General features: G+C 39.6%; 1 protein-coding gene, 2 long non-coding RNA genes and 1 other non-coding gene across 8 annotated transcripts; 2 read left to right on the forward strand and 2 right to left on the reverse strand.

Annotated features, from left to right (window-relative positions):
- Positions 1-4,384: 4,384 nt before the first annotated feature.
- On the reverse strand, positions 4,385-5,986 carry LOC123335234. Its single transcript, XR_006553637.2, has 3 exons — positions 5,456-5,986; positions 5,235-5,368; positions 4,385-4,989 (listed from the first exon to the last, which is right to left on the reverse strand). It is a non-coding gene; the product is annotated as an uncharacterized LOC123335234 (long non-coding RNA).
- Positions 5,987-7,637: 1,651 nt separating this feature from the next.
- Positions 7,638-200,410, forward strand: JAKMIP2 (janus kinase and microtubule interacting protein 2). 5 transcript variants are annotated; one of them, XM_006069400.4, is made up of 22 exons: positions 7,639-7,944; positions 131,590-131,865; positions 144,222-144,719; positions 148,159-148,368; positions 150,191-150,289; positions 152,052-152,198; positions 153,106-153,246; positions 155,333-155,389; positions 156,658-156,777; positions 158,014-158,142; positions 161,495-161,578; positions 162,255-162,317; positions 164,824-164,922; positions 166,127-166,225; positions 168,344-168,397; positions 169,471-169,536; positions 172,764-172,832; positions 175,973-176,050; positions 178,482-178,685; positions 189,180-189,245; positions 192,611-192,681; positions 199,877-200,410. In XM_006069400.4, the coding sequence occupies exons 2-21, from the start codon at positions 131,737-131,739 to the stop codon at positions 192,659-192,661; spliced, it is 2,463 nt and encodes an 820-aa protein (XP_006069462.1). In that variant the 5' UTR covers positions 7,639-7,944; positions 131,590-131,736; the 3' UTR covers positions 192,662-192,681; positions 199,877-200,410. The 5 variants fall into 5 exon arrangements, with proteins under 5 accessions (XP_006069465.1, XP_006069462.1, XP_044803446.1 ...); XM_044947510.2 differs by lacking the exon at positions 7,639-7,944 and adding an exon at positions 112,317-113,136; XM_006069403.4 differs by lacking the exon at positions 162,255-162,317 and having other exon boundaries at positions 7,638-7,944.
- On the reverse strand, positions 135,329-135,400 carry TRNAA-AGC. The gene has a single exon. It is a non-coding gene; the product is annotated as a tRNA-Ala (tRNA).
- Positions 200,411-210,786: 10,376 nt separating the features above from the next.
- On the forward strand, positions 210,787-244,513 carry LOC123335047. The gene is made up of 6 exons (XR_006553321.2): positions 210,787-211,842; positions 214,722-214,866; positions 216,019-216,185; positions 232,806-232,913; positions 235,605-235,689; positions 244,257-244,513. It is a non-coding gene; the product is annotated as an uncharacterized LOC123335047 (long non-coding RNA).
- The last annotated feature ends 17,154 nt before the right edge of the window (positions 244,514-261,667 follow it).

A 261,667-nucleotide genomic window follows, 5' to 3' on the forward strand; every position in this document is an offset into this window, starting at 1 on the left:
CAGGCAGATTCTTTACTGTCTGAGCCACCAGGAAAGCCCATGAATACTGGAGTGCGTAGCCTATTTCTTCTCCAGGGGATCTTCCAGACCCAGAAACTGAACCAAGGTTTCCTACATTACAGGTAGATTCTTTACCAGCTGAGCTACCAGGGAAACCCATATCCACTACCACCACCCTAATCTAACTGCTCTCATGTTCAGCCTAGATGACCACAGCATCATAACTACATCCTAACTACACTGTTGCCCAGAAAAATGTCACTTCCCACAGTGCTTCAAACCAAATTTAAAGTCTTCAATGATTCTTCCTTGCATTTAAGAAAAACTCCAATTGCCTGACAGGGGGTTACATGATGCTGCATACTTTGGTTCCTGTCTGCCTTTCCAACTTCCCCTCATGGCACATTCCTTCAAGGTCACCATATCCATCTATGCATATGTGTGAATGCTCAGTCATATCTGACTCTTTGCAACCCCATGGACTGCAGACCACCAGGCTCCTCTGTCCATGGGATTTCCTCAGCAAGAATACTATAGTAGGTTGTCATTTCCTTCTCCAAGGGATCTTCCCGGCCCAGGGATTGAACCTGTGTCTTCTGGGTCACCTGCATTGGCAGACAGATTCTTTACCACTGAGCCACCTGGGAAGCCCATCCAACTATGGTGACCATCAAACATATTTCTCCTCTGTGCTTTTCCTCTCCAAAGAGCTCATCTTTCCATTGGAAACTCTCTTTTCTTAGCTTTTACTGGGCTGGTATAATCCATACTTCATTTCCAAGTTTAAATGTCATCCCATAGTGAGTTATTCCCACTCTCTACTTCTCCATCCTTATCTTCCCCCAAGTTGTTCATTGCTTCATAGCACTTGTGAAATTTCGCTGTTTGTTTAGTGGTTGGTTTCCTTATTCTTTGGCTGCACCACCTATCAGACTCTTAAGTTCTACCAGGACAGGAACTAAGACTGTTTTGTTCACAGTGGGGTACAGGTGCTTATTGTACTACTTGGCTAAAGTCCTCTCAGCGCAGTAAGTAATGACATTTTGAGTTCCTAAGCACTGTAGAAATTCTGACAATTATGGTGCCTCCCATAGTAAAAATTAGAGAAAAATTAAAATAAAACTGTACATATACTGAAATGAAACTTGTAAATTTTTTTTAAATTTTTATTGGGATACTATGCTAGGTACTCACATAGAACAAAAACTGAGTAACACGCTGTGTTCTTTCACACCTCAGGACCAGCATGCACTTCCTTTTGTCTGAAGCCACCTGCCTCCACCATACTCCACAATTCCTCCAGGAACATCTTTTCAAGGCTCTCAAACACATTTATGTTTGGTTATGTTCTCCCTTTATATGCCATCAGAGTTTCTTGTAGTTCTCTTGTTTTAGCCCTCAATATCATTTATTTTTTAAAAAATTTGTAGTCTTTTTTTCTTTTTGGAGCAGAGAAAGGCTTATTACAAGGCCATGCAAGGAGAGAGGTGGCTTAAGCCCTGAAAAGCCTTGATCTCCCTGAAGGGTTTTGGCAAAGCATTTTTAATATGTTGGTTGGGGGCAGGGGTTTCAGGGTACTTGATCAGCTTATGCACATTCTTTGAATGACACTACACTTCATGACAAATAGATGGGGAAACAATGGAAACAGTGACAGACTTTATTTTCTTGGGTTCCAAAATCACTGCAAATGGTGACTGCAGCCATGACATTAAAAGATGCTTGCTTCTTAGAAGAAAAGCTATGACCAACCTATACAGCATATTAAAAAGCAGAGACATTACTTTGCCAACAAAGGTCCATCTAGTCAAAGCTATGGTTTTTCCATATAGTCATGTATGGATGTGAGAGTTGGACCATAAAGAAAGCTGAGCGCTGAAAAATTGATGCTTTTGAACTGTGGTGCTGGAGAAGACTCTTGAGAGCCCCTTGGAGAGTAAGGAGATCCAACCAGTCAATCCTAAAGGAAATCAATCCTGAATATTCATTGGAAGGACTGATGCTGAAGCTGAAACTCCAATAACTTTGGCCACCTGATGGGAAGAACTGACTTATTGGAAAAGACCCAGATGCTAGGAAAGATTGAAGGAGGGAGGAAAAGGGGACGACAGAGGGTGAGATGGTTGGATAGCATCAATGACTTGATGGACACGAGTTTGGGTAAGCTCCAGGTATTGGTGATGGACAGGGAAGCCTGGCGTGCTGCAGTCCATGGGGTCGCAAAGAGTCAGACATGACTGAGAGACTGAATTGAACTGAACTGAACCCTGAGGCAGCAGAGTGGCGTCACAGGGGGTTAACATTATCAGTCCTTAGTCTCCAAGAGTCCTGGGGCTACGTGCTCATGGTCATCAATTAGTTCTTTCATTTGTGTGTGGTTGTGGGGAGGATTCACATCTGCTAAACAACTCCTATGGCCATACTCCTATGGCCAACCACCTTATGGGTGAGTCTACACTGCAGGTGGGTGGCCATAGGAAATTTGCATCCAATACTGTTGTTATTGTCATTGTTCAGTCGTTTGGTCCTGTCCAACTCTTCATGACCCCATGGACTGCAGCATGCCAGGTATCCCTGTCCTTCACCATCTCATGGAATTGGCTCACACTCATGTCCATTGAGTCAGTGATGCCATCCAACCATCTCATCCTCTGTTGTCCCCTTCTCCTCCTTCTTTTAATCTTTCCCAGCATCAGTCTTCAGAGCGGAGCTAAAGCAGAGAATATAAAGTTCTTTGAAAAGCGTGCATAGCTGTGTCCTTGGTACCTAGTACATCATTAATGTATCAATAAATGAATGAATGAGCAGTATTTCTGACCTCAAAATGCTTACAATCAAATAGAAAAGACTAAGAAATATTTATGGTTCAACAGTATTACCTCCCTGTGCACGCTTGCTCAGTTGTGTCGGACTCTGTGACCCTTTGGACTATAGCCTACCAGGCTTCTCTGTCCATGGGATTTTTTCAGTTAAGAAGACTGGAGTGGGTTGCCCTGCCCTCCTTCTGGGGATCTTCCTGACCCAGGGATCAAACTCCTGTCTCCAGTGTTTCCTGCATTGCAGATGGATTCTTTACCCAACATCATTAGCATATTAATAAAGATGTGACAAGGGACTGCAGGAATCTCATTTCTAATGCTAATCTCATGCTAATCCTGGTATCAGTGAAGAGTCCCTGAAGGAGGTGATGGATAAATCTTGAAGGCTGAAGAATTAGGGCAGAGAAGGGACTTACAGAGGATATAGGGTGAGCAAAGGCAGAGTGTAGAGTCATCCACAAGGTGATTGGCCATAGGAGTGAGGAGTTCATGGAGAGTGCTTCTGATATACTTGCTTGCTGGTGGTATTGATAAAGGACATGCAGTGAGATCAGAATGATACCTTAATGACCTCAAGAAGATCCTGGATGCTTCCATTTAATGTTCTCTGTAAACACACAATATGCTAAGAATCTCCTACAGAATAGACAAGGAATAAACAGCAGTCACATCTATGATCCCTAGCTTGTTGCCCCTTCTGCCGGGGCAGGGGGAGGGGGTGGAATCAGGACATTGGCCTATCTCTGAGATAAACATCTCCAGAATGCCTCATAGTCTGCTGGCAGTTGATCTGCAGTCATAACGGCAAGTTCTTAGAATAGCCTGGAGTGATCTGAGTGTTCTGTAAACACCTAGAAAAATGTGCTGTGTATAACCATAGTTATTAAAAATTATATTAATAATAATATTAGATAACATTACTTATTTATTACATGCCAAATACATGTTGGCTCTTGGCACACATGAACTTTGATTTTCAAATGAAACTGAGGCACAGGGAAATTAAGCAAATTGCCCAAGGTCACTCAGAAAAGAATATAGTGAAGTGTGGACTCGGTCCAGGTAGTCTGTCTCCTGAGCTCAAACTTTGCAACTTCCTCCCATAATGATGTGGTTTCTCTTGAAAATTTAATGCTGCTTTTGGAGCCAAGACCCACACACACCATCTACTTTTTCAGACATTCACACCATCTTTTTTCCAGACATAGAATTCAGAGTCAAACTTAGAGAGGTCTAAGGAGAGGTAGACAGTCTGGTCACCTTTAGTACTTCTGGAAAAGATGCTCTTAGAACAAAACAAGTGTTTCCCAAAGACCGCCAGCAATATGCTAGATGACTCTGAATTTGCGTGGACCAACATTTCCATTTTAATAGATATATACTTTAAAAATATGCATTAGATACACATTATGCTGATATGCAGGTATACTAAAAGGATAATTACTGTAATTACTTTTTAATTTTTAGAAATATCAAAAATATTTAACTGGACAAATAATGTTATAATAACTTATTTATCCATAATTCAATGCAGAATTTTGATAGTTCATTTATTTACTTGCTTGTTCATTCAACAAATATTTATTGAGCATATAATATGGGTCAGGTGCTGTTCACAAATAAACTAACAAATATCACTGCAATTTCATAGCTAGCATTCTAGTGGGAGAAACAGATGAAAATTTTAAAACCCAAACAAATAACATAGTATATTAAAAGATGATAGATACCATGGGAAAATAGAACACAGTAACAGAGGAAATGCCAATAGAGAGAAGGAATGAAATTTAAAATTTTTTTGTTTTAACTAAAAATTCTTACAAATGAAGCTGAAATCTCTGTTTTAAAAAAATATTGTTTTACATTACATGCCTTTCTCTGGGAACATTCTCTTTACTATGCCTAATTTTATTAATGTTCTGCTGAAGCCAGAGACAAATTTTCTTTTAAAGTAAATAAATAACAAATAATTAAAGTTAACAAAAATAAATATCACATAATTAAACATCTAAAGAAAACTATTATTAAATAATGGTAGCAGTACAGCATGGATATGGCAAAAAAAAAGGGAAGAATACTATTTGAGTGGGCTTTCCTGGTGGCTCAGTGGAAAAGAATCCATTTGCCAGTGCAGTACATGTGTGTTCCATCTCTGGTTTGGGAAGATCCCCTGGAAAATGAAATGGCAACTCACTCCAGTATTCTGGCCTGGGAAAAGTATTCTGGCCTGGGAAATCCATGGACAGAGGAGCCTGGCAGGCTACAGTCCAAGGGGTCTCAAAAGAGTTGGACACAGCTAAACAAAAACTGCTTGAGTCGTTAAATTATGGACTTATTTAAATAGGGAACACCAAATGCGTTTCCCCTCCAATTGACTATATGTTGATAGGAAGAGAGAAAACTAGAGTTACTCACCACACCCAAGTCAGCTCTTGATACTCAAGATGAAATGCTTCCTCACAAGGCCTATGGGGAAGATTTCATCACCTAAACACATCTGAGCTTCTACAGTCTGCAGCTGTTTTCTCTGCTTACTTACATGACCATTTCTGTGGAGACAGCAGATAAAATACAGAGAAGAATAAAAAAGCTAGACTATAACAACCCATTATTTTATGCTATACAACTATACGTACGTGATGCTGATGTCCAAGTGTGTGTAGACTGTGCGATTGTCGAGGCTCTGATGGGAGCAGGATGCCAGCGTTCCCTCGAGGGGAAGGCAATGCCAAGTGTTGAGGATGAGTTGCAAGCCTTTCCTCAACCACCTAATTACCGTCAAGTCAGCTTTGTTAGAATAAGGCCCTGATATTAAGTGTGAACCCAAGCAGGAAAAAGTCCTCTCCTATTTTAACATTAAGTACTTAAGAATGAGCAACAAATCATCATAGCTAACATTTATTGAACATTTACTATGTGCTAGATATGTGCTAATGTTCCACATGCATCACCCTATTGGATTCCCATGATGAGGTTCTATGATGATTTCCATCTCACAGGTGAAGAAACATAGGTTCAGGGAAGTTAATTAACATGTTCCAAATTATATCAAAAGTCAGTCAAGCCCAGATTGTCTGACTGAAATCTGTGCTAATCCTATGTGAATCTGTAAATAACCCTACAGGTTAAGAACAAAGGGTATCTCCAGGGTTTCCCTGGTAGCTCAGTGGTAAAGAACCGTTTGCCAGTGCAGGAGACATGGGTTCGATCCCTGATCCGGGAAGATGCCACATGCCATGGAGCAATTAAGCCTGTGTACCACAACTATTGAATCTGTGCTCTAGAGCCTGGGAGCTGCAACCACTGAACGAAACCTGTGTACTCTAGAGCCCGTGCTCCACAACAAGAGAAGGCACAGCAGTGAGAAGCCTGTGCTTCCCAACTAGAGAGTAGCCCCCACTCACCACAACTAGAGAAAAGCCTACGCAGCAACGTAGATCCAGCACGGCCAAAAAATAAAACCAATTTTTAAATTTTAAAAAAGAGTATCTCTATTCCATGGAGGAGTGGCAGAAAATGTAATGGTTGAGAGAGCGAATGCTAGTGATAGAAGTGTCAGAGTTTTAATTCTGGCTCTGCTGTGCATTAGCCATGTGGATTTGGGAAATTTATTTAACTCTTTTAAGACTTACAACATCCTAACTTGTCACGTTTTAGAGAACTTTTAATGTCTCAGAGCCTTACTGTTTTTGCCACCGTCGTCACCATAACCATCATCATCAACATCACAGCTATCACACATTGTTTTCTCGCCTTAATTTTTTCCCATTCTGAGATTGCCGTGCTATTCCTTTAATCTCTTGGATCAAGGAGTGGCTACAATGTTCTACCACCACTACTAATAATAGTAATAAGAGTAAACATTTATTGTACGCTTACTACATGCCCAGTGCTTTTAGTGCATTATCTCATTCGATCTTTACAACTACTGCCTGAGATAAATACTAGTGTCATTTATAATTTATAGTTAGAATTCATCTAGAACACAGCACTGCTGCTTTCAAGTCCTTTCTACCAACCGACCACCCAGACCACCAGCTGGCGTGGGACCTCCAAAAGGGCATACTTGAAATAGCATGGAATTTCCTGCAGGAAATTGCACACTTCAGGAGTCTGACACTAAAAGGGTTTGGAACTATCCACTGACTGACAGCAGTGGTTGCTCAAGGAATTTCTGTTTCCTCTGTTCTAACTTCCTTTGCCACAGGGGCATGCCAAACACCTCCAGTTCCTCTTAAGAGAGGGAGCTGGAAAAATAGTAAGACCAGTGACTCACTAGAGAAGACCAAGCAGAGAGCAGTGACAAGGAATCAGACTCTTAAACATTGCAAATTCCAGTCACTCGTTTTCCTTGTTAACAACCTTGAGTACCTTTGAGTAAAAGATGCTATAAAAGACAAACGTATTTGGAGTGATAATAATCTCCTATTACATAATATAACTTTCTCCATATTTGCTATTATTTATTCAATGGCAAATTTAATAACATTTATTAGAAAACCATAGAAAATGAAAAAAACAGTTAACCTGTCTTGTATGATTCAGTCTACATTTCGATTAAATTTAAATTATTCTCTTCCCATGGCTATACACCCTTGCCCCATTTTTAAAAACCTGAAGTCCAGGGTAGGAGAGACCAAAAGCATCCCAGAGGGCAGCAGCACGAATTCACTCCCCTCCAGCCCCCGCAACTCCTTTCGCCCATCTCCCCTCCCCCTTAGCCTGGTCGCTTGCCATTGGTGGTTGCCATGACAACCGGCAGCTGCCAGGGCAGGCAGCCTCTACCGCAGCAGGGGTGGGGTTTCGGAGGAGGGGGCAGGAGAGGAGGAGCCAGAGGAGGTGTCTGCTGCAAGTTCCTGGCTGCTTCTGAGCTCACCCCATCCTCCGAGAGGGAGGAGGCCAAGTGGTGATGCTGCTGCTTCTGCCGCTTCGACTGCTGATACTCCAGTGAGGGCTGGAAGGGTGGTTCCTATTAGCACCGTCGCCAACCAGAGAGGGAGGGGAAGAAATCCCGGCAGCCGCTGCTGATGTTGGGTTCGGAGGCTGCATCCGACTCGGTCACAAGGAAAATGGATTCAGTTTGCATCTCTCCTTCCTTTCAACAGCTTCTCCGGATCTCAGCATGGTAAGTAGCAGGGAGCAAGGTTCGCTTCTTGATTTAGATGGCTATTAAATAACCTGTGTATACATTTGTGGCCTTCATTGAACAATGACTCCCTCAGAGATGGGGAGGAAGATGTGGAGACAGTGATGGGGCTGGGAGAGAGGAAGGTTGCCAGGGAGAGAGAAGTAAGGAGGCATCTGCTTGTGTTTAAAAAAAATGTATATATGGTATTCTGATTTTATCTTGAACTGGCTCAGAATGCAGACTGAGCCACTTGGTTCCTTTCCTTCCAAGCTTAGCAACAGAATCAGGGGGTGGAAAAAGAGCTCCCAAGAAATAGATGTTATTGAAAGGAATCATTTCATTTGCAGCTCTCGCATATAGGGTCGGGCCTTCCTTCAAAAACACATTTGGTGCCTCCTAAGCCTGCAGGCCCAATTATAAGGTGATTTTGTTTATTTCCTTCATTGCTAAGAAAAGGTAGCCCCAGAATTTAGCCTTTTATTTCATATTCTGGTGTGCTCTTGCTGAGAAACAATTTGCCAGATAGAATTTCATTTTTAATGTACAGATTTGATTGTGATCACACAAATGGATACCCTGTGGATATGCATATCATCTATACACATGTTACTTAGCATTTATGAAACATATTTATATGCAGAGTGTGCTTTGCAATGATTTTTATGGGTTTTAAATGCCCTTGCATGCTTGGAGATAATTGCATATTTTTGAGACTATGCTTCTGGTTTGTATTATTATTCATTGACTTCATTTGGATTAATGCAAGATTTATTCTTGTTATTGTCCCTTAGTTTCATTGTGACCACTTAGGACAATCTGTATTATAGGCTGCCTTTTTCCTTTATTTTTAATTGGGGTTTGTGGGGGGTGATTTGAGAGCCCCGAATTTACACTGATGGGAAAGGGAGGTGGCTTGTGGTATTATTTTGTGTCCAGCATCTTGCCAAGTGAATGTTGAAAGACATCAGTTTTCTTGAAATTCTATCCCAACCCTTTCATGTTTATGTGTTGTGTCCCAGGAAGCACAGATGAGCTGGAAGGTGAAATGCATTCATTTTATTTACTAGTGCTGCTATTTGCTGTTCATTCCTTCAGTATCCAGGCACCATTTTACAGTTCCCTCAAGTGTTGTATTATGGATCTACTTCTTTGGGTGGTCAAGTAAGAAAGTGGGATGGTTTTGAACATCTAGGTGTTCCCAAGTAACCTAGCCATTTCCAAATTAGCCTGCTTGTACAACGAAATGAAACAAGCAAATGAGCAAAGCTCAGCTTGAGAGTGTGTGGCAAAATGGGGGGCTATTGTAGTTTACAAATGCTTAGTGGGATCTGCTTGATATTTTACTGTATCACAGCTTTAAGGCAGCTCAGGATACTAAAGATGCCTGAGATGAGTAAAGTACAAAGCTCCATTACCACCCAGGATAATGGATTTTGTTGAATTAAAGCCAGAAAAATCCTTGCAGGTAAAACTGCATTAGTAACATTACATTTAGCATGTGGCCTATTTTTTATCCACCTCCCTCTTCTCTAACAATATCATTGTCAGTGCAAACCTTTTTTACAATGTCAAAAAACACTTGTTTTAACCCTGCATTTTATTTTACACACTGCTCGACTTCATTTACAATTTTTACATGCATTTGAATCAGGTTTATAGTTTAATTTCTCTGAGAATAAATGTCCTGTTTGGTTTATATAGTGGAAGGCTCTTCAGCAACTTAATGGGAAGAATAGATTTAATATGCTCATGGCATGTGATATATAGATTCACACCTCCATCAAGTCATGCTACCGTGGGCCTTATCACAACTACATAAAGTAGAGCAGGGAAAGAGGTGCTGGACTTGTATGTCATAACAAAAATTGTATAACACGCTGCATCCTGAATCTTTAGTGATAACTTTTGACTTGTAAGAAAATTTCAGCAAGCTTTAAAAAAAATTAAGACATGTTGTAGTTGACCCTGTTTCATGCAATGAAAACAGTTATCTTGGGCATTGTTTTATTTCCTTTGTTTTGAATTTTCATTGGGATGTGGTTTTATAGGTGAAGTTGGCACAGTCTGAGCAGAAGCAGATCACTGTAAGTCATGGACACGGAGCTCTCAGCAGTGTTTGAGCTGTGTGATCAGACCTCATGGGAACACATGTGTAGATTTGATCCTACAACCTTGGATGATTATATGACCTTTGCTGAGGGCCACAGAAAAGTGAACTATTTTTAGTTTAGTGGGGTCTAGATACAAAATAATTCAAGAATCAATTTGATGTCAGAAAATACAAAATATATGGAACATATATACATGTTATTATTTAAATGTGCTGTTTATTTAGCAAGCAAAGTTAATTACCTTTTTTTCAAATACTGTCTTGAAAATGCCATTCTTGTAATGTTAAATATCTTGACTGGCATTTAAACTTTCATAAAGCTTGCTTTATTTGGGATAAACACATATTATCTAATTTCTCACTTTGGGATAGGATATTCCTTGTTTCTTCAAGTGACCTCGGAACATATTTCAGTTTTACATGCATGCTTCAAGTTCCATCGGGGTACTTAGAAAATATCTGGAGAGTCAAAACTGTTTTCTACATTTCTCATGCATTCATAGAAAAGTTATTACAATGTTTTTCATAGTGTTGGTACCTAAAATAAAACAAAATTTATCTTGGAAGTTTTAACATGAATCACTCAGTTGGTTGTTACTGGAATAAGTAAACTAGATGTATACTTGGGTGTACTCTGAGAGGTCAGTTATAATTCCCTGTGTTTGCACATCCCAACTAATATCTTACCACATGAAAATGTTTTTTCAAACATGATGAATTAATCAATTGAAAAACAACTGTTTGTAGAGCTCTTATATGACTAGCACAATTTTCATATTCTAGCAATATAGAATTTCCTTAGTGGGTATATAAGCTGTGCTGCTGCTAAGTCGCTTCAGTCGTGTCCGACTCTGTGCGACCCCATAGACGGCAGCCCACCAGGCTCTGCCGTCCCTGGGATTCTCCAGGCAAGAACACTGGAGTGGGTTGCCATTTCCTTCTCCAATGCATGAAAGTGAAAAGTGAAAGTGAAGTCTCTCAGTTGTGTCCGACTCCCAGCGACCCCATGGACTGCAGCCTACCAGGCTCCCCTGTCCATGGGATTTTCCAGGCAAGAGGACTGGAGTGGGGTGCCATTGCCTTCTCCCATATAAGCTGTACACACATGAAATTAGTTAATGATGAAAACAATAGAGTTATAATTAACACCATCATTACACCTGTTCTTAATATACTCTTTTATAATTCTTAAAGACATTTTACATTCTTTATCTGTCATCTTATATCCCCCCAAATTCTATCATGTGAGTAAAGGTAGTGTATTAATAATTATTTTACATAAGAGGAAAGAGGCTTGGAAAATTAGGCTTGTTCAATTTTGGGTTTGGTAAACAGTCTAATTGGGCCCAAATTTTATTTGAATATTTTGGGGGCCATGATATGTTCTTTGGTCACATTGAATTTCCAGATAGACTAAGTGTATTCTTTAGACCTCAGCAAAAAAAAAAAAAAAAGGGTCGACACAGAAATTATTTTGGAGAAAACCTGGGATTCACAATATTTCATAAAACATAGAAACATTTGTCTGGGAAAAAATTAGAACTTTGTTGGACTGATGTGGACTTATTTTATGGCTGAGTATTGTTTTTATTTTTAATGACATGCAGTTGAGGGGAGTAACAAGTTCATGCTATGCTGTGTGTGTGCTTAGTCGCTCAGTCATGTCTGACTCTTTGTGACCCCATGGACTGTGGCCCACCAGGTTCCTCTGTCTACAGGATTTTTCAGGCAAGGATACTGGAGTGTGTTGCCATCTTCCTCCTCCAGGGGATCTTCCTGACCCAGTGATTGAACCTATGTCTCCTGTGTCTCTTGCAGTGCAAGTGGAATGCGATGGCTTTCCCCACTGAGCCATCAAGGAAGTCTTTTTCTGTGCTTAGGACCAAATTAATTTCCTATAGAAACTAATCTGAAGAAACTTAGCCGCACCTCCTACCTATATGTCCACGTATCTATGTTAAGCATCTCTCAACCTCCATGTTCTTAAAAATTAAAATGATATTAAATCATAAATAAGTGTACATAAGTTTAACAACCTTATGATGTTTTCTGGACATTCATGTTTATGCTTTTCTGAGCTATCAAAAATTAAATACTTTTCTCCAGAATATTCTAATTATTTGCTATCTCCCTTTCTTTGCTACCATTGTAGGGGCATACTTTGTCTGACTGTTTAGTAATTCAGTGCTGGCCAAATAACAAAATATGCCATCTGAACTGTCATTCTACAATTGCGAAACATCCTTTATAATTAATTAGCTTGCAGTACAAGTGAGATCTATCATATTAAAGGCATTCTGCTTTAAATCAGTATTCACCAATACAGTTAAATGTCCTTTTAAAGACTTTTTTCCTTACATTTTAAACATAATATCCTCATTGTTAGAATAAAAAAAGATAAGGCAGAAATATGTAAGAAAATCACCCATAATCTACCATCAAAAAGTAATTACTGTTAGTACTTTGAAATACTTCCTTCTAGATTTTTTTTCTATATGCCATTTCAGGTGACATATAGATTTTTTTCTATAAACACACTCAGGTATATAATTTCATAAATGGGGCCATACTCTGAGCACTGTTTTATAATTTTTTTTTATTTTAAGTGGCCATCTTTCCATGTTAATGAAATATACCTCTAGTAAATTTTTAATCTCTGTGTGCATTTATCTTGATGACTCAAGTTATTTTCCTCCACTTTGGGGTCTTCATTCTTTGCTTTTAATACAGGCAGCTCCTACTTCATTTACAGCAGCTGTGCTTCAAGCATTGTTTTTCACGAAATATGAGATCTGTTATTCTGACTTGCCATTGCATCTCACAATGGATATTAAATTGACCTTGGTCTTCTTTTGTCTGCTGCTAAAGAATAAGTTTTGGGCCCAAGTCAGAGAAATCCCGGTTTAAATTGCTAAGAATTTCACCAGGTGCATGCATTAGCAATAACTACAGAAACAAATATCTCTTCCAGATTTGTGTTACTTTTCCTCAGTATGGTAGGCGCACCCTATAGTCCTAACCTCTGTGACCAACTTAAATCCTTCATAAAAATCATTTAAACAGCATACATATACAGATATGATACAGATACATATACATATACAGATATATAGCTATCACATGACTTAGACTAAACTCAGATATATTTTTGGCACCTGTATTTTTCTTAAACCTATATATAGTTTTTAAATGAAAGCCCAGTCTTCTGGCTCTTCTCCTTTTAAAATATGAATGGTGGTTGGATTATTCTTATACTTTAAGTTTGAGCTTTAAATGTAACTTTTGGGGACTTCCCTGGTGGTCCAATGGTTACGACTTAGCTTTCAAATTCAGGGTGAGGGTTCAGTCTCTGGTCAGGGAGCTAAGATCTCACATGCCTCACAGCCAAAAAACCAACATAAAACAAAAGCAGTATTGAAACAAATTTGATAAAGACTTAAAAAAATGGTCCACATTAAAACTTTTTCTTAAAAAAAGATTAAAAAAATGTAATTCCTTGGAGAGGTTTCCTTTAGTATATCTTAAATCTCTGCTATTACTCTTGTACCCTCTCTGTTTCCTTTATAGCATTTATCAAAGTTGTAAAGGTAGAGCTACAGTGAAACCTAAGTATGAGGGAAAAGTCTTTGTTCCCTTTCTTTGTTTGGCATCGAAATTAAGATCATTGACTTCAGTGCTTTAATTCTGGAGTCAACTGCAATTAAAACAGAGATGGAACACCAAATGTGACTAGGTTTATTTGACAGTGTCTGTTTAGAAAACTATTCACTTGTATTATTTTCAAGAAGGAAATTTTGCTGAGATCATTATGACTCTGAAAAAGCCTTGTGAGCTTGTGCTTCAGGAAAGAGGGTGATATTGTCATCATGCCTTCTGATCCAAACTGGAAATGTTCCCTTGGAAAATGCTACCCAGCATAACCACAGTGAAAATGTAAACCAAGCAAGTGTTTCTCACCCACATCCCTTATCTGGCTCTTCCTTGTGCAGCATTTCATGGAGAGAGATACCTTCTAAAAATAAACATTTCATGGAGAGGTACTTTCCATGAAAGTACTGACCCATATATTTAAGGCCTGTAAACTATTCACAGGTCAGATATACCTAACTTTAGCATATTTTCCAAAACAAAAACTGTTTTTTTTTTTTTAATGCAATAATACTAATGAAAACAGCTAGATGGAATATTTTAAACGAGTCCCACTCTGTAAAATCTAGAGTATTGTGTCATTCTACCAATAAAAGAATAGCAAGACAATAATTTTATATAAAAGACAATTGTTGTTCAGTCACTCAGTCTGTTGTTAAGTCGCTCAGTCGTGTTCAACTCTTTGCGACCCTATGGACTGCAGCATACCAGCTTTCCCTGTCCTTCATCATCTCCTGGAGCTTGCTCAAACTCATGTCCATTGAGCTGGTAATTTTATATAAAACAGTACCGATCTGGAGAGTTTATATTAAAAACCAACACTCTGAATTCACATGAGAATCCACATGATGGTAATTCTGCTAGAGGAGAAGGAGAGAGGAACTTAGGTGTTTTGAAGATGTTATAGATCCCAGACTTGTTTTCTTATGAATTTCTTAGATAATTCAGTTTGTAAAAATGGGAACTCTGGAATTACTGGAGTTTCTTCTCCATCATCTGCTCCCTCGGGTTACCTAGACCTGGAGGAAGAAATTCCTCCTATTCCACTGGTTAGTCTTTGTCTTCTACATCTCTTAAGTAGGAATTTGAGTGGTTGTTAACTAACAACAAAGTGAGGACAAAATCTTAATTTCAGAGAGCATATGATTTTTTTGTTGTATTAATGAAGACATTTGAATTATGACTAAGTTTTATTTTAAAAACGCTTCGTTTAATAAAAGTATCTATAAAGTTTAGAATTTACAGTATTTTGAGCCAGATGCCAGAGACATAATTAGCAGTCATTAAAAATAAACCATAGCTTAAAAAAAAATGAAGTAAAAAGGACTCCTTATTTGAACTGTGGTGTTGGAGAAGACTCTTGAGAGTCCCTTGAACTGCAAGGAGATCCAGCCAGTCCATTCTGAAGGAGATCAGCCCTGGGATTTCTTTGGAAGGAATGATGCTGAAGCTGAAACTCCAGTACTTTGGCCACCTCATGTGAAGAGTTGACTCATTGGAAAAGACTCTGATGCTGGGAGGGATTGGGGGCAGGAGGAGAAGGGGACGACAGAGGATGAGATGGCTGGATGGCATCACTGACTCGATGGACGTGAGTCTGAGTGAACTCCGGGAGTTGGTGATGGACAGGGAGGCCTGGTGTGCTGTGATTCATGGGGTTGCAAAGAGTCGGATACGACTGAGTGACTGAACTGAACTGAACTGACCCCTAGTTAATTTTGCATGGAAGGAGCATTTGAGCCAAGGCAATGGCACCCCACTCCAGTACTCTTGCCTGGAAAATCCCATGGATGGAGGAGCCTAGTAGGCTGCAGTCCATGGGGTGGCTAAGAGTCAGACACAACTGAGCGACTTCACTTTCACTTTTCACTTTCATGCATCGAAGAAGGAAATGGCAACCCACTCCAGTGTTCTTGCCTGGAGAATCCCACGGACGGGGGAGCCTGGTGGGCTGCTGTCTATGGGGTCGCATGGAGTCAGACATGACTGAAGTGACTTAGCAGCAGCAGCTCTCTTCTTAGCTAGACTGTCCACATTTGAGGCTCCTCAGGGTGCAGTGCCACACTCTGAAACAAGAGAGGAAAATAGCCTGCTACAAGGGAAATTGATTCTTCCACCACTGTGCAACCTTCAGGTTTTTTTACTCTATGGATTGAAAAGAGCCCAATCTCAAAAAGCATGCTTAAACATGCCTGATTCACATGAATGCTCTTATCTGGAAGGGTGTAGCTACACACATTGTCCAATCTTCTTTTTTTTAAATTTTATTTATTTTTGGTGTGCAGGGTCTTTGCCAGGGGGACATTTTTTCCTAGTTATGAAGAATAGGGGCTACTCTCTAGTTGCAGTGAGCAGGTTTCTCACTGTGGTGGCTTCTCTTGTGGAAGACAGGATCTAGGGATCGTTGCTTAAGTAGTTGTGGCATGTGGGCTCAGTAGCACAGGCTCAACAGTTGTGGTGCACTGGCTTAGCTGTTCCATCGCGCATGGGATCTTACCTGACCAGGGATGGAACTTGTGTCTCCTACATTGACAGGCAGGTTCTTTACCACTGAGCCACCAGAGAAGCCAGTGTCCAATCTTTTTTAAGTATGGTGTATGATTTTATATTTTAACATTTTTCACTCTGTTTACATTTTTTGAAATCAAACCTAAATGACTTAGCCAAGACCACCTGATGGTAGTAAAGAGACAAGATGAATAGTTCTAGCTCAGTTCAGTTCAGTCACTCAGTCATGTCTGACTTTTTGTGACCCCATGGACTGCAGCACACCAGGCTTACCTGTTCATCACCAACTCCTGGAGCTTGCTCAAACTCATGTCCGTGGAGGTGGTGATACCATCCAACCATCTCATTCTCTGTCATCCCTTTCTCCTCCTGCCTTCTATCATTCCCAGCATCAGGGTATTTTCCAATTAGTTGGCTCTTCTCATCAGGTAGCCAAAGTATTGGAGTTTCAGCTTCAGCATCAGTCCTTCCAGTGAATATTCAGGATTGATTTCCTTTAGAACTGACTGGTTTGATCTTCTTGCAGTCCAAGGGCCTCTCAAGAGTCTTCTCCAACATCACAGTTCAAAAGCATCAGTTCTTCAGCACTTAGCTTTCTTTGTGGTTCAACTCTCACATCCATACTAGACTACTGGAAAAACCAAAACTTTGACTATACAGACCTTTGTCAGCAAAGTAATGTCTCTACTTTTTAATATGCTGTCTAGGTTGGTCATAGCTTTTCTTCCAAGGAGCAAGCATCTTTTAATTTCATGGCTGCAGTCACCATCTGCAGTGATTTTGGAGCCCCCCCAAAATAAAGTCTGTCATTGTTTCCATTGTTTCCCCATCTATTTGCCATGAAATGATGGGACCAGATACATTAATCTTCGTTTTATGAATGTTGAGTTTTAACCTGACTTTTTCACTCTCGTCTTTCACTTTCATCAAGAGGCTCTTTACTTCTTTGCATTCTGCCATAAAGGTGGTGTCATCTTCATATCTGAGGTTATTGATATTTCTCCCAGCAATCTTGATTCCAGCTTGTGCTTCATCCAGCCTGGCATTTCGCATAATGCATTCTGCATATAAGTTAAAGAAGCAAGGTGACAATATACAGCCTTGACACACTCCTTTCCCAATTTGGAACCAGTCTGTTGTTACATGTCCAATTCTAACTGTTGCTTTTTGACCCTCATATACATGTCTCAGTAGGCAGGTAGGGTGGCCTGCTAGTCACTAGCCATTTGCTTACTGTACTTCCACGGACATTTGTATGGTTTGAAATCATTAACTGTCCAAATTTATTTTATATCATCCACTTGCTTTGAAACTTTGATCTTTGACTGTATAGTCAACTGTAATGTAAGTGGCATTGATCCTTTCTTGGTTCACATAGTGCCATCACTACCCACATTCTTGATGTCCTCAAATGTTGTTTTCCTAACAAGAGGATCTTTATGACAGAGAATAGCTGATGAAATAGTAGAAAAGCATTTTGTTTAGGAGATAGTCATTTTGCAAAAGAGCACTTTCCCTTTGGTCAATCTGAATTTTTTTTCAGACTTGATGTTGACTCAGTTCTGTTCTTTAGAGGAATTGAGGACATCCGTCATTATCGAGTTTCCTTTATAATTCAAGTAAACCAGTTTATTCCAACAACAAATGCAGTAGTCTTGACCTCCTTAAAACAAAAATATCTAAAATGGTCAGGATATAACAAGTATAAAAAGAAAACTTACTTTTACAACTTACTTTTCAAAATTATCCAGAAAAGAACTAAATTCTTTGAGTACCTATTATGTATTTATTATGGACTTCCCTGGTAGCTCAGATGGTAAAGAATCCGCCTGCAATGCAGGAGCCCTGGTTAAATTCCTGAGATTGGAAGATCCCCTGGAGAAGGGATAGGCTACCCACTCCAGTATTCTTGGGCTTTCCTGGTGGCTCAGATGGCAACGAATCTATCTGCAATGCGGGAGACCTGGGCTTGATACCTGGGTTGGGAAGATCCCCTGGAGGAGGGCATGGCAACCCACTCCAGTATTCTGACCTGGAGAATCCCCATGGACAGAGGAGCCTGGCGAGTTATAGCTCCTTTGTACAGGAGATGATGAGGACATTCTATGTTCTTTTTGTTTCAGTTCAGTTCAGTCGCTCAGTCGTGTCTGACTCTTTGGGACCCCATGAACCGCAGCACACCAGGCCTCCCTGTCCATCACCAACTCCTGGAGTTCACCCAAACACATGTCCATAGAGTCGGTGATGCCATCCAACCATCTCATTCTCTGTCGTCCCCTTCTCCTCCTGCCCTCAGTCTTTCCCAGCATCAGGGTCTTTTCCAGTGAGTCAGCTCTTCGCATCAGGTGGCCAAAGTATTGCAATTTCAGCTTCAACATCAGTCCTTCCAATGAACACCCAGGACTGATCTCCTTTAGGATGGACTGGTTGGATCTCCTTGCAGTCCAAGGGACTCTCAAGAGTCTTCTCCAACACCACAATTCAAAAGCATCAATTCTTCTGTGCTCAGCTTTCTTTATAGTCCAACTCTCACATCCATACATGACCACAGGAAAAACCATAGCCTTGACTAGACAGACCTTTGTTGGCAAAGTAATGACTCTGCTTTTTAATATGCTGTCTAGGTTGGTCATAGCTTTCCTTCCAAGGAGTAAGTGTCTTTTTATTTCATGGCTGCAGTCACCATCTGCAGTGATTTTGGAGCCCAGAAAAATAAAGTCTGACACTGTTTCCACTGTTTCCCCATCTATTTCCCATGAAGTGATGGGACCAGATGCCACCATGATCTTAGTTTTCTGAATGTTGGGTTTTAAGCCAACTTTTTCACTCTCCTCTTTCACTTTCATCAAGAAGCTCTTTAGTTCTTCTTCACTTTCTGTAATAAGGGTGGTGTCATCTGCATATCTGAGGTTATTGATATTTCTCCCAGCAATCTTGATTCCAGCTTGTGCTTCCTCCAGCCCAGCATTTCTCATGATGTACTCTGCATAGAAGTTAAATAAGCAGGGTGACAATATACACCCTTGACGTACTCCTTTTCCTGTTTGAAACCAGTCTGTTGTTCCATGTCCAGTTCTAACTGTTGCTTCCTGACCTGCATACAGGTTTCTCAAGAGGCAGGTCAGGTGGTCTGGTATTCCCATCTCTTTCAGAATTTTCCACAGTTTATTGTGATCCACACAGTCAAAGGGTTTGGCATAGTCAGTAAAGCAGAAATAAATGTTTTTCTGGAACTCTGTTCCTTTTTCCATGATCCAGGGGATGTTGGCAATTTGATCTCTGATTCCTCTGCCTTTTCTACAACCAGCTTGAACATCTGGAAGTTCACAGTTCACATGTTGCTGAAGCCAGGCTTGGAGAATTTTAAGCATCACTTTACTAGCATGTGAGATGAGTGCAATTGTGCAGTAGTTTGAGCATTCTTTGTCATTGCCTTTCTTTTGGATTGGAATGAAAACTGACCTTTTCCAGTCCTATGGCCACTGCTGAGTTTTCCAAATTTGCTGGTATATTAAGTGCAACACTTTCATAGCATCATCTTTTAGGATTTGAAATAGCTCAACTGGAATTCCATCACCTCCACTAGCTTTGTTCATAGTGATGCTTCCTAAGGCCCACTTGACTTCACATTCCAGGATGTCTGGTTCTATGTGAGAGATCATGGTGAGAGATAATCTAGCTCACCTAGATAATCACCATCATGATTGTATGGGTCATGAAGCTCTTTTTTGTACAGTTCTTCTGTGTATTCTTGCCACTTCTTCTTAATATCTTCTGCTTCTGTTAGGTCCATACCATTTCTGTCCTTTATTGTTCCCATCTTTACATGAAATGTTCCCTTGGTATCTCTATTTTCTTGAAGAGATCTCTAGTCTTTCCCAATTTATTGTTTTCCTCTATTTCTTTGCACTGATCACTGAGGAAGGCTTTCTTATCTCTCCTTGCTATTCTTTGGAACTCTGCATTCAGATGCTTATATCTTTCCTTTTCTCCTTTGCTTTTCACTTCTCTTCTTTTCACAGCTATTTGTAAAGCCTCCTCAGACAGCCATTTTGCTTTTTTGCATATCTTTTTCTTGGGGATCGTCTTGATTCCTGTCTCCTGTACAATGTCACAAACTTCCATCCATAGTTCATCAGGCACTCTATCAGATCGAGTCCCTTAAGTCTATTTCTCACTTCCACTGTATACTTATAAGATATTTGATTTGGTTCATACCTGAATGGTCTAGTGGTTTTCTCCACTTTCTTCAATTTCAGCCTGAATTTGGTAATAAGGAGTTCATGATCCGAGCCACAGTCAGCTCCTTGTCTTGTTTTTGCTGACTGTATAGAGCTTCTCCATCTTTGGCTGCAAAGAATATAATCAATCTGATTTCGGTGTTGACCATCTGGTGATGTCCATGTGTAGAGTCTTCTCTTGTGTTGTTGGAAGAGGGTGTTTACTATGACCAGTGCGTTTTCTTGGCAGAACTCTATTATCCTTTGCCCTGCTTCATTTTGTACTCCAAGGCCAAATTTGCCTCTTACTCCAGATGTTTTTTGACTACTTTTGCATTCCAGTCCACAGTAATGAAAAGGACATCTTTTTTGGGTGTTAGTTCTAGAAGGTCTTGTAGGTCTTCATAGAACTGTTCAACTTCAGCTTCTTCAGTGTTAGTGGTCAGGGCATAGACTTGGATTACCGTGATATTGAATGGTTTGCCTTGGAAACGAACAGAGATCATTCTGTTGTTTTTGAGATTGCATCCACATACTGCATTTGGACTCTTTTGTTGACTGTGATGGCTACTCCATTTCTTCTGAGGGATTCCTGCCCACAGTAGTAGATATAATGGTCATCTGAGTTAAAGGCACCCATTCCAGTCCATCTTAGTTCACTGATTCCTAGAATGTCGATGTTCACTCTTGTCATCTCCTGTTTGACCACTTCCAATTTGTCTTGATCTGTCTTGTAAAATTTGCAATATTACTATGCAATATTGCATAGTAACCTAGAATGTTAGGTCCATGAATCAAGCACAATTACACTCATCTCACACGCTAGTAAAGTAATGCTCAAAATTCTCCAAGCCAGGCTTCAGCAATATGTGAACCGTGAGCTTCCTGATGTTCAAGCTGGTTTTAGAAAAGGCAGAGGAACCAAAGATCAAATTGCCAACATCCGCTGGATCATGGAAAAAGAAAGAGAGTTCCAGAAAAACATCTATTTCTGCTTTATTGACTATGCCAAAGCCTTTGACTGTGTGGATCACAATAAACTGTGGAAAATTCTGAAAGAGATGGGAATACCAGACCACCTGACCTGCCTCTTAAGAAACCTGTATGCAGGTCAGGAAGCAACAGTTAGAACTGGACATGGAACAACAGACTGGTTCCAAATAGGAAAAGGAGTACGTCAAGGCTGTATGTTGTCACCCTGTTTATTTAACTTATATGCAGAATACATCATGAGAAACGCTGGACTGGAAGAAACACAAGCTGGAATCAAGATTGCTGGGAGAAATATCAATAACCTCAGATATGCAGATGACACCACCCTTATGGCAGAAAGTGAAGAGGAACTAAAAAGCCTCTTGATGAAAGTGAAAGTAGAGGGTGAAAAAGTTGGCTTAAAGCTCAACATTCAGAAAACGAAGATCATGGCATCCGGTCCCAACACTTCATGGGAAATAGATGGGGAAACAGTGGAAACAGCGTCAGACTTTATTTTTCTGGGCTCCAAAATCACTGCAGATGTTGACTGCAGCCATGAAATTAAAAGACGCTTACTCCTTGGAAGGAAAGTTATGACCAACCTAGATAGCATACTCAAAAGCAGAGACATTACTTTGCCAACAAAGGTTCGTCTAGTCAAGGCTATGGTTTTTCCTGTGGTCATGTATGGATGTGAGAGTTGGACTGTGAAGAAGGCTGAGCACCGAAGAATTGATGCTTTTGAACTGTGGTGTTGGAGAAGACTCTTGAGAGTCCCTTGGACTACAAGGAGATCCAACCAGTCCATTCTGAAGGAGATCAGCCCTGGGATTTCTTTGGAAGGAATGATGCTGAAGCTGAAACTCCAGTACTTTGGCCACCTCATGCGAAGAGTTGACTCATTGGAAAAGACTCTGATGCTGGGAGGGATTGGGGGCAGGAGGAGAAGGGGACGACAGAGGATGAGATGGCTGGATGGCATCGCTGACTCGATGGACGTGAGTCTGAGTGAGCTCCAGGAGTTGGTGATGGACAGGGAGGCCTGGCGTGCTGTGATTCATGGGGCCGCAAAGAGTTGGACACGACTGAGCGACTGATCTGATCTGATCTGATGTAATATTGCTCTTTCATTCCACTACATGTAGTTGTTTCCCAGTTAAGTTTTGTTTTTGTTCTTTAGAGAAACATTCAGTTTTCATTAATATGGAAGCTGAAATGAGTTTAACCCAGTAGGTGAGCATTTGATAAAAATGAACTATCTATATGAAATCTAATGCTGTTGATCTGGTTTGGGGGCAGTCACAGTGACATTTCAACCAGACAATTTGTAGCTTCAAGTGTTTCCTCCCTGCTCCATCAATTATTTGTTTTATCACTTACATAATTAGTAAGCAAAGGCATTTTTCACAATAACTAATATGTATTTAATACTTTATTTTACAAGTTACAAAGGACTTTTCATACTTTAAATTTTCACAAGCATGTAAGATAGTAAGAGAAGATAGTGCATATTATGTTACATTGTATTATATTATGTTACATTATTTTATGTTATATCATTTGTAATCATTCTCAGGATAAAGTTCAGATTGTCTGATTTCAGATGTGTCCAGCCTAACCTCACCACTGAGTGAAGCTATGAGATGCAAATCCAGATTTCCTTACTTCAGAATTCTTTTGTTCTATGAGATGTGGCCCCACACAACCAAAGGATATATCAGTAATGTGAATCAGAGCCCAAGAACTATGACATGATCTGACCTGCACTCTAAGTCCTAACTCAGGTGCTAAGGAAATTTAGGCCACTTGGTTATCCTCACTGAGTCCTTCCTTTCATATATAATCAGTGGGTGTGTATCTGTATATGGAAAGAACTTTGGGCAGGGGTTTTAGAGGGATGGGGGATGAAAAGTTTCCACATGTGTATCATTATCATCATCACCAATGCCACAAAAGCCTAATTTAAGGTCCCCAAAATAGAAAGCATTCATAGACTTCCAATTGTTATCCCTGGTCCCTGTCCAAAAGTAAAACTTCTGTTTTTTATAAGGAAAAGGGGCCAAATTTAATAGAATATTCGCACATGTAACACTTGGGTGGAATTCATAAATAGCACTGCTGTTTTCAGCAGAAGTCTTTGTTTTTGTGAAGTAACCACAGTGGCTTCTAGCTAATTGGCCTGAATTGTTAACACACATGTTGATGAGGATGGTTTTGAATCCTCATAGTATTCAATCCTATCTTTCTTCTCTGAAGATAAGTGTTTCATTTGCTAAGCCAAATATAGTGTTTAGCTTAATAAATAGAGGTTATGAGGCACATTAATTTACTTTATGAACAAAATTCAGGTTAAAAAAAAACCACTAAGAAATTTCTTTCCAAACACAGTTGACTTTAATGTTAGTTGTTGTTGCATTGCTGGTTTGTGTTTGTTTTACTGCGCTTCCTAGATGCCAAGCATTGCCCAAAAGTTGTTGCATGCATACAACAACACGCTTTGGAGAAGGTAATAGAATCCCTATTTTATTCATCCCTCAACTAAGGTTTATTGAGGTAAAGTAATTTAATACTTAAGATTAACTAATAACAGATGGAGCTAGATTCTGAACTCAAGTCTTCCTGACTCCAATGTCATATTACCTAATGAGCTAAACCTCTTCCTTCTTGCAGTGGAAACTTGATTGTGCTTCTGAAAACTAAATAAAGAAAGGCCAAATATATTTTAATGTTATTATTATTGTTAAATATTAATCGAGACCCAATTCTTGCAAAGTAAGGATAGTAACACTCTGTTAAAATTGACACTCGAGAACAAAGTCCACATAACCATAGTTTCTTCAGTGAGGAATGAAAACAAAGGGTTGAATGAACTCCAGTCCTAAAACCATTTGGAGTTTTTGTTTTAATAACTCTTAGGAGATAATTTGTGAGTTACGTGTATTTGACAACATAATCTGGGATTCTCTCTTTAAAACAAATACCTAAATAGGTATTAAATATATTTTAATAAAAGAATATTCTCTAGTTTTCCTTTCTACTTTTTTGAAGCAATAAAAACCCCAGAAAACCTTGTATGCTGTGTTTTTCACAATTCTGTAAACTGTGAAATTTTGTTTTTCTCTAAAGGATTCAGAGAGTAGTTTTACAAGAATTTCATTTCTGGAAAAAATCCTCAATTGTAAAAAGGACTGAGCGGTACAAATCCCAGAATTTAATACTATGAAGAGCATATTTCTGTGCTCTTATAGTTTCCATGGTTCTAAATTCATGCAACTTAAAACTTCTTTTGTTTCAGTTTTTAGCTTGTACTGAATAGCTAGAGTTTTGACAAAAGTAAGTTTGGATGAAAAAAGGTTGAAACCTTGATTTGCCTGTCCCTGTATATAGGTGAGATATATTTGATAAATTATTTGTGGCCTATGCCAACCGTTGAATGTAATGAAACTCTCTAAGCAGTATGTTGTAGGAAAAGGTTCAGTGACAGGAAAACATGTAAGATACCTCTTTTAAATTAGAAGAATAAAAGAGTTCAAAAATCAAAAGATGGAATTTAATATCAGTTTTGTGAAAAGAGAAAAAATTACATAAACATATATATATTTTGTAAGTTCAAATCAAAATAGTAACAGGAATTAGATCTGGGTAGTAACTTTGGGGCTTCCCAGGAGGCACTAGTGGTAAAGAATCTGCCTGTGAATGCAAGAGACATAAAGAGGTGTGGGTTAGATCCCTGGGTTGGGAAGATCCCCTGGAGGTGGGCATGGCAACCCACTCCAGTATTCTTGCCTAGGAAATCTTCTGTGGACAGAGGAGCTTGGCAGGGTACAGCGCATAGGGTTGCAAAAAGTCTGACTACCCAGCTGAATCAACTTAGCACACTAGTAACTGCAGATGGTGATTGCAGCCATGAAATTAAAAGACACTCGCTCCTTGGAAGAAAAGTTATAACCAACTTAGACAGCATATTAAAAAGCAGAGACATTACTTTGTGAACAAAGGTCCGTCTAGTCAAAGCTATGGTCTTTCCAGTAGTCATGTATGGATGTGAGAGTTGGACTATAAAGAAAGCTGAGCGCCGAAGAATTGATGCTTTTGAACTGTGATGTTGAAGACTCTTGAGAGTCCCTTAGAGTGCAAGGAGATCCAACCAGTCAATCCTAAAGGAAATCAGTCCTGAATATTCATTGGAAGGACTGATGGTGAAGCTGAAACACCAATACTTTGGCCACCTGATGTGAAGAACTGACTCATTTGAAAAGACCCTGATGCTGGGAAAGATTGAGGGCAGGAGGAGAAGGGGACAACAGAGAATGAGATGGTTGGATGGCATTACCAACTCGATGGGTATGAGTTTTAGTAAGCTCTGGCAGTTAGTGATGGACAGGGAGGCCTGGTGTGCTGCAGTCCATGTGGTTGCAAAGAGTCAGACACAACTGAGCGACTGAACTGAACTTTATGAGAAATTTCTTTGTTGGTTTTTTTTTTTTATGATTTCCAAACTTACTAAAATAAAATTTACTTATTTATCTAGTAAAATGTGGTGAATATTTTTAAAAGAAAAATTTGGTCATCCAAACTTCTGAATCATCCACAAATCCAAATAATTAACTGTCCAGAGTGCCTTTGCAGGGCTTCTGAAAGATAGAAGTTCTGCTGTCTCTAGATCAGAGGCTCCAAATTGGCTTTTATGGACAACCACAATGTCTCTGGTGAGCCAGAGACATAAAGGAAAGGCTGGGAGGATGGGGTCGTCCTGGCTTTCTAAGCACACACTCATACACACACAAACACAGATACCCACTGAATGTCATCCTAAAGTTTTGAGAAAAAGATCCTTTCACAAAATTGTTTGAGAACCCAATGATCTAATTAATATTATGTGTGCCCAAATATCTAATTTCTTTAAAAATTAATTTTTTTAAATTTTCACTTGGATATTCATCATCTTACTTTCATCAGCCTCTAGTGGTTTTAGTTCACAGTGTTTATTTGAATTAGACAAAACTCCAAGCTTAACACCATGTGATTCATTTTCACTGAAGAGCTCAAATAAGGTTTATATGATGAGAGAGCATGCTGCTGCTGCTGCTAAGTCACTTCAGTCATGTCCGACTCTATGCGACCCCATAGATGGCAGCCCACCAGGCTCCCCCGTCCCTGGGATTCTCCAGGCAAGAACACTGGAGTGGGTTGCCGTTTCCTTCTCCAATGCATGAAAGTGGAAAGTGAAGTCGCTCAGTCGTGTCTGACTCTTTGAGTTGTGAAGGGGAGCAGTACTGAATGAGCACCTGTTGTGTGCCCTGTGAGGTTCTGAACACTTTGCAAATATAACACCTCAGCTGTGGGTACTATTGTACCCCTTTCCTACTCCTGTAGTTGAGGAAACTAAGACAGAAAAATGTTCAACCAGCTAACAAATGATTTTCTGAATGGTTCCTAAGTATTTGTCTTTATACTAGGTATATGGGATAAAGATCGGGTTCTTATTCTCAAAAGGCTTATAAAGTACTTAAGGAGATAGATCTATAACAAGAGTTATCAGTAAAATAAGAGTTAACAGTTGTAATGGGATGGCTTTCCTCTTCAGCCACCAGAGGACATAGCCTCCAAAAAAAAGAAAGGAATACCTTAACCTTTGTCATCAAGATACAGAGTCTTATTTTAGCTAAACTGTATTTGATCTTTACTAAAGAAATAAAAACGGAATGTGAAAGACTTTTTAGTGACTATTTCCTGTTGCTTTGTGTTACACATAGTAATACTTACCTTTGATCATATATTTTAACACTACCTGACCAAACCCATCTAATTGATACCTTAAGCTAACTTAAGATCTTATTTCTTATGTGAGTTACTAACCAGAGTTAAAGTTTTCTTTTCATGAAATCATCTGGTCAATCTGTGTAAATAGCAAGTAGGGATGTATTAGAACATTTTGAATGAAAACAGAACTTTAATATACTCTTCAAACCAAATGCAAATGAGTATTCTTTGAATTTGCAGCCATAATTTTAATACAAAGGAAAATTATGTTTAAAAATAAATCTGACACCTATGATGTATTCTTCTAATGTATATGTGTGGAGGAGTGAAGAGTGGGGAACATACAAAGATGAGTAAGACTCAATCCCAAAGGTATGCAGTAAGCATTTAGGCACTAAAATTATGCTGATACACTCAGAGCCTTTATCAGAACATAAGAACATTTGAAACTGGGTATCAAACATGTGAAAATCTATACAAGGAAACTGAGAAACATCCGTCAAGGAACATAAATGAAGGAAATGAGTAAATTCATGATGATTAAAGATTGAACTTATTCATCTGAAAGTGGAGGAGAGGCATTGTAACCTGCCTTTTCAAAAGGAATGTCATAGTGACATGGAATATCACTATATATATGGTGACCCCTTTACATGGAATATCTATTATATAGTGACTCCTTTCCAAAGAATAATGCAGACTATGAATTTTTAAAATAAAGCAAAATAAAATCACATAAACAATCACTTTGCAGCATGAATAATTTGCTGTGTTTTGAATTTTAATATACTAACTTTATCCCTTGTGATGTATTAGAAAACAGTGTAAGACTGAGGTAAGAAAGACTGTTAAATCCTGAAGAGAAAATTATGAATGGCTTCCTACAGTTTTTTTCCCCTTTGAAACTTTCCTGGCGTGTGAATATAATGAGGCCACATACATGCACAGTAAGTATTGGAAAACATGTTAGATACATTGATTTCAGCTACAGTCAAGGAACTCTTTCCTGATTATTCTTTCTGTATTTAATACAGAAAAACATCACTGAGAAAGTGAGGGAAAACATAAATCCAGAGGGGAAAGGTAACTGAGTATTTAATGAGAGTATTGATCTTGATCCACCTGCCTTTGGTGTTTTTCCTTCTTTGAGCTGTGATTATCAGTACTCCAACCTCTATATTAAATAATCTGTGAACTCTCTCTCTCTCTCTATGTAGTCAAATGCCACTGAAGCAGAGACCTATAAGAGCCTAGCAAATCTCTTAAACTTTATTTCTTTTTAAGTATAAGGAAAGTCTTGTGCTAGTTTATCTATAAAAACGACCCTTCCAGTTGTAATATGTTTATGACCCTCTGAGTGTCCATCACATTAGCCATCCATCCTGTGTCATAATAAATGCTTCCCAAGGTAATAAAACAATATTGGCTTTTTGTTGTTTTTCTATTTCATTGTGTATGTGTGTGTATGTGATGTTGCCGTTCATTTTAGCAAAAAGGTCATTAAATACAAGTCATACAAATAAAAAGGCATACAGCATAGTATATGCAGGGCTAATTAGATAGTCCAATGAATAAAAGTATTGACTTTACTTTTTCTTGGCTTCAGCCCAGAGTCTGTATCCTCCATAAGTGCTGATGTTCAAGCACAAGGTGAATAATTGACTGACAGAGGTATTATTAAGAGGTTTCCTAGGTTTTATAAGGGGCTGTATTAGATTATATTCAAGGATTCTTCCCACTCAACATTTTGAACCTATCGAAGTAGACCCTCAGGGCAGGAGCATTCTCTTTCCTACAGAATATTTACTCTTGTGCCTTCAGGAAGTCACTTTCTAGAGTTCCCCTTGGGGAAGCCAGCTTGCCATATGTGTGATGTTTTAATCAAAGTATGAATGTAGCTGGGACTTCCCAGATGGCGCTAGTGGTAAAGAACATGCCTGCCAATGCAGGAGACATAAGAGACATGGGTTTGATCCCTGGGGCGAGAAGATCCCCTGGAAGAGGACATGGCAGCCCACTCCAGTATTTTCACCTGGAGTATCCCATGGACAGAGAAGCCTGGCGGACTGCAGTCCATAGGGTAGAGAAGAGTCAGACACAACGGAAGCAACTGTCACACATGCACACATGAACATAGCTCTGCTTGATCGAAAAACATTAAATGAATGGATGCAGGATTGTCCTTTTCATTCCCTCCCATTTCTCAGGACAGATTTTACTGTTGTATATCAGGTCAGTAGAATTCCTCACAAAATCAGAGAATTGTTTCACTTGAAAAGTACTCTCTTCTTACATTCTTTGTCTTAATACAAAGTTCACATATCCCAGCTATAATTTTTTTTTTTTTTTTTTTTAGGGTAGGGCTGTGTGCCACAGTGTGAAAACACAAAACTGGGATTCAGAAATCCTGGGTTTAATCTTTGTTCAGCTGTATGACATGAGCAGGCATCCTGTCCATTCTTGATTTTTGTTTTTTCAACTGTGAAAAGAGAAAAAAATATTGCCTCTTATTTTCTTGTTGCTCCTCTTGAAAGGAAAATAACTAAGTGTTCAGAAGGGTCTTTGCCTTCAGATGTGTAGGCATATTTGCAAACTGATGAAGGAATTCTCTTTTGAAATCCAGAGTCCTTTTATTTGCCTGTGGTAGTGATTACAGTTATTTATGGACCTGGCTTTTTTCTCCCTGTAGCCTCCAAGGAGACAAAGGAAGACAAGGGAAGTGAAGTAAGAAGGGGAGAAAAAGAGGGAGAAATAAAATCTAAGAAAAGGAATAGAATTGCAGATGGCTCCAAAATGCATATTAACATAATATTTAAATTTATAATATACAGCTATAAAAAGTAAAGCTGCATAAAATTGCCTTGACTGGTTGGAATATAAAGAAAATATGGGGAAAGAACATTGCAGAAGGCCTGTGCTATAAACATTTTCAACAACATTACAGATAAAAAATTTTAATGATGTGGAAAGATATTTAGAATGTATTTAGTGAAAATCTAGATTTAAAAACACTATGTTGAAAATATGTTCACATATGCATAGGAAAAGAGACATGAAGGAAATCTAAAAATGCAAAAAGTGTTTAGGTGGTAGAAGTGTAAATGAATTTTATTTTTTATTTTTGAATTTTTGTTGTTAAGGTTTCCTGGGTTTTTTCCAATGAACACGTATTGCTTGCCTAATAAGACAAGAAGCAAACAAAAATAACTTTTTTGTTTTTGTTTTGTGTTCTTTGATTTTATTTGTTTTGCTTTTCCTAGTTCCTCCAGTGACAGACTCAGGACCTTTCTCTTTTATTGAGATATGGTTGATTTATAATGTTGTGTTAGTTTCAGGTATACAGCCAAGTGATTCAGTTACGTATGTATGTGTGTGTGTGTGTGTGTGTGTGTGTGTGTGTGTGTGTGCATGCTCAGTCGCTCAGGGCCTAGCTGTAGTAATGTGTGTGTGCGTGTCAAGTCACTTCACTCGTCTCCGACTCTTTGAGACCCCGTGGACTGTAACCCGCCAGGCTCCTCTGTCCACGGGATTCTCCAGGCAAGAATACTGGAGTGGGTTGCCATTTCTTCTTCCAGGGATCTTCCCCCTCAGGGATCGAATCTGTATCTCTTACATCTCCTGCATTGGCAAGTGGGTTCTTTGCCACTAGTGCCACCTGGGAAGCCTCTTTTATATAGTAGTTTCTATCTGTTAATACGATACTCCTAGTTTATCCCTGCCCCCTGCCTTCCCCTTTTGGTAACCATAAGTTTGTTTTCTGTGTTTTTCGGTATGTTTTTGTTTTGTGTATAAATTCATTTGTATTTTTTTTGATTCCACATATAAGTGATATAATTATTTACCTTTCTCTGTCTTACTTACTTCACTGAGAGTAATATTCTCTAGGTCCAGCCATGATGCTGCCAATGGCAATGTTTCTTTTATGGCTAATATTCCATTGTGTGTGTGTGTGTGTATATATATATGTATATATGTATATATGTGTGTGTATATATATATATATATGCAATATTTTCTTAAGTCAGTCATCTATCAGTGGGCACTTGGGTTGCTTCCATGTCTTGGGTATTGTAAATAGTGCTGCTGTAAACAATCAGATGTATGTATCTTTTTGAATTAGAGTTCATCTTTTCCAGATATAAACCCAGGAATGGGATTGTTGTATCATATAATAGTTCTATTTTTAGATTTTTAAGGAACCTCCATACAGTTCTCCATAGTGGCTGTACCAGTTAACATTCCTACCAATGATACAGGATGCTTCCCTTTTTCCCACACCTTCTCCAGCATTTATTGTTTGTAGATTTTTTGATGATGGCCATTCTAACCGGCGTGAGGTAATAACTCATTGTAGTTTTGATTTTCATTTCCCAAATAATTTGTGATGTTGAGCATCTTTTCATGTGCCTGTCAGTCATCTGTGTCTTCTTTGGAAAAATGTCTATTAAATCTTCTGCATTGGGTTGTTTGTTTTCTGATATTGTGCTGTATGAGTTGCACCCCTTGAGTTGCATCATTTCCAAATATTTATCCCATTACATAGGCTGCTTTTTCATTTTATTTATGATTTCCTTTGCTGTGCAAAAGCTTTTAATTTTAGTTAGGTCTCGTTTGTTTATTTTTGTTCTTATTTCTTTTGCCTTGGTGGACTGTTTTAAGAAAATTTGGCCACCTGATGTGAAGAGCTGACTCATTTGAAAAGACCCTGATGCTGGGAAAGATTGAGGGTAGGAGGAGAAGGGAACGACAGAGGATGAGATGGTTGGATGGCATCACCAACTCAATGGACATGGGTTTGGGTAGACTCTGGGAGTTGGTGATGGATAGGGAGGCCTGGCATGCTGTGGTTCATGGGGTCTCAAACAGTCAGACACGACTGAGTGAGTGAACTGAACTGATGTCAGAGAATGTTTTGCCTGTGTTCTCTTCTAGGAGTTTTAGGGTGTCATGTCTTATATTTAGGTCTTTAAGCCATTTTGAGTTTATTTTTGTATATGATGTGAGAGAGTGTTCTAACTTCATTGATTTACATATAACTAGCTAGATGAAGAAACTGTCTTTTCTTCATTATATATTTATAGATTAATTGACCATAGATGTGTGGATTTATTTCTGGGCTCTCTATTCTGTTCCATTGATCTATATGTCTCTTTTAATGCCAGTCTCACACTGTTTCAATTATTGTAGCTTTATAGTACAATCTGAAGTCTGTAAGGGTTATGCCTGTTGTGCCTCCAGCTATGTCTTCCAGAAAGGACTTTTTAAGTTGCCTCTACCTGAACATTTTAGAAAGTTTCTGATGGGTATTATGGAAGGAAAAACAGATCTCATATTCTTTACCACTAAAATAAATTATTTCATTGTTTTCTTTCTTTAAAAAAATGAATTAAAATAATTATCAGTCATAAGTATAGGTAGGAAATGAAAGCCGTAGAATTTAGACAAGCCAAATGAAGACCAGCAATGCTCTCCTGCCAGTTGTTAGCTGTTGCAATACTGAAGGGAAAGTCGTAAGATCAGGTTAAGCAAACCAGAGTGATTATAATACCATCACCTAATAGTTGTGCAAATTAATAATGGGGGTCATTTCTTTTTTGGAAAATAGGACCAATTGGTTTTTATTCATGGATCTTTTTCTTAATTTGCAAAACGAATTATAACAAACCAGTATTATTAACTATTAGTATTTATTCAGTAGATACTCATTGTATAATCCTTCTTAGTCATTCTAGCTATATTTTAATGTATCTATTATGAGAATGAATTGCTTTTTACATAAACTGTAGGTCAAGTGAAGGATTTTATTTGTCACTTTTGCTTAAAAGTGAAAGTGTTAGTCTCTTGGTTGTGTCTGACTCTTTGCGGCCTCGTGGACTGTAGCCTGCCAGGCTCCTTTGTTCATGGAATTCTCCAGGCAAGAATACTGGAGGGGTTAGCCATTCCATTCTCCAGGGGATCTTCCCAACCCAGGGATCGAACCCAGGTCTCCCACATTGCAAGCAGATTTTTTACTCTCTGAGCCACCAGAGAAGCCCACTTTTGCTTAATTTTATTCTGTGCCCCTACCATTTTATTGTGTCTGCTCGAGCATCCCTTACCCCATCCACCCGCTTTCAACATCTTCTTTCCTCAGTTAGCTTCTCTGTTACTTATCCCAGATACCTAGTATGTAAGACCCAGCAATTTGACGAATCTTTCACTGGCAGAGTAGTCTGGTGCTCTCAGTTCTCCCTTTGTCTGAATTTCTATCAGACTTGTGATTACTACCACACTGTTTAGTGCATAACTGTTCTCTTTGTTTAAATGTTCTCATTTTGTCTCCATATCTATATTGAAAAGCTCTTGAAGAATTTATAGTCCTCCTCCATTTTCTGGAAGTGGAAGGAAGCCTCTGTTTTATGAGTGCATTCTCTATGCTGTGTACTATGCTGAGTATTTTGCTTGTCATCTCACTTAAGGCTGTTAACTCTTCTGTTAACTTGGTATTAATATCCTCATAAGTCCTGGAAGGAGACTAAACTCCTAGAGGTTGCATACTTACCTGAGACCACACAGCTGGTTAGTGTCCCAGCTGTCTTAATCTGGGTCTCTAAAGGTTTTCCATTCCACTTTATTGTCTTACTAGTGGATAATATGTCGCTTTCGCATGATAGCTCATTGATCATGTTATCTAATTTTCTACTTTTCCATATTCTTGCTGTGTGTTTAACTTAATAGAGGTAAAATGTCATGGTAGAAACACTAAATAATATCAACTCTTGGTGATTTGCTTTTAAATGCGCTCCCCCTATTCATGCCAAGTCTTTCTTCCTCTCTTGATGTCTTCCCCATTATGTTGTTTCCACTCACCAAAACTACATTAAAAACTTCAAGGTGCCTGATTCATTGAACTGCTCCTCTAGTCCACAAACAATATTAGAGACATGAATACATGGATTGGCTCTGTTCCCTGCAGGAAGGAAGCCACCTTCTCTCTATTTCAGTTTGAGATCCCTCTCCCCCTGTAAATTATTCTCCCAATACTAGAGTCAGCACACTTGAGACAAAAGGCAATGAAGAGGAAGTAGTGATTCTGAACTTAATTCCCTGCAGTGTCTGTAGGATATTCAAAAGCCTGCAGTAACCTGACCTCTGCAGGAGACAGCAGAAGGGAATATTTACAGAGACAGTGCTGAGTAGGAAAAGGCTCCTTTCAAGTGTGTTAACTTACAGCAAGCTAGGAAAGACAGGCTCAGAGCCTTCCCCAAAGTAACCAGTATGCGCCTGCAGTCTTTTTGTCCCACCATTTTTCTGTTTGTCAGAGAGGCCTAGGTTTTATCTTCTCAATGCAACGTGTAGAACTAAAAAGAGTAATTTAAAATAGAGCCAACAGAGATGCTATAGGAAACTCTTTGAATGCATCAACCCAGGCTCTTCTGACTCTTTGTCTTTCTCATGACGTTCTCTCCAGATTTCAGATGGGACTGAAACTGTTGTGATCTGGGGCCACACATCCCATATCATAGACAGTCAAGAGAATATTACACATGTATATTGTTCTTTAAAATGGCTGTGCTTTCATTCTCATTGTCTACTGCCAGAAGTTCAAAAGAAAAGAAGTTGTTTCCAGAAAACAGCTTGGCAGTTCATACCAAAAGCCTTAAAATGACAGACTGTTTGACCTAGCAATTATGCTATTAGGATTATATCCTAGGGGAAGAATGATTGAATAAAAATCACTGTATCATTTGTCATCAATATGATTTGTACTACTAAAAAATTGGAAACAACCTGCGATGGTCTGCATTGTTTCCCCCACAAATTCATATGTTGAAACCCTAATCCCCATTGTGACTATATTTGGAGATAGGGCCTTTAAGGAGGTAATTGAGGTTAAATGAGGTCATAAGAGTGTGTCCCCTAATTCGGTATGACTGGTGTCCTTAGAAGAAGAAGAAAAAGGTTATTCCAGGAATGTGCTGGGTCTTACATACTTGTCTGTAAAGCCTATTTTTTCCAATTAACATAGAAGAGAAAAGGCCTTCTAAGGACAAAATGAGAAGGCAGTTATCTGTAAGCCATGAGGAAAGGTCTCACTGGAAACCAACTTTGCTAGCACCTTGATCTTGGACTGCCAGCCATCAGAACTATGAGAAAATAAAGTTGTGTTGTTTAAGTCACTCAGCCTCTGGTGTTTTGTTATGACACCCCTATCAAAATAATACATAACCTAATCATCCAGTAATAGAAGAAGACTACACATATTAGAGTACAATCCCAACAATAGAATATGACACAATCATAAAAATAATAAATACCTGCGTATTAGGTGGTGCAGTGGTAAAGAATTTGCCTGTCAAGCAGGAGACACAAGAGACATGGGTTTGATCTCTAGGTTGGGAAGATCCCCTGAAGAAGGGAATGACAACCCATTCCAGTATTCTTGCCTGGAAAGTCACATGGACAGAGGAACCTGGTGGGCTATATATAGTCCATGGAGTCACAAAGAGTCAGACACAACTGAGCAACTGAGTATACAGGCATATTGATAAAGACTGTTCTCCCAGTATGGTTTTAGTTAGAAAAAGAGGTAACAGGAAAAAAACCAAAAGACAAAAACATAGTATGATACCATTTATATAAAAATGTATTTATCTGTATATGTGTGTGTCTAGAATTACATGCAACAAACCCTCATATCCTTTCCAGATATGGTTTTCTTCCTCCTTCCCTCTCACCCTCTTTTCCCTCCCTTTTTTCCTCTTTTGCTTGTCTGTAAAGCCTATTTTTTCCAATTAACATGAATAATTTTTAACAATACATATTCCTATATACATTTCTATATATGTAACTTAGATATATGTTTTTTATCCCTGTCCATACCAAGTGTTAAAAATGGCTTTTATATGGAATAAATTGTGTCCAAGTTGTACAGTTCTTGAGCTCAGCAACTGTCTTATAAATCAAGGCATATAATATCATTAAATAATTATCTTCATCATTCAATCTGTTCCATTATCTTGATTAAAAAATTTCCTTTCTATACCGCTTATCATATTTACTCAGCATTTTTGAGTGTTAAGACATGTAAACTTTCTACCTTTTCTGTTTCTAAAACCTATATAGTGTTAAGTGCTGAGAAAGAAAGATCCAGGTACAGCCACTTAAACAATATAATCCTGAGAAAGTTATCTAACTTTCAAAGTCTCACCTTTCTTCTCTGTTCAGTATATAATAATATACTTCTCTTAAAATTTGTTAAGATGAAGTGAGATAGCATTCAAAACACAGCAGAGAGGTTCAGGGCAAGGATTCTGGTATCAGAGTGCTGGAGTTTGAATCTCAGCTCCCCGACTTTTTAGCTCTATGATTCTGGACAAGAATCTCTTTGTACTGCAGACTCCTCCTATGGGAAAAATGATGCTACCTATGTAATAAATATTGAGTATTAGTTGTGTTGATATTTATAAAGTTCTTAAAACAGTATGACACATAGTAAAACTACATGGGCATTTATTAACTCTATGAAGAATTAATATAGGGTTATATATAGTATTTACCATCAAAAGCACTGCATTGTCAAAAATAATAGTCCAGGTGTTTTTAATGTATCAAAATAACTGTATATTTGTCAACTCTTTTCTTGCTGTGTAACTTTGTGAGAACACCTTGAGTAAGGAGCCTTTTTGAGGATTTGTTACTTTTAAAAATTTCTGTTTATTATGAAAACAGATATTAAAGGATATAAGAAGAGGAAAATCCGCTTAGTATCCTCATTTAACTCTTCAAACACTCCTATTTCCTTCTAACCTGGCTAATATGTATATGAGGTTGTAGTTATAATTAGAGTGTTTATTTTTGCCCATGGGTCTCATGCATTTCTCAGTGGAAGAGACTCCCTAAACCTGTCAAGGTAAACGAGGAGCGTGTTAGTTCTGGATCTTATCCCCTCTCACCTGGACACCTGGATATTTTCTCCTGCAGTCATACTCTTTCCTGAATCATCCACTTTTCCCTCTCAGTTCTATTTCTTGCATCTTCAGTTCAGTTGCTCAGTTGTGTCTGACTCTTTGCGACCCCATGAACTCAGAAAACCAAGATCATGGCATCTGGTCCCATCACTTCATGGGAAATAGGTGGGGAAATAGTGGAAACAGTGTCAGACTTTATTTTTTTGGGCTCCAAAATCACTGCAGATGGTGATTGCAGCCATGAAATTAAATGATGCTTACTCCTTGGAAGGAGAGTTATGACCAACCTAGATAGCATATTCAAAAGCAGAGACATTACTTTGCCAGCAAAGGTCCATCTAATCAAGGCTATGGTGTTTCCAGTAGTCATGTATGGATGTGAGAGTTGGACTGTGAAGAAAGCTGAGCGCCGAAGAATTGATGCTTTTGAACTGTGGTGTTGGAGAAGATTCTTGAGAGTCCCTTGGACTGTAAGGAGATCCAACCAGTACATTCTAAAGGAGATCAGTCCTGGGTGTTCTTTGGAAGGAATGATGCTAAAACTGAAACTCCGGTACTTTGGCCACCTGATGTGAAGAGTTGACTCATTGGAAAAGACTCTGATGCTGGGAGGGATTGGGGGCAGGAGGAGAAGGGGACGACAGAGGATGAGATGGCTGGATGGCATCACTGACTTGATGGACGTGAGTCTGAGTGAACTCCGGGAGTTGGTGATGGACAGGGAGGCCTGGCGTGCTGCGATTCATGGGGTCGCAAAGAGTCGGACACAACTGAGTGACTGAACTGAACTGAACTGAAGAGAGAGTAAGGGCTTCCCAGGTAGCTCAGCTGGTAAAGAATCCACCTGCAATTCAGGAGACCCTGGTTCAATCCATAGGGAAGTTCCCCATGGAGAAGGAATAGGCTACCCACTCCAGTATTTTTGGGCTTCCCCGGTGGCTCAGACAGTAAAGAATTGGCCTGCAATGTGGGATACCTGGGTTTGATCCCTGGGTTGAGAAGATCCCCTGAAGGAGGGCATGACAACCCACTCCAGAATTCTTGCCTAGAGAATCCCCATATACAGAGGAATCTGTATATGGGGCTACAGTCCATGGGGTTGAAATGAGTTGGACACGACTGAGCAACTAAACACACACACACACACAGAGTAAAAAAATGTCTCCCTAATGCCCCATCACAGTCTCTGATCTGTTAACAAAGTAAAACCTCAGGCAGAGACTTCATTTGTGAGGAGTTCTCTGCTAGAGAGAAGATGGTGGATAATTTGTATCCTTTGTCCCAATGGCGACCTCCATCCCTTGTTCTTGGATTCTTCATTTTTGGTAGTAGTGTTATGTGTGAATGGAATGGGTCATACCTGGTGTAATCACTAAGCAGAGCATACAAGCTGACCTTGACCGAGCTCTGCACCAGGCCTTTCCTTCATGCTTCTGCACTGTAATACATAAATTGGCTTGCTTCATGACCAGTAGTTTTAATGCACAGGGATTCTTTTGTTTCCTTTAATCAGATAGCATAAATTATGTGAAAGGCAAGAAGCTAAATATTTATTGAGTGCTTACTGGAAATGTGACAGCATCTAACAGTTTCTTAAACACAAAAAGCACCTGGAATTGTTCATTTTTCTTGACTTCCTTCTTTTATCTCCTACCCCCTGGACTTCTGGTGTTTTGTTTGCTGTTGCTCACCTTGTGTTAACAGATGGCAAACTCTAGAAACAGCAGCTACCAGCTGGGAAGGGTAAAGCACTAACTGTTTAGCTAGACAAGGCCAGTCGGAGGACAAATGTGTGCAACCCTGAACTTGTTTGGTGACTTTAGATGACAGAGGGTGCCTGTCTGCCCTCCTTTTCTCTCAGCCTCTCTTCTCCCCTTACCTGTCCCCAGTCTCCATTGAATGGGGAAGAGTTCCCACAAACAGCTGTCTTAAAGAGATTTATTAGGTCTTATTTGTAAAGCTTTTTCAATTCCTCAAACAAAAAGAAATGTAATACAGCACATCACAGAAGAAAAGGGTTTTTTTTTTTGCTTAGTGTTTTATAACCATGAGAACTTTTCATGAACAAAGCCTTTCTGAATAGCTGGGAAGGTGGAGTATGTAGTAATTCTAAGGCTAAATAGTTAGACTGTTCTAACCTCTGCACGTACCAGGGTAAGGAGAGAGGGCAAGAGACTCCCTGTTGGATTCTGTTGACCTTCTCTCCTATAGAGACAAAATGAATGCAAATTGTCTTTGATAGAATGCTTTGTTCTAATGCTTTCGCCCCTACCTAGAAATATAAGGTGCTTTGAAAAGTAATTCTTTCAAAGCATTGTACTTTCTTTTAGTCCATTACAATTGGAACATTAGTAATCACAGTAACTCTTCCTTCTTAAAAAACATTTAAATATTTATGTTGGACCTTTCTTTTTGCACTGATCTGTTTATGATACTTTTATATGAGTTACATGAATGTAAGTAAGTTGTGTTCCTTTTTATTAAGACCCTATAGGATATACACACCTATGTAGATTAAAGTAAAGTATCTCAATTATCTTTATGGATCCCCAACTGTAATATGTCCAGTTCTCTGATAGCCTGGTACTAGTGAATACTCTGACCCACTAACCATTAAATACTTATATCTGTAAAAAAGAAAGAGAAGTTACTGAACCTTGGTTAATTTTAAACAACTAACTAAAATTGCAGAGGGACTGGAAAGATTTGTGCTTAGTGTCAGGTTAAACCTTGTTGTTAACATTCTTGTGTAACTGTTACTGGTGTTGCTGTTGTGTCTCGGGTCTTCATTTCCTCTCATTTCCACACTTTGCCTGGGTGTAGATGATACCCCCCTTTTTTGTGGTTCCTAAATCTATGTTTTCAAGACAAATTTCCATATTCCCAGTTATTTCTTAGCGTTATCAATTTGAACATCCCTAGACCTTTCTGTTATGCTCTACCTTTCACATCAACACCTACTCAATTATTCAAGCAGAATCCCTAGCATCACCAGTGATACCTCTCCTCATCCCTTCCATAAATTCATTCTGAAATCATGTTGATGTTTCCCTCCACAACATCATTTTACATCCTTATCTTTTCTGTCCTTACCACCAGTCCCTGAGCTTGGACCATCATTGTCTTTTGTCTGCATTATTTCAATAATCTGTTAGCAGGTTTTCTAGCGTTTGATTTCTCCAGAGGTGCTTCAAAGCCCCTGAATTTATCTAATGAGCTCATTCTTGGTCATGAATTTTACAATCATCCAAAGAATCCTTGATGTCTATGAAGTAAAGCTTCAACTCTGCAGGCTTAAAATATGGATCCTGTTTACAAGTCTTACATCAGAATATTCACAGTTGATCCCTACCTGTACCGTCTATTGCAGCACACATCAATGCAAGTTACCTTTATTCATAAGAGACTAATCTCTAATCCTCAAACCAAAGTAGTATATATCTACATCCTTCTTATCCTACCTGGTGATACAGTGTTTAATAGCCCAAGCTTTGGAATAAAATACATATTTTGCTAATGACCAGCTATAAAACCCTGGATAAATTACTTAACCTTTGTGGGCCTCTATTTCTTAATCTGGAAGATGGTCATTTTTAGATATGTTAGTTCACTGGATTGTTATGAAGAATGGAGTATAAGTGCTAAATACAGTATCTTACTCATAGTACGTTTCTTATTCATAGATAATTGCTTGTGTTACTCAGAATGCACCTCATCTTACACCTGAATTCTGAAGCTCCAGCCATCCTTAAAGTTAGAGCTAAGTTGTAACCTTTCCTGTAGAGCATTCCTTGACCTAAACTTCTCCCAGCCCTGCCCACATGAAATCACTATTAATCATCCTTTTATCTAAGTTCCCAGAGCCTTTTGTAATCCTTCTATTACAGCATGGATCTCAATCTATTATTATTTATTGATCTGTTTCCCCCACTGGAACTGGAGTGCAGGACAATGGCTTATTCATTTTGTATCCTGGGACCTAGCACAGATCCTGGGATATAATAGAACTCAGTAATTTTTTACCAAATTCAATTTATTAAATACTTTCAGCATCGTACTTCCCTCCTTATTACACTTTTTAGTGGTAGTTGTTGCTTAAAATGGAAAAGATAAGCCAGTGATAGCATTTCTAATCTTTTTTATGAAACTAATTTAAGTTGAAACCACCAATATAATATCCAGTCTCTAAAAAACAGATTTAATAACAAGAAATGAATATTTTTTTAAAAAGGAAGAATTTGAAATCTTTAAATATCTTACAATCCTAAAACTGTAGGAATTGTTGGCACAGTAAGGTCAGCATGTTGCATCATCACATTAGAAGGACTACACGAATTCATTAGCCACTCAGACAGTATGATGGGGGGGTTTCACTCTAGGCATCAGGCAGATGTTCAGACCTCAGAGAATGGTTACAGTGTTCTAGACACAAAAGGCAAGTGCCTAGTGAAACCCTTAGCCATTGTAAGAAGCATCTTTAACAAAAAGTACGTTTGACTGAACACACAGGGACAGTGTGTTATACCAGATTCACCAGTAACATTTACTAAGGATTAGCTTTTCTCCCCACTAGAAAGGCAGTTAGTACACAGAGAAAAGTATGAGAGGTGCCTGCCAGAATTGGAATCTCTACTGATTGCTCTAGGACAATGTCTTTTTTTTTAATTGAGAGTTTTCACATTTATTTAAAAATGGATTTTTAGCTTCGATTGAAAAATCAGACCTGGTAATATTGCTTTTTCATAGCAAGAGCTTCAGTAGCAGCCAAGAAGAAACTGCCCACTTAAGGAAGGCAGTTATCTTACAGTACTTTTGACTGCTACATCCCATTAGTTGATACCTGCCTCCTCTTTACCCATTTCTATCTGACTCAGGTCTGTAGGGCAGGCAGTTGTGCTTTTGATCCCTTGCTCTAAACCTCAGTCTCCAAATCTGTACAATTGGTATAGCAGCAACTAGCTTGCAGGATTTTTCTAAGGACTAAATAATGTAATTTATGTACAATGCCTCACTGAGTTCCTAATGTCATAATAAGTTCACTGTGAATGGTTACTATTTCTTCAGGTCCCTTTCAAACCTTTATTTATGGAGCTTTTTCTCCATATCAGTGCTGAGCTGGCCGTGGAGATATAATGGGGTGCAGTGCAGGCATGGCCCCGCTGCCTTCAGCATGTTTATGGTTTAGTGTCCAGGGGAGTGTCAAGTACCATTCTACTGGCCACATGGGTTTTGTTGTGTTATGCACCAAAGAGGGTAAAGAAGTCATTGGGTTGCTTTGGGAATCACTGCACTGTGACCAAAAAAAAAAAAAAAAAAAAAAAAGAGAGGCTTTAGAAAAAGGCATTTCAAATTGAACATTTCTAACAGCTCTTCTTTCTTACTGTTTCCACAAAGCTGCTCCTCTTTAAGAATTCCCTGTCTCAGTACAGAACTTTGTTATCTACTCGGTTGCTCAAGGCAAAATGCTAGAAATAGTTTGATTCCTCTTTACCTCTCCTCTCCCCCACCATATTGAAAAACTTCAAGATATTGTGCCAGCTCTTCTTGCAAAGCATGCCCTAGTTCACCTGCTGGCATCTGTACTGCTGTCAAGCACTCTAGTCCAAGTCACCCTCACCTTTCCATTGGATGACTGCAGAGACTCATAACTAACCCCGCCCCCGCCACCCCCACCCACCACTTCCCTTCCAGCAAACTCTTGCTACAAAGGGCCAGTTAGTCAGTATTTTAGGTCTTGTGGGCCATATAGTCTGTCACAAGTGCTCAGTTCTGCCCTTGTAGCACAAAAGGAGCCATAGACAATAAGAAGCTTCCCAGGTGGCTCAGAGGTAAAGAATCCACCTGCCAATGCAGGAGACACAGGAGACATGAGTTCGATCACAGGGTCAGGAAGATCCCCTGGAGGAGGACATGGCAACCCATTCCAGTATTCCTTTGAGAATAATCCAGTGGACAGAGGAGCCTGGCGGGCTACAATCCATGGGGTTGCCAAGTTGGACATGACTAAAGTGACTGAGCACACACCTATGCAGAGACAATAATTACATGACTGGGCTTGACTGTGCCCCAATCAAACTTTATTTACAAAACAGGGTGTAGGCTGGTTTGGCCTGTAGATCACTGCTTGTAGTTAGATTCACTTAGCTTAAATCCCTAACAGTTGGTCAAAGCTCGAAGAATCCCCAGCTCTCCTAATCATGTTCCACGTGGCCCTCTTGGCTTTAGTCTCCCTCTTTGGCCCAGTCATGCCATCCTTAATTCTGATTTTCAGACACCCTAAGCTGGTTCCTGCCACAGGGCCTTTACACTAATTGCCCTGATATCTGTCCCCCGCATGTTAGTGTGGTCTGACCATAGTTCAGACTCTATCCAAATTATAATGTAAAGTTATCCATTACTCTCTTTTATGATCTTTTCTGTACTTACTATGATCAGAAAATATTTTCTTTATTAATATGGTTAATTGCATATAGTGGTCTATACTTAACTACTCTTTTGAAGCGGAAGGCAGACACTCAGGCTGTTGCTTCTCTGCTCTAACCACAGAGCCTCAAAAGTGTTAGCTGCTCAGTCGTGTCCGACTCTTTGCAACCCCATGGACTGTAGCCCATCAGGCCCCTCTGTCCATGGAATTCCCCAGGCAACAGAGCAGATCTCAAAAAATACTTTTGGAAGAAAAGTAAGAAAATGACCAGCCTTAATCAGTTTAAACAACAGTACCACTAAGCCTACAGAGCCTTATCAATCAGTGCTGGCCAAGGTTTTATTCTGCCCTCTTGACCAACAATCCATCAAGCATGGCTGGCCAAAAAAAAAGGAATTTTAGCATCCCTTTCAACCAGAAAGAATTTAAATTTCAGAAGGACAACGAGTTAAGTCCATGTAACAAAGAACCCATATCATTGCTTAGTTTATGCTGTTCCTGCGGTGTGGCTGATCTTTGTCTTCCCATGGGCCTTTGCCCATGCTTGATGTTGGCAGGGAGGTACTTAGAGTAGACATCCCTAATAAAAAGATACTTTATAAAACAAGTGTTATGTGGGAGGATGTTAATATTTTTTTCTTTTTGTCTGAAGTATGAAAACCAGGAGATCCAAACTCCATTTCCCAATGGACTCCTTGACTTTACATTTTTGGACTCCAAAGTCCTTTATCCAATAAGCCATCCTGATTCTTTGTTGGAAAAATATAATTGGATTGTTATGGAAAGGCAGGAAATAATTTAATACAAATATTAGTCAGTGTATTAGTCAGTTCCAGCTGTCCTATTGGAATACCACCGACTAAGAGGCTTAATAGAATGGGAGAGACTAGAGATCTCTTCAAGAAAATCAGAGATACCAAGGGAACATTTCATGCAAAGATGGGCTCAATAAAGGACAGAAATGGTATGGTCCTAACAGAAGCAGAAGCTATTAATAAGAGGTGGCAAGAATACACAGAAGAATAATACAAAAACGATCTTCATGATGGAGATAACCCCAATGGTGTGATGACCCACCTAGAGCAAGACATCCTGAAAGAAAATATGAAGTCAAGTGGGCCTTAGGAAGCATCACTACGAACAAAGCTAGTGGAGGTGATGGAATTCCAGCTGAGCTATTTCAAATCCAAAAAAGATGATACTGTGAACTGCTGCACTCAATATGCCAGCAAATTTGGAAAACTCAGCTGTGGCCACAGGACTGAAAAAGGTCAGTTTTCATTCCAGTCCCAAAGAAAGGCAATGCCAAAGAATGTTTAAACTACCACATAATTGCAGTCATCTCACATGCTAGCAAAGTAATTGCTCAAAATTCTCCAAGCCAGGCTTCAACAGTACGTGAACCATGAACTTCCAGATATTCAAGCTGGATTTAGAAAAGGCAGAGGAACCAGACATCAAATTGCCAACATCCAATGGATCATCAAAAAAGCAAGAGAGTTCCAGAAAAAACATCTACGTCTGCTGTATTGACTGTGCCAAAGCCTTTGATCATGTGAATCACACAAACTGTGGAAAATTTTTCAAGAGATGGGAATTCCAGACCACCTGACCTGCCTCTTGAGAAATCTGTATGCAGGCCAAAAAGCAACAGTTAGAACTGGACGTGGAACAAAGACTGGTTCCAAATCAGGAAAGGAGTATTGTCAAGGCTGCATATTGTCACCCTTTTTACTTTACTTATATGCAGAGTACATCATGCGAAATGCCGGGCTGGATGAAGCACAAGCTGGAATCAAGATTGCCAGGAGAAATATCAATAACCTCAGATATGCAGTGAAGAGGAACTAAAGAGCCTCTTGATAAAAGTGAAAGAGGAAAGTGAAGAAGTTGGCTTAAAGCTCAACATTCAGAAAACAAATATCAAAGCATCTGGTCCCATCACTTCATGGGAAATAGGTGGGGAAACAGTGGAAACAGTGAAAGACTTTACATTTTGAACTCCAAAATCACTGCAGATAGTGACTGCAGTCATGAAATTAAAAGATGCTTGCTCCTTGAAAGAAAAGCTATGACCAACCTAAACAGCATATTAAAAAGCAGAGACATTCCTTTGTCGACAAACGTCCATCTAGTCAAAGCTATGTTTTTTTCAGTAGTCATGTATGGATGTGAGAGTTGGATTATAAAGAAAGCTGAGCGCCAAAGAATTGTTGCTTTTGAACTGTGGTGTGGTGTGGACTCTAGAGAGTCCCTTGGACTGCAAGGAGATCTAGCCATTCAATCCTAGAGGAAATCAGTCCTGAATATTCATTGGAAGGACTGATGCTGAAGCTGAAGCTCCAATACTTTGGCTACCTGACTCATTAGAAAAGACCCTGATGCTGGGAAAGATTGAAGGCAGGAGGAGAAGGGGGTGACAGAGGATGAGACAGTTGGATGGTGTCACTGACTCGATGGACATGAGTTTGAGTAAGCTCCAGGAGTTGCTGAATGGACAGGTAATCCTGGCGTGCTGCAGTCCATGGGATTGCAAAGAGTCGGGCATGGCTGAGTGACTGAATTGAACTGAACTGAAGAGGCTTAAATAACAGAAAAATCACTTTCTCATGGTTCTGGAGGCTGGTAGTCCAAAATCAAGGTGCTGGCAGAGTTGAGAACTTTCTTTCTGGCCTGTAAAAGCGTACCTTCTCACTTTGGTCTCCCATCGTCTTTCCTCTGTGTGTGTGCATCTGATGTGTCCTCTCCAGATAAGGCCATGAGTCCTATCAGACTAAGGCTCCATTTTTACAATCTAACTTACAATTAGCTGCTCAGTTGGTAAAGAATCCGCCTGCAATGCAGGAGACCCCGATTCAATTGCTGGGTGGGGAAAATCCGCTGGAGAAGGGATAGGCTACCCACTCCAGTATTCTTGGGCTTCCCTTGTGGCTCAGCTGGTAAAGAATCAGCCTGCAATGCAGGAGACCTGGGTTCGATCCCTAGATAGTTAAGATCCCCTGAAGAAGGGAAAGACTGCCCACTCCAGTATTCTGGCCTGGAGAATTCCATGGACTGTATAGTCCATGGGGTCACAAAGAGTCACACTCGACGAGTGGCTTTCACAACTCCTTACAAGCTCTATCTCCAATATAGTCACGCTGGGCTTAGAGCTTCAACATATGAATTGAAGAGCACATAATTCAGTCTGTAACAGTCAGGAACCTTCAAGTGCTGCAATTTCATGGATGTAGATTTCTTTTTTGATTAATTGTGAAATATATATATAAAACAGTATTTGGTGGAAATCTGAGTAATATATTCCTTGGGACATTTATGTGCTCACTCTATTTTATCAACTGTAATATTTTACACCCAGTCTTAATTTTGCAACTCTTAATATATTAGGCATCCGAGTTTCCTAATAAATGAGTTCTACATGTGAAATTCACTCTCTCAGTGAGACAGGAGAACAAAGGAAAACTTCTCTGTAGGGCGTTTATCACACGTAACAGCACAAAGGCACCAGTGGGGATTGTGTCCCTTGGGTTAAGAATGGAGCTGTTTACCACAAAATGGTCCCCTTTCCTGCTAGTTCTCACATTCTTGGCCCTTTCAGGGCAGTTCTCCCTAGAGAGTTATTTATTTTTTGTTCATTCATCTTTGCTCAAATTTATTTCACAATAGTTGGGGTCTTTCTGCAGGAAGATTGTAGATCTGGACAAAAGCAGTTGCTTGAATGATCAAGGAACTATTCTTTAATTTTTTTGACTTTTAAAAATATGGTAAGTTTTTATTTACGAAGCAAACTTTGCCGAGTGCTTACCATGTCTGAGTCACAATGCTAAGCAGCTTTATGAATATTTATATTGAATCCTATAAAAAAAAACTCTAAGAGGCAGTATTATTCTTGTCTTTTATTTGTATCTGAAGAAACTGAGATTTAGAATGGATAAATAAAATTAACAAAAATGTCAGTAAGCTTGGGTCTTGATTCCAGATCAGTCCAATTTCCAGGATGAGCCTCTTAACTAATGTGAAAGTTATTTCTTATTCATTAGCCATTCTTAGAAGAACTGGACTCGAGCCCTTTGTCGTTATAACTCAGTGTCAGTGTATATGCAAAACGTTTTCTGTGCAACATTTGATTGTTCATGATCCAGCTTCCAATATGAAATTCAATTCAGTCCAAGATTTATTAGGCATCTACTACTTGGAAGACACTGGTAGGTAAGCAATATGAATGGGACAGAGTTCTGCTTTTCCAGTGATTGACAGGTTGGCAATGGTGTCTGACAGAAGCACAGCTAACAAAGTGCCCAGTGACATAGAACTAGCTTTTGTTAAGAGAGCTGGAGGAACAGAAGAATAAGAGAATAAATTTAGCTAAAAGTAAGGCAAGATACCACCATTTCAGATATGAATCTGGGTTTGAGTCTTAGTTCTGTCACTTATAAGTGGTGTGACTGAGTAAGTTTCTCTAAAGTAGTTTCCTCCTGTATAAAATGAGATAACGGTGGTCCTCAGTTATTACATCTGCTGTGCGGATTAATAAGATAATGCATGGTTGGTGTTCAGTACCATGCCTGGCACAGAATAAGTATTCAACAAATATTAGCATATATGGTTGTTGTTGTTATTATTTACCCTCAGGAAAATCACTAAATTGGAAACAAAGACCACTAGTCTACCCTTATTACAGAAAATGAAATTATAGCTTTTAGTTCAGTTCAGTTCAGTTGCTCAGTCGTGTCCGACTCTTTGCGACCCCCATGAATCGCAGCACGCCAGGCCTCCCTGTCCATCACCAACTCCCGGAGTTCACTCAGACTCACGTCCATCAAGTCAGTGATGCCATCCAGCCATCTCATCCTCTGTCGTCCCCTTCTCCTCCTGCCCCCAATCCTTCCCAGCATCAGAGTCTTTTCCAATGAGTCAACTCTTCGCATCAGGTGGCCAAAGTACTGGAGTTTCAGCTTTAGCATCAGTCCTTCCAAAGAAATCCCAGGGCTGGTCTCCTTCAGAATGGACTGGTTGGATCTCCTTGCAGTCCTAGGGACTCTCAAGAGTCTTCTCCAACACCACAGTTCAAAAGCATCAATTCTTCGGTGCTCAGCCTTCTTCACAGTCCAGCTCTCACATCCATACATGACTAGACGGACCTTTGTTGGCAAAGTAATGTCTCTGCTTTTCAATATGCTATCTAGGTTAGAGTTGATAGATTTATGTGTTTGTTCTAGATCTGGCACATATTTGCCCCATAACTTTGGACGTGTTTTCAACTTTTCTAAGTCTCAGTTTCATCTCTTAAATGGGAATAATGAGGACATAAACCTTGTAGCATATAGGGAAGTATAATAGTAGCAGCAGCTGATACATTTATTGTAATTACAATGTGCCAGGAATTGTTCTAAGGGTTTTATATATATTATTTCACATAATCCCCACAATAACTCTGTTAGGTCTTAGCTGTATTATAACTGTGCCCATTTTACATATGATGGTACTGAACACACAGAAGGTAAATATGCTGCTGCTGCGAAGTCGCTTTAGTCGTGTCCGACTCTGTGTGACCCTATAGACAGCAGCCCACCAGGCTCCTCTGTCTCTGGGATTCTCCAGGCAAGAATACTGGAGTGGGTTCCCATTTCCTTCTCCAATGCATGCATACATGCTAAGTCACTTCAGTCATGTCAAACTCTGTGTGACCCCATGGACTGCAGCCCACCAAGGCTCCTCTGTCCATAGGATTCTCCAGACAAGAATACTGGAGTGGGTTGCCATGCCCTCCTCCAGGGGATCTGCCCAACTCAGGGATCAAACCCAGGTCTCCCACATTGCAGGCAGATTCTTTACTTTCTGAGCCACCAGGGGAGCCTGTGAATACTGGAGTGGGTAGCCTATCCCTTCTCCAGAGGATCTTCCTGACCCAGGAATCAAGCTGGGGTCTCTTGCATTGCAGGCAGATTCTTTACCAGCTGAGCTACCAGGGAATCCCTATACTTGTTCCTATTGTTGTTATTCAGTTGCTCAGTCATGTCTGACTCTTTGCAACCCCATGGAATGCAGTACACCAGGCTTCCCTGTTCTTCACCATCTCCCAGAGCTTGTTCAAATTTATGTCCATCAAGTTGGTGATGCCATTCAGCCATCTCATCCTCTGTCGTCCCCTTCTCCTCCTGTCTTCAGTCTTTTCCAGCATCAGAGTCTTTTCTAATGAGTCAGCTCTTTGCATCAGGTGGCCAAAGTATTGGAGTTTCAGCTTCAGCATCAGTCCCCCCATGAATATTCAGGATTGACTTCCTTTAGGATTGACTGGCTTGATCTCCTTGCAGTCCAAGGGACTCTCAAGAGTTTTCTCTGGCGCCACAGTTCAAAAGCATCAATCTTTTGGTATTCAGCCATCTTTGTGGTCCACATTTCATATCCATACATGACTACTGAAAAAACCATAGCTTTGACTAGATGGACCTTTTTTGACAAAGTAATGTCTCTGCTTTTTAATATGTTGTCTAGGTTGGTTATAGCTTTTCTTCCAAGGAGCAAGCATCTTTTAATTTCATGGCTGCAGTCACCATCTGCAGTGATTTTGGAGCCTAAAAAAAATAAAGTCTTTCACTGTTTCCATGTTTCCCTATCTATTTGCCATGAAGTGATGGATGCCATGATCTTTGTTTTTTGAATGTTGGGTTTTAAGCCAGCTTTTTCACTCTCCTCTTTCATTTTCATCAAGAGGCTCTTTAGTTCTTCTTCACTTTCTGCCTGCCATAAGGGTGGTGTCATCTGCATATCTGAGATCATTGATATTTCTCCTGGAAATCATGTTCTAAGATCTTGCTAAAACAAACCAGTGGACTACCAGGTTACCAATTATTAAGTTAAATATGTGAATAGCAGTAGTGCTTAAAATGTATGTGACTGAGAATTTCTGAATAAGCATCATTTTTAGTAAACCCCAAAGTATATATTTTTAACTAATGGATGGACAAATCAAGATGTATGTATAAAAATAGAGAAAAATATAGAGTTATATAATTGACTGGTTTTCTGGCAGGTATTTAATGCTGCAGTAATGGAATTAGGTAATTCTTGAGTACTTTACATGTTTTGGACTTCATGATAATACTTTGCATATATATATTAAAATTATATACAGTATAAATTTATAAATGATATGTTTATTTAATACATTTATCATATATGTTTCCTATATTTATTTGACTTATACATATTTAAATATTTATTAATAGTTTATAAGGTATAAGCACACCTAAACTCTTAGGAGAGCAATGGGCTCCAGAAAATTGTTCTGACAGATTAGAGGTCTATCTTGTGTTAATTCTACTACTATTTATTTTATCCATGGATACAACTTAGGTCTTCAGGCTTTTTCTAGGGAGAATTAGATGAAGAAATACCTCTATGAAGGACTTGTGAATGGCAGGCTATTAAGCAGTGCTTGGAGCTTGGTGAAACCCTGCATGACTTGGACACTCCAGAGAATCCTGAGAAGGTTATCTCTTCCCTATGGCCGAGTGTGATGCATGCAAAAGTCCATGTCTTTCTAACCCTGTATTTACTTTGGATTTTCTCAGCTTGGACTCTATATTCTCTGAATTTAAAAATTTTATTCTATCTCCCCAGCATTCATCTTTCTATAACCCTCATCTGTCTTTGACACAATAATCAGAAACAATGACTATAAATGCTTGTCTATATTATTATAAGCACATAACATTTTTTATTACACTATAATTTTATGGATGATGAATCTGTGGCTTAGAAAGTCTCCAAACAAGCAAAAGAAGAAAAATAAATTCACAAAAGTTCAGGTACTAAAGTTTATGACTTGTATCTTGCATTCATAATAACATCACCCCAAGGCTGTTTGTGTTTTTATTTTGGTTTTAAACACAGACCACAGAGTTGGTTCTTTAAGCTCTTTGGAAAACAAAAAATATAGGTCAGAGGAGAGTTTATTGTTTGCAGGCTCAGTAGCAGATGACGAATATAATTATTAACAATAAAAAGGCCACAAAAATCAGACCTAAGAGACAAAACCTTGGTCTGGAGTGATGAGGCAAAAGTGTGTATTCTTGTCCTCCTGGGTGGATGCTAAGAGAATAACATGGCCACAGCAAAGACAGTCACTAATCATTGCAGTGATAATGCAAAGACTACAAGCCAAGACTTTGTTAATCTTGGGAGTCTCTGTTAAATAAAGCAAGGGGTGGTTGATCAAGCAGAATCTAACAAAATCCAAAACTTTGGGATTCTAAGAAAGTAGGTCTTGGATTGTCCAAATCACTGCAAAACAGTTTTAGTCTTCATTTTCCGGCAGTAGTAAATATATCACTGATGAGCAGCCCTCAGGTCACTGGCCAGTTTGTTAGTGTGCATCTATGTTTAACCCTCCAGGTTTGTCTGCCTGTGCTTTCCCATAGGCTAGGTTGTTCAAGAGCACTCAGTGGGTCTATAGTAGGGGCTAAGGGTAGAGCTCATTTCCAAAGGAGCCTCACATTTAAACTTTGATTCTGTGTCCTCTTGAGAATCTGTGTGCACAGAGCTACATTGACAGGTTTCAAAAGTGGCCCATCATAAAATCTAAAATTTTTGTCCAATTGCAAGACCTTACAGCCTTTAGTGAGCTATAATTTATTTTATATAATAAATGCTGTGATTATTTTTGTGAGGAACACAGTTATAATACTTTGTATATTTTGCTTTAAAACAGTATTGATAGGTTTAATATATGCAACAACTTTTGAAGAATTGTTTTGGACGTTTTTTTTTTTTTTTTTTTTAATACAGCTGGCCTTTGAGAGTCTTTGGTAATTTATTTGTAATCATAGAATGTTTCTCTAGTACACTTTTTTAAAGAATTTTGAAAGTGAAAGTATTAGTTGCCCAGACGTGTCTGGCTCTTTGTGACCCCGTGAACTATAGCCTATCAGGCTCCTCTGTCCCTGGAGTTCTCCAGGCACGATACTGGAATGGGTAGTCATTCCCTTCTCCAGGGGTCTTCCTGACCCAGGGGTTGAACCCAGGTCTCTTGCATTGCAGGAAGATTCTTTACTATCTGAGCCACCTTAGGTTCTTAATAATGTCATAGAAAAGGTCAAGTTGGAACCTGATGGCTCCTATTGTAGACATAATGTCATCACAAAATATGACTTGACAAGCAAGAGAAGACTTGTTTTCCTTTTCTAAGAGTAATTGGGAAAAATTTCATTAACCATTCTAGGTCCTTGATATCTCCAGCCATCTTTTGGAGACGAGCCAACTGCCTGTATTGGCTTATTTATTTGTCTTTTTTTTTTCTTCTAAAAACAAAAGAGGCAACTTGAAGAGAGAAAGAAAGGAAGAAAGGTGAAAGCAAGGAAGGAAAGAAAGGAAGGAAGAAAGAAAACAGGAAGGAAGGAAGCAAGGGAAAAGGGCTAGGCAGTAGAGGGAAGGGATATTGAAGTCAGTCTTTGATTAATCTTTGAAAAAGAAGAGTATACACGTTTGTTCTCTTTTGTGAAGCCGAGTCTTTTGGGGAAAAACATCACTATGAGGTTAAAGACTTCAAGGGCCTTCTGCTAACTCTGGAGAATTCGCAAGGAAATTGGAGCCAACTTAGAGGTTGGCTAGACCAAAAACAGGAGAAGGAAAGCACATCCTATAAACAGCCTCTCTACATTCAGTACGATAATAGGTGCTATAGAACATTCTCAGATAAACACTGAGAGTAGCTTTGGACTGTCCAACGAGGTAGTTCATCCAAGAATTATTTTCTCAGATCATGGAACGACATTAAGGATAATCTACTAATTCTGGTTTGTTTTGCCCAGCTTCATCTCATAAGTGAATAGAAGAGACTTTTAAATTATCTGGGATGTAAGTTTCCTTTGAGATAAAGTCTAATGCCTACATTTTATTGTGAGGAATACACAGATTCCAGTTAGAAAGCTTTCCTCCTCCACATACATACCCACTCAAGTAGTAATATTTGATAAGTGATTTTTGTACTTTGATTAACCAACCTTCTACATGAAAGCTATTTTAAAATTAAGTGGATAATATAAGTACATCATGCGAAATGCTGGACTGGATGAAGCACAGGCTAGAATCAAAATTGCCAGGAGAAATATCAATAACCTCAGATATGCAGAAGACACTACCCTTATGACAGAAAGCAGAGAGGAACTAAAGAGCTTCTTGGTGGATATGAAAGAGAGTGAAAAAGCTGACTTAAAAGTCAACACACAAAAAATGAAGATCATGGCATCCAGTCCCATCACTTCATGGCATATAGATGGGGAAACAATGGAGACAGTGACAGACTATTTTCTTGGGCTCCAAAACCACTGCAGATGGTGACTGCAACAATGAAATTAAAAGACACTCAATGAAAGAAAAACTATGACAAACCTAGACAGCATATTAAACAGTAGAGACATTACTTTGTCAACAAAGGTCCATCTAGTCAAAGCTGTGGTTTTTCCTATAGTCATGTATGGATGTGAGAGCTGAACCATAAAGAAAGCGGAGTACCAAAGAATTGTTGCTTTTGAACTGTGGTGTTGGAGAAGACTCTTGAGAGTCCCTTGGACTGCAAGGAGATTAAACCAGGCATTCCTAAATGAAATCAGTTCTGAGTATTCATTGGGGGGACTGATGCTGAAGATGAATCTCCAATATTTTGGTCACCTGATATGAAGAACTGACTCGTTAGAAAAAACCCTGATGCTGGGCAAGATTGAAGGCAGAAGGAGAAGGGGACAACAGAGGATGAGATGGTTGGATGGCATCACCGACTCAATGGACATGAGTTTGAGCAAGCTCTCACAGTTGGTGATGGACAGGGAATATTGGTATACTGCAGTCCATGGGGTTGCAAAGAGTCAAACACAACCGAGCAACTGAACTGAGCTATATTATCTATGTGCGTGAGAGTAATGATAAACACTGATCAGCTCAAATCAGATAACCTTGGCTCCAAGCATGTCCTGCCTCCTATAAGCTGTGTGATGCAGAGCAGTCATGTAACCTCTCTGAGCATGCTTCCTTTCATTGCAGGAAGGCTTAATGAGTACTTTCCTTTTAGTGTGGGTATAAAGATTTACAAAATGATCATCCAGTCAGTTAACACAGCAACACATTTATTTGTCACAGCACTCAATAAAGTGGATTATGATTTTGGTTATTAATTGAAAGTTTTCTCACAAAGGGAAAGCCAAACACTGAGGACCAGGATAATGTGTGGAACTCTAAGAGGGTCAAAACTAGTTCTGTTTAAGGTTTTCAATGCTGTAAGTCAACAAGCTTTGTAATACACCAACTCTGTGCCAAGTATTGTGCTAAACATTTTTCTAAGCCATTAATATCCGTTGTTGTTGTTGTTCAGTTGCTAAGTCTTGGTGACCCTGTGGACTGCAGCACACCAGCCTCCCCTGTGCTTCACTGTCTCCTGGAGTTTGCTCAGGTTCATGTTCATAGAGTTGATGATGCTATCTAACCATCTCATCCTCTGCCACCCCCTTCTCCTTCTGCCTTCAGTCTTTCTCAGCATCAGAATCTTATCCAAGGAGTCAGCTACTTGCATCAGGTTGGCCAAAGTATTGGAGCTTCAGCTTCAGCGTCAGTCCTTCCAGTGAATATTCAGTGTTGGTTTCCTTTAGGATTGACTGGTTGGATCTCCTTGCAGTCTAAGGGACTCTGAAGAGTCTTCTCCAGCACCACAGTTCAAAAGTATCAATTCTTCTGCGCTCAGTTTTCTTTATGGTCCAACTCTGACATCTATACATGACTACTGGAAAAACCATAGCTTTGACTCAAGGGACCTTTGTCTACAAAGTAATGTCTCTGCTTTTTAATATGCTCTCTAGGTTGGTCATAGCTTTTCTTCCAAGGAGCAAGATTCTTTTAATTTCATGGCTGCAGTCACCATCTGCAGTGATTTTGGAGTCCAAGAAAATAAAGTCTGTCACTGTTTCCAATGTTTGCCCATCTACTTGCCATGAAATAATGGGATCGAATGCCATGATCTTAGTTTTCTGAATGTTGAGTTTTAAGCCAACTTTCATTCTCCTCTTTCACTTTCATCAAGAGGCTCTTTAGTTCTTTGCTTTCTGCCATAAGGGTGGTGTCTTCTGCATATCTGAGGTTGTTGATATTTCTGGCAATCTTGATTCCAGCTTGTGCTTCATCCAGCCCAGCATTTCACATGATGTACTATGAATATAAGTTAAGTAAGCAGGGTGACAATATACAGCCTTGATGTACTCCTTTCCCGATTTGGAACCAGTCTGTTGTTCCATGTCCAGTTCTAACTGTTTCTTCTTGACCTGCATATAGTTTTCTCAAGAGACAGGTTTGGTATTCCCATCTCTAAAAATTTTCCAAAGTTTGTTGTGATTCATACAGTCTAAGGCTTTAGCATAGTCAAAAGCAGAAGTAGATGTTTTTCTGAAATTCCCTTGCTTTCTCTATGATCCAACAAATGTCAGCTGATCTTTGGTCTTTTTGCCTTTTCGAAACCCACCTTGTACATTTGGAAGCACTTGGTTCAAGTAGTGCTGAAGCCTACCTTGAAGAATTTTGAGCATTACCTTGCTAGTATGTGAAATGAGTGCAATTATATGGTAGTTTGAACATTCTTTGGCATTGCCCTTCTTTGGGATTGGAATGAAAACTGACATTTTTCCAGTCCTGTGGCCACTGCTGAGTTTTCCAAATTTGCTGACATACTGAGTTCAACACTTTAACAATATCATCTTTTAGGATTTGAAATAGCTCAGTTGGAATTCTGTCACTTCCACTAGCTTTGTTTGTAGTAATGCTTCCTAAGGCCCACTTGACTTCACACTCCAGGATATCTGACTCTAGGTGAGTGACCACACTATCATGGTTACTCAGGCTGTATTTTAATAATTAATTTGCTCCTAACACAAAAATAGGGTAGGGATGATTATCAACTCAATAAATTAAAAAGGAAATGCATGGGGTATGGATGGGTAACAGAGTTAAGTACAGGCCATTATTTCTTGATGACCAGCTAACTGAGCAAATGCAGGGTTGTGCATAGCTGTGTTCCTCACCCGCTGAAAAAGCATTTCCTGAGTGCCACCAATGCACTTTCTTGATAATGCTACGTGAGCAAACCCCATCTCTCCCTCACTTACCCTGCTTTATTTTGTCTTCTTAGTGCTTATCATCACCTGCCATACTGCATACTTGTTTTTGTTTGGTTATTGTCTGTCTTCTATTTTAAGACTGTAAGTTCCATAAAAGTCAAACTTCAGTGGTTGTTTCCCCTACCCCTGGCACATAGTAAGTTCTCAATCAGTATTTCTTGAATAAATGAAGGAACAAATGAATGAAAACAAACTTGCTGCTCGACACAGAGTAGCTCAAGAATGAGCCGACTTATGAAGACAGCAAGATCTCAAAGGGCATAATCGCAGGAGGCTGGGGTTCACAGGGGGCTTCTTATTATGTTTGCCAAAAAGTTTGTTCAGGAGAAAAACCTAAATGAAATTTTTGTCGAACTCAATACATACTGCTGAGCTAGTAGTTCAGCACTTACTAGCTGTGCTTTTGAGACAGCTTAGGATGTTTCTAATTACCTTAAGGAACATGTTGCAATCCTACCAGAGTCTTGCAAAAAATCCACTAAAATATACAATAGTGTAAAAATATGCATGATACACTTGGCTTGTGGGGAACCAAGAAAGACAGTTACAGATAAGGCAATATTAAAGTCACAGGCTACAGTTTGACATTTCAGTTTGATAGTGGAAGAGCTGTAGTCTTTTAATATTCTGTGCCTGTGTATGTGTGCATTCAAATGAAACCTTAATCTGGGCCTTATAATTTGATCATCATTCATGGAATTGTCACCTTGATTGTTATGGTTAGGTGACCTGGAACCACAGCAGAAGTTCATCTTGAGTGTTGTTTCTTTTCAACAGTTTTGCTGATGCCTGTACTCATGTTTCATTCAGGCTCAGGTGTTGATTGTACTGACCATTGATTCTACACCAGTAACGTTAATTCAATACTTAATTACAGCTCACAGGCTTTCCCTGAAGGTAGGAAGAAAACACTTTCATGTGCATTGCTGAAATTATTTTCCTACAGTTAAAATCTAGAGTGAGTACTGCCCACCTCTATCAGTTTTCCATATAAGTATTTTCTTTCATGAAGTAACATGTATTATCAAACTCTACAGACGATTGTCAAGTAAAACAAAGATTTCTTAATCTTCTGGTGAAAGAAGTGAGCAAAAGTCCTTGCTTCTAGAAAAAAGGTATATGTATATTTATAACTTTTACTTTCTTATGTATTAAATTATATGTGTTCATTTTAGAAAATTTATAAAACTAAATAATAAAATTCAGAGGACTAGACACATAATAAGTGCCACTCACAGTTATATTTCCTAAGAAATAGCATTTTGGCAGTCACATGCTGAAGCTGGAAAATGTGTATATACATATATATATATATATATATATATATATATATATATTTAATTTTGGCTGCACTGGGTCTTCATTGCTTTCTCCAGCTGTGAGTGTGGCTACACTTCCTTGCAGTGCGCGGGCTACTCACTCAATCAATTTACGATTTTATTCCAGTGCTTCTCTGGAGACAGTGTTCCTCTTCACCAGCCTTATATGTGACATTTGGTCTTCAGGATGGATTGCAGTCATGCTAACAAGCACTTTCTTTTCCACCTGTCATTTATCGAGCACATCCTGAGTTTCATTCACTGAGCTAAGCTCTGGTTGTGGAGACAAAGCCTACTATCACAGCTTTGACTCGAGCCTGTTCATTATGCCATGTGATTCCTGGAAGATGAGAGAAGACTCTGCAAGACAAGATTTCAAGATTATTGTTACCACCCCATACTGCTTCTGAATTGTCCAAAAGTTTTTGGAAATGCAGTGTGTTGAGCATTGGTGGGGAAAGAGTTGGCATTGAAGGGAGGGGTCATTGGAACAAACCCTGGGTTCTTGCCTGGGAAAGGCTTTCAGTCAACTGAGAGTGGCTTATCCTTTAGGAACAAGACTATGACCAGACCTATTTGTCCCAGCTGCCACGATTAGCTCTGTAACCCCCAGCAAGGTGCAGTCTGGCTTCAGAGTGCTCTGACTATATGTTTACATATGTCATGGTGATCAGTCTTTAATTTCCTCTCTATATCTGAGTGATTAATATGTGTCTTCCATTCTGATTCTATAATTAGGCATTGGATCTTAGCGATAACTTACATTTTATTTGCCCTTATGTGATCTTGTGTAGGAGTATGTGTAAGAACACCTTCTGCATGGCGGCCTTTGGCCAAAGCCAGTATAGCCAGTTAAGAGTGTGACTAAAGAGAAAGCACCATGTGATTGCATGGATAAGCGTCTAGTGTTCAGGAAATAAGGTTTTCCAGTTGTTTAAAAGAGAGAGAGAGCTATTTATACCCTTGATCAGTTGTACTTTGAACAAGCGTGGCTCATGGAACACATTCAAAACACTATATTCTTATTTTCCATTGCGCCCTTTAAAACTTACATTCTAGGCTCTGTCTTTCTGTGACTGTGAGTGGAAAATGGGCAGGGCTGTGATTTTTCTGCTCACTGTTATGTAACAGAAAGTCCTGTGATCTCTTTAAATCACACAGTCTTATTTTAGAAATTAGACTGTCTAGTCCCAGAGGGTGATCACAACTCTGAACTTGATATGATGGTAGATTTTCTCTGACCAATATTGGAAGCAAGCGTCTTGCAGTGTGTGTGTGTGTATGCGTGTGTGTGTGTGTGTGTGTGTGTGTGAGATGTGTGTTGGGGTATCTGTGTGGTGGGCTGGGTGTGTGTGTATGTGGTGGGGTGTGTGTGGTGGGATTTAGGTGTATGTGGTGGGGTGAATGTGTGTGTGTGTGGTGGGGGTGTGTGTGCCTGTGTGTGTGGTGGTGTTGGCGGTATGTGCGGAGGGGGGTGTCCTTGTCTTTTTTTCGCTCTCCAGGGTGTTTGGAACATTGAGGAAAGGAAGGGCAAGGGAGCATGTGGAAGCTTCTTAAGTTAGTACTGTTTCAAGATGTTTCTCTTTCACTGTGGACTTTCTTTTTTCTTTTTCCTCCACAAGAGAAGAGTTCAAAGCTGATTCTTGTAGACATTTTAAAGTGTTCTTCAGAGGCTATTCTGTGGTCCCTGGAGCTGTTACTGTCATGAACCAGGCAGTGTTGCCCCCCTGGCTGGCTACCCGTTCATTGCACTGCCAGTTCTCTGGAGGGACACTCCAAATGGACTCTCATGGATAAAATCCCATTGCCCCTTCCAGGTGGCACTCTTGGGCATAATGAAACCCTCCAAGGCCAGCTTCTTCTCTAATGTGGCTTAAATTTGAGGGTAAACTTATATATTCTTTTATCTACTATTAGAAGGAATACAGTTGCAGGAGGAACTCTTTTTTTCTGTTCCAGTAAAGCAACTTACCAGCCTCTCTGCTGCCTTCCAGATTTCCTTGGTGGGCATCAAACTTGACTCCATTGCCTTTGAGAGTCCGGGAGAGCCATATCAGGCCTTCTAGTGGGCACATGAAAGCCCCTCACTAGGTTTCAGTGGTGAGGATGGGTACTCACGTCCCTTCCCCTTCGGGAAGGTTAAGGAGCAGATGTGACATACCATCCTCTGAAGCCTCTTTTCCAAAATCAGTAAGCAAAGCCCTCCACTTTCCTACCCGCCAACATTTTATATCCTACATTTTGTTTTAAGATACTTGGGTGAAGACCCAAGGACCATGGAACTGGTTCTCAGGACATGACACTGAAAGTGTGCTGTATTTTGAACTGTAGCTTTCTTTGGCTCGCAACACCTATTATATCTTCAGCCTTTGTCAACATGTTAACGTTAATGTTCTTCTCCTCATGGTCATCTCGTGATGTTATTAAATCCCAGTAACAGTCATGTGAGATGGCTGGTATTCTTTTTCTTTTTTTCCATTTTAAAGATTAAAACTTATTAATAGAAAAGTACCTGGCTCAAGGTCACACACCTGGTAAGTGGCAGAACCAGTAATTGATCCGAAGTTTTTCTCACTACAAAGCCAAGCTGTTAATCATCAACTTCATGTTGATTAACACAGTTATTATAAATCTAATGGCTCTGTAAAGGAAGTGCTAAAATAGTGTTTTCAGTGCTAAATAATCACCTGACCTATACATTGATTTTCCATACAATGAATTTTCTTATAAAACACTCAGCCTAAAATTCTCATCTTCAAGGCATTGCTATTTAAGCCCATGATATTAACATTTTAAAAATTGAGTATGTGTGTGTATATATGTATATATATTCCATCACTTGTGTTAACTGAGACATTTAAGTCACTCAGCTTAATCAAGGAGAATCTTGACTGCCTTTAATGAGAATGTTATTTTCCAGTGGAAGAATGAGCATATTTCATGAGTGGAATCTTAAAACCAAGCAGCAGCTGTTGGAATCAATTCCTGTATAATCTTTAGAAAGCTAAAATTGGAGATCTATCACAGCTTAAATATATTCTTGGTCAGAATGTTTTCCCTAAAGATGACTTACTTTACTTTTGTAAAAGTAGGAGAATTGTGGAAAGAGCTTGTTCAGAGTGACATTTCCCACCTCCGATGGCTTCACTTCTAAATTTGTATCATTACCATCTCCGTTAAGGGAAATTAAAATCTCAGTGCTGTTTATTATTAATAGTAAGTACTTTCTTCTTTATTTCTCCCTATCTCCAGAAAAGAATACTTGAATGTCTTGATCTAAAAATGAAAAGATAAAATGTTACAACCTTCTTTATTTATAGTCCTGATTTATAACACCAGAAGAGCAAACAGCACAAGGAAAAGACTTGGTGATAATCATATGCCTTCTGCTCTATTATTAATTTTATTAGGAGATGTTTTGACATTAAAGTGGGAAGTATTTTCATTTTGCAAAATCAGACAATACTTAAATCTAAGAAATTAAAGTTAAACACAGCATTCCAAATGTCTGTTATTATAATATGTATTTCTGGAAATATTCTGGCTTCTCCCCTAAATCTGTGTTCTTTAGCAGAGATTACTGGGCCTGCCTTCAGGTAATTGGCAAATCTTACCTAAAAGGGCAAATGCTCATCCCAGTAGTAAGAAAGGCAAATTAACACTTATAAGGTCTTAGAAATCATGTATCTTGTCAATGGGGGAAAAAATGCACAACCTGAAAGTTGAAATTATGTTTTATTTAGTACAGCAGACAAAAGTGCGGATTTAAGGCCAGGGCACAGCATCTCAGATAACTCTGAGGAGCTGCTCCAAAGAGACAAGGGAGGAGCCAGGATATACAGGAGTTTTTATAACAAAGGCAAAGTGGTCAAAACATCAAAATATTATTGTTTACTGAAGAAAGCCAGACACCTCAGTTAAGGCATTTAGCGCTTTTCTGTCTATCGGAAGACCCAGGAGTCTGGGCTCACTGAAGTCACTTCTTTGATATGCACCTCAGCTGTCTGGGGCCAGTATACTGTGCTTCTCATCCAGAGTCTCCTCAGGGGGCTTCATTGAGGGGTGACTGCAGAGGCTGATGACAAGGGCAGGCAGCCTTTTTCTATCCTGCGTTCCCTCAGGGCTCACTGTTGGGGCAGCCATAATGTGATGGTTTGATGGCTGCAACATCCTTTTTTTACTGATATGGCATGATAGGATGTGCTATTTCATTCACAATCTCATGTGATAATAGTAACTATGGACACCTCAAATCTCCCTCGGGCTCAGTGTCTCTTCTAGTCAACTTCTTTCTTCCCTTGGAACTCAGCTGAGGAATAGTAATTCTCAGCAGATGTATATGAAGACTTGACCTTGAATTTTTTAAATTGTTGACAGTTACCAGAATCTCTTCAAAATTTTAACACCGAAACAATAGAGGGCTTACATGGATCTCTGTAAAAGATCCATATAAAGACTCAATATCAAAAACCTTTAAAATCTAGGGTTTTGATGAAATGAACTTTAAGATACGCCTTAATAGCCCAATGCTCTTTAAATCAAATGGATTAATCTTCCTAGAATGTTCTTGGTGATAACTGAAACAAAATTTTAATTTTAATTAATCAGGAAATTAAATGAACTAGAAGATCGCATCTGTTAAAAATGGTAGATGAGAAGCAGTTTAATATGTTTCTTTCTTAAATCAAGATAAGGAATAGGAGATGGAAAAAAGCGTTAGTTTATAGGAACTGCCTCATTTAATCTGCCCTGAGGCTCAGAGAGAATGACTTGCCCAGAGCAGTAATACGCTGGACTGCAAACTGAGACCAGAACCATCAGACTCTTTACTTCTTAACCAGCGCTCATTCTAGTTCACTGTTGTGACTTTATTTCACACAAGTGGTACCCGAGTTGCCAACAACAGTGTTTCCTGAAAAGTATGATAGCTAGAAACATTTAGTACCATGCTTAACAAATGGAATTTTGAGATAGCCAGTTATTATCTAATGCTTATCATGAACAAATATAAGAATTCAGTTTGTGAAAATACTCGGGAGATGATTCCTGTAATAATAACAAGCAACACTTGAAGTGGGCTTTACTGTTTGAAAATTACTCTCATATTCTGTAATCATATGGTATGATTTGAGTTTCTTATTATCCATTTTTTTCAGACAATGGAACTAAGACACTCTTGGTAATTTGACCGTGGTGACATTGTTGGCAGAGCTAGCCTTCAAACTGAGGTCTGGCAGGTGAAAAACACATCGAAATAGATACACCTGAATAGCAAGGATCACCTGAGAGCTGACACCAGCATATGCAGATCCATGAGAGTCCATTTTCAGAGAACTTTTCAGTGACCCTCTGCACTGAACCTTGAAAAACTTGTAGGAAGTCTGCCTGGGAGAAGGCTGTTTTCTGCTTCTTGTAATAGAGCATTGCCTTCTTGTGCAGACATCTGCAAGGGCCCTCAGGGTACCCCCCAACACCTCCTCCTCTTACACAGAGGATAAATCAGACTCTGTTCACGCTCATTAGAAACAGAAAGCAGTTTATTAGCAGTTTGTTATGATCTGCATGTAGTTTGTAAATCTTACCCCCAAATCAATTTCTGTTGTTCTTCTTGGAAAGCAATCTGTTTTGTCAATAACCTTACTTACAAAGATGCTGAAACAGCAACAGCAAATGGAAGGATAGAAAGCATATCAAGAATAAATAGGAAAACAAAAGGGCATGGAGATCAAAATGGAAAATACCAACACAAAAGGATAGTAATTAGAAAAGGCAAGAATAAGGTTGTACGGTAACAGCATAAACACAGAGACAGACTTTCTCCTTTGTTTCTTCCTCCCCTTGTCAGACGGAGTCCAGCATGGACTGCAACAGGAATTTTAGTTTTTCTATACAGAGATGCTCTTACAGTCACAGTGAGTGATATTATCGTGAGTAAGGTTTTTTCTTTTTAATTCACACTTATTCAATAACCATTACCTGGTAACAACTACCTGTCAAATACTGTGCTCCTCAGTGGGGATGAAATGATTGATAGCATCTCTCCCCTTAAGAACCTCAGAGTTTAATGGATTAAAAAAAATTCTCGCCTCAACCATGGTTTAATTATGAGTAATCTCTTATCAATTTTAAATTCTGTAATCATCATAAAGATTTTAATTTTAGATATTTCCTTGAAGGTGCTGGGAAGACAGAAGAATTCAAATATAATATTGTAAGATCAAATGACAGGATTGTGTTAGGTGTGTCAGAAGTTCATATTATAAAAGCAATATCCTAGCGTGAGATAAAGAGCAAATTCAAAGCTCAGGCAGATCTGAGTTTAAATCCCCAGCTCATGAAAAAGAACCAGCTGTGTGACACTGGCAAGCTACTTAACCTATCTAAGCCTTAGTTTCCTTACTCAATAGGACTAGACTGGTGAACACAGTGGGGGAAGGAGAGGGGGCAAATTGAGGGAGCAGCACTGAAACATGTATTACCATATGTAAAATAGATAGCTAGTGGAAAGTTGTTGTATAACACTGGGAGCTCAACTCTGTACTCTGTGACAACCTAGAGTGGTGGGATGGAGGCGGTAGGAGAGAGGTGCAAGAGAGAGGGGATATAGGTGTACTTACGGCTGATTCACGTTGATGTACAGCAGAAACCAAGACAACATTGTAAAGCAATTATCCTTCAATTAAAAAAAAAACACACAAGACTGATAGTGTTTACCTCTTCAGCTTTTTGTGAGGATCACTGACACGATGCAAGTAAGATCATTGGCACCTAGTATATGTTCAATACACAGTTGCAGCAGCAGTAACAGCAGTATCACTCATTATTTTTGAAAGATAACATTAAACCCTATGTTTTCTCCTATATCCACCATGGAGGCAGATAGGGAGAAGCAGCCATATTTAAATTCTAACACACTCTACTCTTTATAAGAAATGGAGCCATCTCTTTTTTTTCTGTGATGATAATAGCAGCTTAGAATAGAACTCTGGAAGCCCCACAAACACGTGGTAAAAGAAAAGGATGTTAAGAAATACACCAGCAAGATAGGGAAGGACATAAAAATGGCAATGATTCCAAATGAAGCCACTAATCTTTTTTATAGGTCTGTTGGGTGTTATGGGAACTACATGGAGTCACATGACCTATTCTCTTAGCTGCATTTAATCAAGCTTTATACAGAGTCAATTAAATGTGCTGAAAATAACATACTAAATATGGACTAGAAAGCTAAGGTGATTGGAATTTGGAGATGCAAATCAAGAGTCTATGTTAATCACCTTTCTTAGAACAGCTCAGGGACAAGGAAGGAGGTTGTCCATGCAGAATATCATCTAACTTGCAGCTGCGCAGCAGCATTCAGTTTTTAAAACTCACATATTCCAACATGTTCCAAGATTTTCTGTAGTGATGCTTTGTCTGCACGACACACTGATCCTAATTGAAATGCTGAGTAGTTTGTTTCTCCGAGGTTCAAATTCTTGATACATCTTCTGAATATCAAATACCCAGAATGATGCTGCAACACTGGCAGATGTGCAGACAAATGTGTCATGTCAGGTTTCAGCCATGATACCAAGAACGGCTCATTTCAAAACCATCCCAGATGGCTCGAAACAAAGTAGTTTTAAAATTTAGGTGACCTATTTTTCAAAACTATTGTTGTGATGATCTTGAAGCAAAATAATCTAGATAAAAGGATGAGGGAAGCACTGCTGTGTTCTCTGAGGCTTTAACTAGTTAGTTAGTTAACTAGTTAGTTAATTCTAACTCAGAGGCTCTTTTTCCTGGGTAAGCATGAGCATAAATTTAAGAGATGATGCAAAACCTCTAACATACAGCATGCTATTCAAGGATCTGCTGTTTTCACAACTCCTGTGAAAACCTCACCCAGAATCCTTCTAAATAAGCCCCCAGTAATGTCAGGCCTCAGAAGTGTGTCAGGCCTTCAGAAGGGGAAAGCGTGTATAATTCCTTGTCCAGACCTGGATGCTTTTAGAGTGCTGTTAATAGTTATACCAGAGAGCAGCTATGAAGCAGGTCTGTCTCAGGCAAACTGGAATATTATCATTGCTTCACTCAGAAGTTAAAATTATCTCACATACCCAAAGGACTTCTTTTATCTTTAATAATTTCTTTCCCCCTAAAAATTTCAAGCAATACCCTTTGCTGCCAAACTAGATCTTTGTGGCTTTATTGACATCTCTCCCCCAGACCATCAGAATGAAACTGATACAGTTCTTGTTTCTGCATCACATTGCCCTGTGCATCTGGTCTGAAACCTTTACCTTCCTTCCCTGTTCATTCACATTGTTCCAGTCTAACAAACGCGCCTCTGTTCTTCCCAGCGTCTCTCTCTGCTTGCATTTTCTATTAACTTAAAATGGCCTGAAATCACTCAGGCTTGGCCCACAGTTAGGAAAACAAACACAAGCGTATTGGTAGGAAATCACCCAAGCTACCACTCTGCAGAGACCATTTATTGAGTGTTTTCTATGTGCCAGGCTCACTGCCAAACACAATGCCATATGTTATACATACATTACTTGTATTAATTTTTGCAACCATATTTTCAGGCAGCTGTTATTATGTTATTATGGCTATTTAATTAATTTATTTTAATATATATTTATGTGTTTGTATGAGGTCTTAGTTGTGGCATGCAGGATGTTTCCTTGTGGCATGTGAGAACTAGTTCCCTGACCAGGGATCAAACCTGGGCCCCCTGCATTGGGAGAACAGAGTCTTAGCCAGTGGTCTACCAGGGAAGCCCTAAAATGGCTATTTTATAGACAAGAAAGTGAGGCTTAGGGAAGGTAAACAACTTTGACAGTCTTGTAGATGATAAAATGGCCAAACCCATTTCAAACCACATATGTGCATGTGTGTTCAGTCAGTAAATCATGTCCAACTCTTTTGTGACCCCATGGACTGTAGCCTACCAAGTTCCTCTGTTCATGGGATTCTCCAGGCAACAATACTGGAGTGGATTGCCGTTTCCTCCTTCAGAAGATCTTCTCTACCCCGGGACCAAACCCGTGTCTCCATTGTCAGGTGGAGTCTTTACCACTAAGCCACCTGGGAAGCCCCCAGCCATGTACAGCTGACCCAAATTCCCCTTCCCTAACCCTTGAAATTGCTGCTTCCTCACTAAGGAGCAATTCTTGTGTTTCTGTCTCTGCTGGGAAGGTTTTTCAGGGAATAAACATTCCACAGAACAAAGCTTTTTATTTAACAGCATCCAGCCCTGCCTTAGCCTTTTGAAATTATAACACTTTAGAGGGGTAAACCTTGCTGATTTGGGTGGGGGGTTATTGATGATACTTGAGCATATCCTTTTGGTTTCCAAAGTGCTGTCTCAAAACATTCTCTCACTTTATCTTCCTGAAAGTGAGGAGGTAAGCTAGGCAGGATGCAATTAAGACATTATAGATGAGCAAGCAAATGTAGACCTGCTAAATACCTTGTCAAGGTCATGCATCTGTGAGTAAAACTTTTGTTGACCAACTCTTAATTCAGGGATACCCTTTGTTATCACATAGGAGTGCAATTATCTATCTAGACAGTGATTTAAAAAGAAAAACTGCTGATCCAGCTCTTTTACAAATCAGTTTAAAATGCTTCAGCTTGTGAAAACATCATGAAGATAGAGTGGGCACCAGAAAATCTTCCTTCTTTATCACTATTTCATGTAGCAGAGCTGAGTTTGAGTTTGAGCTGGGCTTCTTATTACTTGGTTAACTCAAGGGATTTAGGAAATCACCCTGAATCTAATTTCTTCTCATTAAATTCAAATGATGAACCTAATAAGAGTTCTTCAGATGGATTTAAAGCAATGATGCCTATACAGCATATACGCAATGCCAGGCACACAGTAAGGACACAGTACATTAGATGATTTTCTTTTTATTGTTGTTATTGTCACTGAAAAGCAAGAAGGACATTAAAAATACTTGTCTGTAACACCTTGTCTCATTATCTTAAGCAGCAGGTGTGGTAACAAATAAGAGGAAGACAACAAAAATAACATTGCTAGAAAATACATATCTGACATGTTTACAGGGGGCCTTCATTTATGAGCATATGGTACATTAGATGGTAAAAGGAAACTGCCTTACACTGTAAGTATTCTAGAATTTGTAAAAAATGCAAATTAAGGTCAAGTGTCTTGTATTCTCAGGACTTAGCTCAATGCTTGACAAATAGTGTTTTTTAAAAATGTAGAATTATGAATAAAGGGATAGTTTGTTTAATTAACTTCTCATTTGTTTTTTAACCCTATTATCTTCCAACAAGCCTGCTACAAAATCAGGTTTTAATTATCGTAAAATGGATTGTTCTTTATAATAAATAACATCTTCTATTATTATATGTCAGATCAAATTTGATTGAAGCCCCTTTGGAAAAATGAAAATACCTTCCCACAGGTAGTGGGAAATTATATGATCATTTTAACACAGCATCTCCCAGATATGTTATGCATCTTCTTTGGGGTTTAGACCATTCATCACATGTTTTAAAGAGTTAATGTGAGACAGCCATAGCTCGTGGATAAGATAGAATGAGTACTTTTTAAGCCATGTGCTCTTCTTTTCTGTAATGTCTAATGATGGTTTATACAGACTGCATAATGAATGAGACACAGGCAGAGCTGTAATTGCTAAAAATAACTACAGCAAAGGGTGTAGAAGAGTAATAGAGAATCATCTTGTGAATATTAAGGAGTATCAACTTTTTACTATATTTGGATTAATAATTACCTATTTTATGAAAATTCTCTATGATTGAATACCGAACATTGAGAGAAAACAAATTTTATTTTGAAAGCAGTGGCCAAACTTCATCCTATGACACTGCCCAAAATTAATATTAATAATCCAAAGGGGTAGTTTGTAAGAGACCATACCACCTAGAATATATAAAGTCATTGTGTTAAATTCTTCCCCTATTTGGTTGAATAATTTTTTTAAAAAAATCACACCCATGTTTCCTACTTTTGGAAGAGCTATTTTACATGGTCTCTATATTCCAGTTAGCATATGTGAGAGTCTGCTAATTTGTTCACTTTAATTGTATTTTATTCCCTAAAATGAGATCTTCTGTCACAAATTAAGTACAGATATGGAACTGTTTTATTTCTTCAAGATTTATGTAAGCTAGAAAGTGGGTATTAAAATCACAGTATTATATGCTGGCTTATAGAATGTTTAGTTAGGATACTCAGTGTCATATAATTCAGTGTATAAAATACACATATTTCTGTATGTGATTATGTAATATGTATATTTTTCTCTATGTATAATATTAAAGTGGCAGTAACATAATGCTGGAGAGGGTTTGGAGAAAAGGGAACCCTTCTACATTGGTGGGAATGTAAATTGGTGCAGCCACTGTGGAAAACAATATGGACATTCTTTAAAAAACTAAAAATAGAGTTGCCATATGATCGAGCAGTCCATTTCTGGGCATGTATCTGGATAAAACTAATTCAAAAAGATACATGTACCCTAGTGTTCATAGCAGCAATACTTAATAATAGCCAAGATGTGGAAGCAACCTAAATGTCCATCAATAGATGAATGGATAAAGAAGTTGTGGTATATACATATATAATGGGATACTACTCAACCATGAAGAACAATGAAATAATGCCATTTGCAGTCACATGGATGGTCCTAGAGATTCCTATACTAAGTGAAATAAGTCAAAACAGAGAAAGGTACTACATGATATCACTTATATGGAGAATCTAAAATATAATACAAATGAACTGATTTACAAAACAGAAACAGACTGATAGACATAGAAAACAAACTTAGGGATACCAAGGGGGAAGGGAGGTCAGGGAGGGACAAATTAGGAGTTTGGGATTAGCAGATACAAACATCTGTATATAAAAATAAACAGGGTCCACTTTATAGCACAGGGAACTATAGTCAGTACTTTGTAATAAACCATAATGGAAAAGAATATATATGTGTATTAAATACATCTGAGACACTTTGCTATACAACAGAAACTAACACAACATTATAAATCAACTACTTCAGTCAAAAAAAAACAACAAAAAAAAACAAAACAAAAAACAAAATGGAAGTAACAAGGCATAAAACCTGAGTAGCTTAGAAAAGTCAACCCTATTGAATTATAAAATTTGTAGAGTGTAAATTCCCACTATTTTCTGTAGATTCAATACTATGCTAGTGATGCATGATTAAATTTTTAAAAATTCAAAGTTAGTCACATAATATTCATATTTTTCCTCTCCCAGAAATGCTTTGCTGATGCTGTGTAACTAAGTATACTAGCCCTGTAAAAGTAATGCATTCTCTCCTACAATAACAACATGAAATGAGATTGCAGGGGAAAGAAAAGAAGAGTACAAATGGAAATGAACCATAGTTTCTACTTTTAATTTTTCAAAGTAGATAATTCTTTGAGAAAATTAGCTATTGTGGCATTAAAGAACCATAAGTTACAGCTAGATTTGTTTTATCAGACAAAATGACAAACTTGGTATCTTCAGCATCAGATGATTTTGTTTCTTATTTATTTCACTTCTAATCTGGCCTAAATGTTGTCACCATTCTCCTATTACTAAGATGTTACCCTTTCATTAGCTATATTTTGCTGGGGCTGGTAACATACTTAAAAACCTCAGGTCAAATTCTCTTTATTCTATGAGATAAAAAAGAAATAAGAAATTTCCTTCTATGATATTCTGGAGCTTACTGGTGTAAATCCTCAAGGATTTAGAAATTTGGGAAATCATAAAAAGGAATGTTCCAGGAGCAGCCTCTCCTTACTCAAAGAACCTGCCATATGCAAAGCACATAATCAAAAACAAAGAAAAAAATAAATGAGGGAGAGGTAGGAGGTAAAGGAAGAGGGAAGAGAAGAAAGAGAAAGAAAAAGGTGAGAGAGACAACTAAAGAGAACAAGGAGGCAACCCCGAAATATGTGACAGCAAGTTATAACAGCATCCTTGAAAGATTGCACAGATATATTCAGTTCAGTGTGATAACGTCAACAAACAGCAAAATACTAAGATTAGTCATTTGCAGCAAAGTTGGATAGAGAGTAAAAGTAGTAGTTAGCAATAAAATGTTAAGCAATGGAGGACCCTTTAGAAGTCATTTAGTTCATTGGCTTTAAACTATTGCACCTTTACATGATGTTGATTGGGTGGCGCTAGTGATAGGAGAAGGCAGTGGCACCCCACTCCAGTACTCTTGCCTGGAAAAATCCCATGGACAGAGGAGCCTGGTAGGCTGCAGTCCACGGGGTCGCAAAGAGTCAGACACGACTGAGCGACTTCACTTTCACTTTTCACTTTCATGCATTGGAGAAGGAAATGGCAACCCACTCCAGTGTTCTTGCCTGGAGAATCCCAGGGACGGGGGAGCCTGGTGGGCTGCCATCTATGGGGTCGCACAGAGTCAGACACGACTGAAGCGACTTAGCAGTGATAAAGAACTCCCTGCCAATGCAGGAGACGTAAGAGACCTGGATTCTATCCCTGGGTCCGCAAGATCCCCTGGAGGAGGGCATGGTAACCCACTGCAGTATTCTTGCTTGGAGAATCCCATGGACAGAGGAGCCTGGCGGGCTACAGTTCATAGGGTCACAATGAGTCAGACACCACAGAAGTGACTTAGCACAGCACATTCTTCAATTTTAAAAAAGAAAGATCTAAAAAAAGGTAGCTTTGAGAGACTTGGCAATCTATGATCATTCTAAATCTGATTTTGTTGATTTGCATATTCAAATAAATGCAGATACTTTCAACGTTTTTTTTAAAAATGATGCACTCATATATTTTGGTATTGTAAACTATTTATGAATACCTAGGATAAATAGGACCCATTGAAAGTATGGTAAAACATGATGTTACATAATGACAAATACCTATCATTTGTCATAATGCCTCTAGGGGAGGTATTAATCATTTGACAAATACCTCTAGGGGAAATCCTTCCTAGAGGTATGAGCCATGGGGAAAAATAAGCAAAGTGACATCCATTTCCTCCCACACTTTAGTATGGAAGAAATAGGATTTTAAAATTGTATCACTATTATTTTTGCCTTGAAGGGGCTATCTTTTACTTGGAGAGGAATATTTTAAAAAGGGAAAAAAAGACTCCCAGTGTGATTTGGTATTTTCCATTTCTCTTTATACTTTAGTCAAATTTTGCTTTGTGCTTTTTTGAGGCTATGTAGATACATACACACAAATGTAGGGTTGTTAAATCTTCCTGGTGAATTTGAATTTTATCATTAAAAATGTACCCTACTCATCTCTAGTAAAATGTATTTTTCTAGTGTGAATATAGCCACCACAACTTTTTCTATTTTGTTTTTATCTTACATAAAATAAATTCACATAAATATACAATTTTTAAAGACTATTTTACTTTCTTATAGATAGGAATCTTTAAATTCACATATGATTTTGGATTTTTTTGTTTGTTTGTTTTTCCCAGTGTGCTAATTTTATATTTTAATTGACATATTTTATTCATCCAAATTTAATGTTTACTGATATTTGGATTTATATCTCTTCCTTCATTAAATCTTTTGTGTTTGCCCCAGGAATTCTATATTATTTTTTTCCTTCTCTATTTTTAACTTCTTTTGTATTGATAGGAAGTTTTGTGATGATTGAATTTCTTATTATTAATTTAGAAGTTACAGATTGTTTATTCTGTTCTTTTAGTTCTAATCCTAGTAATTATAACATATTTGTGACTTACCAAAGTCTAATTTTAATCTGTATATCTTATCCTCCTTCTCATCCTTAAAACTGTACTTACTGTTCTTGAATTATAGAATTATATGCTTTTTTGTGAATTATAATTATATAGATTTATCATAAACATATTCATATTTTAAAGTAATCAGTGTTCATTTAGAATTTGCTTAGGCTTTTATCACTTTTTCTGTTCCTTATTCCTTCTTGTGTCATTTTCATTTTGCCTGTAGAATACTCTTTGAAATTTTCTTTGGTGGTGGTAGTGGTATAGTTGCTAAGTGGTGTCCAACTTTTTTTTGCCACTTTATTTTTTTATTTGAAGGATACTTGCTTTACAGAATTTTGTGGTTTTCTCTCATACATCAACAAGAATTAGCTGTAGGTACACCCATATCCACTCCCTCTCGAACCTCCCTCCCATCTCCTTCCCCATCCCACCCTTCTAGATGATCACAGAGTCCCTGTTTGAGTTCCCTGACTCATACAACAAATTCCCGTTGGCTATCTATTTTATATATGGTATTATAAATTTCTATGTTACTTTCTCCATCCATCTCACCCTCTCCCTTCTCCTCTTTCCCTGTGTCCTTAGATCTGCTCTCTATGCCTGTTTCTCCATTGCTGCCCTGAAAATAAATTCATCATTACCATTTTTCTAGATTCCTCACATATGCATCAGTAGATATTTTGGCATCTGGTCCCATCACTTCACAGCAAATAGATGGGGAAACAGTGACAGACTTTATATTTTTGGGCTCCAGAATCACTGCAGATGGTGACTGCAGCCATGAAATTAAAAGACGCTTGCTCCTTGGAAGAAAAGTTATGACCAACCTAGACAGCATATTAAAAAGCAGAGACATTACCTTGCCTACAAAGGTCCATGTAGTCAAAGCTATGGTTTTTCCAGTAATCATGTATGGATGTACGAGTTGGACTATAAAGAAAGCTGAGCACCAAAGAATTGATGCTTTTGAACTGTGGTTTTGGAGAAGACTCTTGAGAGTCCCTTGGACTGCAAGGAGATCCAACCAATCCATCCTAAAGTCCTGAATATTCATTGAAAGGACTGACGCTGAAGCTGAAACTCCAATACTTTGGCCACCTGATGCGAAGAGCTGACTCATTTGAAAAGACCCTGATGTTGGGAAAAATTGAAGGCAGGAGGAGAAAGGGATGACAGAGGATGAGATGGCTGGATGGCATCACTGACTCAATGGACATGAGTTTGAGTAAACTCCTGGAGTTGGGGTGATAGACAGGGAGGCCTGGTATGCTGTAGTTCATGGGATCACAAAGAGTCGGACATGACTGAGCGACTGAACTGAACTGATATGATATTTATATTTCTCTTTCTGACTTGCTTCACTCTGTATAATAGGCTTTAGGTTCATTCATGTCCAACTCTTTGCGACCCCATGGCCTGCAGCCCTCCAGGCTTCTCCGTCCATGGGATTTCCCAGGCAAGAATACTGGAGTGGGTTGCCATTTCTTTTTCCAGGAGATCTTCTGGACCTGGGCATCGAACCCATGTCTCCTACATTGCAGGCAGATTCTTTACCATTGAGCCTCCATGGAAGTCTTGAAATTTTCTTTAGTATGCACCAAAAATGTCTTTATTTTACCTTTATTCTTAAAGGATATTTTCAGTGGATACAGTGTTCTCATTTGGCACTTTGCTTCACCTTATTGAAAATATCATTCTATTGTCTTCTGCTTTCCATGCTACTGTTGAGAAGTTAGCTGTCTGGACCACTGTTCTTCCATTTCTCTTTTTCTCCAACAGCTTTTAAGATTTCCTCTTTATCTTTGATTTTTGTTGGTAATTATTGAGTCTGTGGATTGGAATGTTTTAACAGTTCTGGAAAAAACTTAGCCATCATCTCTTTTAATGTTACCTCTGTCCCATTCTGTCTTTTGGATCTTTCCATGACTCTGTTGAATGTGCCAGACTTTTGCTCAAAATCCTGTGTCTTCTTTTATCTCTTGAGTCATTTTCCATCTTTCGATCTCTCAGTGCTTTTGACCTACCTTTCATTTACTCATTCTTTCTTCTGTTGTACCTAAAATGTTAATGGGCTTATCCACTGGTTTCTTAATTTTGATTGTTTTTTTCAGTTTTAATGCTTTCTAGTTTATTCTTCCCCAGATCTCCTATATCACTTTTTATAATTTCAGGTTGCCTTTCAAAAATTTTTAAATCGATTTTTATCTCCTTGAATTAAGTATGCATAGTTGTTTTACAGTGCCTTTCTAATAATACCACCATATTTGAAGTCTTCATGTGTTTCTGTTGTCTCTTACATATGCTATTTTGTCTCCTAATATGTTTGGTTACCTATGATCGTATGTTGAGCATGGTATTTCAATAATTGTTAATAGAAATTATTTGAGCTTTTGAAGTCAGTTTCCCTTTGCCTTTCCCAAATTCCTGAGGATAATGGCAATTTGGGTTTACCGAAATCTGTATTTGGGGTTTGAGATTTTCTAGATCATCCAGATGACTCACAGCCAGCCTGGAGTCTTTGTGAGTATTCAATTGCTTGTATTTCATCTTTTCTTTTAGTGTGCAGCACTCTGAGGTCTCAACCCAAAGCACAGACAGTTTACCTGGACTCCACATTTTTCCCTCTAGACTTGTTAGTATATCAAAAACTCAGTTCAGCCTCTTAACCATTCTCTCCTGAATCAGCAAATATAGTCAGACCAAAAGCCCCAGGGTACTGTATGTTCTTTTCTCTGAGTGCTATTTCTCCCCAGATTTCAGACCACTAATTCTTTTAACTCTTACTTGTTTTTTAATGCTTTTTAAAAATTGGGATTTTTCCCCAGCCTTTTAAATTGTGTTTATTGGTTGAGAGTTGGTCAGAATTATCCAGTCTGTCATTAATTAAGCAGAATCTTTAATGTACTTATAAATTTACCATTTTTCCTACGATTAATTTCCTCAGACACTTCCCATTCTCCCTCTTAAGTCAAAGCTTAAGCAGTAACTCCTTTGAGAAAACAAAGGATTGAAATAGTCTTTGTTATGCTGAGTTCATAAATCCAAGTAATTCTAGTTAGGCAGGACTCCTTTAAGGAATGTGGCTAACAATTTAGGTATGTGTACAAGGAGGGGAGAATAGTGAGAGGAAAGGAAACTGTCAAAACTGGCAATCAAAATACAAAAGGAGTTCCCTGCTCCTTTAAAGTGTTTTAAGTGAACTGATGCATGTAATGCCCCCAGAATAATATATGGTACTCAGTGAACATTCAGTAAAATTTAGCTTATATTGTTTTCCCTAACATTATTGCTGTTTGTTAATGAAAACCTGATATTAAGGAAGGCTCACATTTGCAAAAAGACAGAGTCAACTGTCAAAAAATTAAATGAATGTTAAGCAGTTTTTATTAGTATAATAAAGACATACTAATTCTACAATCTACAGTCCTTGAAGTGAAAACAAATCTGAAATACATAGCCAGGGATATAAAATGCAATAAATTAAATTTATACAGTGGATTATTAATCTTTAGGATGTGGTTTATCTTTGGAGATTGCCAGTTTTGACAGTTTCCGTTACTCTAACTCTTCTCCCCTTCTTGTTCACATATCTAAATTGTTATCCACATTCCTGGAAGGAGCCCTGCCTAACTAGAATTACTTGGACTTATGAACTCATCATAGTAAAGACTATTTATTTCAACCCTTCACTTTCTCAAAGGAGTTACTGCTTAAGCTTTGACTTAAGAAGGAGAATGAAAAATGTCTGTGTTTGAAGCTGAAATGTGTGCCCTTCCATTTTTGCTCTTAAACATTCATAGGCATGGCCACTATTGCCATCAGAGGGGAAGCAGTGGGTGCTAGGTGCTGTGTGGTCATGATGTCTAAATTAAGATGGATGAGGGAGCAACTGAGTGAAACATCCAATTCCTAGCTTTAGAAAGTCCCATCACCCCCTCCACTAACTGATATTGGCAGAGCAATTTTATAATGTGAGAAAGCCACACAAGAGAGGACGAAAAAGCCCTGTGTAAGCATTATTAGTAGAAAGACACTCCAAAGTTTTCCTCCCTGGCTTGTGTGTTCCTACTGTTTCAGTAGATTTCATAGGATTTTACAAAGGACTCTATGCAAAATATGATCATTTTCACAACAAAATTAAAAAAAAAAGAAACAGGAATTTATAAAATGATGGATACAAAGGCATTTTCTAGTCAAATCTTGTCATTTAACAACATGTACAAAATGAGACCTAGGGAGCATAATTTTCTTTATTACAAATAAAATTGGCTAAATACCTTTGTCAGGATGCGGCAAACCAGGTGGGACTCTTGATCTGATGAGTAGGTGGAAAACATGGCTTCTGTAGCTGAGTGTGGATTATGGCCAAGAAGGAAAGCCCAGAATAGGAGGAGCAGTTTCAAACATAGGTCTCAAGGTAGGTGTGATGTTAGAGACCTAAAACAAAGCCAAAGGTCAGAACTCAGAAAATTGGATCAGAAAACTGAGTTGCAAGTGCAACATGGCATACATTTTAGAGATCTGAATTATAGATAAAACAAGGTTCTTTGTAGGTTCTAACATGGCATAAATAAAGAATGTTCAACTGGTCTACCATGTAGTAAGAATTTACTGTGTATTACACACTATGATTTATCTCCATCGTTCCAATTAATCTTCTAAAATATTCATGACATCAGTGATAGCACTATTCCATTTTTATCCATGAGGATACTGAGACTTACTAAAAACTAATGTTGTTGTTCAGTTGCTAAGTCATGTCTGACTCTGTGACCCCACTGACTTTAGCACACCAGGCTTCCCTGTCCTTCACTATCTCCAGGAGTTTGCTCAAATTCCTGTCTATTGAGTCAGTGATGCCATCCAACCACCTCCTCCTTTGTAGCCCCCTTCTCCTCCTGCCCTCAATCTTTCCAAGCATTAGAGTCTTTTCTGATAAGTTGGCTCTTCACATCAGGTGGCCCAAATACTGCAGTTTCAGCTTCATCATCAGTTCTTCCAATGAATATTTGAGGTTAATTTCCTTTAGATTGACTGGTTGACCGCCATAAGTATCTCTCTCTTTAAGCTGTCTGCCTTCTCACCAACATGCTGCCCTGGTCCATGTTCTTTAAACATTTGTTTACTCTGCCTGATTGAAAAGTCTGGGAAGGAAAGAAACCTATCCTTTTTTATTTACTACTGAGTCTCTACGTCTAAGCTCAGTACTCAAAGCAAAATAAATACTTGTTGAGTGAACTAATAAGTGAGTAAATGATAGAACATATACCATTTTATCATCACTCTAGGAACTACATCAGACTAGGAACTACCTCATTATGATTCTAGGAAACTGCAGCTCTGGGTTTGATGTATGCTTCTCCTTATAATAGGCACAGACATCTGTTTCTTAGCAGTAATAGTCATATTCTCTTTTGCCATGAAGCCCGTGTTCTCAAAGTCTCTCTGTAAATAAAAGTAAAAAAATGATATTTTTAAAGGTAGATCCATATATGTCTCTACTGTCACAGCATGCCATTTAATATGTTGTCTTTTCAACATTAGGGACTAATTTTCAGAAAGACTTAAGAACATGATTAAGGGTTTTTAAGAAAGAGTATAAAGATTTCTATTCCTCTCTGTTCAGATACATTAATTTGTTACTTAGACATTTACTACTTGGAATGTATCCCTCTAACTGATTCAGAAATCTGCATCAAGATGTAAGATAATAATATTACCTTACATTTGCATAATGTAATTAAGCTTTCAGAGCTGCTTTCCATCACATCTATCATTTTATTTTATGTTTCTCTTTAGCAGAGCCTTGGTGCATTTTGAATTATTGTACCATAATAATATATAGCTGAATACCATTAAAACATTGGTATTGAGGGATGAAACAACAGCGTTAGTTTGTACAGCACTTTATAAACTGCTATCACTTATGTTATCTTAATGGACCTCACAACAACCCTAAGAATGAGATAACGTTGGCATCATAATCTTTATTTTACTAGGAAATGGAGCCTCAGAAGTCAATTGACTTGTTTCTGAACGTCACCCAACTAGTAAATGACAAAACCCAGAGTAGATTCTAGGATTTTTTACTTTTAAATGAAATAAACTATTCACAAAATAACACAAATTGTATTTTCTACTTTCCCTTGACACTTCACTGTATGTATAACGCATACCTATTAGTTTTAGATATTTTCTTTCAATTTTCTTTTGTTGATAGCTAATATATTTAATTGCCGACAAAGGTCTGTCTAGTCAAAGCTATGGTTTTTCCAGTAGTCATGTATGGATGTGAGAGTTGGACTATAAAGAAAGTTGAATGCCAAAGAATTGATTCTTTTGAACTGTGGTGTTGGAGAAGACTCTTGAGAGTCCCTTGGACTGCAAGGAGATCAAACCAGTCAATCCTAAATGAAATCAGTCCTGAATATTCATTGAAAGGACTGATGCTGAAGCTAAAACTCCAATACTTTGGCCACCTGATTGTGAAGAACTGACTCATTTGAAAAGACCCTGATGCTGGGAAAGATTGAAGGCAGAAGGAGAAGGAGATGACAGAGGATGAGATGGTTGGATAGCATCACCGACTCGATGGACATGAGTTTGAGCAAGTTCTGGGAGTTGCTGATGGACAGGGAGGCCTGGTGTGCTGCACTCAATGGGGTTGCAAAGAGTCAGACATGACTGAGTGACTGAACTGATTTGAAATGAATATATCTAATGGAACAAATGATAGTGTGTCACAGCAGAATCTATATATCTCCATAGTGTTTTGGAACACTATTTTTAAAGTAAAGATAAATATTTATTTATATTTTTGAAAACTATAAATATGCCAAACAAAAAATCTCTAAGATCCCTTGGAGGCTAACTAAGCCAATTCTGTAACTTAAGGGTGAATAAACTGGATTCCAAGGAAATTAAATGACTTGCTCAAGATTAAGGAGGTAATTAATAAAAGAGCTCAGAATGGCGCTCGTGTTTCCTGACTCATCTATTCATTTAGTACTTCTTCTGATTTTATTAAGCCTCTGTTATATGCAGTTCACTCTGTTAGCTCCTGGAGTATTCAAAGATTCATAGAATTTAGATTATTTGCAGTCCAGTGGAGAGCTGAGGCAGGCATGTTGATCAAGTGCAAAGCAGAGTATGATTTGTTCTTAAGAAAAAAATGCAAACAGGAGAATAAGAAATGAAAGACTAGAATAATATTTTCACCTCATATTTACTTTTATTGATTTCAGAGTAAGTCATTAATATGTGACTTGCTCATTTAAGATAGACTACAAAAAATATTTAATTGCATTTTTAAAATATCTTATAATGCATACTATATACATCAGTATAGAGAACATATTTATGTAGAGACACTTATATAGATCCATGTGCATATGTATAGAAATATTTATATATGTGTAATTGGGCTTCTCTGGTGGCTCATATGGTAAAGAATCTGCCTGCAATGCAGGAGACCTGGGTTCATTCCCTGGGTTGGGAAGACCCCCTGGGGGAGGAGGGCATGGCAACCCTCTCTAGTATTCTTTCCTCGAGAATCCCTGTGAAATCCCTGTGAACAGAGGAGCCTGGCGGGCTACAGTCCATGGAGTCACAAAGAGTCGGACACGACTGAGCGACTAAGCACAGCACAGCACAATTGCAGGCGTGTTAGTATATATAATCAAAGCTGGGTACATAAACATTTGAGGGGTTGTTTACATGTACATTTTCTTCTGTGTACAATTTAAATTTTCCTGTCTTATAGAGATAGAACTGACATGTAACATTGTATAAGTTTAAGGTGAACAATGTGATTTGATATGTGCATGTATTGCAAAATAATTATCACATTAACTTTAGTCAGATTCCATCACCTCACAGAGTTACAAGTTTTTTCCTTGTGATGAGAACTTTTACGATCTATCCTCTTGGCAGCATCCAAATATGCATTACAGTCTTGTTAACTATAGTCAACATGCTGTATATTGTATTTTATATCTGAAAGTCTGTTCCTTTTGGCCACCATCACCTGTTCTGTCCACCCTCCATCCTCCACGCCCCTCACCACACGCCCCTCTTTGTGATCTCTGTTTCTGTGAGTTTGGGTTTTGTAGAGTTCCCAAAAGTAAGGTCATAACAGTATTTGTCTTTCTTTTGTCTCTTGTGTTTTCAGAGACAAATGTATTTTCATACACAAATATATGCATGCAAGTACATATAACAGTTTCATTATGTACGTCCTTAACATTCTCAGTGAAAAGCTAAAATCATCTCAACGCTCCTAAGATAATTAAATTTTCATAACACAGTCTTAAAATGTCATTTAAACATTGAACAACTCCATGAATCTAAACTATTTATATCATTCAGTTGGTAGATCTTATTTGCTGCCACAGTTAAGCTCCTCAATTTTTTCAAAATACCTCTTTTTAGATTCAAATATTATTCTTGGACCTTTCTGCACCCATCACCAATACCAACCATTGGCAGTATTTGGAGGCTGATTTTCATAAGGAAGCAAAATGGGCTATTTTTGGAGTGCTGATGGGCTTCATCGCTTTAGAAGAAGCACTGCGTTGCTAAAGAACGCAGTTGGGATCTTAGGCAGTTGCCTGGGTCACCAATCACCAGTCACCTCGGCTACACTCTGCTTTCAAGATACTCACAGTTCAAATCCAGGAATCCACAACACTGCGGATGGCCTCTGGTGTGGACCTTTGAGGTCACTGCAAATGTTTAATCAGATGTTTCATCGAATGTCCTTTGATTAAGATACAGTTCACTGTATTATGTGACATTGATCTTTTTATGAAAAAAATGTCAGTTGTAAGAAGTATCTTAGTTTCAGCAACATAGTAATGTAAGGGTAGGGGGAGTTCATATTAGAATGGAAGGAACAGGAGTTAAAAGTTTGAATGAAAATAAGTTTTAAGAGCAATTTATTCTGCAGATTGGTTACTAAACTGATGATAATTAATCTGTGTGTTGGTAATCATAATTCTGGCTTGTCCCACCTCGCATGTAACTAGCTCTCAGTTAAGTCAGAGTTTTGGAATGAACTGCATATCTGAACCACCTGAGAACTCACTGAAGGTAAGACTCCCCGATCTCACCAGAGAGCTCCTACTTCAGAATTTATAGTGGTGGAACCTAGCTTCTGAATGTTCAGCCACCCCCCAGAAGACACTAATTCTTTTCAAGTTTTGAGAATCAGTGTCTAAAACCAAGTGTTGAGAGAAATGTGACTCTTTCTTTGGTCCACATTCCTTATTTTATTTTATTTATTTATTTTTGTTTCTTTGTTTTATTGTTTTCAAATTGACAGCATCCTTCCATTGTCACTTGAACCCTCGTTTGTTGCTGGGCTCCACTTGCTATTATAGATACACATTTCACCATGTGTACTTAAATGTGTAAAATATTTTCATATTTTTGACTCAATTTTTGACACTCCCAAAAATGTCTCCTAAAGGAAATATTTCTTGATATGTGTATAATGATATATGGGCTTCCCAGGTGGCGCTAGGTAAAGAACATGCCTGCCAGTGCGGGAGATATAAGAGATGCAGGTTGGATCTCTGTGTCAGGGAGATCTCCTGGAGGAGGTCATGGTAACCCACTCCAGTATTCTTGCTTGGAAAATCCCATGGACAGAGGAGCCTGTTGGGCTACAGTCCATAGGATCACAAAGAGTTCAACACAACTGATGAGACTTAGCACACATTCATAAAATATATATTTAAATCTCCTTCTCTCTGACTTAGTGTCTTAGGAAACCTTACTCAGAAATCATCCATAAAAAGCTTAAGCTTTTTTCTGACTTTCCTCAGACCAGTCAATGTAGCCTACATCAGAACAGTCGAAGTTCTGTTCTGTGGAAGCATTTGGTGCAGATAACAGCTCCTTGCCAGCAACATCTTGATCCAATTCCATTCTTCTAAAGAAGACTCTTACTATTTCTGACCTGATTTTCATATCAAACATTGACTCACCACAGATTCAGTATCACAAACCCACTGTTACATATCACATCAACAGGCTGAGTTGAACATTTAAAGGAGAGTGCATGATGGAGCATGTAAATGTCTATCTATTTTGGAGTGGAATATGTCACCAGGGAATATGCACCATTGCTAGCCAAACCCTAGTAGCTACATATTGCATTTCTGTGAGCAACAGCATCATAAAATTGAGTGAGAGAATTTCATGGAGCAAAGGAGGGACCCTGTCACTCTGCCTTAATCTAGCATTAGTCCAGTCATTCCCAAAGTGTATGGTTAGATGAGACATGCATTGAATTTTTTTTTAAGCAATGTATTTACTGTTGTTATTGCTGTTTAGTTGCTAAGTTGTGTTCCATTCTTTTGTGACCCCATGGACTGTAGGCCGCCAGGCATCTCTGTCCATGGGATTTTCCCTGAAAAAGTACGGGAGTGGGTTGCCATTTCCTTTTCCAAGGGATCTTCCTGACTCAGAGATCAAACACATATCTCCTGCGTTGGTAGGTGGATTCTTTACTACTGAGCCACCTGAGAAAGCCTGTAGTTATTGTTCAGTTCAGCTCAGTTCAGTTGCTCAGTCATGTTGAACTCTTTGCAACCCCATGGACTGCAGCATACCAGGCCTCCATGTCCATCAGCAACTCCCAGAGTTTACCCAAACTCATGTCCATTGAATTGGTGATACCATCCAACCATCTCATCCTCTGTCATCCCCTTCTCCTCCTGCCCTCAATCTTTCCCAGCATCAGGGTCTTTTCAAATGAGTCAGCTCTTCGCATCAGGTGGCCAAAGTATTGGAGTTGCAGCTTCAACATCAGTCCTTCCAATGAACACTCAGGATTGATCTCCTTTAGGATGGACTGATTGGATCTCCTTGCAGTCCAAGGGACTCTCAAGAGTCTTCTCCAACACCACAGTTCAAAAGCATCAATTCTTCGGCGCTCAGTTTTCTTCACAGTCCAACTCTCACATCCATACATGACTACTGGAAAAACCATAGCCTTGACTAGATGGAACATTGTTAACAAAGTAATGTCTTTGCTCTTTAATATGCTGTTTAGGTTGGTCATAACTTTTCTTATAAGGAGTAAGTGTCTTTTATCTCATGGCTGCAGTCACCATCTGCAGTGATTTTGGAGCCCAGAAAAATAAAGTCAGCCACTGTTTCCACTGTTTCTTCATCTATTTGCCATGAAGTGATGGGACCAGATGCCATGATCTTAGTTTTCTGAATGTTGAGCTTTAAGCCAACTTTTTCACTCTCCTCTATCACTTTCATCAATAGGCTCTTTAGTTCTTCTTCACTTTCTGCCATAAGGGTGGTGTCATCTGCATATCTGAGATTATTGATATTTCTCCTGGCAATCTTGATTCCAGCTTGTGCTTCATCCAGTGCAGCGTTTCTTATGATGTACTCTGCATACAAGTTAAATAAGCCCAGTGACAATATACAGCCTTGATGTACTCCTTTTCCTATTTGGAACCAGTCTGTTGTTCCATGTCCAGTTCTAACTATTGCTTCCTGACCTGCATACAGGTTTCTCAAGAGGCAGGTCAGGTGGTCTGGTATTCCCATCTCTTTCAGAATTTTCCACAGTTTATTGTGATCCACACAGTCAAAGGCTTTGGCATAGTCAGTAAAGCAGAAATAGATGTTTTTCTGGAACTCTCTTGCTTTTTTGATGATCCAGGGGATGTTGGCAATTTGATGTCTGGTTCCTCTGCCTTTTCTAAAACCAGCTTGAACATCTAGAAGTTAAGGGTTCACGTATTGCTGAAGCCTGGCTTGGAGAATTTTGAGCATTACTTTACCAGCATGTGAGATGAGTGCAATTACGCGGTAGTTTGAGCATTCTTTGGCATTGCCTTTCTTTGGGATTGGAATGAAAACTGACCTTTTCCAGTCCTGTGGCCACTTGCTGAGTTTTCCAAATTTGCTGGCATATTGAGTGCAGCACTTTCACAGAATCATCTTTCAGGATTTGGAATAGCTCAACTGGAATTCCATCACCTCCAGTAGCTTTGTTCGTAGTGATGCTTTCTAAGGCCCACTTGACTTCACATTCCAGGATGTCTGGCTCTAGATGAGTGATCACACCATCGTGATTATCTGGGTCATGAAGATCTTTTTGTATAGCTCTTCTGTGTATTCTTGCCACCTCTTCGTTTTCCTCTATTTCTTTGCATTGATTGCTGAGGAAGGCTTTCTTATCTCTCCTTGCTATTCTTTGGAACTCTGCATTCAAATGGGTATATCTTTCCTTTTCTCCTTTGCTTTTCGCTTCTCTTCTTTTCACAGCTATTTGTAAAACCTCCTCAGACAGCCATTTTGCCCTTTTGCATTTCTTTTTCTTGGGGATGGCCTTGATCCCTGTCTCCTGTACAATATCATGAACCTCCATCCATAGTTCATCAGGCAGTCTGTCTATCAGATCTAGTCCCTTAAATCTATTTCTTACTTCCACTGTATAATCATAAGGGATTTGATTTAGATCATACCTGAATGGTCTAGTGGTTTTCCCCACTTTCTTCAGTTTCAGTCTGAATTTGGCAATAAGGAGTTCATGATCTGAGCCACAGTCAGCTCCCGGTCTTGGTTTCGCTGACTGTATATTGTAGCATACACTAAAAAATATTACCGGCATACTACAACTTTGGTTTTACTTGGATTGAGGCTAAAATTGTTAGAATTTAAGCGAAAAAATGAATTTATTTAAAGAAAAAATAATGAAATAATATCATAGTATGTGTGTAGATATAGTGAAGATCATGAGAGAAGAAAATACCTGACATTGGGGAAGTACTGCATTTTTCAATATTAATTGCTTATCTATCAAGGTCAGCCAGCATCATTTAGAGAATGTGTCCCTTTCTGTCGTAAGACTCCACAGCTGGACTGCACTTCCCTGGGACTTAGCACTGTGCATGGGACAGAGGATTAATATAAATTAAATCAGAATGCTTTGTATAAGGTCTTCCTAGGTGGCGCTAGTGGTAAAGAACCCGCCTGCCAACGCAGGAGACATAAGAGATGCTGGTTCAATCTCTGGATCAGGAAGATCCCCCAGAGAAGAGCATGGCTACCCACTCCCTCCAGTATTCTTGCCTGGAGAATCTCATGGACGGAGGAGCCAGGCAGGCCACAGTTCATAGGATCACAAAGAGCTGGACATGACTGAAGCAACTTAGCACTCACACAAGCACGCATGCTTTGTATAAACTGTTTCACTTCTTGTATGAAAAACATACACAGGCCCTCAAAGAAGGCCTAGGGGTACAACATATAGGTGAACACGTACATGTAAGCATTCACAGCAGAACAGATGAAGCACTAATTTCAACCCCTCACTAACTGTCATTCTCTGAGTAAATTATTTAAGTAATTGGAGGCTGAGTTTTCTCATATGATAAATGAAGAAAACATTTAGGTAGATTACAGTTGTGTTTTTTTTTTTAGATTACAGTTTTTTGGATAAAAGGCAGGATCTATATAAGTTTCCAGTCATACTGCATGGCACATGGTAGGTACTCAATATTATAATTGTTATTATGTTTTTAAAGAGATTTTATTAAAAGTTTTATAAATTTTTATCATTTATCAGGTGACTAGAATGTGTTAGGAAAAAGTTTGCAGGATAGAAAATATTAACACAGAGACAACACTGGTAGGGGAACAACTGTAAGAAGAGGGGTAAGGTAGGGGGTGACATCATGAATGGATACCTCAGTCAGAGTCCTCAGATTCCATCCTTGACAATGCTGACCAAAGAGTTTATTGCTCATTTCTTCGTTGAAATGTATTAATGCTTGCTGGCCTTAGAATGATTCCTGATACTCAGATTTTAAGGAAAAATTTAAAAGCTAGCATCAATTTTGATCTTTTCTTAAATCAGCCAGCTAAGGTCATTCACTTCTGCAAGTCTTTGCTTATTAACATATTTTAAGATTTTTCTTCCAGAGTTACCTTTTATTTGTAAAAGTTGCATGATATTTCACTGTAGATTTTTTCTCATAGATTCTGGTATTTAGGTTGTTTCTAGCGTTTTGCTTCTACAAACAAAGCTATAATGATTACCTTCATACAAACATAATTTCACATATGTAAGTACATGTATAGCATTAATTCCTAGAAATAGAATGTCTAAATCAAATGGTGTGTATATTTTCAGTTATTAATTATGTTGCCCTATTGCTCTTCAGAAGGTGCTGGTTTACACCCCTAATACAAACTAGGAGTATTTCCCCACAGCTGTGCCCAAACGGTACATTTAAAAAATGTTATCTTCTAACAGGTAAAAAAGTGGAATTGTCTTTTTAAATTGCAAGTCCTTAATCTTGCGTAAGGTTGAGCTTCTGCTCTCTTCCAATGTATTATATCTATCTAACCTAATGACCAACCTCCCAACCACACACTATCCGGAGGTTAGAGTCACATCATTTCTGCTCTGGAATTGACCATAGGTTTCACTTAGTCCAGCTCCCTCATTCTGCATACCTGAGAGTTGAGGCCCAAAGTGAATAGGAATCTGCCAAGTGTCACACAGTACCTCAAACATGTTCTTACTTACCAAGCGACTACTCATTGTCTCTGAGTCCAATCCTCTCTGAATTCCCTTCTAGATCCAACAATCCATGGTGCAGAAAAGATGTCACATATAGCGAACTCATATAAAACTCGGAGGTTTAAACACAACTTGAGTAAGACAACCTGAATATTCATTGGAAGGACTAATGTTGAAGCTGAAGCTCCAATACTTTGGCCACCTGATGCGAAGAACTGACTCATTTGAAAAGACCCTGATGCTGGGAAAGATTGAGGGCAGGAGGAGAAGGGGATGACAGAGGATGAGATGGTTGGATGGCATCACCAACTCAATGGACATGAGTTTGAGTAAACTCTGGGAATTGGTGATGGGCAGGGAGGTCTGGCTTGCTGCAGTCCATGGGGTCGCAAAGAGTTGGACATGACTGAGCGACTGAACTGAACTGAACTGAGCAAGATATGTTTTTCTATACATTCACAATGGACTTAGATAGACATTCCAAAGAATCAAGAAATCAGAGGACAATTATCTTTCAGAGCAAAGCATATTTTCTCTTGCAGCACCAATGAGCGGATTTTAAAGAGATTTCACTCTTGCATCTTGGGCATAGCAGATGATGAGATAAAATTATCCCAGCTGAATTTTGTGTATGCAGATGTTTGGTGTTTGCCTGTACCTTGCTTTTCACACTCTGTTATGTTGTTAGTGCTATTTTCTCTCTCTGGTTCTGTCCAATAAATGCTGTGTCTTTTGGAGAAGTGAACAAACACAGTTCCGGCGGGCCTCTGACTGCCTGCACACACTATACAGTGAGATGATGATGTTTCTTCAGGGAAGCTTCCTAAGTCCACTCCAGAACCTTTCTCCAAAGTCAGGGTCATCAGCAATATCAAGCACAAATGATTATTGATAGCCAAAGATGTTTAGAAGTTAAGGAAGCTAAACTTCTACCAGGTTTCTTTATTGAGAAATGACCTTGTTAGTTATGGAGAATCCAGTTGATTTTCCATGGAGAAGCTAACAGATTATTAACCGATAATTTAGTCCCCAGGGAAGAGTGACTCCTTCCTCCCTGCTTGCCTTTCCTCTTACTTTGTTCCACCGCTGATGTTGGAGACTCTTCCTCTTGTCCTCTCTAGCACCAAAAGCTTGAGTAGGGGGGAGGCAAGGAGAGAGGGGGAAAGTACAACCCCATCTCTTCTTATCTGTTTATGGATTTTGGGTCCTCAGTGCTGTCCTCGGGGTTTCTCTAGTTGCAGTGATGGGGGGCACCATCCTTCGTTGCAGTGCTGGGGCTTCTCATTGTGGTGGCTTCTCTTGTGGAGCATGGACTCTATAATGAGGGCTTCAGTAGCGGTGGCACATGGGCCCAGTTGACCCCTGGCATGTGGGATCCTCCCAGACAGGGATCAAATCAGTGTTTCTCATTGCTGTGGCTTCTTCTGTGGAGCACAGGCTCTAAGGCACCCAGGCTTAGTTGTCCCACAGTATGTGGGATCTTCCATGACCAGGGATCAAACCATGTCCCCAGCATTGGCAGGTGGATTCTTAACCACTGGACCACCAGGGAAGCCCCCATCTCTTCTTAAAAGAAGACAATATGGGAGACATGGATTTTAGTGGTAGATATACCATGAACTGACTACAGAACTTAGAGCAAGGCAAAACATTTTCCTGGGTATCTTCTTTATCTCTGAGGTTCTATACTAGTTTGAGATTCTAAGATTGGCTTTTTTCATGCCTTGTAAAGCTCCTATTTTATTGCAAATAAGTTCCATCCATTTCAGATTTCGCCAAGTGCGTTTGTCAGGAGTTATGCTTTGACAAGCGCCAGAAACACAGCTCAGACTGATGTAAGCAGTAAAGGTGATTCATTATGTCGTGCAAATGGAGAGTCTGGAGAGAGTTCTACACAGGCATGTTGTCGGTGCTGTTTTCTCTGTGTTCTGTCTTACTGATTCCCAGTATTCTTCCTCTTAGGTTCTACTGCACTCTGTTAACTCTTGTGTTGGCAAGGTAGCCACTACCTGACCCAGACCAATATTCCATCAATTCAAGCAAAATAATTCCATCAAAAGTCCTGGAACTGAGTTTTTGTGTTTATCCTAGAATCAGTTGCGGTAGTCAGTTCTGGATCATGTACCAATATTTTGCCAGGCAAGTAGAACAGTAGAAGGGAAAAGCAATTGACTCTACTGAAATCACATTAACTGAGGGTGAAAGAGGGATGTTTCCTTCAAGGAGATTCCTGTTATCAGAAGACTGTAGAGATGATGAACAAGCAAAATGAGTGGGAGTAGGTTTTAGAATCACTAAAGTCTAACTTTTGCTAACAAGAGGATTCTCTCACTTTTCCAGTAGACTGCTTTTCATCTTACTTGCACTAATCATGAGGCTAACAATAAGGAACTGGTATTCTCTTGATCTTTAAAATACTCTGCCTTTATTACTCAACAAGAAAACAGTGTCTGATGGCAAAGTGAATTAACTTGTTCCTCTGTCTTTGGATCCAAGCTTTCTTCTTCAATATAATCCCAGGATATACTCTCCTTACACCCAGGATCATATTCCTTCTCTGTTTTGGCTCTATTCTTAGAATTGTTTTCATTCATGATGTTGGTCCTTAACATATTTTGTCCCTATGGTTCTTGTAAAACTGCAGACTTACTATAGCCTACAAGGTTCTACATATTTTCACTCCCAGCACCAACTTCTTTCTCTATTTCTTTAGCTACAGTGGGTCCTTCATAATGCCCTAACCAGCTGAATATGTGTAAATGTGCAAGAAGCCTCCATAATTCTGCCTTCCTGCTGGAATGAAGTAGTTCATGACAGGTTCATACTCCCACTGAAAATAACTGGGAAAGCTGGATATGTTACAGAAGTCACATTTTAAAGGCTCTAGAGAGCTGCATAAACAAGGAAGACTAGAGGAACTAAAATTCCACAGAGGTGATCTGAAGATCTGCAGCTGCTTTTTTCCCTTAGAAAGTTGCTAATTCTTGTTTTTGGCTATAGGCTAAGAATCTCGGTTTGGTCCTGATTAGAGCTTTTAGTAGTGACTGTGTGGATCACAATAAACTGTGGGGAATTCTGAAAGAGATGGGAATACCAGAACACCTGATCTGCCTCTTGAGAAATTTGTATGCAGGTCAGGAAGCAACAGTTAGAACTGGACATGGAACAACAGACTGGTTCCAAATAGGAAAAGGAGTTCGTCAAGGCTGTATATTGTCACCGTTTATTTAACTTATATGCAGAGTACATCATGAGAAATGCTGGACTGGAAGAAACACAAGCTGGAATCAAGATTGCCGGGAGAAATATCAATAACCTCAGATATGCAGATGACACCACTCTTATGGCAGAAAGTGAAGAAGAACTAAAAAGCCTCTTGATGAAAGTGAAAGAGGAGAGTGAAAAAGTTGGCTTAAAGCTCAACATTCAGAAAACGAAGATCATGGCATCCGGTCCCACCACTTCATGGGAAACAGATGGGGAAACAGTGGAAACAGTGTCAGACTTTATTTTTTCTGGGCTCCAAAATCACTGCAGATGGTGACTGCAGCCATGAAATTAAAAGACGCTTATTCCTTGGAAGGAAAGTTATGACCAACCGAGGTAGCATATTCAAAAGCAGAGACATTACTTTGCCAACAAAGGTCCGTCTAGTCAAGGCTATCGTTTTTCCTGTGTTCAGGTATGGATGTGAGAGTTGGACCGTGAAGAAGGCTGAGCGCCGAAGAATTGATGCTTTTGAACTGTGGTGTTGGTGAAGAGTCTTGAGAGTCCCATGGACTGCAAGGAGATCCAACCAGTCCATTCTGAAGGAGATCAGCCCTGGGATTTCTTTGGAAGGAATGATGCTAAAGCTGAAACTCCAGTACTTTGGCCACCTCATGCAAAGGGTTGACTCTGATGCTGGGAGGGATTGGGGGCAGGAGGAGAAGGGGACGACAGAGGATGAGATGGCTGGATGGCATCACTGACTCGATGGACGTGAGTCTGAGTGCACTCCGGGAGTTGGTGATGGACAGGGAGGCCTGGCGTGCTGCGATTCATGGGGTTGCAAAGAGTCGGACACGACTGAGCGACTGATCTGATCTGATCTGATCTGAATGAGGAAACACAAGCACACAGCTGAATTCCCTTCACTAGACTCTTGCTAAATTCTCAAACTACCATTGTTTCTTCAAATATTACTTCTCCCCAGATTTGTCTATTTTTTCCTCCTGGAGATATCATGTCTCAAACGGTAAAGCATCTGACTACAATGTGGGGGACCCAGATTCAATCTCTGGGTTGGGAAGATCTCCTGGAGAAGGAAATGGCAACCCACTCTAGTATTCTTGCCTAGAAAATCCCATGGATGGAGAAACCTGGTAGGTTGCAGTCTATGGTGTCGCAAAGAGTCGGAAATGACTGAGCGACTTCACTTTGCTTTGGAGATATCATGTAATATATATTAGACTTCCTTACTATAGTTTCCATTTATCTTAACCTCACTTTTTGTTCATACTACTGAAAACTTTCTTCAGTTCTACCTTTCAATTTGCTAAATGTTTCTTCATTTGTATTTAACCTGATATTCACCACCAACTTGGTTTTCAGCTATATTCTTTTCTATGGAAAGGTTTGAGTTATTTTTATTTATAAAAGTTCAATTTTGGAACTTCCCTGGTGGTCCAGTGGTTAGGAACCAACCTGCCACTGCAGAGGACATGGGTTTGATCGCTGATCTGGTAAGTTTCCACATGCTACTGGGCAGCGAAGCCCCTGTGCCATAGCTACTGAGCCCACACTCTAGAGCTGCTAGCCACAACTACGGAGCCTATGTGCTACAAGTATTGAAGCCTGTGCACCCTGGAGTCCAACAATGGGAAGCTTGTGAACTGCAACTAGAGAGTATCTCCCACTTACTGCAACTAGAGAAACCCTGTGCACAGCAACAAAGACCCAGCACAGCCAATAAAATATTTTTTTAAAATCATTTTTTTAAGTTAAATTTTGGTTATTTTATAAATCTTATTTATATGGTTATTTTCATTATTTTATAAAAATTTTGTGTTTTTATAACTAGCACTTAGTATTCTTAATCCCTTACCTTATTTTTAAGTATTTTTAACATACATAATTTATGTAATATGCCTGAGAATTTCATCACTTGAATTTTTGTTCTTCTGATTTTGTTGTCTGTGCCTTCTCAGTAAACTTGGAACTTTATTTGGGGTAATTCTTTGAAGTTTATGTTAAAGGTATGTTTCTCCAAAGTGGTTTTGAGTTTGCTTCTCTCTGCTCACTTCTGGTTTTTCACTCAACATGTTTTTATCTAACACAGGTAGTTAAACAGAGATAGTATACATTCAGGCCACACATCCCTATGGAGGATGACATCTGATTCCATCTCAGGTAATTGTTAAGTTTGAAACAGGTGTGTTTGCCTTTGTGTTCTTCTGATAGAGCAGGTTGATTTTTAGTTTTCTTTGGAAATTTTACACAGGCACCTTCATAAAGAGTAAGACCTTACTCGTGGCAAACACTAGGGTTTATTTCTGGTCCCCAATGCCCAACAGTCACCACATTTTGGCAGATGTTCCTAGGATAAAGCCATCTGTGGTATTTATTTACATTTCTGGCATCGCATTTTTATTCTGTTGTTGGCTGCTGCTATGGTTGATCTGTAAATTTTAGGTAATTTTTATGTGGGTAAAACTTCCAAGAAAACTAGCTCACTTGTATGGATGGAAAAGAAATTCTCCTGAATTTCTGTCTATTACCCAAGCCCCTCAGCCCTATTCCCGCCTCATTGTCTTTCTACCTACTCTCTTTAATCATAGGTTTATTCTTAAAAGACTCTTTCTCTAATTGTCTTTTTACCAATGTAGACATCTTTCTAGAATGTGTCTGTCAATTACCTTTCCTTACCCTGGAAATCTCACTACATCTATTGTTCTCCATATCCAGTGTAACTAGATCCTGATTGTGTCTTATTTAACAATTATAATAATTTTCTTAGCAAACCCATTTGTCTTACTAATATACAACTCTGCTCATATCATGCACCTAATCAAACCGTTAGCAAATCCTACTAAATAAGGCCTTTGGCTTAAATTACCTTTCCAGCTCTATTCTCTTTTAATTTCTTTTACCAATACCCAAACTTGATGTGCCTTAGTGTTTTTCCTACCATATGTCTTAGTTGGGTACGTATGTATTATCCGCTGTATTAGATGGGCATCACACCACCATGAGCAAAGACAAGAGGGGCAGGCTAGTTATAGCAAAAGATGAGATGAGTAGCAAATAGGTCTTTTACAGCCACATGTTAGATTACACAGATGGTTATAAATGAGGTTTGGGCCAGTTTGCAAAGAGCTTTTAATGCTGAAATGTAGTCATTATTTTGTGGACCACAATGCACCAATGAAAGACCACACTGCATACATTTTTGTATCACCACTTTGCACAGCGCTGTGCAGATGTCACTGGATGTCACACACCAGTGACATCCCCTGAAGCTATGCAGCATGTCAATCTCAATAAACCTCATTTCATGTAGAAACAAGTCTTAAGTATGGCTGGCATTCATTAGCTGCTTACTAAGTTTTGTCCAACTTCCACAGGGATTTGTCTTAACATTGTTTTTGTGATTACCTAACCTTTATTGAGACAAGAATAGTTAAGACAGGTAACAGTCTGTATATTGGGAAGATCGCCATACAATAGTGTTTCACTTTTGTCTCTCCTTTAAAATGGAAGCAAATTAACATAATATTATATTCAGATTTTAGATACTGGATCCATTGTGGCTTTAAACTGTACAGTATAATTATGTATTATTCAGCATAACTTTTCCAGAAAAATACTTTTGCTTTTATATAATTTATGTCTCAAAGTCTAGTAAGTCCTCAATTCCTATAAATCAGTGTGCATTATATGAGTATAAATGAAGAAAAAAATCCCCTGAGCTTTCTCTCTCTTTCTTTCCCCTCCCTCTCCCTCTACCCCTACAAAAATAGACCTTCCACTTCTATAACATAGGGGAAAAGAGAAACAAGCCCTGCTTTGCAGGTCAGAAGCTAGGGAGGAGCATACATACCTGGACCCAGGCCACAGGCTAGGGCTGCTGCAGTTGGTAGGTGCTGTTTCCATTAGATAATGCCATAGGAGGGGTTCCAGTGCCTCTAGTACTCTAGTCTGGAGAGGAAATACAGGAACTGCTGTAGCCAAACTGCAGACTATAAGAAACCATCGTAAATTTCACCTACCTTGAATCTAAGGGAAAAAGCCTGCATCCTTGAGAGTCTTCTTCCTTGTGGAGTCTTATCAAGTGGGCATCCTGCTGCTCGCTGCTTACAAAATCAATTATTAATACATACTCAAAATGTCAATAGAAAGGAAAGGCACTTTAATCAGAATGTCGGCAATCTGGAGAGATGGTGGATTCAGCGTACCCTAAAAACGCTGAAGATTCTGCTCAGCCACGAAACTTTTAAAGGGAAACAGGGAAATAGTCTCAGTTAACCATTGAGATAGGGTGTCACAGTCATCAGCACCCCTCCATTGCCTGCAGGCTTGTCGACATCTTGTGATATTCCCCTAGATGTTCTCTTGCTCACACAGGTTGCTCACACAATTTGTTCCGGAGATCACTGAAAGGGAAGCTAAGAAAGACATCTGGTCATCTGTTAATTACTTATTCTTCATACCTACTTCTTTGATCTATGGAAAGATCTGACAAGTCAGGCAGATATTGTGTGATTAAAAGATTTGAAAAGTGTGCTTGGCTGGAGATGAGTAGAGCATGGGAGTGCCTGGTTAAAAGTTAGTTACAATATAGCTTTGCTAAAGTGACAAGCAAAGGAGCTTGTTGCTTAAGGTAGTTTCCTGCAAAGTGCTGTGTAGAAATCCCCACTTGTCAGAACATCAATCCATTTCCATGGAATTAGGGGCAAGGTCTATCATCTGTAATTTCTTTATGCTGACATAGGGCTCTTTATTTTTGGCTGCGCTGGATCTTCAATGCTGTATGCGGGCTTTCTGTAGTTGCAATGAGTGGCAGCTACTTTCAAGTTGAGGTGTTCAGGCCACTAATTGTGATAGCTGCTCTTGTTGCCGGAGAAGGCAATGGCAGCCACTCCAGCACTCTTGCCTGGAAAATCCCATGGACAGAGGAGCCTGGTGGGCTGCAGTCCATGGGGTCGCTAAGAGTCGGACACAACTGAGCGACTTCATTCACTTTTCATTTTCATGCATTGGAGAAGGAAATGGCAACCCACTCCAGTGTTCTTGCCTGGAGAATCCCAGGGACGGGGGAGCCTGGTGGGCTGCTGTCTATGGGGTCGCACAGAGTCAGACAGACTGAAGCAACTTAGCAGCAGCAGCAGCAGCTCTTGTTGAGGAGCATGAGTTCTAGGGCCTGCAGACTTCAGTAGTTGCAGCATGCAGGCTTAGTTGCCCTGTGGCATGTGGAGTCTTCCTGGACTGCGGATCGAACTTGTTATCTACATTGACAGGTGGATTCTTAACCACTGGATCACCAGGGAAGTTCAGAGTGGAAGGTGCTGACATGGGTCTGTGACATCTCTTTACTGACCTTTAGTTGCCCACTTACATTATGGGCGGAGCAAGCTGCAATTATTTTGATACCCACAAAGATATAGATTATTGTGAGCAGTGATCTTAATCCTACTCTCTTGAGGCCAGTTCTTAGAATTGTACTAAGGCAATGGCACCCCACTCCAGTACTTTTGCCTGGAAAATCCCATGGGCAGAGGAGCCTGGTAGGCTATAGTCCGTGGGGCCGCTAAGAGTCAGACACGACTGAGCGACTTCACTTTCATGCATTGGAGAAGGAAATGGCAACCCACTCCAGTGTTCTTGCCTGGAGAATCCCGGGGACAGGGGAGCCTGGTGGGCTGCCGTCTATGGGGTCGCACAGAGTCGGACACAACTGCCGCGACTTAGCAGCAGCAGCAGCAGCAGCAGCCATAGAATCAGTACTGCATAAGATGGAGCAGCTTATGTCATGGCAGCATCTGGTCATCACACACTTAGCTTTTTGTCTGGTAGTAATTATAGTATTTGTAAAACAACTCAAGAGTGTGCACCAGACGCTGAGTGTCTGTCTCTCTTGTCCTAATCATTAACTGCTTGGTGGGGGCCCTGCAGTGTTCTGCTCATTCCATAAATATTGAGAAAACTTGGCAATTGGTGCCATTTTGCTTTTCTTTATTATTCTCTAAAGCAATTGTATAGGCTTTTCTTTGTTTGAAAGTGAAAGTGAAGTTGCTCAGTCATGTCCGACTCTTTGCAACCCCGTGGACTATAGCCCACCAGGCTCCTCCGTCCATGGGATTCTCCAGGCAAGAATACTGGAGTGGGTTGCCATTTCCTTCTGCACGGGATCTTCCCAACCCAAGGATCGAACCCAGGTCTCCCACATTGCAGGCAGACGCTTTAACCTCTGAGCCACCAGGGAAGCTTTCTTTGTTTAAGCTTGTGTTAGCATTTGATTTAATTGCATTAGTAGCTGTCTATAAACTGGCAAATTTAGTATAAAAATTATTATATGTGAGTCCAGAGTGCTGATGTGGAGAAAAGAGAACCCTCGTACACTGTTGATGGGAATGCAAATTGGTACAGCCACAATGGAGAACAGTATGGAAGTTCATCAGAAAAACTAAATGTAAAGTTACCATATGATCCTGCAATCTTACTCCTGGGCATATACCCAGACAAAACTATAATTTGAAAAAAATACATGCACCTCAGTGTTCATAGCAGCATTATTTTTTTAATTTATTTATTTTTAATTGAAGGATAATTGCTTTGCAGTATTGTATTGGTTTCTACCAAACATCAACATGAATCAGCCATAGGTTTGTCCATGTCCCCTCCCACTTGATCATCCCTCCCACCTCCCTCCTTTTTCCCACCCCTCTAGGTTGTCACTGAGCCCCGGTTTGAGTTCCCTGAGTCATACAGCAAATTCCCATTGGCTAACTATTTTACATGTCGTAATGTATGTTTCCATGTTACTCTCTCCATACATCCCACCCTCTCCTTCTTCCCTGCCAAGGCATGTCCATAATAAGTCTCTTCTCTATGTCTGAGTCTCCATTGCTGCTCTGCAAATAGGTTCATCAGTACTATCTTTCTAGATTCCACATACATGTGTTCAATTCAGTTCAGTTTAGTCAGGCCTGTCCAACTCTTTGTGACCCCATGGACCTCAGCATGCCAGGCCTCCCTGTCCATCACCAACTCCAAGAGTTTACCCAAACTCATGTCTATTGAGTTGGTGATGCCATCCAGCCATCTCATCCTCTGTTGTCTCCTTCTGCTCCTGCCCTCAATCTTTCCCAGCATCAGGGTCTTTTCCAATGAGTCAGCTCTTTGCATCAGGTGGCCAAAGTATTGGAGTTTCAGCTTCAACGTCAGTCCTTCCAATGAACACTCAGGACTGATCTCCTTTAGGATGGACTGGTTGGATCTCCTTGCAGTCCAAGGGACTCTCAAGAGTCTTCTCCAACACCACAGTTCAAAAGCATCAATTCTTCGGTGCTCAGCTTACTCTATAGTCTAACTTTCACATCCATACATGACTACTGGAAAAACCAAGCCTTGACAAGACGGACCTTTGTTGACAAAGTAATGTCTCTGCTTTTTAATATGCTGTCTAGGTTGGTCATAACATAGCATATTTTAATTTCATGGCTGCAGTCACCATCTGCAGTGATTTTGCATCCCCAAAAAACAAAGTCAGCCACTATTTCCACATCTATTTGCCATGAAGTGATGGGACCAGATGCCACCTTCTTAGTTTTCTGAATGTTGAGCTTTAAGCCAACTTTTTCAGTCTCCTCTTTCACTTTCATCAAGAGGCTCTTTAGTTCTTCTTCACTTTCTGCCATAAGGGTGGTGTAATCTGCATATCTGAGATTATTGATATTTCTCCTGGCAATCTTGATTCCAGTTTGTGCTTCATCTAGCGCAGCATATCTCATAATGTACTCTGCATGTAAGTTTACATAAGCAGGGTGACAATATACAGCCTTGGAAGTACTCCTTTTCCTATTTGAAACCAGTCTGTTGTTCCATGTCCAGTTCTAACTGTTGCTTCCTGACCTGCATACAGGTTTCTCAAGAGGCAGGTCAGGTGGTCTGGTATTCCCATCTCTTTCAGAATTTTCCACAGTTTATTGTGATCCACGCAGTCAAAGGCTTTGGCATAGTCAATAAAGCAGAAATAGATGTTTTTCTGGAACTCTCTTGCTTTTTCGATGATCCAGCAGATGTTGGCAATTTGATGTCTGGTTCCTCTGCCTTTTCTAAAACCAGCTTGAACATCTGGAAGTTCACGGTTCACGTATTGCTGAAGCCTGGCTTGGAGAATTTTGAGTTAGTATACAAATATTTTATTCAAGTTAGCCTCTGTTGTAGAACCTTAAAAAACACAACATTTATCATAATTCAATAAGCTCTGAATATATACTTTTTCTCCTCTGACTTATTTCACTCTGTATAATAGGCTCTAGGTTCATTTACCTCATTAGCGCTGACTCAAATGCATTCCTTTTTATGGCTGAGTAATATTCCATTGTCTCCTGCATTGTATATATGTACCTCAGCTTCTTTATCCATTCATCTGTCAATGGACATTTAGGTTGCTTTCATGTCCTAGCTATTGTAAATAGAGCTCATGACAGCATTTTTTACAATAGTCAAGATGTGAAAATAATCTATTAACAGATTAATGAATAAAGATGTGATATATATATGTATATACTGATATATATGTAGCACATATATATATTATATATATATTATACATATATATACATACATATATATATACAGACATGCACACATAATGGAATACTGCTTAACCATAAAAAATTAAATAATGCCATTTGCAGTAACATGAGTGGACCTAGAGATTACCATACTAAGTGAAGTAAACCATATACAGACAAATATCATATGATATTACTTACATGTGGAATCTAAAATATAATAGAAATGAATTTATTTATAAAACAGAAACATACTTACAGATAAAGACTAGTGGTTACCAGTGGAGAGAGGGAAGGGGGGCAGCAAGATAGGGTAGGGGATTAAGACATATAAACTACTATGTATAAAATAAATAATATATTGTACAGTACAGGGAAATATAGTCATTATTTTGCAATAACTTGGAGTCTAATCTATAAAAATACTGAATCACTATGTTGTACACCTGAAACTAATATTATTTTGTAGTGCAACTATAATTTTAAAAAAGAGTTCTGAGTGTTAATACTGAACATCAGCTTGGTATGATTCTAAACTTGATCGTGAATACTCGTCTTTAGTCTGACTTTGAGAATGAGGGGAGAAAATCCTTCTGGTCCTGTATCTAAGAATGGTCACCTACTGAAACAAATTGGCTTGCTTGCATATACTTCTGTTTTATTCTGTTAGGTCTTCAAGTTAGCCTCTGTGGTAGAACCTTAAACAAACACAAGCTTTGTCATAATTGAATAAGCTCTGAGTCACATATTTATGTATTATTCTGGTCAGAAGGCCAAAAGGACATAAAACTTGACTTCTATGCCTGTCAAAAGAGTTTAGTTCTCTATATTTTATTTTCTTTCATGTATCAGTTTTTTCCATCTTTACTGTATTTTTTCAAAGTTGAACTCTGACTCTCAGCAACAAAGAAGGATGAATCTGAACAATTTCTAAGAGATAAGAAAGGCTTGAGAAAGATGCAGTCTCAAAAGGAGGTGTAACATGAAGGCACATTCAGGGAGGCAGGAGAGACTAAATTACACGTCAGACTGCAAAAGCTGCAGACGGAAGTCGTCAGCCACAAAGAGGGAGGGGGGAGGATGGCAAACAGTGGCTTTGACAAGCGTGGCCTATCCGTTTTCCAGGCAGTGGTGGGATCTGTAGGAATCTTGTTGAGGTGGCTCCTTTTCCTGTGTGGTCTCTCCTTCCCTCAGGAACTTCTGGCCTGAGGTAATGACTACCTGTGATGTAGGCAGCCCACCAAGGAGTCGTTTCTATTTCAGTTGCCCATAATCTGAATGTGATCCCCAAATTAACCACAAAGTCAAGATAGGAAGCACCGTAAAAGAAAGCAAGCTGCTGGCATCCCTCTCAAATGAACTTAATCTTCTCTAGCCAAAATAGAACTTTAAAGGAATTTTTTAAAGCTCAGTATTTTTCCAGTATAGTTTTAGCAACTGCCAGCAGACAACTCAACATTAAATCTGAGATCAAATGAGAGTGATCCTAATTTGACACCAGGAGAAAAGCTAAGTTCTAATGTGGCTATTCTGATTATCAGTTTAAATATATTAATTAATTGGCCATAAAAGTCTTTAATAAACTAGTTATTGAAAATGTTGTTAGAAGTCAGTATTTCTTTGAGAAGGAATGAACACCACAGATATGCTTGGTGGACTTGATTTTCTACTGAAATCTGATTTGTGTGAAATTAATTATAATTCTGAGTCTTTAAACCATTTAAATCATTCTGCTAACCTGAGTTTTTAACAATCCTTTGAAATTTTGATTTGACAGGCTAAGACTAAAGTGCAAAAATTTGAACTTAAAAATTACCATCAAAATAAATTTAAATTAATGTCTTTAAAAGAATGTAAATAGGGCATATTAATTTTAGTTCCATTTCTTTGACATTTTATGTCCCCAACCCCCTCACCAAAATAAAAAGATTAATTAAGCTTTCAGCGCTTCTTATTACAAAGAAATGTGTTTGCAAAATCTCTATGCCATCCCTAACCCCATGCATCATTCACCAGTCTATTTTATTCATTGCTTTTTAATTCTGGAAGATGAACAAGGAAAATGATTTGTAATTTGTAGCTATGACATAAATAGATGAGATTATTTCAGTGACTGCTTTCCATGGTCTCATCAACTGTCAGATGTCTAATAGTAATAATAATGCTAAAATTTATTGAGTTTTACTATGTGCCAATTACTATTTTATGTTTTTGCATATATTAGCTTATTTCATCTATGCAACAGCCCTTTGAGACAGAAATTAAAAGCTGGGAAGTGGAGGAGTTATGTAATGTGTCCTAGGTCACCCACTAAGTGGTTAGAGCTGGTTATCAAGCTTGGAATCTAACTGCAGAGTTCTTGCCCTGAACCATTATGCAGCATCATTTTCCCGTACTATTTAAGAATATGAGTATGTGATGATGTTTATAAATAGCTAACACTAAGGATAGGAAAAAAATATATATGACTTCTATTTTCATTAAACAAAAATCATCTACCATTTTGAATTGTATACAAAGTTGATGGTACAAATAATTGTTATTGTACTGTTTCATAAGACAGTGAAAGAAAAGCATCCACTCTAACTTAAAAGAAATCATTTGTTTTCATTTTTTCACAGTTTTACTGTATTTATCATCAGCGTTGGTGTTCACAGTTTTTCCTGTTATCATGAACTATTTTGTCAGTCTTATCAGTTCCCACAGACTTTTAAAAAGACAAATGTTGTGAAGCTAACTTGACAAAAGCAAGAAATCAGACCAAGATTGCGAGAGAGAGCAAAATAAGAGAAAGTTAGAGAGAGCTTCATTTTGTTTTCAGATGGATGCTTTTTCCGTAGTCCCAGGCCAAAAAACTGCAAGTGCCATTCTGTCTTCTAGTCGACCCTCAATCCATTCAGTCTTTCATTTAAAAACTATTCATTGTACACTGTGCTGTTTTTATGCTAGTCACTACTGGCTTTTTTTTTTTTTCCCTCACTAGTGATCAAAACCCAACACTATCCATTTTCATAGGGCTTCCATTTTAGTGAGGTATAAATATTGATCAACAAACAAACAAATATATAACCACAGGCTGTGATATGATTCTATTTAGAAGAAAATAGCTGATGCTGTGAAAACCTGCACTGGATAAGCCTGGCCTATTCCAGAAAAGCCAAGACTGCTTCTGTTGTAATTTCCTAAGGCAGCCGTGATGACCACAAACTTGGTGGCAAAGATGACAGACATGTATCCCCCTACAGTTATAGAGGCCAGCAATCGGAAATCAAGTTATTAGTAGAGCTGGTTCTTTCTGGAGGCTCTGTCTCTTCTAGCTTCGGGGGGTTGCTGCCAATACTTGGTCTTCCTTAGCTTGTAGAGGACTCACGCCAGTCTCAGCTTCCATTGTCCAGGCCTTCTCTCCTTTGCGTGCATGTGTGTGTTTGTGGGTAAATTTTTCTTTTCTTGAAAAGGATATTAGTCCTTGAATTGGGCTCACCCTAATCCAGCATGACCTCATTGATTACATCTACAGTGATGCTATTTCATAAGAAAGGTCACAGTCATAGGTACTGGACATTTGGACTTGACCATATCTTTCTTAGGGAGCACAGTTCAACCTACAGCAGCATCCTTGAGTCAGTTACATTTGACTTGATATCATTAGACTCTAAAGAAGAGAGGACCTTAACAGAGGGAATGGAGGTGTAAAGGCCCTGAGGCAGCAAGGGGCATTCTATTTGGGGAAAAAGAATTCTACTTGAGAGAAGGACACAGAAACAGATACATGTACAGGGGGTTTGAGGGTGACCAGAGCCTCCTTCTGGCCTCTTTTCTCTCCCTCCTTTGTCACCATCTTCCAGGCCAGTGCCTCACTTAAGAGGCACAGGTGCACACAGGCTCCCACGTGGAGTCCCCTCCCACAGGTGTGAACAGTACAAGCAGTTCCAGGGCTCCTTCCCCTGCTCCCTCTTGTTCAATCAGTGCTTCTAGTATCCTTGAGCAGAAATAGGGAAAACACTCCCCTCTTCTGGGAGAGGCTGTAGGAGAGAAAGTCTAGGCTTGGGTTGTGATACATGAACACAGAGTTTAGAAGAGAACAACTTAGGTTACATCCCAGCTCTGTAGCACCAACTTCATGCTTTCTAGCCTCAGTGTTGTCATCTGTAAAGTGGGGAGCGTAGTATCTATCTCAGAGTCTCATTGTGAAGTTAAATGAAATAAAGCATGTTCAAGCACTTTGTAAGCTTATACACTTGTTTAAAAAATGAAGAAGAAGAAGAAGAGACAGAGAGAGAAAGAATGCTTGGCGGTGCCAGGAACAAGAACGATTAAAAATCCTTGGCCTTTTAAGCCTAGCACAGTTCATGCAAATATCTTCCCAGTGACAGAATGAGCAGGGCTGGAAAAGGGGGGTTTATTAATAGAATTTCCTAATCTGTATACCTTGGAGGAGGTGAGAAGGTTAATAATAACAGTAACATTTAATCTGTGTACAGTGGAGAAAGTGGAGTTTTTTTTTTTTAATTGAAGGATAATCGCTTTACAGAATTTTGTTGTTTTCTGTCAAACCTCAACATGAATCAACCATAGGTATACATATATCCCCTCCCTTGTGAACCTCCTTTCCATTTCCCTCCCCATCCCACCCCTCTAGGTTGATACAGAGCCTCATTTGAGTTTCCTGAGCCATACAGCAAATTCTCATTGGCTATTTTACATATGGTAATACAAGTTTCCATGTTACTCTTTCCATACATCTCACCCTCTCTCCATGTCCATAAGTCTGTTCTCTGTCTGTTTCTCCATTGCTGCCCTGCCAATAAGTTCTTCAGTACCATTCTTCTCAATTCCATGTATATGTGTTAGAATACGATATTTATCTTTCTCTTTCTGACTCACTTCACTCTGTATTATAGGTCCTAGGTTCGTCCATCTCATCAGAACAGACTCAAGTGCATTCCTTTTTATGCCAGAGTAATGTTCCATTGTGTATATGTACCACAACTTCTTTATCTATTCATCTGTCAATGGACATCTAGGTTGCTTCCATGTTCCAGCTACTGTAAATAATGCTGCAATGAATAATGGGATACATGTGTCTTTTTCAGTTTTGGTTTCCTCAGGGTATATACCTAGGAGGGGGATTGCTGGGTCATGTTGCTGCTGCTAAGTTGTTTCAGTCGTGTCTGACTCTGTGCAACCCTATAGACAGCAGCCCACCAGGCTCTGGTGGTTTTATTCCTAGTGTTTTAAGGAATCTCCATACCATCTTCCATAGTGGCTGTATTGATTTGCATTCCCACCAACAGTGCAAGAATGTTCCCTTTTCCCCACATCCTCTCCAGCATTTATTGTTTGTAGACTTCTTGATGATGGCCATTCTGACCAGTGCGAGGTGATATCTCATTATAGTTTTGACTTGCATTTCGCTAATAATGAGCAATATTGAGCATCTTTTCATGTGTTCGTTAGCCATCTGTATGTCTTCTTTGGAGAAATGTCTCTTTAGATCTTTTTCCCACTTTCTGATCGGGTTGTTTGTTTTCCTGGCATTGAGTTGTATGAGCTGCTTGTATCTTTTGGAAATTAATCCTTTGTCAGTTGTTTCATTTGCTATTATTTTCTCCTATTCTGAGGGTTGGCATTTCACCTTGCTTATAGTTTCCTTTGCTGTGCAAAAGCTTTTAAGTTTAATCAGGTCCCACTTGTTTACTTTTGTTTTTATTTCCATTACTCTAGGAGGTGGGTCATAGAGGATCTTACTTTGATTTAAGTCATCGAGTGTTCTGCCTATGTTTTCCTCTAAGAGTTTTATAGTTTCTGGTCTTATATTTAGGTCTTTAATCCATTTTGAATTTATCTTTGTGTATGGTGTTAGGGAGTGTTCTAATTTCATTCTTTTACATGTATCTGTCCAGTTTTCCAAGTACCATTTATTGAAGAGGCTGTCTTTGCCCCATTGTATATTCTTGCCTCCTTTTTCAAAAATAAAGTACCCATAGGTGCATGGGTTTATTTTTGGGCTTTCTATCTTGTTCTACTGGTCTATATTTCTGTTTTTGTGCCAGTGCCATACTGTCTTGATGACTGTAGCTTTGTAGTATAATCTGAAATCAGGAAGGTTGATTCCTCCAGCTCTTTTCTTCTTTCTCAAGACTACTTTGGCTGTCGGGGTCTTTTGTGTTTCCATATGAATTGTGAAAACTTTTGTTCTAGTACTGTGAAAAATGCCATTGGTGATTTGATAGGGATCACATTGAATCTGCAGATTATGTTTAGTAGTATAGTCATTTTCACAATATTGATTCTTTCTACCCAGGAACACAGAATATCTCTCCATGAGTTTATGTCATCTTTTATTTCTTTCATTACTGTCTTGTAATTTTCTATGTATGGTTCTTTTGTCTCCTTAGGTAGGTTTATTCCTAGATATTTAATTCTTTTTGTTGCAATGGTGAATGGGATTGATTCTTTAATTTCTCTTTCTGATTTTTCATTGTTATTGTATAGAAATGCAAGTGATTTCTGTGTATTGATTTTGTATCCTGCAACTTTGCTAAATTCACTGATTAGTTCTAGTAATTTTCTGATACTATCTTTAGAGTTTCTATGTACAGTATCATGTCATTTGCAGTCAGAGCTTTACTTCTTTTTTTCCATCTGGATTCCTTTTATTTCTTTTTCTTCTCTGAATGCTGTAGGTAGGACTTCCAGAACTATGTTGACTAATAGTGGTGAAAGTGGATACCCTGTCTTGTTTCTGATCTTAAGGGGGATGCTTTCAGTTTTTCATTATTGAGAATAATGTTTGCTGTAGGCTTATCATATATGGCCTTTACTATGTTGAGGTAGGTTCCTTCTATGCCCGTTTTTTTGAAGAGTTTTAATCATAAATGGCTGCTGAATTTTGTCAAAGGCTTTTTCTGCATCTATTGAGATTATCATATGGTTTTTATCTTTCATTTTGTTAATATGGTGTATCACATTGATTGATTGGCATATATTGAAGAATCCTTGCATCCCTGGAATAAACCCAACTTGATCATGGTGTATGAGCTTTTTGATGTGTTGCTGAATTTTGTTTGCTAAAATTTTGTTGAGGATTTTTGCATCCAGGTTCATCAGTGATATTGGCCTGTAGTTTTCTTTTTGTGTGTTGTCTTTGTCTGGTTTTCGTATCAGGGTGATGGTAGCTTTATAGAATGAGTTTGGAAATGTTCCTTCCTCTGCAGTTTTTTTAAAGAGTTTTAGAATGATAGTCATTAGCTTTTTTCTAGATGTTTGATAGAATTCTCCTGTGATGCTATTTGGTCCTGGGCTTTTGTTTTTTGGGAGATTCTTGATCACAGCTTCAATTTCAGTACTTGTAATTGGGTTGTTCATAATTTCTATTTCTTCTTGGTTCAGTCTTGAAAGATTAAACTTTTCTAAGAATCTGTCCATTTCTTCCAGGTTATCCATTTTATTGCCATATAGTAGTTCATAATAGTCTCTTATAATCCTTTGTATTTCTGCATTGTCTGTTGTAACCTCTCCTTTTTCATTTCTAATTTTGTTGATTTGATTCTTCTCTCTTTTTTCCTTGATAAGTCTAGGTAAAGGTTTGTCAATTCTGTTTATCTTCTCGAAGAACCAGCTTTTAGTTTTATTAATTTCTACTATTGTTTCTTTCATCTCTTTTTCATTTATTTCATTATGATTTATTTCCTTCTACTAATTTTGGGGGGTTGTTCTTCTTTTTCCAGTTGTTTTAGTTGTAAAGTTAGGTTGTCTATTCGATGCTTTTCTTGTTTCTTGAGGTAGGATTGTATTGCTGTAAATTTCCCTCTTAGAACTGCTTTTGCTGCATCCCATAGGTTTCAAGTTGTCATGTTTTCATTGTCATTTGTTTCTAGAAAAGTTTTGATTTCCCTTTTGATTTCTTTAGTAACCTGTTGGTTATTTATAAATGTGTTGTTTAATCTCCATGTGTTTGTGTTTCTTACAGTTTTTTCTTGTAATTGATATCTGGTCTCATGGTGTTGTGGTTGAAGAAGATGCTTTCAATTGAAGAAGATTTCAATTTTCTTAAATTTACTGAGGTTTGATTTGTGGCACAAGATGTGGTCTATCCTGGAGAATGTTCCATGTGCACTTGAGAAGAATGTACCTTCTTCTGCATTTGGATGCAGTGTCCTGAAGATATCAATGAGATCCATCTCATCTAGTGTATCATTTAAGACTTGTGTTTCCTTATTAATTTTTTGTTTTGATGATCTGTCCATTGGTGTGAGTGGGGTGTTAAAGTGTCCTACTATTATTGTGTTACTGTCAATTTCTCCTTTTATGTCTGTTAGTGTTTATCTTATGTATTGAGGTACTCCTTTATTGGGTGCATAGATATTTACAATTATTATGTCTTCCTCTTGGATTGATCCCTTGGTCATTATATAGTGTCCTTCCTTATCGCTTATGATCTTCTTTATTTAGGATCTATTTTGTCTGATATGAGGATTGCTACTCCAGCTTTCTTTTGCTTCCCGTTTGCATGGAATATATTTTTCCGTTCTCTCACTTTTAGCCTATATGTGTTGAGGTCTGAGGTGGGTTTCTTGTAGACAGTGTATGTATGGTCTTGTTTTTGTATCTATTCAGCCAGTCTGTGTCTTTTGGTTGGAGCATTTAATCCATTTAAATTTAAAGTAATTATTGATATATATGTTACTATTGCCCTTTTCTTAATTATTTGGGGTTGATTTTGTAGCTCTTTTTCCTTCTCTTGTATTTCTTGACTATATAAGTCCCTTTAACATTTGCTGTAAAGCTGGTTTGGTGGTACTCACTTCTCTTAACTTTTGCTTTTCTGAAAAGCTTTTGATTTCTCCATCAATTTTGAATGAGATGCTTGCCAGGTATAATGATTTTGGTTGTAGATTTTCCCCTTACAGTACTTTAAATATATCCTGCCATTCCCTTCTGGCCTGCAGAGTTTCTGCTGAACTATCAGCTCTTATGCGTATGGGGTTTCCCTTGTATGTTACTTGTTGCTTTTCCCTTGCTGCTTTTAATGTTCTTTCTTTGTGTTTAGTCTTTGTTAGTTTGATTAGTATGTGTCTTGGTGTGTTTCTCCTTGGGTATATCCTGTATGCGACTCTTTGTGCCTCTTGGACTTGATTGACTCTTTCCTTTTCCATGTTGGGGAAATTTTCAACTATTATCTCTTCAAAAATTTTTTCATACCCTTTCTTTTTCTCTTCTTCTTTTTCTTCTGCTGCTGCTGCTGCTAAATCGCTTCAGTCGTATCCGACTCTGTGTGACCCCATAGATGGCAGCCCACCAGGCTCCCACGTCCCTGGGATTCTCCAGGCAAGAACAGTGGAGTGGGTGGCCATTTCCTTCCCCAATGCATGAAAGTGAAAAGTGAAAGTGAAGTCGCTCCGTTGTGTCCTTCTCTTAGCCACCCCATGGACTGGGATCCCTATAATTTGAATGTTAGTGCATTTGATATTGTCTCAGAAGTCTCTGAGACTATCCTCAGTTCTTTTCATTCTTTTTACTGTATTCTGCTGTTCAGAATGCCACCATTTTATCTTCCAGCTCACTAATTCATTCTTCTGCTTCAGATATTCTGCTATTGATTCCTTCTAGAGTATTTTTAATTTCAGTAATCGTGTTGTCTCTTTATGTTTATTCTTTAATTCTTCTAGGTCTTTGTTAATTGATTCTTGCATTTTCTCCATTCTGTTTTCAAGGTTTTTTTAATCATCTTTACTATCATTATTCTGAATTCTTTTTCAGGTAGTTTGCCTATTTCCTCTTCATTTATTTGTACTTCTGTGTTTCTAGTTTGTTCCTTCATTTGTGTAGTATTTCTCTGCCTTTTCATTATTTTTTTTCACTTATTGTGTTTGAGGTCTCTTTCTCTCAGGCTTCAAGGTTGAATTCTTTCTTTCTTTTGGTTTCTGCCCTCCTAAGGTTGGTCCAGTGGTTTGTGTAAGCATCATATAGGGTGAGATTTGTGCTGAGTTTTTGTTTGTTTTTCCTCTGATGGGCAAGGCTGAGTGAGGTGGTAATCCTGTCTGCTGATGATTGAGTTTGTATTTTTGTTTAGTTTGTTATTTATATGAGGCATCCTGCACAGGGTGCTACTGGTGGTTGGGTGATATGGGGTCTTCTATTGAAGTGGTTTCCTTTGTGTGAGTTCTCACTATTTGATACTCCCTAGGGTTAGTTCTCTGGTAGTCTAGGGTCTTGGAGTCAGTGCTCCCACTCCAAAGGTTCAAGGCTTGATCTCTAGTCAGGAATAAAGATTCAACAAGTAGTTTGTTATGGCGTTAAGTGAGATTTAAAAAAATATCCAAAAATGAGAAACCAAAGATGAACGCCAAACAAATGGCAGTTACATCAGGCAAATAATAATAAAAATAATAGAATGTACACATATACATATACACCCATAAGCAAAATCAGAACAGTCCAACAAAAATAAAGTACAGTAGATTGACCTGGTGAACAAAGGAAACCAAAAATTATATCTATCAGAACAAAACTAACTAAAGCACAAACTGGAAAACAAAACTAAAGCAAGGTGCCAATTGGGGAATAAAGCAATGAAAATAAAACTAACAAATATGTTAAGGGGAAAGGAAAGAAAGAATAGATATGCAAAGTTAAATAAAGATAGATAAAGACATATACATTAAAGATTAACTGCAAGGGGAAAAGAACAGTAGGAAAAGCAAACAAAAGAATAAACAAGAGTTAATATTAATCATTTTGATAACTGAGTTTATGTACAGTGGTTTATGGGTAACACTAGTTTTTTCCTGTAAAATCTCCCTCAATGCTTACATCTCCTAAACCCCTTTTCATTTTTTTTTAACTTTTTATTTCATATTGGAGTATAGTCTATTAACAATCCTGTGATAAGCTCAGGTGTTCAGCAGAAGGACTCAGCCATACATATACATGTATCCATTCTCCCCCAAACTTCCCTCCCATCCAGGTTGCCACATAACATTGAGCAGAGTTCCCTATGCTGTATAGTAGGACCTTGTTGGTTATCCATTTTAAATATAGCAGAGCATCACATTCTTAAAAGTGTGCAAAGAGAGGTGAATGAAGAGTTCAAAGTAGGGTCCACAGATCATAAGAAATAATCTGCATGGACATCTGTCTGCCCAGAAACATCCCTTACTTATTCTGGGGATTATTGTTTACACTCTTTAAAAGGCTTCCTGAGGGAGCCACCAAGTTCCCCTTTCAAAATAAAACTCATGTATCAGGGGCATGGGAGCATCTGAAAACACAAACTATCTGCTAGCATGTTGGCAGGAGTGGTTTATCATGTTTACGCTTCTTTGGAAGGCTGAGTGGAGTGAAGCACTGGGCCAGAAGATGGTGACAAAGGAGTGTGAGAAAAGAGGCCAGAAGGAGGCGTCAGTCACCCTCAGCCCCCAAGGAAAATCCTAGGAGACAGGAAAGAAGCAGAAGAGATTTTTTTTTCACCCAGGATTGACCTGTCCACTCTGCGGGTCTCAGCTTTCCCAGAGACAGATTAAAGCATGTCACTGTTGGAGCTGTCGTCAGGGTGGGGCTTATCACACAGAGGATGACACAGTGTTTCTTGCAGTGGCCAGGCTGCCACACAGCTCTGGAGAATGGCCTGCAGGCTAACCCACATTTGAGAAGGGAGGGGTTGAGTGATCTTCCCCAGAGGGTTTGGAGTAAATGATAGGAAGCATGTAGGATACCTTTTTGTTTTTGTTTGTTGTTTTTGTGGGGGTTGGCCAGACCATGTGGCTTGTGGGATTTTAGTTCCCCAACCAGGGATTAAGCCCAGGCTCTCAGCAGTGAGAGCACACAGTCCTAAACATTGGATTGCCAAGGAATTCCGTAGGAAGCCCTTTTGATTCCTGAACAAGGTGGAACCCTTCACCCATATCTTTCCAAAATGTATTGTGATTTCATATACATACATGTCCACATAAAGTATATGTGTGTGTTTATTAAAAATTACACTTTGTGTTTCATTCATCTTGCTTTTTTGATTCAATGATACATCTTGAAGTGCAGCTAGTCTAATTGGTCATTGTATCTAGGTATGTGTGTTATAACTATTGCATACGAGCTTATAGACTGGATACGTTGTTGATGTTTAGTCACTGAGTCATGTCTATCTCTTGTGACCTCATAGACTGCAGCATGCCAGTCTCCTCTGTCCTTCACTATCTCCCAGAATTTGCTCAAATTCATATCCATTGAGTTGGTGATGCTGTCTAACCGTCTCATACTCTGCTGCCTTCCTCTCCTTTTGCCTGCAATCTTTCCCAGCATCAGGGTCTTTTCCAATAAGTCAGCTCTTCCCATCAGGTGGCCAAAGTATTGGAGCTTCAATTTAAGCATCAGTCCTTCCAGTGAACATTCAGGGTTGATTTTCTTTAGGATTGACTGGTTTGATCTACTTGCAGTCCAAGGACTCTCAAGAGTCTTTTCCAGCACCACAATTTGAAAGCATTAATTCTTCGGCACTCAGCCTTCTTTATGATCCAATCCTTACATCTGTACCTGACTACTGGAAGAACCATAGCTTTGACTATATGGACCTTTGTCAGCCAGGTGATATCTCTGCTTTTTATTATGCTATCTAGGTTTGTCATAACTTCCTTTCCAAAGAGCAAGCATCTTTTAATTTCATGGCTGCAGTCACTGTCCACAGTGATTTTGGAGCTCAAGAAAATAAAATCTGTCCCTGCTTCCACTTTATAGCTGTGGTGTACTGTCCTCTTAGATTTAAGCTTTCCAAGTGGTGGGGATAGCTGCGGTGCATAACACAGTGCCTTTCTTAGGATGTTTACTCAGTCACTTCAGATTCCTTGCAACCCCATGGACTATAGCTCACCAGGCTCCTCTGTCCATGGCATTTTCCAGGCAAGAATACTGGAGTGAGTTACCATTTCCTTCTCCAGGAGAGCTTCCCAGTCCAGTGGGAGCTTAATAAATTTCACAGACAAATAGTATAGTGCACTCTTTTATACATGAGTCAACCCTGTGTGACTTTGCGTCTCAGCTTAGCAACTGATTGCTTATAATTTTGACCAAACACCAATTTAGAAAGGATTAACAGCAGTTTATATCTGGTCCCTCTTACTAACTCTACAGCTCCCACCCTGACCTAAATCACCACCATCTTTAAGCTGGATTTTTGCAGAGGCTTCCGAGGCAGTCTCCTTACTATCCACTCTTATGCAAATTCTTCTACTCTAACCACTGGAGTCAGTGAGATGCTAAAACTGAAGCCAGATGAGGGCACCTCTCCTGTCAAATCCTACAGTGGGACCTCACTCTGAGTAAAAGCCCAAGTCGATGTAAAACGGCCTAAAAAGTACAGTGTGGTTTGCACACACTGCCCTCCCATTAATGCCTGCCCTCAGCTTGGCTGCTGTCCTAATTTGCTTATTCCCTCCTGCCTGGCTGGCCTCCTGCAGTTCCTGGAACTTGGATGTCTGTACCCACTGCAGAGCTCCTGTACTTGCCCTGCACTCCTGGAACACTTCTGCCCAGGCGTCTGAGTGGCTCACCCCATCCAGTCTTCAGCCAGATAGCACATGCTTGTCTAGGCTTTCTGTTATCTAAAATCTGAACCCACCTGAACACTTCCCATCACCTTCCGTGCTTTTATTGTTTCCCATAAAACTTTGTCATAATCTAGCAGAGTACTTACTTATTATGCTTATTGTGTGCCTCTCCTAACTAATACATTATCTCCATGAGCTGGAGACATATGTCTGTTTTCATTTATTTACTCAGTGCCAAGACCAGTGTTCAGCAGCTATTACGTGTTCAATAGACATTTGCTGAATAAACCAACGTTTAAAAAAAGCTCTTACTTGATGCATACATTGCTAAACACTTCACCTGCATTATTCTGTGGAATTTTCACTACCACCCTCCAAGGAAGGCCTGAATGACAGAATGAAGACATGGGCTCTACAGTCAAACATCTTGGAATAAATCTTCCCCCGTCAGTACTTGCCAGCTCAGAGCCGAATGAAGGTCAGTCATTCATCTTCACTAAGTCACTGATAGTCCATCTGAATGAATACAAGGGAAATATTACTGATTACTTACCATTGGTTGTATTTTGTCAGACTGTCTGAAGCAATCAGATCAACATTATAAGAAGTTTTTCAACCACAGCCCCAGATTCAGGCTTCCAATACCATCTTATTTAATTATCTATCTCATGTGATCATTTAAGACTTAATAGCTATTTTGTGTGCACTGTTTTGCAGGAGTAAAGCACTCCCTTGTCTTACCCTATTTCACACAGGAAGAACGTTAACTGCTAGGTTATAAGCACCCTGAAAAATGGGATTTATCTGTGAAATGCCCTAAGTGACTACTTCAGTCAGGGCTCAGTGCATTGCTACAATAATGATACACAACCTTGTGTTAAATCTTTTAAATGCTCTGGATAAGAAATGTGTTTGCAACCTTATGCTTTGATTTCTATAGAGCAGGACTTGTTTTTGATTCATCTGAGAATTTTAAAGCTAATAATAGTTATAGAACAGGAAAAAAAAAAAGATATTCCCTTTCTGATTCTAAAGGAAAGACAAGTGCTGTGTATTAGTTAAAATGAATGTTGCTGAATCAGGCTGACCTGATTTTAAATTCTGTCAGACACATTATAGGTTCTAGAGAAACAACTGAGTCAATGAATGGCATAGACATACAAACTTTGTACAGTTGCACAAATTTTCAGTTTTTAATTTCTTCTCTTGTGCAATGGGAAAATTATATCAACATCATGAGTGTGTTTTAGAGAAAGACTATATGTGCAGTGGTTCATACTGTGCTTGACCCGTAGAAAAATGTCAATAGAATTATTGTTAAACAGGTTTTCAGTCTATAGCTTAGCATGTGGAACCCTTCTCCCCAAAATTTAGTGTTTTAATGAGGTGTAAGAATAGAAACAAGCTCAGTAAAGATACAAAAATGAGCCCTTTCAAAATTCTCTCTTTCTCCTCCATCCTCCCCCTAACTCCAGTTAAGCAATATTCTTGGCATATCTGTAATTCTTACTAAATCTTCTCATATGACATTTATTCAGCTCTTCCTCATTTCTTCAACCACATGACAAATCCTCTGTCATCTTTCCAGACTCTGCTCAGCCATCCCTTCTGTTAGCAGTGCTGGGCCTCCTCAGGGAATTAGATCTCCTTCTCTGTGCTCTGGTTGTGCGTGGCTTGCTTTCTTCCTACAGCACTCATTACATTTTCAAGCCTGCAGTTCATTATCCACATGGCAGTTTCTCCCAGTGGGGAGAGTTGTAAAGAGGATTCATAAGTCACAGATTTGAGGCTGGGCTAGATGACTTGTACACCCACCTCAGAGCATTAAAAATAAAATGCATGTAAATAGCCTAGCACAGTGGCCAGCCTAGTTAAACGGTCAGCAATAATGAGGAGAAAGATGGTTAGTAGTCTTAGTAGTACTCATCTGTCACAGTATGAGGTGAGTAGGTGGATGAACTATAATAATTATCTGTACAAAATCTATGATGACCTAGAATATTATAGGCCAGCACTCTAAGGATTTAAAATACCACAGATTGCTTACCATACAGAGAGGAATACTGTATCTCAGAACCTTCCTTGTGGGTCTGTGTGCAGAAAAACAATTTGCACATTTGAGTTTGCTTTTCCTAACAAAGTTGTATATTGAAATACTTTGAAATGTTAAGTGAGAAATTGTAGCTCCTTTCTGTGCCATGGGGTAGGTAGTAAGCCAAAGAAAATACTGGGAAAGAGTGTGTTTCTCAGAAGCAAATTGCTTACACGTGAAATTATCTTGCTTAAATTTCTAAGTACTTAGATACTGTTAATATGTTGCAGAGTTTAATATGGGGTAAAAATAACATTGTTATTAAGTCAATGATAAATTACACTTCCTCCCTATAGTAGTTCATATTTTGGAAGAATAACATTAAGACTTTGTGAGTTTAAAGAGTTCTTCACAAGAAGGGGCCCTACATACAGTTTGTTCCCCTTCTATTTGATTACCATTGTCAGGATTTGCGGAGTGGAAAATTGTGCTGTGACTCTCAGTGCCCAATGGCTGGTTCTCTCTTCAGTGGAGAGGAGAGGCGTTTGAGTCTGAAGCATTTCAGATTTAGAAATGAGATCTCTATGCTTGAATTAATTCCAGCTTTTCGTGAAGTGTGTTGAAAGCATGACAATGTATTCCAGCTTCACCCCCAGCTTCAGCTGGTTATTTACCCTTGATTTCTCTTTGCTCCACTTTCCTCACTGAATTCTTATTTTTTTTCCTCAGGAATATTATTTCATTTGGATTATATTAAGTATGCAATATTATATTGTGTAATTTAACATACAACTGATTGTATATTAAAGCAATTAATAATAATAAGAAGAAAAGCCATACTTAAGTTTAAATTAAGACCTCTTACCATGTACCACACAAAGAAAACTATTGCTATTTGAACATCAGTCTCTATGTATGTGTACATCATTACTATTTACTTAAACTATTGCCTTTAGAGCACCTAGCTTTATGTATGCCTATGCAAGTGGCTCAGATAGTAAAGAATCCGCCTGCAATGCAGGAGACCCTGTTCAATCTCTGGGTCAGGAAGATCCCTTGGAGAAGGGAATGGCCACCCACTCCAGTCTTCTTGCCTAGAGAATCCCATGGACAGAGGAGCCTGGCAGGCTACAGTCCATGGGATCGCAAGAAGTCTGATACCACTAAGTGACTAACACTTTCACACAAGTACTATTCACTTAATTTTAAATGCCTTAAATCTTATTTTGTTGAAGTCTATTATTTCTATAAAGTGCTTAGAAATTGTTTTCAATGAAGTTGTGTAGTAAATTTTAAAGATAGATAAACCAATCAGTAATGAAAAGACGGTACTGCTGTTCCTCAAGTGTGATTTCTCTAAAAACAAACTGGAGTGTTTCTGCTGCAGAATCATTACTGGATTTATAGACTCTGGGATATGACTGTCTGTGTTATGTCCTAACTTGCTTTTTTACCACCTATATAATATTATACAATTCATAGTTCTTGTCTGAGACTCTTTTTCCTTTTCTGTAATATTTATAATGTTGTGGATTAAACAAGAAAATGAGTATCATTAAGCATAATGCCTGGGTTACACCAAGGACCTGAAAATATTAGCTCTTGTTACATTTAAGCACAGGGCTTCCCAGGTGGCACTAGTGGTAAAGAGCCCACCTGTCAGTGCAGGAAGCTTTAGAGATGCGGGTTCAATCCTTGAGTCAGGAAGATCCCCTGGAAGAGGGCATGGCAATCCATTCCAGTATTCTTGCCTGGAGGATCCCATGGACAGAGGAGATTGGCGGGCTACTGTCCATGGAACTGCGAAGAGTTGGACACAACTGCCACGACATAGCACAGCACACCCGTGTGTCTGGGTGCACATACGATTCCTTTCATTCCAATGAGTTTGTTGATATTGACATTCTTCCAACATCCCATCATGCACAAGGACTGGGTGTCATCTTCAGCCTTCCCTTCTCTCTCTCACTGCTTCTCAACAATCAGCACTTGTGGGGACTCTTCAAACATCACAGATCAGCTGGAGAGAAGTGTAGTGGTTTCAGTCCATAAGAAACTTCAGTCTCAAATACATCTTGACCATGTCACCTACCTAGCTCTGTGACTTTGAGTGAGAAGCTTGACCTCCTATCACCTCAATTCTCTCATCTATAAATAAGGAATAATAAACACGTATATCTCATAGTCTTGTTTTAAGTCTGAAATGGAAGGATGCATGTAAAACGCTGCATTGTAAACCACTTTAAAAAGTGAAAGTGTTAGTCACTCAGTTGTGTCCAACTCTTTGCGACCCTATGGACTGTAGCCCTCCAGGCTCCTCTGTCCATGGGATTCTCCAGGCAAGAATATTGGAGTGGGTTGCTGTTCTCTTCTCCAGGGGATCTACCTGACCCAGGGATTGAACTTGGGTGATGATGATGATGAAAATGATGATGGGAAAGAATTTTTCCCATTTTTCCTTTCTTTGACTAGGAGAGAAAAAGGCACTTCTATTCTTCCATCCTAATCCAAACTTCTTCTCTTTGTATCTGAACATTGATAATGGATCCATATCTGGACCTCTAACCTCTAGTTTCTTTACTTCATTCTGCCTTACATATAATGACAAGATTAATCTTTTTTTAAAAAAAATTGCATCATGCCTCTTCTCTTAAAAATATTTCTCAGATTCTCAGTGAGTTTTTAACAAAATGTAAAATCAGTATCTAGGCAGTCAAGACATCATAATTTACCATCCCTTTGCATTCCTTTATTCCCCAGGATAAACCTTCCTCACCAGATATTGTAGTCAGCAATTTATTCCTTCGCTTGTCCTACCTTTCTGCCTTTTCTTAATCCCTCCTAGTCATCCTTCATGTTCCAGCCTTATCATAAAGCCTTTTCTTCTGGTGAAGTCATTTATTTAATTAGAAATATTTATTCAGAGTCTATTTTGTGCCTGGCCCCACTGTACTAGGCACTGAGATTCAACAAGGAGCCAGACAGACATAGTCCTTGCCCTCGTGCTACCGTCTCTTTGATTCTCCTGCGCGTGTGTGTGTGTGTTTCCTCCTTTGGCACATGGCATATGCAGCCTTGTTTGACAGATACATGTTGTACTATCTTCAATGTTAACACAAAAAAAAAAAAATTTTTTTTTTTTTCCTGCACCACAGAGCATGTGGGATCTTAGTCCCTTGGCCAGGGTTTGAACTCACGCCACCCCCTGTATTGGAAGTGCAGTCTTAACCACTGGACCACCAGGGAAATCCCTTCAATGTTAACACAATAGCTTGCACATGATTATGGTTCAAGAAGTAGTTGCTGATCTGTGTTTAACAGTGATTTACCTATAGCATATGGCTACACATTGGGGCTCGGAGAAGGCGATGGCACCCCACTCCAGTACTCTTGCCTGGAAAACCCCATGGACAGAGGAGCCTGTTGGGCTGCAGTCCATGGGGTCTCGAAGAGTCGGACACGACTGAGCGACTTCACTTTCACTTTTCACTTTCATGCATTGGAGAAGGAAATGGCAACCCACTCCAGTGTTCTTGCCTGGAGAATCCCAGGGACAGGGGAGCCTGGTGGGCTGCCGTTTATGGGGTTGCACAGAGTTGGACACGACTGAAGTGACTTAGCAGCAGCAGCAGCACACATTGGGGCTAGATTGACTAATTTCCATTAGCCAGCCTCACTGTCTTGCTTCCAAGATCTTATCAATTTTAAAAATATAGTTAAATATTGACCTCAGGAACAGAACTTAAAATAGGAATCTAAATGATTAAAAAATAATAATAATTTCTATATTCTGTAATTTATTATATGATTGATACATGATACCATATTATAACATAGAGAAGATATTGTAATAGAACTGTACTGTATAACGAATCGGAGAAGGCAATGGCATCCCACTCCAGTACTCTTGCCTGGAAAATCCCATGGACCGAGGAGCCTGGAAGGCTGCAGTCCATGGGGTCGCTGAGGGTCGGACACGACTGAGCGACTTCACTTTCACTTTTCATTTTCATGCATTGGAGAAGGAAATGGCAACCCACTCCAGTGTTCTTGCCTGGAGAATCCCAGGGACGGGGGAGCCTGGTGGGCTGCTGTCTATGGGGTCACACAGAGTCGGATACGACTGAAGTGACTTAGCAGCAGCAGCAGTATATCCAATATTTATTATATTCAAACTTTACATGCTTTTACTCAAGTAATATTAGTCTGTATAAATCTTATACAGAAATTGTCCTCTTTTTAAATAGCAGGTTATTCATTTCTTATCCTATATACAGAAATTTCTGCTCATGTTTGACACTTTGCACAGGTGCTTTTATGATAGTTTTTTAAAAATTCGTGGCCTTTGAGAGCAGTCACCAAGGAAACAATAGCATAAGGTATATGTGTTTCACATATGCCTAAAATAGAAAGGCTTGCTCTCAGTTATAAATACACTTTCTCTGAAGCTTACTCCCTCTAGTGATCTGGGTATTTTTCTTTAATTTTACATACCAGTTTTTTGTTTTTTTTTTTAATACTGTACAGATGAAGCAAGTGCCTACTTTAGGCAGAGGTTTCTCTGTCTGACCTTGAAAACTCAGTGATTTCCTGCTGGTTTGATATTTCTCCCCCATGTCCAATGACATTGGTACTCCTCATTCTACAGTAGCTGTAAAATACTTTCAATCCAGAAAGAAAGAACACTGCATTTAAGACTGTATAGCACTGAGTAACTTACTTTGCTGAACTCATCCTTCAAAGTCCTCTAAATCCAGTCATAGTAGTACAATGCAAGATAACTTACTCAGTGCTGAATGAAATTAAACTCGATTTTATTTGAATATGATGAATAGCAGCAAGGATCATGAAATCTCAGAACACGGCTTAAATGAAAACTTACTTAACTTTATTGTTTACTTAACTGTTACACCAAACTTTTACTTTTGCCTGAAATCAAAACAGTCATTCAGGTGCTTTCACAAAGCAAAAGAAATTTTCCATAAGAACTCTTACTATAAATCATCTTTGTTGAAATTGTGAAATATGTTCCTCATTCTCAGGTTTTCCTTGGATCTGGGCCAGTGTTAATGAAACTGAACTTCGTGGTGGCCCTTGTGACAGGTACTGCAAGTGCAAAGATGAATGAGACAGTTTTACCCTCACGTGGGCTCAGTCACCTGAAGAATAACTATGCTATAAATGAATCATGGCCATCGCCTGCTGAATGTTCTTGCACTGTCTGTGTTTACCCCTGTAGTCCGTTTCATTCTCAATTGCCAAAGGACTGTTTGTTGCTCAATCGTTCAGTCGTATCTGACTCTTCGCAACCCCCTGGACTGCAAGCAGGCCAGACTTCCGTGTCCTTCACTGTCTCTCAGAGTTTTCTCAAACTCATGTCCACTGAGTTGATGATGCCATCCAACCATCTCATCCTCTGTCGCTAAAACCAAAATGTGATAAGTCATTCCCTTGTATGAAACTCTGGTGACTACACATTACTGTGGGGATGAAGTCCAAACCCTTTAACATAATCTATACTGTTTTCTACCAACTGTTCCCTGTCTATCTCTCTAAGTTCATCTTTGAAGTTTTCCCGTATTTTTCACCAAGATCTTGTCTATGTTTTTCTCCAGAGCATCATTTATATTCTTTTTTACCCCTGGACCTTCCTATTCAGTACTCCCTCTACCTAGAACATGGTTTTTTTTTGTACTCTCTTAGCTAGCTGATTCTTTCACATCTTACAGATCTTTGTTACAGATCACTTTTCCTAAGTCTTTCTTGATTCCCATCTCTTATTATGTGTGCAGTTATCAGACTGCATGAAATTGCTGATTCCTCCTCTGGGAAGAACAGGGACCCTGTCTCTGCATCCTCCCTCCAGATGTTTCATAAATACTTGTGAATTGATGAATCATTAAATTAAGGGAAGAGTGATGAATGCTATAAGAAGTGTCTTTAAAGTGCAAATAGAAACCCAAGAGAGGGAGTAATTTATTCCACCCAGGGAATGGTGCAGAGGTGTGAGGGAAAGTGATATGTGATGATCCTGGATCTGACCCCTAAAAGATGGGTAGGATGGAATTCACCAGAGAGTTGAGGAGGAGAAAGGAAGCCAAACAAGGAACTGTATTAGCGGAGTTTGCAGAGTAGTTTAGTTCTGGAAGGATCCTCCTACCTGCTTTGCCTTAATTTTAGGCGTCACTTCTACCAAGCCTTCCTGACAACCCCTCTGAAAGAGGTTAGGCATCTATTGTATGTGTGCTGAGAATGATTTTACTGCGTTTCAGGGGGTATATTTCTAATATGAAGATTTAAACCTGAGATATAAAAAACAAATGCATCAGGAACAATGGGTTTTTGGTTGTATTCAGTTCCGTCCAGTCACTTAGTTGTGTCCGACTCTTTGCTGCCCCATGAACTGCAGCACTGCAGGCCTCCCTGTCCATCACCAGCTGCCGGAGTCCACCCAAAACATGTCCATTGAGTCGGTGATGCCATCCAACCATCTCATCCTCTGTTGTCCCCTTCTCCTCCTGCCCTCAATCTTTCCCAGCATCAGGGTCTTTTCAAATGAGTCAGCTCTTTGCATCAGGTGGCCAAAGTATTGGTTGTATTACATTCTTTCATATGAAAAATGTATGTGTTAACTAAATAATTTGTAGTAATAAAATAATTGCTATTATTATATGTGATAAAGAGGGTAATTGGTGGAAGAACAGGAGAGAGAAAAAATAACACAAAGAACCATACAAGCCTGACACCTTGCAGTCCTAAAGATGCTTAACTGATACTATGTTGAATGTTAGCATTTTAGATTCATTTTCTTCTAACAGATGTATAAAGGGTTAAAATCTTTTGACCCAATAGCCACACCACCACATTCCCTTTATATAGGAAACTAGAACTCCAGGTTTGGACTAACTTAAATAGCAGTCCCCCTTCTTTTAAAAAAACTGTTTATTTTATATTGGACATAGCCAATAAACAATGTTGTGATAGTTTTCAGGTGGAGAGCAAAGGGACTCAGCCATTCATATACCTCCTCCCATCCAGGCTGCCACATAACAACATTGAGCAGAGTTACCTGTGCGGTACAGTCGGTCCTTGTTGATTACCCATTTTAACTATAGCAGTTCCCCTCCTTTATATTAAATTTCTGTGTTAGGTTCATGAGTGCACAGTTCACAAATGTATTTTCCTACATAAAGAAGGGCTTGGAGAAGGCAGTGGCACCCCACTCCAGTACTCTTGCCTGGAAAATCCCATGGATGGAGGAACCTGGTAGGCTGCAGTCCATGGGGTCGCTAAGAGTTGGACACGACTGAGTGACTTCACTTTCACTTTTCACTTTCATGCATTGGAGAAGGAAATGGCAACCCACTCCAGTGTTCCTGCCTGGAGAATCCCAAGGACGGGGGAGCCTGGTGGGCTGCAGTCTCTGGGGTCGCACAGAGTCGGACACAACTGAAGCGACTTAACAGCAGCAGCAGCAGCAACATGTCTCTGCAGGTCACTGGGAATAGAATATGTAAGTTTAATTCATCCGTTTTAAACACTAATAACATCTAATTCTAAAACATCATCTTTGGAAAAGAAGTGGGGGAAGGGCTTAGCCAAACCAGCAAGGCTTTGGTGCAGTGGATGTATCAAAGTGTTAATTATGGAGAAGTGTTGCATACACATGAGCTCTAGTTAATTTTATACTGCAGTTGCTTTTCAAATCATAACTCAGAGGCAACAGCGTTATTGGAAACTCTTAAGATTAATAACAACCTTATTCAGTTTATAGCTTAGGGCAGAACCATCTGCAAAGCCGAGACTCCTGGGAATACTGACCTTGCCATTGCAGATCTTATTTTGCCAAAAGCATAAGCAAGAATTGCTTTAGTCTTTACAGGGATCTCTGTGCCTTTCCTGGTCTGTCTCTTTTAGCACAAAGGAATGATAAATTGTTTCTTCTTCCCTTGAAATCTAAGCTGGCTTTTCTTAGATAGTTCAGTCCTGGAAAAAATGGTAACAATGATAATAATTTCTAATCATTTTACACACTTTAGTTCATTTATCCTTGCAAGAGCTCAGTGAGGTAGATATATTTGTTTCCTCATTTTACAGTAACAGAAGTTTAGAGAGTTTAATTTCTCAAGAATAGACATCCAGGAAGTGTGACTCAAAACCAGTTTGTGTGATTTCAGATCCCAAGCTCCTAACCACTACATCCCACAATTCTATTTTGTAAGTGCCCACTGATATGTTCATGCCTTTGCCATCTCTTGAGCCTACTCACGACCAGAGTGGAAGAATCCAGCCCTTTCTTCAAGTATGTATTATAATAGCTAAGAGGCTTTGGAGACTGACAGATGTGTGTTTGACTTGCAGCTTTGCCATTTCATTAGGTGTGTTAATTTTTCTCAAGTTAATTAACTTCTCTGAGCCTCAGTTTTCTTACCTAAAAAACGTAATAAGAATAAATATCTGAAGGGGTTGACTGGGATAAATTCCTGTACCTAAGATGAGTGTACCTTAGCCCAGCGCCTGGCCCAGAGGCAGAACTCAGGAAATTAGGTAGCACATTCAGCATCAGCATCATTCAGGCTCCGCTCACCTCTTCTGTTGTCTTCATGCTTTTGCAGTCTGCTCTAAGCTGCTCCCATAGCATTTGCCAACTGTATCATTCACTGCTTTCTAGAATTTGTTTCCTCTCGACAGATGTTTGCCTCCCCTTACCATCCAGAAGCCACTGGCAGGTGGGAATGAATGATGCTTGCAATTGTTTGCATCTATGAAAAACCAAGAACAGTGCTCCATAAATAGTGGCCATGCTTTCTTGACCACATTTCTGATAAAGAATTATGTGGTATTTTAGGATGTGAGAGAAAATAGAAAATGTAGTTGGACATCATATTGGGATTTCTAGGATATTTTTACTTTCCTGGACAGACTGTGTAACCAGAATTATAACCAAAGAGCAGTAGCACAGATTCAACATATTTAAATATCGATGAACTGATTTAATATCAAGAAATGTTTCCAATTTCTTGATTTTAATCTTGTAATGTGTGTTTTTAAAGTCAATGATGCTCCAAATAGAAATTTTTAAAAATCCATTTTTATTGAAATATAGTTGATTTACAATGTTGTGTTAATTTCTGTTGTACAGCAGAGGGATTCAGTTATACATTATTATTTTCCATTATGGTTTATCACAGGATATTGAATATATTTCTCTGTGCTATAAAGTGGGACCTTGTCATTTATGCATTTTATATACATGCTCAGTTGCTCAGTCATGTCCGACTCTTTGAGACCCCATGGACTGTAGCCCACCAGGCTCCTCTGTCCATGGAATTTTCCAGGCCAGAATACTGGAGTGGGTTGCCATTTCCTCCTCCATCCATTTTATATATAATAGCTTGCATATGCTAATTCAAAACTCTCAATCCATCTCTCCCTACCCCTCCCCTTGGCAATTACAAATCTGTTCTCTATGTCTGTGAGTCTGTTTTTGTCATATTTTAGATCTGATATACAAGTGATATCATAATGGTATTTGCCTTTCTCTTTCTGACTTACTTTACTTGTGATAATCTCTAGGTCCATCCATGTTGCTGTAATGGCATTATTTCATTCTTTTTATGGCTGAGTAGTATTCCATTGTTTATATGTACTACATCTTCCCTATTCAGTTGAATGGACATTTTTAAATCTGGACATCTTGTTATAAAAAATAGATATTGAGGTTCCCTAGTGGAGAGTGCAGTCCATGGGGTCATGAAGAGTCAGACTCGACTGAATGACTTCCACTTTTCACTTTCATGCACTGGAGAAGGAAATGGCAACCCACTCCAGTGTTCTTGCCTGGAGAATCCCACGGACGGGGGAGCCTGGTGGGCTGCCGTCTTTGGGGTTGCACAGAGTCGGACACGACTGAAGCGACTTAGCAGCAGCAGCAGCAGTGGAGAGTGAAAAAGTTGGCTTAAAGCTCAACATTCAGAAAACAAAGATCATGGCATCCGGTCCCACCACTTCATGGGAAATAGATGGGGAAACAGTGGAAACAGTGTCAGACTTTATTTTTTTAGGCTCCAAAATCACTGCAGATGGTGACTGCAGCCATGAAATTAAAAGTCGCTTCCTCCTTGGAAGGAAAGTTATGACCAACCTAGATAGCATAATCAAAAGCAGAGACATTACTTTGCCAACAAAGGTCTGTCTAGTCAAGGCTATGGTTTTTCCTGTGGTCATGTATAGATGTGAGAGTTGGACTGTGAAGAAGGCTGAGCACCAAAGAATTGATGCTTTTGAACTGTGGTGTTGGAGAAGACTCTTGAGAGTCCCTTGGACTGCAAGGAGATCCAACCAGTCCATTCTGAAGGAGATCAGCCCTGGGATTTCTTTGGAAGGAATGATGCTAAAGCTGAAATTCCAGTACTTGGGCCACCTCATGCAAAGAGTTGACTCATTGGAAAAGACTCTGATGCTGGGAGGGATTGGGGGTTAGAGGAGAAGGGGACGACAGAGGATGAGATGGCTGAATGGCATCACCCACTCGATGAACGTGAGTCTGAGTGAACTCTGGGAGTTGGTGATGGACAGGGAGGCCTGGTGTGCTGCGATTCATGGGGTCGCAAAGAGTGGGAAAAGACTGAGCGACTGAACTGAACTGAACTGAACTGAAACTCTAAAAGACATAAAAAGGCTAAAGCTGGGAGCAGATGATCCCAAGATTATTTCAAATGCAGCATCCCACTTTTACTCTCCAGAAGTGGTACCTGAGGAAAAGCCATGGTGAGGGAAGAAAAAGTGTCATCTACTCATGTTAATGTCACTCTCCCCCTCTCTGTGGTTTCTGTCTCAGGGGTTTTGTACCAATGCCTAAATAAGTCTGTAGAGGATCAAGAATAAGAATGGCTTTTTAATATTTGAGGCCTTCCATAAGTGTGGCACTTGAATTATCATTATTTGTAATATCCCCTGTCATTTTAATTCAAATTAAGCATCTTGAGAAAAGCACCTATTGGCTATTTTGTTTCCACCACCTTAGCCAATAGTTGAAATTGAAAACACTCAATAAATGTTACCTCTCCTGCATCATGAGCTGTGTGAGAGCATCTTTTACATTATTTCATGTAATTGTCAAACAATGCAATGCCATAGTTCTGCATATTCCTGCACCTTTCGCCCCCATTTTGGAGATAAGGGGTATTGAGAACCCGAGAACTAGTGATTTATCCAAGATCCACATCTACTAAACACACAGGTGAAATTTAAAATTAAGTCTGACTCCATAGTCCATACTCTTACCCAGGAGTTCTCAAAGATGCTTGTGCATCAGAATCCCCCAGCAACTACTCTATCAGAATTTCCAGAGTGGAGCTCCAATCACTAAAGCTCTCTTACAGATTTTAATAAAACCAGACCAAAAATTTGGGAAGCTTTACTTTCAAACACTACACTGTATTTCCTCCTCAATAAATGTCTATGGAGTGAATGAAAGAATGATAGCCAAAACTCTTCCATTGATAATATATTCCTTTCTTAAGATTTGCTCTCAAGCAGTGATCCATATTTTAAAATGCAACTGCTCATAAGAGCCTATCTCTAAATTTTCTGATATCTTTATCTGAAACTTGGTTGCAGGGAAACTCAGCCTTGGTGGCTGTGGGAGGTACCTGATTAATGACAGGGTAGGACCCGAGGATAAGCTAAAGTTCTCACCTTGTTCATACCTCACAATGATTCCTGGGGCCAGCACTACCATCAGCAGCTGAAAGCTGGAAACCTAGGGCTCATTTAAAATGCCTTCACGTGGTTTGAAGTGAAGAAGCCATCGCGCCCTCCTTCCTGATAGATTGGCCCATCGTTGAAAGATACTTCTGTCCCTCCTCCAGATCTTCTGTTGCATCAGGTGTTATCAATGACAGAGGCTCTGAGGGTGGTCCAGAAACATTCCATGCATCTGCAGTGATGTCTTAAAGCTCTCCCTTATGCTCTGGAGCACACTCCTTTGAGGGGCCGTGTCTCTCTGCATGTGGCATCCTCTCCGGAAGGTTGACCTCAAACTGCTTAAGCAATGGCAGCACAAGTGCCCATCAACTGACAGAGGAATAAATAAAATCTAGTTTTAGTTATGCAATGGAATATTAGTCAGCAATAAGAAGAAATAAAATATTGATACAGGCTCTATTATGGATGACTCTTTTAAAGTAGAAGAAGCCAGTTACTAAAAATAAATCCACATATTTTATGATTCTGCTTACACAAATATCCAGAATAGACAAATCTATAGAGACAAAAAGTAGGTTAATGATTGCCTGGGCTGAGAGAGTTTGGTGGGAATGGGAAATGACTGCTAATAAGTATGGGCTTTCTCTTTGGTATGATGAAAAGTTCTAAAATCAGTTGTAGTATTGGTTGTGCAGCCTTGTGAATATGCTAAAAAACAGATGAATTTTATGATATGTGAATCATATCTCAATAAAACTGTCCAAAAGGGGTAAGGGGGAGCACAAAGCAACAGAAACATTTTAGTGAAATTACATATGAGAATCACAAGATTTCTAGGCACCCATCACAACTGGAAAAGACTTTGGAAAATTGCCCTTCAGTAGAGGAGTCTGTTGGGCTGCCGTCTATGGGGTCGCCCAGAGTCGGACACGACTAACGCGACTTAGCAGCAGCAGCAGCAGCAGAGGGTTATATGGGCTTCCCTGGTAGCTCAAACGGTAAAGCATCTACCTACAATGCAGGAGACCTGGGTTCAATCCCTGGGTCAGGAAGATCCCCTGGAGAAGGAAATGGCAACCCACTCCAGTATTCATGCCTGGAAAAGCCTATGGACCGAGGAGCCTGGTGGGCTACAGTCCATGGGGTTGCAAAGAGTCGAACACGACTGAGCAACTTCACTTCACTTCAGAGGGTTATATAGGGCCATACTTATATGAACAGCTGTTTACATTAAGGTAGGTGTCTATAAGTTGATCCCATCCTCAACTTCCTATGATATTTTTTTCTATCCTGAACATGTCTAATTTTTTAATCCTATTCTTTTATCTGGCTGTTATGGGACCTAAGTTCACAATAATTTCCAGACTAAAAATGTGTTAAGTCAGGCACATATTTTATATTTTGGGGAAAGGATTGTAAATTAAAATGTAAAATATGGCTGTTGCTTCTCACATTTTTGCTGCAAGCAGTGACAGAGAGCTGGTCCTCGTTATTTACAACAGGAGAGAAGAATGTAATGTTTAAAGGTAGGATGTGATTCCATCAACATCTCCAGCATCAGAGTTGCCGCTTCCTTTTTCATCCCCATGGCTGGCCCCATTTAGAACTGCATTATCGGTCGCCTGGACCACTGAAGCAGACTCACTGATTTCCTGCTTCCAGTCTCTCCCTCCTTAGTGACTCATCCTCCATCACACTGCCAGAGTTACCTTTCTAAAATGCAAACATGAGGCAGAGTAGCCCAGGGTAGACACCTTGAGTCTCAGTTTCAAACTGCCTGGATTTGAATCTCAGCCCCACCGGCTATCCACTCAGTCATCCTAGGCAAGTTACTTAATCTTTCTGTGAATAGTTTTATTCCCCACTGCATCTTTAGTGCACATTAGATTTGAGCAGTATTTTAAGTGCTGAATTCAATGATGGGCTTATAGCAATTGGTCAGTGTAACTTATTATTATTATTACACTTACATTCACATACTGCCATGTTTCTCTGTTTCTGCATAATGAAATCATTTTAAATTAAATTTAATCATTGATTGTGCAAGAGCCTGTGCAATCTAATCCTGGAGTTTTTCCTCTTAGTTTTATAACCTTCTCTACATACATCAATTGTGTGACTCCAGAGTTTCTCTCAAGCTTCTGCCTCTGTCATTTGACTATGTTGTTATTGTTTTTTTAGTCACTTAGTCATGTCCAACTCTTTGTGACCCCGTGGGCTGTAGCCTGCCAGGCTCCTCTATCCATGGAGTTTTCCAGGCAAAAATACTGGAGTGAGTTGTGATTTCCCCCTCCAGGAGATCTTCCTGACCCAGGAATTGAACCCACATCTCCTGAGGCTCCTGCGTTGTCAGGTGGATTCTTTACAAGTGAGCCACCTGGGTAGCCCCCATTTGAGTATCTCCAATTGGAAAAGCCCATTCTTTGCTCAGGGAATCTGGAGTGGTGATCATCTGGCTTCCAAAAGTTGGGACATCTACTAGGCTAAGGCATAGTTGAAGAGGGCTAGCTTTAAAGAGAAGAGTCCCAAGCCCATGCAATATACATGCACTCCAACACATACCATGGAGTCGACCACGGTGGAAAGTATTGGAAGACCCATCTCAGTGATGTCTGCAGGTAGCACAATAGTGAGAGGAAATTAAGGATCGTTGAGGTCAGAATTCTTGAGGTTATGTTGAAAAGGTTAACAGAGTATGGTTTCATTCAGGCACAAGGGAGAGACCCCCTCCAACTGATGACGGTAAACAAACTAACCGATAAATCTCAATCACTTTAAGCTTCAAGACAAGATGTGTTTGTGGGACATACCTGTATTTCACTTACCCTTTTAACCTACATAGAGCCATTTTGAGATGGCTCATTCCTTTTAAAGTTGATATATACCTCCACAGCCCTTATAGGCTTCCTTAGCTTTGCTCACCCTTTGGTAGATAGTCCCATTATTAAATTCTCCATTGAACAGGACTGTCTTTTTCTGCTGCAACTCTAACTGATGGAGCCAATCAACTGTGAGCTCCTCCAGGGCTATATGATATATCTCTGAGCCCTCAGCACTGTTTACTGTAGCAGGTAAATTGTAGATGCTAATAAAGGTTTGTTTGCATTGGGGAAAAAAGAGAAAATGAAAAGCCTATTCTTCATTCAAGACAACAATATGGCTAGGAAGCTTTTCCCAAATGGCTTTTCCCTGTGTTGTGACAGCACTATAAAGGTCTGATAGAAGTTGACTCTAAAGTGAGTCATATTTTATAGGTAAAACAAACCAGACTTCCTAGTGGACTGGATAGGGTATATAGAGGATAAAAAAAGAAAGGATGACTTCTAAGCTAAGATCTGGAACAACTGGGCATGTGATTGTGCCATTTATTGATACGGGAAAACTTGGGGAAGATAAGGTTTTTGAGGGACTAGTTAAAAAAAGACATCTGTATTAGGTTTGAGACACCAATAGGATATCCAGGTGGATTTGGTAGAAGGAGTTGAATATATAAGTCTGGGGTTTGGGGAATGGTCAGGGCTATGAATATAACACAGGGGGTCATAAAACCTATAGGTGGGACCAGTAGAGATAACCTGGACAAAGCCTGGGGGACCAGCAACACCTAGAGAACAAACTAGAGGAGATACCTGTTAACTGTATATATGGGAGTTTTCTCACCCAAAACCTGCTTGGAGTTAAGTACTATCTTACTTATCTTTGTGCCTAGTGGTGTTTGTCATACAAATTTTCAATAAATGCTTGTTGAATTCATTTCAATTCTAGAAACAAAGAATTGTAACCACTTAGAAGTCTCTCAGCCATAAACTTTAATGATTTTGCAACATTTGCAAAATAAGCATGAAGGAGCACTCCAACATCTAGCCTAGAGTACAATATGGTGGACAGTTCCATGACTGCTGGCAACAGACTGATCTAACTTTCTAACCTTTCCCTATCCCCTCTCCCTAGAGACAGTCTCTAAAAGACATGGCCCCAGTGGTCATGGGTGGATGGCAGAAAGCCCAGGATCCCAGCACGGTCCTCAAGGCTGAATAGCAGGGGTCTCAACAGAGCAGCAGCTACTGGAACATATGGATCATCAGTAGGAATTCCCCTTAGTTCTGGAGATATAAAACTCTCAATTTTCTGAAAGGTTGCATGGGAAACTCTCTATTATCTTCTTTATCTAGTCATGCTTTTTGCACTGACTTTAACAGTTTAGGATTTATATCTTTCTTACCTCCTTGTTCCTATGACACATTTAAAGATTTGTAAATCAAGAGACATCATTTTTTTTTTTTTTTTTTTTTTTGTCTTCTCACTGCTGTTCTGATTGGGTCTACATCATCCTTCACCTTGGAAGTTTAGTGGCCTCCCTTCCTCATTCTCTCCCCACTATGCCACCAGAACAACCACACCAAAGCACTGCTCTGTTTGGGCACCTACCTGCCAAGAGCTTCAATAGCTAGCTTCCTTGTTACCTACTGGGGGAAAAAAATTCCAAAATTCTAAGGATGGCATCCCAGATCATCACATAGGTGACTTCCTTTCACAAAACTGAATTAAATAGCTGATATGTCCAGTCCCTGAGATGCATTCTGAGAAGCAAGTTGTAAATATGAACAACACATTCCTGCCCTCACAAAGCTTACAGACTCATGGAGGTGACCACACTTAAAAAACAGGGACCTGTATTTACCTGGAGTGGGGTGGGTTGGGGTGGGGGCTTCCAGGAGGAACTGACTTGCCAGCTAAGACCTGATGGAGTCATGAGGGTTGGTCAGACTAAACTGTGTGGCAGCATGTGAGGCTGAGGACCGTGTGAGGAGGCAGGGCAGAGATGGGGGGAAATGAAAAGTCCTTATGGGAAGAGAGAAAGAATCAGAAAATTAAAAGACGCTGTCTATGCCCAGGATATGTGAGTGATGTGGAGGAAGTAAGGCTAGGAGAATGGGCAGGTTTGGGTGTAAAGAGCACTCTGCAATGTGAAAGGTACACTCGTATATGGACTCATAGGTCTTTGAAGGATTTTAAGCAGGGCGCTGACATGACCAGACTAGCCCATTGGGAAGACAGCCCTAAATTCATGTGCCAAGTGGTTGGGAGCCCTTAGGAAGGGGCTCTCGCAGGCAGTTCAGACTGAGTGCCTGACGGGTACGCGGCCCAGGTCTCGGTCGTGGCAGTAACTGCTGTCTCTGCCTCCCCCAGGGCTTCCAGGGCAGTGGCTGAGGAGACCTTCCCGAGGGGCAACACGCAGTAGCTGCTGAGCCATCGCACCCAGGAGAAGCCGCAGGAACATGGCAGCCCCTGCTTGAGAGGAATTCAACACCAACAGACTCCATTCAGAAAGGAATAATGTCCAAGAAAGGGCGAAATAAGGGCGAGAAGCCCGAGGCGCTCATTGTCGCCCTTCAAGCTGCCAACGAAGACCTCAGGACCAAGCTCACAGACATCCAGATAGAGCTGCATCAGGAGAAGTCCAAGGTGAGTGGGGCTTCCTGAGGCCTGCCTGCCGCCCTGCCTCAGTGGGCTCTTGTCTGCTGGTTGCCAGAGGGGGCAACAACCCCTGCGCTTGGGGAGATTCCCTGTGTGTGGCAGAAGGGATTTGAGCACAGGATACACACAAAATGAGAAAACCCTGCTTATGAGCTCTGCCTGCCCAGAAAGCCAGATGTAAAAATTGAGAGCATACTCCCCCACCACCCCACCACCTCTGGACAAATGAATAAGCCTGTGACCTTGATGGGCCCCACCCTTGCCTTCTGTAGTCATTCCCCCTGAGGCATTTAGAGATATCTTTGTAAAGCATGTCCATCCTGTCACTCCACTGCTCAGAACCCTGCAAGGCTGCCCACCTCTCTCAGTCACAGGACTTCCCCCACCACGTCAGGACCTCCCCCCTCCAGCTGTCCATCATCTGACTCATCTCCCACCACTGCTGTCCCCGGATCACTCTGCTCCAGCCTCTTCACTGAACCAGGGGACACACGCCCATCACATTTGGGCCTTTGCACTTCTTCTTCCCCAGCCAGCGGCATGCTCCTTCCACACTTCCTGTAAGTGTCAGCTCTAGTCAAGCATCTGACTACAATCTCCAAAACAGAGCACTTCCTGGGTCCACACACTCCCTGAGGCCTGCCTTTTCCTGGCTCATCTCAGCGCAGTTTTTGTATTTATATATTGACTTGTTTAATGCTTCTCTGCCCGCAGTCAAGTGTAATCTCTGTGACAGCAGTCTCACTTACCTCTCTATCAGTGGAGCTTAAATAAATGTCCAGGACTGAAAAGCTCAACATATATTTGTTGAATGAGTAGATGAATGACTGAAAGGTGATTTCTATCCTTATACCTTACTATTATCCTGTAGAGCTGGAAGGAGGTTTAAATTAGACACGTACATAAAGGAGTGATGAGGAGTATATGAGAAAATTCATGTCAGATGCTCAGAGAGCTGCCTGGCACATAGTAAATTCTGAAAAAAAAATTCATAGTAATATCCCTTCCATATCTGGTATGCTTGAGTCAGTTGCTAATTAGACTTAGGGAAGTTTCTTTGCTTCTGAGTCTCATCCATTAAATGAATATGCTAATGCTTCTCTTATTAGAGCGGTATGGATATCAAACAGAGTCATAGACAGGAAATCATTTTGAAATATGTGACAGGTGTAAGACATTTTTGCAAAGTAGAGACAATCATGTCAGTGTAAAATTGCCTTAAAGAGATAACTCTGTGTGCAGTAAGGAAATGTTCTTAATCAAGTCAGAAACAACATATATCCTTACTCTTTTTTACTGCCTCTTCTTCCTTGACTTTACCATTACATTTTAATTAGTTCTTTTCTCCCAAATGTATTTCTCCTGGTTTGAACAATAATAAAGCTTGGATTGGCCAAAGCTGCTGGCCCCCTGTCTCAGTTAAGCCTTGACCTTGGATAAGCAGGCCCCCGTGTAAAGTTTATGAAGGGTATTTTTCAGTTTCCATAAAGTTAAAAAGAAGGTGGTGTCATAAAACAAAACAAACAAAATCAAAGTCAAAAATGTTTGTGTAAGAGTCAGAAAACCAGAATATTGCCTTTCTGTCTCCCCAGAGACAAATTTCAATTTCTCAGTGTGTCGATCTGTAATTCAGATGACCGAGTCTGTTTCTCCATATCCTTGTCTCTCAAGCATCACTGGAAATTAGAATAACCGGAGGGAACTTATTAAAAATTGAGATCCCTGGGCCCAGAGTCCAAAGATTCTGATAAAGTAGGAGTGATGAGGCTCAGGACTGCAATTCCAGCACACGGTCCAGACAGTCCCCGTGGAGGTGGTTCTTTGACTTCGTGTTGACAAACACTCCACCCCGCAATTCCTTCCAGGTCGACAAACTATGAACATTTCATTGGTTTTAACTTTCCCTGGGGTAACATAGCATTTCAAGGGAGGCAGGCTGCTTTAATTGTAGTAACAGCAGGATGACAAACTACCTTCATGGGAAGAAGGCTCTCCGTCTGGGTACTGGGAGCCATAACCTGCCCCTGGTTTACAGGGAGCAAGCTCATGAGATTTTAAAGAGGCGGAGGCCCTGCAGATCCCAACCCTGCCATTTCCCACATGTGCTAGCCTTTTAAAAGGGGTAACTCTTGACTGTGGACAGAGCTGTTTATCTTGCCTGTTTATCCAGGGCTGGGCACTGGTGTCTAAGCCAGCAGTCAGGTGTCATCTCTCTTTCTGACAAGAGACCAGAAGCCAGGCTCTGAAATGAAAGCGCTGCCCTTGTCGTCCACCCTCTGCCCCTCCCCCAGACTCCTTCTCCGTGGCAGTTAATTATAATCCTAGCACAGGGGCGACAGCAAAGCCTCACCGCCTGTCAGCAGCATTCCCCAAAGAGCAAAGGGAATTTAGAGGGCAAACAAGTCATAAAGCAGTTTTATTAAAATAAATACGATTGTGTTACCAAAGGCCCAGGCTCTGAGAGAGAGAACATGAACAATGCCGACATGTGAATTCACAGTCTCAGTTTGACTGCAAGGCTAGGATAACAATTTAACCTCAGGGGAATAGACTAAAGAGTGGAAACCTTTGGAGTGATGGGATATTACTCGTTTTTCCAGAAAGACAAATCATCCTATTGACATTTGCAGAGAATATTGCAGATAGAGCAGGGTCACACATGCTGGACTTTATTGAATGTTTACCACCTGTCACACATGGTAAGAACTGCGTTTTCTCCTCACATAATCCCTGCTCTTTTCCTTAGCACCTGAGTGACCCTGCACAGGTTATGAAATACCTGTGTCTTCCTTTGTCGCATGGGATAATAGTCGTGTTTACTTCCTAAGTTATGTGTGTGTGTTTTTTGAGCAGATATTATCAGACATGTTGTGTTATAATTCAGTTATCACATTTCACCCTCACTACCATTCTCTGAGGTGGGCACTGTCATTATCCAGATTTTACAAATGCGGAAACCGAGGCTCAGTGAGATAAAGCAGTTCACTCAGAGTCACGTGCTTGTTGGTGACGGGGCTGGGTCTTCAACTCCCCTTCCCTCTCTTCCCACGTCTGTGCTCTTTTTTCAGTTGTTTTCCCCAGTCTTATTGAGATATAATTGATGTACAATATTGTGTTCATTTTACGTGTGCAACATAATGATTTGATATATGTATAAATTGTGAAATGATTATCACAATAAGTTTAGTCAATAGCCATCACCTCCCAGAGTTACAAGGTTTTTGTTCTTGTGATGAAAGTGAAAATGAAGTGAAAGTGACAGTCTCTCAGTCGTGTCCAACTCTTTGCGACCCCGTGGGCTACACAATCCATGGAATTCTCCAGGCCAGAATATTGGAGTGGGTAGCCTTTCCCTTCACCAGGGGATCTTCCCAAGCCAGGGATTGAACCCAGGTCTCCTGCTTTGCGGGCAGATTCTTTACCAACTGAGCCATAAGGGAAGCCCTGAAGATGGAGATACTGGGGATTGAACCCAGGACCTCATGCATGCTAAGCAGGTGCTCTGCCACTGAGCTATACCCCCAGCTGCTGTGATGAGAACTGTTAAGATATACTCTTTTTGCAATCTTCAAATATTGTTAAGAGGACTGTTAACTATAATCATCATGCTATACATTACATCCTCAGAACTTACCGTGTAACTGGAAGTTTGTACCTTTTAACCACCTTAACCATCTTCTAACCATTCTGCCTCTGGTAACCACCAATCCATTCCCTATGTCTATGAGCTCTACTTTTTTTTTTTTTTAATTCCACATGTAAGTGTGATCATACAGTGTTTGTCTTTATCTGGCTTATTTCACTTGGCATAATGTTGCAAATGACAGAATCTCCTTCCTTTCTATGGCTGAATATTTCATTGTGTGTGTATGGGAGGTGGTATATAGCATTCTCTGCATCCATTTATTCATCAGTGGGCATTAGGTTGTTGACATGTTTTGCAGAGCCAGTGCTACACTTAAAACATGTGAATGTCTAGAAAAGACTGAAAACCATAGGCAGAGGAAGACAGTGTCAGAACTTTTCTTTATCCTATTATGCAAATTTCAAATGGAGAAATGAAGTGTGTGTGTGTGTGTGTGTTGGGGAAGGGGGGGATATGGCCCTCTCCTTCTCCCATAGATGCCTGCATTTCCACTGCAGGGAAATGAAACTAAAATATTAGACACGGTCAACTTCTGGTGAGTAGAAATTATCTGAAAGATTTGTAAAGCACTGATGGAAAAAACATGGAGATATGTAGGTCATTTTGACTGGACTCCAATCATAGGGGCCAAAAGGATGTAACTATGGGGCCCGTGGTGGAGAGAAAAGAACACAGGTGGGGTCTCTGTGCTGGATAACCTTTCTGGGCCTGCATTTTTGCATCTATAAAATGAGCAGATTATGGATAACATAAAAGAGCTAAGGTCCTTTCAAAATAGTCGAGATTAGTCAGGAAAGAAATCTGCTCTAGCTCTTCAGGACCCTTCCCTGATCACCAAGTTACATGACACTGTCCCTTCATTCCATGTACTCTATCTCACACATCGCCCTGTGGTGCTTTAATCACAGGACTCTGTACTTATGAAGAAAGTGAAAGTCTGAAACTTACGTCTGAAATTACGTTATTTGTTTGTTTGCTTGTTTCTTGCCTGCTGTCCCTGCTCTAATGAAATCTATGCGTCCATGTCTGCTTCAGGGACCCCTAAGTAAGGGATCCCCAGTGTTCACAGTGCTGCCCGACATGTAGGAGACATGTCCTACTTGTTGAGTGAATTATCATGATTGTTTTTAAAACATTCCCCAAAACCCCATGGCATAAGTACAATATAGTATTGATTGAGGCGGGCCACCCCAGGCTTGGGTAGAGGAAATACTTCCACCAGATCTGTCTTTCTTGGACCAGCACTGAGCCATTAAGCCATGGTATTTTCCTGTGTGTCTCCTCTGTGGACACTGATCTGCTGCTTGGGGTGTGTAAGCACACCAGGGATTGCTGTGAAATGTGAAATCCACCCACCCACTTCCCCAGGGTTTCATTCTCTCCCGCAGAGGCAGCCTGCAGCTACAGTGAAGCCCACAGTCACAGAGGGGATGAAGCAGGAGCAGAGGACAGGCCTCTAAGGGTCAAGTCTGCAGGGTGGCAGGCCCAGGATGCTTGCTTTGGGCAGAGTCAGCTCCAGAAAGGAGTTTCTACCCTTAGAACAGCCCTTTAGACTGCAAAGCAGTCCTCACTGAGAGCCTGGGACAAGGGCAGCATCTGATTACTATTCTGATTTCACTGAGAAAGAACACAAGTTCTATGTAATTCATTTGCTCCCAGTGACACAGCTAGAGGAGGAGCCAAAATGGGAATTCCCATCTTCTCTAAGGCTGTGATCAAGGTGATGCTTTCTTACTCCACTGCACTCTGTTGCCTCCAGGGTGCTCTCAAAAAACCAACCAACCTTCTCTCTCCTCAGGCTAGTACTCTAGAGTTTGCAGATTCAGGGCCCACACTGGGCATCCAGTAGTACTTCTTGCTTTCTGCAAATTTAGTTTTGTTTTCAGGAAACCTAAGTAACTAAAAGCAACAAATGAAAAGAGAGAAGCTTTTATTACTTCCCCAGGTTGTATAAAATCTCCCTTATGCTGTGTTGTGCTTAGTTGCTCGGTTGTATCCAACTCTTTGGGATCCCATGGATTGCAGCCCGCCAGGCTCCTCTGTCCTTCAGGATTCTCCAGGCAAGCATACTGGAATAGGTTGCCATGCACTCCTACAGGGGATCTTCCCAACCCAGGGATCGAACCCAGGTCTTCCCACATTGCATGCGGATCCTACCAACTGAGCCACCATGGAAGCCCAAGGATACTGGTGTGGGTAGCCTATCCCTTCTCCAGGGGATCTTCCCAACCCAGGAATCAAACTGGAAACTCCTGCATTGCAGGAGGATTCTTTACCAGCTGAGCTACCAGAGAAGCCCTTATGAGCCACATTCCTATGGCGGCAGCCTTTCCCTCTTCCCATCTCCTTTTTGAGAATTACTTAGTGCCCATGAAAACCCCTGCCAGCCCTGTGCATTTTAGATCTCTGGCTACATCTGATGCAGATAATCCAAGCTGAACCTTTTGCTGGCTTGTCTTGTCTTGATAACCTCTCAACTCTCCTTACCTTTAATAGTCAAGTCCAATAACCTCTCAACTCTCCTTACCTTTAATAGTCAAGTCCAATGTTTAATCCTAGATTTCTAAGATCACATTAAAGCTCAAACATCACCCTCTTAGCAGAATTTACAGTGGCATTTTTCAAAGGCAAAACTAGAATTAGGACAAAAGAAGAAAATATAATGGGAAGCCTAGGAATCTAGTCATGAATTTTCTTCCTTCTATCATAGCGGAAGCAGGATTAAATTCTCCTACTGATTTTTTTTTTTTTTTAAACCTCTGGGGTAAAAGGGATATAGGAAGTCTTTTATTCAAATCTCTGCTCAGTGCTCACCCTCTGGCCCTGTCCCACCCTACCCCCTATAACTTCTTTGTATACATTAAGCAGTGTCTTCCAAGTTAAGATGAGATGTCACCAAGAAACTCAGGACATCTTGAGGAAACCCAATTTTATCTTTGAACATCTCTATTAGGAAAATAGTTACTAAGGTCTTATAATGTAATAATAGTAGCACTCATCTTACCACCATAATATGGGTATTTAGGTTTATGTTGTTCCTGGTATTAGTATACATTGCATGATAAAATATTAATGTGCAATAATGCTCATCAAATTAATATTTAATATCTACCATGTATTCAGTTCAGTTCAGTCACTCAGTCATGTCCAACTCTTTGTGACTCCATGAATCGCAGCATGTCTGGCCTCCATGTCCATCACCAACTCCTGGAGTTCACTGAGACTCACGTCCATCGAGTCAGTGATGCCATCCAGCCATCTCATCCTCCGTCGTACCCTTCTCCTCCTGCCCCCAATCCCTCCCAGCATCAGAGTCTTTTCCAATGAGTCAGCTCTTCGCATGAGGTGGCCAAAGTACTGGAGTTTCAGCTTTAGCATCATTCCTTCCAAAGACATCCCAGGGCTGATCTCCTTCAGAATGGACTTGTTGGATCTCCTTGCAGTCCAAGGGACTCTCAAGAGTCTTATCCAACACCACAGTTCAAAAGCATCAATTCTTCGGCTCTCAGCTTTCTTCACAGTCCAACTCTCACATCCATACATGACCACTGGAAAAACCATAGCCTTGACTAGATGGACCTTTGTTGGAAAAGTAATTTCTCTGCTTTTGAATATGCTATCTAGGTTGGTCATAACTTTTCTTCCAAGGAGTAAGCATATTAATAATTATTAATTGCCCATGTGTTCTAGCCTATCCAAAGGACTTTGCTGGATTATGGAAGTCAGTCCTTTCAACAATCATATGAGAAAGATATTGCCAATCCTAGTTTACACATGAGTAAACTAAGGCTGAGTCTGGGGCCCCAGCTTGCCAAAGCTTTCAGAGCAAACTAGGAGATCTGAGATCTGCCCTGACCTGGCTCCTGGCCCACCTGGGCCCTGATCAGCCTTCTTTATGTTGTGCTTCTGTAGAGTCTGTTCCCCACTTTTCTCATCAGAAATTCAGATGTAATAAATACCACTTACATCATAGAGTTGCCTAGGAAGTTAAGTGTATGATAGGTGTAAAGCCTTTTAAAAAGTGCCTAATTAATACATAGTAAGTTAAGCCCCCGATAAATGCCTACTATTTTTTGTGATGGAGCTGAAATTTTTGTCCATATAACATTTCCACAAGTAAAAATTGATTATCCCTTCAATCAACTAATTAATTTTTACCTTTCAAAGTATTATCTTCACATTTTTTCATATTACTCAGGGGTAGTTCTTCATTTTTTAGTATACTTATTTTCATAATTTACATTAAGATTTTTTTTACATTAAGATATTAAAATCTATTTCTTAGTGGTACAATCTAAGCTATAAATAATTTTCAGAAAATGTTTTTACTACAAAATTTTTATTGGCTCTTTTTTCCTCCCAGATGTCAGTCACATTCTTTATATCTCCTTCATAGTGAAACTCTTTTCAAGTTAAAAAAAAAAAACACCATACCTAGAAATACTGCCAAAAATTACAGTTTCCATGACAACCAAATAAATAGACATTAAAAAGTGCCAAAAGTAATTCAATATCTTTTCTTTTTTTCGAATTCTGTGCTTTTCTTTAAGTGATGGACGAAAATGCCAGTGTGTGTTCCTATTTGTTTTGTCTTCGTGCTGGAGTATATTTTCCATACACCTGTATTTTCACTTTTTTTTTTCCTTTTCATTCATCTCTTCTCCAGTCTACACAGAAAAGATTAGTGTTTATAACTTGAGAGAAATTACAGAATCACAAACTTGTACAATGTAATACACCTGCATAGAACTTCACATAAATAATTTCAGATCATGAGTATTTCCTCTTATATCCAATATAATATTACCTTACATTTTACAGTACTTTACAATTTAAGCTACTTTTCCATTCATTATCTAATTTAATCCTAAAAATATCTCTTTTACAGGTATTTTTTAAAGTGTAATCAAAGATCCTCAGGATAAAGCAACTTTCTTAAAGACAGTCAATGGTGAAATCAAAATACAAACCCAGAATTCATTACCCTTTATCCATTTTTACTACAGCTTTTCATTGTTTTAGGAAGAGCTGCTAAAATTCCCCTAGTAACTCATTACCTATCTGCTCTTATGGTCATGATACTGTTCCAAATGCCTAAGGAACGTAAATACATCCTGCTGAAATTGAAGATGATCAATTTCATCTTCAATTGAAGATGATCAATTTCATCTTCAATTGAAGGTGATAATTTCCTATCACTTGAGTTAATTTCCCCAAGGTAAATTAGATGGAAGGTAAATTATCAGAGATTCTAACTCAGTGAAAAATAAGGCCCCTATTTTCAAAAATTGCATTATATAAAAGAAGAATCAGCAAACATTTTCTGTGAAGTACAGAATAGTAAATGTTTTAGGTTTTGTGGGCCAGAGAGGTTCTGTGAAACTACTCAGCTTCATTGTAGCATGAAAGCAGCCATAGGCAACATGGAAATGGATGGGCCTGGCTGTGTGCCAATAAAACTTTATTCACAAAGGGGGAGGGGGCGGGAAAGATTTGGCTCATGGGGTACTGTTTGCTCACTCATAGTCTAGAAAGTCCTTCTTCAGTTCATTGTAAAAAAAAATGGAAGTAAGATTTAGGCTGCCGTTACTGAAGCATTGGGAGAAATATCAAACAGAACACAGGCAGACATTATATGTTGGGGGTATTTTTCTTTTATTGTTTTATACAGGGAAGGGATGGATGAGGGCTACTCTGGGTAACAGTGCAAGCCCATGTTCTCTAAAATGTGTGACAGGATATATTATTCCTGCCTCTGGTTACAAGGCCAGCCAGGGAAACATACCGGCTTACATTCTTTAATTTCACACATGCTCTTTGTCTTCTGTGTTGTGCTGACAACCACTGGGTAGACAAAGATGAACAAGGCTCACTGGCAGCCTTCTAGGAGTTTCCAGTCGAGGTGGGGTAGGCGAGGAGATGGTGAGGACAGACAAGTGTGCAAAAAAAAAAAAAAAAAACAGCATAAAGAAAAATGTGGAAGAGACCGGCAAGGAGGTGTTAGCAAACTGCACTGAGAAAACAAATGCAGGAGTGATGAGCTTGGTCCTGGGTGATCAGAGTGATATCACCAGAGAGGGTAGCATCTAGCTGGGTCAGGAGGAGTGAGAGGATCCCAAAAGGAGCCGAGTGAAGGGCAGATCAGGAAGAAGAAACTTAGGCAGGCACAGAGGTGTAGAGATTCAGGGTGCGTGCAGAAAATAGAATACTGCCCTATGCCTGAGATGGCGAATGAGGAGTTCAAATGGGGGCTGAAAGTCCAACCAAGTCATCTGAGAGCTGAAAGGGGCAGCTGAAGTGTTGGGATTCTATTCCCCAACAGGAAGAAGCCCTGGCACATAGATCATAACAGGATTTTGCTAAGAGAATATCAGCAGCAGTGTGACGAAAGCTCTATTCATTAAATGAACCTCCAAGAACTCTGAAGTAATGCTATCCAAAAGAAATATAATGCAAGCCACAAATCCAAGCCACATATGTGATTTTAAAACTTCTTGTAACTACAATTTTAAAAAGTAAAAATAAGCCAAATTAATTGTAATAGTATACTTTATTTTACCTAATTTATCCAAAATACTATATATAGTTTTGGACTTTCCTGGCAGTCCATTGTTTAAGACTCCACACTTCCAATGCAGGGAGCATGGGTTTGATCCCTGCTTGAGGAAGACCCCACATGCCACAAGGCCAACAAACTTCAAAATATTATAGTTTCAACCAATATAAAAATTATTAATGATATATTATTGTTTACCTCATACTAAGTCTTAGAAATGGGATGCATATTTTATACCTGGGGCCAGGCTCAGTTTAGACTTTGCAGTATCACAAGTGCTCGCTGTGGCTAGTGGCCACCATGTGGGATAGCGCTGCTCTAGAACGTATGCGCTAACAGACACTTGGGAGGGGACCTGGGCTGGGCTGGAGGCAAGACCCAAGAACAGTCATTTGGGGGTGCCTGGCTGTTTATTTTGCCAACTCTCCTTGTGTCCTGAGTCCTTTTAGAATAACCTACATGGGAATAATTGTTGTACCTTTAAAATCAAATGTTCATAGAATGCCACGTGGACTTAGAAAATCGTGTTCTAGCTAAAGGTAGGTAAACCATTAAGGTAAGTAAAATCTCAGACACTTTATGTCATAATTACAATTGTTTCGATAAGGAATTTGGATCTTATAATTTTTCAGCCAGAAAGGCTCAGCAATTATTTTACAAAATGTTCTAATTTTACAAATGGCAAAGACTCAGTGTCACTCACCTAGATATTACTCCTGGGGCTGCCCGATTTTTCCCTTTTTCTAGGTTACTGCCTGTGTGTGTATGTGTGCAAAAGACTGAGACAGAGGAACAAAGACAGGCAGCAGCGATGACAGTAGGAGGAGGACAGTACAGGAGCCTAGTGAGGCTTTTTTAAGCTACAGATGCCAGGCCACACACTTATCTACCAAATCAGGGACGAACTCACAGCCAAGTTAAGGCAGTGCTATTGCATATCTATAAAGACCTGTATTACCATTGGAAATAGTACAAAACACAGGAGAATTTTTTTTTCCTTGGTAGTAACACAATTAGAAGCAATACTTTATTAAATTCCTCAGAGTGTTGACATAGATGGGGGAGAAAGGGAGATAAGTGTGCAGGTAGTGAAGAATTCAGACAGACACCCATGTAGCCGAAATAACAGCCACTGACCTCCTGTAGCAGAGAGGTCCTTGTACTGCAGGGGTTTTTGCTGGTGTGTGTGTATCTGTAAAAATTTGGGGGGGGGGAGGGGGGCGGGGTGGAACCAAGTTGCTATTGTAAGGAAGGTGAAGTTGAGGACATATCAACCATCTTCATTCCTCACTTCCCCCTTAGAAGCAGTTATCTTCTCTTCAAAAAAAGAAGAAGAAGAAAAAGAAAAGGAAATGTTTTATGCTATCACTTTAGGCACCAGTTTTTCAGTCTGATCAAAATATTGAACTATGGACTGTCCTGGGTGTCCTGGGACACGCACAGTTATCAGTTTAGACCTCACTAGGGATGTGTAGTCTAGAATGATCTCCAGATGATCTATTTTGAACTCCTCACCAAGATGAAAAACATTAGAGCACAATTTCCTAATTTTAATGTGTATGTAATTACCTGGGGATGGGTTAAACTGCAGGTTCTCATTCATAGGTCTGGGATGGATCCCCTGCATTTCTGATAAGCCTCTGGGTGATGCCTGTGCTGCTTGCCTGAAGACCACACAAAATAGTAAAGCCCCAGAACATCAAACATTTGTCTGAACAAAGTATTGGAAGCATCCTTGGGTATTTCCTCCTTTCACATAATGTGAAAGTTAAAGTGGCACAGCCTTGTCCGACTCTGTGGCCCCCTGGACTGTACAGTCCATGGAATTCTCCAGGCCAGAATACTGGAGTGGGTAGCCTTTCCCTTCTCCAGGGGATCTTCCCGACCCAAGAATCAAACCGGGGTCTCCTGCAGCGCAGGCAGATTCTTTACCAACTGAGCTATCACGGAAGCCCTCACATGCTGTCCTCCCTGCATAAAAAGGCCTGTGGTTTTCTGCGGGCACCCTCTCTCCTTCCGCTGCGGGCTAGAATTTGAAAAGAGATGAGGCATTAGGAGATCCCAGGGATCTGAGCTGCCAGTCATGCCTAGGAGCACATCTTTCTGATGAGGCTCACCTCTCTTCCTCCTTTCGCCTCTCAGGTATCTAAACTCGAACGAGAGAAGACTCAAGAAGCCAAGAGGATCCGCGAACTGGAGCAACGCAAGCACACGGTGCTGGTGACGGAACTCAAAGCCAAGCTCCACGAGGAGAAGATGAAGGAGCTGCAGGCCGTGCGGGAGAATCTCATCAAGCAGCACGAGCAGGAAATGGCCCGGACAGTGAAGGTGCGGGATGGCGAGATCCAGAGGCTCAAATCAGCGCTGTGCGCGCTCCGGGACGGCAGCAGCGACAAAGTAAGGACAGCGCTCACCATCGAGGCCCGTGAGGAGGCCCGGAAACTGTTCGATGCCGAGCGCCTTAAGCTCTTACAGGAGATTGCGGACCTGAAAACGGCCAAGAAGCAGGTGGACGAGGCGCTGAGCAACATGATCCAAGCGGATAAAATCAAGGCTGGGGACCTCAGGAGTGAGCATCAGTCCCACCAGGAAGCCATCTCCAAGATCAAGTGGGAGTCGGAGCGGGATATTCGGAGGCTGGTTAGTAACCCATGGCAGAACCGTTCTCTTTCCAGGCTTCAGACAGCCGTGGGGCTTGCTTTTTCAGGCGTTTTTTTCGTGAGTGGATTGCAAACACTGCCCTCCTGTCTAGTGCTGTTCAAAATATAAGATAAGTCGATAGATAAATAGGTGCTCCCAGGCCAAAATTGGCATTGTAAAAGGTAAAAGATTTTGAAGCCATCTTTCTCATAAAGATTGAATATTTCTAGCCTCACATGTATGGAGAGTTATCTATTTAATGGCTCCTGTTTCCTTGGGTGTATATAAAAATTTTCTGAATGATATACTCTTCCAACATCGGCATGTTTTGTAGGCTTTCCATTTATAAAATGTTTTTACAGGGGCGGGGGGATTTTCTTTGGCTTTCAAGGTGTCTGAAAGTGGCAGCCACTGGGAACATACTGAGGGATTCACGTGTTTTCTCCCCAGGAACCATGTCTGAAAGCAAGAAGCAGAGCTATAAAACCCCTGGTCATTTTACAAATAGATCTTCTTCCCCAGAGTAAATGGAGGCAATTCAAAATAAGGACCATTATAATTCTTAAATTGGTTGCCATTCCTACCTAGCTTACTTGCTACTACCAATTTCTAAGACTTACTTCAACCCCTACTGAGTTGAAGCTTTTTTTTTTTAATATGTATGACCAAAAGCCACATCAGTCTTTTCACTATGCTTAAAAATAAATAGAATTACTGTGTGAAAGCTATAATGTTGCAGATTGACCTTGTCTTAGAAGAAGTGTTTATTTGCATCTGTATTCAGAATGTTTAGCATCAGTTATAGCTGGGTTATATATTATCAAATTATCACCTGTTCAAGTGTACTTTGTGCTTCTTTAAAAATATTTTCTTAGAAAAGAACTTAAAAAACACTTTCCTTCTTGTATCTGTTGATTCTAACCATTTATATTCTGAGAATTCTAATTATGTCCCTTGGACGATATCTCTAGAATTTCAATTTTATGTAAAAAGTGGTTATCAGAGGACATATTAGACAAAATTAAATATGTAATTTTCTTTGTACTGCAATACAGTGTGACTGTAAATGTTGCCTTTGCCAAACTTTGCAATTTTTTTATCCGCAATTCATGCTATTGTATTGGTTGACAATAAAGACCAAACGCAGTGCAGAAATATTGGTCCCTGCCCTGCCTTTGGTTTTTAAAACACCAATGGCTGTTGAAGAAAGAATCAGGATGTGAACTCTGGAGTCGGCAGGTAGGTAAATGAAAAGGAAGCTTTACATTAAATATTTTTGTTTGTCAGTGGTTTCAATGTAAGTCTACAAATATATCCACCCATCCATGGTTATAATTTTTTTCATGACTTCTTTTCACTGGCACATTGCAGATACAGACATGATATCTCTCTGAGTAACAGTGTAAAATCTAGTTTCTCTGATTATTAGTTCAAAAATTCAGTGCAAACAGGAAAACGGGAAACTTTTTCAGTAATACAGATGTACTTGTCTTCATTTTTTCCTTCTAATCTTGTTCTTACCCCAACACCCAGTTCCATTTGTGGAACAGAAAGGAAGAGAAATGGGAGTGATCCTGTGTAGAGAATTTCCCCGGGGAAGTCTGATATGTACCATCTCCCTACTTAAGAACTAGGAATTTAGAAGATTTTCAGTATTCTGAAACCAGAGTCCATGCTTATAACCAATATGCAATTGAGACTCCTTGACACTAGTTACTTGATAGTCTACAGAAAACCACTTTGAGAAAATGCTGGAAGGATAATCTTGGCATAAGTATAGCACAGTGCCTAATAGCACGGGCTCGAGGGTCCTAAGTCTGTATTTTAAATCAGGCTTCATCATTTATTAGCCATATGACCATGATCAAGCTCTTTACCCTTTGGGTCCTCAGTCATCACCTGAGAAGCAGTGATAACAGAACTACATAATAGGATTGTTTTAAAATGAGATAAGATATGTAAGACCCTGAATGCATTGAATGTATTAAAAGATCAATAAATTTCAGTTATGATGATGAGAATGATTATATGGGTGTGATGAGGTGATTTCCCAGCAGGTTTATTTATGTAGGGTACATCAAAACCAACTAGGAACATGCAGATCTAGAGCTCTGGTAAACTGTAAATAAACCATTGATAACAGATCTAATAAACGAACATGCTACTTAGATAAGAATAACACTAGACTCATCTCCTACAAGGAGATAAAAATAGACAATGCTTTTACTCCCAAATTAACAGGACAATGTTTGATTACTTGCCAAGTTATCAGATGATATCCCAGGACCATGACCTCCCCAAAACGATCTAAAATTTAATCGTGTGACTTGGAGGCAGTAGCTCACAAATAGTTACATGTGGGGAAATGTGATTGTATAACACAAATTCTGTCCCAAATATGTTCAAAAATGCATTTTGGTCTTAGGAACACAGCAAAGAAATATTTATACAAAGTGATTTGTTATGTGTAAGGAGACATTCTTATAAAGAGGAGAACAGCATAATATTATTTATATTAAATGTGTCTTCTTGCCTACTCTATTTCCATTTTTAATATTCTCATAGAATATAATGAAATGAGAAGAAAGGCTTTACCCAAAGGCTATGCTTTCTTCAAAGATTGTTTATAGACAATAATTTCACTAGCCCTCACCCAGGGATGGCAAAAAGTTTTTAGTCTGGTGGAAATCTGATCAACCAGTACCAAATACTTTTGGCCTTTAGTTGAGAAGTATATCTGAGACCATGCTCAGACTTAACAATAAATATATCCCACAGATACAGGTGGGAAAACAGTGGCTAATATTGCCAGGTATTTTCCATTCCTGTTCTTGTCCCAACCATGATTTTCTGATGGTAGTAATAAAATGGTTGCTAAGAACTAGCTGCTCTGGAAAATGGATAGGAATGAAAGGAGCTATATAATATGAACCATGGAAGGACAAATTCACCACCTGAATGCAAACATACTGGCCTTAGAAAATGATGAGGCTACTAGAAATACTGAAGCTTCTTCAGTTACAAATGAGCTGTTCATTGTTGTTACTGCTTTTTAAAAGGAGTTCAAAGATCGTTCCCCCAAACAGGAAGTAACATCACACATTGTCCTGGGAGACATTGTAGTAGAATATTTAGTATCTGTCTTTAATTAACATTAATAACCTGTCTTTGAGTTAACTTTTGCTTTCTATAACCAACCAACCCAGAATATTTCAAACAATATACTGAATCACAGCATCTACACAGGATATACTAGAGAGAAAAAAATTACCCTCCTTGACACCAGTTTTGCCTTATTCCTGAATTAAATATACTTGTCGTATTCATGATTCTTTTTTCCTGTTTCAATGAGCAGAAAGAAGTTAAACTCATACCATTGTGAAGATGCATTTCTTTGCAGCATTGTTAAGTAAAATGTCCTGGGTGTCATTTAATTCAGATGGATGAGATCAAAGCCAAGGACAGGATCATCTTTTCTCTGGAAAAGGAACTGGAGACCCAAACAGGCTATGTACAGAAGCTCCAGCTCCAGAAGGAGGCTTTGGATGAACAGCTCTTTCTGGTCAAGGAGGCTGAATGTAACATGAGCAGTCCGAAACGAGAAATCCCAGGAAGGGCAGGAGACGGCTCGGAACACTGCAGCAGTCCAGTAAGTCTATTCAAGTTGAAGTTAAAGACTCAGGAGTCATCTTTTATTTAGTACCTAAGTTTTACTTTTCACTTAAGCTCTTTTCCTGTTTACTACGGAGAAATCAATTCTATCTCCTGCTATAAAACCAGGGAGTATCTTGGGAGCAGGGTTTTCTATACTCATAGACAACAAAGTGATCTGAACTGCTATTAGCTGATCACAAGAGAATTACAGATCTTTTAAAATTCTTCATAGAATTTTTCTAGCCAAATGATACCTGTCCAAACATCAGCATATTTTAAGAATCATCAATTAGATGAAAATACTTTGCCTCTTGCCAAGACTGGGAATTTTCCCTTGTATAAACAATTGAGTTGGAAACTGGTGAAAATGGTTATCATGTACAGGGGTCAAAATGTATAACTGTGTAAAAGACTAAACCATTTGTAACCATCATCTGAAAACTTCAAGTCTGGTTGAGTTTGACACTTATTTTCCTGTATTTTCATCATTTTACATGAGAAATATCATATAGATAGAAATCAGCTTGTATATAGTTTACTTTCATATCTTTTATCTCTCAAAGTATTTATCTGCTAAAAAGATAGCAATGTATTATTTAGGAACAAAGATAGATATTTCAAAGTATTGCTAATACTTAGAACTCAGTAATGAATACTTTATGGATATATATATATATCCTAGTAGGTGGGAGAAAGAATACTGAACTAGATTTTAGCAGATGTAAGTTTTAGTTCTATCACTGACACCAACCTTCAGTGTAGCAAAATTGTCAAGAGAATATGTTCTGAAGGCATACCCTTTAGTTTAAATTCTGGATCTGCCATTTGTTGTGTGATTTTAGCAGATCCTTTGACAGCTCAGAGTTCCCTCATCTGTAAAACAGAGGCAATAGTGGTACTCCACAGAGCTAGTCTGAGGTTAGGAGAAAAGATATGCAAAATATTAAGCATAGTGTCTGGTGCATAGCATCTAATATATGCTAGTTATTGAGCTACTGATAGAGACCTTGAACAACTTAGACCTCCCTAAATCTTCTCAGTTCTGCAAAATCTTCCAGGATACTATGAATCTAGAGATATAATGTGTGTGGAACTGCTTTGTCAACAGTAGAGCACTATCAACATGTAAGATGATAATGGACATGTAAGTGTGTAATGGTCCTGTGGACTCTAGAGCACAGAATTAATCTATGATTGCTATGTGTGAAGTGATTCCATGTCTATCACACCAGTGTGGAAGCCAACTGATCTGGGCAAAATCTACCAGCAATGTCTGTCCATTAATCTACTGTGTCTCATATATGGAGGTAATGCACTAGCCTTCTGAATCTGACCTTTTTCTCCAAAGGTATGCAGGAATTTGCAGATCCCATCCCTACCTCCTATTCTATACTCTCTTTGGCTAAATGTAGTAACAGGACACCTATCTAACCTGTGGGAAGCACTGTGCAGCCATGACATAAGGGATGCTCCTTGAACCTCATGTAATCACAGCATGACCCTGATCTCACAGCTCACAGGTCTCATAAACTGATCCAGCTTTCTACCACTTTCTTTGTCAGGAGTCAGGGTCCCAGGGAGTATCTGCCACATAAAATTCATTTGCAGTTTCAACCAGGCGTGATCTTAAACCCAAGCAGTTAATTTGAGGGTTTGGAATAAGGTAAATATTTACTCTCTTCTGAGTAAGAGAACATTTTACTCTCAACTCATAAGCCAGATGAAAGGAACTAAGCTTATTACTTTTAAGAGCAGTATTCTGAAACTTTGTGAAAAGTTTTATTGAAGATAATTCCCATTTTTATTTTCTCGTGTAGGATTTGCGAAGAAATCAAAAGAGAATAGCTGAGTTGAACGCCACGATAAGAAAATTAGAAGACAGGAATACCTTGCTTGGAGATGAACGAAATGAATTGGTGAGTTCTAAGCAGCTTTTTTACAAATTTTATTATTTTTTAGGCATTTTGTTATAGTAGTATGTCCACGTTCATTCGCTCAGTCGTGTCCAACTCTTTGTGACCCCATAGCCTATAGCCCACCAGGTTGCTCTGTCCATAGAATTTTCCAGGCAAGAAGTCTGGAGTGGGTAGTCATTTCCTACTCCAGGGGATCTCCCTGACCCAGGGATCAAATCTTGTCTCCTGCACTGGCAGGTGGATTCTTTACCACTGAGTCACCTGGAAAGCCCCTATAGTAGTATATATGATGTTGGAGAAGGCAATGGCACCCCACTCCAGTACTGTTGCCTGGAAAATCCCATGGACAGAGGAGCCTGGTGGGCTGCAGTCCATGGGGTCACCAAGAGTCGGACACGACTGAGCGACTTCCCTTTCACTTTTCACTTTCATGCATTGGAGAAAGACATGGCAAGCCACTCCAGTATTCTTGCCTGGAGAATCCCAGGGACGGGGGAGCCTGGTGGGCTGCCATCTATGGGGTCGCACAGGGTCGGACACGACTGAAGTGACTTAGCAGCAGCAGCAGTACAGAATAGTAAAGAAGAGTGCACAAATAATAAAGGTACAATTCAATAAATATGTCCAATGTGTAGTACTCATATAACTACTAGCCAGATGAATAAGTGGAAGACATATCTCCAAACTTCCCCTTCTTGAGACCTCTCTCAATCACCATCCTTCTAAAGTTAACCATGGTACAAATTCTCTTACTATAGATGTCTATCGCCATTTTAAAAATGTGTTGTAGGGAATTCCCTGGAGTTCCAATGCTTAGGACTCAGTGCTTTTACGGCCAGGGGCCAAATTCGATCTCTGATCAGGAAACTAAGATACCGCAAGCTGTGCAGTTGTGTCCAATAACCACCAAAAAAATGTGTTGTAAATGGAATCATACAATAATTATCCTTTTGTGTCTGGCTTTTTGCTCGGTGTTACATTGATGAGAGTCATTCATTGTGTTCCATATAGAATTCATTCATGTTCACAACTCCATCCTATTTGATTATATGATTATTATATATTTATTATAAAAGTATATGGTATATATATATTATTATAAAAATATATGGCACAATATGTATATACAATTATATATGATGAGTACGTGTATATATTTATTCATCTATTGTTAATGGACATATCTGTTGTTCCATGATAGTTTAAGGTTGTTAATGGTTCTATTACATCATGTCCTGGTGAGAAAATATGTTCATGTCTGGGGGGACTATACCAAGGAGCAGAATTACTGGATCATAGAGTATGCATGCAGTCAGTTTCAGCACTTATTACCAAACAGTTTTCCACAGTTGTTATGACAATTAAACTCCATCAAATAATATATGAGTTGCATTTTCTCCTTGTCTTTATAAACATGTAAAGATAATATTATAGATCATTTTAGTCATTTGGTGGGTGTGAGGTATATTCTTATTATAGAGTTTTCATATTTATTTTCCTTCTTACTAATGAGTCAGAGTAACTTTCCAAATATCTAGTGGCCTTTTTGATCTCCTGTGTACTTTGCCCTTTGTCTTTTGCCCATTTTCTTTTGTGCTACTTTCATTTGCTTATTAGTAGTAGGAATTTTTTACATAATTTTTAGATATTTATGTTTAAAATAGCCTGTCATATAGTTTACACTTTTTTTGGTGGCTGTTGCTATAATGCAGTTATTTTCAGACTCTAAACAGAAGGGACACATCGTCTTATGTCTTCCCAGTTAAAGCGTGTGCGGGAAACCGAAAAACAATGTAAACCTCTTCTGGAAAGGAACAAGTGCCTCGCCAAGAGAAATGATGAACTGATGGTGTCTTTGCAGCGCATGGAAGAGAAACTAAAAGCCGTTACCAAGGAAAATTCAGAAATGGTGTGTATCACACACTCTGCAAAAGTGCAGCTTCCTTGTTTTTATTATGCCACTAACCTGACTTCTTGGTCTTTCCCAGTTTATTTTTAAAATATTATACAGTGCTATTTGTGAAGGTTTAGATTTTTCCCTTATGTAAGCAAGGAAGAACTCATAAGGAAGAAATCAAGAGAAAGCTGCTGGCTCTGAATTTTATGGAGTTTCTAAATTTTGCAGAACGATAGGAGTACTTCCAGGAATCTGCACACTCTCCAAAAGCTCCAAAATAGAGAAGCAGAGTTCCAACCTGTCTCCTCAGCCATGAAAGCCTGCTTCCAGGACGAACAACAAGGCCCTACTACAGCACAGGGGCCTGTATTCAATATCCTGTGATATTACAATTATCCTATGATAAACCAGAATGGAAAAGAATATAAAAAAAGAATACATATGTATACATATGTATAACTGAGTGACTTTGCTCTACAGAAGAAATTAACACATCGTAAATCAAATATAATTCACTAAAATTTTTTAAAAAGAGGCCCCCTTCCAAGTGTTTTACTAATGTGTTCTTTATAGAACAGTATAGTAAGTACCCACATCTTCTAAGATCTTGCATAATAACTGGAAATAGATGCCATCATTTGCCTTATATAGAGAGGTGATGTGCTAATGTACTCTTTCACAGACTTCTAGTCCAGCTGTAGAGATCTTCAGACATTCCCAATGATTTCCACCTATTATAGCAGACAAAATATACGTGAAGATGTTAGTTGGTGTGTGTGTCTATGTATTGAAGCTAGGCAGTTTTCACGTTTATCTGGAACCTCATAAAATTTCTACAGACATTTTATATTAACCACTGAAGTTTGGGATTTTTAGTCTCCACCTATACTTTCTTTTTTTTTTTTTTTTTTCAACTCAGAGAGAAAAAATCACATCCCATCCACCCTTGAAGAAATTAAAATCTCTAAATGACCTTGATCAAGCTAATGAAGAACAAGAGACAGAGTTTCTAAAACTTCAGGTCATTGAGCAACAGAACATTATTGATGAGCTCACAAGGGTAGGTCTTGGTTAATCTGTAAACTCTAAGCTGTTCTCAAGGACAAGTAGGCAAGAAATCAACATACACTAGAAAAACTTAATAATTTTGAATTAGCCCCAAAGGTCCAAGTTCATGTGATCAATATGTAAATAGGTTCAAGAGACTATTCCAAAACTCCTTTATATCCTTTAACTGTTTTCTATCTTTTCAGTTATAATCCTTTGTTAACTAATTTGGTAACTCAAATAATAGCTACAGAGCACATTAAAAGAATATCCAAATGTATTATATATGAGTAGGTTGATGGCGTGATGTATCTTATAATTACCTTCTAGTATCAAGATTCTGAGGCTCGGAGATTAAATATTTTGCCTACAATAACGGGACTATAGGCCTCTTATTTCCCAACACCTGATTCAGTGTCTGGTAGTTTAATAAATATTTGTCAAATGAACAGCAATGTCAGAATGACATGACAGCTGAAATTCCAGTCCAGATGTTCTGAGGACTTCAGTACCTGCTGAAGTAGGTCAAAGCAGTTGTTACTCCCATCTGCATCTGGCTGAGACCTATGTTATGTGAAAGTCACTCAATCATGTCCAGCTCTTTGAGACCCCGTGGACTATATAGTCCATGGAATTCTCCAGGCTAGAATAGTGAAGTGGGTAGCCTTTCCCTTCTCCAGGGGGGTCTTCCCAACCTAGGGATTGAACCCAGGTCTGCTGCATTGCAGGCAGATTCTTTACCAGCTGAGCCACAAGGGAAGTCCGTGTTACCAACAGCTTTGGACTAAGACCTGTATCTGCATTTGGGTTTTCCCCTTTGCCTCTCTGTCTTTATTTTGCAAGTGACATCTGTGATCACTCTAACTTCACAACCAAGTCAAGGCTTACAGAGGTGAACTAGTGATGGAGAACTTCAGACAGTATTCTCCAGAATAGGGTGAACAACATGATTTACTGCTATTGAGGACAAAAAGGATTATAAATTCTGCTTATAATTATTTATGGTTCACCCTTTAAATATTTTCTATATTGAGTGTATGTTATAATGCATATGCCACATTAAGGAGAATCATCTAAGTATAAATTTTTAAAGTTTTGAATATATTGAGATTGGATGATCAAATTATTTTTGTATATAAAGGTGGGGAAAAATTAATACCACTGGCTTAATCTAGGTTATTTGTTAAACATGCCCTTCAAATCTCTATGCCCCTCACTTCAGTTCCACATCCTTAATAACTAACTCATAAATCTCACAGATTCACTAGTCTAAGAATTTGCTTGACTTTGAGTATCCTCAGTTTAAGCTAAGTTTCTTACAGAATTTTGAGATGTTGAGGCATTTCTACCAGACTTTCAGACAGATATAAGTGTTACTTATTTCTTCCACTTTTGAATTTGTACAATAACCATATGGAATACTTAGAAGGTGAACACCAAATTCCCAGAGTATCTCCTTTTGCAAAAAGAATGAATTAATAAATCAGTCATTATATCTGGGCTTCCCTGATAGCTCAGTTGGTAAAGAATCCACCTGTAATGCAGGAGACCCCATTCGATTCCTGGTTCAGAAAGATATGCTGGAGAAGGAATAGGCTAACCACTCCAGTATTCTTGGGTTTCCCTTGTGGCTCAGCTGGTAAAGAATCCACCCGCAATGCGAGAGAACTGGGTTCGATCCCTGGGTTGGGAAGATCCTTTAGAGGAAGGCAAGGCTACCCACTCTAGTATTCTAGCCTGGAGGGATCTGAGGAAACTGAAGAATCCTACTTTAGGAGAACAATGAATAGCTATTTTGTACTTCATTTCAAGTATAAAACAAAGGATGCCAATTAGGAGCACAGTGTACTTCCTGACTGTGAGGCTCTCAGATCCACACAGATTATCATGAAAAGTTGTAAAATATTCTTCCTTTGAAAATACTTAAGTATCAAATCCAAAGTTGCCAAATTTTACAAAACATAATCTTATTTTAAATAGAAATATGTCATGCCTCAGGGAAAAAAACAACTCTGTCTTTCAAAACAAACAAACAAAAAAAACCTATAGGGAAATATGTACCAACTCAAGATCTGAAAAGCCTTTCATCTGTTTTCCAGGACCGGGAAAAGCTCATTCGTAGACGAAAGCATAGAAGAAGTTCCAAGCCAATTAAGGTAATGAGGAAACTAGGTTATCAGGCTTTGGCCATACACAAGCACAGCCAGAGGAGTGAAGCTTGCCAAGGCATCTTCCTGCAAAGACATGATAAATCAGATGTTCCTGAACTGCAGCAGAGCATGGGGTTTATTTGCCAGAAGAAAATCTTTCCTCTTGACAGTTCTTAGAAGTCCAAAAATGATTGTGTTGTTGAAAAAAATAATTGTGTTGTGGATTTTAAGCTGAAAGTGTTTGCCTTAATACAGGTTTTCTGAGTGAAAAACCCACTAGATTTGATGTAGAAAGGGTTATCTGTTATCTGACAAGGTGGAGAGTCACGCTTCAAGAACATGCAAGACATATGATTTGGTGTCTCCCATGAATAATATTAGCATCTGATACCCATCCTATAATTGATTAAATTATATTTTCATTATTCACTTGGGAAATATTATTGACAATGCCAATTCTAATATCTGTATAGCCTCTTAAAATCTACAAAATTTTGCTATTTGTCAATTTGTTTGATTTTTTTTTAACAATTGCCTCATTTGATAACGCACATTGAGGTACAAAAAAATGGGGGCTTGAATCTACTACCAGTGAAATGTACAAATGTTTCCTACTTTCTAGAAAGATAGAATGACAAGATGTATCCAAAGCCCAAATACATGTTTATTTTTTTAATCATAAAGTCTTCTAAGAAAATTAATTATAGACTTTGCAAAATATTAGTAGTAGTAAATATTAATCACATTATTTATACTTAAAAAAATAAAAAATAGTAATTAAGTAAAAATTATAAAGCCACTTAAAATGATGCCATTGAATAATGAAGATATGGGAAAATGTTTATAATATTTAAAAACACAAAAAACAGTTGCCTCATTTGATTTGAATGTGGAATTAGATGATAGGATTTGATAATCCCCTTCTCATAGATACCTGAACTTTCAGAATTTCTTGGTTATAGCTTAAATACCCAACAGAAGAAATCACATAAAATCAGCATGATACAAAATGTAACATAAGAGAGGATCCCAGGTTTTTATGAAGAGAGGCAAATATTAATGAATCTTCCTCCAAAGTATCAAAGTGAAATAACATAGAAGAAACATCTATTGGAATTATGGTGTTCATGCTTAATATGTTTATTTTATCAAAGAAGCATTGAAGGAGCTGTGTGTTCTCTGTTCATTGCATGTCTGCGGTTGACAGCGTGTTGGTAATGTGCTGACTTTCCCCACTTAGTTCCTCTGGTAAATGTGTACTGTCCCTCCATTAGAGGCCTGTTTTGGACCCATTTATTGGCTATGATGAGGACTCCATGGATTCAGAAACATCATCCATGGCCTCATTTAGAACAGACCGAACACCAGCTACTCCTGATGATGACTTGGATGAGGTAGGCTTTTTTACTTTTCTCATCTTTTCTGATATTGTCACATTTTCCTTGAAGGGAGGGAAAAAGCATTTCACTTTTTATCTCCTTTATGAAAAGCACATACTCTCATAACAGTGACCAGTTTTGAGATCTTGCCTGGCTTTGTTACCTCTTGGAAAAGGGCTTCACCTATGTTATGTAGCGCTTGTAGAAACTTCTCTGAAGTTCAGCTCTGTAGTTTGAAGATTTTTTTCAAGATATATATACTCTCCCAAATTCTTCATCCAGAGAAAGTGTGAACCAAATGACAAGCTTAGAAGAACAAGCTTTTTTTTTTTCTTATTTGTTTTTATTTATTTTTTACTTAAACTTTTTATTTTATATTGGGATATAGCTCATTAATAATGTTGTAATAGTTTTAGGTGGACAGCAAAGGGACTCAGCCATATATATATATATATATATATATATATATATATATATGTACCTGTTCTCACCCAGACTCCTCTTCCATCCAGGCAAAGTTCTGTGTTATATGGTAGGTCCTTGTTGGTTATCCATTTAAAATAGAGCAGTGTGTACATGAACATCCCAAACTCCCTAATTATTCCTTTCCCTCTCCCTTCCCTCCAACAACCATAAGAAGAACAAACTTTTAAATTTAAGTCTAAGACAGTGTTTAGCAAAGTGTGCTTGCTAGGCCACCTTCATCAGAACTATCTAGGGTGTTCAGTTACTGTGGAAGTTCCTGGACCACACAACTCCTGACTCAGGATCTTGAGGGTAGAATCCCCAAACCTCTCTGATGATTGTGTTACATTCTCAAGTTTGAGACCTAAAGCTGTAAAACTATGTTTTTGTGAATTACCTGGGGAAGAAGTTGTTAGATATGAATATATTGCAAGGAACTGAGACTAAAATTCTGATTATCATCTCCTCAAATTTGCATCCAAAATCTGGGTATAAGTTTTTTATCATTTGAGTCCAAAATTTTCTGTAATCCAATCCCAAATGGGCAATAATCAGAAATATATAAATAAGTAAATGCTTCTTTTATTCATAAATACTTAAATATTTCTGCAATTTGCATCTTAAAAGTGTTATAGTGTTTGTGCCTGTAACATCCTTTAAAATTAAGAATAAAATTACATAGAATCCAAAATCATGCAAACTTTTATTTCTCTTTAAACAATTTACATGGACACAGGACGTGAACATAACATAATTATTTTTTGGCTTTTTTTTTATAACCTCAAGAGTTTGGCAGCTGAAGAATCTGAGCTGAGATTCCGACAATTAACAAAAGAATACCAGGCTCTCCAAAGAGCATATGCCCTCCTGCAGGAGCAGGCTGGAGGCATCATTGATGCTGAAAGAGAAGCCAAGGTTAGTGTACATCTGCGAAAGTGCCCTGAATGGGCTTGCAAGAGCCACAGCATAGAAGTACCACAGACATAAAAGTGTCAGCAGGATAGCTTTCCTTGTACCCTTCTCTGCAACGCAGCTTTTGAACTGCTTTATCTTTTATGTCAACAAACGTTAGACTAGAGACATTAGAGCCAGCTTAGATCAATGCTTTTGTTCCTTTAAAGACAGTTGAGTGCCTAGTTTTCATTTATGCTATTTGAAACCTTATACTTTCAAAGTTAGACAGTGTTGAATTTTTATAATCTTTCTTTTCTTTTTAGTTTCTTGTTTGGAAAAAAAAAAAACAAACCTCATCTTTCAAAAGCAGTGGTTAGCCAGTTCCTTTTCTTAGTTCATAAGTGCCCAGCATCACACTGACAGCTTACTGAGAGTTATCACTGATATCTCACTTAACCCCTGTGCCAGCCTCTAAGTATACCTCTAAGGTACGTATTTTATAAAAGGGAATTTGAGGCTCAGAGAGGTTAACTGAATTGCTCAAGATCACACAGCTAATAAATGGAAAACTGTTGATTCCGAGTCATATTTTACTAGGTCAGTTATTTTTTTCCATTATCTTGCAACTGCCTCACATAAATCTATTTTTTTTTAAAAAACCACACACAGTACTAATACTTGACATTTACTGAGTCCTTGCTGTATTTCAAGCATTGTTCTGAGTATTTTATATACACTGTCTTATATAATCCTAAAACAACTCTATAAGTTAGATGCTATTATTAACTTCTGTCTAGAGGGGAGGAAATAGTAGCTTAGTAGAAGTTAAATGTAGCTTGGTTATGTTAAAGCCAGGATATGTAGCTTATAGGAAAGCTAGGATATGAACCTTAGAGAAGGCAATGGCACCCCACTCCAGTACTCTTGCTTGGAAAATCCCATGGATGGAGGAGCCTGGTAGGCTGCAGTTCATGGGGTCGCTAAGAGTCGGACACGACTGAGTGACTTCACTTTCGCTTTTCTCTTTCATGCATTGGAGAAGGAAATGGCAACCCACTCCAGTGTTCTTGCCTGGAGAATCCCGGGGACAGTAGCCTGGTGGGCTTCTGTCTGTGGGCTTCTGTCTATGGGATCGCACAGAGTCGGACACGACTGAAGCAACTTAGTAGCAGCAGCAGCAGCAGCAGGATACAAACCTAGTCCTCCTGAGTTCGGTCATCACCACCATGCCACAACTGCCTCATATGTTAGTTTACATGGGTCAAAAATGAATGTAACCATCCAGTGATTTTATCTTACTTCCTTATTAGAAGGTCTACAGTGTACTGAGAAGTGTTGTAGGAACTATGTTAAGTTGGTTAGTGGGAAAGGATAGATATTATAACTATATATGTTTAAATGGTAGCATTCATACATACATACATGCACATACACATACCTAAAAGAGCAAACTTTTTTTTTTAACCCATGGTGAACTGAAATAAACAGATCAGCAGTCATTAGGAAAGGGTGTGTGTGTGCTTTCATGTCTATGCCCTAATACTGTAAGAGTTGTGGATTCTTTTATCAGTATTTACTACCCATTCTTATGAGCATAGGACTGGTCAATGAAAATAATAGCACATGCCTTGTTTTTTGGAGAGGTGATGATGTAGAAACCAGTTCTCTCTTTAGTCTCACTCTCCCATCAAAATACAGGTTTAGAAATGTTTATGGCCATTAGAGTAAGAAAACTTACTATTCTGAGCAAAATAGTCTAAAACAAATTAACATATGGGAAAAACAGTAATAAATTCAAAGAAAATAGAAATACAAAAATAGTTAATATAGATGAAAAAGTTATCAGTGAAAACAGAAGACAGTTGTTTCAATACAAGAAATAAATAGGTTAAAGTTAACATAATTATTAGTTAAAATAATTCATTCAAAGTTAAAATAATTCTTAGCAAGCTAAGTTTCAAATTTTTAACCTGATAAAGGTAAATATAATATTTAACAGTTCAAAGAAATATTCTCCTCACAGTGAACAATAAGAAAATAATCCTTACCATTACCGATTTTGTTCAACTTTGTACCAAAGAACCTATCCAGATCATAAGACAATAACCAAAAAAAATATGTGTATGGCCAGAAATAAAAACAGATAATAGGATCATATAGAGAGAGAATAGAAGAGAACCTAAAAAATAACTATACTAAATGAAATAAGGTCATTCCATACAAATCAGTATCCCAAACTGCTGATGTGCATGCGTATGCACACACAAATCACACACACACATCACACACATCACACACACACAAAGCACATGATAGATACATACATAAATAAATACTTACACAGATTTGGATTTAGACTTATATATAAGGCACAAAATTGGCTTTGAAAGGTTTTGGAGAGGCAAACGGGAGAAGACTTTCCAGAAGGGCACTTGTTCAAAGAAAGCAGCACTGTTTATAATAGCCAGGACATGGAAGCAACCTAGATGTCCATCAGCAGATGAATGGATAAGAAAGCTGTGGTACATATACACAATGGAGTATTATTCAGCCATTAAAAAGAATACATTTGAATCAGTTCTAATGAGGTGGATGAAACTGGAGCCTATTATACAGAGTGAAGTAAGCCAGAAAGAAAAACACCAATACAGTATACTAACACATATATATGGAATTTAGAAAGATGGTAACAATAACCCTGTGTACGAGACAGCAAAAGAGACACTGATGTATAGAACAGTCTTATGGACTCTGTGGGAGAGGGAGAGGGTGGGAAGATTTGGGAGAATGGCATTGAAACTTGTAAAATATCATGTATGAAATGAGTTGCCAGTCCAGGTTCGATGCACGATACTGGATGCTTGGGGCTGGTGCACTGGGACGACCCAGAGGGATGGAATGGGGAGGGAGGAGGGAGGAGGGTTCAGGATGGGGAACACATGTATACCTGTGGCGGATTCATTTTGATATTTGGCAAAACTAATACAGTTATGTAAAGTTTAAAAATAAAATAAAATTAAAAAAAAAAAAAGAAAGAAATGGAGAGGTTCAAGGCATATTTAGGAAACAAGGAGATCACTAGGCGGTAAGGAGTGGACCCTGCACTGATGAATGGTGGGGAAAGATTGGAAATAGAAGACCAGTTCTCAAATCCCAAACTAAAGTTTGAATTTTAACCTGATGTAAAGGGAGCCACTGAAAGTTATATGCAGAGAATTTAGAATGTAAAAAGAGATTTTAAAGTTTCTTCAATGGTAGAAAATTATTTTTTCTTCTCTATCACTTGTTGAGTTCTAATCAGGGAACATGACGGGAAGAAAAAATGTAGAACTACCATTTTACTTATTGAGTTCTGGAATTTTGATTTTGCTAGGCTCAAGAACAACTCCAGGCCGAGGTGCTACGGTATAAAGCCAAAATAGAAGATCTGGAAGCGACTCTGGCTCAGAAAGGGCAGGTAGGCATTTGGTTGCTCGCACTTCTGCAGATGCAGATGATTCAGTCTGACCTTCCACTAGATCACCCTGTGCCCGTTCAGGACACGGTTTGGCTCTCCACAGTGATCTTCTCAAACTGTGTCCGAATGTTGAGCTCTCTGTTTCTGTCCCTGGTGTTTTGCTGGCCAGAGCGTGAACCCAGCTACGAGAGCGAATGAGGCTGGGCAAGAGAGAGAATGCCCAAGGAAGAGGAGCACTGCACACTTAGCCTAGAGTGATCATGAACTGCTAAGACCAAGACCCACCCCTCAAGCTGCATTCTTTGCCTCTATGCTACATTGATGGTTCTGCATTTTAATGTTTTCCATCCATATGTATCTAGCCTGTGTGCATTCTGACCCCTTTCACTTTTTGCCTGTGTGGTCACTTCTGAGTCCCCAGAAGGCTGGTCCTGGATTATTCAGACTGAAAAAGATAGGGTTAGCGAGTGACAGTGCAAAGGGGGTTAAATTTTCCTGGCAACTTTGGCCCCAACATCTTAGAATGAGGAGCTGGCTGGGGTGAGTGACATTTACCAGTCGCTGGCAGGCAAACAAACCGGGTGGAGAGAAGACAACTCTGGCAAAGTGGTTTGACGACACATGCTCTTTCGTGCCACTCTGAAATGCTGACTGCGCGATATTCTTTGTCAAACAGGATTCTCACTGGGTAGAAGATAAACAACTTTTCATTAAGAGAAACCAGGAGCTTTTAGAAAAGGTATGTGGGGCGCAACACCCTAATGGGGCAGAGGAGAGACTGATGAGAGATCCAGGAGCAGCAGGGGGTCCTCTCAGGAGTGGCACAGGGGCTAGGGGACGGGGAGGCTTTTCCGGCTGTGCTCCCCTCTGCTGCGTGCCCAACCGCATCTCTGTCCCTGCCATCACCATCAGTTGAGTGGCCCGTGGTGTGCATGGCTCTGTGCTAGGCATTGTGCCGACTTGAAAGATGTGATCCCTGAAACCTATTGATTTGTTGCATATATATATATACTGTATATTTACTGTACATATATATATACCCATATGTACACACATCCTATGTGGTTGTCCATCTACAAGAACACTTATGAATAGGACTGATGATTTTGTATAAGGAAGTGACTCCAAGACATGCTGCAACCTAGCATTTACTGGGTTCTCACTGTTAATTTTTTGCTAATCTTGGCTGCTTATTTATGTATTTATTTTATGAAAGAACATTTCAAAAGATACATCCAAAGCACAAAGGAGCATGTCCCAGAGGTTGTTCAACAAATCAAGTTACAGAGGCATGGTTTTGGCCCAATAGATAGAATTAATTTGGGTTAGCTGAATGTAGGCTTTTGATTTAGGGCAGTGAAATACAACAGAGATCATTTTACATTCAAACATGGCTTTTCCTTTGGTATTAACATTTGCTTTTGATTATGTGAAATGATTACAAAATTATCTTATATTATTCTTGACAAAAAGAGAAAGACCATGTGAGTAAGGGAAGTAATTCTTAAGGGGGACGCAGAGTTATGTAAAAATTATTTTAGAATTGTTTCTACCAATATTCACTGGCCTTGACAAGTAATAAAAATGAACTGCAACACCCTGGTAAGCATGGAAAGGGAAAGAAGATGGTTGTCCTCCCTTCCCACTGGTCGTGTCTCACTTTCTGCATGATGAGAGACAGAGCTGATGTATAGAAGCAGGGTAGGTATTCCAGGATTGAGGACTGGTACTCTCAGAAATGTTAATGATCCCTGTAAAGAAACTTTATGGACACTGGCCCTAGTTTTTGAATTGCAGCCACCTGTGAACCATTAATATGATGACTAGTGCTACACACCAGATCCAGGAATTTCCCCAAATATCCCATCTCTGATCTCAATCCAAGGTTCTAAGAAATAGTCAACTTATAAAAACTTTCGAACGTTTACTAAACCACAAAAATCTAGTGTAAAAACCTTGGTTGACTACATAAATTAATGTCATATAGTATCTCACTTCCCCCTATATTTATTTTTCTATATCAGGAGCCAAAGTGAAAAGAGAATTTTAGTAGTCTCCGAGATGCCCAGTAGTAAGTGTTATCACACTGTTTATCATCTAAAAAAAATAACTCCCATTATGTCTGTCTGATTTCCTTTAGTCTATAAAGGAAATTTTTGAGCCCAGCCTTCTAAGAGTAAAAGAAAACCAAAGCGACAATAAAACCAAACACTCTACTTCAGGTGTTTACACTTGAGAAAGTAAGATTTACTCTAGATTAAAAAGCCCTTGATTTTTTATTTCTAAATTCAAGATTTTAAACAGTTACTGTACAGAAGGCCCACTCACCCAGCTAGTACTGAAGTCAGCGCCAAACCGATTGCAGACCATGGCAATGTTCTGATGCCTTGTGGACATGGGTTCTGTGTATATATACAGTATATATACAGGGCAAGGCAGCTTTGTACACAACAAACTGAATGGCATACTTCATCAGGTTATACTAGACACCCTACAGGAAAACCCTAGGGGAAAACAGAACGGAGAGGTGTCATTTTGGATTGAGGAGCCAGGGGAAGCCTCTTATGGTAGGAGATGTCATGGAAGTGTAGGATTTCCTCACATAGAAAAGGAAATGGGAGAGCCCTTCTCAGGCCGAGATGAGCCGACAGAGCTCCTGGAGTAATCAGAATATAGGGTAGATCTGGGTTTCTAGATCCAAGTGCATGTAATCGCATGTGAGTGAGTGTGTGTATGTATGTAGACACGACAGTGATAACACCTAAATATGATGAGCATATTATTAAAGATTTTTATTTCCTATTGAGACTTTGGCTTTATTCTGAAGGTAACTAGAAATCAACAAAGTTTTGTGTAGGATCAGAGCTGTCTTATAAAAAATATTTCTTCAGCAACTTGTAACTCCAGAAATGAGAGTTGTCAGTCACCATTGTTTGCACCATATAATCTAGTTCTTGGACACTGTCCCTGACCACATGGGACAGATTCATTTTTCACAGGGTCCCTAGACTTGATCTCAATGAATGGAGTATCCTCCAGCATTTTCCTCTATGACCCAAACAATTCAACCAAAGGATAACTAGAAGGAAAGCCAAAGATTTATTTTATTCACATGTACTTGGGATTTTTTCTTCATGATCTAGATGATTTATTCACTGAGTAAATGAATGCTGTCCATGCTTGCTTTGCAAAGTTGTAGATGCTTTTTTGCAATGTCCACCTAACTTGAGGATTTACTTTATTAGATAGAAAAACAAGAGGCAGAAAATCACCGGCTCCAACAGGAACTACAGGATGCCAGAGACCAGAATGAGCTGCTGGAGTTTCGAAACCTAGAACTAGAAGTAAGGAAATGATGATGATGCTAAAAATAATCATAACAATTAACATACACTGATCCCACTCTATGTGTGAGGTGCCAAATTAAGCATTTCAGATACATACACTCACTGGACCTCACAGCCACAACCAAGATTTGACTGAGGAGGCAACTGAGGTTAAATAATTTGTCCAACTCCTGTGACTAGTCAGTGGTGAAACATTGATGCAACTCAGAATTATCTGCCCAGATACTGTACTTTACAACATGGTTGCCTTTATTAATAAGACTAATGAATAATTTTTAAGTAGTCTAAGTAGATTTCAAACTTCATAAATATTTCATTTCTTTTACATAATCATTTCCATCCTCCATTGAATTCTGACTCATAAAATTTTCTTTTATATATTTCAAATTAAATTTCAAAATGTACTATATATAAAAGTATTTTATTGTTAGACCCTTGAATTTGTAAGTAAACTTTTTATTCTGTAATGCATTATTCAAAAGGCTAAGAAGCAAAGTAATTTGTTTTAGGAAATACTCTGGTTAACCTAAGTTTCAGAGTCTATATTTTTAAAGTAAAACATAATCAAATCAGATTCTGATTGTATCATGCAGAATCTGGCTTAGGGTCTGGTTGAAGTATGCTGATATGTAAAGGATAAGAAAATTTCCCATTTGATTTCTCTGTTACTTTGCCAGCAATTTCTTCTTGAAGATATTTCACATTAGGTTTGAATAATACCAAACATTAGGTTTGAATAGAGTTTGCAGTTGGTATGCTTCAGTGAAGAAGTCATTTTGGTAGCCCACTTATCTTACTCATCAACCTTAAGTGAACTGAATATGCAAAAGGGCCCTGAGCTGCAATAAAGCTTCATGGTCAGAAGAAGATTCTTTGTGACACCTGAAAGCTCTAAATATTCATACAATTTAAATTGGAACTCTACTTCCCACATTTCCCTGATCAAAAATTTTGCAAACCTGGATGACACGGTGATAAATTCTTCTCCTATAACTCTCCGTTGACTAATCAGTTCTTTTCCATTACATTTAAGCATGAACATCTTGAGTTCAATTTCCTTTTTTTTTATTTTTTTTGCCAAATGGCATATTGATAAACTGCTGAAATAGCATAGAGAACACAGACAACTGGTTTAGTGATTAATCAGTTGTTGCTTTTTTTTTTTTTTTCAATTCCTATATATTCTTCACTGTATTTCAAGGAAAGAGAGAGACGATCCCCTCCATTTAATCTGCAAATTCACCCATTCTCAGATGGTGTGAGTGCTCTCCAGATCTACTGTATGAAGGAAGGTGTCAAGGTAGGCAGATGTTTCCTTGTGTGTGTTGTAGACAGTAGACAATCTGGGAATTGGAAAAGGGGAGATTGCTGGTCACCGTTTGGTCTTTCAGTCACTGGGTGTCATTTTGATACAAACCATGTAGGAACTGAAAATAGTCACATCTATGGGAGAATTAACAGAATGTACACAAATAAATGTGTGACAGATATATGAACAGTAACAGCAAAAAAAAAAAAAAAATAGGAAGCAATGATTATTTTAAAAAGAGTGATATAGAATCAAAATATGTGTAAAGATAATTACCCTTGATCATCTAGAGGAAATATTAAATAAATTCAGTGCTTGAAGAAACATATTTCAAGGATGCCAGATAAAAAGGTATTTGTTGTGCTGTTCTGATGGCTGTGGAATTCATTATCTTGGAATTTCAGTATTAGAAGAAATCTAGAAATCATCTCACCACCGTCTCTTTTGTTGTGAGTGTTTTAGGTAGGATTTCCCTTTTGGGTTTCCCTGGTGGTTCAGACAGTAAAGAATGTGCCTGCAATGCAAGAAACCCAGGTTTGATCCCTGGGTGGGAAGATCCCTCAGAGAAGGGAATGACTACCCACTCCAGTATTCTTGCCTGGGAAATCCCACTGACAGAGGAACATGGCAGGCTACAATCCATGGGGGGTCACGAAGAGTCAGACACAACTGAGCAACTGACATACTCCCTTTTGGAAGGCTTTAGGGATTATAACATGCTGTTCACTTAGACATAGTATATAATTTTATTTTTAGTGATATTGGAATACATTTTAAATGCTAAGGTCTAGTGGAAGCGGCTCCGTCTCCTGGAAAATATATTGTCCTTGCATGTGACAAAATCACATAGCAGCTCTCTGTTCCAGATGTAAGGCTAGGAATCCTCCTGCTCGTGCCTTCTGCATGGCCCCTCCTGCTCCCACTCTGACTGCCAAATATACCTGCTTTAGTTGCCTTCTCTTTACCTCTGAGACTGAGCTAGACTTTTGTATTTCTGCCGATAGAGGTCTGCTATACTGTTATCTATGGGCTTCCCAGGTGGTGCTAGTAGTAAAGAACCCACCTGCCAATGCAGGAGACTTAAAGAGACTTGGATTTGATCCCTAGGTTGGGAAGATCCCCTGGAGGAGGGCATGGCAACCCACTCCAGTACTCTTGCCTGGAGAATCCATGCACAGAGGAGCCTGGAAGCCTTCGGTCTAAGGGTCGCAAAGAGTCAGACACAACTGAAGTGACTTAGCACACACACACACATACTGTTATCTGAACATAAGTGAGAGGAGAAAGTGGTACTAATGGAGAAATCGGGTAGAAAATTGTGCTTCCTTGACTTCCATCATAAACCATTCTCATGTTGTTTAAACTTCTGGCCTTCCTGGGCTACATGAAGATTTGTAAACCAAAGCAGTTTTTTGATTCAACTCTAAATGAGAAGCACTTCACCTGTCTTTTCCTTAGATGTTTTGTTTTTAAATAAATCACAGACAACCTAATCCAACGTATGTAATTTATACCCAACAGCACTTTAAATAGTGCAGTTGCTTCAAACTGACTGGGGTGAAGCGATATCATAAAAATAACCTGTTTCCCATAAATGGAATTAATACTAAATACCCCCCAAAATGAAACTGCCCTATAGCTTTCTATGCAGCTGTCAAAATCTCAACCAGGTCAGATCCCATGAATTAGAGTGAAATTGGCTGGTTATTTAAATTTATTATGTTACTTTTCTTTATACTTGAAATCTATCACAGTCGGAACAAATTTTCAATAATCATGAGAAAAAAATTTACTGAGAAAATTTTGAGTTCTTATACATCCTAGACCGTTTTATATACAGTCTCTTTATCCTCAAATCAGCCTGTGAAGGAGGAATTTATTATCTCCATTTTGCAATGGGCGGAATTGAAAATGCATTGTTAAGTTTTGCCAGGTTCACACAGCTCATAAGAAGCAGAGTGGAAATGTAAAACCAGTTGTGACTGATTGAAAACAGCTCAAGGAGGTGCAGGTCTTAAAATGTCCTCTCTCCTTTAAGGTTAGGGCACTGATAGAATGGTTAAGCCACTGTTGCACCTTTGACTTGAATGCAACTCCTTGATTTTGCAGGATGTGAATATCCCTGATCTCATAAAGCAGCTTGATATCTTGGGTGATAATGGGGTAAGTAATGAATAAAGTGCAGTAGAAATATGAATTTGTCTAAAGAGAAGCAAGAAATACTTGCCAATGCATCATGTGTAAAATAAGAGCAAGTGAAGAGAACTCTACTCAGTAATTTGTAATAACCTAAAAGGGAAAAGAATCTGAAAAAGAATATATATGTGTATAACTAAATCACTGTGCTGTGGACCTGAAACTAACACAACATTGTAAATCAACTATACTTGAAACACATACATACTTACATACATACCTAAATTGAAACAAACTTAAAAAAAAAAAAAGACAAATGAGACTCCAGGTTCGCTTAAGCTTACACATTCCGGAAGAGAATCAACAATTTATCAGATCACTCAGTTTAAGGATTATAAGGGTCTCTGCAAGGTAGTGGCAGGAGTGGGAACGCAGAAGGTGCTTTTCTTGGGCAGGTTTCAGGTTGGCATGCCGGCAGCATCAGTGGTGATTAAAGCTAATTACCTTCTAACTGTTGCTGGGGGGCATCCGGCATAAAATTAATCAGTCATGCAGTTGCAAATACTGCTAAATAGTAGGGTTGGTGGCAGCCCCATAAAAATGGACCAGGAAACTATAATCCTTTCTCTTTCTGAAACACCTTCCTGACAGGGTCAAGGCATATTAATTCGGTGGGAGGACCATTCATTGAGATACTCAATGAATGACACATGTAGGTTGAAATAGTCATGCTATTTTTTTCCCTGGAAAAATTATCAAAGCAGAGAACAAAATCAATTAAATCATATCAAACTGCTATGAAGAGATTACTTTTTATTTCATTTTGGTTTCTGCTTTTCTTATGACTGTTAATGAAGTATGTTTACAGTGAAACATAAAATCAAGTCAGGACTAGAGAGAGATAAAAACATCACGTTTAATGTACTTTTTACAGGTTTTGAATGAACTCTTTGTTAGGAATTATTACTAAATAGAATAGACTGTTTGTGAATGTTCCATGCATGTATATGTGGCAGGTAACTTAAGTAGTATTTTCTAACAGTGTAAATGTCAAAAGTGTCTTCAGCTTATTTTCTTTCTCTCCCCCTCACCCCGCACAGAATTTAAGAAATGAAGAGCAAGTGGCTATAATTCAGGCCAGCACTGTGCTGTCCCTGGCAGAAAAGGTAATAAATTGTACTAACATTCAAATCATCTCAGTGTCTGACTTAACACCTGGGGTTGAAGGACATTCTCTTTGCACCTGATTTTGCATTATTGAATACCTAACAAATATTTTATTCTTAACCCAGCTAGAATGAGAATATACAAAATAAGAGTCTACACACTGATTTGGAGTGGGTACTTTGAAGCCTCTTAAAAATATACTTATGTAAAAATGCAAAACCTGAATTACATTACTGAAGCCACTGTTTTACCAAGCTGGGAAACCAATAAGGAAGAAGTTTTCGTTAAGACGTGGAAAATTGGAGCAGCATGGCTCTTTCTACGGGTTTTTCCTTGGATGTGTACATAAACAGTTGTTCCAACTGATTTTGTAACTTGGTGGTGGCTCCCTGCAGCCTCATTCAGAAAACGTTAACTTGGGGACGGTCAGAAGGGCAACTCTGAGCGTTCTCTCGCCCCCTTGTGTTTAAATCTGGTAAATGCAAGGGAGAGAAAAAGGAAAGAGCCAAGTGAAGAAGCCTGGTAACTGGCTGTATTCGGGGTGTCTTGAAAATCGGCACATAGTTAACTGGTGCACACAGTTGGATAAAGTGAGAACTGTCGTATAAGTTCCTTGAGGTTTTTTTTTATTTCATAAATGCATAAAAATCATGTTGTAAATTAAATGAAACCATGAGCAAGCATTCACCTTGCTCCAATCTAGTTTAGTTACTCAAACAAAATAATGACATCAAGAAAAAAATGACAGAGGTAAAAAGATTTCTATAACATAAAAAGGTTCTTAAGAAATATTGAAACTATCCTTTTTTACATCTTGATTCAAGCAAACCAAGTGTGAAAAAAACATTTTGCTGAAAACTAGGGAAGTTTTAATATGAACCAGGTATCAGATGATAAAAGGAATTAATGTTAAATTTGCAGTGTGGAAATGGCCTTGTAGTTGTATTCTTTTTTAAGACCTGGAGTGTTAGGGATACATCCTGAAGTATTTCATGGGAAATATCTGGAATTTGTTCTTTAACTCTGTCTACATATACATATTTCTACCCCTTGGTCCTTACACGATTGGTTTTGTCAAGCTTTCCCTTCTTCCCTTTTTTACCTTTGTCTGGCTAAATATTAATCATCAGACCCTCCCATACATGGGGAAGCCTTCCTACTCACCCAAGTCTAGTTAGGTCTTCTTTCTCTGTGTTCCTACAGTGACCTGTGCTTCTGTTACCCTAGATTTTAACAACTATAACACAAACACCTTTTTTCTTTTTATTTTAATTTATGCTGTTGTTCACTAGATTATGAGTTCCATGAGGGCAACTCTGGATTCTGTTTTTCACTCTTTGTTTTCCTAGTTTTCCAGCCCAGCATATTTAGTAAGAGATCAATCAGCATTTACTGAATGAGTGAATTCATGAAGACACTGTTCCAGTGATACAATAATAAAGAAAACACAGTCTTACCACCAGTTCTGCTACATTTATTTGGCAGTGATAGCCAGAGCATCTCATCCAGTTGGGGTTGTAAAGGGATTTTCTTTATTGAAAGAAAAGTCACTTTAGGACTGCAAAGAAAACTTGGGAAAGTTTCTATGAAAGGCAGAGACTACTTCATTTGACAGTTCTCTTAAAAACATGATGTACAAGAGAATTTGTTTCTCAATGGTAAGTGGGCAGCAAGCCAGAGGAAGCATTTTAATAAAACTGGGTGGTACACAATTGCAATATGAGGCTGTGTACAAGAAATCCATGACTTTGGACTGAAATTTGTTTCATGAGGGAAGTTCTGTGTATGTTCAAGAGCTGAGAGACTAGCATCTCTCCAGTCTCCATGTCTTTTTGTATTTCCCCATGTTCCTTACAGCCAAACAGCTGTTAGTGGCAGCCCTTGTGAATATCAAGGCTTTAATATATAGAAAAATGTTCAGTACACTGCATAATTTATCACAAATAAACCAAGAAAAATAGCGAGTAGTGACACAAATTTCTAACAGTGCAGAAGTACAAAAATGAATGTTAACAAAAAAAAACTAGAATCCTGTTGAGTACCTAGTAGATGCAATACACTGTGAATAGGGCCTTAGGTTAATTGCCTTCTTTACTCTTCACATTATTATTAATCCCATTTCACAGATAAGAAAGTTGAGACTAAGAGTAACCAGGTAATGTTTCAAGCCCACACAGCTGTGAAAAGCTAAGATTGGGATTAGACCCAAGGTAGCTGGGAAAGATTTGAAGGCAGGAGAAGGGGATGACAGAGAATGAGATGGTTAGATGGCATCACCAACTCAATGGACATGAGTTTGAGCAAACTCCCAGGAGATGGTGAAGGACAGGGAGGCCGACAAGGAGGCCCAGCAGTTCATGGGGTTGCAAAGAGTCTGTCATGACTTAGCAACTGAGAAACAACGAAGTTGATCTCTAGGACCCACACTTAATTATTTTGCCCGGTTGCCTCCCTGGGGGATAAGTTGTTGGTTGACTTCGTAAAAACCCATTATAATAATTTATTCTCTGAAACCATATATGTGGTAGGCTCACACTATATTATTCGAAGTCTGAATTTATTCAGGGTATTGATCAGTGCTAATATTAATACCATCTAATGTTTATGTTCTAATACTTAGAACAATATATTCTAAGTATTAAAAAAGTAAATTCTCTGTGTGATTTAAAATGTGTCTCTACTCAACAAAATGATTCTTCAACCTGTAGCTGTGATCAGTTTAATATACTGAAAAACTGCCATTTCTCCATCTCACCGGTTGTTCTTTCTTTCCTTGTGCTCCCTCCAGTCATGGAGAATTAGACATACCTTCAGCTTGGAACTTGCCCCTCACTTTTGCCTGGTCATCTCTGACTCATTTTTTACACTTCAGTGCAATGTCACTTCCAAGAAAGCCTCTCATGGCAATCTCCAATGAGGGCAAATTATGTGTTTCTTATTCACCCTCACATCCCTGGTACCTAGCACATTGCCTGGCACATGGTGGATAACAATGAAGGCATTTGTTGAATGAATAGTGAATTAATGAATGAGGGGGAAATTATAAACTTGCTTCTGAGCTGAGAGAGAAAATGCACCAAGATAAAGTGCACTTAGTAGATAGACTAAGAACTAAAGTTCTTAGTCTACTTTCTGAGATAGCAGAAAAAACAGCAGCTCAGGAGATAGTACCATCTAGACCACATCAAGCAGTCATGTCAAACCCTGTGTCTGCTTCACTCCATAGTGGATCCAGCAAATTGAAGGAGCAGAGGCTGCCCTGCACCAGAAAATGATGGAATTGGAAAGTGACATGGTAAGTAAAGATGAGGTATCATAAAAACAAAGTATAATTGAAATAGCCCTCAATTTCAAGCTATGTTCTCTAAAAATGTCACATTGTAATTTTGTAGTATTTCCAAAACTAATGATGAAGAAAATCCAGTTAGATGTTTTTTTCCTTAGGCTAAATAATTTTTATACCATATATAATTATAATAAACATTACAGAAATGATGGGTATGACTTTGGTATTGAAAATCTACAAGCCTTCTCGCTCCCGTTAAGATGGCTGCTACTAAAAACAAAATAGTAACATGCAATGATGAAGATGTGGAGAAACCGAACCCTGTGCAATATTGCTGGGAGTATAAAATGGTACAGCTGCTATGAAAAGCAGTATGCTTAGTGATTGCTCAAAAAATTCAAAATGGAATTACCATGTGACACAGCAACACCACTTCTGGGTATATACCCATAATAATTGAAAGTGGGCTTTTGAAGAGATTTTTGTGTTCAAAAGCAGCGTTATTCACTATAACTTAAACATGGAAGCGACCCAAGTGTCTATATCAGTGGATGAATGGATAAGCAAAATGTGGTATATACATCCATGGAATATTATTCAGCCTTTAAAAAGGGAGGACATTCTCCTACATGCTACAGCATGACTGAACTTTGAGGACATATGTTAAGTGAAATAAGTCAATCACACAAAGACAGATGCTGTGTGAGTCTTACTTACATAAGGTACCTGGAGTAGTCTAATTCATAGAAACAGAAGACACAATAATGGTTGTCAGGAGCTAAGAGGGAGAAATGGGCACTTGTTTAATAGGTACAGAGTTTCAATGTTGCAGATAAAACGAATCCTGGAGATTGGTCTCATAACCTTGTGAATATACGTAACACTACTGAACTGCACACTTAGAATGGTTATGATTATAGAGTTTATATTCTATGTATTTTGCCACAGTTAACTTTTGTTTAAATCCCCCAGCCTGGGAATTGGTCCTTATTAACAGAGAGCAATGCATAGAATTTTATAATAGTACCCTCATTACTGCTGTCACTATTACTAAAAAACAGGCAGCGATTCCTGTTAGGTTGGAAGATCTTATAGTAAAAACAACTTGAATTTCTATAGCATGTGACAGCTTGCAAATTTGTAAAATTTGCTGATATTTTACACAGAACTTACATTTTACCAACCGGTTAGGCTCTAAAGTCAAAAGATTTAACAAGCACTGTCTATATTCAAAATACCCTCGAACACTTTAAATACAAAAATTTTAATTAGGCAATCAGATTGTTACAGGCACTGTTCTAGGCACTGGAGCTCAGATGTAATCAGCTGGAAGTCAACAGCAAAACTGCATGCAGACATATGCTCTCTCGAAATCAATACAGAACTTCTGTGGTGGTGCAGTGGATAAGAATCCCTGCCAATGCAGAGGACCCGGGTTTGATCCCTGGTCCAGGAACACTACACATACTGCTGAGCAAGTAAGCCCATGTGCCACAACTACTGAGCCTGTGCTCTGGAGTCCAAGAGCCGTAGCTGCTGAAGCCCGTGTGCCCTAGAGCCTATGCTCCGCAACAAGAGAAGCCACCTCAATGAGAAGCCCATGTACCACAACGAAGAGTAGCCCACGCTCACCGCAACTAGAGAAAGTTGAGGTGACCCAGCACACCCAAAAATAAAAAATAAAAACAGGAAAAAAAAAGTTGGTGCAGTCAAGTTTACCTTCAGCATTGGAAGAGACCCTTGTTCCTTGCTAAGCATACAAAGAAAGCATTAACTTGTGCTTAGGGCTATGTTCTGTACAAAGATATATTTTTTAATGCAAATGACAGGATGCTTGAAATATAAGAACCACACAGAAACTGAGGACAAGCAAGGTAATATCAGCTTTACATCTCCTGGATCACCCTGGCTTTATAGCAAGAGCAGACACTCACTCATTAAGTAGCAGTGTGGGTGGAATCGCTCCCACTCTCTGAATTACTATCTAGCTTTGCGTTTGCTAATGATACACAGTTGAGTTTGAATAAATTAAGTTTCTTATTATACAACTCTGCTCTATTACATTTCATAACATTCTTATAAAAATATACTATCATAGTATATTTACATGCTGCTGCTGCTGCTACTGCTAAGTCGCATCAGTCGTGTCCGACTCTCTGCGACCCCATAGACGGCAGCCCACCAGGCTCCCCTGTCCCTCGGATTCTTCAGGCAAGAACACTGGAGTGGGTTGCCATTTCCTTCTCCAATGCATGAAAGTGAAAAAATAAAGTGAAGTCTCTCAGGCGTGTCCGACTCCTAGTGACCCCATGGACTGCGGCCCACCAGGCCCCTCCGTCCATGGGATTTTCCAGGCAAGAGTACTGGAGTGGGGTGCCATCGCCTTCTCCGAGTATATTTACATAGATATGCTTATTAGTTACCATCTATAGCATTTATCTCGGAGAAGGCAATGGCACCCCACTCCAGTACTCTTGCCTGGAAAATCCCATGGGTGGAGGAGCCTGGTGGGCCGCAGTCCATGGGGTTGCAAAGAGTTGGAGACGACTGAGCAACCTCCCTTTCACTTTTCACTCTCATGCATTGGAGAAGGAAATGGCAAGCCACTCCAGTGTTCTTGCCTGGAGAATCCCAGGGACAGGGGAGCCTGGTGGGCTACCGTCTACGGGGTCGCACAGAGTCAGACATGACTGAAGCGACTTAGCAGCAGCAGCATAGCATTTATCTTGTCAAAAATCTGTCCTTAGGGACTTCCCTGGCAGTCCATTGGTTAAGACTCTACTTCCACTGCAGGGGTCTCCTGTTTGATCCCTGGTCAGGGAAACAAGATCCTACATGTCATGCAGTGAAGCCATAACAAACCAAAAAAATCCATCCTTAGTGGCATACTCTTAATTTGATATGAAAATTCTTTGAGACATTCCATGTGGATTGTTTGTCATTTTATGCTTCTTCCCACTGATTTTTACATCCCTTGTGTGAAATTGTAAAAGTTGAACTATTTCCCTGAAAGACAAGATCTCTGACCCTACAAAGACTAGTGATTTGTCTTACAGTGGAATTAGAGAAAACGTTAATCAATACAATTTAGATATCACTTTCTTGTTAACTAAGCTGACTCTATCTACTAATGTGGACATTTTTTCTAGGAACAATTCTGCAAAATCAAAGGCTATCTGGAGGAGGAGCTAGACTACAGGAAACAAGCCCTCGACCAAGCATATATGGTAGGTACAAGAGACATTCCAGACACTCTGAGTGTGGATGGTTATATGCTCTGTAGTAAAGCATCCTGTGTAATTTGTCATGTCATGTATGTGAATAGACCGCAACATGCAGCTCGCTTATCCAGTGGTTTCCAGTTCTCATTTTAGATCAAATGTACATCTCTAGCTGTTTGCTGTTATAATACTATTATAATAGTTAATAAATATTTCATTGTAACTCATTTTTCAAACAGTTTAATTACATTGTTAAATAATATTTAAATGAAAGACAGACTGGACAACAGTGTTGATTACAGAGAAATTTTATTAAATCAAATCTGATTGTTGGGGATCCTAATCTAGGGGTAGAATAATAATGTGTGTAACATGATACATATTTTCAATTCATTTATTTCTTACAACAACCCTATGAGGTATAGGGAATATTATTATTTCTATATTGCATATGAGAAAATGAAGGCTTAGAGAGAGGAATACGTTGGCCCAGCTTGGAAAGTGAGTAGGTAATGCTTAGGTTTGACTCCAGACATTGTGGCCATAACTACCATAATCCAGCCCCAGTGAGTAAGGCTGTATGGGGGAAATGGGCTGTACCTTTCTCTCTCCTCCAGATTATGCTGACTCAGGAGCACATTTGATCCACTCCCCTGTACCAAATTCATAAAGCATCATTCTTAATGTTGGACTGCAGCTTCGATTTCTTCTCTCTGAGTGGGTACCACCCCACCCCACACCGTAACACAGTGTAATGACTCAAGACAAAAAGAGGAAACTTAAAAGTTTTTATAATGCTTTCCTGGAAGCAACCTGAATTGCTCTTGGGAAAAGAGTGAAGCACTTAGCCCCTGATGATAACAAAGATGAATTGGTACTCCCCCTCCAAGTTGAGTAAAAGATTCTGAGCACTGCGTGATGGGAAAGGGGAGTTGCCCTCTGCTTAGAGAATAAGGAAGGAGGTGATTTTTCCCTCCCTTCCTACCCTTTCAACCTTGCCTCCTCTACCTACACATGATAACCTTAGACCATGTGGGTATGTCCCAGGACTGAAGACTTTAACTTTTAAAAGGTAAGGCAACCTACTTAGTCCAGGACAGGAGCTTGGAGGACATCCCTTTCCAGGCAATGTCCTTTCACCTCTGTCAGAGTCATGGGGAGAAGATTATAGATTGTGGTAACTGTATCTGAAGCATGTGAAAGAAAAGAAAACTGGGCTGTACAAAGCTGTAGACTCTTCATCTAAAAAAGAAAAGCCTCGAGGAGGCATTTTACAGCTAGCTGCTGCTGCTGCTAAGTCGCTTCAGTCGTGTCCGACTCTGTGCGACCACATAGACAGCAGCCCACCAGGCTCTTCCGTCCCTGGGATTCTCCAAGCAAGAACACTGGAGTGGCTTGCCATTTCCTTCTCCAATGAATGAAGGTGAAAAGTGAAAGTGAAGTCTCTCAGTCATGTCCGACTCTTAGTGACCCCATGGACTGCAGCCCACCAGGCTCCTCCATCCATGGATTTTCCAGGCAAGAGTACTGGGGTGGGTCGCCAGCGCCTTCTCCAGCTAGAGCAACTACAAATCTCAGAGTATTAAAAAACAGACCAATTCCAAAGGGTCTTAGGCTCTATTTCCCAATTTTTAAGGAAAAAAATGGAGGCTCTAAAGCCATCTTCAGAGGTGTGTCATTTGGAGAGAGGTGGCACTGTCTATGTGTGTGTGAAATACTTCCAATTTCAAGTATTCTAACATGGACCACTTTGCAGTGTTTATTTCTAAATAATATACTGCCACAATAGATATCTTTAAATATCTGTCAAATGAAAGAGAGAACATATTTATTCTCAGCTACCTTTGAGAATAGAAGGACATACAGTTATAACAAGGTAAGGACTTCCTGAAAAGGAAAAGTATGTGAAATAGACAGGATCCAGAAAAAAGAACAAATTCCCCTCCATCAGGGAAGTTTACGTATTGGCTGCTGCTGCTGCTGCTAAGTGACTTCAGTCGTGTCCGACTCTGTGTGACCCCATAGACGGCAGCCCACCAGGCTCCCCCGTCCCTGGGATTCTCCAGGCAAGAACACTGGAGTGGCTTGCCATTTCCTTCTCCAATGCATGAAAGTGAAAAGTGAAAGTGAAGTCTCTCAGTCGTGTCCAACTTGTAGCGACCCCATGGACTGCAGCCCACCAGGTTCCTCCGTCCACGGGAATTTCCAGGCAAGAGTACTGGAGTGGTGTGCCATTGCCTTCTCCGTACATATTGGCTAGCTGACCCTTATTGCATCTTATAAAGGGACTCAACAAAAGGATATTTAAGCTGGATAAGCTTTGACATTCATTTTGTTGTCATGTGACAGTAAAATAATATATCCCTCCCCATATACACACATGTATGTTTATACACCACATGTAAGATACTAAACTCCAAAGTTTTCTATTTGCCAGAGAATCCAGGAACTAGAAGCAACTTTGTACAATGCTCTGCAGCAAGAAACTGTTATTAAATTTGGTGAATTATTAAGTGAAAAGCAGCAGGAGGAGCTGAGGACAGCAGTGGAAAAGTTACGGCGGCAGATGCTGAGGAAGAGCAGAGAGTACGACTGTCAGATTCTTCAGGAGAGAATGGAGCTCTTACAGCAGGCCCATCAGGTGAGGATGGAGTTACTACATCTGTGTTGGGTGGTGCTAAGCACATGAGACCTAGTTCTTAGTACAGAGTGTTGATGTGGGTATGAAGAATCCTGAGAGCTAGAAGCTGTTTTCAGAGAGTAAAATAAATAGCTGCTGTTTTACACCTACACTCAGAAACAGGGTGATGGTTTCTTAATGAATTAATCTGAAGAAAATTGGCAATTCAGAAGCACTGTGTCATGCTACTGTTTTTGTAAAAACTTTGCCATGAAATAATAACCTTTGAATTTCATGGAACCTGATCATGTCCCTTTTCCTGGGAAGGGACTCTGGGATTTTTTCCAGGAAAGAGATCATGCTGTTTTTCACCCCAGTCCATAACCAAACCTGATGGAATCATCAGAAGAGGGTGAAAGGGAACAAGGGCCTTTCTCTTTATTCCCAGAAAAAACAGCAGCAGCAACAATAAAGCCTGGAAGCCACCTCTGATTTACTGGCATTTGCTGTAGGTCAGAAATTAAATTAAGGGCTCTCCTTCCATCATTTTATTTAATCCTCACAACAGCCCACAGCTGTAAGTATTCTTATTATTGCAACGTAAAGAGATCATGGTACTGAAGAAAAAAGTGCTTAAGTCATTGCCCAAGATGACAGATAGCAAGCCGCAGAGCAAGAATTACAACCCAGATCAACCCAACAGCAAGGCTAGTGCACATAAACGTTGCACTATACTGTCCACAGCTTGAGTCATATCATCTATATGACTTTTCTAGACCAGCAAGGCTCAAAATAAACACCCAGTATTAACTTATAGCCAGCATTCTTAATTTCAACTATTTGTTCATATCATACCTTGGCAGGCAAAGACTAGGGTCCTGGTCAAAAAACAGATTCTGTAATAATTCCGGAATAGAAAGTTCCAGGCTAGTGTACTTCGTACTCATAAGCTGTAATAAGCAAGCCCAGATGGGCTATACAAGAGGTGAGAATCATGTGGTCATTAGAGATCAAGGTGAGTAGAAAAGGAACAGGGGTTATTTTATGACACCAGTAAGAACAGTTTATGGGGAACATGACATTTATCACACTTCAGTTGTAGCCAAGAATTTTGTGGATCTTTATAGGCTAATAAATTACCCAGGTTAACAGGAAACTCTGAAGCCATTTTGTTCCAAAGATAATAAACACGTGCATTTCTTGAGATTCCATCATAAAGTTTTGGATCTCAACTCTGAAGAGAGTTTTTAAAGCATTTAATAATAGACTCAATAGAATCATTGCTTCTCTAAGGGAATGAACTTGTCCTCTAGATAAATATTTCTTTGAATGCAATAGCATTTAATTAATTTCAGCAAAGTGGCAGGTGTGTCATAGAACTGTAGAAGTGTTTATTTTTAAGATGGACAAATAGTTATCTAAATTTATTTATGATTAAAACTTTGTCAATGCTTTTAAGTGTTCTTAAAAGTGTCTCTTCAATCAGCTAAGGTACTTTACTCCCAAAAGAGAAGGTTCCATTTAAGTTAATCTGGTCAGAGCTGTTCAGATCAGATCAGATCAGATCAGTTGCTCAGTTGTGTCTGACTCTTTGGGACCCCATGAATCGCAGCACGCCAGGCCTCCCTGTCCATCACCAACTCCTGGAGTTCACTCAGACTCATGTCCATCGAGTCAATGATGCCATCCAGCCATCTCATCCTCTGTCATCCCCTTCTCCTCCTGCCCCCAATCCCTCCCAGCATCAGAGTCTTTTCCAATGAGTCAACTCTTCACATGAGGTGGCCAAAGTACTGGAGTTTCAGCTTTAGCATCATTCCTTCCAAAGAAATCCCAGGGCTGATCTCCTTCAGAATGGACTGGTTGGATCTCCTTGCAGTCCAAGGGACCCTCAAGAGTCTTCTTCAACACCACAGTTCAAAACCATCAATTCTTCGGCACTCAGCCTTCTTCACAGTCCAACTCTCACATCCATACATGACCACAGGAAAAACCATAGCCTTGACTAGACGAACCTTTGTTGGCAAAGTAATGTCTCTGCTTTTGAATATGCTATCTAGGTTGGTCATAACTTTCCTTCCAAGGAGTAAGCGTCTTTTAATTTCATGGCTGCAGTCACCATCTGTAGTGATTTTGGAGCCCAGAAAAATAAAGTCTGACACTGTTTCCACTGTTTCCCCATCTATTTCCCATGAAGTGGTGGGACCGGATGCCATGATCTTCATTTTCTGAATGTTGAGCTTTAAGCCAACTTTTTCACTCTCCACTTTCACTTTCATCAAGAGGCTTTTGAGTTCCTCTTCACTTTCTGCCATCAGGGTGGTATCATCTGCATATCTGAGGTTATTGATATTTATCCCGGCAATCTTGATTCCAGTTTGTGCTTCTTCCAGTCCAGCGTTTCTCATGATGTACTCTGCATATAAGTTAAATAAGCAGGGTGATAATATACAGCCTTAACGGATCCCTTTTCCTATTTGGAACCAGTCTGTTGTTCCATGTCCAGTTCTAACTGTTGCTTCCTGACCTGCATACAGGTTTCTCAAGAGGCAGGTCAGGTGGTCTGGTATTCCCATCTCTTTCAGAACTGTCCACAGTTTATTGTGATCCACACAGTCTACGGCTTTGGCATAGTCAATAAAGCAGAAATAGATGTTTTTCTGGAACTCTCTTTCTTTTTCCATGATCCAGCGGATGTTGGCAATTTGATCTCTGGTTCCTCTGCCTTTTCTAAAACCAGCTTGAACATCAGGAAGTTCATGGTCCACATATTGCTGAAGCCTGGCTTGGAGAATTTTGAGCATTACTTTTCTAGCGTGTGAGATGAGTACAATTGTGCGGTAGTTTGAGCATTCTTTGGCGTTGCCTTTCTTTGGGATTGGAATGAAAACTGACCTTTTCCAGTCCTGTGACCACTGTTGAGTTTTCCAAATTTGCTGGCATATTGAGTGCAGCACTTTCACAGAATCATCTTTTAGGATTTGGAATAGCTCAACTGGAATTCCATCACCTCCACTAGCTTTGTTCATAGTGATGTTTTCTAAGGCCCACTTGACTTCACATTCCAGAATGTCTGGCTCTAGGTGAGTGATCACACCATCGTGATTATCTTGGTTGTGAAGATCTTTTTTGTACAGTTCTTCTGTGTATTCTTGCCATCTCTTCTTAATATCTTCTGCTTCTGTTAGGTCCATACCATTTCTGTCCTTTATCGAGCTCATCTTTGTATGAAATGTTCCTTTGGTATCTCTGATTTTCTTGAAGAGATCCCTAGTCTTTCCCATTCTGTTGTTTTCCTCTATTTCTTTGCATTGATCACTGAAGAAGGCTTTCTTATCTCTTCTTGCTATTCTTTGGAACTCTGCATTTAGATTTTTATATCTTTCCTTTCCTCCTTTGCTTTTCGCTTCTCTTCTTTTCACAGCTGTTTGTAAGCCCTCCCCAGACAGCCATTTTGCTTTTTTGCATTTCTTTTCCATGGGAATGGTCTTGATCCCTGTCTCCTATACAATGTCATGAACCTCATTCCATAGTTCATCAGGCAGTCTATCTATCAGATCTAGGCCCTTAAATCTATTTCTCACTTCCACTGTATAATCATAAGGGATTTGATTTAGGTCATACCTGAATGGTCTAGTGGTTTTCCCTACTTTCTTCAATTTAAGTCTGTGCATTATATTGTTAAGTTTTGGTTGCCTTTCACCAAGGAGAAAAGGAAAGATATATCCATCTGAATGCAGAGTTCTAAAGAATAGCAAGGAGAGATAAGAATGCCTTCCTAAGTGAACAGTGCAAAGAAATAGAGGAAAACAATAGAATGGGAAAGACTAGAGCTCTCTTCAGGAAAATTAGAGATACCAAGGGAACATTTCATGCAAAGATGGGCTCAATAAAGGACAGAAATGGTCTGGACCTAAAGAGGCAGAAGATACCAAGAAGAGGTGGTAAGAATACACAGAATAACTATACAAAAAAGATCTTGATGACCCAGATAACCACAATGGTGTGATCACTCACCTAGAGCCAGACATCTTGGAGTGTGAAGTCAAATGGACCTTAGAAAGCATCATCACAAACAAAGCTAGTAGAGGTGATAGAATTCCAGCTGAGCTATTTCAAATCCTAAAATATGATGCTGTTAAAGTGCTGCACACAGTATGCCAACAAATTTGGGAAACTCATCAGTGGCCACAGGACTGGAAAAGCTCAGTTTTCATTCCAGTCCCAAAGAAGTGTATATTGCCAAAGAATGTTCAAACTACTGCACAATGTACTCATTTCACATGCTAGCAAAGTAATGCTCAAAGTCCTCCAAGCTAGGCTTCAGTAGTACATGAACCAAGAACTTCCATATGTACAAGCTGGATTTAGAAAAGGCAGAAGAAACAGATCAAATTGCCAACATCCATTGGACCATAGGGCCTCTCTGGTGGCTCAGATGGTAAAGACTCTGCCTGCAATGCAGGTGACCCAGGTTCTATCCCTGGGTCGGAAAGATCCTCTGGAGAAGGAAATGGCAACCCACTCCAATATTCTTGCCTGGAAAATCTCATGGACAGAGGAGCAGTCCATGCAGTCTCAAAGAGTTGGACATGACTGAGCAACTTTCACTTTCATTGGATCATAGAAAAGCCAAGAGAATTCCAGATAAACATCTACTTCTGCTTCATTGACTACACTAAAGCCTTTGACTATGTAGATCACCTCAAACTGTGGAAAATTCTTAAAGAAATGGAAATACCAAACTACCTTGCCTGCCTCCTGAGAAACTTGTATGCGGATAAAGAAGCAACAGTTAGAACTAAACATGGAAAAACAGACTGGTTCAAAATTGGGAAGGGAGTGAGTCAAGGTTGTATATTGTCACCCTGCTTATTTAACTTTTATACATCATGTGAAATGCCAGGCTGGATGAATCATAAGCTAGAATCAAGATTGCCAGGAGAAATATCAATAACCTCAGATACACAGATGACACCACCCTTATGGCAGAAAGTGAAGAGGAACAAAAGAGCCTCTTGAGGAAGGTGAAAGAGGAGAGTGAAAAAGCTAGCTTATAACTCAACATTCAAAAAACAAAGATCATGGCATCTGGTCCCATCACTTCATGCCATATAGATGGGGAAACAATGGAAACAGTGACAGACTTTATTTTCTTGGGCTACAGTATCAGATGGTGTTCAAAGATGGTTATCAAAGTCAGATAACTTCAGCCGTGGAATTGAAAGATGCTTGCTTCTTGGAAGAAAAGCTGTTACAAACTTAGGGTATTAAAAAGCAGAGACATTACTTTGCTGACAAAGATCTGTATATTCAAAGCAGTGGTTTTTCCAGTAGTCATGTATGGACCATAGAGAAGGCTGAGCACCGAAGAATTGATGCCTTTGAACTGTGTTGTTGGAGAAGACTCTTAAGAGACCCCTGGACTGCAAGGATAGCTAACCAGTCAATCCTAAAGGAAACAAGTCCTGAATATTCATTGGAAAGACTGATGCTGAAGCTGAAGCTCCAATACTTTGGCCACCTGATGCAAAGAACTGACTCATTTGAAAAGACTCTGATACTGGGAAAGATAGAAGGCAGGAGAAGGGGATGACAGCAGGCAAGATGTTTGGAAGGCATCACCAACTCAATGAACTTGAGTTTGAGCAAACTCCAGGAGATGGTGAAGCGCAGGGAAGCCTGGCATGCTGCAGTCCATGGAGTCACAAAGAGTCAGACACATCTGAGCAACTGAACAACAGCAACAAATTTTTAAGTTTCATAATTTCATTGACATTTTCTGTCTCCCCAACAGATATTCATTAGAATATACCTTTCCAGTTATTTATTACTCTTTTTTTTTCCTTTCAATCAGTAGCTTTGATTTGAGAGAGTTATTCCAGGAGACATTGGACAGGATTTGTCATACGTAAATTTACAAGACAGTCTAAATTATAGAACCTATCACTAACCATTTACTAGACATTTCTGTTTGAATGTTTCAAAGTGAACTCATGCGAAACATACCTGAACACGCGTTCTTATCTTTGCTTCTCTCTTGTCTCCCCATCTGCCTGTCTTGTTTAGTGGAACTACCATATCTCAAAGCACTCAGGCTGAAAACGCTGGAGTTTTCCCTGTCCTTCTCACCTTTTCTGATGGTACCTTCTTTCTCAAAAGCTTCCATGATCTCACTTTCCAGTTGAGTCTAGTCACGCAGAAATCTCTAGGTCCTTCAGTAGTTGGCTGCTGCTGCTGCTGCTAAGTCACTTCAGTTGTGTCCGACTCTATGCTACCCCATAGACGGCAGCCCACCAGGCTCCCTGTCCCTGGGATTCTCCAGGCAAGAACACTGGAGTGGGTTGCCATTTCCTTCTCCAATGCATGAGAGTGAAAAGTGAAAGTGAAGTCGCTCAGTCGTGTCCGACTCTTAGCGACCCCATGGACTGCAGCCTACCAGGCTCCTCTGTCCATGAAATTTTCCAGGCAAGAACACTGGAGTGGGTTGCCATTGCCTTCTCTGAGGGGGTAGTCAGTAGCTGGCTACCCCTCCCCTAAAAACTGGATTTAAGACGATCTCCAGAGCTTACGTTCCTCTATTTGTGTAGAACTCTTCCTTTACCCTTGAGGCTATGATTTTCCACTTCTAAGCCTTCGTTTGCCTGACTACTGACCCCCAAATGCCCTTCAAAGTCGGCTGCATTTATCCAAATGTTCTCATTTTTCTAATCCCAGTGTAAGCTTTATCTCCTGCAGGATGCTCTCCCAGATGAAAACAATGGATCACTTATTACTGGAGAAGTATATATATATATCCCATACCCATTTATACACTCGTTCAAGACCAGTTACTGAGGGCCTGCCTGTGCTGGGTGCTGGGAATGTGATGTCAGACAAAGACATAAAGGTCACTTCACTCAAGTGTCCTGCAGGTGAAGAGAGACAGAGTGACAAGGCAAACAAGCAACGGCCAAGGCAGTTTCAGAGAGTGCTCTGAAGACACATGCATGCGTCTCTGTGTGTGTGTTGTGTGTGAGAGAGCAAGCTTGGGAGTAGGATTGACCACTCTAAATTGGCTGGTCTGAAGATGTTGAAATCCCAAAGAATCAGCCACACAGAGATCGTGGCAAGGTGGCCAGAAGTTAGGATCAGCAAGGGCTAAGTCTCTATTGTGGGAATGTTTGGGATATTCAAGGAGCAGAGAGAACGCCAATATGGCAGGAGGTCGTGGAGCTGAGGAAAGGTGACTGTGAGGTGAATCTGTAGAGGTAAGACAGGGCTAGATCAAGCTGGGCCTGACAAAGTTCGGGTTTTATTCTAAGAGCAACTTGGCTGACTCTCCCTTCTTCCTCTCCCTTGCCCCTTAAAGCTCAAGGACTGCTGTGATCATTTCCCATTCTTTGTTTTGTGTGTGTGTGATATTTTCTTGGCTGTGGCACGTGGCATGTGGGATCTTAGTTCTTGACCAGGGATCAAACCCACACCCCTTGCATTGGAAGCGCAGAATCTTAACCACTGGACTGCCAAGGAAGCCTACCATTTCACATTCTAAGAGTTTATACTGGCTGCTGTAGGTGGGTGTAGGATGCAGAAGATCAGAAGCAGGAAGAGCAGGCAGTAACCTCTCACAGTTCTGATGGGGGACTTGGTACACTTGAGAACAGTAGAAAGTTTCCTACTTGGTAGAAAAGAGATCTGTTTTGGACTCTACAGGGTTTGCTCTTAGATCAGATGGCAGTCTGGGAAAAGTTGGGAAGGAAAAAGAAATAAAGCCCACAGCACACAATGGAGCAAACCTAACTCACTTAATAAATATGTATAGGCAGCTCCTTTGTACAACTAAGCACTGTACGAGGTATTAGAGATTGGTGATGGAATTATGCTTAGTTTTGCCCTGTTTTCCCTTTCTACATAATCTATTTTTTCCTGTGTTTTCCATTTTTATCTCCCCATCTGGATGTGATGGTTCTTTGAGATCAGGAACTACGTGGCACCTTGCTTGTGTTCTCCATTACGTCCAACACAATCCTGAACATTTAAGCAGGTGCCCAGCAAGCACAGACTTGAAGGCTGAGTAGACACTACACTAATCTCTCATGCCCATGATTTAATTGATGTAAGGCTTGCCTCCACATCCAATAGACTATATCAAGGAAATACTTGCAAACTCAAGGTAGAAATATCTAACATTTATTCTTTCACTGTGTAGCTTTGGAGCATAAGCAGCACTGTGGAAATACATACAAACACACACACCACACACATTTATTTATCATTCATTGTCACACACATCAGCATTCATTGTCACATAATTTCACAGTCCTTCTAAAAAAACACACCCTCCTCTCCTGCAGAAACCTCACCCCCTTTCATTTAAAGCAGGATTTCTCAATCTCTGCCTGACTGACATTTTGGGTCTGATGATTCTTCTTGGTGGAAGTTGGCGGGGAGTGATCTGTGTACTGCAGGATATTTAGAGCATTCCTGGCCTCTGCCCCTTAGATGCTAGTTGTCACTGGTGATCACATGTGATTTGAAACTGTCTGAATAATTATTGGTGATGGTTGCACAACTTTGTGAATATACTAAAATCACTTTAACTAACTTAAAAATGTCCAGATATTGCCAAATGTCATCTGGGGTGCAAAATCACCCCTAGTTGAGAACCACTGTTCAGAGAGAGGGGAAATAGTTTCCAAGTTCAACTGTTCTTTGTTCCAGCTTACGTTTTTGTCTCCCCACATTGCGCTGTAAAAACTGGTCTTTCTATGTTATCACATCATTTAGCTTCCGTTGTTTTATTCTTGGACTCCAGTTCTCCATTTTCTAATTTTTCCCAAAAGAGGCACTAAATTACAAGCCTACACTGTGTAACCCTATGCTATGAATGTATTCAGTTCAGTTCAGTTGCTCAGTCGTGTCCGACTCCTTGCAACCCCATGAATCACAACACGAAGGCCTTTAATTTGCCAGAAGGAAATTTGAAGACTTTTATTCACTTACAAATTCAGTTCAGTTCAGTTCAGTTCAGTCGCTCAGTCGTGTCCTACTCTTTGCGACCCCAGGGACTGCAGCACGCCAGGCCTCCCTGTCCATCACCAATTCCCAGAGTTTACTCAAACTCACATCTGTTGAGTCGATGATGCCATCCCACCATCTTATCCTCTGTCATCCCCTTCTCCTCTTGCCCTCAATATTTCCCAGCATCAGGGTCTTTTCCAGTGAGTCAGCTCTTCGCATCATGTGGCCAAAGTATTGGAGTTTGAGCTTCAACATCAGTCCTTCCAATGAACATTCAGGACTGATCTCCTTTAGGATGAACTGGTTGGATCTCCTTGCAGTCCAAGGGACTCTCAGGAGTCTTCTCCAGCACCACAGTTCAAAAGCATCAATTCTTCAGCACTCAGCTTTTTTATAGCCCAACTCTCACATCCATACATGACTACTGGAAAAACCATAGCCTTGATTAGACAGACCTTTGTTGGCAACGTAAAGTCTCTGCTTTTTAATATGCTGTCTAGGTTGGTCATAACTTTTCTTCCAAGGAGTAAGCGTCTTTTTATTTCATGGCTGCAGTCACCATCTGCAGTGATTTTGGAGCCCAAAAATATTAAGTCTGTCACTGTCTCCACTGTTTCCCCATCTATTTGCCACGAAGTGATGGGACCGGATGCCACAATCTTTGTTTTCTGAATGTTGAGCTTTAAGCCAACATTTTCATTCTCCTCTGTCACTTTCAAATTAGTGTCTATGTAATGTTGATTTCAAATCTGTGCTATTCAAATTACTGAAATTTTGTTATAGTTTACTGTAATTTCAAAGACATTTCTGAGCATTTTTTATCTTCAGGATTACTTGTGCTATTCTTGTAATGTTTGTTTTTTCCCCTAAGTTATCAGTTCCTTCTTTGGATTCTTTTTTGAAGTGTAGTCTCTAATTTTGTTTTATGAAAATTGATCAGTTTGGTTTTATGAGAAGATAGTACCCTGAAACAAATTTGAAATCAGGTTGAAAAAAAAGTAGAACAGCAACTAATAGCATTTGTGTGAGCCACTTTTAGCCATTTTTAAATGAGGCAATAAACAATCAAAAACCTTAATCCAAATGGTTTACAACAAAGTGTGTTTCTTTCTCTGTAGCTCTGGGACACACAGCTGTCTCCACAAAGAGGTGACTTTCCCACATCTTACGCCCAACTCGTGTTCCACTGGCCAAAACAGGTCTACTGACCAAGCTCAAGGACAGTGGGGTGAGAACCATACCTCTGTCACAGGGAAGAGGTCTGCAGAGACAGATTGACCCAGAAGAAAAAGGATGGCAAATATTTTTAAAATACAGTCAATGACAATCATTTTGAATATGAGTACAGGCAATTTTTGAAATATGCAATAACCCACTGGGTATAGAAAAATGCATACATGACATTTCCAGATGCTAATGTTTTTATGGGAAGTTCTGTGTTTTAGGTTGATGAATGGTCTTGTTTAACTTAACACCTTGTAAAGCATTCGGGTTTTTTTCCCCTTTTTGCAGAGAATTCGTGACTTAGAAGATAAAACAGACATCCAGAAAAGACAGATAAAGGACCTAGAAGAAAAGGTATGTGTGAACTTCAGTGTGTATTTCAATCTTTATTTTTTAGATCAGACAGTAGTCTTGGTTTCACTCACTGTGTTTTCCTTCTTCTCAGCTATTGTGTGTTGTGTGTATGCAGGTATAGTTAAGCTCTGCCTGTAGTCAGGCACCAGGGTTCTGGCAAAACATCGGCTTTCAGTTATACATTTTTGTCTTTTGTTTTGATTCCTGTTCTTTTCTGTAAGTGTTTTCTTTCCTCAGTTTTCCCTTTCCCATCTTCACATCTTTTCCAAAAGTTTCTTCTAGTTTTATTACTCTGCTTTCCTCTTCCTTTTTGAAATAATGTGTTCAGAAATTTAGATTGACACATGAAAATTTTGCCCTCATGTCATTTCCCCAATGGTCCTAAAGAAGAACTGCTTCTTCCTAGTCAGCCAACACTCCTGGGGAGTAAAGATGGCATTTGGAAATGTGTGTGCTCTGGAAGAAGGGAGAGGACTAGCACAGGGGTGCTGCTTGGCTGCAGTGAGTTTGCCAGTCTTTCATAATTACCACAAAATTGTCCTGCCTCAGATGCCAGGAGCCCCCTGGGCCTGAGGAGGGACACAGCAGAGATGGCAAGAGGAATTCTCTGGAGTTCTGATCTCATTGACTGGAAGTAGCTGCCTGAACCCCTGTGTTGCAAAAAATCATGGTTGTTTTGCAGTATCTTCCATGGGCACCCAAGGAGCAAATAGTAAACCACCCGCCATTTCCAAGATAATGATTAGAATTTGGTTCATCCCAAATTGCTTTTATAGTTGTCCTTCTCAGAGGAAGTTGGTAAGGTCCAGTAGCCAAACAATCAGACCCCGATTCTTATGTAGGCTGAGTCTTCATGTATTTATTTAAGCTTGGGTAAGTGACTTTACCCACCATGTCTAAGCTGTATCTACAATATAGGGGTGGTAACACTCTCCCTCATCTCCTCTCATCTGTTCCATGAGGGAAAAAATGAAGTCACTTACATGAAACTTAGGAAACACTAAGAAAGTATAAGTCAAATTAAAGTATGATTTTTAAAATTTCTAAATGTGGAGTGCATATCTTATGTAAGCTTGTAAGTTTGAATTTTCCTCATTTCTGAATTGTGCTATTTAGTTCTGTGGGATTAAATGAGGCAAAGGTAAAGTGTAATAAGCTAAAAGCTGAGTCTAATTTCCTACTGTTTGGCAGAAAGACCCAAAGAAGGCAGAGATTATCCACAGTTTCCATGGCAGTCAAAGAACACCACTGATGCCTTCCATTTCCCATGTGTTTGAATGGCTACCCTTGTCCTAGTCACTCAGTCCTGGAGTGGCTCTGGGAGGAAATTGCAGAGAAGACAGCTCTGCCCCAGTAACTTCACTCAGTTCAGTCCCATATAACTTACGGAAAACAGAAAAAGGAATTATTTTTATATCTAGTTATGTCACCACCCTAGCTGATGATGTAGGTGAACTTTTCATTCTACAGGTCTGAACTTCCTAAATATTTATAATAGGTTAATGTACTTAACAGAAAATGAGGATTATTTAGCTATTAAATCAGCAAATTCCGTATGTAGTAAGTACTAAACTAAGCCATTTCAAAGGCAATCCAGTTGGTTTCTGATTAGAGGTTTGAATGAGAGATGAGGTTTATAAAGCAACTTCTATTCACTTGACTTCAATTCTGCTTATCCACAAGCATAGTAAAAAGGCTAACAATCACTTATGTCAGAGATAGTCTTCATTCTTTCCTATGGGGTATGTGACCACCCACTCAGGACACATACAATATTCCTTCTTTGTCCTCAATTCGCACGCACACAGCTAAATTGCTTCCTACATGCTGCTCTTCACTTTATCCAAGGCACTGCCAAATTCATCATCTTATTTGATTCTCCTGATTATTGAGACAGACACATCAGATATTATGTTCCCTTTTTATACAGATAATGAAAAAATGGCTTGGAGACATTAAACAACTTTCACAAAATCATATAATCCGTCCATGGCAAATCAAAAGCAGAGGTCAGGTGTCTGACCCTGAGGCCCACAGCCTGCCCACCATGTGGCATGGAATTTAGACTCTTATCATAAATCAAGTGATAAGCATCCCTTATGCCCAGAAAGGTAGCCCTGATACCTGACCATCTCATGGGAATTGTGGAAGCCTTCCATTCCCCTCCTTCATCCACTCTCACTACAGGTGACATCCTGTCACTACACATGTTCAAGGAATGGGAAAAAGAAAAGAGAGTTTCTGCTCCTCATTCTATTAGACTGGTCACTAATACATAGCTCTTCACACCATGTTTATAACTTGTTCATGCAATTTTGCCACCATGAAGCAAGAGCCTTGTGAGTAGTGCCATTAAAGGAAGCAGGCAAATAATATGCCCAATATGAGACTGCCATACAGGACCTATTCAAAACTATCATGTCCAACAGAATGCTCCTGAAGGGTTATAACAAGCCAAAAGACTTCATGACTCTGTAAGAGTAAATCCCCAAGGAAATCAGTATTTGAGAAAACTGATCTGACCTATAAGATTTTATTATACAGTTGGTTTTCTACCAGTGCTACACAAAGCATCCAAGTTTTTGCTTCTCTGGTGAAGGCTCTTGGTGAAGAGAGACAGCTTGGACTCCGTTTAACTTCTATGAGTCAAATAAGGAGATGTCTATCTCACAAGCTGGAGCAGCAGCTTACGTTCACTGTCTGAAGCTATCTCTGATGTAGAAGCATAGTTCATACCAGTAGGAGGACCACGTACCCTCACTCACCCAGGACAGACCCAGGTTATGCCTGGTACCCCAATGTAATTACTAATACTGTTCCATTTTCCTCTCAGGAGTGCCCACCGTGGATAAGCAATCATATGTTTACCCTGCAAAGTAATATTCTTCCTGCTCTGCCATAGTAACCAAATAATGATAGCATTGAGTGATAAAGCATACACTTTGATCATTTTTAATTACACTCTCACACATTAAAAATAGAGATAATAACACATAGCAGAGTAGGACTCGGGAGGTCTAAGCTCTAGGCTTCACTGTACCATCAAATTGTATGCAATTAGTCTGCTGATTAACTGCTCTGTGTTTATTTTACTCACTTATAAAATTTGGAGCTTAGACCAATGCCCTGTAAGACCCTCTCAGAATTCTAAAATGTATCAGTCGATGTTAGCGGAACACCAGTTATTCATTGTATTGCTTTACCAGTGAAGAAATAAAAGGTATGGTTTTTGTAAATAAAAGGTACTTTGTGTCTATGTGAGAAATGATCAGATTTGAGCAATATGGAAAAGCTGAGGTTTTATACAACCTGAATGGCACTACAAAAATTCAGATTTACATAATCCTCTTCTTTTTCTTCTGCAGTTTCTGTTTCTATTCTTGTTCTTCTCTCTTGCCTTTATTCTATGGCCTTGATGTCAAGGTGCCTCTTACAGGTAAGATTCCATTTAATTCTCAAAATGTGCTTCTAAGACTTATTTGATAAGAAGAACGCTAGCATGTTACTATGCTCATGTTAAAAAAAAATACATTTGGTATTTAAATGCCAATCTTAAATGCCATAAAATGAGAAATCAATCCAGTCCATTTGGGTGATTATTAAAGAAATGAAGCATTATGAAAGTCAAGAATCTTTTCCTAGCTAAGTGTCTCGCTTTGGAAAGTCATGATGTCTGTGGATCTCTGAATTCTCATTGTAGCCTCTCATTACACTCAGAGAGTCACTTCTGTATCTACAAAGTGAAAAAACAGGAGTATGTTTTCAGTGTCTCCTCCAGCTTGAAAATTGTGCTCCTATAAATCTAACAAGTTAAAATGACTGATTTTTTTAACCCTTTCTCCTAGTTCATTTTCATCAGAATTCAGGAAAACAGGATATTTAGGAAAATTGGATCTTGTTTTCAAATAAGATCGTTTTCAATGTCAATTTAGAAAAAAAATGAAGACTCACTATTATTATATTATCAAATCCATTTCTTGTAAGTGGATGTAAGTTAAAAGAATCTTAGACAGTGATTCCCAATTCTTGTAAAAATACAGAATTCAAAGCCTTATTACCAATTTAATGAAACAGATTACTGGACATGGAGATGAAACAGAGGATGAGAGAAGTGGAGAATAAGATTGATCTATATTTTTAGGAAGCTAACCAGGTGATTCTAATGTCTACCCAGGTACAGAAAGCACAAACCTTAACACCATTACTTAAAAATAAAGAAGGGCTACCTGCTGTTCTAAGTCCATTTACCATGGTCTGTGTCTACTTTGGTTATCTTATTAAGTTATATTATGCAAGGATCTTTTCCCACCGCATGTTACTTAACATTTTCTATAACAAGTTGAAAAATGGAAGAGAGATGCTTTCTGTCTCTGTGGGTATCAACTTTGTTACCTGGATGTGGAACAGGAAAGCATGACCTGACCCAAGAAAGAAGTAAAGCAGAAATGCCCATCAATTGGTATCCTTGTAGAACCAATTCCCTGGCTTTATTCCTTACTCCAAAAGATTTTCTTTTAAGACTGAAAATTATCCTTTATCTGACAAGAAGAGTCGTAGCCTTGCAGCACATAAAGAAGAGCACTTAGTCTCTCAAACTGAATGAGAATATCTAAAGAAAAATGGGCAAGGTTCTCTAGAAAAGGATCAAAATGGCCAGAGCATCAGAAAACAAGCAGTTCTCACCCCCAAATAACAATCAATCAACGAGGCAAATAAAGTTCAGTGAGGCACAAGTACTACATGGGGGTGTAGGGAAGAAAAATCAAACCTTGTAAATACTAGCTAGAAAAGGAGTAAGTTTGAACATTAATATCAATAATGACTAACAGCTACATGCTAGATGCTGTTCTAAGTAATAGATACATTAATCCTCACAAACCCCTCTAGCAAGTAGGTATTGCTTTTATTTCTTTTTTTTTTTTTTTTTTGCAATTGGAGAAACTACAGCATGTGACTTTCCTAGGACCACATAGCTACAGTGGACAGGTGTAGGATTTGTACCCAGGCAGCCACATGCCAGAGTCCACTTTTAACCCCATTGTGCCTCACACATGGAAGAGGGCTTTCTCTCACATTCTGAGCATCACTTATGTGTATATTTATATCAGTAATCAGAGGCGTCTTCTATGATCTGTACACTACTACATAGCTCTTGGGATTTAAAATTGCTGTATGCTCATCCCCCATACCTTTTCCCGATTTTTTTGAGGGATATACAAAATTTGATTTGCTTTTCCTGTAGAGCAGCACATAATTGATACTTAGGAATGGTCAAATGAAAAAAATATAATTATAATTAATAGTAATTATATAACAAATTCCTGGTACCATGAATCTGGATAATATAAAATGCATACAGGAAAAAATCTGAGTAGTTTAACATGTATGGCTTTGAAGTTAAATATACTGTTAAGTTTTAATCCTGCCATATACTAGCATGTCATGGTAGGTTTAGACCAAAATTAGGTTTCCTGTTCCGTAAAATGATTGTGACTATATTAACTACATCATGGTATTGTGTTGAAAGAATTAAATAAGATTATGCTTATAAAGAATTTGCCGCATTGACTGGCACATGGTTGAGTAGTCAGCAACTCTTAGCTGTTATTATGAAAAAAAGTTGGCTATCACTGTACTGAGTTTGCAAATATACAAATTTGAAAATAAAACCTCTAGTACTGCCAAGTACAATAGTTTAGGAACTAAACCAAAGTGAGTAGTTACCTTTTCATCCCTTCTCTTCAGATAATAATCTGGATTTAAATAATACAAGTGAATAAGGCATTACTGGCAACTGATTATTTCTACTTATATGCCCAAAGCAGGTGAGACAGAGGAAGGAGGAAGTAAGGAAGAAAAGGGCTTCACTTATTAGCAGGTAGCAAAAGCATACTGTAAATAACCATACAAATATTTGTCCTATTAATGATTTATATTCTATTCTATTCTTAAACCAAAGACTAACTTAAATTATATATAAAGATAGCTACCTTAAAATGAAATGACTTATGCTTCTTTCCTTTTAGCGATTACCTAAGTCATTTTTGTCAAGGACGATCTAGAAGCTGTTGCAGGCTCCCAAGAAGGTACTTCACTGAAGGTGCTTTCAGTGGTTGCTGACTAAATAGCTCAGTCCCATGCATTAGACTGGGACTTTTACCTTAAGGGCTTCCCTGGTAGCTCAGGTGGTAAAGAATCCACCTGCAGTGCAGAAGACCCCAGTTCGATTTCTGGATCAGGAAGTTCCCCTGGAGAAGGGATAGGCTACCCACTCCAGTATTCTTGGGCTTCCCTGGTGGCTCAGTTGGTAAAGAATTTGCCTGCAATGAGGGAGACCTGGGTTCAATCCCTGGGTTAGGAAGATCCCCTGGAGGAGGGCATGGCAACTCACTGCAGTATTCTTGCCTGGAGAACTCCTATGGACAGAGGAGCCTGGTGGGCTACAGTCCATGAGGTTGCAAAGAGTCGGACGTGACTGAGTGACTAAGCAGAGCAAAGGGGAACCCCACATGGTTTCAGGAGACACCATGTGCTTCATGCATTCATTTTTTCCTTTCAGTTTTATTGTGATATAATTGACATACAGCACTGTATAAGTTTAAGGTGTATGGCGTAATGATTTGATTTACATACATTGTGAAATAACTACCACAGTAAATTTAGTGACCATCTACAAAATTAAAGAAATAGAAAGTGTTTTTATTGCAATGAGAATTCTTTGGATTTGCTCTCTTAACAACTTTTATATATAACATATAATGACATTAATTATATTTATCATGTTGTTCATAATATCCCTAGTACTTATTTATCTTTTGACTGGTAGTCTGTATAACAGCTTTTGACTACTCATCCAGTATCCCTTCCCTCTACTCCTCACCTCGGGTAACCACAAATCCAATCTCTTTCTCTATGAGTTTGTTTGTTTGATCTTGACACATAATGCTGAGCGTCTTCTGTGAAACAGACAAGGCGGCAGGTACTTGGCTACTAGAGTCCTAAGTCAGCAGTGACATAACTGTATTTGCTGACTTAGCATGTCATAAACTCTCAAAGCTCAGCTCTACAGGGCAACACATTCAAAAGAATCTCTGAGGCTCTGTGATATCCAGAAGTGGCTTCTAAATCAAAGGTGAATTTGTATTCTCTACAGTTTTAGTTATAGAATACTGACCCTTAACTCACTGAAAACTGCTCATCTATACTGACCTATTAGATAATACTTCAGTTATTCATAATGCCAGTTTGAATAAACATGGCTTTGCTGTAGAATTCAAAGTTCCTTTTACAGATACTCAATTTACAGAAATGTAACATTCTGGGAGATTGCCTATAAGTCCATTTGCTTTTTAAAGCCAACATGATTTTCCTCAAATGATGGGCTTTACTTTAGTTGTGATGGGGAGAAATGGTGCATATGTGCTTTGAAACAGAATTTAAGATTTATTTCTGAGGTTGACTTAGATAATTGCTAAAAGGAAAGAAGCATAAGTCATTTCATTTTAAGGTTCAGTTCAGTTCAGTTCAGTCGCTTAGTCATGTCCGACTCTTTGCGACCCCATGAATCGCAGCACGCCAGGCCTCCCTGTCCCTCACCAACTCCCGGAGTCCACATTTTAAGGTAGCTATCTTTATATATAATTTAAGTTAGTCTTTGGTTTAAGAACAGAATATAAATCACATAGGAAAAATATTTGTATGGTTATTTGCAGTATGCTTTTGTGTTACATACTTATTTTATATAAAATACACTATATGTGTGTATACATATACAGAGAAGAGAGAGATGCACACACCTAATGCATCTTTATACACACTCAGATTAGTTCTCTTCTTTACTGAGGATCATGGGAATACTATAGGGCTGAACTGGTGGCTCAGGCAGTAAGGAATCTGCCTGCAGTTTAGGAGATCTGGGTTCAATCCCTGGTAGGAAAGATCCCCTGGAGCAGGAAATGGAAGCCCACTCCAGGATTCTTGCCTGGGAAATCCCATGGAGAGAGGAACTTGGGGGCTACCAGTCCGTGGGGTTGCAAAGAATCGGCCATGACTGAAGCGACTGAGCATGCACTCCTTTGTGCCAGCACCACCAATCTCTATGCCTTTTTGGCACCTACACCTCCCTCCCACAGTATACTCTTATCCTGATCTCTATACCTCCTTCCTACTCACTCTCCTGTGACTTGGTCACTCTTTCTTCTCAGTCTGATCTGGCCTTTGGGAATGAACCAAATGATTCTGCAAATATGAGTTCCAAATACTTGTGACTTGCACCTGTGGCAGAAATTTCTTTGAATCTCTGATTTGCCTCTGTATGTGAACTGGAAGCATCCTTAAGATACTGCATGCCTCCTTTTCCACCACTTTGGATCTTTGTCACCATTTCTGGAGTACCATTAAATTCTGCTACAGAATTAGTATCTTTACTTTATAGATGGGGAAATTAAGCCTTGGAGAAGTTAAATGGCTTTTTCATGGAGATTCTATTTTCTCCATCCATGCCATTCAGACTCTAAAGTTCACGTCCTTATGCAGTAAATGATAAAATGTCCTCTGTGCCATTTTCTGGCTTTTATTAGAGGAGTGGATTATGTCCTAAGCTTCTACCCAAGCGAAAACCCAGATACATGGAATTAAAGAGGGACGGGGCTAGAAGTATTGACTGGCACAGTCCAAGAAAGTGTCTTTTCAGAGATACTCTGGGACCAAACAGGAAACCTGTGTAGCAAAATTCCCAGGGACTCCTCAGATCGGGACTTTGGGATAGAGACCATCTGCCATTAAACAATGTTGTTGGAGAGAAAATTTGACATACAAGTAAGTCAGTGAAAGGTGTAAACAGACCTGCTTATAAAGTAATATTTCATGTGAGCAACAAGGGCTTCAGTTCAGTTCAGTCGCTCAGTCGTGTCCGACTCTTTGCGACCCCATGGGCTGCAACATGCCAGGCTTCCCTGTCCATCACCAACTCCTGGAGCTTGCTCAAATTCGTGTCCATTGAGTCGGTGATGCCATCCAACCATCTCATCCTCTGTCATCCCCTTCTCCTCCTGCCTTCAGTCTTTCCCAACAAGGGCTTAATTTCCAAAATATACAGAGCTCATACAACTTAACAGCAATAGCCCCCCAAAAAAGAAATTGAAAATGGGCGGAAGATCATTTCTGCAAAGAAAATGAATTGCAAATAGGCACTTGAAAAGATGCTTAACATCTTTTCAATTCAACAATTTCAACTTTTCAATTTCAATATCTAACTAATTATTAGAGAAATGCAAATCAGAACTACAATGGGGTGCCACCTCATACCTATGAGAATGTCCATCATTAAGAAGTCTACAAATAACAAATTTTGGAAAGGATGTGACAAAGAAGGAACCCTCTTATACTTTTCCTGGAGGAGGAAATGGCAACCCACTCCAATATTCCTTCCAGTAAAGTCCTATGGACAGAGGAGCCTGGCGGGCTACAGTCCATGGGTTCACAAAGAGTTGGACACAACTTAGCAACTGAGTATACATGCATGCCTACACTATTAGTGGGGATTTAAATTGGTACAACCACTATGGAAAACAGTAAAAATATTCCTCTAAAAATAGAGTTGTCATATGATCCAACAATCCCACTCCTGGGCATATATCCAGACAAAATTATAAGTCAAAAAGATATATGAACCCCAGTGTTGAGAGCAGCACTATTTATGATAGCCAAGATATGGAAGCAATGTAAATGTCCATCAACAGATGAATGAATAAAGAAGATGTGGTATATATACACAATGGAATATTACTCAACCATCAAAAAGAATGAAATAATGCCATTTGCAGCAACATGGATGGACGTAGAGATTCTCATACTAAGCAAAGTAAGTCAGAAAGAAAAAGACAAATACCATATAATGTCACTTATATGTGGATTCTAAAATACAATGCAAATTAACAAAGCTACAGAACAAAAACAGACTCAGAGAGAGAACAGACTTATGGTTGCCCAAGGCGGTTGGTAATTAGGGGAGGGAAGGAATGGGAGTTTGGGATTAGCAGAGGCAAACTATTATGTATAAGATGGGTAAACAACAAGGTCCTACTATATAGCATAGGAAACAATATTTAATATCCTGTAACAAAACATAATGGGAAAGAACATAAAATATGTATGTATATATATTATAGATACACAGACACATACATCTGAGTCACTTTGCTGTACAGAATAAATTCATACAACATTGTAAATCAACTATACTTCAAAAAATTTTTTTAAACTTAAAGTAATATCTTAGTTGAACTTCTGAAGGTGTTGGCTTAGAAAGTCCCAGAGAAAAAGACAATATTGATAATAGCTAATATTTCAGGCCACTTAATATGAGACAAGAATTGTTCATTGCTTTACACGCATTACATTGCAGCAACCCTTGAAATGGATACTTCTATTCTCTCCTTTTAAAGAAAAGTAATTAAGCTTAGAGACTTTCTTTACATAACACATACAAGATTATACTGTTTCAAGAGGTGGTAAAGAATAAAAAATGGTTTTTTTTTTTAATTAAAAAAAAAAAGAATTTGTGCTTTTTTTTTCCTATTTCAGTTATTGACTGAAATGATGATTAAAGAATTTCTCCCTCTGTTTTACAGAGAAACCGAAAACATGGATAAGACCGCAGAAAAGCAAATACTTCTAAACCTTCAAAGATGGCAGAAATGTTCACAGCAGTGAAAGGGAGATCAAAAGCTAAGACCCATCCTGTAGCCAGGACTACACCTGTGTATTTTAAAGCCATTATTCAAGGTTTCTTACTTGACAGTTCCTACATGACCCTGTTGAAAATCTACAATATATGCTGCATTAACGAAACCTGTATATGTCAAACCAGAAGGAAAGAACTATAGACATATATTGTGTGAAAGAAACAATTCAGCAAGGGAAACAGTTTCAGCAGATCAAGCAAAGACGTGTCTTGGGCATGGAACCAAAGTTACAAAGAAACATTCTACCCCTGCTGTGCAGGGGGGGTCATTTTAATGTAACACCACACCCCATGGAAATACTAGTCCTGAAATAAACATCATTGAAAACAAAAATCAAAACAAAAAGATAAGGGGGGTGGGGATCGAAGCACGAGGAATACCTATGAGGAGCTGTTTACAATAAAATGTTTGATTTGAAAAGTCTGGTTTCTTACTACAGGGATTTGCTTTTCTGTCTTTATTATTGTTTAAACCTCAGGAACAGAGGCATCTGCAATGTGAGTGAGAAGAAAAACAGTGTCCGGTTTTTCTGCAAACAGTGGAGCTTGTGGAATGCATTCCACACATGACAGATGAGAAGCGGATCACAGTGACCCCGACTAAACTGGCAACCAGTGTGAAGGATCCAGGCGAATGCAACATAAGATGCATAAAAGCAGATGCTTCCTTGGCCTTCTGTGGTCCTCCAAGAACAACAAACTGATCTCATTCTTATTGAAAATTAAGAAGATGATGCTCTAGATCACAAGCTCCCTGACTTAGTTCTGTCTAAGAATGCCACCGACTATAGGGCCAGAGGCATCCCTGAATCTTTCCATTTCCAAAATACTGGTCTTCAAATGGCTGCTTAAAATTGCCTGCAAATAACATGTGATTTGATACAAATAAAGGCGATAAGTAAACTTCTATCAACAAATGAGTTTTCCACAGAGATGTGACTATTAAGTGAAAATATGATTATTTTTAGAAGTATCCTGATATGCTTAGAGCATTCTGACCTCTTGTCATTTAGACTGACAATTTTTTTTTCCCAGAGATATGACAGCAACAAGGTAGCTCTACTTTTTTATATAAAAGTAACATTGTGTTACTGATAAGGTCATTTTCTACCATAGACAATTAGAAGACTGGTACTTTTCCTAAGTTATGTAATCCTGAGTCTTGGATTCAGCTCTGAGAGCAAATAAAAGTTCCTGAAAAGCTAATTTTAGCCTCATTTACTGTAGATAACAAAACAGCCTCAATTTTTCAAATTGTCAAGATTTTATTTACAGGGCTAGCATTCCCATGCATTAAGAATGTGTGTAGGGAGCCAGAAACTCTTTCTATGAAATGCTACACAAGTCTTTCCATACGTGGATTCAGTACCTTACTCTTCAGTTTTGGCACTGGCATTTTTAAAGCTAGAACACTAACTGAAGAAAGTACAATTAGCTACAACGCAGGGGTCCCACTTTTTGTTCTTATATTTACTGCTGACCCAGGTATCTTTGGCCCAGTCACTTAACCTCTCTGTGCCTCAGTTTCCTCATCTGCAAAATGAGGTTAAAATGCTTTTTCATAAGGTTTTTCTTTCTTTTTTGCAATTCTGGAACAAGAGGTGCTTAAAGTAGCACAAAGTGCTTTGTAATTATGATGACTGCTATATCTGACTTTCTTGTGTTGTTGAGAAAAAGAGTCCCCTGTGTAATAAAATAGTGCTTCAGTTTCATTCAATCTAAGCACCATGGTACTGAAGCTTTCCCATCAGTTACTAGCAATAAAGATTGAGCGATCCAGAACCAGGAGCTCTAATCACCTGTAGTAAATAGATCATTTTCATGCTATTTAACAAGAGAGAAGAATGTGTCATTTCAACAATAAGCATCTTCTAGTTCTCCTTACTGCATATGCATGCCATAATACAGAAGTCCTCCCTTATCATAAGAGAGTCAGATGTGAAATTAAGGCTTGGAGTGAAATGAGAGTATCACATAATTAGTCTGATGGATATCCCTTTCATTTCGGGGGAGGTCTTGTAGATGTCCTACTGGGGATGTACAATATAACCATCCTTCTGCTGGATTCTCTGTTCAACAGGTAGTTTCCATATTAAGTATGATGAGTATGTTCGCTGTGCAAGCAATGTACAAAAGAGTGCTACCACAGTTTGTGACCCAACACTTTCAAATCTCAGAATGTATGGAAGAGGATAAATTACCCGCCCATATTTTAGATGACTTTTCTCTTCCATTGGCCATCCCAGGGTGCATCTGAGAAAATTCATACTCCATCTGCTCCACCAAGCCTACTTCCTTCCTCTTCATCTTGCTTTCCCCACCAAGAAACTTGTAGGTTAAGTTTTATATTCAGGCACTGACTATGGTTCGGGTGATGAGAAATATTTATTCAAATAATGTAGCTTAATCAGGTACCTTATCTGCTATAAATTGGATTGTGTCACATACACAAAATCATACAAGAGCAAACTCCGTGAGTATGACCATCTAAGCAGCTTTAGATATGTTTAGGGAAAATGCAAGGGAAAAAAAAAAGGAATTTTTTCTTTTTGCTTAAGATCAAGGAGGTTAGTAAGTTTCTCTAAGATTTTAAGCTAAAAGATGGTATTTTTACCATACGTTACTCATGATCTTCAAAATTAACAAATCTTTGAGTAAAGCTAAGCATTTTGTTATGCATTTCCACGATTATAAAAATCATCAGCAAAATTGTACTTGTATTTTCCAGTCACTTGTGAATCCAAGGAAATGGACCATATCCAGATGAATGCTTCCCTTGCATGTCATGATCAGCAAGAGTAAAAAGAGTGTCTCAGCAGTTGAGAGGTTGACTGTGGCTCTACTTCTTACAGTGATCGGATGATCCCCACTCCGATCTTTAATACCTAATTTCTTCATCTTAGCTATCCTGACAAGTTTGGCCAATGAATGAGGAACAATCAGAACAGCATTTTTCAGGGTTCATTTTACTTAGCTTTTCCTAAAGTCTTCATCTCTTGGAAAATAAACATAACTGAAAACATTAAAAAATAGTTTGAGATAAAATGAAAGCCCCAATTTAGCATAACTATTCAGAATAGGAAAAGTTTCACAAGAAAAGGAAAAGAAATTAAAGATTATATTTGACCATAAAACCAGAAAGCATCAACAGATGCTGCATTCGCTGTCTAATTTTTTTTAACACCACCCAAGTTTTGTTTTAGGTAACACTAGAATTTGCTAAAAATAGCTACAAAATCCCTTTTAACTTATGTCATATAAATGAAATTTTTGCCAATAGTGAAGTTTTAGTGGTAGAAGAATAAATCTTGCTTTGTATTTTTAAAAAAGAAAAAAACAACACTGCTCACATAGGTGGCATGGATCTTCAGGAGGACAGAGATGATGTGGGGCTCATGGGTCATCACTGAAGTAGAACAAGTATATTCTCCACTAGTAATAGAACAAATAAAGTTTTGCCAAATGATTTTTGCTACAGTATTTTATTTCAACTTACTCTGGTGATTTTCAGTTTAAAGCTCTGGCCAACTTGTTCTTTTTTGCCTGTTGATTGTCAACATTTTTTGTAAGCCCATTGTGTAATTCATGTATTCAGTGTCTTCAACTTAATTCATAGGTTAATTGTTTTAAAATGAAGCGTGTCTTTTTAACCTTCCTAGGTTTTCATGGAAATTATAAAAATAATATTCATCAGTTCTGTGCTGATGCAAAATAACTGGATCTTATGTGTTATATTACATCAAAATAGATGCACAGCATAGACATTTTTAAGAAATATTTAATTGCATTTTTTGATCTGTCAAAATGGGCAGCATAGACATTTTGTTTTTTAAATATTTAATTGTATTTCTTGATCTGTCAAAGAATGGCACAGCATATATATATATAGTCATATATATATGAATGTGTATATATATACTTATCTACTATACTGAAATGGCTCAGTATAACTTGAGAGATCAGTTATCAGAGCAAGTCTTGGATGACTGTTTGCCGTGAGTTGATGCTTCCAGGATGGCCCAATCCTCCCCTTAAGTGGACTCCCACTTTCTAAAAGGAAGAAAGTAGGGCACAAGGTCTTGAGCGCCAAACACTTCTATCCTGTTCAGCTGCCTTGTCATTTCTATATAATATACTGTCTTAAGACTGAGCCTCAGGCATTGTGGCAGGAGGATTCAGACATAATACAAGCTGGAATTCATCCTCTATGATCCCATTTCAGTACTGGGCAGAGCAGATTCACATTCCTTTACTGCCTTTAGTTTGGCAGTTTAGTTCTTTCTAAGTAAGTCTTTTATTATTGAGAGTTTAAGTCCAATAAACTTCAAGGGGCAATGTGGCAAAAATAGAAGGATTATAATTTTCTATATTCAACCTAGTATATCAAGCTCAAAAGTACAGGTAGTTGGTTGGGTGAAGTTCCCTATTTCTGTCTTTGTAGTTTTGCATTGAGGTCTTTCTTCCCATGCTTATATTTCCATCCTTGTGATATCAAAGTTCTGTAGGGTGAGAGTGCTGTAGATGAACAACTTGGAGTCTAAATTTGCCTACAGTCAAGCCTCCATGAACTCACTATAGTGTGGATGAAGCAGTTTTCCAAAACAAGGTCCCCAGCATCCAGTGATAATAGCAGTCACTTGTATTTGATTGATAAGTCACAAAATGTGCCTATTTCCCCCCGTTAACCATAACTTCCCACAATGAGGCAGATCACAATCCAAACACTTTTATAAATATATGATGTAGATACATACACATATATATTCTGTATATAGTATGATGGTGTGAGTGCTTACAGAATGTGTACTTCTGTCCTAGGGTTGAGGAGTTGGAAAGGGGTTTTCTGAGGCTGCTGGGTAACATGTTTTTGTTCAGCGTCTGATATCTGTGTTCTTTCCCTCCTTGCTTGTCTCTCCTCCCTTTTCTCCACCTTCTGTCCATTTCTACAATTCTCTGTTTCTGACTGAAGCAAAGAACTACTCATTGGTTTTCCAATTACTCAGACCTGCCAACTAGCCTTCTAATAATGCCAGTGGTCTTCTGGAAAGAACAACAGAATCCAGCACAATCTACAGTATTAACATTAGTCTAAAGTCCCATATTTGTATCAGCTAACAATCTCATTCCAAAAACGGTTCATGCCTATCTGAACCTTCAAGATCCAATTTTGCAGGGACTCAGTAGGACTTAGGTAATAGAGTATGGTAGAGCCAGTGCACAGGAATACATAATTCCCCACGCATCTACTGTGTTAGTACAGCCAGGGGAGTCAATTTCTCAGAGCTTTCACTCAATCATCTACTTCAGTTGGGATTCTTTCTCTCCATCTCATTAGCATGACTCCATTGATTGTTTCAGTGATTGTTTATTAATGGAAGAAAAATATAAATTGAGTTTCGCCAGAACGATCCTTTGAAGTACACTGAACATGTACATGTACTGTATGTATTACCGTAGAGACTGGAACCAACTTATTGTATGTAAAGTTTTATGAATGGTTATTTTATAATTTATGTATTTAATATAGGAATCAATAAGCTCTGGTGTTTTAGTTTCTATAAAAATAAAAAAACTGCATTTTTAAAAACTTTACCTTCATTGTCCATACGTTTCATTTTATGTGTATGTGTGTGTGCGTGCGCACACGCGCTCAGTCATGTCTTACTCTGCGACTCCATGGACTGTGGCCCACCAGACTGCTCTGTCCATGGAATTTCCCAGGCAAGAATACTGAAGTGAATTGCCATTTCTTTGTCTGGGGGATCTTCCCAACCCAGGGATCCAACTTGCCTCTCTTGCTTCTCCCGCATTAGCATGTGGGTTCTTAAACTAGTTTTTAAAAATGAGGTGACGGAAATCAGGGTTATCCCTATAATGTCAGAGAACAAACTCTATATCAAAGATGGTAAATAGATTTCTTCTCATCTATCCACTCTGAACTTTTTATTGTACCTGCCAAGGGGCACCATGGTGAGGAGTAAAAGGCAGAATAGGCTCCAGTCCATGGGGTCGCTGAGTCAGACACGACTGAGCGACTTCACTTTCACTTTTTACTTTCATGCACTGGAGAAGGAAATGGCAACCCACTCCAGTGTTCTTGCCTGGAGAATCCCAGGGACAGGGGAGCCTGGTGGGCTGCCGTCTATGGGGTCGCACAGAGTTGGACACGACTGAAGCGACTTAGCAGCAGCAGTAGCAGCAGGAGAGGTTTATGGTCATTAGCATACCTGCTCTGAATACGGTTGGGGGAAGAATCCTGCCAGCTATTTGTCATTCTTATCTAGCTATTACTTCTTTTCCTTTATCAACCTTTTTCTCTATCTTGTAGACCCACTAGATATAACAAGTTAACTGGAGTCTGTTATATGAGCATCCCTCATGTTTCCATCCCTGTGCTCTGGTATGAATGGTTGACACTCAAAGAGATTCAGTTTTCGTGAGAAACAACCCATGCGTACATGAAACAAACAATAGTGTACAACAGTTACAGTTCAGTCGCTCAGTCGTGTCTGACTCTTTGCGACCCCATGAACCACAGCACGCCAGGCCTCCCTGTCCATCCCAACTCCGGGAGTTTACTCAAACTCACGTCCATTGAGTCGGTGATGCCATCCAACTATCTCACCCTCTGTCCTCCCCTTCTCCTCCTGCCCTCAATCTTTGCCAGCATCAGAGTCTTTTCAAATGAGTCAGCTCTTCGCATCAGGTGGCCAAAGTATTGGAGTTTCAGCTTCAACATTAGTCCTTCTAATGAACACTCAGGACTGATCTCCTTTAGGATGAACTGGTTGGATCTCCTTGCAGTCCAAGGAACTCTCAAGAGTCTTCTCCAACACCACATTTCAAAAGCATCAATTCTTTGGCACTCAGCTTTCTTTATAGTCCAACTCTCACATCCATACATGACCACTGGGAAAACCAAAGTAAAGTCTCTGCTTTTTAATATGCTGTCTAGATTGGTCATAACTTTCCTTCCAAGGAGCAAGTGTCTTTTAATTTCATGGCTGCAATCACCATCTGCAGTGATTTTGGAGCCCAGAAAAATAAAGTCAGCCACTCTTTCCCCATCTATTTCCCATGAAGTGATGGGACCGGATGCCATGATCTTAGTTTTCTGAATGTTGAGCTTTAAGCCAACTTTGTCACTCTCCTCTTTCACTTTCATCAGGAGAATGAAAAGTTCTTCTTCACTTTCTGCCATAAGTGCGGTGTCATCTGCATATCTGAGGTTATTGATATTTCTCCTGGAAATCTTGATTCTAGCTTGTGCTTCTGCCAGCCCAGCATTTCTCATTATGTACTCTGCATATAAGTTAAATAAACAGGGTGACAATATACAGCCTTGACGTACTCCCTTTCCTATTTGGAACCAGCCTGTTGTGTCATGTCCAGTTCTAACTGTTGCTTCCTGACCTGCATCAGATTTCTCAAGAGGCAGGTCAGGTTGTCTGGTATTCCCAGAAGACCAGAAAAGAATTCTGAAAATTCTTTCAGAATTTTCCACAGTTTATTGTGATCCACACAGTCAAAGACTTTGGCATAGTCAGTAAAGTAGAAATAGATGTTTTTTCTGGAACTCGCTCGCTTTTTTGATGATCCAGCAGATATTGGTAATTTGATCTCTGGTTCCTCTGCCTTTTCTAAGACCAGCTTGAACATCTGGAAGTTCACGGTTCACATATTGCTGAAGCCTGGCTTGGAGAATTTTGAGCATTACTTTCTCGTGTGTGAGATGAGTGCTATTGTGCGGTAGTTTGAGCATTCTTGGCATTGCCTTTCTTTGGGATTAGAATGAAAACTGACCTTTTCCAGTCCTGTGGCCACTTGCTGAGTTTTCCAAATTTCCTGACATATTGAGTGCAGCACTTTCACAGCATCCTCTTTTAGGATTTGAAATAGCTCAATTGGAATTCCATCACAAAGTAAAGTATAATTTTATAGGTCACTATTGAGAACAATTAAGATTAGTTTTTAGGGTTTGGCTTGAAAAATCCTTGCTAAGAATGGTTCTCCTTTCAGTTGCAACTTCTTATCTTTAACTGGCAAAAATTGTCACTCATCAGTTCATTACCAAGTCCTGTTATCTGTCCATAGGACAGTGGAAACAGTGTCAGGCTTTATTTTTCTGGGCTCCAAAATCACTGCAGATGGTGACTGCAGCCATGAAATTAAAAGACACTTACTCCTTGGAAGGAAAGTTATGACCAACCTAGATAACATATTCAAAAGCAGAGACATTACTTTGCCAACAAAAGTTCGCCTAGTGAAGGCTATGGTTTTTCCAGTGGTCATGTATGGATGTGAGAGTTGGACTGTGAAGAAGGCTGAGCGCCAAAGAACTGATGCTTTTGAACTGTGGTGTTGGAGAAGACTCTTGAGAGTCCCTTGGACTGCAAGGAGATCCAACCAGTCCATTCTGAAGGAGATCAGCCCTGGGATTTCTTTGGAAGGAATGATGCTAAAGCTGAAACTCCAGTACTTTGGCCACCTCATGTGAAGAGTTGACTCATTGGAAAAGACTCTGATGCTGGGAGGGATTGTGGGCAGGAGGAGAAGGGGACGACAGAGGATGAGATGGCTGGATGGCATCACTGACTCGATGGACGTGAGTCTGAGTGAACTCCGGGAGTTGGTGATGGACAGGGAGGCCTGGCGTGCTGCGATTCATGGGGTTGCAAAGAGTTGGACACGACTGAGTGACTGATCTGATCTGATCTGATACATATAAATAGGACATCATTGGCTTTGATCAATAGGTTCTATAACAAAGAAGTATTGGGAATCTCCTGTAATTACTGTAAAAATATTGAGAACAAGGGCCACTGCATCTTTATCATCTTCATAAAGCTCCACATGACACTCTTTTTTTAGAATTTAGAAGTAGAAGGAGGAAACATAAACAACAGCCACTTCAGGAACTGGATTCTTCTTCCTTTAAATAATTTACTATGTAAATTACTTTGCTCTGACTGACTAGAAATGAATGAACAAATCTAATATTCAATTAGGAATCATCAATTATTTCTATTTTCTTTTTACTTTATTGATTTTTATTCTTTTGCCTTTAATTTACATTACCTCACATGTATTTTTGTACAGACACAGGATATAAATTCAATATTTCTTAAATGCACATTAAATATTCTTAGAGCCACTATAGGTAAATGTGTAGAAAATATTCAAAACTTGGAAATAAAACAAAATGATGAGTATTTGTCTTTATAATTTCATTTCAGGATGGTTTCTAATATGTCAGTTGAGAGAAAGTCTTCTGACTCTGGGGAAATGCATCAGTTAATGGTAGTCCAGATGTTTTACAGCCATGTAAAGTTAGAAGCTAACTTGCAGAAAACTGATAAGGTAAGACTTATTTTTTCTTTTCTCTTGATTAAAAAACTCAAAGATTAGGGATCTGCCTTACATGCAAATTGACCACTTTGGTCTCTAGCATCCTATCTTCATTTCTCCATACTTTGCCCCATTCTTCAAATCTTTTTGAATCAGATCATTCTACTGGTTTCTTTATATAATGAAGTCCATAAAACTTGGATGTGCTCATTAATTTTTATGAGAATGACATTTTTAACAATTTGAAAGGAGTGTTTTTCAAAAGCCATCCTAAGGAATATGAGACAAGATGTTTTAGTTGTTCTCAGTGGCCTTCTGATAAAATAAAACAGTTAAGTCCAGAAATAATGAAATAGCAACCAACATAGGAGGGTTAAAAGCCTTAGGGGTACCACCATCCACTAAGTATCCTGAATTAATCTTTCATTCCAGATCTGCTCCTTCTCCTAGTTCTCCCAGTCAGGGAGAGATGTTAGATGGAGTTATGATAGATTCGTGGGCTTAACTCTCTCCTGCTTTTCCCTCACCCTCCATATCCAATCCTTCGCAGGTTCTATTGATTTTAGCTCTCCCACCTATCTTCTATTCCCCATCACTTCTTTTAAGAGCTTCTCATCTGAATGAACCCTTGCAGCAACTTCTTAGCTACATTAACCGCTTCTAGTTGTATCCTCTTTGTGTACACACACCCAGCTTGCTTCCAGCTTGATTTTATGTGGCAATCATAGCTGCTTGTTCTCATCTTTGAAATTATTCCTTGCTTTCCCTTGCCTAACCTGGGTTAACTCTCAAATGCCTACGGAACTACACTCATAACATAAACATGGGATTTGGGACTTGGATAAGACCCTGCAGCCAATACAAGGCTCTTATTTTGCTAACCCAGCTGTAGGAAATAAGACTCAAACTCTCAGCATGGCCACTTATGTCCTGGATATTTTTTCTTCTAACCCTTGAAGTTTCAGCTTAGCTATTATTCTCCTCATTAGTTGGACACAATATCCTTTGTTTTCCCAAAGCATTCTGCATGTACTCATCTTATCATTTTACCAGGTAATTATAATTATTTGTTCTGTTCATTCCCACTTATACACCCAATGAAATCTGAGTTATTTGAGAGAGAATATGCACTTCCCAGTTTTCAATCTTCGGCATCTAATACATTTCCTAATACCTAACAGAATCTCACTAAATTATCTTAATTCTATTGCTTATATATTAGGTGGTGGAGGGAGTTCTTTTTCCATTTTCTTTATTGAAGTGGAGTTGATTTACATTATGTTTCAGGTATGCTGCTGCTGCTGCTAAGTCGCTTCAGTCGTGTCCGACTCTGTGCGACCCCAGAGACAGCAGCCCACCAGGCTCCCCGGTCCCTGGGATTCTCAGGGCAAGAACACTGGAATGGGTTGCCATGTCCTTCTCCAATGCATAAGAGTGAAAAGTGAAAGTGAAGTCGCTCAGTCGTGTCCGACTCTCAGCGACCCCATGGACTGTAGCCCACCAGGCTCCACCACCCATGGGATTTTCCAGGCAAGAGTACTGGAGTGGGGTGCCATTGCCTTCTCCTTCAGGCATATAAGAGACTTAATACTTCATAGATTATAGTCCACTTAAAGTTACTAGGAAATATTTGCTATATTCCCTGTGCTGTACATTACATCCCTGTGTCTTATTTATTTTATACCAGTAGTTTGTACCTCGAATCCTCTTCCTCTATGTTGCCCCTCCCCCATCTCTTTCCCCACTTGCAACCACTAACTTGTTCTCTGGGAGCCTGTTTCTGTTTTGTTATATTCATTTGTTTTATTTTTTAGAAGAGTATCACTTCTCATTTGGACAGTAAAAGAGGTATCCATGAGCATGGAAATAGCTAAACTGGGCCATTTTTTGGAAAGTTTTTTATTGTCGCTGCTGGGTTTTTGTTGGTTGGTTTTGTAATTTCTTCCTTTTGTTACCTTATTTTTTGAACAATAATTCTGGCCCATAAACCAAACACTCTTCAAAAACAGGCAAAAAGACAAAAACATTCCCTACTCGCTTCCCTTATCCTCCTGCTGAAGTTCTCTATTCCTCTGTATTCTACCCTCTGCCCACAGGAGGGAAGCATTTGTCTAGAAGTCCAGGGGAAAAGTGTCAGCGCAAAGAAAATCTGAAGTTGATTTTATGGGGCATTTTAACCCTTGGTTGTGTGTTTCTCTTCCACATGTCCATATGAAAGCAATAATCTAAATATAAATACTGTCTTGTCTGCTCTTCTGACGTGATTTTTTACTATCTTGGCTTTTTTTCAGTCTTTACTTCAGAGAAGCTGAGTTGTCTTTCCCTGAGGCAGCAAATTCATTTGCAAACACAAAGGCTCAGGGAAATTTGCGCCCTATTACACAGTCTCCAAATATTCCAGACTTGCTAAGACTCCAGATGAAAAGGGTCAAGGCAGTTCATCAGATTCCCTTCCTAATTCTCAACTTCCAAAGCAAGTTCTTCCCAGAGCACAGACAAAGGAAGGTATGTTATTGTGTCTAGAGTTGCTGTATGTGAACACACTTGAATTTTTTTAAATAACAGTGTTATATTTAAATGTCTTTGCTAAAACATGTCTCCTAAAGGAATTTTTAAAGAAAAAATAGGGATTTATCCTTCAAAAACATTTACCACCCAAGAAGCACAAGAATGGAAAAAAGCAATAATTTCTGATTGTTTGTACAAAACATTGGCTAGATAAGCTTTTATTCCTTTGGTCTGCCATTCTTAACTATATGTGGCATTTTATACGTCACTCTGCAATTGACAAAAGATCCCTGCTTAGTGCTGGCATCTCCCCAGTTCTGCCCGGGCTGCTGTTGGAAAGGATAGTTCGAAACAAGCCAGGTACTTCCATTTTATTTACCAAGGGAAGTAAAGCAGAATCCCAGTTATGTTGGTCTTTTCTCTTTCTGGCCTACTTTTCTTTCTACTCTGTTATGAGAGATAATATGTGTTTAGAAGACAATGGGCTTCCCTAATGGCTCAGTGGGTAAAGAATCTGCCTGCAATCCAGGAGACATAGGAGATGCAGGTTCCATGTCTGAGTTGAGAAGATCCCCTGGGGGAGGAAACGGCTACCCACTCCAGTGTTCTTGCCTGGAGAATTCCATGGACAGAGGAGTCTGGCGGGTTACAGTCGATGGGGGTCACAGAGTCAGACATGACTGAGCCGCTAAGCATACACGCCTGTGTTTAGAAGGCGGCCCGAGTCCCAGTCCCAGCTCTGCTAGTCAGTGTGTGTCACTGAGTTACTGAAACATTTGAAGCCTTCCTTTCCTTTTTGTAAAATGGGATAAATAAGATAATTTCTCTTGTTGGGCTGTTGTGAGAACTAAATGATATATGTAGCAGGATTAGTACCGAAAGTTTCAACGTGTGGCTTGAGATAAAAGGACTGGATCAACAGCAGGCTTCATACGTGACATTTTAATTATTTGTAATGTTTTCAGTTCATTTATAAAAGGATATAGTTCAAAAGGTCAATATAAGACCATAAACTGTGAAAGAACCGTATATGCATCTTACCTTCAGACATCCCTGCCTTCAAAATCTTTCCTGACTCCTGGTACTCTCTAACAAAGCCAAGCAAAATGTATTCTGCCAGAGCATTGCAATATTATGTGGGTAAGCAGGCATTCAGGTAGAGGACTATGCCAAAATCTTACTCCTCAGTTCAGTTCAGTTCAGTCGCTCAGTCGTGTCCGACTATTTGCGACCCCATGAATCGCAGCACGCCAGGCCTCCCTGTCCATCACCAACTCCCGGAGTTCACTCAGACTCACATCCATCAAGTCGGTGATGCCATCCAGCCATCTCATCCTCTGTCGTCCCCTTCTCCTCCTGCCCCCAATCCCTCCCAGCATCACAGTCTTTTCCAGTGAGTCAACTCTTCGCATGAGGTGGCCAAAGTACTGGAGTTTCAGCTTTAGCATCATTCCTTCCAAAGAAATCCCAGGGCTGATCTCCTTCGGAATGTACTGGTTGGATCTCCTTGCAGTCCAAGGGACTCTCAAGAGTCTTCTCCAACACCACAGTTCGAAAGCATCAATTCTTCGGCACTCAGCCTTCTTCACAGTCCAACTCTCACATCCATACATGACCACTGGAAAAACCATAACCTTGACTAGACGGACCTTTGTTGGCAAAGTAATGTCTCTGCTTTTGAATATGCTATCTAGGTTGGTCATAACTTTCCTTCCAAGGAGTAAGCGTCTTTTAATTTCATGGCTGCAGTCACCATCTGCAGTGATTTTGGAGCCCCAAAAAATAAAGTCTGACACTGTTTCCACTGTTTCCCCATCTATTTCCTATGAAATGATGGAACCAGATGCCATGATCTTCATTTTCTGAATGTTGAGTTTTAAGCCAACTTTTTCACTCTCCTCTTTCACCTTCATCAAGAGGCTTTTGAGTTCCTCTTCACTTTCTGCCATAAGTCTAGGGTTAATAGGCTGCAGAGGAGGAGCAAAGACCGGGCAAGGCAAATCCTGGACATTACTAGGAAGCCTGTGCAGTAACCCTTGCAGTATCCACTAATCACCACAATGGGTCTCTATAAGGAACCGCTGTGTTCTGGGATGCCTCTGACTCGGACTACTGACCATGAAGTTTTCATTTGAGCATTAACTAATTCTTCACCACAATGAGAGTCATTTTTTAAGGCCCAGAAGAGATAAACATTTACTCTTTCATTTGTTTATTCATTCATTTATTTCTTCATTTTTCAACAAATATTTATTGAACAGTTACTATGTCTCACTCATGCCTGTGTAGGAGAATTGTATGTGAGTGACTTGCCTTTGCCAGAACTAATAAGGAGCAGAGCAAACTGTGGGCCAGATTATCCAGCTCCAAGTTTAGTCAACCTTCCACTTAAAATATGTATTATTAATTTGTGTAATTAGTGCATTCTATAATGTATTATGGGAGAAGGCAATGGCACCCCACTCCAGTACTGTTGCCCGGAAAATCCCATGGATGGAAGAGCCTGGTAGGCTGCAGTCCATGGGGTCGCTAAGAGTCAGACACGACTGAGCGACTTCACTTTCACTTTTCACTTTCATGCATTGGAGAAGGAAGTGGCAACCCACTCCAGTGTTCTTGCCTGGAGAATCCCATGGACAGAGAAGCCTGGTAGGCTGCAGTCCATGGGGTCGCACAGAGTCGGGCACAACTGAAGCGACTTAGCAGCAGCAGCAGCAGCATAATGTATTATATAACCCTATATATTATAATACATAATTATATTAACAATTATCAATATAGCTAACCTGTAATTAATTATATATTAAGTAAATAACAACATAACAATGACTGAGCTCCTACCAAGCATCTGAATTTTTTAATACATCTTTTCATAGGCTATATGGACTCCAGAGTGGTCTTTGGAATCCCAGTTCTATTCCCCATTCTCTCTATGACCTTCATCAAGTTCATGAATGTCTCTGAGGCTCAATTTTCCCATCCATAACATGGAAATGATACAACCTGCCTGGCAGGGTTATGGTAAGGATTAAATTTAAATAAAGTAAAATGTAAGTATAAAAATAGACACAAAATGCATGGTACAGGATAGGGGCCCAGTTCTTATGGTTTGTGCTCTTAACAACTTTGTAGTTACTAATGAGTGAACCGACGCATAAAAATTTGGTAACTTGCCCAAGTTTATTCAGCTAGTAAGTCATCAGGCTAGGATTTGAACTCAGATCTCACTTGAAAGTATGTACTCTTTTCACTGTTCTGTGTTGCCAATGTGCTCTTTGTCTCTAGTCAGTGGGTCCTTGAGGTGAGAGAACATTTAATACTTCCCCATGGCACCTCACTCCAGTACTCTTGCCTGGAAAATCCCATGGATGGAGGAGTGTGCTAGGCTGCAGTCCTTGGGGTCGCTCATGCACTGGAGAAGGAAATGGCAACCCACTCCAGTGTTCTTGCCTGGAGAATCCCAGGGATGGGGGAGCCTGGTGGGCTGCCGTCTATGGGGTCGCACAGAGTCGGACACGACTGAAGTGACTTAGCAGCAGCACGGTGCCTGCGTTAGGCTATACATGTTAACAGTCCACACAAGTCTGCTAGGTGAGCAACATACTTAGACAAGGGAAGAGGACAGATTAGCAAAGTTTCGTTTTTGATTCTGCTCTTTTTCTGTCTACAAGCAAATATACTAAGGGTACCAGGAAACATAGCCCACTTGTTGACTAATGATGAAAGGATATGGCCCTTCATTATATACATAAAAGCTTATGAAGCCACTGTGAAATCTGCAAAGAATTGTTTTGCCTTTTGACCCATTTTCAAGTGGAAAGCAAAGTTCTCTTCCCAGTTCGCATCATCTGCCTCAAGAGAAAGAATTACTGACCTCCCATTGCCTATAGAGAAAAAATGGGTCCGGGGGAATCAAGGCAGTGCTGACCCCAAGTGTGGGGGACTCCACACTGCCTGCTGGGTGAGAATGGACAGGGCACTCCAGACCCTTTTTCTATCTCCACTACCCCTTCCACTGCCTGTCTCTCTCACTCCCCTAAATGCTCTCTTGGAGTTAAAAATAAATACATATTCCAGAAAGCCCCTGGGCAAAATGAAAGTGAGTTACCGAGAATGTTCATAATTAAGGTATTAGAATCCATTAACAGAAAATTCTTTTTTTTTTTTTTTAAGACTATCTGGCTGTCTAGTCTACAGCCCTGAGGACAAAAGCATCATCAGTGACAAGGAGAAGTCCTGCTGGGGAGTAAGATTTTACCGAGACCCAGTTGAGGAGACATATGTGGGGAACTTGGATCATCTGAGACAAGCTGTCAATGCCAGGCAAGCAGCGATATGCGGTAAGCAGGCTCAAGGAAGAGAGAGTGAGCCTTGGCTTACACTCTTTGCAGATGTCGCTGAGGCAAATGCTTCCACCGTGGCTAATTTCAAGCTACCAATGATGAAATGCCTGAATATTTAACAGTTGGCCTTCAGGGGTGGTAACGAGCCAGCTCAAGCACATCCTACCCAGTCATTTTGGAAAGATGAGGTCACTTCCTGTCAATTTGTTACCATATGAGTGATAATGTGCCTTTCCAAAGTAGGTACGTGGTCATCCCTATGAAGTGCAGTATGCCCTGTACCCTAACTCCACCCCTATAATAGCAGTGCTCACTGAAGACTAAACAGAATTAATATGGGGAGTCACCACAAATCAGTGCATGTCAAAACTGGTGAAACTGGAATCGAGTGTGTAGTTTGTATCTTACCGAAGTCAATTTCCTGGCTTTGCTATTATACTATAGTCATGAGTTGTTGCCATAGGGAAGTTATATGGGGTTCCTATTTTCCCAACTTTGTGTTTATAATTATTTTATTTTAAACTATTTATATTTGTTTATTGGCTATGATAGATTTTACTTGCAGCACATGGAATTTTCAATCTTCATTGCAGCATGCTGCATTTTTAGCTGGGGTTACAAACTCTTAGTTGTAGCATGTGGGATCTAGTTCCATGACCAGGAATCACACCCAAGCCCCCTGCATTGGAAGCATGGAATCTTAGTCACTGGGCCACCAGGGAAGTCTCTATAATTATTTTAAAATAAAAAGTTTGAGGGGAATCCTCAAAAATATGGGAAAACATATAGATGAGAGTAAAATTTCCCCCAAAGTTATACCACACAGAATTATCATCTCATTAGGTGACCATCATCTTAGACACTTTTCTTTGTAAATATTTAGGTGGAAGGAGAAGCGTCGAGGCTATTTTTAAGAAAATAGAGTCCTTTGTGTGTGTCAGTCACTCAGTCATGTCCGACTCTTTGCAACCCCAAAGTACCTACTCCAGTATTTTTGCCTGGGGAATTCCATGGACAGAGGAACCTGGCGGACTACAGTAGGCAGCCATTCACTTCTCCAGGGGATCTTCCCAACCCAGGGATCAAATTCATGTCTCCTATGTCTCCTGGATTGCAGACGATTCTTTACCCTCTGAGCCACCGGGGAAGTCCAAAAGCGTCCTATGATAGATCCTATTTTTAAACACATTTGAATAATTCAATTGTATTTGAATGTAGCAAAAGAACCTGATGTTAAACTGTAAGGATTAGTGAGTTTCAAATACATTTGCTGTGATTATGCACATATGCATGACACACACACACACAATGGAGTATCAGACTTCTTAAATGACCAGGCCGAAGCCTGTGGGACCATTTCTTTGGCCCTAAAATTAAGGCCCTTAAAATTATGAGTTCATCTATTTCCTGTTACTGAAGATCAAGCAACTAAGAAAGAAAGCCAACGGTTGACAGAGCCAGCCCACTAAGATTTTAGAACAGAATATAAAACCACTGAGCATTAACCTTTCAAAACATCTTAAAGCCTTGAACCACAGCTATGCATTCTGAATTTGACTCCCTGCTTCGTTTCACACCTAGAGCTTGTGACCTTCAGTTCAGTCACTCAGTCGTGTCTGACTCCTTGTGACCCCATGGACTGCAGCATGCCAGGCTTCCCTGTCCATTACCAACTCCCGGAGTTTGCTCAGACTCATGACCATCAAGTTGGTGATGCCCTCCACAGTAATGTGACCTTACTGTCCTCTTTATATCTCTTAAGAGTAGTACAGTATAAATGAAAAATAACAAAAAAAATGATATTTTGTCAGAGTTCACTGTGAACTCTAAAATAATACAGGTCATCTCATATATAGCAAACTTCACAGTTAAGTTCTGCACAGTTTTTACCTCCTTCCAATGTCATAGCAACTCTGTACAACAGTCTGGGCTGATATATTACTCCCATTTTACAAGTGGTGATAGCGAAGCTCACAGAGGTGAGCAGCTTGCCTAAGGTCATAGGGAGTAGGTGGAAGGGCCACAGGGCTTCACAAATTCCTGGACTTTCTCCCTTTCTCTCATTTGGTAATAGAAGCTTAGTATTACTTTAGAACCTTAAAACCCCCAAATAGTAAATGTAACTTAATACAGTTTATAATACACACAGAAAATTAAGGCATACCAGAAAACTGAAATATTCACTACTCCCTCAAAGAAAAATATGTCAAACCTATGAAGAGGTGAGTGGGATTTTTTTTTCAATCATATTAGCAGATTATCCCATCTTACAGAGCAGAATTCAAGGTAATACAACACAGGACAGATAAGGTTTTATTTTGGATAGAGAAAATAATAATGGATAATATTTTAACATACCATGGCAGTGCTATGTATTATTTGTATTACCTAATACTCAAACAATCCACTGGGGTAGACAAAATTTTCATTCTGATTTTGCAAAAGAAGAAACTGAAGATTGAAGAGATCAAACAGGTAGAAAGCAACAAAAGATTTGGGATTGGATCCCCTGTTTATCTCATGCAAAACCCTGCATTTTTGGCCAGAGTGAGGCCATATTATACCCTGGAGAATAGAGGGAGGCCAGAAGAACAAACAAAACCCAAGACCAATTAAAGATACAACTGAAAAACTAATGTTGATCTTTGGGATTGCCATGTATATATTTTTGGCCTGTTTCTCCTATTCCCTTTTCCCCATAGTTCTCCAAAGAAACCACTGCGTATTTCCTCTCCAGATCTAAAGTTACTCTCTAAAAAGTGCCTGGGTCTCATTTAATATAAAGGACAAGTGACTCTTCACGGTTTAAAAAGTCCTTGCTCCTGAAGCATTAGATCAAGCTTCAGTTAATCCTTTGGAAGCTTAAATTGCTTAATTTTTAGGATCTGGAGTTTGGGGATAGGAAAAAAAACAACACCCACAATTCTAAAATATATGGCATGCAGTCAGCTGATTTGATAAGAATGCCAAGACAGAATTCCCTGGCGCTCCAGTGGTTAGGACTTTGCACTTTCACTGCCAAGGGACTGGGTTCGATACCTGGTTTAAGGGAACTAAGATCCCACAATCAGCACAGCAAAAAGAAAGAAAGAAAGAATGCCAAGACAATTAAACAGAGGGGAAATAGCCTTTTTAAAATATGGTGTGGGGACAACTGGATATCTACATGTAAAAGAATGAATTTGGATTCCTATCTCGCACCATATACAAAAATCAACTCAAAATCTTTCATAGACTTAAGTGTAAGAGCTAAAAGTGTCAGCTCTTAAAAGAAAGGTGTAAATCTTCATGTTCTTGGATTAGACAATATTTTCTTAGATACGATACCAAAAGCATAAGCAACAAAAGAAAAAAAGAGTGAAAATGGACACAATCAGAATTAAAAACCGTGCTTCCAAAAACAGTCTCAAGTGAAAAAATGATCCACAGAATAAGAGAAACTCATAAAATCATGTATCTGATAAAGAACATGTATCTGAAATATATAAACATGTCTTCAAACCCAGTAGTAAACAACATATAGCCTATTAACAAGTGACCAAAGTATCAAAGTCACTCACTGAAGGACCTGTGTTGCTGTTGCTTAGTCTCTAAATCGTGTCCGGCTCTTTTTTGACCCCATGAACTGTACCCTGCCAGGCTCTTCCATCCATGGGATTTTCCAGGCAAGAACACTGGAGTAGGTTGCCATTTCCTTCTCCAGGGGATCCTCCTGACCCAAGGAGATATGTAAATGGCCAATGAAGCTATGAAAAGATGCTCACCATCATTAGAAATCAAGGAAATGCAAATCACAATGAGATACCAAGTAGAATGACACTCATCAAAAAGAAAGATAATAATAACTTTAGGCAAGGATGTGAGAGCAACTGGAACCATTATAAGCTGCTAGTGAGAACATAAAATAGTGCAGCCATTTAATGTCAAATGGTTAAACATACAGTTACCATGTGACCTAGTGATTCTTGCCTTTGGTGTATACCCAAGAGAATTTATAACATATCCACACAGAAACCTGCACACAAATGTTCTTAGTAGCATTGTTAATAGTATCCCCAAAGTGGAAAATCCCAAACACCTATCAACTGATAAATGGATAAACAAAACATAACAAAACAAAACAATGTGTAACCATACATTGGAGCATTGTTTGGCGATAATGAAGTGATAATGCATGCTACAACTTGGATGGAGCTTGAAAACACTGTGCTAAGTGAAAGATGCAAGTCACAAAGGACCACGTATTATATTATATTATATTATAATACATTATATTATTCCATTTATATAAAAAGTCCAAAATAGATAAATCTATTGAGGTGATAAATAAATTAGTGTCCTAGGGCTGGGAAGAGGTAGAACATCTGAAGGTAATGGCTAAGGAATAAGGAGTCTCTCTTGAGGGTAATAAAAACATTCTAAAATATTCAGTACTGTACTGGATATAGTACTCTGTGAGTAAACTAAGAGCCTCTGAATTGTACACTTTAAAAGTGTGAATTACATGGTATGTGAATTATATTCCAATAAGAGTGTTTAAATATAGCAATGCAACTGTAGGAATACAAATCAAGACTATGATGTCACTGCTAACCTATTGGAATTGATAGAATAAAAAATAGTGACAATACCAAATACTGACAAGGATGTAGAGAAACTGCATCTCTCAGCTCTTGCTGGTAGAAGTGTAAAGTAGTATAGTCAATCTGGAAAATAATTTGGTGCTTTCTTAAAACTATACATGCACTTACCATACAACCTATGCAACAGTGCTTCTCTGTTAACCCCAGAGCAATGAAAACTTATATCCAAATGAATCCCATACATGATTGTTCATAGCAGTTCTGTTTGTAATTTCAAAAAACTGAAATAATCAAAATGTCCTTTCAAAAGGACAATTTACTTTAAAAGATTATGGTACAACCATATCATAGAATATTACTCAGAATAAAAAGTAATGGACTATTGATACGTGCAACTTGGGTGGATCTCAAGGGCATTGCACCGAATAAAAAGAGCCAGTCTCATGAGGTTACCTATGTGATTCCATTTATACAACATTCTCAAAATGTCAAAATTATAGAGAACAGATTACTGGGTTCCCAGGGGTTAGAAATGGTGGAGGGAAGGGAATGGATGTGGCTGTAAAGGGATAGCATGGGGAAAATCTTTGTGGTGATAGAATAGTTCTGTATCTTGAGTCAGGGAGTGGTTATAAATGTAACAAAATGACATAGAATTATGCATACCATGTACCAATATTAGCTTCCTGGTTTTGATATCACATTATCATTAGGGAAGATATAATCATTGGAGAAAATTGGGTGAAGTATACACAGAAACCTCCCTATACTATCTTTGACATGTCTTCAGTTCAGTCTCTCAGTCGTGTCCAATTCTTTGCAACCCCATGGACTGCAGTATGCCAGGCTTCCCTGTCCATCACCAACTCCCAGAGCTTACTCAAACTCATGTCCATTGAGTCGGTGATGCCATCCGACCATCTCATTCTCTGTCATCCCCTTCTCCTCCCACCTCCAATCATTCCCACCATCAGAGTCTTTTCAAATGAGTCAGTTCTTCGCATCAGGTGGCCAAAGTATTGGAGTTCCAGCTTCAGCATCAGTCCTTCCAATGAATATTCAGGACTGATTTACTTCAGGACTGGTTGGATCTCCTTGCAGTCCAAGGGACTCTGTTGGTCTTCTCCAACACTACAGTTCAGAAGCATCAATTCTTCAGCGCTCAGCTTTTTTATAGTCCAACTCTCACATCCATACCTGACCACTGGAAAAACCATAGCCTTGACTAGACGAACCTTTATTGACAAACTAATATCTCTGCTTTTGAATATGCTATCTAGGTTGGTCATAATTTTCCTTCCAAGGAGTAAGCGTCTTTTAATTTCATGGCTGCAATCACCATCTGCAGTGATTTTGAAGCCCAAAAAAATAAAGTATGTCACTGTTTCCATTGTTTCCCCATCTATTTGCCATGAAGTGATGGGACCAGATGCCATGATCTTCGTTTTCTGAATGTTGAGTTTTAAGCCAACTTTTTCACTCTCCTCTTTCACTTTCATTAAGAGATTCTTTAGTTCCTCTTCACTTTCTGCCATAAGGGTGGTGTCATCTGCATATCTGAGGTTATTGATATTTCTCCCAACAATCTTGATTCCAGCTTGTCCTTCTTCCAGCCCAGCATTTCTCATGATGTACTCTGCATATAAATTAAATAAGCAGGGTGACAATATACAGCCTTGACATACTCCTTTCCCAATTTGGAACCAGTCTGTTGTTCCATGTCCAGTTTTAACTGTTTCTTCTTGACCTGCATACAGTCCTGTAGATCTGTAATTATTTCAAAATAAGTTAAATACATGTATGTATGTTTCTATCTACCTATCACAATATACATATATACATTGCCATAAATATATATATATATATATATATATTTATCTATTACAATGCAGTTGGCAGACAGTAACTATTAACTAAGCTATTTCTTGAGGAGATGTGTATAAGTATACAGGAAATGGAAGAAAATTTATTAAAATTAAGCACAGTATTCCTCATTTCAGACAATGCCCAAGATAAAAAACAGGAGAAATGAGTCATCCTCTGGAGAACTTATAATACCTTACGTTCCTTGTCTACATTGAAAATGTGTGCAAATAAATGACCAACATGCCACATTCCCTAAATTTTGCCAGCTTCTATTATACATTATAATAGTAAAGCTGTCTAAGTCATGGCTCTGTTCCCCCAATCTGGAGGAAATGCTATGCTTATAAGAGCTATGACTTCATTTCCTTCCAGAGCAAGTTCCCTGCTTTTAGATTTTGAGACATGTGAAATTCCCTCATCTTTCACTCCATGGGGCAGCTGGTTTCCAGGCTTGGAGTAAGTTCAAATATTGTGGTTCAGAACATGCCAGCAGCTGCCAGAAGGATCCTAATTTTTTAGTTCCTCGGCCATTGTGAGAAAGGCTTGTTGGCCAAGGTAATCAGAGACTGACTCCACTTCTCAACACAAACCAGACAGCCAGGGTGGAGGGCTTCCCCTTGGGAATCAGGCTCAGCTTCTCATCCATACAGACTTCTTTCCCAAGGTCTCAGCTGCATGAACCTCATCTCTCACTGGTCACATCCCTCCCCAGCAGGAGTGGAACAAAGCTCTGTGAACTTGGTGGCCACACACAAACATATGGTCCATCTCTTAGGCTGCCAGGGCCCACCAGGCCAGAATGGACCCAACAAGGATGCCGTCAATACACATGAAGCCATCTCCAATTATCTTTTTATCTCTAATTACAATCCCTCAAGCCTTCTACCCAATTCTCAAACTTCCTGCTATACTTCGTGTTGTTATATATGTTTTCTCATCTACTACAAAGTCTCATACCACTCACATCACAGTTCAATTATATTCTATTGTTAACATTATTACTGACAGTCACTGTTTCAAAAAGCTTATTATGTTCTAGGACCTTATATACACTATTTAATTTAGTTATAACAACAACCATCCATGGTAGACAATTATTTTCTCAATTTTCTGAACAAACTCAAAACAACAACAGCAACAATTGAGGTCTGCATATTTCCAAAGTCTTTGCTGATTTATCATGTTGCCACCATAGGTCTCCTTGTGATATGGAAGAACCTGTCTTTCCATGGTCCATGCTATGAAGCTTGGAAAATGAGACAGTTGACCCTGAATGCTGTTAGGTGACTCTTGATCAGTGGCTCTCATACAGCACACAGGCTTCTGGGCCCATTTCCTCATTCATGAAAATTGAAGATGAAAATAATGCCTGCCTCACTAGACTGTTGTGTGAATTAAAATGAGATAATAGTGTTCATAAGCTACTCGGTGTGATACCTGACAAAATATGGACCCCGTGACAGTCTCTCAGGTGAATTAAGGAATGAGCCTATAGTAATTAGCATGAATAGGGGAAAACAGAGACGCAAAGTGCCAATGACTAACAGGACTCAAAGTCATATTTGCGTTGTGACACTGGTCAGACACATTTAACTAAGGAAGCCCCATGGCTCTCTCTCAGTTCTATTGTCTGTTGCTTTCTGTGGACAGTTGGTGTTATTCAGGCTGTACCAAGCCCTTGGGAGCAATTTACTTTGGTTCTGTAAGCACCACTGACATCTCTAAGGCAGCTGTTCAAAAGCACTGTTTCTTTTTAAGTGAATTATATAATGACTTATAATGTTGTCACAATGGTGTGATCATTCACCTAGAGCCAGACATCCTGGGATGTGAAGTCAAGTGGGCCTTAGGAAGCATCACTATGAACAAAGCTAGTGGAGGTGATGGAATACCAGTTGAGCTATTTCAAATCCTGAAAGATGACGCTGTGAAACTGCTGCACTCAATATGCCAGCAAATTTGGAAACCTCAGCAGTGGCCACAGGACTGGAAAAGGGAAGTTTTCATTCCAATCCCAAAGAAAGGCAATGCCAAAGAATGCTCAAACTACCGCACAACTGCACTCATCTCACACGCTAGTAAAGTAATGCTCAAAATTCTCCAAGCCAGGCTTCAGCAATACGTGAACTTCCAGATGTTCAAGCTGGCTTTAGAAAAGGCAGAGGAACCAGAAATCAAATTGCCAACATCCACTGGATCATGGAAAAAGAAAGAGAGTTCCAGAAAAACATCTATTTCTGCTTTATTGACTATGCCAAAGCCTTTGACTGTGTGGATCACAATAAACTGTGGAAAATTCTGAAAGAGATGGGAATACCAGACCACCTGACCTGCCTCTTGAGAAACCTGTATGCAGGTCAGGAAGCAACAGTTAGAACTGGACATGGAACAACAGACTGGTTCCAAATAGGAAAAGGAGTACGTCAAGGTTGTATATTATCACCCTGCTTTTTTAACTTATATGCAGAGTGCATCATGAGAAATGCTGGGCTGGAAGAAGCACAAGCTGGAATCAAGATTGTTGGGAGAAATATCAATAACCTCAGATATGCAGATGATACCACCCTTATGGCAGAAAGTGAAGAACTAAAGAGCCTCTTGATGAAAGTGAAAGAGGAGAGTGAAAAGGTTGGCTTAAAGCTCAACATTCAGAAAACGAAGATCATGGCATCTGGTCCCATCCCTTCATGGGAAATAGATGGGGAAGCAGTGTCAGACTTTATTTTTCTGGGCTCCAAAATCACTGCAGATGGTGACTGCAGCCATGAAATTAAAAGACACTTATTCCTTGGAAGGAAAGGTATAACCAACCTAGACAGCATATTCAAAAGCAGAGACATTACTTTGCCAACAAAGGTCCATCTAGTCAAGGCTATGGTTTTTCCAGTGGTCATGTATGGATGTGAGAGTTGGACTATAAAGAAAGCTGAGCACCGAAGAATTGATGCTTTTAAACTGTGGTGTTGGAGAAGACTCTTGGGAGTCCCTTGAACTGCAAGGAGATCCAACCAGTTCATCCTAAAGGAGATCCGTCCTGGGTGTTCATTGGAAGGACTGATGTTGAAGCTGAAACTCCAGTAATTTGGCCACCTGATGTGAAGAGTTGACTCACTGGAAAAGACTCTGGTGCTGGGAGGGATTGGGGACAGGAGGAAAAGGGGACGGCAGAGGATAAGATGGCTGGATGGCATCACTGACTTGATGGACGTGAGTCTGAGTGAACTCCGGGAGTTGGTGATGGACAGGGAGGCCTGGCGTGCTGCGGTTCATGGGGTTGCAAAGAGTCGGACACGACTGAGCGACTGAACTGAATGTTGTATTAGTTTCTGGTATACAGCAAAATGATTCAGCTATCTAGATATAGATATTCTTTTTCTTTTCTATTATGATTATCACAGCATATTTAATATAGTTCCCTGTTCTATACAGTAGGACCTTGTTGTTTATTCATTCTATTTAAAATCATTTTCATCTACTAATCCCCAATTCCAATCCATCTCTCTCCCCACCCTCTTTGGCAACCACTAGTCTGTTTTCTATGTCTGTGAGGAGTCTGTTTTGTGGGTAAGTTCACTTATGTCATATTTTAGACTCCATATATAAGTGGTTTTTCTTTCTCTTTCTAATTTATTTCACTTAATATAATAATCTCTAGGTACATCCATGTTGCTATAAATGGCATTATTTGATTTTTTTTATGGATGCGGAGCCTGGTGGACTACAGTCCATAGGGTCGCTAAGAGTCAGACACGACTGAGCGACTTCACTTTCACTTTTCACTTTCCTGCATTGGAGAAGGAAATGGCAACCCACTCCAGTGTTCTTGCCTGGAGAATCCCAGGGACCGGGGAGCCTGGTGGGCGGCCGTCTATGGGGTTGCACAGAGTCGGACACGACTGAAGCGACTTAGCAGCAGCAGCAGCAGCAGTATTTCATTATATGTGCACCACATCTTTTTTATCTATTCTTCTGTCAATGGACGTTTAGGTTGTTTTCATGTCTTGTCTATTGTGAATAGTGCTGCTATGAACATGCGAGTTCATGTATCTTTTAGAATTACAGTTTTGCCCAGGAGTGGGATTGTGGGATCATATGAAAACTCTATTTTTAGTTTTCTGAGGAGCTTCCATACTCTTTTCCATAGTGTCTACACCAACTTACATTCCCACCAACAGTGTAGGAGGGTTCCCTTTTCTCCACACTCTCTCCAGCATTTTTTTATTTGTATACTTTTTTTTTTTTTTAATATGTATTTATTTGGCTGCACCAGGTTGTATTTGCAGCATGTGGGATCAAGTTCCCCGACGAGGGATGGAACCTGAACCCCCTCCACTGGGAGTGCAGAGTCCTAGCCACTGGACCACCAGGGAAGTCCCATATTTGTATACTTTTTATCACTGGACATTCTGACTAGTATGAGGTGGTCAGTCAGTCAGTCAGTTCAGTCACTCAGTCGTGTCCAACTCTTTGCAACCCCATGAATCACAGCATGCCAGGCCTCAATGTCCATCACCAGCTCCCGGAGTTCACTCAGACTCACATCCATCGAGTCAGTGATGCCATCCAGCCATCTCATCCTCTGTCGTCCCCTTCTCCTCCTGCCCCCAATCCCTCCCAGCATCACAGTCTTTTCCAATGAGTCAGCTCTTCGCATGAGGTGGCCAAAGTACTGGAGTTTCAGCTTTAGCATCATTCCTTCCAAAGAAATCCCAGGGCTGATCTCCTTCAGAGTGGACTGGTTGGATCTCCTTGCAGTCCAAGGGACTCTCAAGAGTCTTCTCCAACACCACAGTTCAAAAGCATCAATTCTTTGGCACTCAGCCTTCTTCACAGTCCAACTCTCACATCCATACATGACCACAGGAAAAACCGTAGCCTTGACTAGACAGACCTTTGTTGGCAAAGTAATGTCTCTGCTTTTGAATGTGCTATCTAGGTTGGTCATAACTTTCCTTCCAAGGAGTAAGCGTCTTTTAATTTCATGGCTGCAGTCACCATCTGCAGTGATTTTGGAAGCCAGAAAAATAAAGTCTGACACTGTTTCCACTGTTTCTCCATCTATTTCCCATGAAGTGATGGGACCGGATGCCATGATCTCATTGTAATTCTGATTTGCACTTCTTTAATGCTAGTGGTACAGAACCCACCTACCAATCAATGCAGGAGATATGAGATTCAGGTTTGATCCCTGGGTGGGGAAGTTTCCCTGGAGGAGGGCATGGCAACCCATTTCAGTATTCTTGCCTGGAGAATCCCATGGACAGAGGAGCCTGGTGGGCTACAGTCCATAGGGTCACAAAGAGTTGGACATGACTGAAGTGATTTAGCATGCAGTGACAATTAGCAATGTTGAGCATCTCTTTTTATGCCTGTTGGCCTGCTCTATGTCTTCTTTGGAGAAACATCTACTTAGATCTTCTGCCTATTTTTTGATTGGTTTGTTTCTTTGTTGTTGAGTTATATGAGTTGTTTGATTATTTTGGAAATAAAGCTCTTGTCGGTTGCATCATTTGCAAATATTTTCTCCCAGTCCGTAGGTTCTCTTTTTGTTTTGTTTATGGTTTCCTTTGCTATGCAAAAACTTGTTTTGATTAGGTCCCATTTGTTTATTTTTGCTTTTCTTTCTATTGCCTTAGGAGATGACCTAAGAAAACATTGGTACAGTTTATGTCAGAGAATGTTTTGCCTATATTCTCTTTTAGGAGTTTCATGATGTCTTGTCTTATATTTAAGTCTTTAAGCCATTTTGAACTTATTTCTGTGTATGGCGAGAGGGTGTATTCTAACTTCCTTGATTTATATGTGGCTATCCAGCTTTTACAGTACCTCTTGCTGAAGAGACTGTCCTTTCTCTATTGTATAGTCTTCCCTTCTTTGTTGAAGATTTATTGACTCTAAGTGTGTAGGTTTATTTCTGGGCTCTCTATTCTGTTCAGTTGATCTATGTATCTGTTTTTGTGCCAATATGATACTGTTTTGATTACTGCAGCTTGAAGTATTGTCTGTTCTTTTTCCTCAGGGTTGCTTTGGCAATTCTGGTCACTTATGCTTCCATATAAATTTTATGATTCTTTGTTCTAGTTCTGTGGACAGTGTCATGGGTAATTTGATAATGACTGCATCAAATCTGTAGATTGCTTTGGGTAGTATGGCAATTTTAACAATATTAATTCTTCAGTCCAAGAGCACCAGATATTTTTCCATCTATTTGAATCACCTTCAGTTTCCTTTATCAATATTTAATAGTTTTCAGCTTATAAGTCTTTCACCTCTTTGGTCAAATTTATTCCTTAGTATTTTTTATGTGATTTTAAAACTTACTTTAAAATTGCTTTTTAAACTTCCCTTTTCTGATATTTCATTGTCAGCGTAAAGAAATAAAACCGACTTCTGTATGTTAATCTTGTATCCTGCTACCTTGCTGAATTTATCAGCTCTGGTAGATTTTTAATTAAAACATTGATTATTTATTTACTTGGCCGCACCAGGTCTTAGTCTCGGTACATGAATCTTTGATCTTCATTGCAGCACACAGGAGCTTTAGTTGCAGCATGCTAACTCTTAGTTCTCGCATGTGGAAGTCTAGTTCCCTGACCAGAGATCAAACCCAGGCCCCCTGTTTTGGGAGCGTGGAGTCTTAACCACTGAACCACCAGGGAAGTCCCTCACATAATTTTTGTGTGGAGTCTCTAAAGTTTTCTATATATAGTATCATGTCATCTGCATATACAGAAAATTTTAACTCTTCTCTTCCAAATTAGATACCTTTTATTTCTTTTACTTATTTGATTGCTGTGGCTAGGACTTTTAATATTATGTTGAATGAAAGTGGTAAGAGTGGGCATCCTTGTCTTATTACAGATTTTAGTGGGAAGGCTTTCAGCTTTTTCCCATTGACAAAAACACTGTGTTTCAGAAGGACTCACCCAAAAACGTATCTGAAGATCTCTCTTTCTCTCCACTGCTAGGCATAGGGATAACTTCATACAACAGCACAATTCATTTGTACACTGACTCATAGGTATCCGTTGTAACCAGCGTTTCTATATCGTCAGCTCACCAATCCTGGAACTTTGAGATTTTACCTATTAGTGAAATGGTGTTGGGGAGGGGGGCGAGCAGGGGACTGGGGAAACCTCAAAAAGGTATTCTGTAAAATAAAGAAAATTTTAAATGAAAAGTATAGAAAGAATTTATCTCCATTTTTAAAAAAAATATACAAAATTTTAATAGCACTCACCACAGTGATCTTTTTTTCTTATTCTACTGTATACCCATGAAAATATTGTTGTTGAACCAATGTCAATATATGGAGAGGTTTTTAGGGATGACTTCAGTATATTATTAAAAATATACTTCATAAACATCCAGAAGCACTGTTACTATTTTCAGTTTACATAAGAAGAAACTAAAGACTACTTAGGGTAAAGAGATTTTCCAAAGACACAGTGTATTAGACTCAGTGGGTGGACTCAGAACCAAAAAGCTCAGAATTAGGACGTTCTCATGATGTAGTGCCAGCAACCTATGAAATGCTAAGTAATTCACAAAATTTTAGTCACAGCAAATTTTAGGCTACAGTTATGTAGCTGTAAATACATAAAAGAAAACTGAAATTTTCATCAGTTATATTTAGTTTTTATACTCCCCCCAAAAACAAATCATATATCTAGATAATCTAAAAATATGGTTACCAATTCATTGTAAAATAATATTAATCTCTATATTGCATACATATATGCAAATTGAGAGAACATAGCTTCGTCATGCTTTCTTTATGTCTTCCTCCCCTGCCTCTAGTCTTTTCCAGCATCTAACACATACTCCCCTACATTCTCAGTGCTACCTAATGCCTTGACCTTTCATATACTCTGCATACTACAGTAGGAAAGTGTTGGGGTAAGTAAAGTTTTCATAAGTTTGTAAATGGTTTTAGAAATAATTTGATGATAAAACATCTTGGAAATTCAGCTAATTAAGAGCCACTCAAAGGTGGCTCAGAGGTTAAAGTGTCTGCCTGGAATGCCGGAGACCTGGGTTCGATCCCTGGGTTGGGAAGATCCCCTGGAGAAGGAAATGGTAACCCACTCTAGTACTCTTGCCTGGAGAATCCCATAGAGGGAGGAGCCTGGTAGGCTACCCTGGAGAAGGAAATGGCAACCCACTCCAGTACTCTTGTCTGGAGAATCCCATGGAGGGAGGGAGGAGCCTAGTAGGCTATAGTCCATGGGGTTGCAAAGAGTCGGAGAGGACTGAGCGACTTCACTTCACTTCACAAACTTTGCTACCAGGCCCCAACATCATGATAAGGTATTTCCTCCTGAGATAAGATTGCCTGGTTCAACCTGCTAAGACTTCTCAGCTCATGGCTTCAGATTTACTGCCCTAAAGGGGCAGTGGTTACAGAACCACTATTTTATTTTACTTTTCATTTTGATATATATTTCATTGATTTGACTTTTACCAATTTAGTAAAGAGCAAAATACTTAGGTTTTTAAATTATGCAGCCTTCCTACCATAGCTTTATCATATTGCTCCCTGCTGCTGCTGCTGCTTAGTCCCTTCAGTCGTGTCCAACTCTGTGTGACCCCATAGACAGCAGCCCACCAGGCTCCCCCGTCCCTGGGATTCTCCAGGCAAGAACACTGGAGTGGCTTGCCATTTCCTTCTCCAGTGCATGAAAGTGAAAAGTGAAAGTGAAGTCGCTCAGTCGTGTCCGACTCTTAGCGACCCCATGGACTGCAGCCTACCAGGCTCCTCCATCCATGGGATTTTCCAGGCAAGAGTACTGGAGTGGAGTGCCATTGCCTTCTCCGATATTGTTCCCTAAAATTGCACAATTTAGTTCTCAATGCACTCAGCCTGTCTTGGCATTCTTTCTCTAAACCAGCATGCAAGCCTGTGGTTTATCTCCTAAATTATCAAATTTATAGTAAAATGCATATAAAGTCTCATCATAGTTTGTAGAGCCTTGGCTTTCTTACATGTAACAATCCATTTTTAAATTTGCTCAAAAATCTATTTAGAAGATATACACTTGCTCAGTATCTAAAATAATACTTCAGCTTGATCAATTGCTGCTTCAGTGGGGAAAACATAGGAAAGGAATAGGTTCAAAAGTCGGTAGGTGGGTTTCAAAAAAATTTTTTTAACTTTTTACTTTTATATTGGAGTTTAGCTGATTATGGGCTTCCCTGGTGGCTCAGTGGTAAAGAATTCACCTGCCAATGCAGGAAATATGGATTCAATCCCTCAGTCAAGGCAATCCCCTGGAAAAAGAAAGGGCAACCCACTCTGGTATTCTAGCCTGGGAAAGTCCATGGACCGAGTAGCCTGGAGGGCTATATAGTTGGGGTTGCAAAAGAGTCGAAGATGACTGAGTGACTAAACAACAACAATAACCAGTTAAGAATGCTGTGATAGTTTCAGGTTGACAGCAAAGGGACTCAGCCATATGTATACATGTATCCATTCTCCCCTAAACTCCTCTCCCCTCAGGGCTGTCACATAACAGTAAGCAGAGTTCCCTGTGCTATACAGTAGGACCTTGTTGATTATCCATTTTAAATGTAATAGTGTGTACATTGGAGAAGGAACTGGCAACCCACTCCAGTGTTCTTGCCTGGAGAATCCCAGGGACAGTGGAGCCTGGTGGGCTGCCGTCTATGGGGTCGCACAGAGTTGGACATGACTGAAGCGACTTAGCAGCAGTAGCAGCAGCAGTGTGTACATGTCCACCCCAAACTCCCTAACTCTGCCTTCCCCTCATTCTCCCCTTCTAAGAGCCACTATTATTGAACAACGCCTAGTGTTACTATCATTGTTGCAAAGAACATTTTTTGATGGACTAGACACTCTGCATGCAAACACTTGAACTGACAGCACACATTTGAGTGAGACAGCTTAACATCAGATCCACTCTTGGGAATAATCTGGAGAGCTTCCAAACCAAGTCCCATGGACCGCCACTCTCCAAGGTGTGGTTATATGCACCCTTCTGCTCCCTCACTCCCAAGAACAGCAGCAGCAGTAGAGACAGCAGTGCTTCATATTCAAATTAATTTGGCCAATGCTGAATTATGTTATTTTCATACAGGCCTGGTCAGAGACTGTATCCTAACATTCATTATGAATTTTCAAATACACTGATTTTTTTCAAATATTCAGGAGTTGGTGATGGACTCCACTGGCGTGCTGCGATTCATGGGGTCGCAAAAAGTCGGACACGACTGAGCAACTGAACTGAACTGACCCATTTTTATAGGATTCAAAGAGGTAACAAAGAAAAAAAATTCTTGGACTATTATTTATGGGAAATGTGGTATGGGAAATAAGTTCAAGCATCAATGTGTTAAACTAGTGTAGTTTACTTGAAACTTTTCAGATTTGTAAAATATTTCACTAACTGTATACCCTAGAGTGAAAAGATAAATTGCAGATGCCTCTATTCTCCAAATGTCATGACTCCCTGGACTTGGGCCTGAAACATTGTATAATTTTTCCCCTTTCCAGGACCCAAGGCCACCTCCCTCCATAAATCTATCCTTAGCTATAGTTATAAAAGTGAGAGTATAAGAAAAGCACAAAATGTTCCAATAAACATGCTGCATGCAGTATTTCACTTAATTCTCTGGTTAATGCTGTGAAATACCTGTAATAATTGTTCCCATTTACATATGAGGGATCTAAGTCTCGCTAGGTGAAAGCATTTTCGAGATCACTTTTATAATTATTGGAACGGAGGCATACTCTCTGCAGAGCCAGCATCTTCCAACACCTTTCTGTGCTGTGTACATCCTAGTGCCTAAATTGATTCTTGTAAAAAACCTGCACATGACTCTCCACTTCTGCCGCCCCTAGTGCCTTAACAGCATATGTAAGTGCCTTAAGTAAAAAAGTGCTGTTTTATCAAAAGGATCAAGACATCTGCGGAGGGGCAGAGGGGACTGACTGGCTGTCCCTTTTCAGACAAAGGCTGTGTCCATTTTAGTTCCTTTGTGAGCTTCTCCACACTTGAGGACCCTCGGGGAACACAAAAGACTTGGGAAAAGCAAAGAGCAGTCCAGCTGACTGATAAAAAGCCTTCTCTGTGTCCTGTCTTCTGACTTGGACCCCAGTGAATACCATTTGTTTAAATAATGATGAGAACACAATAGAAGCGATGAGGTTGCCAAGAGCCCATCCATTCAGCCTCTATTTGGCTAAGGGAAAAACAAAAGAAAAAGAAAGAAGAAAACCTGATGTGGTTATGACATGGTTCATTGGGCTCAGAGTTCTCCAAACTGAAGTTTGAACTGGAATCCCAGGATCCGTCAGTTCTAAGGAATAAAGAAGTTGGCAGATGAACAGGACCTGCCTCCTCCAAAACGAAAGTTGGAGGAGACAGCTGGTGACTACTTAGGAATAACTGTCAGAGCAGCAGACCTCAGTGATGCTCCCTTCCTGTTACTGCCTCAGTTGGGGGTGGGTTGGATAATAGGTGAAGGGTTTTGGATGGCAGAACAAGGGTAAGATACTGACCTATGGTGTCTCTGGATAGAGGTTGGAGGCCTAGCTCTTTCTTGCTCAGATTATGTGCTCTCTCTTTTTTTTCCCCTTTTTGGTTGTGCTGGGTCTTTGTTGCTGCACGTGGGCTTTCTCTCGTTGTGGTGAGCAGGAGTGGGGGCTTATTGTGATGGCTGCTCTTGCTGTGGAGGACAGACAGGCTCTAGGCGTGCAGGCTTCAGTTGCAGCACGCCGGCTCCGTACTTGCGGCTCACAGGCTACACAGCGTGGGCTCAGTAGCTGGGGTGCACCGGCTTAGCTGCTCTGCGGCATGTGGGATCTTCCCAGACCAGGGATCAAACCTGAGTCCCCTGCACCGGTGGGTGGATTCCCATCCACTGCACCACTAGGGAAGTCCAGATTATGTGCTCTTGATCAGGTTAATAGCACTTCTTTAAGACTTCATTTCCATCACTGGAAGAAGTAGAGAAAAAATAGCCAACAAGTTTTATGAAAATTCAGTAATTAGTATACCTCGAGTGGAAATGGAAAACGTTTGCTCCTCATGGAAAGCAGAATGCCCACCATTGAAACTATGCATGATGCATTAATCTCTTCCCATTTCTCCTTTCACCCAAGAGCCCTAAACTCTCCTCCCTATTTTAGCCACATGCCACATAAAATTTTAAAAAGGAGCATGTAGTGCTTAAAATCCAGAACAGCAGATTATGAAAGAAATAGAGATGCTGGTGAAGCCATTATGTTTCGAGCTATCCATGAGGATTAGTCATCCAGGGAAGAAAGGGGGATATGGTTACAACTCATCATGCACCGAAGCTCACAGCTATCCCCATTGTACCCTGAAGCCTGACACCCTAACGTACAGAGGCATCAGCTCACCTCCCTGGCCTCCAGCACAGGGACTCAGAACTGCGCACTGAGGAATGGCCACTGAATACTGTTCTTGCAGGTGGAGACTGTTGTGACCCAGACTTCTCTGGGCAGGAATGCTGCAGCCCAGCTAGCAAAACTTCTATCTCATAGTGTTGCCAATTTCATTTCCCTTCAGCCAATTCTCTGTGTAACCAACAGGAGGCACCAGATGGTGGTATTAAATTTTCCCATTGATTGGAATCCTACACACTTCAAAAACTACACTCACTATCTACGTGGTGAGTGTTACCAAACCTCCGGCTACTGGAAAATCAATACCCAGGAAGCAGTTGGCAGAAAGCAATGTTGCTTTTAATCAGAATGCCACTAATCTGGGGAGATGGACTCTATGTCTCCCAAAAACTGTTTCCTAAGATTCTGCTTGGCCATGAAAGTTTTTAAGGGAAAAGGAGAAGTAATCCTAATTAATCATTGAGATGGGGGTCAGAATTCTCACTCTCTCCCACTGGGTGCAGGCTTGTTGACTTCTTGTGATCTTTATTTTTTTCCACTTTTATTTTTTTTCCTGTTTTTGACTGCACTGTGCAGCATGCAGGACCTTAGTTCCCTGACCAGGGATCGAACTCACACTCCTCTCAGTGGAAGCATGTTATCTTAGCTGCTGAACTGCCAGGTAAGTCCCTTGTGATCTTTCTTTAGATGCCATCTTTTTCACACAGTTTGTTTGCAAGATCACTGAAGAGGAAGCTAGAGAAGAGATCTGGCCATCTGTTAATCACTCATTCTTAATTTCTACTTCTTTGATCTATTGAAAGAACCAATAAGTGGGGCAAAATATTGTATGGTCAAAAAATTTGAAAGGTATGCTAGGGTCAGGAATGAGTAGAATATTGCAGCCCCTGATTTAAAAGTTAGCTCCAATGTAGCTTTGCTTAAATTGACAAGAAAAGGGTTTTCCTGCTGAGAGTGATTTCCTGCAAAGACTTGCTTACAAATGTACTCAATAAATGGAACCACCTTTATAAGGTAAGACAACACCAGTGGGGTGAGAAACTTCTTTCCAAAATAGGAAAAATTTATAACCATGTATAGATTATCATCAAGGCAAGGCCAGGATACTATCCTAACAATGCTCAGAAATATCATCTAATCTCTGTCAGCTTTGTCCAGACTTTAATTTTCTTTAAACTCAATCTCCTTAAGCTGATTCCTAATTAACTTGTTACTTTTCAAAATATCTTCTTTGTCAATTTCTTCCTCATTGTTCCCCTAGGGGAGGAAAAGTAATTTTCCCTCTACTCTTTTAGGTTCTTGGCTGAGAATTCCTGTAATTGAAGCAAATTGGCAGCAGAAAAATGAAAAAAGTTTGATAGTATGTACAGTTTCCCAGGTAGCTCAGTGGTAAAGAATCTACCTGCGAATGCAGGAAACACAGGAGATGCAGGTTTGATCCCTGGGTTGGGAAGATTCCCTGGAGAAGGAAATGGTAACCTGCTCCCGTATCCTTGGCTAGAGAATCCCATGGACAGAAGAGCCTGGCAGGCTCTAGTCCTCGGGGTCACAGAGTCAGACACGACTGATTGCACACATATACACAACCACGAAAGAAAGATGTTGTGTTGGGTGGGAGGAGGGCACTTATGGAAGGTTTACAGGCAAAGCACAGTAAACAAGGCTATGGTTGTTATGCAGATATAAGTTGATGTCTTCTCCACTGATAAGAATTTCTGTAGATTTGACCATCCTCCTCTTCTGGTACAGAGACATCTTACAAATAGAGATTTCCCTTGTTAATATAAAGGATAACCTCTGCTTGATTTGCAGAGATTCTCCTGTGTCTTCAACTTTTCAAATATAATCAACCCCAAATAATCTATATGCCAAAGAGGAGTATTTTTGTTACCAAGGAGTATTTTTGTTACCAAGCTCACTCTGCTCACCACAATCTATATGCCAAAGAGGAGTATTTTTGTTACCAAGGAGTATTTTTGTTACCAAGCTCACTCTGCTCACCACACAATAGACTGATGAATCTGAGCGATGAGGTGTTGAGGCAAGGAAGAAACTTTAATTGGGGAGCTGGCAGACTGAGAAGATGGCATACTAGCACCTCAAAATAACCATCTTATTGGGGTCTGGATGCCAGGGTCTTTTACAGATTAGAGAGAAAGAAGCAATGAGAAACAAAAGTCAAAAGACAGAATCGAGAGGGAGATGCAGTGAGGAAGTAAAGTGAAAGGGTCTTCATTCAGTCTTGCAAAACATCTCCAAGGGAATGTCCTGTCTTCAGAAGGGGTGTGTGTTCAGTTCAGTTGCTCAGTCATGTCTGACTGTTTGCAACCCCATGGACTGCAGCACGCCAGGCTTCCCTATCCATCACCAACTCCTGGAGCTTGCTCGAACTCATGTCCATCGAGTTGGTGATGCCATCCAACCATCTCATCCTCTGTTACCCACTTCTCCTCCTGCCTTCAATCTTTCCCAGCATCAGGGTCTCTTCAAATGAGTTAACTGTTCACATCAGGTGGCCCAAGTATTGGAGATCCAACTTTAGCATCAGTCCTTCCAATGAATATTCAGGACTTATTTCCTTTAGGATGGACAGGTTGGATCTCCTTACAGTCCAAGGGACTCTCAAGAGTCTTCTCCAACACCACAGTTCAAAAGCATCAATTCTTCAGCACTCAGCTCTTTTATAGTCCAACTCTCACATCCATACATGACTACTGGAAAAAACATAGCCTTGACTAGATGGACCTTTGTTGGCAAAGTAATGTCTCTGCTTTTTAATATGCTGTCTAGGTTTGTCATAGCTTTCTTCCAAGGAAAGCTTCTATTCATAGCTGGGCAGAGACAAACTATCTCTCCATGAGCTGAACAAAGGCACTTTAGTTTACAGTCAAGCAGAGGGGCAGGGTCCTCCAGGCAAGCCTTTGAGTATGATTATAATAATAAAAGCAAGTCAAAGAAACAGTTTCCAACATGGAGTCAGACTTGGCTTCCTCCCTGCAACATTTTGAGGTGGAATGTCTTCCTTGCCTTCACTCCATTTTCTTTCCACTGTTGCATTACCTCCCTTCTATATATGTGGATTCTATATCGAAAGTATACCCAAATTATCCTCAAAAGGATTTGAGTCATCTCATATTATTTAAGTGAACCATGATGCCTCCACCAACAGACACACAAACACATACAAAAAAAATTATTGTGTAAAATCATGAGTCAGAGGTAAACAATGACCAGGTCACAACAAAGAAACCATCCATTTTCTGCCCCTCCCCCACTGCTGTGGGTTTACAGAGAAGGATTTGCAGTCCTCACACTAAGAAGCTAGAGAGCATGCAAGGCTCCATGAGAATAAACAAGAAAATAGCAACCAAGGGAGTTAGACTTAAGTACCTAAATAATTCAAGTAAAGGACAGCATTTGCTCATTGAGTATTTGAACATGTAAGCACTGGAAACTTTATCTTGGCCTGCTTTAATCAATTAAGCTATTTCAGTTCACTCATTTTTGTTTGCCTAACTATAACTATCTGTCCCCAAGCTAGGCCCACCCAGGGTGGTATTTCAAGAGAACATAATTCCCCAATTTTGATCTCAGCATGAGGCCCTTCAGAATTTAATCACTGGGGTCCAGAATGAAACAGCACATAAGAATCCGCTCTTTTAGTTTTCATACAAAGAACTTCCTGGGGCAAAGGCAAGCACCGGACTGACTCAGCCTGCTGTCTTCACCCACTATCACCCCCACCCTCAAGAAACTAGACCACCAAGCCTTCAAAGGGCTCCCAGTAAAGGCAGAGCAAGTCATTTTCCCCAGGACAGTCATGACTCCCTCTGCCCCTAAACTGGTAAGGGAAGCCACAATGAGTGAGTAAGGGTCTGTCCTTGTTTAAAAAGTTATTATCAAGGATTAGCTGGCAATGATATAGCTGGCAAGTTCCTCAGCTGAAATGAGAAGCAGAGAAGTCTAATTCTATACTCTGTGTTTGTATGCCAGTTTTAAAAAATTCAAATTATAATGATTATGCAAGAAAAACACAAGGTCCTACCAGACTCCTAGAAATGAATATGAAGATACAAACTAAAGAAGCCAAGAACTTCCTAAGAAAAGGTATCTGAAGGGGTCCAGAAGGAACGTCTTGACGGGAAAAGAAAATAAAGCCAGCAGATTAGGTGATGCTGAAAACTCATCCTCTGTGTACCAGTGCCAAATTGAATCTCAGAGACAGAGTTTTGGGTGAAGTAGAAAAGAATAGCTTTATTGCTTTGCCAGGCAGACAGGGATACAGTGGGCTCATGCCCCCCACCCCAAAACTGTGTGCCCCAACTGGGAGAGTTTGGTAAGGAGTTTTATAGAAATGGTTCCAGGATGAGGTTGTTGGTAAGGATCAGGGGTTGTGCAGCACCTATACTCCTTTAATCTGGTCTCCTGATGAGCTTCTCGAGGTTATCTAGGTTGAAGAATGCTAACATCTTCCATTTGTTGGGGGCTTTAGTTCTGAATTGAGCTCAAAGATATTGTAATGTGTATCCCTTGAAGTGGAAATTGCCTCCTTCCCTGGCAGGACCCAGGTTGAGGGTGGGGGTTGGTAAACAATGCATATATACAACTGCAGACATACTATGTGTCCACAAAGGAACTTTGGATACGCAATACATGTACATGTGGGTATGCGTGCTAGTTGCTCAGTCATGTCTGACTCTTTGCAACCCCATGGACTATAGCCCACCAGGCTACTCTGTCCTTGGAATTCTCCAGGCAGGAATACTGGAGTGGGTAGCCATACCCTTCTCCAGGAGATCTTCCTGACCCAGGGACGGAATCCAGGTCTCCTACACTGCAGGCAGATTCTTTACCTTTTGAGCCAGCAGGGAAGCCCCATACACTACAGTGGACAGAATATGTTTCCACAAAGGAAACATAACTATGGTTGCCACTTCCTTCTCCAGGGGATCTTCCCAACTCAGGGATCAAAGCTGCATCTCCTGTGTCTCCTGCATTGCAGGCAGATTCTTTACCTGCTAAGCCATTGGGGAGGCCATATAACCAGACATATGTAACTATTCGACATAAGTGCAAACACATATTTTATGCTAAGTGTATTCAGATTTTTATGAACTTTTGTTTATATAAAAGAATTAAAGAAGCTTAGAAACTTAACCACAATCCATAGCCAAGATTTGAAGGTGTGTTTTTGGCTCCTAGATTGAAGTTCTTTCCACCACAACTGTGTGGTTCTCGAAGTGTGGGCCTCAGACCAGCCACATCAGCATCACCACCAGGGCGTGTGTTAGAAATGCAGACTCTCAAGTCCTACCCCCAGGTCTCCTAAATCAGAATCTGTATTTTAACAAGACCCCCAGATGATCTCCAAACACACTTCCATTTGAGAAGCTGGCATTCCACCATGTCACCTACTTCAACTAGAGGGCATTCATTTCTAGCTATGGCACTACTCTGGATATGAAATTGTTGAGAAAAGTTCTGTATGAAATTTGAAAAAAATCTATGCTGTTTAAGACACCATATGGGATGAAAGAGTAAGCTACAAAGCAGCGTGTATAGAATAATTGCATTTTAAAATAAACTTTATATAAATAAGCATGTATATCTATGCAGAGAATAATGACGAAAGATTTAGATGAAAATATTCTCTCTGGTGATGGATTATGGGCAATGTTTTTCTTTTTTTTTAAATTTTCTTTAAGAAATACCTGTTAAGTTTTAAAAGTTAGTTTATGGTAATCTTCACTGAATCTAGACAGCTAAGGGAAGATTAAAGTAAGACATAGAAAAACCATAAACAGGCAAAAAAGAGCCCAATAGATTGTCACTACTGAAGTTTTCTGGGATAAAGCCACCAAGCACAGAGCCTCTCAAGCATTCTCACCTTTTAGCCTCCTGCAACCCCTCCACTCCCTGCCAGAAGGGGCTCATTCTTCTGGCCCCCAGGGGGCAGCCCTGTGTAGGTTTCTCCAAACCCAACCCCTTCCTCACCCCCCACCCCCCATCCCTCTCCAGTGTGAATAATTAGGCATCATGTTAGCCAAAACTCATCTAAAAGCAGGATATGAAAGATTCTGGGCACATTAACAACAACAACAAATACTATAGAGACAGCAAGATAATATTTTACAAATAGAGGCCAAAACCCCAAACAAACAGAGAAGAAACAGAACAGGAACCACTCAACACTGCTCAGCCCTAGCACCAAAGAATCTCTAGCTATAATGGTATCCTTTTTGTGGAAGGATGGGACGGTAGAGATGGAAAGCGAAAATACAGCAAAGACACTAGATGCAGGTCACATTGCTTAAGGAAAGGCCGAGTTCTGCTTCCTACTTTTTAACCCTGGGCAAGTCCCTTCATTCCTTTTCCTCTATTTCATGCCATTGCCAGTTTCCCAATCCCCAGCTTTGAGGATTGAAGGAGTGCTTTGCTAATTGTCAAGTTTACAAATGTGAGAGTTTCCCTGCTGTTTTGGTCTAAGGAAAACCACATTCCAGGGAGTCTCCTCTCCCCTCAGTTGTCTTCTACAACACCATTTCCTTTCTGATACCAGACCTGTGGCTTTTTCACACATCAAGCAATTCTGCAATGCCACTGGGTGTCCTACAATTTAACTCTATTCTGACACTGTCTACCTAGAGAGAGCATCAGATCCCACAGATTAAGGGCTCAGTCATACAAGACAGTTCTCCCCCTTCTGCCAATGGATATCTCATGTCCCAGGTTTCTACCTTCTAACCTAGGGGCTTTGAATCTGAGGTTCTTATGATGCCCACCTTGCTTTCAATTTATTAATATTTGCTAGACCAGTTCTCGGAACTCAGGAAAACATTTGCTCACTAGACTGCCAGTTTATTATAAAAGAATATAGCTCAGGAGCAGCGAGATGGAAGGGATAAATGCACAAGGAAAGTTGTATGGACAGGTCTATGGAGCATTCATGCATTTTCTAGACATACCACTCTCCCACCACCTCCAAGTGTTCATCAACCCATAAACTCATCAGATCTTGCTGTTCTTGAATTTTTGTACATCTTTTACTCTCCAGCACCCCTTCCCTTCCCAGAAGTCAATGGGTAGAACTAAAAGTTCCAGTTACTTGATCTTTTTGGTGACCAGCCCCATCCTGAGGTTTTGCTGGGACCTCACTCTGTATCACCTCATTAACATAAACTCAGGTGTGATTGAAAGGGCTTGTCATGAATAACAAAGGATAATCTTTTTTTTTTTTACAAAGGATAATCTTATCACTTAGGAAATTACAAGGATTTGGGGAGCTTTGTGCCAAGAACCCAGGACAAAGATTAGATATATTTCTGATTATACCACACATTTGCCCCACTAGATCCATTCTATGCCCTTCTCTGAGCTAGTCTGTGCCTTGAGATGCTGATGTCTTTAGGTTGTATTGTCCAGACTCCCTCACCAACTGGCTTCTGTTGGTTTTGGCCCATGGGAAGCAGCAATAGGATGTGATAAAAGTAGAGGTGAGGATATTTGCTCCTTCACTCCCACTCCCTTCTTATCAGATACCTGTGTTACTGTTAAGAATCCTCAAAAGCATGTTGTTCAGTCGCTCAGTCGTGTCCGACTCTTTGCGACCTCATGGACTCCAGCATGCCAGACTTCTCTGTCCTTCACCAACTCCTGGAGATTGCTTAAACTCATATCCATTGAGTCGGTGATGCCATCCAGCCATCTCGTCCTCTGTTATTCCTTTCTCCTTCTGCCTTCAATCTTTCCCAGCATCGGGGTCTTTTCCAATGAGTCGGCTCTTCACATCATGTGGCCAGGAGCACAGGGGCCATTATCTAGTGTGCAGTGCTGAAGGCTAGAAGGCATCCTCAAGATTTTGGTTGTACTAATCATTGAGTAGTAAGTCTTCTTACTCACTTGCTGCCAAACACTGAACATATAAACCTCAGAACTTTAGGGAGCAGTTGGCATAAGTCTAGTTCCCAGACTGTGAGTGACAGTGCTTGGTATCCAAGCAGCTATGGAAAAGAACACCAAATGTGTATGTTTGTCTGCAGATAGGATAAATCACATGTCACATACAGCAACTTCGTTATTTTCCAAATGTGTATAAATAGAACTGAAACTAAAACCATGGAACTCAGATTGGGGCTTGAACCCATGGTCTTTTAATTGAGAACACACACCTGGTTTCAGGACCTAATGAAGCTCAGGTTATTGATGTCTTATCATAGAAAGAATTCAGTGAGAGGCAAAGTGATAGCTAAATGGGTTTATTTAGAAAAAAACATACTCCATAGACAGAGTATGAGTCATCTCAGGAGTGAGAGGCCCCAGAATATGGAGTCATTAGTTTTTATGGAGGATATAATCTCATAGGCTAATGAATGTGAGAATTATTCAAATTATTTGAGGGAAGGGGTGGAGATTCCCTGGAATTGGACCACTGCCCACTTTTTGGCCTTTTATGGTTAGCCTGAGAACTCTCTTGGTATATGTCATTTAGATGCTAATTTATTATAATGAGCATATTACTGTGAGGCTCAAGACACACTGAAAGCAGAATATTCAGCCATCTTGGACATAGTTGGTCCTGACCAGTTTTTGTCATGTATTTTTGAACTGTGGTGTTGGAGAAGACTCTTATGAGTCCCTTGGACTGCAAGGAGATCCAACCAGTCCATTCTGAAGGAGATCAGCCTTGGGATTTCTTTGGAAGGAACGATGCTAAAGCTGAAACTCCAATATTTGGCCACCTCATGCGAAGAGTTGACTCATTGGAAAAGACTGTGATGCTGGGAGGGATTGGGGGCAGGAGGAGAAGGGGACGGCAGAGGATGGGATGGCTGGATGGCATCACCGACTCGATGGATGTGAGTCTGAGTGAACTCCGGGAGTTGGTGATGGACATGGAGGCCTGGCGTGCTGCGGTTCATGGGGTCGCAAAGAGTCGGACACGACTGAGCTGCTGAACTGAACTGAACTGATGGTCATGTCATCTTTTAAAGGTTGTTCCTACCACTTTCCCTCCTGTTTCAGAACCACAACAAAATACAAAACGTTATAAAGGTATGACTGAATTCATAGGGGCCTGGAAATCATCACACACTTTCCCAGAGTAATTAAAATTTTAGCTTCTATCATAAAGGACCATTTTCTTTAATATCAAAATTTTGGAAATGATTTTATCTAGACTCACTTTCACTGAATTCACTCTTTTTATTGTTTTGTTTTTTCTTATTTTAGGTAAATTATTTTCCCTTCTGTCAAATCATTCAGTAAAACCTGACTGACATCTTCACATATGTTCAACATTGAAATAAACATTTGGATTCCTTCAGAAAGTGAAAGGACAAGCATCATCTCATGGACCTTATGTTGCAGTGCAGAGATATTCATTAATGAATTTTTACCCAAATAATCGTTTAAATTACATTTGTGACAAATGCTGTGAATGAAACTTTGAGGGTGAGAGTGTGATATTAACATATCAAGGGACAGTACCCAAAGTATCAGGGGTATCCTCCCTAAAGAAGAGACGTTTAAGTTGAAACTTCTTCATACTCTTGGAAAAAACCACTTTGCCCCACTTTGCCCTTCACCAAGCCAGTGATCACCCTATGGGATATCTTCACCAAGTGTATCAGACTATGCAAACTGTGTAATAGCTCCTCAGTGAGTATTTATTATTATTATTATTGAGGTATAGTTGATGTACAGTATTCTATGTTTCAGGTGTGCAATATATTGAGTCACAAATTTTAAAGGTTATACTCCATTTATAGTTATTATATAATATTGGCTATATTCCCTGTGTTGTACATATTTATATCCTTTTAGCTTATTTATTTTATTCATAGTAGTTTGTACCTCTTAATCCTCCATCCTTATATGCCCCTCCCCCTTCCTCCTCTCTGGTAATCTCTAGTTTGTTCTGCATATCTGTGGGTCTGTCTGTTTGTGTTTTGTTATATTATTTCATTTGTTTTATATTTTAGATTCTACATGGAAATGATGTCAGAGATTCATTTCTGTTTCCATTTCTCTGTCTTATTTCACCTAACATAATACCCTCTAAGTCCATTTATGTTGTTAGAGATGGCAAAATTTCATTATTATGGTTGAGTAATATTCCATTTCATATGTATGCCACGTCTTATTTATCTATTCCTCTGTTGATAAAATGAGCACTTTAAAATGATCAATATATCACTTTGTACTCATTACAGATGGGCATTCTACTTCTTGTCTTGCATATACTTTGAAGATGCTCATTTTAAGATCCCCTCCTGCTAGACTATAAAAGAAGATGATCATATAGAAGTTCTTATTGTTGTGCTTTACAGCACTTTTTCTTTACTACTGGAAAATTAACCTGGAGCAGATGTTTATCTTAAAAATAGTTCTGGCTTATGTTGACTATGTTAGCCTTTGAAAATCAGGATAGTTTCATCAGATTTTAAGTGTGTATACATCATTTTGATTCAGAATCTGGTTCTGTCACAGGCTATGGATATTGTGATTCTATGAAGTCATCACAGACTGGGAGAAAGGGAGTGCTCACTCTGTTAAATACAGGTAGTCAAAGCTATGAGGTTGGAACTTAATTTTGCACTGGACTTTGAAACATTCTTGAAATCTCTAATGTTTGAGCAAAAGAAAACTTTTGCATATAAAGCTGTCTAGTCCCTGCTATTTTAGAATCGCAGTATCCTTTCTTGTTATTGCTCAAATCACATCACACGTAACAATGAGGCCCTCACACCAGTGAAGCCCTAGCTTGCTAATCTATGAAATTAGGATAATACTAATATTTTCTGTGATTGCTAAGAGGTTTAAGTGAGATATAATTTTAAAATCTGTGATGTTCAGAGTTTAGAATTTAGAATAATAGAAGGTCCCTTTTTGATTTTTACTGCTCACCTCCAAAAATCCAGTTAGAGAACACAACCTTACTATGATTTTGAGGAAAAGGGAAAAATTCAGTGGTTTTATCATAAACAACAACAGAAAGAATGTGTTTCTAATTAAGGAGAAAAAATACCTTGACCACCAGCTTCCAAACATCAGCTTCCTGAAAGAAAGTGGAAAAATCCAAATCTAAATAAAAATCTGCAGCTTCTCCAAGACCCACGCTCAGGGCCATATCAACTAGTACTCTGGGAGGGAGTCTTTTTCATCTACCAATGAAACCAGCTTCCCTTTGCAAATCCCCTTTTATAGGCAGAATTCCTTTTCTATTTCCTTGTGGTTTTATTTTACTTTGTGGGCTGTTAGCAATATTCCAGTTTGAGGGAGCAAAAGGGAGAGAGGGGCAAAATGCAGAGTGAGCTCCTCCAAATGTCAGGCTGGGTAGTGCCAAACAGCTGGGCCTGAAACCCAGCACCCAAGGAGGGGCACTGTTGTGGCTGGGAAGGATATGAGCTCAGCCTCATCTGGTTTCTTTTAATGCTCACAGCAAAGGCCCTGAGTTATTGCATTCTTTCTCGATGTCTTACATAAAATCAGATTATTAAGTGCAGAGACAGTCAACTGTTCTCTGTCCTCCTGGCTAGGCTTTTAGCATCACCATAGCAACATCAATAAACAGAGAAGTAAATTAACCTCTGAAGAAGTTCACTGGCTTTACTGTCCAAGTTGCTTTTACTTTCCCTGCTTAAGTACACACACACACGCACACACACATATACACACACACATACACTATTGTTGTTTTTCTGGTTAAATTTATGAGCTTTTTGACCCAATGGTGACAAGACCAAGAATGCAGCTTGGCTTCTATCACCCTTTTGTTTAAAAAAAGCGTCAATCACTCCCCATTGCCTACGGAATTAAGTCTTATTTCTTTGCAGCGAGTGTTCACCATTTTGATCTCTTTCAAAGCCACAGCTCCATCATGTGCTTGTCAATGGCCCTCTTAAACCATTCAAGGAGAACAAAGCTTTATTTCCTTATAAGCCTCTTGCCTGACTTGGCACTTCGGTCCATGCCTCCATGGCCGTCTTCAAGCCCACCTGCAACATTAAATCCTAAACTTTCCCTCCTCTCTATTTCTACTGCCACCAGCCTGGACCAAGTCATCCCCAAGTCCAACCTGAGTGACATCTGCAGGAGCTTCAGCACTGGCTCAGACCTCCTGCTCCCATCCTGCATGAACTATTTTTGTTACAGCAGTCAGAATGAGCTTTTAACACATAAATTATATTAGTTCACTCTCCTGCTTAAAACCCACCAGTGACTTTCCTGGTACAAAGATTAAGTCCAAAAGCCTTACTGGGTGGGCGGTCCTCTGGGTCTTGTGTGACCTGGCCCGAGCCCATGCATCTGACTTCATTGCATAGCCTTCTTCCATCTCTGGCTCTTACTCTGCAGAATCACTGGCTTATTTCCATCATTAAAGCTGCAAGCCCTTCCTCTACTTGTGGTCTTTGCATTTTCTCTTAGTCTCTGATTGTTAAGGGGTAGACACATTCTTATCACAATTCAGATTTTCACTTAAATGTGTTCTCTTTAGGGAATTTCATGATCACTCTGTCCACAGCCATATCTCCAGTCCCACCTAGACACTCTATTGTTATCTTTTGTTAATGCTTACCACTCTCTTATGTTATCTTGCTTATTAATTTGATAAATGAATTTATATATCATTGTGTCTTTCTTTTAGAGTATAAGAAGGGCAGGGACTATTTTTGTTTGCTCACCACAGAATCCCTAGCTCCTAGAAAATGTCTGGTGCACAAAAGGCTATCAATAAGTATTTTTTGAATGAATCAACAAATAAACCTCATTTTCAAGACCCAGCTTGCCTATGACCTTTCTTGTGAAACATTTACTACTCATTACCAGAAACCTCCTCCTTCTGTACCTATCTCCTACATGACATTGATCACTTCCTTTCTTTTTTAAAATTTATATTTATATATATTATTCAGTTCTTTTCCATTATAGTTTATTATAAGACATTGAACAAAGTTCCTGTGCATATAGTAAATGCTTGTTTCTCTATTTTATACGTAGGGGTAAGCATCGGTTAGTCCCATACTCCCAATTTATCCCTCCTCCACCTCTTCCCCTTTGGTAAAAGTAAGTTTATTTTCTATATTTGTGAGTCTGTTTCTGTTTTGGAAATAAGTTCATTTGTACTATTATTTAGATTCCACATATAAATGGTATCATGATAGTTGTCTTTATCTGACTTACTTGACTTAGTTTGATAATCTCTAGGTCTGTCCATGCTGCTACAAAGAGCACTTTTTCATTCTTCTTATGGCTGAGTAATATTTAATGTTCCATTTTATATATACACCATATGTTCTTTGTCCAGTCATCTGTTAATGGACCCTTAGGCTTTGTCCATGTCTTGCCTACTGTAAATAGTGCTGCTATGAACCAAGCCTCTGTCATTTATGGCAGCAACCTCCATAATATACCTTTATACTGGATTTTTATCCTCCCTTGCATCAGTGTTCCTTTTTCCTAACTCCTGCTTCCTCATATCATTTGCAAATAAGCTATCTATAAATAAGTTCTTGCTACAGGCTCTGCTTCAAAGGACCTAAAAAAAAAAAATTAACTTTTCCCTCAAGAATTTCCTTTTCTTTCAACATTGATGTTGAAAGAACTGGATACACACAGGCAAGATATGAAGTTGGACCCTTACCTTATATCACACAGAAATTAACTCAAAATGGATCAAAATCCTGAACATAAGAGCTAAAACTATAACACCCTTAGAAGAAAACACAGAGGGAAACTTTACGACATTGCTTCTGGTAACAATTTCTTAGTTCAGTTCAGTTCAGTCGCTCAGTCATGTCTGACTCTTTGCAACCCCATGAATTGCAGCATGCCAGGCCTCCCTGTCCATCATCAACTCCAGGAGTCTACCCAAACCCATATCCATCGAGTCAGTGATGCCATCCAACCATTTCATCCTCTGTAACCCCCTTTTCCTCCTGCCCTCAATCTTTCCCAGCATCAGGGTCTTTTCAAATGAGTCAGCTCTTTGCATCAGGTGGCCAAAGTATTGGAGTTTCAGCTTCAACATCAGTCCTGACAATGAACACCCAGGACTGAACTCCTTTAGGATGGACTGGTTGGATCTCCTTGCAGTCCAAGGGACTCTCAAGAGTCTTCTCCAACCACAGCTCAAAAGCATCAATTCTTCAGTGCTCATCTTTCCTTAAAGTCCAACTCTCACATACATACATGACCACGGGAAAAATCATGGCCTTGACTGGACGGACCTTTGTTGGAAAAGTAATGTCTCTGCTTTTGAATATGCTATCTAGGTTGGTCATAACTTTCCTTCCAAGGAGTGTCTTCTAATTTCATGGCTGCAGTCACCATCTGCAGTGATTTTGGAGCCCCCCAAAATAAAGTCTGACACTGTTTCCACTGTTTCCCCAGCTATTTCCCATGAAGGGATGGGACCAGATGCCGTCGTTTTCTGAATGCTGAGCTTTAAGCCAACTTTTTCACTCCCCTCTTTCACTTTCATCAAGAGGCTTTTTAGTTCCTCTTCACTTTCTGCCATAAGGGTGGTATCATCTGCATATCTGAGGTTATTGGTATTTCTCCCAGCAATCTTGATTCCAGCTTTTGCTTCCTCCAGCCCAGCATTCTCACGATGTATTCTGCATATAAGTTAAATAAGCAGGGTGACAATATACAGCCTTGACATACTCCTTTTCCTATTTGGAACCAGTCTGTTGTTCCATGTCCAGTTCTAACTGTTGCTTCCTGACCTGCATACAGGTTTCTCAAGAGGCAGGTCAGGTGGTCTGGTATTCCCATCTCTTTCAGAATTTTCCACAGTTTATTGTGATCCACACAGTCTACGGCTTTGGTATAGTCAATAAAGCAGAAATAGATGTTTTTCTGGAACTCTCTTGCTTTTGGTGATCCAGCAGATGTTGGCAATTTGATTTCTGGTTCCTCTGCCTTTTCTAAAACCAGCTTGAACATCTGGAAGTTCACGGTTCACGTATTCTTGAAACCTGGCTTGGAGAATTTTAAGCATTACTTTACTAGCGTGTGAGATGAGCGCAATTGTGCAGTAGTTTGAGCATTCTTTGACATTGCCTTTCTTTGGGATTGGAATGAAAACTGACCTTTTCCAGTCCTGTGGCCACTGCTGAGTTTTCCACATTTGCTGGCATATTGAGTGCAGCACTTTCACAACATCATCTTTCAGGATTTGAAATAGCTCAACTGGTGTTCTATCACCTCCACTAGCTTTGTTCGTAGTGATGCTTCCTAAGGCCCACTTGACTTCACATTCCAGGATGTCTGGCTCTAGGTGAGTATCACACCATCGTGAATATCTGGGTCATGAAGATCTTTTTTGTACAGTTCTTCTGTGTATTCTTGCCACCTTTTCTTAATATCTTCTGCTTCTGTTAGGTCCCTACCATTTCTGTCCTTTATTGTGCCCATCTTTGCATGAAATGTTCCCTTGGTATCTCTAATTTTCTTCAAGAGATCTCTAGCTTTTCCCATTCTATTGTTTTCCTCTATTTCTTTGCATTGATCGCTGAGGAAATCTTTCTTATCTCTCCTTGCTATTCTTTGGAACTCTGCATTCAAATGGGTATTACTTTCCTTTTCTTCTTTGCTTTTTGCTACTCTTCTTTTCACAGCTATTTGTAAGTCCTCCTCAGACAGCCATTTTGCTTGTTTGCATTTCTTTTTCTTGGGGATGGTCTTGATTCCTGTTTCCTGTACAATGTCACCAACCTCCATCCATAGTTCATCAGGCACCCTGTCTATCAGATCTAGTCCCTTAAATCTATTTCTCACTTCCACTTTATAGTCATAAGGGATTTGACTTAGGTCATATCTGAATGGCCTAGTGGTTTTCACCACTTTCTTCAATTTCAGTCTGAATTTGTAGCTCTTCTCGGCCACTGCCCCTGCCCTCGGGCACGGGGTAGCTCCTCTCTGCCGCGCTCTGCGCCGTTGTAGCGGCCAATGATTTCTTAGAAATAACACCGAAAGCAGAGGCAATGGAAGAAAAAACAGATAAATTGGACTGCAGAAAAATTTTAAACTTTCATGACTTGTAGGAGTCCATCATAGTAAAAAGGCAACCTATGAAATAGGAGGAAATATTTGCAAATCATATATCTGATATGGTATTAATATCTAGAATATGTCAATAATTCCTACAACTCAGCAACAACAAAAACTAAACAATGTGATTCAAAAATGGGGAAAGGACTTGAATAACCATTTCTCCAGAAAAGATATACAAATGGCCAGTAAGTGTATGAAAATATGATCAACATCACTAATTGTTCAGTTCAGTTCAGTCACTCAGTCGTGTCCAACTCTTTGCGACCCCATGAATTGCAGCACACCAGGCCTCTCTGTCCATCACCAACTCCAGGAGTTCACTCAAACTCACGTCCATCAAGTCGGTGATGCCATCTAGCCATCTCATCTTCTGTCGTCCCCTTCTCCTCCTGCTCCCACTCCCTCCCAGCATCAGAGTCTTTTCCAATGAGTCAACTCTTCGCATGAGGTGGCCAAAGTATTGGAGTTTCAGCTTTAGCATCAGTCCTTCCAAAGAACATCCAGGGCTGATCTCCTTTAGAATGGACTGGTTGGATCTCCTTACAGTCCAAGGGACTCTCAAGAGTCTTCTCCAACACCACAGTTCAAAAGCATCAATTCTTCGGCACTCAACTTTTTTTCACAGTCTAACTCTCACATGCATACATGACCACAGGGTAAACCATAGCCTTGACTAGACGGACCTTTGTTGGCAAAGTAATGTCTCTGCTTTTCAATATGCTATCATAACTTTCCTTCCAAGGAGTAAGCGTCTTTTAATTTCATGGCTACAATCATCATCTGCAGTGATTTTGGAGCCCAGAAAAATAAAGTCTGACACTGTTTCCACTGTTTCCCCATCTATTTCCCATGAAGTGATGGGACCAGATGCCATGATCTTCTTTTTCTGAATGCTGAGCTTTAAGCCAACTTTTTCACTCTCCTCTTTCACTTTCATCAAGAGGCTTTTTAGTTCCTCTTCACTTTCTGCCATAAGGGTGGTGTCATCTGCATATCTGAGGTTATTGATATTTCTCCCGGCAATCTGGATTCCAGCTTGTGCTTCTTCCAGCTCAGCATTTCTCATGATGTACTCTGCATACAAGTTAAATAAGCAGGGTGACAATATACAGCCTTGACATACTCCTTTTCCTATTTGGAGCCAGTCTGTTGTTCCATGTCCAGTTCTAACTGTTGCTTCCTGACCTGCATGTTAGGGAAATGTAAATAAAATTAAAGCCATAATGACATACCCCTCTAAGACCCATGAGGATGGCTATTACTAAAAAAAAAAAAAAAAAAAAAAAAAAAATCAAACAGAATATGACAAGTGTTATCAAGGATGTTGGAAAATTGGAACCTTTGTTCATTGCTGCTAGAATGAAAAATGATGTGGCCTTTATGGAAATCAGTTCAGAAGTTCCTCAAAAAACTAAATGTAGAATTAACATATAATCCAGCCATTTCATTTATGAGTATCTACCAGAAAGAACTGAAAGCTGAATCTCAAACAAGTATTTGTATGCCTGTGTTCATAGCACCATTATTCATAATAGCCAAAAGATGAAAACAACCCAAGTGTCTATTGGCAGATGACTGAATAAGTAAAATGTGGTGTATCTATGCGATGGGACATTATCAAACCTTGAAAAGGAGAGAAATTCTGGCACATGCTACAACACAGATGAATTCTGAAGATGTTATGCTCAGTGAAATAAGCCAGTCACAAAAGAACAAGTGTTGTCTGATTCCAATTTTATAATGCACCTAAAGTAGTCAAATCCATAGAGACTGAAAACAGAATGGTGGTTGCCAAGGCCAAAGGCTAGAGAAGGGATGGGAGGTACTATTGAAGAGATACAGAGTGTTAGTTTTGGAAGATGAAAAATCCTGGAGTTGAATGGTCATGATTGAACAACAATGTGAATGTACTTAGTGCAACTGAACTGTATACGTAAACATGGTTAAAATAATAAGATAAAATTTAAAAAACCAAATGAAACCCAAACTCCTTTGCTGCAAATTACAGAGACAAACAGTAGATTATTGGTTGTCTAATACTGCAGGGGGTTGGGGAAAATAGGAAGTAAATATTAATGAATAAAAGGCTTCTTGGGAGGGTGATGAAAATGTTCTAAAATTTATTGGGGTGATGGTTACACAATTCTGTGAAATGCTAAAAGCTATAGTGTTATATACTTGAAATGGGTGAACTATGTGATATATATGAATTATATAAATAAGGCTGTTTATATTTTTTTAAAAAAGAAATCTCCTTTGCCAATTGACAGCCCCCTTTACTTAAGCATCTAATAATGATCTTGGCTGTCCATCACCTTCCTCTTCATTATATCAAAAAAATCATGTTTCTTTCTTCTTCTCCATCAAAATTAACTATACCCCATTTCCTTTTCATCCTGTTGTCTAAAAACTAATATGATATATTTCTATGTTTTTAAAAGGCCTAATGAGTTCCTATGAATAAATACCTTTGATAAAGAGCCTCTGTATGGATGTGAGAGTTGGACTGTGAAGAAGGCTGAGCGCCGAAGAATTGATGCTTTTGAACTGTGGTGTTGGAGAAGACTCTTGAGAGTCCCTTGGACTGCAAGGAGATCCAACCAGTCCATTCTAAAGGAGATCAGCCCTGAGTGTTCTTTGGAAGGACTGATGCTAAAGCTGAAATTCCAGTAGTCTGGCCACCTCATGTGAAGAGTTGACTCATTGGAAAAGACTCTGATGCTGGGAGGGATTGGGGGCAGGAGGAGAAGGGGACGACAGAGGATGAGATGGCTGGATGGCATCACTGACTCGATGGACGTGAGTCTCAGTGAACTCCGGGAGTTGGTGATGGGCAGGGAGGCCTGGCATGCTGCGATTCATGGGGTTGCAAAGAGTCAGACATGACTGAGCGACTGAACTGAACTAAGACTTAAAAGGCTGAATTCATGCGGCAAGCCCGGGAAACCTGGCAGGCCTAGGAGGATATATTTAGAGAGGTGTCCCAGCAAGCACTTTGAAAGCTGCCCATGAGCCCTTCTCTTGTTGCTGCCAAGAGGGGTAGAAACTATCGTCACAGCACTAAGCTTTCACTTTCCAGAAAGGACAAAGAGAGTAGAAAGTGCCAGCAGCCTGAGTCACTGGACTCAACATGACCATAGTGCTCTGGGTTAACGCTGGTCCCCAAAGATAACATCCTGGGGTTCACTGAAGGGCTCAGGATTAGAAAGGGCAACGTGGGTTCTAGGGCAGCTCTGTTCTTTGTCACAGATAAGCCCGACACTAGTTAAAGTGGTAAGGACAGATTTTGGTCAGTAATAGCCTACTGCAATAGGAAGACTCCAGGGTCAGAAGGAAGGCATGGCAACCCATTCCAGTATTCTTGCCTGGAGAATCCCATGGACAGAGAAATCTGGCGGGCTACAGTCCATGGGGTCACAAAGAGTCCGACATGACAGAGCGACTATCACACACAAAGTGTGGACAAAATTCAGCTTTGGTTTGTACAGAGGAGACTGAGGGTTCTAAAAGGAGGTTGAGGGAATAGGGCAGGTAGTGAGCAGGGGCCCAGTAGACCCAGGAAAATGAAAAATTACAAAAACCAGGAAGGCGGGGTTGGTCCAGATGAAACCCACCTGGTTTGTTAATGACGCTGTGTATAAAAGTGGGGCTCCTCCCCTCCCACAGAGGCTGGGGACAGGGGCCCCGGTCTTCAGGTGTTGATGAAACTAACAGTAAATTCTTTTGACAGCCTTACGTTTTCTCAGGCAGTCACTTTAAAGGGGCTAGGGTCATCCTAAGGGTGAGACCTTGAGCTTGTAGAAACAATGTTAGCATTTTGTTCATCTTATTTTTAAGATTTTTTTTTTTTTTTTTTTTTTTTGGATGTGGATCATTTTTGGAATCTTTGCTGAATTTGTTACAATATTGTTTCTGTTTTTTGTTTTGGTTTTTTGGCCACAAGGCATGTGAAATCCTAGCTCCCACATCAGGGATGGAAGGAGCAGCCAATGTAGGACTGTATGTAGGTGCATGAACACCTGTTCATATTATTTTAATACCCATCATTAATATTTGTCCTTACCAACATGTAGTTTAAAATCTTCAAGCTATCCCTTTGTTTTCCATACCTGAATAAAGAGTCAACAAATTTAGTGAGGGGGAGGTCACGTATTTGAAAGTCAGAAAAGTGTTGCTCACCACCTGCTTCTCATCTCTCCTGCCCTCTGATAATCTGAGTGAGAGCCATATCTGTAGATAGAAAGTGAAAGTGAAGTCACTCAGTCATGTCCGACTCTTTGTGACCCCATGGACTGTAGCCTACCAGGCTCCTCCGTCCATAGGATTTTCCAGTCAGGAATACTGGAGTGGGTTGCCATTTCCTTCTCCAGGAGATCTTCCCGACCCAGGGATTGAACCCGGGTCTCCCACATTGTAGGCAGAAACTTTACCATCTGAGCCACCAGGGAAGTCCTCTGTAAATACAGCCATGAGCCAGTGAACTTGGTGTTGAAGAGTAAAAATGGGAATGCAGAAGACAGAAAACGTTTTTAACTGCTTGAAGACAAAAAAAGTAGCTTGAGTGGAATACAATTTGTCCGTTATCCAGCATGCTCCAAAAAGAAATAATTTTAAAAGATGATAAGAAAATGTCAACTCCCTTTGGGTCAAATCCCATCAACTTTCTCAGCAAAGAACATGGAGTTAGCCATAGCAAAGAAAGAGGGACTTGGGGCTCAAGCATAAACCCCTGCTGCGTACACACACACACACACACACACACACAGAGTATTTAGTCATACATAAAATGAACAAGGAAGCTTAGACTCTTGTCCAGAGTCCCTTATTGCATGACATCAACCTGTTTGAAATTCCCATTTCCCCAGCTTGTGAAATCACATCCTTCCTACTTTATCTCTTACAGTGAACAATTGCAAAGTTGAGTGCTTTGAACTCAAAGGATTTATAAATAGAAGGCAAGATAAAGGCAAAGTAATACCCTGGGGCCACTGATGCAGGTAGACAGCTCTTCCTTTCCCCTTTTTCCTCTTACTAGTCCATATGAACCTTGATCTCCTGCTTCTGCCCCTTCCCTGGTCCCATTGCATCTGAAGTCACTCAAAACCTATTTATTGCCACATTTTCTCTTGTATGTTTAATCAGAGGACAGGTTTCCTAACATCTCAAAATCACAGAAACTGCATCTGCTTCCATCATTTAAGCTACTTTTTGTTTCCCTCATTTTGATATAAGAGAGATGACCCAATTCATAGCAAAAGAGAACAGAGTTCCATCTTGCCCAGGGGCAGAGACTGCAAGTCAGTCTCCAGAATCGTATTCTTTTCTTTAGGGTCTGCAGCTAGAAAATGTTTTCCAGGCTGCCTTGTGGTTATGTGTGATTAGCTCATAAAAACCCCCCAGATCTCATCTTCTTTGCTCTTCTCCTTCTCCTGACTTGATGCTGAAAAAGGACAGCAATCTGAGAAGCCATGTGTTGAAGGTAACAGAGCTATGGAATGGAAAGAATTTGTATCACCCTGAAGAAGAGACACCTACTGAGGGTTTTATATGGGCAAGAAATTAACGTCTTTTTTATTTGAGCCATTATGCATTTTGTGATTTCTTTGTTGTAGCAGCTCTTGTCACTTAATACATGCCTTTGTCCACTTAAAGAAAGACTGGTATGAAGAAGCAATGGCTAAGAGTTTGATCAGGTTAATAGACTGCAAGGTTAACAAAACACCATAATTATCCATTTGGTCTGGGAAAATAGAGACCCCAAGAGATAGACTAAAAGGCCAAGAAATCAGATCAAAAGAACTAAATAATTCTCCATCCAAAAGAAGAATTTTTAAAAGTTTTCTAGAGCAATCTGAAAAAGTAAAGTAATGGAGAAAAAACTCAGAAATGCACATATGGGGTTTGACTATATAGATTGAAGAGATGAAAAGAATATACTAAAGAGAGGATAAAATGGAGTAACAAAATGGTGGCAGTGTGAGGAGCTGCAGAGAAATCGCTGGTGACCACTTCTAGTGGCCTGACTGGCAACAGGATTTTAAGAACATGAAAATCTTACATTAATCTTTAAATATTTACTTATTTATTTAGTTGGCTGCACCGGTCCTAGTTGTGGCACACAGGATCTTAGGTCTTCACTGTGGCATGGGAGACTTGTGGCATATGGGCTCTTGTTCCCCAGCCAGGAATTGAACCCAGGCCCCCTGGATTGGGAGTGCAGAGTCTTAGACACTAGGCCATCAGGGAAGTCCCTATATTCAATTTTATATCATTAGCTTTGTTATATGACATAACTCTCTTTGGCTAATATAGTACATTTCCTCGTATTAGGATATTTTGAGACAATCAAGGAAAATCTATTGAAGGTATGTCTGGGTCATACCCGGCATACAGGAAAATAGACTGAGTAGATAAGAGTGGATTCCTTTTATTTCTTTTTCTTCTCTGATTACCATGGCTAGGGCTTCCAAAGCTAAGTTGAGTACGAGTGGTGGGAGTGACTATCCTTCTCTTGTTCCTGATCTTAGAGGAAATAGTTTCAAGTTCTTGCCATTGAGTTTGATGTTAACTGTAGGTTTGTCATATATGGCCTTGATTATGTGACATCATTTCCCTCTATGTCCACTTTCTGGAGAGTTTCTTATTTTTTTAATCATTAATGGGTATTGAATTTTGTCAAAATCTTTTTCTACATCTACTGAGATGATCATACTGTTTTCATTCTTTAGTCTGTTGATGTGGTATATCACACTGATTGGTATACATATATTGAAGAATTTTGCATCCCTGGGATAAATCCTACTTAATCATGGTGTATAATCCTTTTAATGAATAGCTGAATTCGAATTGTTAGTATTTTGTTGAGGATTGTTGCATGTATGTTCATCAGTGATATTGGCCTGTAATTTTCTTTGTGCCTGTGTGTGTGTGTGTGTGGTATATTTGTCCGGTTTTAGTACCAGGGTGATGGTGCCCTCATTGAATGAGTTTGGGAATATTCTTTCCTTTGCAATTTTTGAAATAGTTTCAGAAGGATAGGCATTAACTCTTCTCTAAATGTTTGATAGAATTGGCCGGTGAAACCATCTAGTCCTGAACTTTTGTTCGTTGGGAATTTTTAAATTACAGATTCCATTTCAGTACTTGTAATTAGTTTGATCCGGAGAAGGCAATGGCAACCCACTCCAGTACTCTTGCCTGGAAAATCCCATGGACAGAGGAGCCTGGTAGGCTACAGTTCGTGGGGTCATGAAGAGTCAGACACGACTGAGCGACTTCACTTTCACTTTTCACTTCCATGCATTGGAGAAGGGCAACCCAAGAAATGGCAACCCACTGCAGTGCCAAGAAATGGCAACCCACTCCAGTGTTCTTGCGTGGAGAATCCCAGGAACAGCGGAGCCTGGTGGGCTGCCGTCTATGGGGTTGCACAGAGTCGGAAACAACTGAAGCAACTTAGCAGCAGCAGCAGCAGCAATTGGTCTGATCATATTTTCTATTTCTTCCTGGTTCAGCATTGGGAGATTGTACTCTTTTAAGAATTTGACTATTTCTTCTAGGTTGTCCATTTTATTGGCATATAGTTGCTTGTAGGAATCTATATATTGTAAGAGTGGACTGAAGAGGATTAAAAATTTAGGAGTCATGAGCCTGTCAAAAAAGTGAGAGATCCGGCTGGGAGGTCAAGTAAGATTACAACTGAAAATACAGCATTAGATTTAGCAGTATGGAGATTAATGGTGATCATGACAGTTCAGTTCAATCACTCAGTTGTGTCTGACTCTTTGCAACTCCATGGACTGCAGCACACCAGGCCTCCCTGTCCATCACTAACTCCGGGAGTCTACTCAAATGTATGTCCATTGAGTCAGTGATGTCATCCAACCATCTTATCCTCTGTCATCCCCTTCTCCTCCTGCTTTCAATCTTTCACAGTATCAGGGTCTTTTCAAATGAGTCAGCTCTTTGCATCAGGTAGCCAAATATTGGAGTTTCAGCTTCAGCATCAGTCCTTCTAATGAATATTCAGGACTGATTTCCTTTAGGATGGACTAATTGAATCTCCTTGCAGTCCAAGGGACTCTCAAAAGTCTTCTCCAACACCACAGTTCAAAAGCATTAATTCTTTGGTGCTCAGCTTTCTTCAGAGTCCACCTCTCATATCCATACATGACTACTGAAAAAACATAGCTTTGACTAGATGGACCTTTGTTGGCAAAGTAATGTCTGCTTTTTAATAAGCTGTCTAGGTTGGTCATAACTTTTCTTCCAAGCAGTAAGCATCTTTTAATTTCATGGCTGCAATCACCATCTACAGTGACTTTAGAACCCCCCAAAATTAAGTCTGACACTGTTTCCCCATCTGTTTGCCATGAAGTGATGGGACCAGATGCCATGATCTTAATTTTCTGAATGTTGAGTTTCAAGCCAACATTTTCACTCTCCTCTTTCACTTTCATCAAGAGGCTCTTTAATTCCTCTTCACTTTCTGCCGTAAGGGTTGTCATCAGCATCTCTGAGGTTATTGATATTTCTCCTGGGAATCTTGATTCCAGCTTGTGCTTGTGCTTCTTCCAGCCCAGCGGTTCTCATGATGTACTCTGCATATAAGTTAAATAAGCAGGGTGACAGTATACAGCTTTGATGTACTCCTTTCCTGATTTTGCAACCAGTCTGTTGTTTCATGTCCAGTTCTAACTGTTGCTTCCTGGCCTGCATACAGATTTCTTAAGAGACAGACTCAAGTGGTCTGGTATTTCCATCTCTTTAACAACTTTCCAGAGTTTGTTGTGATCCCCACAGTCAAAGGCTTTGGCATAGTCAATAAAGCAAAAGTAGATGTTTTTCTGGAACTCTCTTGCTTTTTTGATGATCCAACAGATGTTGACAATTTGACCTCTGGTTCTGCCTTTTCTAAATCCAGCTTGAACATCTGGAAGTTCACGGTTCATGTACTGTTGAAGCTGGCTTGGAGAATTTTGATCATTACTTTACTAGTGTGTGACATGCGTGCAATTGTGCGGTAGTTTGAGCATTCTTTGGCGTTTCCTTTCTTTGCAACTGAAGTGAAAATTGACCTTTTCCAGTCCTGTGGCCACTGCTGAGTTTTCCAAATTTGCTGGCATATTGAGCACCTTCAGAGCATCATCTTTTAGGATTTGAAATCCTTCTCCATCAGAGGGCAGACAGACTGAAAACCATAATCACAGAAAACTAACCAATCTGATCACATGGACCACAGCCTTGTCTAACTCAATGAAACTATGAGCCATGCCATAGTTTCACAGTTTCATGTCATCCATAGGGCCACCCAAGATGGATGGGTGATAGTGGAGAGTTCTGACAAAATGTGGTCCACTGGAGAAGGGAATGGCAAATCATTTCAGTTTTCTTACCTTGAGAACTCCATGAACACTATGAAAAGGCAAAGAGATAGGACACTGAAAGATGAACTCCCCAGGTTGGTAGATGCCCAATATGCTACTGCAGATTAGTGGAGAAATAACTCCAGAAAGAATGAAGAGGCGGAGCCAAAGCAAAAACAATGCCCAGTTATGGATGTGACTGGTGATAGAGCAAAGTCCAATGCTGTAAAGACCAATATTGCATAGGAACCTGGAATGTTAGGTCCACGAATCAAGGCAAATTGGAAGTGTTCAAACAGGAGATGGCAAGAGTGAACATCGACATTTTAGGAATCAGCAAACTAAAATGGACTGGAATGGATGAATTTAACTCAGATGACCATTATATCTACTACTGTGGGCAAGTAGTAGAAATGAATCATTTCATCCCTTAGAAGAAATGGAGTACCCATCATAGTCAACAAAAGAGTCTGAAATGCAGTACTTGGATGCAATCTCAAAAACAACAGAATGATCTCTGTTCATTTACAAAGCAAACCATTCAATATAGTAATTCAAGTCTATGCCCTGACCAGTAATGCTGAAGAAGCTGAAGTTGAATGGTTCTATGAAGACCTGCAAGACCTTCTAGAACTAACACCCAAGAAAGATGTTCTTTTCATTATCGGAGACTGGAATGCAGAAGTAGAAATGCAAGAAACACCTGGAGTAACAGGCAAATTTGGCCTTGGAATACAGAATGAAGCAGGGCAAAGGCTAATAGAGTTTTACCAAGAGAACACACTGGTTATAGCAAACACCCTCTTCCAACAACACAAGAGGAGACTCTGCACATGGACATCACTAGATGGTCAACACCGAAATCAGATTGATTATATTCTTTGCAGCCAAAGATGGAGAAGCTCTATACAGTCAGCAAAAACAAGACTGTGAGCTGAGTGTGGTTCAGATCATGAATTCCTTATTGCAAAATTCAGACTTAAATTGTAGAAAGTAGGGAAAACCACTAGACCGTTCAGGTGTGACCTAAATCAAATCCCTTACGATTATACAGTGGAAGTGAGAAATAGATTCAAGGGATTAGATCTGATAGATAAAGTGCCTGAAGAACTATGGATGGAGATTCATGACATTGTACAGGAGACAGGGATCAAGACCTTCCCCAAGGAAAAAAAAAAAAATGCAAAAGAGCAAAATGGCTGTCTGAGGAAGCCT

The sequence above is a fragment of the Bubalus bubalis genome, chromosome 9 (genome assembly GCF_019923935.1).
Source record: "Bubalus bubalis isolate 160015118507 breed Murrah chromosome 9, NDDB_SH_1, whole genome shotgun sequence".
Classification (NCBI taxonomy): domain Eukaryota; kingdom Metazoa; phylum Chordata; class Mammalia; order Artiodactyla; family Bovidae; genus Bubalus; species Bubalus bubalis.

What these genes read in the sequence shown, in the direction of transcription:
- JAKMIP2 (XM_006069400.4), top strand. Translation starts at nt 131,737, where the DNA reads ATGTCCAAGAAAGGGCGAAATAAGGGCGAGAAGCCCGAGGCGCTCATT. An exon ending in TGCTGTCCCTGGCAGAAAAG is followed by an intron (nt 169,537 to 172,763) that starts GTAATAAATTGT and finishes TTCACTCCATAG; the next exon opens with TGGATCCAGCAAATTGAAGG. An exon ending in TAAAGGACCTAGAAGAAAAG is followed by an intron (nt 189,246 to 192,610) that starts GTATGTGTGAAC and finishes TTTCTTCTGCAG; the next exon opens with TTTCTGTTTCTATTCTTGTT.